The following is a 239,342-nucleotide window of genomic DNA, read 5'->3' on the forward strand; positions in this document are numbered from 1 at the left end:
TCTTAGGGTTTTCATTGTCATTTATATCTTGCGTCAGCAATGTTGGTCTTTTCTACCACACCTGACGTCAGCCTTTCCAAGGGCACGTGTGAGCTGCCAGGGAGCTATTCGGTCGCTTTGCCACCCCAGTACTCTGCTCTTCCAAGGCACACTGATTGTCTTCTGAGCATTTTCTCAGGGTGTTAATGTCTGTATTTGGGCCAAGGAAGAATTCTTAAAGGGAAAACTATAGAATGTAGATTCTCTTTATAGCACAGTGATTAATTAACAGTAAGTAGCTGTGGCTAGGACTCCAATAAAGAGAGTATCAGGTGTCTCTCGACTATCTTCTCAGCTGTTCCTCTTAACAAGAGCTGGGATCTGTGAAAGCTGACAGCTTTGGTAGCATTTCAAGGATATAGATAGGTCTGCTTGCATCAGTCCTTGATACCACTCACACAGCATGGGCTGTTCTAGTAATACCTCTGCAAGCCCAAATGCTCAAGGCAAATGCTATAAAGGCCTCCAGTATTCGGGTCTACTTTCTCAAATCAGAGGTTGGCTAGGGCTCATATGAATAACTTTATATACATACCTATAAAAAACTTCCTCCACAGAGGTGATCAACTCTCATTCTATGATGATTAATCACATAAAGCATAAACAATAATAATACATGACGTACCTGTGGGATCCTGAGCACCTCAGGAACATGGGAGATGCTTATTATGGAAAAATGCTCTGCCGAATTCTTGTATGGGGAGAGTTTATTTAGGAGACATAGAGGCTGTTTGTCTGCTGAAGTTTTCAAGCTCCAGTTTCTTCATTGAATGCATCAGCTCAGTTTCCATACTGTAATCATGCAGGCTGAATCCTTCATTTCCATATTAAGTGTAACAGAAGAGCTGTAGCACTGATGGCATCTCCAGGGATGGCAGCATCCAGCATATTCTGCGTCTCCATGGTTGGAATAAGTTGCAGCTTCACATCTGACTTTCCAGTATATTTTCATGATTGTATTTCACTTAAGAATCACTTGTGCAGAGCAGTTATTTTTAAAAAGCTCTTTAAATGCTGAACATATATAAATGAAACTTGTTTAACAAGATGGAGGTGCTTTTGTCTGGGTGGGGCTGGAGGTTGTTTTGGCATGGATGAAAATGCAAGAATTTGCTTCAAGGAAATGGAAATCCTTGTTGAAACAAGCAAGAGTGACTTTCTTTCATCTGTTCTAAGATCTTTGTGTATCTTGGGAGCTGCTCTGAGTCTTACACCTCAGATAAAGAATGTGAAAAGCATAGATTTTGCTAATGGAATTGTAGAATAACTTTTCCTGGTAATGTGGAAGGGGAGATACTCTCTTCTTTGTGAAGTGCCAGAAAACAACACCCACCTGTGTTACAGTAAGACACGAGTGATTTTGTCTGTGTCTCTTCCTTCCTGGTTAAAGGAGGAGGATATGTGGCTTACTGATGTGGGCAGGGACGAAACATTTTCACCAGCAGCTACATAAAGGATTATGATTAAATGAATGATTAATTATACTCCCTTAGAGTGACTGCTAACTGCTGGTGAACCTTGTTTACGGGAGCATGATACCAACTCTGACTTTTGGAGGTTGGGCACTGGTTTATGAGGAGCATTGGAGGCAAATGTGCTGACCAGTGTTTCAGACACATGGGTGCCAGATGTGCTGGTTATGGGGCAGCTCTGCCTGCAGCACTGACTGACTTCTGTGGCAGAGAGGGTGGACAAGACAGACCTGAAGGTGAGGCTTTCCTAGACAGGGTTTACTTCTCCCATCCTTTCCACTGAGTTTTTGGATGTGGTCACCAAGTCTGTAGAGGCAGAAGTACTGTGGTACATATTTGTCTTGTCTTTCCATAGTCACCTTCCCCCTCCTTCATGTCCCTCCCTCTGGCTTCCAATATTGGTGAAGTAAACAGGGAGGACTCTTCCAGGCTTGGCCTCCTCTTGTGCCTGGACTAGGTCCATCATGTGGGCTTGCGCCTGTGCTGGCAGGATTTGGCCATGTGATGTCATACTTTTAAAGTTATTATTTATTAATATTACAGTGCATGTCAAATGTGCCCAAAAGGGGTTGGGAAGGAATAGGTTCAGAGAGAGAGCCTATGTGAGATGGGTGAGCTGGACCTTGCTCCCACCAGCTCAGCTTCACTTGCAGCATCAGCTGTGAGTTACAGGCAAATACAGACCAGCAAATGGCCACTGGTCTCTAATTGTCCTCTTGTCCAGGCACTCAGCAAGCTTGAAACCCTGGGGTCTTCCTCCGCCTTGTCCAGGATTCTCCTCTTCATGTTTCCACGGAATGAACCAGTAGAGGCAACAAGGCATTGTGTCTAGCATTCATGACCCAAACCGAGCAGTGCTTTAGGGAAGAACTTTTTGCTAAAAAATCTATGTATTGAAGTATTGAATTACCAGGCAGTTGCTTAAATCCAGAAGGTGGAAGAGTAAAACAGTTCTCTGACTTCTTGCTGGAAGGAATTGAAATTAATTAAAGAGAAGAAATGCCTACCTTTCGGAAAGCAGAGGAATCTTGGCTTTCATGACCATTAAAAGTGTATGAAAGTACAAATGTGAGATGGAAATAATTTTTTAATTGTGTACACTAATAAATAAATTGTGTTTTAAAACATAATTGAGAAATCAATTTCCCAACTAGAGGAATAACTCATAAAGATTAGTAAAAATTTGTGTTCAAGGGAAAATTTCTTTTATTTCATTTTCATCTCCTTTGCACTTAATCCTTATCATATTTCTCACATACACTCTTGTGAGGTGAATATTTTGACTGCACGTGCATTTCAATCAACACTACTTTGTTAGTCACAGATCATGGCTCCCTGGCCAGAGGTAGAGAAGCCTGAAACCAATAACTATATTGGGGACTCTTCCAAACAAAACCAGAACATGGCTGGGAAAGAAGGAGAAAATCACAAAGGTAAAGTGCTCACTCGTGAGTTACAGAGGTAAATAAGTTTTGGGGATCCTTGGAGGAGATGGTAAGTAATTAAACAATTTTTTTTAATGTTTTATTTCATCAGGCAATGTGGCTTCACTTGGAAATAAAGGGGAAATTCAACCTGCATTTTCCACAGTAGCTTTGATAGATGAGACAAGGCCAGAAGAAGATGATCCATGGGCTCTGCCGGAACTGCAGGACACTGGGGTCAAGTGGTCAGGTAGCCATTTCTCCATAAATAAGTTACCTACATTGTTTTCTCATCACTTATCTCACTTCCTCCAAGACTTAATGGGCATATTATATTTAGTCAGTTAAGAAAAATCCTGAAATCATGCTTCTTACCCTTAAAACACAAGGAGATACATGGAAAACAGTCCAGCACTAATATAGTCTTATATCCAGGCACCTGTTGGTCTTTTTTTACTCAGTAGGATGACTATAAAACCAAGGGTCAATCTCAGATTTCATAAGGGTTTTGTCACATACCAAAAAGGTTTTTTTGTGGTAAAAGTGGGTAAACAAAATACCTGCTTCTGCAGTTAAAATGTGATTAAGAACATTCTTTTGGGTTTAATCACACACTGGAGCCACATCACTGTCTTTGTCTCCACTGTCTCCGCTTGTGCACTAGAGTATTCCAGAGAAAAAATCAAGTGATTTTTTATACATAATGTATTTGTTTTGCAGAACTGGATAGAAAAGGAAAAATCATTCGTGTACTCTATGGGATAGGGAAGTTCATTATGCTACTTGGGTTACTCTACATGTTCGTCTGTTCTCTGGATGTACTGAGCTCTGCTTTTCAACTGGTAGGAGGTATGAAAATATCTAAAATATCAAGAATAAATTATGAATAAGGCAGTAAATTTTGTCTGAGACACTTAATTACAGCTTTACTCTTCAAAAACATTCTTCATATGTGTTGAGATAACGATTCAGAAGAAGTAGCTCTGATTGAACATTGACCTTCATTTGTTTGAAAAGGTCTTTCTGTCTCAAATTCCAGAGCTGTTGATGTAGGGGTTATTGGCCCCAATTTCCTAGTAGCTTCCTGTTACTTTAGGGACAGTTTACAAAAATACATCTGTGCATAAATCTACCCCATGTAAAAGACATTTCAACAAGGTGAAATAGGAAAATTGTCCTCTTGATCAAAGCATCTAACACTGAGATGTCCCCCAAAACCTTCAAAGATGAAAACTGTTGAAATGTGTTTTTTACATTTACCTCCAAGTGTTGAATTCAGGTGATGGACTCAGGAGTGGTTATGAAGAAATATGTGTGCTCCTGAGGAAGTATTTTGCAAACACAGAAAAGTACAGGAACAGAATTAATCAGTATTATTAAAAGCATTTTCCTTAATTCAGTATCAAAAAATACCAAGTAGTAGCATTTAAACCAAGGTATGTGTGATTTTTTGTCCTACAGTCTTTCCTCTGATGGCTGTGGCTCTTCTCTGCAGAGTTCAGCAGGGCTTATAATCACTGAAATGAGAGAATATAAAGTATTTTCTAATAGCTGAGAAGCTGAGAGTCCAGGATGTGAATCTGGATCCCTGGGCTACATTGTACTTTTTGGGATGGCAAACATGGTCGTATATGTATCAATTAAATGGCTTAATGATCTTTAATTAAACACTCTGATAATTTCTGTGGACATTACCTTGTACTTCCCTCACTCTGAGAATATATATATATATTTTAATAGGTAAAGCAGCAGGGGACATATTTAAAGATGATTCCGTGCTCTCGAATCCTGTTGCGGGATTGGTGATTGGAGTTCTGGTGACGGTTATGGTCCAGAGCTCCAGTACTTCTTCATCCATTGTGGTCAGCATGGTGTCCTCCACATGTAAGTCTGCTCACAGTATCTTCCTAGAGATCACTCATAAACCTTGTCTCAGGTGCAAACATTCCCACTTGTGTTCAAATTGTAGAAGCTTTGGGCATACGAATAGAGACTGTAGGAAAAGATTTTCATAGCTGTTTCCCTGATATAAAATCAAATTTTAAAAAGTAATAATAATAGTATTAATATTAGTAGTAGTAGTACCAGTAATAGTAGTAAGACCACAACTGCAGTGAAAATCTTTGGAAGCCTTGGCACTGAATGACTGATTTTTGTAATTATCTGCATACTTTTGTCACGTTAGGCAGTTACTGGACTTCATTGTTTCTGTGGTATAATTTCAAAATTCTGCACTAAGTAGGCAAATGCCTGGGAAAGAAAACTAATAACCATGGGCCACAGTTTCAGTGGGGATCATGGGGACTATGGGAGCGCCATGTTCCCAGACGGCTTGATTGAAACAAACATGTTTGGATTGGAGCAGCTAATCCCACCGACATCAAGGCACGTCAGGGTTTCACTGACGGTAACAGAAATTTTCATCGAAGCATAGAGCTTGCTGATGACCTGACTTTTTCATTCAGTGTTTCCTTTTCTGCTTTCCAGTGCTGACTGTTAGAGCAGCTATTCCTATCATCATGGGAGCAAACATTGGCACCTCGGTTACAAACACGGTTGTGGCACTTATGCAAGCCGGGGACAGGAATGAATTTAGAAGGTATTGTACTTAAATTCTAGAGCTGGAAAATTGTTTCTTCCTTTTTTTTAGGTCTTCTTCTATATTCCCTATCACTACTACAGCCATTCAGCCTTCCTAGATAAAAAAAGTCACAAGCATGGCCATGGCAAAGGTATAGTGCTGCCTACATATATGGCTTCATATGCTTGAAGAAAAACACATTGAGTTCCTTTGCAGGTTTTGTGGGTTTGTAAGAATTCACCATTTTTAGTGATCTTACACAAGGATAAATTTTCAAGTGCTCCCACTATACTCCCCACCTTTTATTATATCTTAGTTATGGGAAGGCTGTACAAGAAGTTAACATTATATGAATTTAGTCTGGTTTCCTTAAAAGAGATTTCAATGTTGAAGGCTTCTTAAGTCTACATTAAGCAAGAGCTGGTAACTGGAGAGAAATGAGGTGTTCTGGATATCAACTTTTAGACTGCCACTTGCCATTGCCCCTGAGAGAGCTCATGGCTCATGGAGATGGGCAGTAAACTTGGGAGGGATAGGAGGCTTTGTTACCTTGTCATTTATGGCATACTGGGCATATTGAAATACTCTTAGCCAAAGCCTCTGAGGGAAGAGCTGTGGCTCCTCAGGCTTTGCAGGAGAAGATGGAAGGGGGCTATACACCAACACTTTGCAGGAACATGTGGGAGAGCTGCAAAGCCCTCTTGCCCCAGGAGTCAGGGAGAACAGGTCCTGGAGGCAATGACTGGCTGAGGATTAAAAATGTACCAAAAACAGGTGAGAGGCAAAACAAATATAGGCTGTACAGCCACTTCTTTCTTCAAACAAGTACTCCTGGTGGCCTCATGTTAAAGATCGCTTTTTTCTAGTTTTTCTTGTTTTACTCACCTGTCTGGCTCTTTAGTTGGTCAACAGTGTGGAGCCAACTTAGCACTCCATAACAAAGTAGCCTTCTCCTTTGACCCCAGAAATTAAATTATTCCCACCTTGAAATAGTTTTCATCCCCTCTTTTATAATTTCATATCTAATTGATGTTGTACACATTTTGTTTAATTAAAAGCAACTCTTTTTAAAAAATTTCTTCTTGCAGGGCCTTTGCTGGGGCAACAATCCATGATTTCTTTAACTGGCTTGCTGTGTTTGCCCTGTTGCCTATTGAAGTTATTTCTGGCTATCTCTACCATCTCACCAATGTTATAGTTGAGTCCTTTCATCTTGAAAGTGGTGAGGATGCCCCAGAGCTACTGAAAGTTATCACAGATCCCTTTACAAAGCTCATCATTGAGGTAAGCTCTTTCTCATTTCAAGGAAGCTGCTTACTTGGTTCAGTTACAATTAATCAAAATGCTCTGAGTATGAGAAGGCCTCCCACTCCTTTCTCTGTGTCCTTGGGGTAAAGTTCATTAGCAGATGAATTCTTTTTATTCACATTTCATAAAGCCCCAGCTCTGTATTTCTGGTTTCTATTTCCCCCACATTTCACCTTAGCGATGGCAGACCTAGCTAGGAGGAGTGGGAAGGCAGGTGAGGACAAATGCAGCCATGTGGGATGGATGGGAAGGATGCCTGTTGCCTGGACACTGGCAGATAGTACTAGTGGAGACAACCTGCCACAGTCAGAGGATCAGCGTAGGACCTGATGATGACACTGAAATTATGGGACATAATCATGTGCACCTAGTGGCCAGGGGGATGCACACAGCACCTGAAGTGACAGTAAATACAGCTAGGCAGTTGTGTCAGAGCAGCTGAGTAAACAGAAAGGATGAGATGGGGTAGTGGATGATGTGGGGAGAATGAGACAGCATTTGTGCATGTAGAGTTGGACCTTTTTCCTGGGAGTAACCTCCCTCCTACCTGTTGGGCAGCAGTTCTAGCATTAGAGTCATGCAGATTTTATATGGTTGAGCTTCCAAAGGGGGTTATTTGAGAAGAGCTGAACAGAAGTATGTGATGCAAGCTGGAATAATGCATTTTTTAAATTCTTTTTATTCTTCTTTTTAAGCTTGATAAATCAGTAATAAATGCAATTGCTACTAATGATGAATCAGCAAAAAACAAAAGCCTGGTAAAGATCTGGTGTGTCACTGAAACCAATGTGGTGAGTATCATGTTAAATTAATTGTCAGGTACCTCAGGAAATATATTACTGATCTGTAGCTGATGCTCCTTGTCCTAGGATTGTGAAATTAGATTTTTTTAATGAGGGTGGGGTTTTTATCAGCAGAAAAAGAATGAAAAAAATTTAATGTAGTTTCTGCTTCACTTAAACTAAGGATGGTCACCAGTGGTGACCTCGACCTGACTGCTTTCAGTACTGTGCAGACCCTTGCCGATCAGAACTGGTGGATTGGAGCCAAGTCTTCTACTCCTTTCAAATGCAAATGGCTTTAAACTCTGATACTCCTACCAACTTTCTGAAAGTGAAAAAAATCTGCAACATAGGCCAGAGAAAATATTGTTTCAACCACCATTTATCTACTGATCTAATCAGCTTTAGTTTTACGTGTATTAGGGTGATCTAGTGGCAGCTGGCTCTTTGCAGCTTTCTTGGAAAAACGCCCTTGGAGAAAGCCTCTGTGGGGCTGTGTCCTGTTGCTCTTCACCCAACCAGCCCTGCAGCTTGGAGAAATCTCTTGCTCAGATCAACACCAATGAGTATTTTGGTAAACTATGGAGCTGAGTGTTTGGTTTGCATTGTTCAGCTAACTAGCAATTACAACATTAAATATCCTTTGATTCTCTAATTAGAGTATTCTACTTGTTGGCATGTATAGAAAAATAATTCCTGAAGTCCTGGGGCAGAAGATACTTTAGGACACACCATGGAGGTTGAAATTAAGTGCTCAGCTCCTATTGAATGACAGTCTGGGTGGGAAGTGAAATGCTACCTATGGAGATAGCGCTGGAGCAGGGTTGTGCTCACCCGAAACCCGCTCAGGTTACGCCGCTGAGGCTCTGGATGTTTCACCTCGAGGAGCCTGGGCTGGGGCGGCTGCGCTGCTGCCAGAGCCCGGCCAGAGCCCCGGCCCGGTGCCCCTCACTGCCCCGGCAGGCACAGCCTAACCCTCAGCTGGAGAGCTCTGGGCCCCTGAGTCCTACACGAGACAAGCAACTACACAGAAAGTGTAGGCTGAGGGACGTGTATATTTCTAGATACGCACTTTTTTCTGTGTTTGCCTATATTTTGGCTGTGTGCCTACTGGCCAAGCTTATAGTCAAATTACAAAAAGATGTGGAACCTCCAGAAGTTTCACCTGAACTTGGTGGGGGAAAAGGAACATAATTTAAATTATTTACATTCCTAGTGGGTTAAACTCATTTCTAGCAAAAATTATTAAATAGACTTATGGCAGGGATAAATACATGCAGACCCCATATGTTTAAAGCAAAACAGACATTTTGATCTAATGCAGCTGCTTTGAAACTCAGATGTTTGAAAAAAATTCAGGCAGATGAGAAACAAGATTGTGTTGTGTTTATAAAGGATGACAGGATGGCGGGCCTGGTGCTCCCTGGAGATGTGGGGGCACTAGATCCATTCCCAATTTTGCCCACCTGCATCATCTGGAGAGGAGTACAAATGCAGGTGTCAGTATGCAGTACCCAGCAAAAAAATATGATTTCTCTTTCCCCATTTCTGCAAAAGAAAATCACTCAAGCACTTTGGAAAGACACCTCGTGTTCAGGAGCATGGTTCAGAGTCCATTTGGCTGTTAGCTGCTCTCGTGTGGAAGTACAGCTCAGTCAGCAAACTCTTTCTTAATCAGCATAAGGATTTATGGACCTGGTGTCAGAATGCAGTATGTCTAGGCTAGGAGAGCTTCTAAGAAAGGCTTTATTGTGGTATAAACAGAAATTCACTAATTTAGTAATGCTAATCATAGTGCTTGTAATTAGCTCTTAGATGGCATTTGGACTTTGAAAACGAAAGTAGTAGCAGCACTTCTGTTTCTACTGACATGGAAACTGAGGCACAGAAAATCAGCTTGAGCAGCTGGTGCTCATCCAGCAAGTGAGGCTGCATTAGTGTTGTAGCATTCTGACTCACAGCCCTGTAGTACTCACCAGACCATGAACTGCATTGAGATGTCAGTAAAGAGGTCTTTCTTTGACCAAGGAAGATGTGGCTCTGGCTGGAAAAGGAACGCCACTGTCCCACAGCTGCAGCCAAACGTGAACCTTGCTCCACAAAACCTGTCATCAGTAGTTAAGGTCCTTAGTTACTAATGGCTTGGTGCTATGGTTATTACGATGTAGAAGATTTGGGGAATATTTTAATCTTTAAATTTTGTACTGACTGACTTGGGTAACAGCACAATCATTTATTTTACAAATGCAAAATTTTACCTTGTCATTAATGTGGTGCTAGCTTACAATTTTGACTTTTTAGTTGATGAATCTTGGTTGTAGTAAGATTCGAAAACTCTACATGAGCTCTTGTAGACAACTGAACTATTTGCTTTGTCTGGCAATCTTTAGACACTGCAGAATGTCACAATTCCACCTTCAGAAAACTGCACATCTCCTGACTTTTGCTGGACTGATGGAAATGAGACATGGACCCTCAAGAATATAACTGAAACAGAGTATATCAGTAAATGTAAGTAGTAGAACTACCTCTCTGCAGTATCTCTACAAACGTATATAGCTTTCTAATAGTGCTGACAGACCACTTCAGAGGTGTATCCAGAAGCCCTCGCCTGCATACAGACAGACACATGGCCTGAGGAGCCTGAGTGCTGGTGTAGCTGCACAGCTGGAGTTACCAGCATCATCATGGTATCTGGCTGCAGAAGGATCTCTTTCCATGCTCCCTGATACCAGTAATTGAGGTCTTCAGTATCATGTCACCCTCGATGTTCAGATGGCTTGGAGCTACGGTTACTTTGCTGTAATGGTTGCTAGGATATCTCCATCCCTATGCATGCCCTGCAGGACTTCCAACAGCCCTTCTCAGGCATGCAGCCACCTCTGGGCAAAGCTGACCCACCATGCAGCTTGAAGCACCCCAAATTTTCTCCTGCCTTTGTACTCCTCTCCGTTGCAAATTGTCACCTAGTTCCTGCCTGCCCATAGGGGAGCCCGCTGTGTATTTTATAAGCATGTGCACAGAAGCGCCCCTCCTGTCTCACTCAGACATGGCTTTTGGGGAGGAAGGGAGGTGGCATTTTCCCTCTTTGCATCAAGCCCTCAAGCTGTGTGTGCTTTGGTCCCATTTTCTTAGGGGCGTGAATGAAAACCAGAGCTGGGCAAAAATGTGGGTATGCTAATTCATTTTCCTTTTCTTTTTCAGGCCAACACCTCTTTGTAAACTCAGACCTGCCTGATCTTGCCATTGGGCTCATCCTTCTGGCTTTGTCCCTGCTTGTTCTGTGCTCTTGTTTGGTAATGATTGTTAAGCTATTAAACTCTGTGCTTAAAGGACAAGTGGCAAGTGTTATCAAGAAGACAATCAACACTGGTAACTATCTGCTTTTCCTGAGGATTGTTTTCAGGAATGACAAGGACACTGAGCATGTTTATTGATGTCTCATGTTATGGAAGATATTATAGAATAAGCTAAAGAAAATACTATTGAATGAAAATCATGCACACTGCTCAACATTTTTTTCTCCCAAGCATGTCCTTTTCCTTAGTTTAAAAATCTATTAGTGAACATCTTGATTGAGAAATGTGGCAGATTAACAGCATTAGAGACTAAAGTCCAGGCTCTGTTCCTAGCTGTATAATGATTAGCTGTTAGAAATGTAGTGTTCCGATCCTCAAAAGATAGCATCAAAGTACTGAGATTGCGATTGCCTGCTCTGGCATAGGGCTTGTGTATTCCTTCTAAAGTAAGTTGAAAGAAGTTCGTAGTAATTAATGATCTTGTCCTGTTCCACTGCCTAACTCTCTCTTCAGTAGGATAAGGCAGCCTTGAATAGTGGTATTTTTCTGTCTTTCCCTGTGCTGTCCAGGTGTTTCTTTCAGCCTGGATCCACTGAGTGCAAATGTTGGGGGTTTTTTTCACTAGGCTGCTTTTCCTTCATACCCTCTTGAATGGAGAGATTAGAAACTGTAGCAGAGAAAAGCAATCCTGGCACAGATCTCAGGCTGTGGTTGAAGTGAGGGTTCACAGAAACACAGAAGGCAACGAAGTGGTCCCCAAGCTGTCTTCTGGGCAAAGAACACTGCCCAAATTAAAAACAAGGGGTAGAAAGCAAACAGTTGATATGTACTGCTTATTTAATTTGGGATCTCCTCTGTGTTCCTCTGTGTCTTCCCAACTGATTAAGTCCTCACTTCTCAGCTCTCTCCATAAATATGCAGACTACAGGGGACATTTGTGCCCAGTTTCCCTAATCAGTGTAATTAGCTGTCTTTTGCAAGGGTTAACAAGTGAATTTCTAGGAGATAATCTGCTTGAAACAAGTCAGAACAAACAAAAAGCTTGGTTTTCTCAGGATGGCTTCAAAGCTTTCTGAAGATCTGATCCATGCAGTGGGTGCCTGGTTGCTGAAACCAAGGCTCTCAAGACGCCCAGAAGCTTTTGTGTTGACCTCTGCGGAAACATTTCTGGTACCTAATTGTATCACAACACACATGCTACCCTGGTCAGGACAAATGTCTACCTAGACTAGTATCCACCTCAAAGTGTATCCAGTGGTGCAAGACTATAGAAGGAGCACAGCAAACAGGATAAATCAGAGTAGTAGAACTGACCCCAAATGGTCATTTGAGACCCAGTATGCAAACAATATATCTACATTTTAAGTGCTTAACAGTCTTCACTGCTGTGTCACAGCAGTAACATAGATCACTCTGTTATGCTAACAGCAGTGTTCTCCCTCTAATTTTCAGATTTTCCATTTCCTTTTACTTGGCTTGCTGGATACCTGGCTATGCTTGCAGGGGCTGGTATGACCTTCGTTGTCCAAAGTAGTTCTGTTTTCACATCTGCTATTACACCCCTTGTTGGTAAGTTGTAAATACTGTGTTCTTTATCCCCACGTTTTATCTTTTCCATCATTCTGAAACCAACTCAATCCTGTTTCTTTTCTTGTAGGCATTGGCGTTATAAGCATTGAGCGCTCTTATCCCCTTACCTTAGGAGCCAACATTGGCACAACCACAACAGCTATACTTGCAGCTTTAGCAAGTCCAGGGAGTACATTAAAATATTCATTACAGGTCAGTATAAAACAATGCTTTCTTGACTTCATTTAGAATTTGTAACTTTTCTGAAGAAAAACCTGACAAAAGTGGCTGTGATGCAAATATGCCGTTCATGTTGTGCCTGACTTTGTGTGTGCTGTTAATGACAGTGTATTCACTTCAACTGCTAGAGCAAAAAGATTGCATTAAACATTCTCAGAACGTCAATATATAGTCAATCTTGCTGTCATAAATTGTCTTGATCTGAGTGAATTGATTCAGAACTGAGACAGAGGAGGCTACTTGACCCGAGTGTGGGGTCTTTGCAGCTTGGAATTCAGTGCCCACATACTGACAACCCTCTGAGGGTTACTGACTTCCTTCAGTAAGCTCCCTTCTCTGGACCCTAACTCAGTTCATGCAGTGTACAGGGACTCCTGTAACCTAAGTGAAGGCTGCACAATCCTTAAGCTGGCAAGCTCTCTATCTACCTGATGTTGCAGTGAGCATCATGGCATCTGTTTTTCTCATGGTAAATGTAATTTGAGTGGGTTTTATTGAATTCATTTTTGCCTCAAACTCTTTGAAAAGTAGGAAGCCTGGCTTTGGCCTCCCACTTTCCACCTAGTATAGAACCTGGCAGCAGATAACATTTGAATGAATGCTCTACATCAAAGAGTGAAAAGATAATGACGTTTCCTTGGTGAATAGGATGAATGTTTTTACTAGCTAAAATAAATCAAGAAAATTACAGAAGTCATTTTATTGTCCTCAGGCATGATAGAACAGATGTAATCATGAGAAGATGCTATCTTGATAAAGCTCAGATTTCATGATAACATGCTGGTTTTATAATGCACTTTATAAAAAACCCCTGTACTTTTATATTTACTTTAGTCTGATAACACTTACAAAATGAAAATAAGATAAAGTGAGCAGGGAATGTACTGTTTTGTTCAATTATTCTTATTCTAAGTGACTTCTAAGATTTAGCAAGTCTGCACCTTTTAATGCTAATTTTAAAAAAACCCAAATATTTAAAGTGTGTGAATCAAAGAATTATAAAGACCCAAAGACAAAGACCCCCTCCAGCAATCTCCTCAGTGCCTTACAAACTTAGAGCTAGTTTTTGTAAAATCGAAGTTTGTACTATTAAAAATTTCTCTGTAACCTGTGTGCATTATCAAATTTGTGCTTTCCATGTTTTCATTGAAAATTTGTGGATGCAGAACCCAATAATGAACAATTCTCACATGGTTCCCACACCTTATTGACAACAGTACTGTTTCCTGAGAGATGGAAGTAATTATCATGTGCATAGGAGCATCCAAAGGCATTTTAGCTAATGAAATTCTCACGTTTTTGCTTTCAGATTGCCTTGTGCCACTTTTTCTTCAATGTCTCTGGGATTATTCTGTTTTATCCGATACCTTTTACCCGCCTGCCAATCCGCATGTGCAAGACCTTGGGAAACATAACAGCACAGTACAGATGGTTTGCTATATTTTATCTTCTCCTCTGTTTCTTTCTTCTCCCTTTGTTTGTATTTGGTCTGTCACTGGCAGGCTGGCCAGTCCTTTTGGGTGTTTGCCTTCCCCTGTTTGCTCTTTTTATTGCTGTGGTTGTAATTAACGTTATGCAGAAAAGGCGGCCACATTCGCTGCCTGAGAAGCTCCAAAACTGGGATTTCCTACCTCTCTGGATGCACTCCCTAGAGCCCTGGGACAATATAATTATGTCTTCACTTGCTTTTTGTGGGAAACACTGCTGTGGCTTCTGCAAGTGTTGCAAAGTCAATGCTGAACAGGAGGGTGCCAAAGACAAGCAGCTAAAAACTATGGAAGTTTATGAAAACACCATGGCAATGGCTGATGAAGAAAGAGGTGGAAGAAGGGCACCAGCTGTAGCTTGTGTTGACAAAACAGGCACAAACAACACAGCTTTATAGTACTGGATCCATGCATATTAGCAGAGATACAGCATAGGACAGCCAGGCTCATCAAAACCACCTTGGACTTTGCACTGAGGACAGAGTGAACATTTTGTTAGGTTTCTGAAGCCAGTGATACATCACTCGTCAAGGAATGGAGTTAAACAAGCTTGACAGAGTCCCTAGAAAATCTATGCTCAGTTGCAAAGCTAATGACAGATTTGCTCACAGAGGATCTACTGTGTGGTACCTTCCTCCAATGTTATCAGTAGCAAGCAAAAGAAATCCTGATGTAGTCCCATGAAGAGAGGGATGAAAGAAGTGGCAATCAGTTCAAACTTAAAAAGGCAAATAAACAATGCATTTGTAGAATAGCCTTTCTGACCTACTGACTCAGCAGAAATTCAAAGTACCTAAAAAGCCCTGGAAATAAAAAAAAAAAGGGGGGGGGGGGGGGAAAGGAATGCTAATGTTTTCATTGGCCTGTCTGCAGTGGTCAAAATGGAAAACAGTAGCTTTCCTAGAATAGACAAAATCTATTCTGTGTGTGAAGGAAAATGAAATGGTGGGACATCCTTCAGAATCTCTGGTAGTCCTACTCTGGCATAAGGGTGCACATAAGCCCATTTGGAGCCCTCTCTGTCTCCTCTGACAGTGGAGACAGGGGTTATAATCTTTTATTATCTCAGGCTAAAGACTATAAAAGTAATTGCTGCTCCCTCTGGCTGCTGAAGGTTAAGCACTCCGTATGGAGATATCAGTTGGCTACCAAAGCTCTTGACTGACTGAGGACGTGAGTGTGCGGCCGTTCCTCTCTCTAGATGGTCCTCTTCAGTCCTGTTCACCATGCAATCCCACAACTATGGGATGGTACAGGAAGGAGGACAAGTGGCCAGGGTAGGAGAGGAGAGAGCTATGCCAGCTTGGGCTGATGCCAGAAAATCTGTGTGCAGCTGTGCCTCCATTTGCCTGAGCCACAGAAGGAGTTTTCAGAGTAGCAGTGGAGACTGGCTTTAGACCTACAACAGAGGGAGCCTGCAGAGCAGATTATGGATAGCACAGGACATCTGGTAACGTTTACTGGAGCGAAAGGAGTTTTCACCACCCCTTTGTGCTCCAAACCGCCCTGCTTGGAAATAATGTGAATTTTACTGGCAATTGTATGTAGCAATCCAAATCCCAAATAAAATCCATAAGGAGTTTAGTCACTACAATGTCTAACAAATCCATAGGTAGTGCAATACTTGGTAGGAAGCTGCTTGTGCTCAAATGTTATCTTTATTTATTTTTTAGTAAATGCTTGTGAGATTGCTCTGAATCATGGGCTGACAGAAGGCATAATTCCAAGGTCAGAAAAAGATCATTTCAAAGATGCACTCAGTACTTCTGCTGGTCTTCAATAGCTTAGATGTTAGTGAGTATGGAATAATATCTGAAGTCCAATCACTAACGTTACAAAAAAATTTAGGTGGCTGATTGTAAATCAAGCATCATTTAAAGCCCATTTAAGTGGCTGAATTTTAAATTAAATGTGTAATGAAAATGCTGAGAAGACCCTTAGCGTAACACAGCCACTCAGTGCTGCTAGAACACAACTACTTCCAAATAGTTGTTTTCTGTAGAGCTTGGAATTCAGTAAGTTAAATTCAGCAATCAGGTAAATACATGCATTTTAGAAGCGAAAATTGTTTTAATTTACTTTTTAAAACTAACATTAAAACTGGCAAACTATGTATTTGCAAATTGCATTCAAACTGAGATTCTGACTGTTTCTGTAATTGTGAGCCAGTGACAAAATGCTTAGAATCAGAGTGAATTTCCAAAGACATCTAGTTTTGGTATAATTCTGCTCTTTTGGAGTGCAATAACAAAGAGCAGAATTATGTCAAATGTTCTTTTTAAAGTTATTTTCCTTATCCTTCCTATAGTTGAAACAGAATTTTGTCAGCATCTCATTTCTAAAGTGGAATTTTTATATTTTCAATAATTCTTCTTCATTTTATTCTCACAATTCTGGATGCTTTTTGAATCTGCTTCTTTAAATCCCAGTGTGCATTTCTCATGCCCTCTTTCATTGGGAAAAATATGAGAAAAATATCCAGAATTGTTTTCAAGTTTTTTAAAGTTTCCATTGACCACCCATTGAAAGAGGAAACATTTTAGTCTACTTTTAGTCATTTCCTAAACAACGTGCACCTTATTTTGCTTCTTGAAGTAAAGCCATCAAGAAAAGCAATTCTTACAAAAGAATCAGTGTAATAATTGTCAGAGATATCAGTACTTTATGGTTCCTCTTTGTAACATCTCCCCTATGACCTCCTCTCCTTGCTCCAGGCCATACTGTGCCATTGTGTTAAGCAGATTCCAACAAATATTTCTGTTTAATACTTGACAGCACGATATATCCTGGTACACTCCCCCCACACTCTTACTAAAATATATTTACACTTTATTTATAATTGTTTGAGTGTACAGAATTTTTCATAAGTTATAGAGAAAAAGGCTTATGATTGTGTTATATATTACATATTTGAAAACTATGCAATGTTTATCTATAAAAATGTAAAAAGGAACTACTGTATATTTTGTAATATAACTTTTCAATTGTTTGTAACTGTGTATACTGTGTATTATGGAGGCTGTTGGCTCCATCAATAGGCTACTTAAAGATTGTTAGTAATGCAGAGACAGATTTCTCAAAGACGGAAAACACCTATAGACTTTCATAATACGGCTTAATGCACAATAACTCAATGTTTCTAAAAGATTTGAGTTTTCTGTAATGAGAAATTTTGGAAAACAATGTTTCTAAAACACTTTTTTAAACTCTTAAACACTTTAACTGTTTCAAGGACAGTATGTCTATATTTTGTCATGAATATTCATCTTGTCTGTCCTCATGCGTTGAATGTAAAAATAAAGAGAAGTTTAAAAAAATATATTTTCATAATATCTATTTAGATACATAACACGGAATCTTGCAGAAAAATAAGTATTCAGACAAGCTCTAGCCTGAGCTGATGCAATGTGCAAGAAATGGGGAGGATTTTTAGCACTGAGCACTAAAGAAAAGCATCTGTGTGTCCAATATTTTTATATAAATGAGAGATTTTCATATGGAGAAAAAGAATTGCTCAGTGCAATTGTGTGGGTCAAGATATTTTCTGGCAGAGTGCTACAGACCGTCCTCAATGAAGGCAAGCATGGAAGAGCAAAGCCAATGCTACTGTGGCAGCAGGATGCATGATGAGTTACCCCAAATTATCTGTATCACTGTACTAGGCTCAGATTCATCCTATATTCTCTGGCAAACAGCGTGTCTCCACAGTGCTCCTTATACCCCATGACCTGAGTGATGTCTGGCTTGTAACTGACAAAAATATCCATCTTACTCTTTTTTTTTAAATCACTCATGACCTATGGAGTTTAAAATTAACCAGACAGAGAGAAATAAAAAGTGCTCTTTAAATTCATTAAAGATTATTGAAAATGTTATTAGAATTCCTAATTATGAGCTCAACAGTAGCTGAGGAACCAGCCCCAAAGGCACCTCTCATTCCCAATTACACCATGTTTCATTGAAATGAAGACAGCAGAATTATTTCTTATGCCACCAATATTTATGCACTAAAGTGTAAACTGGCTTCTTCTGAAAATGCAGTAAGCACCCTAGGCCCATGATTTAAAACTTACAGCTTCTTACACCCATGCATAAACACTGTAATTCATCACCTTCCATGACTCGCTGTCTGTTGGGAATCAAAGCACACCCAGGACACGTGCACAGGTTGTGCCACCCACCTTTCCATTTCCAAACTGCTGGGACAAAGTTCAGCAGTGCCTATCACTATTTAACCAATAGCAGCTAAGTCGTGGAGCTCTGCACTCATCAGAAGCTTTCAAAATGCACAAACAATGTTTCAGCTCATTGCCTGTTCCCTGTCCTCTTCCCCTCTGCTTGCAACTTAACCATGTTGTCCACAGCTCCCTTTGGTGCTCCTGTGCTTTTTTAGTCTCTGCTGAAGTGCCACATTTGCTTCCCCCAAACTCTTTATAACACTGCATTGCACTGCACCAGGTCTACCACTGTGCAGCATTCTGGTTAGTCTGAAATGCTTATACTGAATGCTCCATCATCACTTTCTTCATCTCACCGTGTAGTGGTGGGCACCCAGCCAGGCCCTTTGGACAGCCACTCTCCATGCCATTGAGAAAGGCTGTTCTCTGATTTACAGCAAATTCTTTGGGGGTGCAGGCTGGTGTGGTACCCCTGGCAGCGGCTGAACCAAAACACAATCAATAGCACAGGATCTCTCTCATCAGGTCTGTTAGAAATAAATAGTGAGCAGTGCAGAGCAAAAATGCAAAAATGTTTCAGGAGCCGCATAAGGAAGGGCACGACATTCATACCAGGGAATGCCAGGCCATGTTTCTGTTGCATAATCTCAGCGGGCTGTGCTTCCGTGCAAGGACTTTATCTGCATTTGGATGTTTTTTTCACTATCTAATGGCCACTCCTGGTGTTACCACATGCCAGAGGCATGACACTGGATGTGTAAACCCACTTGTGATATTTTTACAGTGAATAGTCTTTAGATCTTACTCCCTTTTATGACAGTTCTACTACAAAGAAAACACATGATCCATATGAGAGAACTGATATTGCGTATTGGATAGCAATCACACTGATTTCATGGAGCTGTCTCTAAGCAGGTTTCCCCTGAGATGTGAGTTTCAACAAGACAGACAAGCAGAGCAAAGGCTAAACTGTCACAAGCATTGTATCTTACTCAGCACCTGATGAAATTCCTTAATTGCCATTTACACTTTTGGTGTATCAATCTTTTTATGTGACTCAACATCTAAGGACTTATTACCATGATATAAACAATCAGAGTAATTACAGGAGCAGATATTTTGCAACCAACACCACAGCTAATAGACTGGGTTTTTTTACACAATGCAAAATGCATAAATTACAGGACATGCAAACAATTTGTGGACCAAGTGCTGCCCTTGGTGAGGCAGTATGTGGCCATAACAGACATTAGGAAAACTGGTCCTCGTGTGAGTGCGGAGAGCATTAAGCCCTACTTTAACTGACTAGTGCAATGGCCTCAGGCACTGGATCTCAAATGTTTGACAGCTTGAAGGCTGGCTCTGGTGTTGCTGCATAGTACAAACAAATGGTATTGACTCTTGGTTCTTGTTTCCTGCTGTTATATTATCTGAAAAGATATTCTTAAAGATATTTACCAGTGCAATTTCCCCATCTTCCTCAAAGACTGTGCTAGAACAGTCTCAAACACTCCCCAGCAGAGTGGGATGCATATGGCTGCTCCCACCCACAAGGTGCAGAGCATCCTTTGGCCTGTGCTTGAGGACAGGTGTGACAACAGGAGCGTTTCTGAAGAAAATCACAGCACAATGGCTCAAGTCACAGGTTTGTATGCTAGAAGTGGAAAGCTGAGTCGCAGTATATCCTGGGGAAATCTACTTAGCCTGGTTACTGCCTTTGGCCAGGCTGGGCATGTCCTCACTGCCCTCAGAGCTGACACCTCTATCCATGGAAAGGAGAAAGAAGAAATCCCAAGCAGCTCATTGTGTCTCAGGTGGGACCCCCATCTCTGCCTCCAGTCCTTTGTGCCTGTGACAGCTCCTCTTCCTTCCCCTCAAATGTGGCAATGCTGCTAAACCAAGGAATCCCCAAGCTGATGTTCACCTAGCTTGGGAAAAGGAGGGGCAAGGAATGACCTTTTGTTTTGTCCCCTCCCTCTGTCACATTGCAAGCTTGGGTTGCTGGAGATTGAGGAATCACAGACAGAGCAGGAATGGGGCTGGAGAAACAGAGATCCAAAACAGGCCAGGACTTCCAGGAGTGGGATGAAGAGGAATTGATACTGGGGCTGTGTGGCTGGCTGGACCTGGTGGTTAAATGTCTGCATGTACATAGCAGCAGGCAGAGAGCACTTTGCATTTCTCAGCAGCAATTTCAACACTACCTTGAAACACAGGGAAAGGAATAAATTTTACTTCCTTTGGAATAAACAAAATGCCTGGTGAGCTGAGCAAGACATCCTAAGCCCAGATGCATGGAGCTGGCAGTACTTCTCTATGAACCTCATGGTTATGGATGTGATACAGCAGCTCCACTCCACCCCTCCTAGTCAGGTGACCACCAGCCATGAATTCACAACAAAGCCCTCAATAGGATGGGGTCAAAGCATTCACTGGGGTTGCTGTTAGAAAGCAACTCAGTGTTCAGGGACACCCCATCCCAGGGCTTCATCTTGGACACTGCCTGGGGAGGGATGGAGGAGACCTCCCTCCCTCTGCAGGCCAGCAGCCAGGCCACCTCACCTTGGGTATGCACACACATGGAGGGGTGCTGATGTGTGCAAGCACTTCAGGTGGGTACACTTAGGACAGACGTCTGCAGCTGGAAGAATGACCCATGTGGGAAAGCAACCAGACACCAGCGGCTATAAAGCTGAGATATTACAGCTAGGAAAACAACACTGCTGACACCGGTAACTGAAAAAGAGTCTGGGAGATTAATTGTGTAGGTCATTCAAGGCCATCATTAGTCCCTCCAGAGAATGAGAGGTCTGGTTCTTGGTGAATTTGGAGATTCTGATTAAGTGGTCTTCTACTGCTGCAATGAGCTGCCCTGTGATGGATACGAATATTGCCTGAGAACACCACAAATAGCCTTCCGCTATTAGTAAAATTACTTCTTACCAAGTCATATTAAGTTACCCCTCCTGGATGTGAGTCAGAGGTATAATACCTGAGAGGCAACTGCTAAAGCTGTTAAGATGTCTTGACCATGTGTAACAGGTGATTTGAATAAATTACATTGAGCCATAGCTTAGTGTAAAGCTTATGGGCTTTCTTCACCATGTGCAGCAGTACCTTGCCAGGGGAGGCTTGTCACACTGTACTGGCAGGAATGTTTGAAGCTACACTTACTCAGCCTCTGTAACTTTTAATTAAAACCCAGTTTTAGGACACCCCATTGGGTAATTTTTGAGCAAGAATAATTAATGAGATGTTCGGTCAATGAAAATGTTTCCACAGAGACACTATAGACATCATCACAGAAGGTGTTTTGGGGGTCAAAAACTCAAGGTGGAAGAACCACTCAGCCAGATCATCCACAAAGGTAAAACATAACCCCTCGGTGTGTTAGTGCATTTGTAAGGCAGTGAAGATTTGGGAGATGTGGTAGGATACAGTAGCCAGGTCTGTTCCTCTGGGGTAGTCCCCATACTCACCCCATCAATGTGGTGGAGCTGTAGGGTCTTGAGGACACCCTGGTTCTTGGGGGGTTGGACACCAGGCATGGGGGCTGGCTCAGGCACAGGGCAGAATGTAGAAGGAGATCAGTTCAGTCATAGATTTAAGCCAAAATGTCAGATAGATGAGTTTTTTACAAAATGCTCTGTTCCTCAGTAGACAGTGAACACTTACTGCTTTCACATCAAATTTAGCATTTAAAAGGCTTAGGAGCCTTTTAAAATCAACAAGGGAGACAGGATGGCAGAATTCCTGTAGCGTACATAGAGCATCTTCAACAAAGCAAACTCTGCTTAATGGAGACTATCACAGAGCTGAGAAGGGATTTCACATCTAACCAGTAGAAAGGGCCATTTCAGCACCATCTATTGACATGTCCTGGCAATTCTCCTAGTTTCAAATCCCAGAGGAATTAAAAATTGCCTCACCTGGGCCAGGTGCCTTGTGCACCTCAGGCAGAGGCATTTACTTCAGTCTCTGTAGGGCACAATTTTCAAAGCCTACCTCTGCCTGAATGTGCATGTTGTATGACAGGCAGTTCTTAGTCTTAGGCCTGCAAATGACTAGTAGGATAACTGGTGCTGGGTAAGATATCACAAGCAGTCAAAATGTTGTTTATTTTTAAATAATCACATGTATTTCCATATGTGGAAAAAAGAAAATTAAGTAGAAATGAAAAATAATGAAGTAGTCCTCAAAATGTTACTTTGTACCTATTGGATTACAAACAAATGCCATTCAAGACAAGCTGGAAAACTTTTCTTTCTGCTAAAAGTTTCAAGCAGCTTTTCATCTCAAAAAGCATGAGAATAATTATCCTAGAGAAATAAAGTATCTGAAATAACTAAATCAAGGTTCCTGGGGCACAGCTGGGGAGGCTTAAAAGCAAAATAAAGTTATTGAAAACAGCTGAAAAGTGACTGAAGAAAAACAGCTTTTGCTAGGAGCAGTCAGCTTCAGGCTTGCTGGTATGAGCCAGAAGCAGCTCTGTGTTTGTGTGCCTGGAGTTTTGCTCATGGTAGGCAGGGCTGCTCCTGGAGACACATAGTCTGAGACTGTGGCTGTTTACTGAGGAGGTAAGTGTTCAAATTTATTATAATTTGGTGTATGTTACTTGGTCTGAACCCACAGTATTATAGCAGGAAGGAACAAGGTTTCTATTCAGAGTATTTTCTTGAACCAGAGGAGATGTGGGGGAAGGAATTTTTTTTTTCCTGGGGCATGTCAACAATGTTCTGAAGGATGTACTCATTGAGGATATTTTTGTTGATTTTTTATTGCAGTAGTGTTATTCTTTTCTTTCTCTTCCCGAGTCATGAGCTAACTTGCATGGAGGTTTTGAATGCAGTCAAAACTTGCTCTGCTGGCTGTGTGGTGGGCATGATGGGAAAATACCAGCTGATTCTTTATTATGTCTGTAGGAGAGAAAAACATCCAGTCTTTCTGCAAAAATATCCCATTTCTATCAGAAACTGTCCTGCTGGTTGTGTATGATATTTCCTCTGAAGTCAAATGTTCAAGGGCACAATCTAATTCTTCACTTTTTTTATCGGTGGGACACAAACCTTGAGGATACGCAGTTATGTGTGCTTCCAGCAAACAGAGGTCTTGAAGGAGGACACTGAGAGAGTGATTCTATGTTCTGATTCTAAGGGAGGTAAAATAAATTTGTCTTGTAATGTAGGTTATGCACCTCACGAGTTTACACCACCTGTGCCAATTAATGTATGCTGGTGTGGACTACCCTTCAGTGGCTGAGATGTATTCTGGGACTGGTGGCACAGAAGCTTTGGCAAAAGTATGGAAAATTTATAGGGTATAAGCAGCAGACCACAGTCCAGCCATGTCCTGGACCAGTTATGGATGTTCAAAGTCTGAGATGCTTCCTGTGGCATTGCCACCCAACATCAGCAATCTAACACAGCTTATGAACTTGAGCTGCGTTCAAGAACTTGCAGTCTGGACTTCACCCAGAGCCTGAAAGGGAACAGTTATCTCCTCACTAAAGAGCAGAGGTCAACTTTCTAATAGCATCTGGGATAGTCCTTGCAAGGATGATTCATTCTTGAAGTACTCGGTCTTGACTTATGCTACACATAAGCTTCTAGGGGAATATTCTAAGCTCTTCTGTGCTGTTATAAACAAAGTCACTGTAATTATCAGAGAAATGCAACCAAGACCCAGAGAACTGCTCTTTTCTTTCTGTATAGAAGAGTGATGGAGACTTTAAAAGGCTTTGGAATACTCTCAGGACTCCAGTGACTGTAGGGTTTGGTGTTTTCTGTATGTCCTTGTTCCTTTTATTTTTCCATTGCTTCAATTTACTCACAGTCAAACAAAAATGGCTTTCTTTTACAGTTAGCCTCAATTTACAGCACAAAACTCTGGGTTTGTTTGTTGTGCTGCTTTTGGCTGAGTTAATTTTCTTTACAGTAGCTGGTATGGGGTCATGTTTTGGATTTTTGCAGAAAACAGTGTTAATAATATGGAAATTGCATTATTGCCAAGCAGTGCCTACGCAGCATAAAAGCCTTTTCTGCTCCCTACCCCATCCCACCAGCAAGGAAGCTGGGGGTGCACAATGAGTTGAGAGGTCACACAGCTGGGACAGCTGACCCCAAATGACCCAAGGGAGATTCCATCATACTGAGCACATACAGCTGGGGGAAGAAGGAAAGGGAGACATATGGAGGGATGATGTTTGTCTTGCCGAGTCACTGTTATATGTGATGGAGCCCTGCTGTCCCGGGGATGTCTGAACACCTCCCTGCCCATGGGAAGCATGAAAGAATTCCTTGTTTTGCTTTGCCTGTATGCATGACTTTTGCTTTACCTGTTAAACTGTCTTTATCTCAACACACAAGTTTCTTCACTTTTATTCTTTCAATTTTCTCCTCTCATCCTGGAGGAGTGTGTGTGAACGAGTGGCTGTGTGGGGCTTAGTCACCTCCTGGGGTTAACCCATATCATGTGTCAAGGAGATCAAGGGTGAGATAAATATCTAAAATATTTTAGATCAATTATTCTTTAGTGAAGGAGCATTAATATTGTGTATCTTCAAAAACTGCATCTTGAACTTCTTTGTCCTAGGCATGTGTTTGTTGACACTAGTGTAAGCATTTAAATGTTTGAAAGCAAAGCCTTTCATTGGATTAAGTGAAAGAATCAATTGCAGGTATCTTACACATTTGCAGAAGGGGCCTTCATTAAACCCAGACTCCCATCATCACCCTTTCAAATAGTTCTGGAATTATATGAGGCAGGTACACAAAGCACAGGGTAGATATCTAAATTTCTGCTTTCATCTGCAAGTGGTGGTGGCGGCATAAGTGGGTTCCTGGGGAATTTTAATGTTACTGTTTTTGTAGGCAGAGTTATGGCCATCAAAATTATTTCATCTGAAGGAGGGATTTTTTTTTTTTTTTTTTTTTAATGCACATACCCTTAACATGCATTTAATGGCATCAGAGAAGAATCTAAATATTCCTGGCATAATGGCATTAGGGCACAAGTTAAATAGGCAGGGGAGGCGGCAGTGGTTTGCAGGCTAATCTGGTGCTTTCTTGTTTTCTGCCTCTTTCTTGCTAACTGAATTATCACATGCGGTACCAAAGCTCTCTTGGAAAGGTGCATAGGGTATTTTATTATTAGAAACCACCTTGTTCAGCATTTCAATCTGTCATATCAACAACAGAGTGTAACCAACTCTGTCATAAACTATTCCTCTGTGGGGCTGATAGTATCCAAGTGCCAAGGATATCCTATGCATTGGCACTGGATATTCAAGATATGAAAAAGAAGCTTTTTAAACTCCTTTTAACATTTCAAAGACACAGAGGGTATGTTTGCAGAGCACACTAATGTAGTGCCATGCAGGATAGATGAATTTGCCCTAGGAGAGCCCAAAAAACAGGCTGGGCAGCAACACTGCTGCCTGATAGCCTCTGACCCCTGGCACAAAGAGCTCACGCCTGCACTCACCATGGTTATCGCTGCATGGCTGTCACTCCTCTGGTGGATTTCGGCCTCTGTAAGGACATGCTTTTAATCAGTGTAGGTTTACTATTTAATCACTTTTAATCCTCTTAATTTGAATTGGGTATCTGAAGAATGTGGCAATTACTCTAGGCTTTGAAATATTTGGATTCATGTCTCTACTTTATGGCAGCTTTTCAGGTCAGTAAAATAACTCTTAAATACTGGCCTATTAGTGTTTCTGAAGGCTGCTGGTGATTTTATAAAAAACTTACTGATTGGGGTCAGACACAGCTGATTAGTAAAGGCTTAAAAAGATGCAGAGGAAAAATTTCTGATCACAGAATGGGTAAGGTTGGAAGAGACTAAATTTGGTTTGTTATATGGTCCAAGCTCTGTGCTCAGGCACGGTCATCCTAGAGTACCTGGTGCGGGATTACATTCAGACAGTTCTTGAATATCTCCAGTGACAGAAATTCCAAGACCTCTCTGGGCAACCTGTTCCAGTACTGTGTCATTCACAGAGTAAAGAAGTTCTTCCTCATGTTCAGGTAGCACCTCCTGGGCATCAGTTTCTGCCCATTGCCTCTTGTCCTGTTGCTTGGCACCACTGAGCAGAGCCTGGCTCCATCCTCCTGACACCCTCCCTTCAGATACTGACAGACATTGATGAGGTCCCTTCTCAGCTGTGTCTTCTTGAGGCTGAACTGACCCAGCTCACTCAGCCTGTCCTCCTAACAGAGGTGTTCCAGCCCCTTAATCATCCTCACAGCCCTCTGCTGGACCTGTTCCAGGAGCTCCATGTCTCTCTTGTGCTGCGGAGCCCAGAACTGGACACAGCGCTCCAGGTCAACCACACCAGGGCTCAGTAGAGGGGCAGGATCACCTCCTTCAATCTGTTGGCAATGTTTAATGCACCCCAGGGTACCATTGGCCCTCTTGGCCACAAGGGCACTGCTGGTTCATGGACTGCTTGTTGTCCACCAGGATCCCCAGGTCTTTCTCTACAGAGCTGCTCTCCAGCACGTCAGCCCCCAGTCTGTGCTGGTGCATGGGGTTATTCTTCCCCAGGTGCAGGACCCTGTATTTTCCTTTGTTGAATTTTAGATGGTTCTTCTCTCCCCATCTCTCCAGCCTGTCAAGGCAAGAGACGGTGTTGAAAGCCTTGCTGAAGTTGAGGTAGAAAACATCCTCTTCTTTCCCTTCATCCATCCAGGTAGCTGTTTCATCACAGAAGGCAAGCAGGTTGGCCAAGCATGATTTATCTTAAGTGAGTCCATGCTGACTATTCCTGATCACCTTCGTGTCATCCATGTGGATAGAGATGGCCTCCAGAATGAGGTGCTCCATCATTTCTCCAGGGACTGAGGTGAGGCTGACTGGCTGGTAGTTTCCTGGGTCCTCCTCCTTGTCCTTTTTGAAGACTGGGGTGATGTTTGCTTTCTTGCAGTCCTCAGACACCTCTCCTGACCTCTATGACCTTTCAAACATGACCATAAGCAGCCTTGCTATGGTGTCTGCCAGCTCTCTCAGCACTCATGGATGTGTTCTGTCAGGGCCCATGGACTTGTTGATGTCAGGTTTACCTGGGTGTTCTGTAACTCATTTTTCCTTGACCAAAGAAAATCTTCTTTCCATCATTCCCTCACCCTGGTCTCATGGGTCGGAGATTCCTGAGGGCTGGTCTTGTCAGTGAAGGCTGATGCAAAGAAGGTGTTAGGTAACTCTGCTTTCTCTGCATGCTTTGTTACTTAAGTCCCCCTCCATTTAGTGACAGGCCCACATCATCCTTTGCTTTTCCTTTTGTTATTGATGTATTTGAAGAAGCTTTTATTTTCCTTGACATCCTTGGCCAGATTTAATATCAGATGGGCCTTGGCCTTCCTGGTCTCAGTCCTATTTACTCTGAAAATATCCCTGTATTCATTCAGAGTGGCTCAACCCTGCTTCCATCTCAAGTGTGTTTCCTGCTTACACTTGAGTAATGACAGGAGTTCTTTAAACATCCACACAGGTCTCTTCACACCCTTGCCTGACTTCTTGCTCATTGGGATGCACTGTTCTTGAGTCTGGAGGAAGTGATCCTTGAATATCACCCAGCTCTCTAGTGCCTGTTTCCATGGGTTTCTTCTTGGAAGATCCTTGAAGAGGCTGAAGCTAGCTCTCGTGATGTCTGTGGTTGCAACCTTGCTTCCTGCCCCATTTCGTCTTTGCCCGATACTGAACTCCTAATCTCATGGCCACTGCAGCCAAAGCTGCCCCCAGCCTTCACATCTCCAACCTTGGAGGCCTTCTCTGTTTGTTAGCATGAGGTTGAGAAGCACACTATTCCTTGTGGGATGCTCCACTACCTGTGTCAGGAAGTTGTCATCAGTGCTTTCCAGGAACCTCCTGGACAGACTGTTTGTGGTTTGCTCTGTTGCTCCTCCAGCTGATGTCAGTGTAGCTAAACTCACTCACAAGAACCAGTGCTTGTGATTTTGAGCCTACTTACAGCTGCCAGTAGAAGGCCTCACCCACTTCCTTCTCCTGATCAGGCTGCCTGATTCTGTACAACTTCTAACATTTGTTTAATGAACTAGCCTAGAGTTTTCTGCATTAGAGTAGGTGTATCTGGGTTTCCCCTACTGTTATTATAACCAACTGAACTGCAAAGGTTAACTTGTTTTCTGGGACTAGCATACTGTATTTTTATTGGAAAGGCTGTCTATGTGCAACTGGACCTGGCTTGGAAGAGCAATGCAGCACTCATGAGAGAGAGGAGCCTCTAAACCTCGCCACCTGGGTAGAAGACAGAGTTGATATGGGACAAGGAGGCAGGGACAGTGTTATTGCCACTACAAACTCTGCAGAGCAGAAGGGGAAAACTACAATTTGGTCTTCAGGAAACAAGATAAAACATGAATGGAGGCTTTAATTTCTCATTCCAGTTAGTCAGTACTGGTGTGTTTTGGAAAAGCTGTGTTCTACAAACACATGCCAAGCACACCTCTCTCAAGAAAGCAAGCCTTCAAACCAGCTCTGAACACAGTGGGCCTGCTGGAAGGCTCACACTGATAAACAGGCTGGTGAAATTGGAAGGACTAATCTCAGCTGTTGCTTGGGGGTGGAATGGAGCCTCATGGCCTGTAAGAGAGGCAAACAGTCTTGGTTTGTCTGCACAACTAAACTGAACAAGGTCTGGAGGATATGCTTAGGCACTGGGTCGTGATTATCTCAGCTATTTGGGGGTGTGCTGTTTGACCTAGCTCAAGCCCACTTGAGAAGAATCCTCCTAGACAATGGCTGGGCACCATTTGGGGACTTTATGGACCAAGACTGGTCCCAAGAAGCAGCAGATGAGGTAAATGGGTTCACAGGAAGGGTTTAACTCATCACAAAGACAGCAGAGCTTGACCTTGGTTAGTTTATTAATACAAATCTATCTAGGGAGATTTGCTTATAACTTGCAGAATTACTTGCTGTGTAAATCCATTACTCAGGCCATGCTGTAATGAACAAATACTTGCTTGGCATTATCTATCTCAGTTCCTGCCTTGGCAGACTGTCAAAAAAGGGTGCTAGGTTTGCTAATGGACTTGTGCTTTTTTCTGTTCACCTGGCAGAACCGGTAAGAGCAAATGGCAATGCTGTGCATTAGAAGCTATCTAGACAGTTCATGAGTGATTAAGAAGGGGTCAGTGTGGACAAACAAAAGAAACAACAGAAATCAGAAAATGCAGACTGGGAAGGGAAGCAAGGTCAACAAATACGTTCGCAGAAAGATCACTGAACACAGTTATAAACAAACCTGTTACAGCCAGTTTTCTTCTAAGGCGTTATTAACATGCCCAAAGGTGGATGGGTATCTGATAGCACTTGTCAAACAACCCAAGTCCCTGAAGTCAACAGGCACTCAGCATTGTTGGTGCAATTTCAGTTTGGAACATTGGTGCTTCAGAATATCTGATCTGCTGCAGGTGATTCGGTTTCTGCTCAGTTGTGTTTCTTGGGGTTTTTTCTCGTTTACTTTAACTGGTACATAAGCATATACTGCAATAATGCAAGTGATATTTTCCTTTCCATTTTGGTTACTCATTTCCCCTGATCTGGTCTGATTTTGATGCTCACTGATCTGTATGTGGCTGCTTTTACACAGACACCTTCTACTTTGGCCTAGACTCATTGTTACTTTCCTTACTGCAAATATAATTTAGTCTCCTGGCATAGGAATTAGGTATTTGAATAAATATCGAGGCTGTGCTACATTTCCAACACACCTATATTCCAGATGCTGGGTTTTTTTAATTTACAATTTTCTGTTGATTATTCAGGGATTATTCCTGTCACCTACATCTTGGAAGACAGCATAGGAAATTGCTCCATGCCCAGATTCCCTTTGACATTCTCTAGTTTTCTTACCCTTGGGCTTTTTCTTAAAGAATCCAGCCTTTTGTTTTCTTCCTACATCCCAGTCTTTTAATCCAGTTCACACATTTATGGCAGGATGGAGAGGGTGTAGGGATGGAATTCCTCTGACAAAGCTTATTCAACTTGTTTCATACCTTTGTGCTACCTTTCATCCACGATAAGGATCAACAGCCAGTGTTAAATAGTCCATTAGTCAATGGGGGCAGCTTACACAGACAAGAATCTGCTATAAATCAATTCTCCTCACAGATAATCCATGTTTCACATACGGTTTTTAAAGATCATCTATGCTTTTCCAGTAGCTCAAACACAAAAATAACAGCAAGGGGTATGTTTATAATATGTAATCAGCATACCAGGACTAATTCGCAAGTATTGTCCCCTCTATCACAAAGTAAGATTTCTATTGCAAGGTCTTAATATGGAACTTTAAGTCTCTCCTCATGCCTATTTATTGGAATGCAAAGCTCTTCACTCTATGGTCTGGGAAGCAACACCATGCAGTCAGTGGTCAGTTGCCCACATATGGATGTCCCCCACCTTCAGTGCTGTCCTGCTACTACCACACTGTGCAATTCAGAGCTGAACAAACTTTTCAGCATAGTTGCAAATTCTCTCATAACTGGTTTGAATTGTTTCCTTCATAAACCTGTAGTTAAGTACTCAGAACTGCTCAACATTGACTTCTTATTTTTAGCTTATCTTCACCTGATTCTTCCTTCTTCCCGTGGCACTTTGATACATTGCATGTAGCAACTTCTCTCCCTTGTCACTGTCTGTAAGACAAATTCATTTAGCTGGTGTAAACTGCATTCATTTCAGATAATTTGGCACCTACTTTTTAAATAACCCCTCCAAAATTCCTTGTTGTCTGTACTAGAGATGATTCTGAGCTGAACCAAGGGAGATCAAAAAGTGGTCATCACTTACACGCTGCCTTATGCGTGACCTGTGCTGTTCAGATGGCTGGACTTCTATCAAATACATGTAAACAAAGTATATAGGGCATTTTAGCTCTACAACTGTGATTTATTATTTCCTTATTCCCACCCTGAACACTCAGCATGGGCTGCGGAAACAATAAACTTCGGTGACCGTGTTTCAATTTAAGAAAAATAATTTTTGATACAGCAACTCTTTTCCCCTTTTCTCCCTGCTTTCCTTGTGGGTGTCATAGAACTATGTAGCTGCTTTGCTTAAATAACCATTCTTTCTCTCTGGGAATTGGTTGATTCTCTAGGTTGTCAAGTAATAGCCCCCTGGATCTTATGAGAAGTGAAGGATAATAATGTAACTGTTATTATTTTAGCCTTCAGGATTGCCAGTTTGTTGTGAAGAGTTGCTTATCTTAACGTACTTTGGTACAACTTCTGATGTAATAGGTAACAATAAACAAAGATGGAACTATTAACTGCTGGTGTCATGAAATATATTGCAGCTTCAGCAATTGCCTTCTGAAATACAGATGTGAAATTGTGTTTCTGACAGAACTCTTCAAATTAGTTAATTACTAGAGTTCAGAACATGGGCTTTAGAGAGGAAAACAGAGTGAGCCTGAGTGCTAACGCTTAACTCTGACCTGTATGTACACAATCTAAACCACTGCTGCTCTGAGAACTCCTGGATTGCAACACATGGCTTGCAATCACATCACCACTGACAAACTCTCATGGGATTAATATTTCACCAGGGGCTTCAGTTTTGCTACATGTGACATTTGTAACAAAATACACCTTTCACATGTGGCTAATTATAAGCAAGATTTGTCTTAAGCATGTCCACATAGTTTTTTGTGAATATCTAACTGTGCACGTCATTTGGTACCTAACCTAACACCATGCCTACGTTGGGACATTTGTCTACTTGTCTTCAAGGGCTACACTTGACTTTCTGCAATGCTTCTGTGTTTACCATCTAAACCTGCTCCAGTTTTAATACAGGTGCACAGTTTTCTTTTATTAGGTGATAAAAATACAGTTGAGAGGGCTCTTGAAATAGCCATATCTTTGCGTTAAGGAATTTGATATAGTTAAATTTAGCTGCATACATTTTTGCAACTCAAAATAGACTCAAAAATAATGGGGACCATTTGCAATGGATATCAAAAACACATAATCTAGCCCCAGTGAGTACAACAGTTTAGTATGTAAAAGTCAGGCTCCTTTGTAACACATTAAAATACCAACCTATACATAGAACAAAATATGTATCTACAACTGTACTGAGAAAAAAAGTACTCCTTGCACAGTTCTTGATCAAATAAATAAAAAACTCATTAACGTGGCACATAATTTACTTTCTCAGTGGGAGAGGAGGAGCTTCAACATCTTCATTTTTATTTCATGACTTGTCAATGGAACCACTGCCTCAAAGCATCAACTCTTAATACTTTTGAGTTTTCAGGTTTCTGCAAGTGAAACGTGTCCCGATGATATGTGTGTATAGACATTTATATAGAAATATAAAAATCTCTCTTGAAGGTCAGAGCTTTTTTTCCTTTTAAATGATTCCTTTCTTACTGAAACCTCCTATGTCTTGCTTGAAAAACAAAACTGTTACAGGTTTGCTCTGTGAGAAGACTGTATTCCTCAATGAAAGTAAAACCTGATTGTCTCATTTGAAGCTAAGAAAACAGGCATGTAAATAATAATCTTGAGAGATTGCAACAGCAGGATACTATTTCATCAAAGAGGTGCCTTAAAAGAAATTCCTCCACATACAGCTTGAATTAGAAAAATATTTTTATTTATAAGAGTAAATAATGTAGTGCAATGCGAGTGGATTTAACCCTCGGTAATGCAGAGATTGATGCAATTTATAGTCTGTGATCTACATCATTTTGCAGAGGTGCCTGCACACCTGTTGTAAAGGTTAGACCTTCCCTACAGCCACTTTACAGACAGCTTTAAATCAGATAAAAGGCATTTGCACTCCATACATGTTATCCCTATTTCCCATCCAACATTTATCAAATAAACTGTCACTTAACTAGGTGTCTTTTAGCATTACTGTAGAACATGAAATAAATCCTTGCTAGTGTTATCTGTGGAAGAATCCAAAACCAAATTTCTGTTCACTTTGTGGCCCCTGATCACACTTAAATATTCTTTTATTTACTCATTAGGGGAGCTCCTTTCTCTAATCAGTGGCTCTTGGTAGGAAGGGAAACGTTTTGTTGTGTCCACCAGGGAACTGTGGACGCTTGTAAAACTTTGACTAAAACTTAGCCAGCAGCACTAATATGTTATGATCATATTGCAAATATTCCTGGTGTGTTTTCTTTCAAAACAAAATGCTTTTCACATTAAAAAATTAGCATGGAATATAAAATGCCAAAAAACTCACTGTTACCATTGCATGTACTGAAGTCCTGACTGGTTTCCATGGAACTGTTGGTGACTGGGTTTTGCTTTTATGTAATTTCCATGATACAAACTTGGAATTTCACCACTAAATAAGCTAAAATGTGATAAAAGCAATTTAATAAGAGATTAGACATGTAAATAGAACTTCATTAAAACCTGTAGGATGTTTGCTTATTTTTCAATTAGGCAAAGACTTTGCAGGTTTCCTTCCAGGTCCTTCCATGACATACAGTATGATCACGTGTTGGGTATAGTGAGAGAATCTGCATCATCTGTTTGGAGTTAAAAAAATTATAGGGACAGTTTTCCTCTGCAGTGGAGAAGTCAGATCAGTGAACTTCCCTACAACTTCAGCTGTTGGCCTGCATTATTAATGCCATGTACAGGGTTGGTTGCCAGTTCTTAGATTCGCAGTTGTTCATATCTCACCTTCCCAATGGATGTCAAGAAAACTACGCTTCAGCTTGTAACAAGAGGATTCTGAGGATTTGACTCCTGCTGTGATAAATCATTTGAAAGAGTAGGTTCATCTTGCTGTAATCTGGTAGCATGCTCGTTATCATTCACTAAGGAAGAAGGGACGTCATCTGACAATGGTTCTGATCTTCTTCCAGCAGAATTATGGGCTTCAGAAAAAGATCAAAAGAAATTATTTTAAAAACCCCACTGTGTCTAGGGAGTCTATTAATTAATATTTAAATATTATGTGGATGTAAAATTACATATAAAGATAATATTCAAAGGTTTGGAAATACTGAAAGAAAAATATCTATAACTATATACTTTATACATATGTTGTGTGATTTCCAAGTAACATAAATTAATAGCTAGTAAGAAAACAAAGCAGGCTTTCAGAATTATTTCCATATTCAGCATATTATTCACAGTTACATGTCTTAATTCAAATAATATTTTCAGATTTAATGGTATTGGGTTTTTGACAACCTACACCTATAGTAATTTTTTTGGTGTTTTGTTATGGAAATACATCAGAACCTTGTTTTCTGACATACACTTAAGTTGCCTACTGGGGTTAAAACACAACATCAAAAAACGTATGTAGTGGAAGAAATTCTTTTTATAACTGGTAATATTCACTTCACAATTTCCTGATCAAGTCTTGTGATCTGAAACGAAATGCTTGATTGAAGCAGGAAATGCTTTTTAAATGATGATTCATTATTTTTCATGTGATGGTAGAGGTTTTCTCCCCTTTCCTCAGCAATGTACTTTTGTCTTTGATATCTCTTTCAATATGGTAGAAAACATGATGGCACTTTTAACAGACTGAAGTCAGGCACTTGATCTTCTATTTGTTAATATTCTTTGTGCCATCAAAAGAGACAGAGCCAAACTTTCTGTTTTGAGACAGAGCCAAACTTTCTGTTTTAAGACAGGAGGAGGAGTCTGCAACTCCTGACTGCATCTATTTCCTGATTCTGTTACTGGTGTGAAGAATCTGAACTGACTCTTCTTAAGTTACTCTAATGTACCAGCTCTTGGAACCTCACTTCTTCTCCCACCTTGCATCTGAAGTGATCCAGTCATATCAAACAGGCAAGACACTTTGATTGCATATTGCAGAGACTACATAGGTAATCAAACTCATATAATTCCTGTAATAATACTGCATGTTGAGAGATGGGGAACAATCTCATGCAGTTAATATTTTTATTAAGAATCTCCTTTATCAAGGGAAATTTTTCAGAAACCAATGGGTTTAAAGTTATGCCTTTCTTCATCTACCCCTTCTTAATGATAAAAAAGTTACTTGTGTGTCAAAGAAGCTACTGCTCAGAGGTACTTCTATCACATCTAGAATTCAGCTTTTATTGTTGATGGTCTTATTGAAATAAAAAGATCACTCCTCTTTCTTCAGTTTTACTATGACACATACTTACCAGATAAAGACTGAAAAGACTGCACTGCAAATGCAACAAGAATAGATAAAAGAAAGGTTCCCATGAAGTAGATCTGTGACAGGAATTTTAAAAACAGAGTTAGAGCAGTGCAAAGCCAAGGTCATGTTCCAAATGAACTGTGCATGTAATAAAGGAGCACTACATACCAGAGTAGAGTGTAAAACATTGTTCCAGAGAACTCTCATGTAAAAATAAAGCAATGCTAATGAACATGGACTGATTGATTCTTGGTTACTATTATTCCAGCACCTACAACAAGAACATTAAAACAACCAATTAATCCTCCTCCACAATTTTGTGGCATCAATCATCTGGGAATCTCAAGTGGGTTTGTGGAACCAGTAAGCCAGAAAAACAAACAAATATCATCATCCCTATCTCACAGATGGTGAAGTAAAAATTCAGAAAAATGCCATCTTAAACTTATTAAGTACAGAATACCTTACCCTAGAAGTGTATTTTTTATTTTCTTACTAGTCAACAATGGGTCTAAGCATCCAGGCTATACGTGCAAAGCAGTCACAGTTCAAGTTCTAACTAATGTGAGTTAACAGCAGAAGGACTCGATTTAAAATTAGACGTACAAAATTTAGTTGTCCACACAGAATGCTGGTGCTAAACCTCCTTTAAGAGACAATGCATATGACAGAATGAAGTCCAAGCTTGAAGAGTGTTCTAGCTGACTAGCACAAGTTCCCTACCTCCTGTGGGGTGAGCTGAGCAGCTTTCTCAGTCCATCAAATAGGACTTCACTTACTAGGGGAGTTTAGACAGCTAAATCACAGGCACCTATTTTAAGCTTCAATTGATTCTTTTCTACAAAGCTAAGGAGGGAGTGGTGGGGTATCTATATCGATATATACATTTTCTATATAAATTTTGTTATAAATATACATAAAATTTAGTTATTAAGTCATAGATTGTGTACATGTGTATATATACATATATATCAATACATAAAAGTACGTGCCCTTTTGGACAAAAGTGTATGGTGGTGGGAAAATCCTTCAGCACTGTCAACTCTGGAATTACTCTCACAGCAATGCAGGACTGGATTCAGCCCAAGTGAAGGCAGAATTCAAACTCAAGTTTACAATCCCAGGTAGTCCAGAACCCCTATGTATCTGACTGGTAGTTTCACGTGGAGAGGAAGTAATTTAGGGTACAAGTTCAGGCTAACTGCAGTGAAGAGCAATTTCAACAGATTGTTGGTGAATAGACAAATGAGGTTTTTATGCTGGTATCATCTCCACTTTTGTGGGGTCACACAACACTCGGTAGCAAAACAGATGATAAACCACTCACTCTTGATTCACAGCCTTGTGTATTAACCATTATCTCCTCCTTCTTTAAATATTTGAAAGGCAATTCCGCAAGTTCACCAAATATTGTGCAGGCTTTGTATTCCCACTGTGCTTTCCAACACCTGTTGCTTAACCTGGGTAAAGGAAACCCATGTTCTGTAGTGGAACCCGAGCACAGTAGGTGGTTTGTGCATGAATAGTGCTGGCACAGGTTGTTCAGGCAGCAGACCTGTAAAGCTTCTCCGGTGTCTAATATTCTGTGCCACAATATCTGTGCCAGGCTGGAACATATTTGCAGAATCAATAGGAAAGATTGCTATTATCCCAGTTACATATTTTTAAATTCTGTGTTATATTATGCTACATTTATAACTGAAATTCTGGTTTGTACTGCACACAAATTGCCAGCGCCTAACTTAGGAACTTAAAATATATTTGAACTGAAAAAGACCTCCCTGATTATTGAATCTAGTCCCTGCTATTTCAGGGAACCACATATAATCAGGTCTCTTTAACAGGCATAAACTGAAATATATTTAGGGAATTTAAGAATTTCAAGTATGTTGACCTTAACCTGCCTTAAATCATAAAAGTGAACAAAGTTAATAATTACAGGATTTGCTGCCCTCCAGAGGAAATGCTACTCACATGGAAAACCAGAAAATGCTGATTAAAGGTAAAAAAGACTCACCTGTAATACAGTTCCTGAAGAAGTGATGTATTACTAGAATGCAATGCTTGATCAATTTCCAAGTGATCCAGAATGTAGGAAGGTATGGAGTTGCCCTCTTCTATGACAAGGGCCAGATTAAAGAAACCCTAACAGTAAAAAAACCATGCATTGCTGTTCAAACATTCAATTTTTGTATCTGTATTTAAGCACCAAGTATCTGAATAATTGTAACTGATTTCCCTAAATTTGTTTAGTATAATGTGATATTCACCGAATAATTATGAGAGCCCTTTCTCCGAAGGGCTTTCAGTGTACTGAAAAGTACAGTGTACCTGTACTCAGGTAAACACTGAAAATGCAAAAGAAGCATTCAGATGTTGTGACACTGTTTTCTTAGCTCGTATCTTTTTCCAGATGGTTTTTTTCTTATTTTTAGTTACTCTTTAAGCACAGTCACCGTATCAAACTGTAATATTTTATCTCCTAGGGAAATACAGACTGAAAGCAGAAATTGATTTCTGTTCTGTTACTGTTCAATTCCCCTTCACCTAGCTCTACAGATCAACAGCATCTGAATAGAGAAATTGAGAGCAGAAGTCTCCTCCAGACAGTATAAGTCCTTAATTTTACGGTTCTGCCTATTTGCACAAGTCTTAGGCAACCCTGTGTCTCTTCAGAGTCATGAAGATGAACACACAAGACATCTTCCACAATTCTCCATCACTTTGACTTTCATACTTTAAAGTAACTATTCATGCATCCCTTCTTTCCTTTGCTAGTTTAGCAGTAATGTTTTGTCCCAATAACCTCAAAACAGAACCCACCTATGCTACCTCTGATAAGTTCACACACAAGCCATGGTCTGGGGATATTGCCATAGGGACAGGGCAAACAGAATATTGCACCCGGGACACTTCAGGAGGGCTTGAGAACAGGAAACTCAGTTGTGAAACAGTCCATGTCTTTAATTATTCTTTAATTATAAAATTAATGTGTATTCTTTAATAATAAAACATTTTAAGATGAAACCTTTGTTAGCGAGCAAAATTCACCCTGGGATTCACTCAATATACCAAGGGAAATAGACCAGTCTTCTTTTTTATATCCTAAAATGGCAGAGGATAGGACTGGAATACAACCCAGCAGTCTATTAGTTCTTCCTCTTGCAAAAATACCAAGGTCATAACTGAGTCAATTGTGCCAGGGTAAGGTAGCACTGCAGTAGGCCATTTAGCTTACAAAGCAGCCTAATTCTAGGACCACTAATCTCTGCTAAGTTTATCTTCTATTATGAAACAGCAACTACTGACTCACAGGGTATATTGAAATAATTGTAACTTATTCTGGCAGGTTCCTTTGGTGCAGATGAGGCCAAGCAGAAGAACGAGTCACAGCTAAATTCCCAGACTGTTCTACACTATGATGTTTTGCCACAACTGCAGACCCACCTGTGAATCTCCCTCCAAGGCAGCCTGTGCATACATCCGCATGGAGAGCTCAAGGTCTTTAGACTGGTTCTGGTAACCATAGTAGTAGAAATCGCCCATCTTCAAATAAGCTGTGGAAGAAATGAGCAGAAGATCATTTAGACTATTTGTAGCAATAGAATTAACCAACTATTAATGTGATGGAGAAGTTAATAGTAATTCTATTTAAAGCACAATATTAAAAAACAAACACACTCGTCCTCTCTGGTTGTCTCTGTGGCTACTTTATATCAGCCTCCCACTGAAAATATTGAGCCTGGATGAAATCTCTCATTGTTTCTCTTTAATGAATTTAGTGAATGACATTGCCTTTACAAAAACTGAGACTTAAGAGTCTCTATATTGCATTCCTTCTTCACTTGCTGAATCTGTCTTTGGGCAACCTGAAGCCTTATTAGTCAGATTAGCCCTACTAAGTTAAAGAGGCTTAAAACCATGCCATTTATGTGTTTGCTCTGTACCCGACACTATGGTGGCTGAACCTTCCCCAAAAGTTAGAGAACATTGCTGCTGATAATTTTATTAGTTTCAAATCCAACTCAGCCCTGGACAATGGTAGGGATACAGTTTTCCTGGTCTAGAAGGAAGCGATGCCCAGCAAATATTTTACAAATGTCTTTCTGGGACATTGTACAGTAATGAAATGCACCAAAAGAGAGGGCATTGACCCAGACAGGAGCAAGCATGATGTTGCACTACTCTGTGCTAATGAATTTAAAAACTCCTATGACTGTGTCTACATTTATCTGACCTAAGCTTTCCTCAAACGGTTTGAAACTCTTCTATACTTTGCCTTGTGCGTCTATAGCAGCTACCTAGAAATCCCACATGTTTTTACAGTGGACTGAAATGGAATGACATTCCCATCCTATGAGTCTGACCTTCAAAAGTTTTTCTAATGTAAGATCGTACCAGTGGATCTACCAAAGGGTCAACCAAGCTACACCTTGCTAAGGTGTCTACAAGCTCCTCAGGAAAGCCAACAGTGTTTGTCAGCTCCTGTGGCTTCAGGCTATATCCACGTGCTATTCAGTTTCCACACATTTAAATGCTCCACACTATGTATTTATTTAAATAGCATGAGTTATTTTTACACTCCACTTTTCCACAAGAATGTTACAAATTACTTCAATGTTCTTGTGAGACAATCAGATATTTTCAAATATTCAGTAAAGCTTTCAGAGGCACCAAAATGACTTAGCTATTGAAGTCATAGATGTAGTAGAATTTAAGGCCTGAGGAATGTAACTTATTTGCAAACAGACCTTTTTTTTTTAACAGAGAATCCTTTAGTTCTCCAAGGTAAGCTCAACCAATGTTGATAAACTCTGTACCCTAAGAGAAAAACTAGTAATAAATTAGATAAGGAATCCCTTAGCCTTTATTAGTTTCTCATGACTCAATTATGATATGGAAGTATATTTGCTTTTGGATTTTCCCTTTGATAAACCAAACAGCATGAGCTTCTAGAGTCTACTGCTTTTTTTCCTTAAACTTTCAGTCAACTGCTTAGACTCCTAAATATCTAGCCCTTCCTCAGGGCTTAGCTTTTTTATTTTATTTTATTAAAATTTTATCCATTTAATGTCATAAAAAGGAAATTTTTGGAAAACGTGTGCTGAAATACAACACTTTAATCACCTTTTCTCTCCTGATATTCCTATCAAAACATGAAAAAGGAAATGTATGATTAGCAGGAATTAATCTTCCCTCAAGTTGCTTACTCACATAGAAGTTGTGACAAATACAGTTTTTGAAATTTTAAAAAAAGTAAAATTAAAATTCAGAAAGAATTCCTTATACATACCAAATGACGGAGCATTGACTTGAGAAACAGAGAAATTGTAGTATCTCCAGACACAATCAGTTGCTAGGTATTTTCTTGCTAGGTCCTATAAAGAAAAGAATTGATTCATTCATATCTCAGGTAAGAGACTAGGATCACATGATTATTAACAAGTGCTCCTTTCAGGATAATGAGTTGTGAATACATTTACTCACTGGTCTTTCTTCACAGATGTGTGCTAAATTTGACTGTGACACTTCAATCCCAGTTTCAGCTGCTAAAATATAATGCAGCAGAGCTTCATGCCTAATGTTAGATAAAATAAATGAATGAAAAACCTTACAAAAATAACATGCATTTTAGTTACAGTTAAAAAAACCCCAAAAGCACTAAATTAATTTATAAAATTGCCTACAAGCAAAATTTTGGTACAAAGTTTAAGAGCAAGAGGCTGGGAAACCCATGCAACAGTGACATGTAGAGGCAATCCTTGGTGTAACCAGCCATGCTGGATCTTGTGAATTTGCAACCTTTTCCCTCTTGCATTGAAGCTCGACTGGCTCCAGTGTGCATTTACTGTAAGTGCCAGACTGATGGGAAAGCAGATCTGATACTAAGCCCAATTCTCTATTATAATGTTTCAGATAAAATATTCTTAAAAGACTCTACTTAAAAAAAAAATCTGCAATTAACTTAGCTGTGTATGTATCTGTCTAACATTCATCTGAGTATTTCTTTGGTATGCTTTACCTGTTATTTATGTGACTTGTTTTTTCTTGTCTTTTTAGACTGAGCTTTTTGAAACAGGATTTGTCTCTCCATATACGTGAATGTATGACTAGAACAACAGTCTCTGTCCCTCTAAGGACTCTATGCATCTCACTGACTGTAAAGCAAGTAGTAAAATTTAATACTATGTTTGCAGTATAGCAATTCAGTATTCTGATACTAGACAAGAGCGCCCCCCATGTTCTCTGCCACTCATCTACTCTATAATATGAAGACTGTGCATGCAAAATTAAGAAGAAGTCTTTAAAATCATGTGTGTTGTTTCAAAATCCCAAGATAATAAAAAAACCCACTTGGTGTACTTTTTTCCTTCTGAAGTTTCCTATTAAAGATTAATGATGCCAATGATTTTCTCCACAACACAAAGGCAAAACCATGGCAAGTTTCAGGGTTCAGTGGCTTGTTTAACTGGAAGCACATATGGTCAAATATACATTTGACTTCAAGAGTAGCTGCTTAAGCAAAGCAACTTTAAATCAAATTGTGAAAGTTGTCGTTACAGAACTAGCAGGTGTAACCTCCTGTTATCCAGCTGTTTCTGCATGATTACAAATTATTCCTTGTACTTTCCCTGTGAAAACATCTAGTGAAAGAGAGACCTGGGACTACAGAAGGAGTTCAGGGGAAAGCGGGGAAATCGGTTCATCTGATCCTTAAGTCTCAAAGGGCAACTAAGAAAAGAAATTACATTTACGACATTTAAATCATTCTTTGAAGATCAAACTACCACGACAGAGAGATGTGTGAAACGTGTCTGCAAACAATGACTGAAGAACACATATTACTTGGTCTGACTGGCAGTGCAATAATTCACACCTATGCAACTTACACCCTGGCATTTCAAGTAGGACTCCAGCAGATTTTCCCTCCTAGCTGTTGAGCCCAGACTTTCTGGAATCTTAATGCTCTACCTGTCATCTACCTGTGAAATGCAAAGTGAGCTGGGCAAAGTCACAGGCTTGCACAACAGAACATGCTACAAAAACGTCAACATATTTTTTCAGTGTTGAAAAGTGAGGTCAGGTCTAAGGAGAAATGTCTGTGATGGACTGAGTAAAAAAAGACACTTCTTCCAGGAATGCATTACTCCAGAATGGTCCACTGAAAGTTTCTTGTAGATCTCCTTAGCCTGAAGCACTAATTCAGTACTTACAGGGGGAAGCTGCAGGACAAATGAGCCATTGTTTTAATCACATATGACAGTCTGATGTTTGCACACACAGTATCTGATGCTCATGCCTACAGAGGCTGCAAAGGTGGAGCATTAACCTGGACACTATTTTGAAACCTCTTGACAGGCTCATCGGATATTACAGCCTCCTATTACACTTACACAAAAGATACTACTAACCATTCACAGAAAAACGAATAAATCTAATCCAGCAGCCTGAGTTTTCATGACACAGAATTATACAGAAGAGAAAAAGCAACGTATGAGATTTGTAACACAGAGAATAGTAGAAGTGAAAGGTGTTCCTCTGGTTAATCCAGTGCACGTTATACAAATATTATGGGATGAGAACCACAGACAGTTGATACAACTATTCCACACTACAAACTCCTTTTCATTTCATTCTGTCAGAGCTGTTGAATTCCATTTTGGGTCAACTCCTCCTTCCCTTCATCTCAATGGATGTTTTGCAACTGATTTCTGTAGTGCTACTACTTTTTTTTTTCTTTGAGGTGATCACCTATTATTAATTATTTTATCTTGCTATAAAGTAAGTGAAAAATAGAAAATGAACAGAAGAAACATACCATGAAAGTTCCAGATAAGCATTGAGAGCTTTTCTGATTACATGACCTAAGTAGCCATTCTTCTCTGCAATGTGTTTTGCCCAGCTGTGGAATAGAACAAACAAAAAATGAATGGTTGTGCTCCAGTAATGTTATCCCAACTCACGCAAACTCCAAGAACACAAAAGGATATGGGATCACCCTCTGACTTCTTCTATAAGACAAATTATGGAATTTAACAGTAGTCACTGCATCAATCCTGTAACAATTGACTGAGAACATGAAGTCCATTCATCTCCATGAGTGTATTAGAGGCATCCTATGTTTTTTTCGCAGCAATGTTTTTTTCAGAAAACAAATGTAAATTAATAGGTGCTATCAATAATTATCTTCCTATTTTTTGATACAAAATGCCAATTCTACCACGTCAGGAGACTGATATTTTTTGAAAATAAAAAAAAGCAAGCCTTTGTTAGATACAACCTCTCAGAGTTGTTTTTCTGGACATGGACAGCAGCTCCACCACAGAAGCGTAGAGGATGAGCATGCCCTTATCCAGCAGTATTGTCAGACGCTGGGAGGAGAGTCACCTGTGAGTCAGCCACAGAGCCCTGCTCAGATACTCAAGTCAGTGGAGAAGGAAGAGCGGGGAGAGTTGGAGCGTATCATTGCTGACCTTGAGGAAGAGCAAAGGAGTCTGCAGATAGAATACGAGCAACTAAAGGACCAACATTTTCGGAGAGGAATAAACCCTCTTGCATCACCTCCTGACTCCGTTGTGTCACCTCAGCATGCTTCTGAAGATGCTGAGCTCATTGCTGAAGCTAAACTCCTAAGGCACCATAAAGGTCGTCTGGAAGCAAGGATGCAAATATTGGAAGATCACAATAAACAATTGGAGTCTCAGCTTCACCGGCTACGGCAGCTACTCGAACAGCCCGAGTCAGACTCCCGGCTCAATGGCACCTGTCCCTGTGCTTCGCCCCAGCACTCTGCCCTTGGCTTCCCGCTCGAGCAGGACACAAGCTCACAGTTCCATCAGACAGATGACTTGTTAGTTCCACCTCAGGATACCAACACAGATCTAACAGATGTTATGGAGCAAATCAACAACACATTTCCAGCTTGCTGCTCAAGTTTCACTGGCAGACCACAGACCATGTGAAGTGTTCATTGGGATGTGAGCCAGTGCTCCTTGGCGTGCAGCACAGCCCTGTTCTACAACCTGCTGGCCGCGCGTTCCACCTCATCAGAAGCCTGCACGGGACCCCGGGACACACGGTGCGCTCTGACCGCGTGTTCTACTTGAAACAGTACAACACTGAATACCCAAAGACGAGGATGTTGTTTAAACACAAAGATATGGTGAATGTTCCTCTCTGTGTAGACGTGTCTTAACTGGCTGCTCAATGTGTATGATAGTGGCCGAACTGGAAAAATTCGAGTGCAGGCCCTGAAAATTAGCTTGATGTCTCTTTCTAAGGGCCTTCTGGAAGAGAAGTACAGATATCTCTTCAAGGAGGTGGCAGGCCCTACAGAAATGTGTGACCAGAGGCAGCTGGGCCTTCTGCTTCACGATGCTATCCAGATCCCACGGCAGCTTGGGGAAGTGGCAGCCTTTGGTGGCAGCAACATTGAACCCAGTGTGCGCAGCTGCTTCCAACAGAACCACAATAAGCCGGAAATAACTGTAAAGCAATTTATAGACTGGATGCGCTTAGAACCACAGTCTATGGTGTGGCTACCAGCTCTACACTGTGTGGCAGCTGCAGAAACAGCAAAACATCAGGCCAAATGCAACATCTGTAAAGAGTGTCCAATTGTTGGATTTAGGTACCGGAGCTTAAAACATTTCAACTATGATGTCTGCCAGAGCTGTTTCTTTTCTGGCCGTACAGCGGGGATTACTGCAACACGCATATATCAAACCAGGAGTCCCGTGGAAAAGAAGTATATATGGACAGATTCGTGGTAGATGTTTCAGAGATGTTTATTTCTCCAGCCTCATGGCCGGGGCTCTGCCGAGGAACTGAGGCAATCACGGGACCCGAGGGTCCTTGGCCACACGGGGGAACACAAAACAACCAATGGGGAACGAGGCTGACCAGGGGCAGGGAAACCCCATGTCTCCACCCCAGGGCCCATCTCCCAGGGCTCCATGGCAGGGGGGGAGACCCCAACAGTTTGATACAATCTCTCCGAGTTTTTCTGGAAAAGAAAAGTACTAGAAGTACTCAATATCTCTCAAAATCTACTGGTCATCTAAATAATACATATTCATGCAGATCAAACATTACTGCAGAACCTTTTGCCAAGGAGGCAAGCACCGTGAAGTACAAGGTATTTAGACTATGGACTTAAAAATCACCAATAATCAAAATAATTACATCAGAAATATATTCTCCTTTAAAAAATGGTCTCACTACTTACATTACAGCTTTTTCCGGCTCTCTAGGGAAGTCTTCCATATTTCCTGTGATGTAATACAGAGAGCATCGTAAAGTCCCTTCTATATGTCCTCCTTGGGCAGCTTTATAGAAATAGCGTGCAGCAACTGTCTGTGAAGAAACAAGACACAATTATCAACTCTGCATTATTAATCTTCATTGAGATTTCTTCTTCAGGACTCATTTAATCAAATGAATTAAAATAGGTAGCTGGCTAATGAGGGCAAGACAGTTTAACTACTTTTGCACTTAGATGAAATGAATTCTTTCTTCTAATTTTTTAATAGATTAGGCTAGGAAAAGTTTTTAAAAACATATATTCAGGTAATATATGGAACATCAAATAGCAAAGTGTCTAAACATTTAACTAACGCTTGGCTAACATAAAAGTCTTGCATGCACTCACAGAAATAAAAGCAGTTATTCACTAGTAGGAAGATTATTAAGGCATCCTGGAGAACAGGACTTTTGCACTTCGGATGCTAAATGAAGGCTGTGGAGCAGCAGCAATGCTCAGTATGTTCAGCAGAGACCAACCACAGTGCTCAAATCTTTGAAACTGGTTTACAAAAGGTAACACAGATTGAGTAAGCAGGGCCAGAGCTACAGAAGTGGGAAGGCTGTGACTCCACATTTTACCCTCAGGAAGAGTAATCTGTAAAGTAAACCAAACCAGCACACATCCTGAAATAATTTATTTCAAGGAATTTTTAACCATCAATATATGCTTTCTGTGGACTACACAGTATCCATCACAGCCATAACTTCTTGCCATTGGCTTTGATGAATAAAGAAACCCGGGCATTTTTAGGGGTACTCTTATAATCAGTCCACTCTGAAATGTGTATTTTGGTCCCTGGGGAAGGAAAATGTGTTTGCCACATGCACATGTTGGTGAGCACTGCTGCTGTTGGCAGCAGAAATGCTCACTGTCTGGAGTATATCCAGATCTCAGAACTGAAAGGCCTCACTGAAAACATTTTTTGGCTCTAAGTATGAGGTCTGCCTGCATTTATTACAAGTCTTCCTCACTATATTTTTGCTGCTGTTCATACACTACCTAGTAAATTAAAAGAAATATAAATAAAGTAGACCATTCCTACTAGGGGAAAATTTATTTTGCACACACGTTAATGGGTTCTGTCACAGAAAAACAAAATAAAATACTGCCATCTACTAGGACTGTATGACATAGTCACATTTTCAAGTCTGGATTGGAGGCCTCTCACTGCAGTTCTGAGGCTCACAGAAGCTGTGTGAACATAGCATAGCTGTTCATGAGTTCAGGGACAAGGTTGTGTTGCTTTCAGTTACTGTGGAATCCTTTCCCTATAAACTTTTCCAATCCAAAACTGAGAACCCAAAAGGTCCCATGATGTGAGAGCACACACTATCCTTCCTGGCTGCTGTCACTAGAAGGAAAAAAACCTGCACCTGTTTTGTTCCTAAATTAAAAGAATACAAACACATGCACATAATTTTGACTGAGATACCTGAGCAACATCTCCCACCCGAAGCAATCTGACTGAACCCCCCAGTAAAACCCTTCTTTATGATGAAAGGTATCAAAATCCAACTCAGGGTGAACAGAGCAATCTCAAGAATGGGGCAGAAACTTCTAACTTGGGCCCTAATGTAAGAAATAGTACCGTTAAACATTTACTCACTTGATTTCTACCAGGTACTCCGGGGTAAATCCCATCTAAATATAGGACACCAAGGTTGTATGATGCATCTGGATTTCCCAATTCTTCAGCAATTAACCAGTGCTTGGCTGCTTTTCTGTAGTCTCTTTTAAAATTGTGGTAATACCATCCTAATCCATTCACTGCCTGGGGCAAGCCCTTAGGGAAGGAGAACAACAGTCTCAGGTCATACATTTGATTCTGCTTTTTGTTACTTCTGGGACTAGGGGTTATAAAGGTTTGCTGACTTTTTTTTCCCCACTACTCTTCTTTGTGGCCTCGTATTTAGAGTGAGGAATAAGACTCCAGTGTCATCTTACTCTACAGCCACGTGTGCTGACTTTCTCTTGTTGACAAGAACAAACTGTGACTATTTTTCCCATTTCCTCTTCAAAGCCACTTATTCTTGTGAACTCCCAGAAACTGGTTGACAGGATTAGCAATCAAAAACCCCACTTGTTTTAAACTAGAACATTTCCTTGAGAATAAATAGAAAGCAATGAACACAGAACTTTGTAATGCTGCTTTCAAAATGCATTTCACCAACATCATACAGATCTGCTTAAGATATTGCTACTTGCTATTACCAAGTTGCATCTTTGCATTTTGGCTCAAGAGGAGAAAATCTTGAGATGGTTTTTTTTTTTGTTATAATGAGTCACCACCTCCTTGCAAAAACTGGTGGATCATCTGGGGCTGTAAGTATGCCAGCAGTGTTATTAACTTACCCATTAAAATGCAAAAGCTGTTAAACTTTTCAATTCTGATTTTTTTTTTGTATAGAATATGTGCATTGGAGCATGAGAACCCAAATATCTGAGTTCAAGGAGAGCAAGGAAATTGATGTCTCTAGGAGTCTTCCAAGAAGCTGTTCCTCAGATCCTGAATCAAGGGAATTTTGATGACACCATAAAAGCCTCTCAGTTTATTTAAGCCTTTCCCAAACAGGCAGTAGAACAGATAGTCTCTCCTGTTTCAAAGCAATCACAGAACTGACACAAATCTTTTCTCATGGTGGTCAGCAGTGAAGTCTTACTGTCATAATCAGTAATTTAATTCTGGTTCTAAGAGCTAGGAATGTATTCCAGGTCTAAGTACTCTTTCATTTTTATTCTAAGGACCAAGTCATGGCCTGGGTAATCTGACTGTACTAGATCATTAAATGGAGTGAGGCTCCTCTGCTCCGTGGTGCCTATCAATGTTTCTCCCTACTATGGAAAAATCCATGAGGCTTTGGGACATCCAGGTATTCTCCCTTAATGCTTAGGAACATAAGGCAAAAAACATAGTCCTGGATTGAATATTCACTCTGTAAATCACTTAACTAACATCAAGTTGCAAAAGATATAAGTAGAGAGAATTCTTTCTCTTTCACAGAAATTTTGGCTGATTTTGAGTGGTCTAGTCTCCCAATTTGGGAAAATAAGGCTTTCACCATTCATGGTGAGGACACTGGAAGAAGCAAGCAGTATTGACACGGAATTATGGCAACAGGCATTTTATATAAAATTCATTGTTATTAGCACCTGGTACAGAACTCCTACAATAAAATATTGATTGCATTTTACCTTGGCTGCTGCTTTCTTCATCAATTCCAATGCAAGTTTTATATTCTTTTTCACACCTTGACCCTAGGAAATGGATATGTGAAACAATCATTGTTTACAAATGCAGGCTGATAAAAATTCACTTATGCACATTCAAAATGCCTTTTAATGTTGATCCTATTACTTACTGTTATTTGGCTTTAAACAGTTACAACAAAATGAACAGCTTTGTGTTCATCCTTCCTTCACAAAATCTCAGTGATTCAGTCTAGAAACAATTATTTCACCAATATATTCAAGGGATTTTTATGGATAAATAATATCACAGATCATTAATTTTGAGCAGCTAAGGAAGAACGAATAGCATTCAGAGGGGAATAAGTTGTGCACAACTTGGCAGTGAGCAAGAGCTCTCAGCTTTCCTGAAAAAGGATGTTAAGAGTGTCTCTAGGGGAAATACACAGATGTCATGCTTATGATGTTCACACAAATTAATTCCAGACATAGGTCAAATAGATTATGTGTGCTCAAAATCAGCACAAGCAAAACTTAAGCAAGCACTTTCTAGAGAAAAACCCTCTACTGTCAAAAGAATGACAAACAAACAGTTCCTCACTAATATTTCTAACTTTTAGTGCTCTTGAATGTCTTAGGGGGTGACATCACTTAGCTGATACACCTTTATCTGACTCAGGTGGGGTTATGCCTCAGTTGAGCCTCATCTGTCTACTGCTTCTTGCAGGGAAAAGTAACTGCACGCGGAGATAATTTAATTCCAACTAAAAAAAATCCTAGAGATCTAATAAAGGGCATTCTAAGAAAGGATCAAACCTTTACCTACATCTCTACACCAAAGCCTATGCCTACTAGCTGGTTGGATTTTTGAGGAGACAAGACATTAGGAAAAATTACTATCCACAATTTGGTTGGTATTTTGATCTTGAATCTGGCTAGGAACAAAGTAACTAGACTGCTTTCAAATTGGGCGTTTTAAAATTTTTGTGCCTTTTTGGTAAAAGTCAACATTAGCTTCATCACTATTGATTGATTTTCAGAGTAAATCTAAAAGCACTTGTATACACTCTTACTGTGTGTCACTGCAGGTAACTTAGAAACATCATGTTATAGGAATGATTATTTTGAAGTGAAAACATGAAACATGACTTACCTTAAACAACACAATGGCATAATCATATATTAACACTGGATCTTCTGTTTCTATTGCACCCTTTGCATACCATTCTATTGCAGCTTCAGGATTTTTTGCCACTCCTTGTTGGCCCCAAAACAGCATCTGAGCCAAACGTTGCTAAAAGAAAACAACATCAGGAGTAATGCTATAAATGCTAGTATTGAAACTGGAATTGCAGGAGCAGACTTTTGCAGACTTAGATGCATTTCAAATATGTGAAGAAAATACTACACACCCTCAATAGTTTGAAAACAACGGGTTATCAGGAATATTCAGAGGCCTTTCCAGTGGTGGAACGTACTGATACTAACTTTACAGCAGGGTACTTTTTACAGCTGTCAGTATCATAGAAGTCTGGACTGATTTAAGAGCAGAAGTAAGTAACAGATGGATTTGATGCATGCAAATGTCTCAGTATTACAATATATTGCTACCAGTCTCAGATCAGCAGCAGTAATTGCACTGTCTCAAATACAAAACCAGGGAAAAGGATCAGAGAAGGAGGTTGCCAAGACTTGACAACTCTTCCCTTTTGCCTCGCATCATTGTTATGGCTTTTGCATGATTACTGGATATTATTGGACAGGAACATGGGAAATAGTTCAAGCTGGGAAAAAAAAAGCAATTCTGGGTGAAAGGAGAAAATGTCTGTCCACTTTCCTCTGCAACTTTCCTACGTGGTCTATAAATGTACTTTCCTGAGTGTGTCTAAAACCAAGAAAGGGGAAATGTATTACTTTATACCTGTGCAGCTGCATTTCCTCTTGTTGCTTCATGTTTTAACCACATAAAGACATCACCATTTTCTTTTGTTTGAGCTTTTAGCAGTTCATCATCCATCAGTCTTACCGTTTCAACAAATGCCTGAAGAGTAGGTGAACAGAAAAAAATTAATTTCCACATGAATTTCACAATGAATTTCTACATCTGCTACCAAAATGGAAATGTTGTCCATTTTCTGCTTATCCCTAAAAATTCACGATCAGTTCTCAGTTTTAAAATTCTCATCACTCCTCTGCTGGCCAGTGCATTAAGAACTATTCTCACTTCCACTGTAAAAAACATTTACTGATTTGTTCCGAAACTGTAAGTCCACTCTACACGGAGAGATATACCAAGACACCAACAAGTGAAAAAAAACCCCAAACCATCTTTTGGTTTTAATTGCACTTAAAAATGACAAAGAAGTGTTTTTAAGCATTTTAAGGATTTTTAATTTCTATAGAAATCTCTTTCAAAAGATAAAAAAAGCTAGCAGAAAGCTTGATGAAGACCTGACTCACGGCACTCTTATCTTGGTAAATCTGCTGATTTTATTAGTTCTTCAGCAATTAAAATCTCTCTATCTTTTGTACAATAATCGTTCTTTCTGATAAGCCAGGATTCTGGCACTAACCTACCTCGACTATTCTTTACAAATAAAGTTCTGTTACCTCCTGTTTAGCAGTTTATTCTAAAATCATTTTATTGTAACTTTATCAGATAACTATTTAACCAAGTCATTAAATTTGATTATAGAAAAGGTGTAAGTATGGAGAGGACAATTCATCTTTTGTAGGAACTTCATGATGTCTGTCTACTGAAACAGCAGATCAGTTGCTTAATAAACACATCCAATTATATTAATAATTGAAAATCTGAGTGAGGATTTAGGGCCCAAGAATAAGGCTTGGGCTTTAAAAAAAACAGGCTTGTGGACAATTCTGAGGATTTGAGTCCGATTTTGATTTTGATTCCCCCTTCCTAAGAAACACAGTAATGATATCTACATACAATTTGGGGGATTTTGTAACAATCATAGAATCACAGAATGATTTGGGCTGGAAGGGACTTTTAAAGACCATTTAGTCCAACACCCCTGCCACAGGCAGGGACTGAAATCACATGAGCTAGTATTTGTACATCAAGACAAAAATCTTCTAGCCACATAAAATAAATATGAAAAATAACTTGCACAGAAAACAAATTCAGATATATTTATAACTCTTTTACCTGTTCCCCTTTTATATTGTGTTGATCCAGGGATGTCTTTATTGCAATATTACTGTAATAAGCATATGACAGCTCCAAATCAAGTGGATAGTTATTAATGCCTTGGTAATGTTTATAGCCAAGATTCATCACAGAAAGTCTCTCGTTCCCCTGAGCACCAACTAAACTATACAGCAGTCCCTGGCAAAAATCAACAGACATAAACAAGAGTGAATTCACTGCACATCTCACAAGTTAAGCACTTTGCAGGAGATTTACAGGGAACAGAATGTTCATACTCGTAGCTGATTTACTAGCTATATCATGTAAACACAGTTACAGAAGCAAGCACAGCCCTAAAGCAGTTAAAATGTCTTATGTTTGCACAGAAAGACTTGAAAGAAAAACTAGGCTCTAAACACTTTTCAAGTATTGCATTTATTCTGTCACCACTAAGTGTGCAGCAATTTTTTAATGTCATTTTACTACAGTGTTGTTTATACTGTGACACTTTTTATACTCAGCAGTGACTTAACTACTCCCACTGATGCCAACTGGAGTTTTCACACCGAATTCAGTGGAAACATATGGAAGCTAACAAACAGCATTTGAGAATCTTACCCTAGAGTTCTGACAGGACTAGTAGGATGGGATCTATGGCTGATAAGGTTTTAGCACAAATCATCCTTGAGGTACATGTTAGTTGGTCTATGCACCACACATTTGCCAAAAAACATTTTCAGCACTACTATTATTTTTTTACATACACAGTAAGAAAACCAGTGGTGTCCCATGGGTGCTGGATATTAAATTGTTTCCTACACTATCTGTAGCAGATCAAATGATAAAATGACTTAGCCTCCATAATTAGCACTAGGTATACTCTATAATTAGGGTATAAAAAACGTTCCTGTCTAAGGTTTCTTGTTTTTGAAGAATTGCAGGTGAGCTCGGTCTCTGATTGGCCTGTCAGGGGTTCTTCTGATTTCTAATCCTGTATCCACAACAGACACATCATCTGCTCTTTATGAGTGTTTTATATTATACTATTATATCACAATTAAATATCTAATGGAAATTTTAGAGCTGCCTTCTTCCCCGGACATATGAACATCTACCCTTTATTTGACCTTGCAATAGAATCACATCGAAACATTTCAGTTATTTGCAACCTGCCTAAGATGTCAGGAGTTCTCAAACTCTGCAGTTGCTCAGCTGAAGCACGGTCACTTTTTTACAAAAGAAAACTGTCCTACTTTGCCTACCCTTGCTCATTTGACCACAATATGCTCAGCGTCACATTTTTGCACACTCTAAAATCAGACTTCTTTCCTGACTGTACCATGCAACCTTTCCACTTCGGATTTGCCTGATCTGAGACATTTTTCCTACCTGTCTTCAAATGACTGTGGATGACTCAAGGGCTCTTACTCATCCTAGCTCCACAGTGACTAGGAAAAGCAGTACTCTCTATGCTGTTCACTTTACCACCATTTTTAGGTCTTTACTAAATCATTGATTTCCTTGTTCTGCTTGAGCAGGATAAAGTCTCCCACCATCAGGCCTTCATATAGATATCACTGCCATCAAGGTATTAATTAGTAGCTTTATTGGAGAATTCCTTCAACCACCACCTAGGTCTGAAGGCCACTTCACTTTTTTAAATTCAATTGATCATCCCATTTCTTAAAAGCCTTTAAAGGTAATTGATTTCACAGACATAACAGAACATATTAAATGTAGTACCTTTATACGATCCACAGACACACCGAGCCCTGTTTCAAATATAACTGCAAGAAAATAGGAAGCCTTATGGCATCCACAACAACTGGAATCCACCAGGAGAGGCACAGAGGAGCCCAAATTGCTGAGGCCATTGGCGCTGGACAGACCTTTCACAACCTTCTCAAATATCCTCCGGCCAACTTCTACAACTGTATCACTTCCATCTTCTAACACTAAAAATCAAATATAGGACACACAGTTATTGCAAGAGTTAAAATTAGGAACCAATTTCCCCTCCTTAATTTAACGGGACTCAGACAGATTCTGTTATTTCTCATGCTGAATGGTATTCTCAACATAGATAAACAAAATTCCTAGAGACACAAGGTATTATTGAATATGAAGAGTGAATAAAAATCCAAAAGACCATCTCAAAGTAACTAACCACTAAAAGCATAAGGATACTTCTATGATTCCTTCTATCTAATAAGCCATCCTTTCATCTGCAGCATATTGCAACATATAAGCCACATAATACTCCTTTATAAAGTTAGCTGATATGAAAAACAAAAGTATAACACATGAACATAAGTCAAATGATACTAAACTACACAACAAATATTGTTGAGTTATTTAAGAGCAATAAAAAAAAAAGGAAACATGATTACCATCTGGACTACTGAAATCCATCTCTTGTAACAGTTTGAACAAAGTGTGGTACTTTTCCCTGAGCTCTTTTCCCCACATGAAAGCATCACATTTGGATTTTTCTCCATATTTGTGAATCAGTTCCAAATAATAGTTTTCATAGTAACCTAGAGAAAACAACATATTTAAGACATGAAAGCTGACTTTTTGGTCTTGATAACAAGTTTATGACAGAAAAAAAGATGTTTCTAGGACACTAAAAATTCATGGACAAGATGAACACACCCTTAACACAAAGCAGTGCTAAAAATTCATCCAGCTAGCACAGGCCACTTACAAATACATTTAGATTTCTTCTTCCATACTCCAGTCACAATGCATGCAACCGAATTCTAGTTAGAAACATAAGCTAGTTTTCAGCACACATTTAAGCTATGTCATTCTTCTTTCACCAAAGTGGACACTTTGGTAGAAAACTGTTAATTACTGAATGTAAGACAACTTTGGCAGAAACATTCTAGCAAAACCCACCCATTTGCCTCTAGGGTCATTTCAAAAATGAAATGGAAGAGAGGCAATTGCGTAGCGTACATAAAAGCTTGAAAGTATTTCTTTGTCCCTTTATGAACCTCTCTAATTAGAGAAGACATATCAAGATAATTTAAGTTTTTATTCCATGACACAAAAGTATTTGCAGGGACAAAACCCCAGTTCTAGCTATCAGTAACAAGACTAAACTCTTCAAATTGCATTTTTTTCTTGTTATGACTGAATTAAAGTTTACTTTTGATGATCAATATCCAGATTATTAAAGGACGGAAAACAGGTCTCCAAAGATGACAGTTTAGAATTCATCACAGATCAACACTTACAACTTCTGCGCATTTTTTCGCCTTGTCTTACAATATATGAGTAGTCATAAACTATTTCTTGAATGTCCATACATCTCTCGTAGTAAAGTTCAATTTGTTCCACTGTGTCTTTGTCATGATGAGGGTTAGAAATCTATAAAAAGGCAAATGATGGATACATGACATCGCCAGTATCTGTTGTTGTGCATGCTCAGCTAGAAAGATGCATTGTACACAAATAACAAAAGGAAACAGATTCTTCACTACCATCAGCTTATCTGGCACATCATATTAGTGTGTCAGACAACCTGATGCTCGCCACAGTAGACTGTTGTCTATTTAAATGGTCAGCATAATCCAAAAATCACAGACAAATTTCCAAAACTGGCCAAACCTATGTGACTTTTTACCATCAGTTTTATCAAAACCATAGATTAATCAAATGTGTCCAACTCTGTATCATCAGAAACTCTGCGAACAAAACAATACTGAAAATACATCCTTATTAAATATAGATTTACAAACACTCCTTTACACACACACTTCCTGAAATATTATCATTTAGCATTTGAAATGGTAACTAATACTGCTAGATTTCAACAGAAAATTATCATATATGACATATGTTCCCAGATACTATGGTGTTTCATCCCTAGTTTATCACCTGATGAGCACTCCATCTGAAAAAATAAAATAGAGTCATAGTTGGCTGCTAATATTTCAACATTTCCAAGTAGTGCTTCTGCTTACCTGTTCTGTTTCCAACACACTGAGACGATAATATTTCACAGGTCCAAAAAACGCTTCAATACCATTTACATACCCACTGCCCCCAAGAACAAAGTATCCAGCAATGTCATCATAATAGAAATCTTCCCTAAAACTTGAGAACATGAAAGAGAAGTAAGCTCACTATCTAGAGGTACTGTGAAAGAAGAAAGAGAAATTAGTATTTCTCAGAATTTCTGCAACTGACAGTCTTAAGCTCATTGCCAGTATCCTTTTCTTTTCTCATTTATTTATTCTCAAAATCTACTCTGCAATTTAGTGTGATAAATTTTGCAGTAAAATTAACAAATTCCTTGTCTACAAACATATTAAACCAGGAGGGTGTTTTATTTTTCTGATCTGTAAGTATCTTTTGATATTTTATGCATCATTACTCAACCTCAATTTTTTCAGTTCCACATTTCCCTTTCACTTTTCTAAAATCAGCATATGAAAATTTAAGTTACCTTTCTCCAAGAGTTATCATCTGCAACTTATCAATTTCTGTTTTTTAAAGCACAGCAGAGAAGGAACAACCCTGCAGTCAGGGTTGACTTGCCATGCAGTTCACTGTTAGGTAGTTCCCTTATCAACAGTGGCCTTTTTTAGTAATTTGCACAAGAAAGAGTCCATCTTAAATTATAGTGAAAGAGAACAACTAAAGATCCATTTAAAAAATTATTCTGTTGCTTAGAATAAAGAACAGAGCAAGAATACTTTTGGTAGCAATTTTGCTCTCTAACTAAGCAAAGCAAGTAACAATTTCCCTGGTTTAATACTACCTCTCACATCAACAGTAAAACTAGACTTCAGTAAGACCGAAAGTTCATTTGAAGACTGATCTTAATGCCACTGACCTGCCAATCAGCTTGTAGTGGGTGTTATCAAACTCTAGATCATGCACCATGTAAACTCATGGCATTAACAAAAATACTCAGCTTGTGCTTAATGTAAGCACATTAAAGCAAACTGATTTTGAAAGCATAGTGTGGAAAAAGACCACAGACATTTTTCAAATCAACTGGAATCTCAGTTACAAACTTGTGCTCTCCTCCTATTCTCTGTATCTGAACATATACACACATATTACTCCACAAAGGGGAAAATGCTGCTTACGTAAAAGATTGATGATGATGTCTTTTCAAGTTCTTCCCAACACTGCTTACTTCAATCTAAAAGAGCACAAAATATTAATTACAATAAAAGAAATGTTATAGAGTACATTTATTACAGCATCAAGTTGCTCCCGGGGAGGTTTAGATTGGATGTTAGGAAATACTTCTTCACTGAAAGGGTTGTCAAGCACTGGAACAGGCTGCCCGTGTTAGTGGTGGAGTCATCATCCCTGGAAGTGTTCAAGGAACAAGTGGATGTGATACTCAGTGCTCTGGTTTTAGTTGGTATCGTGGTGTTTGGTCAAACGCTGGACTCGATAATCTTTGAGGTCTTTTCCAGCCCAAATGATTCAATGATTTTTTTTCAATCCACAGCCTGAAGTCCTTCTCCCCAGGGCTGTTCTCAACCTACTCTCTGGCCAGCCCATGTTTGTGCTTGGGAATCCCCTGACCCAGGTGGATTGGACTTGTTGAACATCACAAGGTTCACACTGGCCCACCTCTCAAGCCTGTCCAGGTCCACTGGATGGCACCCCTTCCCTCCAGCATCTCAACTACACCACACAGCTTGGTGTCATTAGAAAACTTGCTGAGGGTGCACTCAATCCAACTCAATTAATCAAAGTTGATTTCCCAAAGCAGGATGGTCTGAACATGTCCTCAACTTCTAGTTTTACATTTTCTTTTGCTTTGTCAGCATATACAATTTACAGTATTTCTCTCAGTCTCAGCTACTAACGAGTCGTCAGAGGCACAATCAAATTATACAAATCTCAGCCTTGATCCTGTAATTCATTAGCAAGCATACCTGTCCACCCTTAAAGGAGATATCCAGTCGAAACCATTGCTTCAGAGGAAGGCTGAAGCTAGTTTTCACTGCAAGGTCATCCCCTCTCACGAGATGCATCTGAATATGCACATAACCTGACAGCAAGAAAGGAAGAATAAGAAAATAAACACCACAGAAACATTAGCAGCAAGAATGGGTTTACTAATGCATTCTTCACAGTGATTCTGTCCTTTTCAGCCCCTTCATCACCAACAACAGAAATGTGGGCACTTACCAACCCATACACCAGCTCTCAGAGAGTCCCACAGACAGTGCTCCACAGTATTTCAGTTACACATCTCAGATGCTGATGCTCAGGCTCCCACATGAAACCACAGACTGAAAACCAACTGTCTGAGGGTTAAACAGACTAAATCTAAGGCAAACAGGGAGGCTGCCACAGTTGATCTCAAACACCAGAAAGCAGTTGTGACTTGCAGTAAACAGCACGAGGGACCAGTAAACAGTGGCATCCACTCAGCACTCAACTGGTGACATGTGACTGCAATGATCAAGTACAAGATGACTCTACCCTCCACTTCTTGGACCTGCAAAAGCTACACTCATGGTCTGAGCTTTTAAGACCAGGACAGGCTATTATGATAATCTAGCCTAACACTGAGAATAAAACTGGCCCTAAAACCTTGCCAAATAAATCTAAGGTCAAGCTGATAACTTCCATTTTTTTTGTTCTTCAAAGAAAAGCATCTGGTTTATAATGGACAGATTAATTATCAAAATTGGCTACATGACAGAGAAAACGAAAATGACAAAAATAACAGAGAGGAAGAGGTCAGTTGTCAAACTTGCAAGGAAGGATGAAAAAAACGTATGATGAGAAAGCCAGGTGTGCACTTTTAAAACTCTGCATGCTTATTTCCTCTGTGAGCCTGGCAGCCAGCTCCCAGCTGCCTTCTAACAAGAATAGACCCCCTACTGCAAGTTTTGTGAGACTAAGACAGGGCTACCTCTTTCCTCTGGATCAGGGAAACAGACTGATTCTTGAACACTGCAATGCAGGCAAGACCTTGAATGATTTGGGCTTTTTCTGAGGTTACTTCAAATTATCAAAACTTTTTATGTTGTATGTATATAGGAATTAAGATCAATTTAAAATAACACTTCAATAATAACAAGAAAGCTTGTTCATTGAGGTAACAGGTAGGACTGTTTAATCTCAGTTTATGTTCCTGGCTGTAAGATTCAGGCTATTCTCCTGACAAAGCAGACATTTCCTGAAGTTTGCCAAGACTAGATGCTATGCAACTACTTCTCAGTCTTCTCCTGTTAATTTAGTAGCTACTTTCCTACTGAGACATTATAGTCAAAAAGAAGCATTTTGCAAGGGATCAATTTCACAAAATAGGTCTGATAGCATACTTTTATAAATGTTATTCCTAGGCACAGATCTAAAAAGACTGTATTAGACCTCTTCTGAAAGCCATTAATAATATCCCTTACCTTCCTCATTTAGAAATACAGCAGGAGTACCATACATTTCTTTTGAATCAATAAAATAGAGTATACCACACAGATCCTTTTCACAGTGATGGAGTAGATACAGCCAGATTGAAACGGTGAACCTGCATGAGCAAAAACAAACAAAAAATCCACTCCTGATGAGAAATCTCTCTATATAATTTGAAAAGCATGCATTTCACTTTAATTTAGCAAATCTGTTTCACACATGTAATCTTCAGAATAGAAAAAATCCTCTGCATTGAAAACCCTCAGAACAACCACACTTAAGACTCTTGGATCTTTGATCTCTAACGGCAGACTTTTGTGGTAACAACAGGAGAAGAGAGTAAGGAAGCATTATCTGAATCAATTCCAGAATGCTGGGTCAGAGCTGCTTCCAGATCCCACATTAACAAGGAACTGAAAACACAACCGAGAAAAACTGGAGCCAACCTCCCACATACAGACTACAGAACCAAATCCTCAGATGCATGGTCTTGTCACCTTGATTGTCAAAGCCAGTAAAAACTATAAGCTGTGTCTTCTATACTAAAAGAGAACTGTGAAAATGTGCTTGGGAGAAGCAGTTAAAAATGAATCCAATCTCTGGACAGTGCAGATAGGTATGAATAGGTGTCACAGAAGTATCATAGGATAAATAAAGGCAGAGCCTCTGCAAACTATGAACAGTGCAAAATAAAAAAACAAACACCAACAGTGTTCTAAGTGCTATGTACTTAGAAATTTCCGTTCAAAGCTGGTTGAGGCACTAAAAGCAGAATTTATACCACAGTCTCTAATTTTAAGGAGTTCCTCTGTGCCAGACTAAATCTGCTTCCATGCTCTTAACAGAAATTTGATCACTTATTCCTGTAACATTGCCACAGCAGTTAGGTCAATGCTGAATGACTTTGAAAATTGTACCTCCAATGTACAATTCAGCAAAGCATTATAATTATTATCATATCTGATGAAGTAGTTCACTTTTCTTAGTGACCTTCAGAAAGAGACTTAATGACCCTTTGCATTTCTATAATCAATAAAAATGGTCAATATTTGTTTATAATATTTTAGAATTGGGTCAGCTTGCCTTGCTTCTCGCTCAAGAAATTGCTTAGCATGAGTACCTTGTATCTTTTCCTAAACTAAACCACTGTAGGTCTGAAAGCCGAACACCTGCTTTCCTGCTTTAAAAAAAAATTCAAGGGTGATTAAGTTTTCCCTAATGGAAACTATGCCTCAAATAGCTAATAACACTATTTTCTCCAGAGATGGTACATGGATGAGGTAGAAAGGTTTGTAAATGACAATCACTTGTATATTGATTGTTAGGACCTACAGGCAAACATTGTGCTTCCAGAAATACTGCTCATGTATCCATGCTTATATATTGTTCTTTTCATCTATCATCTCTGCCAATACAGCAAACTCAATTGCCTCAGTCTCCATTCAATCCTTGACTGCCAGTCTGAGACCGTGTTTGTTCTGGACACATTTTTTGGGACAGAGTTTGGGACAATGCTGACTCATTTCGTATCCCCATTGCTGCAGAATGCCAAACAGTGTGAGTAGTCCCTTACAGTCCCAGCCTGCCCTAAGGCTCTCCACCTCAAATGACAGTTACCTATCTCGGGCTCTTTCTTTACAACTCCCTGATTGAGCCAAACAAGTCACCTCAGCTAGATCCATCTGCTTCTGTTGACCTTTTGTAGAGTGGGGAACCACTGTTCTGTCACACAGCCACGACACACACTGAAGACATCACCTGAAGGCAAGAACTATGTGGAGTGGGTACAAAGCTGCATAAATTCATGCCATATACTCTAAATAAGAGCTTGAGTGCCTCAGTGCCAGAAGCAGAATGCAACTGTGTTGGTGAGCAAAGGGCAGCAGACCCATCCTGAAGAGACCAGGAGCTAAAAATTGCTCTGTACTTATGGCTTCATTTATGGTTTGAGAGCTAGTAATTTGCATGCAACCTGTGCTCTCTGGCAAGTCTTCTTTGGCACTCTTCTTGTGGCCGCAGGCCAAATGCAAACCAGCAGGCAAGTTCCAGTTCCTGCAATAATTTCTTACTTCTGTAATGATGTTGCCAGGGTAAGAGGATCTGGTGGAAGGGAGGTATATTTATATATCTCTTTTCCCCTCAAGTTGCAAAATATGACTGAAGAGTTGTGACAGTTTTGGGAAGGGGGACCAGAGTTGAGCAAGATGACCTTATGAGAGTGATTTCTCTGTAACTGAAAAGTGTGCAGGGGCTAAGGAGTTGTACTCCTGTCTAAATAGGAGAGTTTACACAGCAGTGGTAGAAGGAATTGGAGTGAGCTCAAACTGGAAGACTTATCTAGGCAGAGGATTCTATCACTAAGGCCTTGTCAGCTGCAAAATAAACTACAGTGTGAATTTATAGGGATAAAGCTGTTCATGCTGCTTGCCCTTGCAAGAAATCCTACTCTGCTCTTGGTCTGCAAACAATGTTAGAAATGCAGATCTGTCTGTAATGCAGAAAACCCCAGGTTAGCTAGTCATGAGGCAGCAGTCTGATCATGACCGCAGGATACAGCTAACAGCCTCCTAACTGTACCTAACCCATTCAGTGACACCTACCAGTCACACCTCCTACACAGCACTGCACTAACACATACTGTAAGTATCTTCCTGAGGTTCAGCTTAAGCCTGTCCAAAACTGGAATCAGAAGGGTCTGCTAACTAGGTTCCTTTGGCACCTTTTCTCAAACTAGGCAGTATTCCTTTAATTTGTGGTATAGTCCAAGAGTTTAAGTACATTCTATAGCCTTCGAAACCCAAATACGGCCCCATTCAATTACTTGCATATACTTACATGGGATAATCAATCTGATGTTGTCTGACTGTCTCAAGTTCTCTGTTTTCAAACTGTTCAAATTTCTTCACAATTCCTGTTTTTTCTCCACTGGAAGCATATATAAATTCGAGAAGCTGGACACCATCTGCAAAATACAATCTTTCTTTATCTGACAGACAGAAAGCATTGGTAACTAAGTAATAAGATCACACTCCTACAGTCAAACATTTAAATCACGCAACAGATTAAAAGTTAATACAAACTTTCAATAAGTCCTTAAACACAAGTTCACTTGTAGTTAAATAGTTGCTGCTATTAAATACATTACAGCCTTGGACCAAATAACCCATGAAAAGTGAAATTGAGCCTGTTTCCAGATGGAATTAGAAGCAGGGAAAGAGCAGACTTATTTAAATCTAAGATACTTAAAGAACCAGTTAGTAAACAAGAAGTCTTAATTTATGTTACTCATTTAAATCTCATCCTATCTTTGGTCAAGCCTAAGTGACATTACTCCACATCTCTTGGACTTGCTCTCCACTTGCACCTCTCTATATTATACGTATGCATAGATACCAATTCTGTTCTTAACTGATATGGATAATCCTGTAATAAAACTGATGAAGCTGCCCCTCCTGAGAAACAGGAGAAAAATCTTCAAGGCCATGATGTATCATCAGCTTGCCTAGAGAAACCCAAAAACCAAACAAAAAACCCCAAGAAAACAACAAAATAAACCAAACCCTAAGCAATTTGTTACAATATTATTTTAAGAAACAATATTTGAATATTATTTCCTCCTATTGTCTATTATACTGATTTAAGAAATAGATAACACAGACAATAAGATGTTTCACAGTGTTGTCAGATAGCACATGCTGTCTCCAACAAGTATTTTAGAAAGCCCCTAAGGGAAGCAAGATGTTCCCTGTTCTTCTTCAGAGCATTTATATGCAAATGTAGCGAAAATAAATGACACAAATACCATTATGGGATTTTCTAGGAGAGAACAATTTAGGAACAAATGGGCTCTTTCTTTTTAGGTTCTGCTTTGAGTGTGCATTGAGGGCAAAAAGAATTCTCAGCAAGTGTAAAGCTAAAGATAGGCAGAAAAAAAAGTTTAGAAAGCAAAGTTGTTTCAGTAATCTATACAGTTGGCAACACATGCTTTTTTATTTAAAACCACTATTTTTTTTCCTAAAATGCTTGTTCATAATGGTTCTAGGGGAAAAAAACATGGTGCTATAAAGTTTAGTTCACTACAAAGACCTGAAAATATGTTTCTGAGTGTGAGGCCATCATCTTAAGCAGAAGAAGACTACTTGTTCGAGAATTATGTGTGCATGAACTGCAGAACTGACTCTGAAATAATGCAGCAAGGGACTGAACAACTCTCTCTGAAGATAAAGGAATGATGTCCACTGACACTGCTGGGTTTTGACTAAAGTTGTTTGAATATGCTTAGAAAATAGAGGGCCAGCCTGCTACCAACCTCCAGGCTGGCTGTGAAGAAACAATCTGAAGAACAGGATGGCTTCAGCAACTCTAACCTCACAGTTACGGAGATTACATGTTCAACAATGCTTCCCAAGTAAACCACTGTATGTAACATTTACTATTTACTACCAGTAGGCACTTTTTAACAGTTTACCAGAGATGTTATTAGTTTCCGCGAGGAAAAAAAGTGCACCTACCACTTTCGTGAGGGCACTGAGGTATTCTATTCGCCTGGAGCATCCACAAATAGTCAGTACCCCACTGAAGACAAACTTTGTGGTCCTTATATGGCCGTTCAAAAGGTGGAACTGCCTCTAAAAATGTGTAATTCTTGGCAACCGCAGCTTGGTAGTCTTCACTCTGCTCATCATCATAGTTGCTAGCTGATTTGTGACTAATCCATGCGTACAGTATCACACTGTGCACTATTATTGAGTTTCTGATGATATAATCGTCTCTGTAAACCATGATGCTTGGAAATTTCAAGTGTACTTGTCGAGTTCTGCTAACATAAAGGTTCTTCTCATCCTTCCATCTCCTTCTATATACCGGTACACCAGTCCTGAACTCGGAGGAAGCTACTGCTTCCAAACTGATAATACAAGGCTTAGAACATAAATACTGAACTGAAACCTCAGAATTGTTAAGAATTTTCTTTTCTAAAATGTTTAAATGGATAAAGTCCACATAATCCATATTTTTCTGAAACTGTGGAGTAACTGCTGTTGTCTGTAATGTCTCCTTTCCAAAGGACATCACAAAGTTCTGGAAGAAAACCCAAACACAAACATGTTAATCAAAGAATCTAAGTTTATATGATTATATATTCACAGTAATAACAGAACACTGCATAATCATGTTTATAAACCATACTTTTAACTTGAAAATATGAGGTTTCTTTTACACAGCAAGCAGACATGGATAACTGGAGAGCCACCATCAAGATTTTAATGGTAACAACTTCCCTACATCAAGTTCTCCAAGTTACACATGCTTCTACAAACAAATTTTACTTACAGGGTGTATCCTTCAGCCCTTACGCAAGCGGAATCTGGTCTAAGATAGCAACTTACACGTCATGCTATTTACACGTTCCTAGGATCAGGCCTAAGGAGTGTACACGGAAAGGTACTGGCATGTATTCGTCGTATCATTGTTTCCTAGGATTGCCATCCTAGCCTGATGTTTCTGTACCTTCTTAAAAAGTTAGCTAATTTTGTTACCTGTCATGCAGGTCCCGGAAGGAGAAAACAACAACAGAGGTTTGCTGAGAATGAATTAATATTCATGAAGTGTTTCATTTTTGACATGTTCCTATCCTGAAGATGGACTTGGAAATCTGAGCAGCTCTCCACAGCTATGTATGCTATATATAGTTTGAGAGTGAGTGCCTAGACATACAACAGGAATATCCTCTACACTAAAGTTCTTGTCTCTAAGGCTTCAAACAGCTTCTTTTCTTTCTGCCCTGCAGTCAGCATCCAGCTTGATGCACTGCCAAGGATACTGGGGATTACTCAGCTCTGAGGGACAGCCACCAGCACAGCAGCTCCACCAAGCCCCTTGCTCTAAAATATTCAGAATTGTCACTTAGGATTACCAGGGAAAATGGTCATTAAGGTTGCCCAAAATGAGATCTGTCTTGGGTAACTTTTAAATTCGCTAAGCTTAAACAAATTAAAATAAAATTTGTCTTGGATACCTATCTTGGATTGATGGATTTTTCATTGTGATTTTCAAAATATTTAAAAGGTTTGGCCTAGTCATTAATACATTTCTAATCATATGATTATGATTCAACTAATCATAGAAACTGTGTATTGTGCACCTGGAGGACTTGCCCACAGTCCAATATGGGGATCAGTAGAAGTGCCTAATGATAAACTCTTTTTATTTCTTAAAAATACGTTGACACTCCTTGAGAGCTACACTGAAAAAACATCAAGCCAGGAAGGCCTGTGAAGGTGTTAATATTAGGAAAAGTCAGAACTAAGTCCTACACTACTTCCTTGTTCATACAGATGAGGATTTTGGATTTAACTGTGTGATCAAAGGTTATTTTTCCCTCCGTTCCCTGCCTCCTTAGAGGCACAAAAGAGCTCAAGGGTTGTTAGTGGAACACAACTATGCATAGAGGGGTTATTTACTTCAAGACCTTGACTTTATTAAGGGCAGACATTGGAAGATGTAACTGAATGAGGGAACTTTTAGATGAAAAAGCTAGATATCATTGCTAGCAGATGGGTAGCTCTAGATCGCTGAATTTATTTAGTGTTCCTAGGTTTCTGAACTTGTCACTTGAACCACTTTCCGTAAGTGCAACCAAATGCTCTTTATCTTCTTGAATCTGACAAGAGACACTGCAAGCGAGATGTGCAGTGATGCTGAACACTGATAAACACATGTAAGCACCAAGATATACAACTTGAACAAACAAAACACTAAAAAATGCTAAACACAATACACTATGCAACTCAGTATTTTGGCTTTCTACAACAGGCAGTCTCGGAGTGACAGCCTTCCTCTCTGCCTTATTTCCCACTCTACAAAATGGATATTGGTTAGAGCATGGTGCTAATAATGCCAAGGTTGTGGGTTTGATCCCTTTATGGGCCGTTCACTTAAGAGTTGGACTTGATGATACTTGTGGGTCCCTTCCAACTCAGAATATTCTGTGATTTTTTGATATTGTAAAAACTATGCAAACTGAAGGGGCTAAAAAATGAATAGCAACAGGAGGTTGGTGTCCATTGGAACACATAGTATGGTGTCTACCATATGTTGGGATAAAACACATACACAAATATTGAGATAAAAGTTGATGAGAGAGCCTTGATTTTAATACTAATTTGAGTCTCTTTCAGAGCCTGACTTGACAAAAGATACTATTCTTTTACATTTCCAATGTAATAACTCTCTGGTTTAAATACTTCCAAAAGCATTAAAAGCCCATAGCAGCCGTAACAGATCATCCTAAACCTCTTGTACTTGATGGTTATAATTCATATTTCTTGATCTTACAATAAAGAGTGCTTGTAAGTAGCTTAATCTTTGTGATATGGGGGCTGTGCCATGAGGAAGAGGGTAATATACTATGAACACAATGCCATGTGCGTATCACAAGACATAAAAGTCTACCAGGTAGATACTGCAAAGCATAGGGGTACTACTGTGTGCTTAGCACACCACACACACTTACTGTCAAAACATACACAGCCAGCTCTCAATTTTCTCAGTGGTTATCCAATACAGAGAGATGGGAACTAGTCTCCAGCAAAGACAGTTTGGGTCTGCCACAGTTCATTGACAAATATCCAGCAGTGCATGAATACGTTCATCTTATTTCCAGTGAATGGCAGAAATTTTGTGGTGGGGATCCCAAAGCAGTAAGCTCTGAAACCCTAAGCCAGTTATTTGCAGAACAATTTCCATGATGTTCCTAGAGCACTTAAGCACAATGCACCACGACTGCTGATGCGTAAGTTTAGCTTCAGCTCTGCTGATCTAGTGCCTTTCCTGTAGTGCCTGATCTGCTAAATGGCTCCCCACAGGAGATTTTACTTTGCATTCTTTGGTCCCTGGGTATTACTTGAAGTGTGTGCTGCCAAAATGCATGAAGTATATTTGAGTCTGCTGTTCCATCCCACCTAACAAACCCTTCAGGAGGCTCATCCAGTAAACAGCATGGAGCAAAGAACCCTGAGCAACCCCACAGCGATGGAGGTCTGGCAGAGACTGCAGACCATAAACTTTCAGACCATGACTGAGTCTCCGTTACCACTTGGTTACCTCTACACAGTGCATGGAGTGTCTATCATTTAAATGCTCCTACTTGGTGAGGAATCCTCTTCCCTTCTTGTTATGTAAGATAGGGCAGAGTTAAATGTGCATCACCTCTGACACAGAGTAAGGATGAAAGAATTACACATTGAGAGTGATTATGAGACTTAAATACAAAACTTTCCCAGCACAGTAAAGAGGCCAGCTATGCTGATTTGAAATATTACCATGAACTATGTAAAGTTCAACAAGGCAGACATAAAGGCTTTGTTGTGTGGGGCAACTTAGCCACTAAAGCTGTAAAAGTTTTTTTTTTCTTTTCTTAAATCCTGCCGAATCTGAATGAATTAGCCCAAGTCATCCCATCAGATCTTGGTATAAAAATCAATTTGGGAGGCAAACACAGCAAGTATTAGGAATCTGAACATTTTCAATCACATAATAATACAGAAATGATTGAGCAAGTATTCTTTCACTTGCTGATCTCAACAGGACCCTCCACGAGTTCCACATAACCCTATGAAACCTGCACCTGTTTGCACAGAACCTGAAGATAACCGCAGTCCTTCACCTGCAAATGCCCAACACATCATGCTACATTTTAAGATGTGTGAAGACATGACAAAAAGGGGTATTGATTTGCTGCTTTCCATCAGCACCAACATAGTACAGGCATACAAAGACTTTGACCAGAGCTTATGCTTAGCAGCATAAAAGATGAAAAAGTAGTTTTAGTAGGTGCCCCTAAAAAGCGGCTATTTCCATAAGCCAGTGCAGCACTATGCGCAGTCGGCATTCTGTAAGCAGATGTCAAAGGCCTCCCCATTCTATCCACTCCAGAAATTTATCGTTACCCAGGGCAGAAGGCTTAACACTTCGATCTGCCGACTCGGCGTCCCCCAGCTCGGTAAGGCAGCGTGACCCTGGGGGCTGGGAGGGGGCGCGGGGCCAGGCCGGACAGCCGGGGGCTGGCTCCGAGGGGCGGCCCCGGCACCGAGCCCCTCCGCGCACCGCCGGACGCCGGCTCCCTCCGCCCTGCGCGTACGACCCGCGGCCCCGCACGGACCGGCCCCTGCCGCGACGCCGGGCTGGGCCGGGGCGCGGGGGCAGGTGCGGGGCCGGCGGCACTCACCGTGAGGAGGACGAGGAGCAGCGGAGGGGGGCCGCGGGGCTCGGCCGGTGGCCGCATGCTGCTGGTGCGGCGGTGCCCAGCGCGCCCGGGACTGGGCGGCTGGCCCGGCGACAAGGATGCGGCAGATCCGGCTTCCTGGAGGAGGGGCCGCCGCCGGGGCAGGGCAGGGCAGGGCAGGGCAGAGCCGGGCAGGGCCTCACTCCGCCGCCGCAGGTGCGGAGGGGCTGGGCCAGGAGACGCGGAGCGCCGGCCGTGCTGCGCTGCTCTTTGGAGGTTCCTCGCAGCTCCGTGCAGCAGGCGCCGGGCGGCGTCCCGGGAGCGGCGCGCGGCGGCCCCCGCCCTCCCGCCTCGGCGCTGCGCTACCAGCGCAGTCGCGACCCGGGCTAGCTCCCGTTCCCGCTGTCGGGCGAGGCGTTTTAGGGCGGGGCGGCGGGCCTGGGGCGCATCATCTCGGGCTGCCCGGGCCGGCCTGACAGCGCGGCGGCACCGGGCCCGTGCCCGCACTGCGCCCCGCCGGCCGCGCGGGGGCGCTGCTCCCGCCGGGCCGGGCCGCCCCGCGCCGCTCCCGCGTGTCCCGGAAGGCGCCCGCAGGCCCCGCGCCGTGTCCGCCGGGGCGATGGCGGGGCTGTCCCGCACCCTCGGCATCTTCGGCGCCTTCGTGGCCGTGGTGGGAGCCGCCTTTTACCCCATTTACTTCCGGCCGCTGCTGCTTCCGGAGGAATACAGTGAGTCCCTGCGCGGGGGGCCGTGGCTGGGCCCGGCCGTGGCGCAGTCTGTGCCCGGGCTTGGGGGAATGCTGGGGCTGCTGCTTCTGAGTGACTCCCGAGGGCTTTCCTGCTCGCCTAGGAGATACCTGAAAACCCGAAATAATACAGCTCGCAGTACCCTTATTTCGAGTTATTGGCCAGCACGTGATTTAGAACACCCGTCAGGGTTTCTTAGAGGATTGAGATGCAGTCGAAGAAATTGAGATCAGAGAGCTGGAGCATCTCTCCTATGCAGAAAGGCTGAGATAGTTGGGATTCTTTAGCCTGGAGAAGAGAAGGCTTCGAGAAGACCTTGTAGAACACTTGAAGAGAGCTTGTAAGAAAGCTGGGGCAGACTTTTTAGTAGGGCCTGTTGCAATAGGACTAGGGGTAATGGTTTTAAACTAAAACGGGGTAAATTCAGAGTAGACAGAATGAATACTTTTTTTTGTTATGATGGTGGTGAACCACTGGAACAGGTTGCCCAGAGGAGTGGTGGGTGTCCCATCCCTGGAAACATTCAAGATCAGGTTGGACAGGGCTCTGAGCAACTTGATCTAGCTGAAGAAGTCCCTGCTCAGTGCAGGAGAGGTGGACTAGATGGTCTTTAAAGGTCCCTTCGAACCCAGACTATTCAATGATTCTATGAGCTGTTTGAGTTTTGTTTTCCAGCTGCAGTTGAAAATGTGATTTAAAACTTGGCAACCAGTTGTGATGATTTGCTAGAGCTGATCTCAGTCTGCAGAGTCTCTCAGACTGACACCTGAGGAAAACCCCGCTTTCCTGCCAGAAACACCTGCCAGGAAAAGCTGCAAAAGCCCACAATTGACTCAATCCAGGAAGCCCTAGAGAGCACCTGCTGATCCAGGTGCAAAGCCTCCGTGGCTCCAGGCAGGTATTCCATAGGGGAGCACCTGTTACTCCTCGACTTCTGTGAAATACTGCTAAAGGAAATGGAGGAAAAAGTTCTGGTGCAACCAGCCTCGCCCCCTCACTTTAATTTGTATGAAACTAAGCAAGTTGATCACATGAAGATACATGTGGTTAATCTGCCAAGACAACTGAAGATTTCTAGGAAGGAAAAATAAAAAAGGATAACAAACTTACTGATCTTACTGGAGGGGCTTTGGCCTTGCATCAAAGCTGAAGTAAAATTTAACTTAAAAGCAAGTTTTTATTGAAGGATGATGCTATGTTTGTGGAACTGTGAGACCTTCAGCACAGACCTTTTCCACATGGATTAATTAAAACAGTGGTTTGACAACTTCTGTTTGTGACATTTTCACAGATTTCCTGATTTTCTAAATTGTGAGACTTGGCTCCTTCCCAATCCTGTGCGGTGGCTCTCCTCTCACCAAGACTCAATCTTCCTTGTTGTCCTTTCTTTCACTTACCTGCATTCCCAGTAGTTTGCAGGCCCCACATCAGTCTCCCTAATGACTGTTCTGTGTCTTATCTAGATATTTATCATCTCTTACTTCTTTGCACTGGTTTCTCTGCCTGACCAGTTAACAGCTCCTGCTGCTCGACCCAAGTGTGTCCTCAGAACTCTCAGATTGGTTCCTGTTTTGGTCCCTGCCTCTCTTCTAATCTAGGTTTCCACTTAAGACTAAATATCTTTTTCCTTCATATCCTACAGGAAGTCTCATTCCTTGCCCTAATCTATTCTGTTCTCCCCTTCTGGGTTTTGTACCTTTTCCTTTGAAATTAGACAGTTCCTTGAGATTTTGTCTCCTAAAAAAGATGAAATGGAATTACCATGCTCAGTGAACGGAACTGGAGAAGGTGGATCGGCCTCTAGTGCCTGTCCCCTTGCAAGAGAGTCAATTACTGTGATATTCCTGCTAGGCTCCAGTAGCATTAGGCTTGTACCTAGACAGCCTGATAACATGTAGTGCCAGTGCATTCCCAGTGGGATAGGATAATGAAAAATTTAAGTTTTAAGGTGAGCTTAGTTCTGAGCTTCCTCTGAGAATAGGCACCCTGCAGGTTCTTAAAGGCCTCAGAAGTTCAGTGGTGTGGGCAAAAGGTTAATTCACCTGAGCTTTGACTTCCTGCTTCAAAGTACCACTGTGGTGGTGAAGTATGTAAGAAAAGGAGGGGCATTTAGTAAGGGAAAATAGTATCATTTTCTCCATTTCTCTTCTTGAAAGTGGTTGAGTCTTTCAGAGAAAAAAGAAAAGCCTGAAACAGGCCCAATGTATGGAGAAATATCCCTCAGATACTGAATTTCACAAAGTTTACAAGCAATAATTTTGTAGGTGCTGTCATGAAATCTGTTTACAAGATCTTTCAACGGCCTGAAAATGGGAATTGTCCAAAGGAAAAAAACTTTTGACTAGTTTCATGTTGAGCATATGAATCATAGCTTCTAGAAGTAATTCATTAAGTGCTGGGATCATGAAAGGTGTTTTGGCATCTTTTATTAAACAGTAGGCATTGTTTTAAGATTCTTATCTTATTGTATGTAGTCTCTCAAAACATACTAGCTATTAGTTTCTTAGTGAAGTAGGAATACTACATTTGCATTGTGTAGGTAGATACCCAACAGAATTTATGGTGTAGCATCTAGAATTAATAAAATTTTTAAGATTCTTTTATTGGGAGCAATCAAGATATCTGGTATTTTCTTTTTTTCAGTAGTATCCTTTCTTTTGTGTTTTCCAGAGAAAGAACAGTCAATAAACCGAGCTGGTATTGTTCAAGAGGATATTCAGCCTGCAGGTACACTTGATTTATGTGTTTGCATTGATGGTCTTAAAGACCATCTTGAAGTAACGCCTGAATATTTATATGGATTTAAATAATACAGTGAAGAATACATTCAGAGAAAACATATTTAATAAACTTGCCATTAAACTATTTTTCAGGCTAATTCCTCACTAAAAAATTATGGGTTTAGTGACACTCAAATTGACTTAACTGGCCAAATAAATTGCAGAGTTTCTGTTGCCTTCACACTTTCTTAAATAGATGCCAGTTTCCACTTCTGAACCAGCTCAGAGCAAACAAGAACTATGGATAGGTTGAGCTGTAGCTGTAAAGTTTTGTGGAATACTGAATTCTGCTGAAATACAGTTCACCAGCACTTTGGCAGTGCCTTCCAGCCTCACGGATGGATGGGCCATGCAGAAATCCACTACACATCAAGGAAAATTTGGAATGCAATGCTAATAGCTTTTGGATCCTTGCTGTTGCTAGTGGAAGCCTTAGAAAAGCATACAAGGGCAGTAAAATTCAAGTATGGCAGACTATTCTTGATAGTTCATTTTTTCATAATGGTAAATGGAATGGCTGTTCATTATGCAAGGTTGGTACTTCTTGATTAAAGATGTGAGAGTGCCTGTCTTGATGAAACAGGTAATATCTGAATATGTTAAAGGGTAGTGTATTTTTTTTTTGAAAAAGCCTCACATCGGCAGCAGGGGAAAATCAAATAGGATTAAAACCATGATCTTAGAACACGTATTGGTTAGATCATTAGTGCCTTTTAGGGAAGTGGTAAAATGCTGAAGGGAAGTATTGGAAGGGTACTGTGAAATAGAGATCTGGTAAACCTGTCTTTTTTACTGAATGTTCAAGAGGATTGGACTGGCTCATTTATCCAAGATGCACGTACTTGATGACCAGTTCTCCTCAGTATAACTTTTTAATTTGAATTTAGCTGCTGATAAGTTTTGAGATCCATTAGTTGAAAATGAAACCTAGACAAATTTAAGTGTAAGGTGCAGTTCTAAAGGATTGATCCAACAATATCAGAACACCTTACCTATGACTGTGATAGATTTTTCCATTATCTGAAGCTTAAGATCAACATGAGGTTGTCTTTCTATATATTTTTGCAAGTTTAAGCAGAGTTGCGAATTCAGTGCAGAAATTGTTGGCTTCTTTCATTGCTTAATACACAATGCTGGAATAGCAGACCTGTTGTTTTTTTTTTTCTCCAACAGTCTAATTATCAACTGCTGGTATTCTCATATTTGATTTGTAGGGTTAAAAGTGTGGTCGGATCCATTTGGAAGAAAATAATGTTGGCGGCTGGGTGTATTGTGAAACTGAAGATGGACATCTTCAGCTGCTTCTTCCTTCGCTGAAGTGTGTCTTTGGGTGTCGCTGGAGGAGAATTCTGAATATGCTGTGGGGGCGCATGAGGAGCAACAAAGGCAACTGGTTGGAATCCCAAGAGATAAAAACATGCTAGTTTTAAGAGAGAATGCTGGTGCATAGCTCACAGACTGTTAGAGAGCTGAATGATTCTAGAGTATAGACATGAAATATTTATTTCCTTGAGAAAAGGAAAAAGGATTTTTTTCTAATCTGTAGACACTTGTAATAATGAATAGAATAAATCACGCAGACTGCTGTAATTTCCTCCCTAGTTTGAAAGTTACAACATGGTGAGTGTAAATTTGTACATTAAAATTTTTAAATGAATGTGTACTTTTTTTCATTGTTTTGCAACTGTGTATGGAAGGTATCTTGGGCACCTGCCAGGTGTCCCCCCTGGCCATTCTTCTTACTCCTGCTCCTCCACAGGGCTGGGGGAGTAAACAGAATGACAAAGCTCATGTGTCTGGATAAGCACAAGGAGATTGCCTACCAGTTACTTTTGCAGGCAAAACAGACTCAACTTGGAGAAAATTAATGTCGTTAAGTAAGTAGCATTATGACATAAAACATTTTAAAGACCACTGCAGGATCCTGTATGTTTTGAAAAATGTATGCGCAGAGAGTGTTATTCCTAACGTTAGCAGATGTTTGTTATTTTTTGGACATCACACAGTTTATTGGGACAACAGATGAAAGACTCCATGTTTTCAGTGTTATTTTCCAAACTGCCATTCTGCTACTTGCTGTTCCATTTCTACCTGTCTTTGTCACTACTCTCCCACTCAGACACACCTTTCCTCCTCTGAGTTACTTTTTATTTAGTCTTCTGTTATCACTCTAAGCATCAGAATATTTTCTGTTTGCTTTCTGGGAAAATGTGGTCATGTTTGAATCCTTTGAGTTCTCGGGTCATTTTGCATGGTGGTTGGAGCCAGAGTGAGGGTATTCATTCCGTGTAGGGATCACAGATTGGTTTGGGTTGGAAGGCACCTTAAAGATGATCTAGTTCCAGCCCTGCTGCCATGAGCTGGGACATATTCCACTAGACCAGGCTGTTCAGGGCTCCATCCAGGTTGGCTTAGAACACTTCCAGGGATGGGGGATCCACAGCTTCTTGGAACTATCTGTTCCAGTGCTTCATCACCCTTCACAGTGAAGAATTTCTTCCTCATATCTCATCTAAACCTACCCTCTTTCAGTTTGAAGTTTCACTACAGAGAACAGAGCAACATTGTCACAAAGGTAATTCAGAGTTTGCTGCAGAAAGAAGAATAGAGCTGAAAAATGAAGAGGTTTTTATCATTTAAACCTTTCTTCAGTGAGACTGAAAAAATGAGGGAGCCTTGCTTTTTTGTTTTCTTGAACAAAACATAGTGCCTCAGACCATTTCAACAAAGTTTTTTCATCTGAAATACCTCCTCAGTGAAAATAAAACAGTGCTGAAATGCAGATAACTCCATCTGTAACTGACAAGTTGCAAAATGAAGACTTTTAGGAGAATGTGGGAATTGCTCAATTATGCAGCTTCTGTCACTTGGTGACACAAATGCTTTAAAAACATACATCATGGTAGTGTGGAAACATCAAGGTAAATGATGTGACAGAGAATGTGAAATTACTTAGTTTGGGGTTAAGAGATAAGACAATCTCTGCTACTTGTTTACTTTGTGAAGTTGAGGAATTTGCTGGGTCTGGATCTTGCCGATAAAAAGTTAGATGACTTCTGAACAGTGGCTGCGGGTGGCAGGTGCTGAGCCTTTTGCCTTCATATTACTTAAATGTTGCAAAACATGAGTTCCTGAACTCAGTTACTTAGTATTTATAGAACTATACATGTCTGTTGGTCATGATCACTAATCTCTTACGGTGCAGAAAAGCTTGGTAAGTTTTGTAATTGCCAATTTGTACAGAATTTGCAGCAGTTCATATCAGCTGAGTGTTATGAAGTGAATCTAAACTCTAAAAATGGTGTACCTTGGTATTAATGAGCATCACTTCCCACTCGTGTTCCACCTAATAAAATGGGCCGATTGATCATGTCTTTAAAGCATTAGGATGGTGAATGTCTTTTTCAAATTTTTGCTATCTGTCTGGGTAAAACTGTAAAGTCAATAAGGAATGTACTGCAATAATTATCCAGAATTTACACTGAAATTTTCTGATTGCTCTGGCATGCGCCAGCTGCCTGGAGACTTGGCTGATCTCATGTGGTAAGTCCTAGTCCTGCCACTGGCTTTGAGACACTGCTTTGTTCTGCTTGTGGATGCTTGACATAAGCCTCTTCTTCCAGCTACCCAGTGACAGGTGAAGTTCAGTGTAGTGAATTGTGCTCTCCAGAACTCTTACCTTGCTCTGGAAGTAAGAGCTCTTTGCTACTTTCATAACCTTCAACTACTATTAATTTGGTGATTGGGAGGGACTAGGCCTGTGTTCTGCAGAGCAACTAAATTTGCTGATTTTGGTCAAGTTGTTCTGATTGTTTTGATAAAAATGCCTTCTTAGAATATTTTAAAATATCTGTTCTATGAATGCATTTTGCTTACTTACTATAGCTGGACTGTAGTAAATATACCTTATATAGTGAACAGCAAATATACCTTTAGCCCTTGAAGGACTGAAGAAAAGTTTTAAACAGTGGTTTGGGATCCCAACAGAAACTGGTTGTACTAAGTTTAGGCCTGTTATATGCTGATGTTTTGAAATTATTAAAACTTGTTCCATAAAGAGCAATTCTGGCATTTTGGTCTAAACACAGCTTAGTTTTGAAGCATTGCAGACTGTTGATGATGCAATGAAACCCTCAAGTACAAACACTTAAGAAGGAGTAAATATGGCAAAAGATATGGGCAAATTGCCAGATTATACACGTGTGAGAAGGAACAATCTTGATAAATGAATATAATATTCAGCAAAAGAAATCCCACAGGATTTTGAAAAATCAAGTGGGATTTTTCTTGGTGAATATTGTATTTATTTACTGAGATTATTCCAAATGATGAGGGGGGATTTTCTTATCTGTGATACTCAAAGCACATCAAAGAGTCTCCAGTTATCGTGGATTTTACTCTATATATGCCCTCCTACAAAAAAACAGTCCAGAAGAAGAAGTTGTTCTCATGATTTGCTCTTTTCGAAACCAAATTAAAGCATGTATTTTCCCTTCTTGCAGTCTAGCAATAATTAACTACTCATTTTCTCTGTACTATGTACACTCCTACTGACCTTCATGTTAACATGCAGACACAGCAGTAAATGAAAAGCTGTATTGGCTTTTTCTGTTGTGCCACACAACCCAAAAAGTATGTTTGCTAGTGGAAAGAAATTATTCTCCAGCTTCTGAGAAAGTGCTGTGGAATATATACTGTTTCTAGGTGGACAGTGTACAACAGGTGAGTGCAAAACACAAAGTTCAGGTCAAACCTTAGCACCCTGTGATCCGAGGTCTCTTTCTCCATAGTACAGACTGTGTGGGCCTTGCAAGAAAAATGGTGCAGTGTTTAAGACACTGTCTTGGAAAACAGGACTGTTGTAGTCAGTTCCACATTCCACCACGCTTTTGTCTGGCAGCCGGTAAGTAATTCAGCCTTTGAGCTTCAGTTCCATCTGTAAATAGCCATAAGTAGTGCTCCCCTTCTTTGCAATTGAAGGTAAATAAAGTAGTGTGGGGTTTCTTGATGCTCTAGAAAACTTTTTTTTTCTTGTCTGAGAAGTTTTCCTCAAGGTTAGGAAGAATTGGTCTGAATTTGTGTGAGAATCAGGTATTTTGGTTTCAAGAATTTAAAATGTTTTGAAGAATCTTTTCCAAAAGAAAATAACAATGAAATTTCCCAGATACTTTTACTGCTGAAATACTATGTTCTGAGAACGGAAATTTTATATTTTGGGAGGCAAACAGAAAACTCATCTGTTTTTCACAATACGAATATTTTTTAGAAGATCTGCAAATTTGAGTAAGTTGAAATCCAACCCAACATGAATGTTTTGTACAGCTATACAAAAAAGCAGAAAAGTGATCAGCTTTTGTTGATGGCCAGGTGCCTCAGCAATTTTGTGAGACTCAGCAATTTTCAATATTTTGAGTTGCTATTTCCTTTTGACCTTGGCATGCCAAAAAAGTAACCAAAAGCCTTCTAAGAGAGCTACAGGCACTGAGCAGAGGAGGCTGGGGCACAGTGAAAGGAGGCGAGATAGAACTTGAGATACTGCTGGGAAGAGTGTTACTGCTGTAGCCCTGGAGGAACACTTGGAAGTGAAGTGCTGGATATGAAGAGGAGACAGCATACTGGTCAGTTGAATGGGAGCATGAGGGACATAGGACATAAATCCATTGGAATACAGCCTTTATAGGCTTTGCAGCTCGCAGAGCAAATTGGGATACCTCTTGACCTCTTTTCTGTTTCCTCCCCAGCAGATTGGAAGCAAACCTTCCTAAAGAAAGTACCTAGGCAAGACAAAGGTTATCATGAGAAGAGAGCATCTAAGGAGGAATTACATAGCTGTCCTTTGCTCTAGCCTACCTTAAGAGGCCAAACATCACAGAATAATTTGTGCTGGAAAGGACCTCGTGCTGAAAAGTGTCTTTCAGGGCCCAGGTCACAGGGAAAGGTTCCTCCTATCAACTCCTTCCCATAATTCAGAAAGGTGAGTATCAGCAATGCCAGTCAAGGTAGGGGAGGAAGGTGTTCCCATTGCTTCAGAAATTCCTGTAGGAGGAGTTCTCAGTGATCCACAAGTGGATGGCTCAGACACAGTTTAGGAATGTATTCTTCCACTCTGAATGAAGAGAAACTACTATGGATATTAACCAGAAGTATTTGCTCCCTTACTTATTATATATGAATTTTCAGGTGCCAGTGATTGTGGCAGGCCATCTCTCTAGGTCCATAACTCCTCACATCTACAGATATGAGAAAGGTTCATACAAGAACTGTAATTTGTGCCATTTCTGGCTGAACAGCATCATTAGGAGTCCTCTGAAGCCTGGAAAGCAGCTAATCTTAGAATCGTCACTATCTGCTTCTGTCTTCCTCTGATTCTTAGAGTTATCCTGTGAGTGGCTAACATGGGCTTGCTGGATGTTCCATATAACAAAGAATTGCTTATAGTTCAATCCAAAATGCCATGTGCCACATCAGAACCTTTGGGACATTTTTACTCCTTGCATTTTCTGTACATTTTTAGCATGGGTTGTGTGTTTTTGTGGCCTCTGCTGCCTGCCTGCCTACCTCTCTGTGCTTTTGGATCAAAGCAACAATGCCAGCAGCACCACTAAATGAAGGAGCCTGTAAGGAACTGTGAGGATCTGAGGGACACATTCCCATAAAGTCTGGCAATCCTACCAATATGTCTCAGAATTCCTCCTGGTTGCTTTCAGTTGACAAATTTTTGGTTCATTGGAAAAACTTGTTATTCCTTATTGCACTTAGCAGTTAAATTTTGTCCCATAGCTACCATTCCAGCTATTCTTTTGCTCTGACATTGCCTCTCAAGTTGTTTAATCAGAAAAGTTCATTAGTATACTTTGGTTTTTGTGCCAAACAATTACGTTAAATTTGTCTTGAGACAGTCTTTTGAGGAATGCCACCAGTAAAATCCATCCAGGCCAATGACTTCCCATTTGTCATTTCTGCTTTTAGCTACTTTCATGCTTGGCTTACAGTTCTTGCAGCTACTAATTGTTTCCCATGTGAAATAATTCCAAATGCTTTGCTAATGTCCAAAGGGAATATATCCCTTGAATTTCTGTCAGGTTGACAAGCTTGTTACCTGATTAAGTAGTACAATTAATACTCTGCTTTGGGACCTTTCACTGTCCCCACTTTTCTTTATGTCGCAGTTTGCTATGATTCTTGTATTTTTCCAGAAAGTAGAACAAGTAGACAGGTGTTTTCCAAAGAAGTACCTGGACATTCTGTCTGGATGCATCATGATGCACATAAAATTAACCATTTCTGTTAGAAGTACCTAAACATCGGAGAGTGACCTGCCTCTCCAGTCCAGGCAGGAAGGAGAGATGTTTGCTGCTATCAGTTTATTTCAAAAGCTAAGGAGTTTATAATCATCCTGTCTTTTGCTGCTGATTATTGACTCGTAAGAACCAGGCTTCCTAATAGAAAATTGCCGTTAACAGTACAAGAACACAAGGATGGATTTTTTTAGTCAGAAAAACCATCACTCATCAGACTTGGAGAAGAGGAAAGGCAGTGAGCAAGCCCAATTGACAAAATGTGGTTAAGTGAATTGTCACATCTGCATTCATTAGAAAAATTATTTAGGGGATGCAGAAGTGTTCACACGCAGTTCTGGTTTCCACAGGTCATTGGGTGCCTATTGCTTAGAAAGGCTCCTGACAAGGCAGGCATGACAACCAGATAATGACTATTTTGAAGAACATAAGAAGTTTCCCTTCACTTCAATCCTTTGGAATCACAGAAGAGATACACATAAAGGTAAAAATGCAATTTTTCAATTGTGTCACCAGTTTCAGTTGAATGATGCTGATGGCACTTTGTGATTCATTTGTGAACTGTCACATCCTTTGGGAACTACTTGGATTGTGATCTGTATGCCCTGTTGGATCCTAGAAACTTTAAAGATGTCTTACTTTATCCCATTTCATGCCCTATTTACTGTCAGTCACTTTGCCCACCCTTTTTCAGGAATCTTCCTGTGATGGCATGGTCTAGCTAAAGTTCTGATCATCTCTAAGTCTCAAAAGAGCAAAAAGTATTTTGTTCCTGTTATTTTCTGTCTTCCAAGATAAAATAAGTTTGCATGCAACTCTGTTGAAACTACCATGAATCTCCACAACTAGGTTCTAATTCTAGCCCTAAACCTATGTGAAGTTTCTCATCTTCTAGATTATTTTTCCTGCTTATGTTTGCTGGCAGACAGTGCCAGTACCAGAAGTGTCCATGTTAACTGTTCTGCTCGTAGTACAGAAATGTATAACCACAAAAACAGTTTAATTCCAAAGAGACATTTAGGACTGCCTTGCTTAGAACCATGGCTCTTGGGGCAAGTATCTACAACAGAGAGGAGCCTTCAACCACTTAATTCTTTAAGGATTCAGCAATTTTGTCTCCTCTGTGATTTTTGAGATTGAGGAAATCACGGAAAAAATTATAGTTTCTACTTATAGTATAGCAATCTTCTTCACTCTGTCCTGAAATAGATCCCAAGCAAGGCTTTCAGATCCCAACTATCTGAAAATAACTTCTGACATTTTCAACACTGTGTTCTGGGTGAATAGCCTCCTTTGTGTATGAAAAGCTTATGAAATTATGAAACTGCTGTATACAAGAGGTATGATAATATTTATCTCTGCTTTGCTAATTTTACCTGGATGGACAGAGGACTTGTACTCTCTGTTTTCTAGTGTTAGTTAATGTGTTGACTGTCCTGTTACCATTAAACTTCTCTTCCTGAAACACAGCAGGGGACAGCCCTTAAAATGATCTGAGTATTCTAAGTGTGTATTGTTTATGGACAGCTTCATATGAATATTTCTGTGCTGAATGCTAGCTGTTATGTTAAAAGTCTTCCTCATCATTCTAATGACTTTACCATCTTGTATCATTGTGGAAAACATCACAGTGATACTTCATATAAAATAAGGAATATATACACTTATATTTGCAGATTCTGGGCATCTGGGGAAATACTATGTTTAGCAGAATGTTGTTCTGTATATTTGCTGTTGTGGGAAGTGACAGGGAGTTTCTGAAGAGGAATTATGCACAGGAAAGGATATCCTTGCATCAAAGTGAAAGCATAAGCCCACAAGTCTGCTCTGAATTTTAGGCATCTATCCAGTGTTTTTCCACTGTGTTTGCATTTCATTGATCACAAGGGCCATCAAGAGTCTTTGCCAGAATTATGTTCATTGTAATTGAACCCTCCGTCTCAAATCTGAGGTCTTTCCATTGCTTCTTCACAATGTTCTGTCTCAAAAGCAGTGGTATCAGGAAATCAGACTGTACACTGTAAATGGCACTTGGAGGTCATCTAATCCAATTCCCTGCTCAAAGCAGGGTAACTCCGGAGTCAGATCAAGGTGCTAAGGATTATATGGTGTGAGGGTGTCTCAGGATTATGTGCTGTCTTGAAGCTAGTTCCTCAAATTTAGATAAGTCAGTACACAAGATCACCTCTGGGAGCACTGCAGAATCAGTACCTACTTGTCTGAAGTGTAGGTGGTAGTATCATCATGTGTGTTGGTACAAAGCTCATTCAATTATACCAGGCACTATGGTATTGATATCTCTGGACTTAACATGCCTGCCCTAGAGAAAAAACAACCTTACAGGGATTCAAGGGTTCACGTTTGTCCCTTTGCTGTGTGTTACTTACTAGATGACATAATAAATGAGTGCTAGAATAAGTCTCTGTTCTCTCTTGAGGGTACCAACACTGAGATATACATGCCAGTGACCGGATTCATCTGTCTTGCCAGGAGGCTCTATTCAGCCTGCAGTATTTTTAAGGAAGTGGAAGGTCATGGTGAACTCTCAGTCTTTACCTGAGCAGGGCCTGTTCAATGAACACTCTCATTCAAATCAAAGAAAATCTAGAGAGTTCTATTTGCTTTCCCCACTACAGATGAAGGAGTGGTCTCCTAGTGAGAGTATGAATGGGACAGACTTTTGAAGAGGTATTTGAAGAGGGGAAGTGAGGAGCTATTTCTGGGTGAACTGGTCAGCCATACTCCATTTTGAAGCCTCACTGACAGGAGGGCTTTAGCAGTGGGAAGGCAACCATGCAGTGGGGCATGAGTGGTAGTCACATCTCTTTCCACCCAGCAAAACAAGAGCCACAGTCGTGTTTGTGCAAACTCACCAGCAAAGGAATGGGGACTGCTCAGCCCAGCCCAGCCCAGTCCACAACAAGGAGAGAATCATCCCTCCAGTACACCTCCAACAGTCCACACCATCTGTTGGTCTTCAGCCTAGTCAGTATTTCTGTTTCTCTAAAGGAGGGCTACTAACATTTGGAAAGTCTCTACACACAAGGTCTTTTCAAACACTCCTCTCTCATTTCCCTTGGGTTGGAAATCATTTTAGATGTGCCAGCTGGGACTCGGCCTCTGGGCAGATTCTAGCACCTATGCCTAGTTTTATGTCAAAGTGAGCTGGCTGATCCTGTGGGACATTACAGTGTGCCCTGGTGCAGGTGGTGCTTGGAAAGGTGCTGCTGGACTTCTGCAAGGAGGTCAAAAGCAACAGTGTCAGAGCTGAGTGGTGACAAAGCAGTGATTTCCAGTTCCTTCTGATGTTTATTTCCTGGTGAGTGACATGTTTAAGAATATTTTTAATGCTTGTGGTAGTAGTCAGAAGTGATATACTATTTTTGCCTATTTCTTTTAACTTGAATTTTAGTATGTCTGCGGCTAAAGATATAGTTACCCCTGCACTCCAGAAGAACCCCCAAAACAGGGACTAGCCAGCTGGATAATTGCCTATTCCTAAGTGTCTAGATGTAGAGTGAAACTTCTCATTTAGCATTTTCTGTGCTGCTTATATTCCAGTGAAACAAATTTTCTTTTGATATAAAATATGTGGCTCAGTCTCTAGAGAACCCTGTCTTTGTATCCTTCTTGTGCATTTTTCTTATTATGAAACAAAAAAAATGAAACAAAACTCCTGAAAAAAAGCAGTAACCTAAGTTCACAGCTGAAGAATACAGACTTTCTTCCCAGGAAAAAGTTAAAAGGTAAGACAAATGATGTTTAGTTCTGTTATGTAACCAAGAAAATTCCTTCAGAGAACAGTGCTATGTTTTCCCCCCTCAAAGGTACTGTATGTAACTAACATAATTCATTATAGAATTATTCACAACCAGGAACAAGGATGTTTCATTCACCTCGTTTTACAAAAAGGAAAAAAAAGGGTCCTCAATCTATCTAGTGCAATGCAAATAACAATTGAGGATTGTTTCTGAACACTGATAAAGGGGCAGAAATTGGGAAGTTGTGGGATAAGGATTGTCTCATGTACATTGATAGCAACAGTAAAAGAAAGAATAAATGGTTTATTTGCAGTCATGGTCATGGCTTTCAATTAGAGCCTGGTTTATATTCAAAGCTCTTGCCAAGCATTTGCTTTTGCTAGTTTTGGGATTACTTATCAGTTTGGATTGACATAATAAACTTTGGGCCCATTATATAAGTCAGATGTCTAAATCTGGTTTGCATAGGGAACAAAGTGGGTTTTCCTAGCCTAATAAGCCAGAACTTGGTCTGTTGAAGGTGTCTGCCATGAGGGACTAGAGAATTAATGAAATCTTACTCTTGTCTGCTGTGGAGGCTGCTTTTGAGAGCAGTACTACTCTGTGCTTATTAAAAATGGGCCAGCATTCTCTCAGTGTCTTCCTTCAGCAGGGTTACCTCTTTCACAGCTGTCTGTGATGGCTCCTTTTCTTGCACCTTCCACATGACCGGCTGCTCTCAGGGCTCCTCCCAGCACAACAGGGTTGAAGCTTGGGGGAGCTAAATGTTGTACATCCTCTCAGGACAGAGGAACCCTGAGCTGTTAGGAGTTGTATTTCTTGGGTGGGTCTTCACACATGGAGAGTTGTGCATGAATTCACAAGCCCAGGCAGAGTTGGCACCTGTTTTCTCAGGTGTAAATACTGGCCTTTCTCCCATTACTCAGTGTTATATAGGCTGAAGAATTGAAGTACTCTTAAGCTGTGCTACTTGTCCCACGCAGATGAGGAATTACTGAGGAAGTCAGGTGAACTTTGATACAGGACTCCCAAAACACCTGCTCTTCAGGAAACCGACTTGCACTGCAAGCAGCTGTGGGCACTGCCTGTAGTCCCCATTTCTGTGCACTGTCCCAGGTGACACCTTAGCTGTCAGCTGTTTGGTTCCCCTGATGTCTAGTGCAAGTATGCCAATGAGTTGTGTGCCTGCAGGGGATCTCTCAGCAGGCTCATGATGCTCAGAGAACTCGGAGAGCTCAGGACCTGCCTTCAGTGGACTTTCCTTGCAGACACTTCTGGACACCAACAGTATTTCTTTTACCTCAGTCCCTAGATGACTGAGGTGTTAGATATTACATGCTTCAGCTGAAAAATCTCTTGGCCATTTTTGTGACCTCTAGGGATGTCATCTAGAAATACTGGATGCCAGCTTACAATGTAATTGTGAGGCTGTGCAAGCATTTGCACCAAGGCACTGTTGTCCATTGGTTTTTACATTATAGAGTTTGGACTCCAGCGATTTCTGAAACATTTGACCATACCCTTAAGGCAAATAACTCATCCTAAAATACACCTCTGGGAGGAGGCTAAGCAAAGCTTTTGTGCTGATCTTCAGAGTAGTGCATGTACTTTCTGAAATTTCATATACAACCCATCACTTGGCTTACCAGCAGGTCTAGATCTACTGCCAATGTTTTCTTTCCCTGTCTGCTATAGAAATTATATATTTAAATGTAGTTATCAGCTGAGTTGAATGAACCTCAGTGGGGATGCTGTTCCTTCTCCTCCTTAACAGTCTATTCCCTGCTGTGGCCAGTTTATTCTCACAGAATTTCCTGGGTAACTAGGGTCATAGCTCCTCAAAACAGAAGGTTGCACCTGTGCTTCCTGAAGACAATATTGAGCTCTGCTTGCTGAAGAAGATGGTTCATCATTCTCTGTTGTGGTGTGACAATAACTCCTCTCTGAACTTTCATGCCTGGGCCTAGATAGACATGCTGATAGTCCTGTTTCTGCTTAGAATCTACAAAACCCAGAAGTCCTTTGAGAAGGAGGTTTGTGTGCCTTACAGGAAATAAAGTTGCATACTGAGTATCTGCCTAAGCAGACTGTCAGGGGCTTGCTGGGGTCACATGGAGGGAGGATGGCTATGTGTAAGATCTCATGGTGAGTCAGATGGCAGGTATATTGGGTTACCTGGTAAGAAGCTTGCTGCCAGGGTATCTTATGGTCTTTCCCTTGGCTGCAGCTTTTCTCTAAGCACGTCTGATTGAACCTGCGACCAGCATGGGAGGTCATGGAGGAGAGGGATGCTACAGTACTAGTGCAGGCACTGCCCTTGAACAACATGATGAGAGTGAGGCATGTGCTAAAAGAGAGAAATCCAGCAAGTCTTGCTCCTGGGGTAGTGTAAAAGGTCTCATCGAGTTAACCCAAACTTTATGTTTTCCCTTAGACATCAGCCTGTTCCTCAAAGGCATAGACCCACTTCAGAAGGATGGATGCACTGCATGCAGAGAAGAAAAATATAAGGTCAACAGGCCTTTAGGAAACCTAACTTGCTATCTAACTATTTATTAAACAAATACTTATTTAAAAAAACCCCTAAGATGGCATGGTAACCCTGTGATGACCTTACTGAGCTGCAGTATATATTGCTCCTTTGTGACAAGGGTTTTGCAGGCTGCTATCTTATAGCATTAATTTACCTTGGCCCACTTCAGAACAAAAGAAGGCATATTTATTTAATTTTTCGAGGTTAACAAGGTAGTGTTACTGAACAGACTGCCCAAGTATTTCCTTCAAAAATAATACATTTTTCTCTTTGTTTGTAATTTCTGTTTCTGCTGTGCTAAATAATTGGCCTCAGGCTCCAGTTCGGTAGAGCACTCATGTGCTTACTACTTACTACTCAGTAGCACTTCTACATGTGTTTAAATTTAGAATTGATAACCTGAGAATTAACTGAATTTTGGCCTCGGTGGTAATGCTTTTAATTGCAGTGTAAATCCAGTCTTCCCAATGACCAGTAGATGGGGCAAGTAGGCCTCCTTATAGTTATGGTCAAGTTTTTTGGGGGTTTTTTTTGAATGCAAGGTTAAAATGTAGCTGTCGTTGGCTCTTAGTTCAACAGCATAGTTTGAAGGCTCTTTACCTTTGTACTGTAAGGGTAAATGACGAACTTTGACGTAACTGCACTATTTTCTTTACAAACATGTGTCGTAAACAATCGTTCTGTTCCTTGAAATTCTGAGATTTAAAATTATGTTTGTTTCTTTACACAAGGATGAAAATAAATCTTTTGAAAGTTTTGTTGTGCAAAGATATGGAAATGTGTGTTCCCTCCCCAAAACTAGCCAATAGTTAGGTGTTTACAACACTCATGGGGATGCAAAGGATCCAAGTTTTAGTCCCTGGTAGTCTTCCATGTGCCTGTAGAGTGTACCAATGACAAGATGACCTTACTTGCCTTTGGGTGATCTTCTCCAATTCTCTCCTGCAAAAGCTGTTGTCACTTTTATACATTTATTGATGCCCCAGACTTGTACAGACTACATGAGTGGCCAGGGTTGCCGGCCACATTTTCTCTCTGCTTACACCTCTTGCTTCCTGCTAACACTTCATGTGATGTACTTATCTAAAGAAAGTGTGATCCTCAAGTCAGTTACTGAACACTGCCTGTTAAAAGGAGTAACAGCTTTTTCTTGAACAATAGGTACACATAGGAATACAGAGTCCTCAGTTTCCCTCTAGCCACAATAACACTTCTGTATGTTGCTCATCACATCATCTCCTTGTGTGCTCTGTTTGTCCCCACTTCTTGGAGCTCAGCTTGGTAGTGTGAGTCCTGGAGCAGGCTGTGTTCTTACAGGCAGTGTGGTGCAGGTGCAAGAACTGTTTTCTGCCATACACCGAGGCAAACCACTCCTCAGGTGAAGAGCCCAGGGATGATGGGGAGCTTCTGCTTGTCACATAGACCAGAAAATGGTTTGTCTAGTTGAGTGTATCTTGCCCTTGTGGAAGCAGCTCCCACTGTTCAGCCTTGAATAAAAGGTAGCAATATTTCTATTCTGTTTTATTTTAGACTGGGGCAAGCTTCCTGAGATAGTGGGGGGGGGGGGTGGGGGGGGTGGGGAGCAGAGTGAAGAAACCTGTATCTATACTAAACTGGCCAGGCAAATACAGCATGTTAATGTGAAAGAAAACAGCTTGGCAAAAGATTAAAAAAACAAACAAACAAACATCAACCCCCAGCTCTTTCTCCTCAAACTTTTGAAAGCTGAAATGGAAGAATAGATGTGCGCCTACCTTCTCAGATATATACAGAGAGCCTCAGCTGCTGGGCTTTAGTTTAGCAGAGGGGTCTGTATGTGTGCCACCATCTGTCATTATCTGTTTGTGATATCCAAAACTTCTCTGAGTGGGAGGGAGCACAGAGGAATTGCTGTCTGGACTGGCATGACTTTCTGCTCTTTCTTGAAGCTGTTACATGGTTAAAACTAAGATGGGTAATACTGAGTGCAGAGGGGGTACAAGGCTTAAGCTGGTGTAAACTGAGAGCAGCTCTTTTGCAGACAATGAAAGTAACCAGACTCTACAGACATCTAAACCAGTAAAAGTCTGGCTCACCTTCTCCAAAAGTATATTATACAGAATTTAGGCATTACCTTAACCTATTCCATATTTTGGAGGAGCAATGTGTGTTGTCTATTTCAAAGGTTGCTTCAGCTTCTCTCTCTTTTGCAGCTTCATGATGCCCTCAGACCTCACCTCTAACACTGTCGCCTATGTGGTGAGCAGCATGATTCAGACTGGACTTCTTGCAGCCAGATTCCTACAGTCCTGCTTTCTTTACTTTCCATTCAGTCCGCTGACAGTCCTACAGCAAAAATTCCTTTGGCTCCTGCCATATCTACCTTTGCCTTTGAATATTTTAATTGGTTTACTGTGTTTTGAATGAAATGTAAATTCCTCAGTGCTTTTCCAGCCAGTGTTTGCATTTTGTTCATTGCGTACATCTTGACTGTCCAGCACACTTTGACTTCACCCCTATCCTTGTGGTCTTCTTCTATTTATAATTTTCTTCATATCCTTCCCTGTTCCTAAAGAGATGTTCTCCTCATAAGACAAGCATGTTACGAATTCTCAAAGCCTCTGCTTCCACCCTACTTCGGACCTTCCCTTGAAGAGCTGGCTATTTTTCTCTAAATTTTCTGCTTTGTGATATGGAAAGAACTGCTTTAAAATAAATATTGCTCCTGGGATAGGTATAAAACATGGCTCAGACTGCACAGGCTCCTCAGGAACATGGGTTTTGACACAAATACCTCATGAGGCAGCTGGAAACACCTACAGCATGCGGTGTTTTAGAGTAAACCAACTGTTCAGTGACATCCTGGCCTCTGAGGAAAGCTATGCATGCTGTTAGCCAGAGGTATCTCAGGAGGACTGAGAGTCCATCTGCTATTTGGCTCCTTGCAGACAGCAGCTGTTCCACAAGAAGGTGAAACATGCAATAAATGACTGCATTTACTTGAAGCAAATCAGAGCTCAAGCAAAGGCAGTGGTCCAGCCAAGTATGTTTACTGCTCTGGGAATGCTTTTGTGCTGATGCAGCATCTTTCACCCAAAATCTCTGAACATTTTGAAAACATTAAGAAAGATAGGCTAATGCCTGTGTTTGCAGATGTATTTGAGCCAGGTTTTGGATGCTGCCATCCATATAGCCTACACTGAGTTTGGTACTCCTGTGGCTGCTTGGCCAGCCATTTCCTTAACTGTATAGATGGTTTCTGCTGCTGGTGCTAAGCTCATGCTGATGCAGTTATATTGGTAACAGGACCTAAGCAGGTCACTGCATGGCTAGCTCAGGTAGATACACATGAGCTGTGGTCACTTGAGTATAAAAATACATTTGTCCTATTTTTAGGAGGCAAGAAGATCTGTGACCTGGACTGAAGACAAAAGATCAGTCCCAAAGATACATTTCTCTTTTCTACTGCTGCTTTTGAGGGGAGAGGAATGAGAAAAGTGAATATTGTGTAGATTGTCACTAGTGAGAATAGATTCAGGCTAGGTTGTACCACGTCCAACTGCTGAGTGAACGTTCAGGTAATGTCTAATACAGGGAAATCCAGTGACTCAGAAGAGAGAGCAGTAGTCTCTTCATGTGCATGTGTATTTTCCTCATGGACCAGCTCATGGATGCTTCTTTTGAGATGCAGAGGTCACTTGTTAGTCTGCAGTGGTATACAGAAAAGAGCTGTATCTTTAGCCAACAAGAGGGCGTTAATGCAAGGATTTCATATTGTTTTTCTAGAAAAGAATGTGCTACCAAAATAAATACCACCTGGTTCTTCATGTGTGCCAGGGGTTTGGTGATGAGTTAAGAGCCAGAAGAACTGCACTGCCCTGAACAGTTTCCAGCAGAGCCCTGGAGGCTGATAACTCCAGAATGATTGGAGGATGGCTCTTCCTTGCCAAACTATCCCCAGACAACTGGGGTGGGTGGCTCCTCCCCAATGGTCTGGTGGTCCTCTACTCATTTTTCCTCAACATACAAAAGGGGGCAATCTCTGAAAATTCTTGGAATAGACAACCGGTTCTTTCCAATTTGCACACAGAAACTCTTGCTTGTTCCCTTCCCCTTTGCTCAGCTCACTCCTGTGGCTTTCTGCGGACATTTTCCCCAGATGACCTTGCTAGAACCACAGTGAAACAGAAGGCACTACCCATGTTCTACTCTGAGTCCCTTAACTACAAAATGTTTTCAGTCTGTGGAGAGGGTTTTTTCCTCTGTCTTTCATTCTCTCTGCTCCTTGGCTTCCTACAGTGACAGCCGTATCTGTTTGATTTGAGGGAAGCTTTGCATGTACTGTGAGTGGCTCCTTCTGCTAACAATTTGTTCTCTGGAGCCTGTTGCTGCACTGTATAAATAAATTTCACTGTTTAGTACTTTCCCATTTTGTTCTCCTGCTGCTGGCAGTGAGCTGACCTACCCTGTTTTGTTTTTCAATTTTACCTTTCTTTGCCCTTCTTATATGAGACAAAGTCACAAGATTAAATTAACAAGGATGCATTATTGATGCATACTTTTTTTGTTGTCTTGTGCTGCACTAAAAGTTCTGCATAAAATGGGAATTAAAATGCAGATTACATTCTGGAATATTATTTAGTTTGGTCTTAGGATGAGGAATATGACATTATCCCACTTCAAAAAGTCTAATGGTGTGTGCTGAATAGATACAGTCTTCATATAAAAAGCATTTTTCAGTCATCCTGCCACATAAACTCTGTTTTTATAAATAGTCTTCATTTGGCCCATTCCATGCATGCATGCTGCTAGAATGACCAGGATGCGAAGCACATCAGACCTTGCTTTGCAGTGGTGAATGTAGGTACTGGAAGTTCTCCAATTGTAGTACTATGCATGCCCCTGCAACCTCCAGCTCAGAATACGGTAAATATTTAGAGTGGCTGAGCCAAATTTGGGCTCTGTGCTGTTTTAACTAGATTGTTCCTGCCTGCTTTAAAGCTGGCTTAGGTATTTATCCACCACACCAGAATCACTGTGGAGTACACATACCCCTAATTGGGTATGGTGAAGGCCACAGTCATGTTTTCCATGGTTCCAAGCCTGAAGCTTAGAGTGCTTGAGGTTGTTTTTACTGTGTGAATGTGACTGCATGTGGATTTTAATACAGAGAAAAACATACTGTGACCAGCTAATGAAGTCAGTAGAGTGGTTACATTTGCCTACTTTCTCGGAAATTATCATCATTCCTGTCTTCCTTGGGATGAATAAAAGAAATCTATCAATCTAGACAATGTTATTTCTGTATATTTTTGTATCTTATTATAGCATAGGTTTTGAATAATATAAATCAAGTGTTTTTTGTTTTCCACTGAGTTCTTCTAAGTGAAGAAGGACATCTCCATGCACAGGGTAAAAAAGGCAAAGAGAAACTAACCCATTACCATTTGCATTTTACAAACCAGATCTTGAAAAAAAAAGATACTTGAAGGAGGGGAAATTTGTCACCTTAACATTGCAAATTATGTGAAACCAGTATTTCCTCCCACCACAGCATATGTTTGTGGTGGGTAGGTGGGGGACATGCAGGGAAGAGGTGATGGTATAAAAATACCTTGTAAAAACACATGTTTGCCTAGGGGAGAGAGTTTGTCACTTCAGCTAGACTAGAGGGGGAAATGAGACAGACAGGGGGTGGATGGGGGCGTGGGGGGAGGAACTTAAGTCACTTCAGCGAGGTAAATAACTTGACAGTGTCTCAGAAATAGCAGTCAACTAATTAGCTGGAAAAGATCAGACATTAAACAAGTAAGTAGCCTAGAAAGTTAAGGAGTAAAAGCTATTTAAATGAAAAATTAAGATCTTAGGAGAGTTAAGCATGTGACAAATACCAAGCAGAGGGGTGACAGGTAGAAACCCCAAGATAAAGTGCACAGTCTTGGTAGCAGTAACTCTTCCTGCACTTTCATGAACTGAGAAGTATGATTTTTCTCATTTATCCTTTTAATAGACACGCTAAGAAAAGTACAGTCCAGGGGCTCTATATGGTAACATAAATGCAGCTTTGTAATGCACTTCTAGCATGGCTCTCTCCTTCCACATGCCATATGGAACAGTTTGTACACTCCACAGCATCCAGTACCATGCAAATGCGAGCAGACACCAACATGACCACCCACAGTGGCAGCCAGGGTGGAAAGCGACAGTTTGCCTTGTCATGCTCGTGGGCAGTTTGTATGCTGTGGTGGGAGACTGACATCCCCACATCGTGGGACCTGGAGGATGCAGGAGCCAGTGGGAGGGAGGACCAGGAGGGCCAGCACTCAGTGCTCCTGCGCAGTTCTGGCTGGAAGTAGTAGCTTCTGAGTCTCCTTCCTATGTGTGATAGTTATAGTTTTATTTGGTTTTAATTGACTTTCCTCAGTGGACAAGCAGGTGCCCAGCCTAAGGAAGAGCAGGTGAGTGTATGAGAAAAAGAGAGAGGTGGGGAGAGACCAGGCTGGTGAGGTGCCCTTTACATCTGCTAATCTGTTATCCACACATATCCTGTTTTATGGACAGCTTCAGATGCTGCTTTCCTTTCTACTTCTCATTCCCTGTTGCTTTAATCTAGGGAAAACTGAAAGTTATTTGAATGGCCATCTCCATTAAGAGAAGGTGTTTTGCTAAATCAGACAAAACCTGCTCACCTGCTTCCTCTCTTCTTTCAGTAGGAATATGTCTTTCTCCTGCCTCAGTGATTACTTTTGGGGATAGGTAAATCTCCTCCCCCATGGTGTGGGACCTGCAGGGTATTTTGGCTGAGTAAGCAAAGCCCTGTTGCTGTGTGCAGTGGGGCTGCCCCTCTTGTGAGGGCTTATACCAACCAACTCTGTGGTGACAGGCTGGCCTGTGGGGCTTCCGAGTGACAGGCATGGGACTGTTACAAGTGCAGGCCAGGTTTCAAGGGTGGCATATGCTGTGGGAGCTCCTTGGTTCTCAATTTGTAGTGGAGGACAGAAGAAGATTCAGCTCTCTTCTCCTTGTCTGACCTAAAGCGTATTGCCGAGGTCTGTTGCGCAGGGTGAAACTTTCCACTAGTAGGTTTCACACAAATTTGGCTATATCTGGCTATCTTCATATGTTGGTATACAGTCATTTCATACTTACATTCCACTGAAAAACAACGTGTATTTTCCCCCTTCAACAAATTTCAAAGAAACATTGTTAGGGAAGTTTTGCATACTTCAGTCAGGAAACTGAAACCTAGAATACCTTCTGAGCCCCCATCTGTGCAGCTGCATTGTTGCTTTGTCCTTCAGGGCTGACTTAGGGTAGCTGTGGGGATTAGTAGTCTCAGTTCCCTGACTTACATGCATGTAATATTAATGAACTGTTTTGGTGGAAACCTAGCTTTTACATTTCAGATTTGTTTCGTTCCACCAGTTGGTGGATTGAAACTGCCATCACAGCAGCTGCCTGAATATCATGTAACACAACATGCCTAGATGCCTTGTCATATTTCAGTGTTTGCTCACAGCATGAACAGTCCCAAGCATTGTGTTGGTTTTTTATGAAGGTCCAGAGTTAGTGAAATAGAGAGGATCTTTTTTCCTTCACTTTCTCTCAAACGCCCAAGTTCTCCTGCATTTCCACCATCCCTTTCACTGATTTAGTGATCCACCTTTTACTGTGCAAGTGCTTGGGGGTGCTTGCACCATGATAAGCAATGCAGTACAGAAAGCCTTTGCAGATGCTTCTGCATGTGTCTTCCTGAATATACTTAGGTCTTCCTGCATATAGTGAGCATGTAACAGTATAATAACTGAAGAGTGGATGGTATAACAGTCAAAGCTAAGAAGTTTACAATTAGTCCAGAACTTTTTTTGCTGGGGATCTTAATACTAAGCCCTAAAACTTTTCATGGAAATTTGGTACTTGTGATGGAGCTCTTTGGGGATTTTCTTATAGGTAGAGTGCGATTTCTGATAAAAAAGAGATAAAGAAAAGTATTTTGTAGGATGTTCAATAACCTGATCATTAGGTGATCACTGAGATGTTCAAGACCAAGTTGTAAGTTCTCTGGATGAATTAGAAGAAATATAAATATGAATTAATCTCTCCAGTATTGTAGATAAGTCTCTTAAGTGTTGGGCTTTTGAGGAGGATGCATGAGTTTCATTTCTGTGGCTTCTTTGTGTGAAAACTCTCAGTCTTCATCCAGTTCTAAAATTCTTCTTTTTCTTTTTCACTGGGACTAAAAGTTTATGTTTTTGCAAAATGGAAACCTTGTTATCCAGCCAGATAGAATAATAAAAGTTGTAGGCGTCTTGTGAACGTGAGGCAAAGAAGAAGAAAATGTGTTAATTTATTGGCTCTGTGTGAGAGGAAAGTCTGGGCTTCATTTAAAAGTCAAATGTAAATATCTTTTTTCTAACTTTGGCTTGTGACAGATCAAGATTTGACATATTCTCATTTTTCCTAGCAAGCTGCTAAGGATTCAGACCAACTTGATGGAAATATACCTTTGACAGATGACAGCAGGATTTCATAAGTGATTTCTATCTCAAGGCGATGGCCCCTTCTCCACAGCCAGCAAGTAGCAATAGCATTTTAAAAGAAGGATGTCAGAGAGCAGCTTGGTTTTCTCAGTTGTCATCATTATTTGTTTCTCTCCTGGCCAAACCACCAGAAGCAGGTTAAGGATGACACAAACTAGCAACAAATCACAGAGTGGAGGACAGAGCATGTGACAATGACCTGGCTATGGTGCAAACATTTGAGCTACGTTTCGAAAGCCTGGATTTGTGTTCAGCAGAGTTCATGGGTGAAAAATAAAATTCTTTGACGATAACAATCAACAACCTCAATTTCATTAGTGTCTACCCTTCAGAGAAGAGGCTGGAGTGGATCCCATCAAGCTGTGATTTGGTTCAGTGCACTGGGGAAGGTTCCTAGAAGCATTACCCCAGCTTCTTTACACTGTGCACTGAAGGGAAAAAAACAACATTTGGCAATTTGTTGTCAATATTTGTATAACTCCTGATGCCACTAAAGCTGCATATGTAGGCTTTAAACTAACAAAAACAAAGCCATGGCCAAGCTGGAGAGCTGGATTTGTTTCCATGCACAATTAGGTTTATTTGTTTAGGTCTCATTTTATTTGCTTTCAGATGACTCAGATAGGAGTATTGCAATCCTTTCAAAGTGAAGTAGTGTTCTGTGTATTTTGGGCATTGGGCTTAGCCAAATGTGGAAAGAATTGGCTGCTCAGTAGTATTTTCCTATCCAGAGGTTTTTTCAAACTTTTGAGAGGAACTGAAGGAATGTCCCTTCCATGCCAGGCTTTCCCCCCCTTCCCCTTCACAGCGTCTCTCCATATTATTGTTAAAGAACAGAGGAATTTTAAAACACTCCTCTGTTGTGCAACTGTGAACAACTGCTCTTATTAATTGCTTTACCATTATGCTGCATATTTAAATTCTTGCTGGTGTCATCCATAACACGCTGCTGCGAGTGTCTTTTAACCCATTCCAATAGAACATATGAATGGTGCCCTGCTCAGAATCTCCCATCCTGCTAGGCCAGCTCTGGGTTTGCTGAAAATGATTTCCTGCATACATGAGGGATATGTACATTTTGGCAAGTAGCCAAGTTTTCTGTTGGGAATTAGTCACTAAGGGCAGATTATTTTCCAGTGGACATGCTGGCACACTATCAGTGTTAAGAGAATTGTCTTAAATCTCAGTACTGGTTGTTGCTTTTACCCCTCAGCCCCCCAAAGAACAAAAGAAAACAAAAATGAAGGGGGTTTTTGTCTCTTCTGTCATGTATGTGTAGGAGGTAATGGCTTTTAATCAGTGCTTTAGGCACCACTGTATTTTGGGGGGATTTTTTTCCTTTGTTTTCTTCTGATAATTTTGCTTCTGGAAATACCGCCTCGGATGATATTTAAAATGTAGACAATAGGAATAGATCTGCATCTATTTCTATTTCTATGAAACATAAAGGTTAAAGGATTTCCTGCACTCACCAGAAGTATGCATTTGATTTATAGCCTTCCTTAATGCTCTTCCCACTCACACTCATAAAAGAAATATAGTAACAAAGGCTAATAGACAATCTGTTTTAAAGTTTGCCTTGATAAAACCTAACTGGAACTTTATTCAGTCTTAAATGTCAGTTCTAAAATTTGGGATGTTTTTCTAATCAAGAACAATAAAAGTGGAAAGCGTCTCCGTGGAATGGAGCTGCAGCTCAGCACGCTGCTGGCCCAGTGCTGCACACACACTTTGGGGGCAGATGGGGTCTGCATATCATATAGTCCTCCCTGTGCAACAGCCTGCTCTGTGAGACTGCTTGACCCTGGGAAGGACTGAACAACACTTACAATACGGGATTTGTTGTTTTATTTTGCTTTTTAAAGGATAGGAACCCAAAATATATCTATGACAAATGACTGCGTTGAGGAGGAATGTATATCTTCAACTACGGTAAAGAAGAAAGAAATTATATAAATTTCCAAGCCTGTGTTAAAAATACAAAAACCAGAAGAAATAATAAAGTGGACAAGTGTTGGGGAAGATGAAACAGGAAAGCCTTATAAATATGATTGCCTGACAAAAGATTTTGGGAATATGAAAACTACAGGCGACATCGAAATGAAAGCCACTTTTGAAATACCAAGTCTTAGTTACTGAACAACTGGAAAACAATGGTATGGCCAACTGAAGGTAATCCCCTCTTGATTGAACAATACCCTCTGCTTGCAGGCAGGTCCAAGGGTCAGAGCAGACCCTACTAGCTCAGCAGAAGGGGTCCAAAGAATAGTTTTTAGAAGTTAAGATGTAACACTCTATGGTAATATAAGAACTCTTATAGGCTGTATGTAAATGCTATAGGATTTGTATCTTGTATTAGATTGGTTAGTGACAATTAGAATATTCAGTACAGAAGATGATTTATTGTATTGTAACCAGGACTTCACCATTCCATCCTATTCTCATCACTTCTTCTTCACTTCCATTCCTCTCTCTCTTACTCTTACACACTCTTACACTCTCTCTCTCTCTCTCTCTCTCTTTACTTACTTGCTTACTCTCTTGCTCTCTTGGGCCTGCTCAGAGCTGCCAGCTGCAGCTCTAAGCAGTGCCCCTATACCCACGCCCTTTGCAATAAACCGCATGTTCTAAGATCTGCTTATAGAGATCTCTCGTCTCCAACCATCAGTCCCGACCGTCCGTCCGAACCACCCCGCTGTCCTACAGACAAGCTGGATGGTGCCTAGAGATCTGTTCCATATGACATTTTGTTTCCCTCCCTCTAGCTGTGGAGAACTGAGACTGTCAGAATAGATCCAACCCATTTAGTGGCCTTACTTAACATGGTATCACTTTATAACACCTTCAGGGCATTTCAGGATTGTGCCTGGAAAGCTCTCAGACAACACAGTCCAGTGTGATGGCTGCAGCTTTCCTGCCCTCTCCCAACACACACCATTTTGCTGTGTGCAGTTCTTCAAGTCTAATCCAAGACTGAATGAGAATGTGGATTTCATGGGAAGCTGAGAGAGGAGGCTGGATCAGGACCTGTCAGAGCTTATATTCTATGGGGTAGTGTTAAACATGTAATTTGATTATGAAAGTTTTGATGCAGGATACTGAATTTGTTTGACTTCTATTGACTAGTAAATATACAATTAGTTCTTATACACTGAAAATGTGTAACCATACCAGATGCATGTCCTTTGAGTGCATAGGAAAATATAAAGACAGTACACTGTATTATAGGTCCCTCATCACATAAGAGACTTCCTATATTAAACTGATTTTTACTGTGTTTGGGCTCCCTTAGTTGCCATGTACAATTAAGTGGTAAGACAGAGACATTTTTTGGCAATTTATATGTACCTTTTCCATTTTTACTTACAACACACTGTGAACTACAGCTGGGCAGGTTGTGATTTCAGTCTAAGGTGGGTTTACCCCTTCCTTCCTGCAGATATGTAGTTGTGTGTAGGCAGATGCTTGCTGATGCCTGGCTAGTAATTCAAGTATTGAGACTTGTGGTCTTACCACCACTTCCTGATGTGCTTTACAGGTAAGCCTGAAAGAGGAAAGAGACGCTGGGGAGGAAAATTAGAAGAAAAGAAGTTAAAGATTTAAAGCATCAGCCTTGAAGCTACACGGCAGTCAGGACATGGAAGGAATCACAGAAAGCAGACTGCACTTCCTCTTCCATGTGATGAGGGACCCGAGTAGTTTAGGAATAGTAAAAACTTATGGCTGTGCCAAGCACAAGTCAGATAATGCACATGTTAGTCCTATGTTATCCTATTCCTCTCTTCCCTAAGACAGAATGAAGTAAGTGTATCTAAATGCATGCTCCTGTTTGACTTCAGGGTAAAATAAAATACCTCACCCTGAAACATCTCTGGGGGGGTATAAGTAAATCATAGTCTAGACAAGACATACATATTTTTCATCTGTTGTGAAGTATTACATCTTAGCTGAGGGTGGGAAGGAGGTGGCTATCAGCCATGAAAGAGTAACTTAAGTCACCTGAACATTAAGCATATCCTAATCACTAACGACAGCACCAAATGCTGGGAAGCAAGAGGGGAAAGAAGGATGGAATAAGATGAACCACCAATGAAGCTTTGAGATCTGAGCATGGTAGAATCCAGGAAGGCTCTGAAGGCTCAGAGGATACTTTGCCTGCTATCCTCTGAAACTGGATTTTTTTTCTCCATATCTGAGGCTTGGTTGCCATAATCTGATTCAATCTAAGAGAGAATAAACTGCAGTCTACTTTGATCTACAGGTTTTTTCTTGTCAAAAAACACTTTTCTCCCCCACTAATGCAGATCAAGCTGTCATTGAAAAATCAGTTATTTTGATAACCCAGTTTTTTGTGATGTTTCACTTTCCACTGATAGTCTTTATTACCTTGTCCTGTTCATTTTAAATTCAGTGTTCTGTGATTAATAACCTTATTACAGTGATACATGTTTATTTCCTCATTGCTGGATTTCATAAAGTTGAGTTTCCCATCTTTGAACTTCATCAAAGTAAAACATACCAGCTATCTTCATTCGAGCAAATTTTTGTATGTTGCTTTTCTTATTGTTACCCACTTCCTTATACCTGTATCTATAGCTGTGTGGTCACTCACCAGCAGATAGGAGCTTCCTCTGTATGTGCTCTCAGCTGTGCCTGTAATTAGCAGGTTGCAAAGCCCAACTCATAAACTTGCAGCTGTGGCTTAACACTTCTCTAAAATGGCCACATAGCTTCCAGTTGGCCCTGAGTGCTGAAACATCTGTCTGCAATGAACCTTATAGTAAACCCTGTGAGTCAGTGTAGTGGCTTCCTAGACAGAGGAGTACTGGTGTGCAGTTAAGTAGCCTACTTATGCCAAGATGGCACGGGCTTGAGTTAGAAGACCAGTGGAGCAAAATGTCATGTAGGCAGGTCAAGTGAACGAGATAGCATATGCAGTGCTTAACAACAAGGCACAAGAGAAGGTAAAACTGCAGGTTGTGAGATCATAGGATTGCAACTTGGGACAAACCTACAGATATGAATGAAAAGAAAATGGCACTGTGTAGGAGAGGAAATCCTTTTCTAACTCCTCTGAACCTACATGTAAAGCAGAATGCTGGAGAAGGCTCTGATTCATGATATTTGCTGTTTCTTCTCTCCATGACTCTCTACTATCACTCAGAAAAGTGTGTATAGGGGACTAAACCACTGTGAAGGTACCCATGGTATTATGGAATCTGCCAGCCATGTGGAGAAAAGCCAGTGTGCCCGAGATCAACACAGGTCTGTGGTACAAAACATGCCTGTATGAGTGGGTGAATCTGGGGGATATGAAACTCCATGACAATATTTGACCATGCATGGCCCAGCTCTGACTTCCACATGAAAGCAGGAAATCTCTGTGTTTGTACATCAAGCCAAAAATCCATCTTTTCACCCTGCTTTCATTCACCCCTTGTTAAGCTTTATGACTAAGAGTCTGTTCTGTCTCTTCTTCTTTGTCTTGTGCTTTGTTTCTTCTTCCCAAGCGCTCCACTGAGGAACCATGCAGAATGTACACAGTGCTGCCAGAAGCTTTAGTGCTCCTTGGGAGCGGGTGCTGTATCTCTTGCTTGCCTGCTCTGTGCAAATACTGTCTAAGTGCAGTCTTGCACCTGTTTAAATGCCTGTGTGCTTGTTAAGGGCCCGGATTTCCAGAGGACAGCTTTGTGTTGCTCTTGGGAGTCAGAGGTTCTCTCACTACGTTTCAAGGGGACAGTCATCCCAAGAAGTGTTATTCCCAAATGGATACTTTGCTGCAGGGTTTCCATTGGGATGACATCTGCTGATTTCATGCAGGCGTAGCAGCCCAGGCACCACGGACCATGACCACTGGTATGGGCATTTCCAGCAAACCATAGTTAACCAGCCCCTCTGAAATATCCAAGAAGTTTCCAGCTAAAAGCAAAAACTGAGCTGTTTGCAATGAAATATACCCCTTGCATAGTAATGGTTGCATGTAAGGACATTCACAGAAATAAATGAAAGCCATGCTGGTAGCTGTCGGCACTTTACAGCAGCTCTAAGAGCTCTTTCTGTTTTCCTCAGCTAAAATGGTGCCAGGATGCTTTTGTTGCCTGACGGGCTGCTGGCAAGAGCCTCCCTTTCGGATAGTGCTGATTGTAGTGCTGCTTACTGCTGCCGAGCCTGGCAGCCAGGTTCTGTCCCACTGCCCCTGCCAGGAGCAGGCGGCCTCGGAGGCACCAGCCCTGGGCACCAAGCACCCTCCCAGGGACAGGCTGAGGCTGGAGCAGGACACGGTGCCTGTGGCTGGGCAGGGAGAGCTGGAGACTGGTCCTGCTGCAGTGCCGCTGGGGCAGGGACCGATGACCCCAGAGGATAATGAAATGGGGTCCTGGACAGGGTGAAATGTGGGAGCCCTGGAGGGTAGCAGTGCCCTCACAGCCACTTCAGCTCTGCAGCAGCAGCTCCAGCCTGTGCAGGAGCCCCGCTGGCAGCTGCTGTCTGGCTGTGGGCCTGGGGATGGATGCACCTGCCTGCTCCATGCCGAGGCCTCCCTGAGGGCCTTCTCTGGGTCATAAACCTGGAATTTAATTGAATACCGGACTGTAATGCTTCTGCCAGAAGAGGGTGGCTGCTGGAATCTGGCTGGGTTCCTGGATAGCTAGAGATGCTTCAGGAATGCTGATGTCCCTTGAGTGTAGCCAGGCGAAATATCATCTGGCCAGGCAGCAAACAGAGCCATTTGTTAAAGGTGAGTGCAAACCCTCAGCACCAGCCTGGCCTTCTGGATATATCAAAATGCTTGTGCTTGTTTGAATTAAAGCCTCCCTGCAAACCAGAGTGAGCTTTCCCCTCAGCAGAGCACATTTAAATGGAAAACCAAAGAGAAAGTCAAGCACTCAGTATCTGAAAAGTCATCTCACAGAGAGCTAAACATCTGTAGACAGGTAAAAGGATCCCGATGCCATGGATAGATAAGTAGGACTTGAGAACAACCTGCTGCTTAACAACTGCTGAGGAAAAGATGGCAGGATGGGAAAGGCCTCAATCTGTTTCAGAGGCCTGACTTTTGCCTCTGTACTCATGGCAATATTCTTCATTTGTGCAATATTTTCCACCCAAGAAACAATGCTGTTAAAGATGACATGATACTGCTGATGAACTATTTTGTGTTAGCTTTCCAGTCAGAAAAGTGAAAGGGTGATGCATTTGTCATACTGAAATGATGTCACTTTGGGAAGGGAATAATGTTTTTGTACTATGAGATAATTAATGTCTTCTCTCCCTGAGGGTTTGATTAAACTATCAAGTACCAAGTGACATCTTTGTCATATGACGCTTCTTCGGAAACCATAAGTGCCAGAACAGCATTTCAGTGTATACTTTGGCTAATGTAGAGCCACTGCTCCTCCCCAGGGCTGAATTTGTCATGACTCCTGGGCAGCGAGGAATCTTTGGTCTCTTGAAATAGGTTATTTCCTTTTTCAGAGAGAAATAAGAAGACAAAAGCAAGGGATTAATAAATTTTTAGGTAGAATTCCTGCAGCAAGGAATTGTGATCAATATGAAAAAGCAGTAGTACTGAGACCTTGGGCTATATTGCTTGGGAGGAATCCTTTGCATTTCACAATAGGCACAAAGGGAGATACTATTAATATTATTTTCCTGTAGATGTTTTAAATACAGTTAACTAATGCACCAGTAAAGTTACTTGTATTGAAGGCATTACACTGATAAAATGTGAGGAATGCCCATCTGAGACCAAAGAGGTTAGGTAAAGAAAAGGGAGCAAAAAGAAGAAGGACATACAGGTGACAGAAATAAGAAATGACACAAATATGAGACAAAGCAATTGCTAGGAAATTAATCTAGGAATTACCCCAACACACTGGAAATCTGTGGGCCCTGGTGGTCTGGTAGATTACACTGTCCTAGCTGCTACCACTTCATTTTTAAAAGGTAAAATCTGTCCTGATCCTCAAATGTCTTCAGCCATTATGTTCAAGTTCTTGCAAGTGCTGTGCAAGAAAAATTCATGCACGCCAGCTCTGACAGAGCAGTGAATACAGCAGGTGAAAAAATAGAAAGCTAATTAAAACTAAATCTTGAAATCCTGCTGCAATTCCACCATGGGGCTTGGCACGAAATGAATTTTCATATCAAAATAAGGGGAAAATATTTGGTTTTGTATTTTTATTTCTTTCCTCCTTTTAAGAAAGTGTACCATAAGATTTTATACTGTCCAGTTATCATCACATATAAAGAGCTTATTTCCTGCTCTATAACTTCATGATTATCAAGGGCACCACAGTCATGATACTATGTTGCTCCCTAGGTTTCCCAGTTGGAAGGAAGTTTGTTGAGTAAGTTAAACATTAGACATGAAAAAAGTAAAGTAAGAAATATCCCCATAACTCCACTAAATTTCTTAAATTCCATAGCAGGATGAAACGAGTAAAAACCCCAATGACATTCGACTTGAAATCTTTTGTTGGATTTTGTTTTAAAACTTTCTGTGAAAAGATTCAATAGGTATTTTAATTCAATCCCTAAACTTCTTTTGGATGAACCTCAGTTTTTAAGATCCAGACATTTTACTGGCAGTAGTGTTTGTTTGGTGTTAGAAGACTTCAAGCTTGGATTCCTCAGATTATTTCATTCACTTATGGCAGCCAAACTTCCAGAGAAACAATTTGGGCATGCAGGACTGAAATGGGAAGATTTTAAAATGTTGCCCCATCATTCAAAAACTGAAGCTCAGGTTATATTTCCTTCTTTTTCATTTACAGCAGTAGAAATTGTCTCCAATTTCAGTGATCTTGAACAAAAATTATTTTGCAGTCACAATGTCGAAAGCAGAGAAAATGTGAAACAAAAGGTGTTGAGTCCAAACACATAGTTAACTGACCAAGTTACTACAAAACTCTCCCTAATAATCTCAGGTTTATTTAAGTGTTTTATTAAAGAATTACATAACTTGATGTCTCTTGTTTTATTTCTTCTAAGGATTTGTGTGTTTCTGTAGTGGTTTGGTCCAAAATACTCATTACTGTTTATCTTCTGTGAGATAAGAATTAGGAGAAATGCAAAGCAGGCACCAAACTTGAAAGAATATAAAGAAGTTTATTAACAGACCTAAAAGAGGGAAAAAAAAAATTATACCACACCTTCAGAACTCTCCTCCTTCCCCCACCTTCCTCCTTTCTCCCGCTGACAATGTAAAAAGACAACCCTTAAGATGTTCAGTCTGTTTACCACTTCCATAATAACCTTGTTCAGTCCATTTAGAAAGAGAAGTCTCTTCTTGCTCGCGCTATGAAAACATTATCACAACGAGACAGCCGCCCACTTCCAAATATCATTCAGTCCATTCAGGAAGAGGAGTCTCTGCTCGCATGTGAGTCCCTTCCCCCGACTTGCAGCTTTTCCCGCAAGTGCTTTCGAGGGTCCACTCTTGAAGGTTTTTTTTGGGGTACAATTTTAAGGTTGAGCCGTTCAGAAACAAAAACAGAGGCCCTTCTCCTTCCCTGGGAGCAAAGGGTCTTCCTCATCTTCGTCGTTAGGACTATCTCTGGGAGCATCTCTAGGAACTGAGGTTTCTCCTTTCCCTTTGGAGCAAAAGTCCTCATCTGGTCCATCTCTAGGGACTGAGGTTTTCTCCTTTCCCATTTGAAGCAAAACTCCTCATCTGGTCCATCTCTCCCTGTCCAAACTTCTCATGAAATTACAGCTGTGTCAGCATCTGCCTATCTCAGCGCAGGTGCTTTTGCTCACGAGTTGAACACTCCACCCCCCATATCTTCATGAAATTACAACAGGATACTCTGATATATCATAGCTTCACAACAGAATTTCAGCTTTAAGCATCTCCTCTCTCTCTTCCCTCAGGTTTTCAGCTCTTCACAGCACTAAAGGGTTAATCTCACCTCGGCCTTGCAGCTGTGTGGCTTATCACTGTTGGTCACCTGGCCTCTGCCGGACAGCGGTGCCGCTTTGCTGAAATCTTGGCCGCAGTGGAGAGGAGGGGGGGGTTCCGAGCCGCTCTGGCTGCCCACAGCCCTGCTGGGGCGGGGGGGGTTCGTCCTGGAGCCATGGCCCGGCCCGGCCAGGCCTGAGAAGGGCCTGGGCCAGGCCCACTGGGCCCCGCTCGGGCCCCGCAGCCACCTGTCCCAGCGCTGGAAACGAGAGAGAGCTTGGGGGGGAGTTTGTCTATTCTTAAATGTGGATCACAGAGACGGTCACAACTTTAAGTGGCTTAGAGAATTGTCCATATTCAAACTGGCCACCTGATAGGTTCTGTCAGGTCCCAGAGGAAGCTGTAAGCACCCCTCAGCAAGGACATCCCTTCCAGGACTATGCTTGCTAACCTATGACAGTTTCTTAGCTTGCAAGGGCATGGGATTGGAATCTCTCATGGCTTCAAGAAAGGAAGCAGTTTTTTTCTGGGGTAAATTTCCTTGCTTGATAGAAAATATTTGTATATTCTCTCCCTAAGTGAACTTATTTGTGTTGAAAAAGAAACCTATTAACTATTATAGCTTTGGCTAGAGATATGAACTCATACTAGTACAAGGAAGAAGAGCCATCTTTATTCAGTTTCCCTGTAATTTATGTCCCTGCCCAAGTCACTTTGTCACTATATTGCATTATTCTCTAGGAACCTAGTTCATAGTCCTTCAAACTGCTCCCTGAAACTGCAATTTGTGGTAGGTCCCGGAAGATTCCAGAAAATCTAAGAACAAAGTCCCACCATTTTCTGGAGGTAGACTGAAGGTAATAATATTTTCCACTAAACAAAGGCTAAACCTTAAGTTTAGTGTTGACAGAAATTGAATTTCTTGCAAGATAGCTGTGATTGAAGCAAGTTTTTATGCAGTACCTGTAGAGATGCAGCAACACATAGGAGGAAGTGATGATGCCACTTTGGTGGCACTGGTGTCATCATTCTAAGAACAGGAAGACCCTTGTGCACCTAGGCAAGGAAAAATTAAAGCTCACCTGAGGAACAGCTTTTGACTTTCTCTTATGACTGTCATTAGGTAGGGCTGAATTGCTTTGGGGGTTTGAAAGAGTAACTTGGACATGAGACATGAAAAAGAATGAGGAGTAGTTTACGTACTTGTGTGGTGAACTAGTCCTGTTATGGCTGTGGGTGAGTTAGCTGACTTTTCATAAGGGAAAGAGAGTGATAATTTGGATTTTTTGGAAACTGATTTACTTTTCAATGTTGAAGAGCTAAGAGATGGCAGTTTTCACCTCTAGATATCTTAGCACCTGGAGGAAAATTGTGACAATATGTGAAGTTTTGTAGGAGTCTTCATGATTATCTCTAGGCAGCCTGTTGGAGATCAAGGAAACATTTTGAATTATCTGAGTTATTGAAATATGAAAGAATTATTTGAAGTAGTGATATGTCACTTTTGGACTTTTTAGGCTTACCTTAGTAAAGCAGAAGTGAAATGCACATTGCCTGAATTTTTAAGAGCTCTGAACTTTTCAGAATCAGCCAGGTATTTGTTCTACACATATGGTAGACCTGAGGTGTGTCTATGTGTCTGCTTTTACACTACTAAAAACATTCCCAGACTTCACAGAGACAATCACCTGGTCTATAATATTCTCAGCAGAGGGCAGACAGTGGGATCTGAAGCTGCACAGTCTAGTTGCTATGACCTGTTACTGCTGGCAACTGTGTATGTGGGATTTATAGGTGAACGTCCTTCTCAGAGCTTTGAGAATTCATTCTTCTCATGCTTTTTTAAAATAAACTGTCTTACTGTTGCTAAAAAAAAATTATAGCAGTATGGATTCTTATTGTTGGGATACGGAAGAGCACCTGGACTTTTGAAAAGGACACACATATTTTATTAAGTGATGAAGAAGAGAGTGTACAGACAGCTGGGGTGGAAAGTGAGGCTAAAATTATACCACATCTGGATTTTTTTTTTCTGTGAGGGTTCTTGTGCCCTGTACTGAAATCTTTCTTGCTGGACACTTAAATGGAAGTGTTCTGGCCTAAATGGACCTTGTGCTTAAGTAAGTCTGGCAATTCCTATATTAAACCATTTCTAGAATATACAAATGAAGGAGCTGACAGTTTATAGAATTCTGTTTGACTTGTATCCATTTCTTTCCATAATTCTTTTAACATGTGGAAATGAGGATACAGGTATTCACAGAGTTCATAGTGTATTTCATTCTGATTTGTTATTATATTGGAAAGACAAGTTACTGAGTCACTGTTCTAATAATTTTTTCCTTAGCTGCTGATAATTTCTTTATCGTGTTAGTTTTGGAAATTTTCATCTTCACTTTATTCTCACAATATGGGAATTTTTATCATGTTCCAAATTTTGGTCTCAGGCCATCTAGTTTCTGTAAAGTGTTGCCTTGCTTTGATTTGTTCCTCAGAATGATAGGTGATGTTGAAGTTCTCCTTGTGGGGCATCTCACCACTGCCTTGGTGTGTCCATATTCTTGGACCACCACACTGGAATATAAGAAATGGTAGAATCATAACTGAAACACTTATGTGTTGTTAACTGATACATGAAATAATATGCTGAAGAAAGAATTTTGTCTCCTGTTTTAAAGATCTGGGATTCTAGCCAGCCATGTCGCACTACCACTAGAGTTAAGTAGGATCATAAGATATCATAACACCAGATTTTTCAGTTGACTGGATGCAGCTCATGTTGGCACTTCATCTCTAAATTGTTTGGTTGAATCTGTTTTCCTTTATTAGTTATGTTGCAGCAAAGTGTACTAAATGTTCATCACAGAGCAACTGGAGGCCCGGACATAGGGTCAGGAAGAACAGCTGTGGCTTTGTAGATGCAGGTTAGAAGTTCATTCAAGTGGGAGGGAAAATAGCTGTATGTGTCAATAGGATGCAGGAAAATAGGAAAGGGGCAGCAAGTCATACATGTCTCCAGAAGGCCTTGCATCTGTAGGATGCAGCTCTCTCTGAAGGGTGGCTTTTTTGCAATTCTGAATCTCCAAAAGGCACAGAAAGCATTAATCTGAAACATGAAACCAGGACCAAGGTCCTAAGCTACACTGAAATAGCAGTGTTGTTTCTTTTTCCAGATGAGTAATTACTCTTTGGAGCCAGGGAGGAGGGGCTTGGAATATCACTTGAAATTACTTCCCCCCACACACACCTCCACATGTTTTTAAAGACTTTCCACGCAATGAAGTCACTGCTTAATTCTGAGGAGCACAGAAATGATTAGTACACAGTGCAGGAGGAGCACCTCCTGAGAACTGCTGAGGGGCTGTTTAAAAGAAAATAGAAGGAAAAGGGGAAAGGTCAATTTAGATTCCAGGTTGTCAAATCATGGAGACACATTCAAGGTCCATTCCAGCCTTCTGTATCACCAGAATGGCACAAAAATGTCCCATTCACTCTGGGCCAGATACACAGGCTGTTGCGCTTCTATTTTAATTCTTAGGATGCTCCATGTTAAAAGTGATAGGAACTATCCAAGTTCCCTAGTGGAAACATTAAATTTCATTATATCTTCCACAAAAGTGAGCAATATTTAGGACACTCAGCTGAGAAACCCATCTTCATAAGCTTGTGCTTGTGCCATTATGTTCTTGACCATCTTCTTTCCATAAGAGTAAAAAAAGTTTTCCTTTTCCTTCAGCTTCTCCCATGTTTGTTCTGCTGTTCTTGTTAGCATCACTCTTTTGCTTGAGTGCCTATATTCCTGTTTTCATTCCTCCTCAATATTGAGCTTGGTTATTTATGGGATCAGTATCACTGTCTATTACCATGATGTGCAAATGCTATCTCTAAAAATTATCAACGTGCCTAGTAAATTTCATGCTGTTTTTGGTACATTGCCATACTCATTAGAAAACCCAAAGTGCTCAGGGTACAGTTCTTTGCAGGGCTGCAAATTCATTTGGGTTTTATTTGAGACAAGATCCATGATGCAGAGGAAGGGTTTGATGCATTGATTGCATTGCCCCAGAGGATAAAGCAGCTGCAGAGGCTTGTTGATCAGAATTATAGTTTCTGGAGTTCAGTACATCAACTGCTTTAGAAATTAGGACCAAGTTTTCAAACCAGCTTCCAGTTTTCGAACCAGCTTCCACAGCTTTTGGAAGGGCATCTTGCCACAGGGGTCTGAGTCCATGAGAAAGAGCACAGAGGAAGTGTGTTAGTGCTTAAAAGTTGTATTTGTTTTGCTACAGCAAGTAGAGCTGCCTGATTTTTGATCTGACCAAGGTATGGGTTGATCTTTGCTAAGTAGTAAGGAACTACCACAAGTTTTCCAGCAGATCAAAGGAGGGAAGAGATGCTTTCTAGCCATCCACACCTATGAGGGCATCAGTCAGTACCCTGTTTTGCCATATGGCTGTGATAGCTCTTAGAGTTTCAGGAGTATTTTCAGGCCCTTAAAACATTTTCCTCAGCCTGACCAACACTGACTCAGTCTTGTCAGAGTTCAGCTTGAGCCAGTCAGCCGTACTTTATCAAAGAGCTGAATTCCTGTTGGTGTTCTGTCTTTTCAATAATAGTAATAGCTGTAACTGTTGAGAATGAGTATCCTTGCAATGTTATCAGCTATGCCTCTGCCACCTTGCAGTATCCACAAGAGATCAAAGAAAAAGGATATGTGTGACCCTGCAGGTGAAGGCCTGGACAGAAGATACAATTACACACCGTTCTGAGCTCTGCTTCAAACAAGACATTGCAGGTACCACAAGCAGGGTCACCTTTTTCTGAATCCAGCATTTTCATGGCTTAATGCACCCCTACATATGGCTCTATATGGGAGTATCAGGGTTTTTTCTATATTAGTGGTGGCCAGAGTGGCAATAAAGACAGTTTCCACTCTGTGTCCTGATGTGAACCCTGACTGTGAGGCCTCCAGAAACCTGGCGCTTGTATGCTGTTGGCATTTTCTGATTACTGTGTTTTTAATCATTTTGCCCAGAAATGAGATGGCAATTGCAGACATCTTCAGGGATAATATTTCCTTCCTGAGGAGTGGAAAAATGACTTACTTTTCAAGGAGCTTGATAGGTGAATCTCTCTGACTGAGGCACTGACTATTTCCATCTTTGGCAGGCAAAATTCTTCCGCATTGTTACCAATACAAAAAGCCACAAAAGTGATTCATATTTTTATGGCTCTAATTTTTTAGCACTTTCCTTAAGCTTTGCCATATGGATATGGGATGGGATGAAACAGATAATGGTATCTCTTGAAAGATGAAGCATTTTTTCCCTACGTGGATTTATTGGATCTACCAGTCCTGTATCTTGATGATTCTTCACAGGTTCCAGGACTTCAGTCTAACACTGCAACTGAACTGCCTGGCTTGATGAGCTGTTTTGTGTAGTGAACTACCCATTCTGGTTTTAACTGTGCAACACTTTTTGAAGAGTGATTTCTGTCTTTCTGATTCATTGGTCTTGAGCCATCTCTGAACTATGGTGAATTTCCTATCAGTGTGTGCAGGTTGGAATTTACATGTTGATGACAATTAATATCAGCTAGTTGGGCTGCTGGTTAAGGCATTATTTGTACTGTATTTGTGAGTGAACTTTCCAGCAAGAAGGTTCTTTTCTGAATCAGACCTGTTTGGTGAGAAAACTCCAAAGCACTGAGAAAGCAGCGGCGAAACTTTGGCTTGATAGCATCCAAATCAGACCAAAAAAGTGGTATGTTGGTTTCACTCCTATCAGCCACTCCAAACTGTTCAGTCCTATGCGTAAGATCTGTAGGGCACGTACCTTGTTCAGCCAGTGTGCTTTCTGTGTTTGACCACTTTCAGTGAAAACCTTACTGATGTTACTTTCCTATTGGTCTCTGGCCCAGTAGAAGATTCTGGTTTAAAATAGCTATGCAGCCACCCTCTGTGCATTCTGTGATTTCTTCTCAGAGACAAAGAGTTGTGTAGACTCAAAAATTATCAGAAATTGTGTCCTGGATAAGTCTATCTAGTCCTTACTCAACGCTCAAGCTCTCTACATATCTAAGACAACTATTAGTGTAATAATAAGGAATTAGTTCTTGTGCTTCATATACTACGATTTAGCTTTAGGATTGGAGGAATGGGTTGCTCTATTTGTTGAGTGGGTTTTTTTGTTTTATTTTGTTTTGTGTTGTTTTAAATGAGAATTCTGACTCTATTTCTGGGATGTCTGAAACTCATTTCTCTTTGTCGTCATTCATAATCAATTCCAGAGGTATCAAGTATTTTATAAAATGGTAGCTGCAGATTTTTTCCTACATCAGCCACTGGGACTAAAAAATAAATGCACATAATAGGGCCAGAATCTCAAGACATATCTGACACTTTGTTAAGCCTGTGTGTATCATAGTTTACAGCCTCAGAAAGTTCTTGTTCTTTTCTCTGATTATATTCTCAACTACTGTTCCATTCAAATGTAGCCAAAGACATGTCATTCTTGTTCTAATTCCTATGAACAAAGCACACAGCTTTTAGTTTTCATTCTTGGCCTCATTAATAATGATAATGCAATATTACAAAACAAATATAAACAGCGAAGAACCTCTAGGTGATTGTCAAGTTCCACTTGAGGATACACATTTCAGGAGCCCCACATATTCAGCTTATCTGACAACTAACCAGTTCTTTCACGACTCATTTCAAACTGCTGGAAATGGTAATAATGAGAAGCATTTTCCAAATGAAGTGAGAAAAATAATGTTTTACCTACCAAAAATCTCGAAACACTTGTTACTCAGTACCCACATGTAGAGGGACATGGCTGTGCATCTGTCTCTAAAATACGTGTGCCTGAGAAAGGAATCCAGTGGTATTCTGGGCCAGCAAAGGCTACTTATGACTCTATAGATGCACTTTTTTGACCATTCCAGAAAACGTTCAAGACACACTAGTTCTGAAGCCTACAGCCTTTCTTCCTTTTCCTTATTCCACCACCTTTTTGTGTATATAAATACAAAATGCTGTTAAGTACTGCTTCCAGAGACAGCTATTATGTTAGTGAAGGAATGCCCAGTACAAACTAGTTTGCTTACCTCCAGTGTGAGCTTATAGCTGTGGGGAAAAGATATAAATGGAAAATGCCATCCTGACTATTATTGTCTATTTTTATTTTATTTTGGAATATTTAGATGTGAGCCTTTAAACATAATGATTGTGAGGAACGGAGCCAGAGAGTTGTTCCTTCTTATGGCATTAATTCTCATTGTCACTACTGTACATATTATCTTCTAAAACTGGACTTAAGCTGTGGTTTGGATTTGTGGGAGCTGCTTTTTTTGGCTTTGTTATATAACCACACTTTCAACTGTGCCAAACAGCCTGCTTGTTTCAATAGGATGATAATTTGTTAAAGCAGGAGGGAGGAGAGAGTGACTGAAGTGCCACGTCTGCTTGGTTTTGCAAATATGGCACCTCATACCCACAAAGCATTTGCAAACATATAGCCAGCACTGTAGGCGGAAGCTGTGTTGCATACTTTAGGAATTACCTCTTTTCAAAGTCTCAGAAATCTTGTGGGCTCAAAATATTCATCAGCATACTGATGTTTAATAAGTTGCCATCTGTCAGCTGAAATGTGGTAAATCCAGTGTGAATGCTTTTAGCCCATGGAAAATGTAAGGCAATTTGATGTAGCTTTGCCTGCTAAACTAAGCCATACTACCCTGCGTTTGGCCAAACTAAAAGTGTGCATCCAGGTATTTCCAGGGACTCAGCTGATTTACTAAGTTGACCCATGATTGTGAGTCCTTCTGCACCTCCATCTGCAGCCAGATGATACTCAGAAACAGATCTGGAGGGATGGCTAAATTTAGCCATTTTTAAATTTAATTCAACTGCTTTGGCACCAGAAAGTCTTTCAGAATTTGCTCTGGCCAGGATGCATGGAAAGTACGTGCTCTGAAATGTAACACTGATTATTTATGGATTTCTACACTTCAGTATAGCGAGTGTACAGGAGCTAACCCCCTCTCCCTGCCCCCACCAAAATCTTTCAAGTGATTTTGTGGAGAAAGGTTTCAGAGAAAAACTCAAGAAAAAGGAGAGATGTGCTTGGGTTTTGCTACTTATCACTGACTATTCTTGAAAAATTGCAGGGGGATTTGTGGGTTACAAGTGTACAACTCATACTATACAGTGTGTTACTAAGTACAGTACTGTCTTGCAGGAAGTAAGGTTTGAATGTCACTCTTGGGCTTTGAATACATTGTAGTGGGAAATGAACAGGAATTACCATTTCATCATGCATCAACTGACAGTTTCCTTTGAAAATTCAACTTCTAATTGACTGCCATATTCTTAAGGCTGGAAGAGACATTATAATCTCCTTTGCTTGTCCTTCCATGTGACATAGCTTGCAAAATCTACATTTACATTTCCCAACTGAAACAAGCCTAGAACTCAAGCAGGCTCAACGCTACAAGTTTTTAAATGTCCATTTTTAAGACGAGTCAGCTGGAAACTTCAAACTGCAACATATTCTATCTTTAGAGGAAAATGAATTTGATTTATGTATGAACTTTGTGCCTTGGCCTTGACTCAGTTTTTTTCTAAGTAAAATTAGTATCTGGCAAAAATACTCCAGCCCCCTTACTTATTGGGTAATATAGTTCACTGGTCATTTAAAGAAGTGTAAAAAGATATACCTGGGAGACTGCATTCCTTTGGAAGGATGCAGAGTACCTCAAATGCACAATAGCCCTCGCTTGGGTATGAAGTGCAGAAAAAAGCAGCTGATTACAAATATTCCTGACCAAAATCAAGATGCAAATAGTCCTCATCTATTCAATCTGCACTGAAGTAATGACCCATTTAAAAAAAAAAAAAAGTTTGGATTTCACTTCTATTTTTTATTTAATGACTAAGTGTAGACACTAAAGAAGGGAATTGCCTGTTTTTATGAGCTGATTCCCTTTCCTTCCTCCTTGGCTCATGTGTCTCTCTGGTGACTAATGGGGAGGTTGCTTCTCTGGAACACAAGGGGAAAGTTTCAGTAAATTGCAAAAGCATGTTTGTTACTTGGAAGTCTTGGCACATTTTTGAGCAAAGTTCATGGAAACCGTAAAACTATTCTCAAGAAAGACTTTGAGGCCATATTCTCAAAAAATGCACCTACGCACAGGGACCTGCTTGTGAAAAGTTCATTGCAGTGATCAGATCAAGAATCTGAGCTGTTGTGCCGTCAAATAGATGTGCATAAAATACACGACTGCATCTGCAGATGAGGTAGTTTCCCTGACATGAAAATACACAACTCTCAGATTTGCATGGTTGTCTCTATGTTTTATAAGGGTGAATTAAGTACCTAATTTTATCTGACAATTAAACTCTTTCCTTACCTCTTTCCTTGACCCTCCTGTTTTCCATGTGCAGAAGATAAAAGGTTCCCCTTTAGAACAATCTAATGCTTCTAAAATGTTCTGCCCTCACAGAAAGCACTACATGAAGCAAAATTACTAATAAGGTCATAATGGAGACTGGTATGTTCTTACAGTAACTTGATCTCGGTAAAACTTTTAAGTCTTCCTACCAGTAACTTGGGTTTTGTTTTCTTATGTGAGGAAAACCAGAATCTATGGAATTGTAGGGAAAATAAACAGATCTGCAAGATGAGAGGAGAAGGAGAAGGAGAAGGAGAAGGAGAAGGAGAAGGAGAAGGAGAAGGAGAAGGAGAAGGAGAAGGAGAAGGAGAAGGAGAAGATGTCCTCTGGCAGGCTTTGAGTTCTAGAAAAATAAGCTCACACTAGTCTTTTGGCTGCCTGGATTACATCTGCAGCTGTTCATGTGCTCTCTTTATTATATGTCCACTTGCTGGCTTTAGTAGTCATATTCAAAAAAAATTAGCTTTTTCTTTTCTTAAAATGTCCATTAAAAATGGATATTGCAGTCACAAAAGCTGTTAAGCAAACATGCTGAGATACCTGGGAGACATACATAGGACAGGAATATTTTTTGTGTTTCCCTACCAATATCTTTCCAACTCAACCTGGAGCAAACAACTCTAATAGAAAAAGGAAGCTTCATTTTCCGTAGTCCCTTAGGTCTTGGCTTCCCCAACAAGGAAGTTACATAAACATCTTCTCTGATGATGACTTACGTGATGCAAAAAGGCATTTTCTGAGAATGGAACTGAAACTACATCTTCATTTCATACAACCCATAAAAACATTATATAGGTCATAATTGGCAAGGTTTTAATTGGAGGCCAACATCATTTTCCTGAGCTCCTCATAGTTGTTTGAACTTACACTTTTTTTACCAGTCCTGTACCCATCTTGGAGCAGTCTGCAGTGTGTCCAGCACGAATGTGTTTGCATGTTTGCAACTGACTTTAAAATACCTTGGTGATATGGCTGTTGTCAGCAACTTGCTCTACCTTCCTTTGTCCTTTTCTTGTATATTCATGTAACCTGAAACATCCTGGGAGGTTTTCCCTTTCAGTCCTGATTCGCCTAAAATTCTTTCCTTTGGTTGTTACAAGTCATGTCAGATGTATCAACACGGAGTTTCTCTTCTGAAATACACTCTCTTAAAAGACACATGTGCACACACACACACACACACACACACGGAAGCTGTTGAAAATCAATAGATGTAACTTAAATACTGGGAGTGTATAAAAACATAAACCACAATTCATCATTCAAAATATATTAGCAAATGAGAGCCATGGGGAGAGCTGACATAAGCAATCTGCCCAACATACAAAGCGTTAATTTTCTGGAAATGCCCCAGATGTGCTGGCTATAACTACCTAACCCTAGAAACATTCACAGACAAGATTTTGAACAACTATTTATAAGAGTAACAACTCTGACACTGGGTGTTGTCTGAGAATTAATGACTGCCCACAATTAATGGCCCTCAACTGCATTTGAGCCATCAGCTCCTCCCAGCTAGTCATTAGTCCCTACACACAGTTCTCAAACTCCTGTTGTCCATTTGGTATTGGACAAGATGAAAATACATTGTCTTCAAACACTGAAAAAGCTTGCAGCAATGTAAACTTTCAGTAACTCTACTGCTTTCTTGACAAGGTTTGCACTAGGGAAATTTCTGTGTTGTTTGGTCCTAAATGATATCTTTTACATATCCTTTGATTCCCACAATTAATCACTGCACAGCACCACAGGGAAAGAAGACTTCCATATGCTGTAGTAATAAGAAGCCTCCAAGAAATGTGACTAATAGAGGAAATGTGCAGCTTAAGCTGTGAATTAATAATTTATGTGAATTGCAAACAAGAGTTTGCATATGGTGCAAGTATGATTACAGATGAAGCTGTTCATGCAAATAAAAGGATCTGAGAAATAGTTGCACAGCTCAGGACCTGACTCCCTTTATGACCAGGTTTTCCAACTCTTATGACTTTGAAAATGCAGGGCTTGGTCACACACAATATAAAATCTGGGGCTGTGACTTTGGCTTTAGAGTGTGATTCTGATCTGAAGAGAGACTCCTCCAAAAATATGGAGTGCTCATTTTATGAAGTCTTCCTATTCCTGTACTCAGAATCATACCTGCTGACTTTGGAGACATAAATCTTGTGCTGAAAAGCGACAGTAAGTAATGCAGGAAGTGGCACTGGGGCTAGGAGTGAGATGAAGGAGTCACCCACACAGTTCCTTGCTTTGGGACAGAACTGAGTTAAAAGCTGGGATTTCCCTGTCATGGAAAATATTGTCACTTTTCAAATTGCTCTCCTTCAGAATAAAAACAGTTTGAAACTTCCTGTGGAATGGAAATTCTGTTGAAATATTCTGTTAAAAATGTCAAAGTACAAACAGAAGACCTCCCAATCCAGAAAGTAAAGGGTTTCTGCCTTGACTTAGACACAGCTGTCCACTTATAAAATAAAACCTGAGAATCAGCTCATAGAACATTGTCAGCATTGTACATTACACATCCTTTCAGACAGAATTGCTACACTACTGCATGAAATGTCAATAACAATACGTTTAAATCCCCTAAAAATAAATTATTTTTCATAACAGATTCAATTTTCAAATGTTTGTAGATTGTCTGGATTTGGTTTCAGGGCATTTTGAAGTCTTGTCAAAATTTTGGCTTCAGATTAAAAAAAAAATTCTTTTTTAATCTGTTAAAGACCAGTGCTTAGAAAAGACAAAGCCATGTCAATCCCATACAGAGTTGCAGTGCTGGTACCTCACGCAAACCAGCACACCCACATTACCAAACAAAGCACCGTGTATCTGTTTTGAATTGGCTCCTGTCAGGACGTCCATCATAATGGTGTCTGTAAGTCTGAGAATGTAAAGCTACTTGCTTTGTGGCCAACCTCTAACTACTAATAAGGGTTAGGGAGAAAGTTTCCTTGGAGGCAGTTCATCCCCTAATTACTTGCACAGATTTTCTAAAGCCCTTCTCAGATCAAGCTGGCATTAAGTCCTGTCAGAGCCAAAGGTTTAGCGCACAAGGACAGCAGCAGCTCCTATACTCCCACAGCCAAGGCTGCCAGCACTCCAGGGCCCACACTCCAGTGAGAGCTGGGGGCACTGGAGGCAGCACTGTTTGCAGAGGGCTTCAATCAGGGCCAGGTGCCAGAACAGGCAAAGCAGAGCCTTGTCAAGGGTGGCAAGCAAAAAAAGCTCTGCAGCTTCCTCAGTCTGTTGGAGGTCTTGCTCCCTGGCTTGTCACCATGGTCTTTGGCAGGGATGAGCAGGAAGGCAGAGTTGTTGAGCTTTGGGCCTCTTCCAATGTCAGGATGAGTAATGAGGGCTCTACCCTCAGTCTTTGTCATACCTCTGCCTTTTGCCCTCCCCTCCAATAACAAAGAATCTGACCTCTCATCCAAAGGGAGGCAAAATGCATTTTTGTCTTCTCTGTTAAGAATCCATGAGTCCCTTCTGATGCAGCAGCCTACAGCTCCTTTTCCTAAAGAACCAGGACTGTGGGGAAGTGAATTTGTGAATAAAGAAAAATAGGGACCTACTATTCGTGAGATGCAAACTTATTACACTGTTTTATCAATAACCATACCTGCCTGGAGATGGGGAATATCCTGAATATATGAGGAGTGGCTGAGGTCACTTGGTCTGTTCAGCCTGGAGGAGACTGAGGGGAGACCTCACTGCAGTTACAACTTCCTCACAAGGGGAAGTGTAGGAGCAGACACTGATCTCTTCTCTGTGGTGACCAGTGACAGGACCCAAGGGAAAGGGCTGAAACTGTGTCAGGGGAGGCTTATGTTACATATCAGGAAAGGCTTCTTCACCCAGAGGGTGGTTGGGCACTGGAACAGGCTCCCTAGGGAAGTGGTCACAGCACCAACCCTGACAGACTCCAAGAAGCATTTGGACAATGCTCTCAGGCACATGGTGTGACTCTTGGGGCTGTCCTGTGCAGGGCTAAGAGCTGGACTCATTGATCCTTGTGGGTCCCTTCCAACTCAGAATATTCCATGATCCTATGATTCTATGAATATTTCTAGGTTTATTTGTGCTGCTGTAGATAGCCCAAGAGTCCTTTGATCTAACTGAAATGGCCAGGCTCCTACCTGAAAGCCCCAGCCCATGCTAACACAGGGTATCTCAGCTTGGACATGGTTGCCTGGCTTGCAGACCACAGCTGGCCCACACCTGGCCAGGTTGGAATATGAGCAGGATGGGCTCAGGTCTCCCTGAGTTCAGCTACCCTGGGCACGAGTCTATCAGATCTCAGGGACAGCTAAACAGAAGCCCAGTGAATACCAGGTGTCAAGCCTGTTGTAGACATCTTTTTTTCCTAATCTTTTATCACACCTACAGTCTGGATTTTTTCTTCCCCTGTCACCAGACCCCTTAAAGTTGGACCAGCTGCTCACATAGATCCTAGGTAAGACACAGTCAAACAAATGAAGATCTTTACTTTGGGGTTTGCTAGAGTCTTCTACACCCAGTATTTCAAAGCTTTTCATAAACAATATAAAGGTCTACGAAGGTGTCATTTCACAAATGATGAAACTGAAGGATGCAGATGTTTGAAGACTGGTCCAAGACAGCAGAGCAGGAATGAGTGTGAGAATGCTGATGTAATTGCCACAGGATTTGGGTCCTAACCAGAGGATCATTGGGAGATGCTGTAATCCCTTTAGACTGTGATATTAATTTATTTGTATTTGCATATAAGAAATGTTAGTATTATAATACATACTGGGACTACTGCAATAGTACTGTAGTAGTAACTGTTATATTACAGTCAATTAATAAAAAAGGCAGCATTCTAAAGATGTGAATGGCAGCCTTTTTTGCCACACAGTTTGGGTGACAGTGGTTGAGAATTGGCAGTATCAGACCAAAAAGGTTTTCAAAGCTGAATGCCTGAAGTGGCAGTAAGAGTACCTAACAAGAAGAACAAGAAGAAATCCTTTTACAGTGAGAGAATGTAATGATACCCATTAGATCTTTTTTAAAAAATCTCACTGTGAACAGAGTTAAATAAGTAACTGGCAGCGTAAAGTCATTCACTGTTTATCAACAACAATTCTAAGTAATCTAAAGTCAGATCATTCTAAACAAAAAAATTGTTTGCAATCAGTCTTCGAAGTATTCTGGAGCATCTGGTAGACTCTCCCTTCTGCAATATTCATATCTGATTACAAGGCTAGAATTAGTTGTGAGCTCCCCAACACAGACTGTGTTTTCTGTAATGACAGATCAGTATGCATAGAAACTCACAAGATGAGATGAGAAGATTGAAAAGTGGTATGAAGTATTTCCTTCCTGAATTTTGGTATGTAATCAATAAATCAAGGCAAATGTGAAAGAGGTGCAATGGGAGTGAAATGGTCTCTTTACGGTGATTCTCTGTATAAGAAGGAAAGTGTAGGTAGGCTCATGCAACATCAGCGAGGTGGGGTTAGTGGGCTGGGATTCCATGAGCCTGGGGACATGATGCTACTCACTGGGAAGTCAGAAGTAATTAGAAGCAATAGTGCTGGAAGTGGTTTCATTCAGGTTCAACTGGCCTATGTATGGCTTGCAATAAAGAAGGTGTGTCTGGAGTATTTCAGGCTAAGAATTGATTTCCAGTGGAGAAAGGAAGCTCTTAGCTAGGCATTGTAGAAACGGCAGGGTGGAAAAGACTTGGACCTCAAACTGCCCAGCACTGATGCAGGATCAGGTATCCATGCACATTCCTGACAGGTAATTTTTAACTTTTCATTATAAACCTCATGTGAAGGAGATTTTACATTTTTTTTCCAGGGATCTTACTGCAGTCTTTCACATCTTCAACTGAAACCTGTGTTAACACCTTCAACCCAACAGCGTGCAAATGCAGAACCGCTTTGGGGATCCAAAGCAGTAACTGCCCAGACCTGGCCCCACTAGCTCAACTCTCCCCTCGACCATGCTGCACTGCTCCCTGTATTGTAGACATATGGCCTAGGACAGGCAGCGGAAGAGGCTGGATCTGACCTGCTACCCTTTCCCCAGAGGCCAAAGGCAGCGGTATCTGACAACAGAGCAGATCTCAAACATCTGCACACTTACGGTGCCTGTGAAGCCTGAGCGGTGAGTCGCAGAACTGCAGGGGTTTATGCTGCCGGTGGGAAGGGCAGGGTGGGAAGGTGCCTGTCTGCATGTGCCTGGCGTGCTGCAGTAGGCACACGTCACAAACCTGCACAGGAGAGCAAAACTGGGACCTACCCCGCTACTGCACAGGATACCAGTGCCTCAGGTGAAAGCAAGTCAATCGGCCAAACTAAGTTTCCCAAAATATTTAAAAGTTTAAAAAGGCTTATTTGATTACAGTGAAGTCCATTCAGCTCTGAAATTATGTCAGTGTGCTAGTTTAAAAAACCCAGTGGAAAATTACACCCCACTTAAGATACTCTCTTCTCCCCACCCTCTCCTGGTGAGAGGGGACACTAAAAGCAGAGATTCTGAGTTGAGATAAGAACCATTTACTTGAAAAAACTGAGCCCTGCAGTACTTGGGAAGCTGCTTAGTCTGGACAGGAGTCGTGCTGCCAGGAAACAGTGCCTTTGCCGGCTGCGGCAAATGCAGGGGGTTCCCTTCCCCGGGGCGGCAGCAGCAGCAGCAGCAGCAGCAGCAGCAGCAGCAGCACTCACATCTTTCCATGGCTTCAGCAGCAGTTACTGCTTGTGTGTGTTCAAGGGACCAGTCTGTCTTTCCCCACCACCGAGGTGAGACTGACTCCACTTCCAGCTTCCAGCGGTTCGGCATTTTCTGCTGAAACCACGCTCCCCCGCCATGACGTGGGTGGTGTGGAATTTAACAGTGCTAGAAAACTCCCACCCCTCTTTTTCCTCTGTACCCAGGACACTCAGTTTTCCTCTGCAAATGATCCCACAATGCATGAATCTGGAAGGCAGGAGACTGAGAGAGGTCGATATGTTATGTGAACAAAATTGTGACTCTTTCTTAGACAAGGTTGATGTTGGCCAATGCATCTTTCTCAGGAAGAAAGAAATATATACAGTTCTTTCTCAGCTTGACCAATTAGGAGAAGGTTTATTGTGAAACTGCTACTGGAGACAGTCCACTGAAAGACTATGGATTTGTTGTAGGGACTGGAGCATGTATCCTATGAGGAAAGGCTGAGAGAGCTGGGACTGTTCAGCCTGAAGACAAGGCACATGGGGTTCTTACCAGCGTATATAAATATATGACGGGAGGGTGCAAAGAGTATGATGCCAGGCTCTTCTCAGTGCTGCCCACTGACAGGACTAGAGACAGCTGAATAAAACCCTCTGAATGTCCGGAAATACTGTTTCACTGGCACAGTTTGCCCTGAGGTTGTGGAGTCTAGACCCTTGGAGATACTCAAATGCCATCTGGACATGGTGCTGGACAGGAGTTGGGCTAGATGACCTCTGGAGATTCCTTCCAACCTCGACCATTCTGTGATCCTGTGACCTTGACAAATACATAAAGTCTGTATTCAATACAGGAAGATCTACAACACTGAGATGAAGCATGACAATATTTTTTGTTGTTTGACATGCTGTCTTGTACCTGTTTATTTGGGACTCCATTAGCCTTACTAACTGACCAAACAATTGCACTGACTCCTTACAATGAAAACCTCCCAGTGTCATGCCAGGGTATAAGCCTTGGTATTCCATCTCAGTTTAAATCAAAAAAATTTTTTTTTTAAAAAAAAGCTGCCATGTAAGTAGAAAAGAAGTTTCTTGCATGGCTACTCAGAACTTACTCAGCCTCCTACATGTGGGACTGCTGCCCTCTGAAAAGGGCCTTCTGAACCATTTTGAAATAGGAGCTGACATGAAGTGACATAAAGGCCTTTAGACTTAATTTGAGATATATCACCCTGATGATCTCTTTTGTTTTCATTCTGTCATTTTACTGTCTCCTGAAGCATTTTATCAAAATCAAATGGTAGCTGTGATTAGGAATAGTTCTGTATCTACTTCCTCTCTCTTTAAGTAACTGGTTAGAAAGAGATCTTTAGTAAAGTTGCTGCTTTTAGTTGCATGGCTTTCTTTGTTATTTATGATTGAAAAATCTTTTGCCCTGCCTAAATGAAATATCATCTTAAGTGGAAAACTTATTTTGCCAGAATACTATATTATTCCTGACTGCGACCTAGTTATACTCATGATGCATAAGCCCACACATATCTTTTTATTATAAATAATGTTTTTCTCTGTTCTCTGTTCTTTCATTTTCTATGGAATCAATAATAAATATTTTCTGTCACTGTGCATCACTACAGAGGACACTTCAGTTAGACAATAACTACATGGAGTCTTGCCTTTGGGAGCTCCTTCTTACCTAGAACTGAGAGGAGTGTGGAAATTAAGGGCATGCTTTATGCTATTGATGGCTCCTATTCTTCCTTGTGTGTGCATGCTTGTTTTAAAGGACTCATGTAGAAAGTTTACTGCACTCAAAAACAACAAAGATGGGCCAGAGTGTATTTTTCCAATGCTATTTTAAACATGTGGTTATGGCTCTGAGAGACAGGGTTTCACCAGCCACACCCTTCTCCATTTCCCAGCTTCCTCAAACAGTTCCTCAGTGCTAGGGCAGATTCACTCCACGTGGAGCAATTGTGCAATCTTACATCATTCCTCATTCTTCGCCTCTCCATTTTCCTTATCTGTCATGAAAACTGTTGCTCCAATATACTCAAGACTTAATCAGTGCATTTTTAATGAAAGGTCCTAAAGTAGGCATTGCTATAATCTATTTACATGTTTCCTACCTATTAAATGACTGACAGTTTCATCTCTAACATATCTGAATTTTACATTGGACAAATCATATTTTCAGCAATACATTTATCACTGGCAAAGATTGTTGAAGGATACAAAGTTTTGTGGGATTATTTCCTTATATGATACTTCATTTCTTATGTAAATAGTCTTTGATGATCCTGTACTTTGATATATTTTTTCATGTATTTGTATCCACAACACATTGAAAGAAATAGTAAAAACATTATTCTGATAAAAGACTATCTAAACAAACACGGTATTTTTGCGATGTTCTCTTGGGAATTAAACAGAAAATAAAAGTTTACCAGTGGCGTATTAGCATAGATCTGTAGAAAATGTGGAGGGGGCTGAAGTTAGGAATAAATTACAAGTATGCATACACAGAGCTTTCACTCTGACATTTTCCTAATTGCCATTTTACAGTTTTTATTGCCACTGTACCTGCTCATTAATACATGTGTTTTAATAAGCATTCCTGTGGTTCAAGGAAATAATTCTGTTTCATGGATGAGGAGTTAAGAAACAGAGATTAAGCAATTTGTAAGAAGTCACACAGGAAGCATGTGGCTATCCCTACATCTCTCGAATGCCAGTCTGGTGGTGCAACTACAGCAGCAGCTCTCAGCTTGCAAAAAAAAAAAAAATCAGTATGAGTTGTGCTACAGCCCTACATTTGCTATTGTATAAGATCAAGATGATTATTAACTTTTAATATATTATGATACAATGCATAGCCCTTTATCTAGTATCTATGAATCCTGATCCTTAAGTTCTACCAGCTGCGTTACAAAAACTACTGCTGCTCAGAACACAGGATTTTAGAACAAGGTCTATGAACATTGACACATCATTATGGAAAGAAGTGAATGAATGATACTTGTTCTACTTATGTGATTAAAATTATTTCCCTCCTACCACTGTAAAATGCAATCCTGTAGAAAATTGCTTAACTCTAACTTAACTCTGTTCCCCAGTTGTGGTTAATGTGTGTTTGTGAACACCCACTGGTGCACAGAGTCCAGATTACCTCTACCCACAATACCTCATATTTCTCTGACATCCTTGAACGTGTTTCAGAAATATTCTGATAGAACATAGAAAATGATTGCTATTAAAAGATAATTTTCAATGGCTTTAGACAGATTGTGTCGCTAAATTCAGTTGAGAAAATACAGTTGCTCATACAGCTTTTTTAGATTTAGCATGTATCTTTGATATGATGTGAAAGTGCTTCTATAATAAGGACACAGGCTACTTTGGAATTTGTGTGGGTCCCCTGAAATGTCCTTTCTGTGGCAGCTGGAAGACCACAATGTTCAAGCATATTGAGTTCTCCAGGTGGTAGTCCCTAAAGCTCCTTCAAAACACCTTAATCATGTTCTGGGTTCAGTTTTCTCCTTGTCTTTTTATTTACATGCCTCAACCCAAGATCAATTAAGTTTTAGGATACCTTGCTATCAGTTTCCTCTGCTATGTTTCAGTTGCTCTGTCACTGCCTCAGGAGGGGATGCCTGATGGGGATACTGTTCACCTGAGAAAACCTACACCTGTATTCAAAATGGAAAAGGCAGGAGAACAGCAAAGACAGAATTGGAAATTAATTTTTCTTTTTATCTTTTTGCTAAGTTCTTAAAATTTACTGATGGAAGAATCCAAAGACTGGGGACCTCTTGACTAAAAGAGATACCAAAATCTAGTCCCTGACTAAAATCCTTTGGATGTTGGAGTAACTAGCATTTTTCATTACTTGTGACTGGGCTGAGGTAAACTGGTTCAGGCTTAATCTGGCACAAAAGGGCAGGAGTGGTAAGATGATGGCCTTGATTTGTCCATTTATTTAATAAAATGCTAAATAGGCACTGCAAACATACACCAGATCCAGGACTTGCTGATTCTTATTTCCCACTGGGAGAGTCCTTACTTTGGAGGCTATTCTTATGGACCTGCCAGGCCAGAATCATCCTGTATCTAATGGAGGAGGAATGAGAAGAGCTAAAACGGATAGCTGAAGCAAAGACATGTAGAAATGAGTTTGATCCTGTAGACTAAGTATTAATATTCTTTGTCCAACACAAGAATACATTTTAAATGGTGAGAATTCTATGAAGTCCTTTGGAAAGTTGATGAAAAAGTTGTGAGGCTAATCAGACATGTTGTGAGAAGGAAATTCTGCAATTTACCAAAACCTCAGGAGACTCTGGCAAATTTACTTTTTCCTTGCTTCTACAAGACCAAATAAAACAGTAACATGTTGTCAAGTCCTTGAAATCTGTCTTTTCCACTGAAAATGGAAACTACCCCTAAGTACAAGCCTAGTGATTAGTCAAGGACTTAAAATATGTCTTCTCAGATTGGCTGTGTCAAGCAGGTTCTCAGGCAGGACACAATTAAAAAAAGCTTGCTCTTGAAGTACTGCAAACAAGACTGAATAACAGTAGTAAATTAACATACAACATGAAACAGATACTAAGCTGTATTTACATTTTCCACTCTAAAAAATGGAGAAAAGAAGAGAAGGGTAGAGGCAGGGGAAAGCAATTCAGTGTTTATAAAATTCATACATGTGATCAAAATATGTAGCTAGTATTTCAGCTGCTGCTATAATAATTGATGACTTTAAGTGGGGCTACATTATTATAAACCTAATTTTTAAATTACCTATCTTATTCAAACAAATCTTTCCAAAATCTATCAATTGGATTAGCTCAGTGCATCGATCAGCAGCATTCAAAATTGTGCTGACTTCAGTTTTTGTGGTGTCTTCTTTGCAGTACTGTTGCCCTTATAAAAATTGTGTCTGTGGTCCTTTCAGATTTCCAAAGTTGGCTGCATCCAAATTCTTTTCGCAGTGGACATTTTGGGCAGTGAGGAATAACTATTTCCAAAACCACATTTAATTTATTTATTACCTCATCCCAGAACTTATTTTACCCTAGGGCACAACCAAAACATATGTAACTAATTATCCTGAGAATGTCCACAGCTCCAGTAAGTATGATTTTATTTTTTTTTAATCCTGCTATTTTTCATTCTTCCTGGTGTCCGTAAAGTCCTACCGAGACATTTCTGCTGGATAAATTCAGCTTTGAGTTCATGTGCAAATTCATTTATATTTCAGAATAGTTTGTTTTATCTTTTGCTGTTCAAGTAATAATCTAAATCTTGGCCCACAAACTTTTAAGTCTCTGTCAAACATTTTGGGGATATCAAAAAAGAAAGTCACAAAATGAAGGCACCAGGGCCCAGATTTATTCAGTTTAAATTCACCTAATGTCCCCATGGCTGGTGATTCCTCTTGGCTATACACAACTGAAGATGCAGGGCTAGCCAGAAGGAAACATCAGGCAAGAGAAACAAATTGGAATTTAGCCAATACAAATCAGATTTTGTGTATCTGATATTGATTAAAAAACCCCCAAACCATAAAAACTCTGAATTCTTTAGGATAGAAAGCTGTCTTATGAGCCTGAAGTTTGTTTAAATGCAGATTTTTTTTCACTATCTTCCTTCCAAAAGAGGGAAAAATTAAATACAAAATAATTATTGAACTGCAATGGAGTCATAGGAGGAATAAATTCAGGCCATTCTGATTAGGGCTATGATACGAAGTGTTTAAAAAATAAAAAACAACCCCAAAAATCTATTGTAGAGTTTGGAAAAACTTTCAGGCAGATGGCTGCTAAATCTCTCTCAGATATACAGATTTTCTTCATTGCCACAGAACAGACTCTTCCAACTTGCTCATGGGAGTCAGGACAGTTGAACATTAAAAGTGTGCTGGCCCCAGTTCAATGGAGTGTAAAAAACCAAACCTGTTCAGTCTAAATATTAGAAGCAGCTTAATTCTCACGGTGAGGAGTTCCACCTATGCTAATTCATCTTACCAGGAAGCCTGGTAAATTAGCCTGAAGCAGCCGTCACACTGTCTAAAAATTGAATGTGCATAATAATATAGAGGAGGTACTTCTGGGTATCATTTTCTTTGCTGAGGATGCGGGAGCTCAACGCATTTAATATTCAGGCTCTTGACTAAAGGTAAAATTCCTGCCTCAGTGAAGGCAACAGCAGAGCTCCCCTGAGTTCAGTGAGGCAGATCAGCCTGATTGGGCTAATAGAAGACAGGTACTTCTTCAACATGAGCTGTTTGACTGCAGCACTTGGTGTACCTGACAACAGAAAGTGACTCTACAGCTGAAGCATGGAGTTTCCTGGTAGCCTTGCCACGTGGGAGCGAGTTCTCATTGGAACTGTTTGGTTTTAATCCTGAACGCACAGGGATTTAATATCTGCTGCTTTACATTTATATACTCCCTCACAGTTGTTTTTTTTTTATACTATTAAAAGAAATAATGTAGATTCCTGCTTTTTTTAATTAGTCCAAACCCAACAGTATGTCTGGTTCCATAGAAGACTTACAATTCAGTGTGTCCCCTGAAATATTAATCTTCCAGACAAACAGCAAAAGCAGGTTTAATGGAAGACATAGAAAAAGAAGAACTGCTCCACATTTTTTAACCGATTTTGATGCTGAGCTTTCATTTATTGTGTTTGCTGGAGTTTTGAGGGACAATTTTCTTTGGAATGCTAACTACATTTCAGAGATTTTATACAGAACCATGTCCTGCATGGCCTTACTCCGTCTGTGGTTGTGTCATGTGTTTTTCTTGTTACCCATTGAACCTAACGAGCCTATCCACAAGAGTAAACATAAGATGATAAAAATTTCCCCATTCAGACCCTAACTCACATCTCAAGATGTGTGACCAAATGTCGGACATTCCACTCAGAAGTCCAGATGAGCTCATCTCAGATAACTCACTGTGTTTCCATCTGGTTCAAATTTGAAGAAAACTATTTAGTTGGAAGAGGAAAAATACATTTTGTATCATTTTAATGCTGAACAGATTTAGTGACATACTTGCTTATTTAATCTACGGCTTTGGAGAGTCTAATGAACTGAGTAAGATACACATCTTGGCTCCAGGTCTGTTCTAGGATACACCAGAGAAGCCCCAATTGACTTAAATGGAATAGCATCTTTGTTAACGAGTGCAAAATGTATTCCAGTGAAAAAAAGTCTACAAGCATGGTATGAATATAAGTATTTCAAACTCCTGCAAATTACTTAACAGTTGATCTGCATTTATGTCTATTTATGTCTATTTATTTATGTCTTGTGTGTGTTTTTTTAGAGGAACGATACCGTTTAGTCAATAAAACAGTCTGGTTTTTTAATATGAGGAATTTAAGCATGTAAATCCCACTCCCAATAGCTGAAGAAATAATAGGTATGTGGATTGTCTGAATTCTGATGGGAGACTGAAATCCAGTGTTGTGCTGCACATCCCATTCTGTGGTGCACGTGCCAGACAGGTTACCTTTGGTATAATACAGCCCAGCCTGGGGGGTGCCAAGCACCTATTAAAGAGTTCAGGGCCATCTGCTCTGTTTCAGAAAGATGGGTGTTCTCAGGATGGTCCAAATATGCTTCCTTTCTGTTGTACTGAAAACACAGAGGGGCAATTGGCATAAAAAACAGATCTTCCCATAAACCAACTTTTATAGGGAAATTCATGGCTCCTGGTGACCTTATCTGGAGAAACTACCAGGTAGCAGCAAATGCTGTAATCTGCTTAAACTGACATCACCATTGCAATAAAAAATATTTTTCTGTCCCTCTCCAGCTACTTACTCATTGCCAGTTCTGATCCATCCATTTTTCCTGTCACATGTGATGAAGAAGATCAAGGGAGAAGAACAGCTAAAGCTGTCCTGTTCTTTGTGTGGGAAGGGGTCATATAGAAAAGAGAAGGTGGGAAAAGAGAAGGATAAACTGCATCAAGGGTGAGGTCCATGTTTTCAGTGGAAGTTCCATTTTATGCTGATTAAAGCATGTCACGGTACACTGGAGGGTACACTTTCTGCTCTCAGAGATGGACAGGCCATATTGCCAGTTCAACTACAATAAGATTTCATTTTACTGTCTCTGCCCCAATGCCACCTACAGCTCAGTTGTTCGCATTTTTTTCCATGCTAAATTATGCATATGAAACCCAAGTATTCTGCAAGTATTACTGCAGAAAAATAAATAAAAAAGGATTCAGAAAAAAGTGAGTCTAATTTTTGTTTATGAGTTGGGCTTGTTGTAGAGTTCAGTTTTCTTAAAGGTTGTGCTGACAATTTATTTTCCTACATTTGTGTTGTCATCAAAGTTGTGGCATAAAAGACTTGATTCTTAAGCATCAAGACTGGAGTGCTGTTTTCAGTGCAACTGATGAGAGAAAAGTTTAGAGGGCCGCCTCTTTTCTCAAAAGATGATACAGTAACGAATTGTAGAGAGAACGTTTTTTGGGCACTCAACTATAAAACATTAAGAGTCTTTTGACAGTTCTTTTTTTGTCCGAAAATGTCATTTTGTTGCAGCAGTCAAACATTGAAATGTCAGCTCACCAAAATTTGGCAAAATATCTTCTACAGATGATATATGGAAGGAAGGAAAGACAAGCTAAGAGAAAGGCCTTGGCTTTCTCCCAGCCATGGAAAACCAAGTTTCCAACCCCAGTCTGGTTAGTGAAAGCTCTCCAGAGGAGTCTCGTCCTTTCCTGGGGAGTGCAGCCACTGTGAACCTTCTCTGGGGGCTTTGTCACAGACTTGTGCTTTGTTTTCAGTGGAAAGGTCGTGGATTGCATTCGCATGAATACAGAAACAAATTTTGAAACTAGAAGCAGTTTAATGAAAAGGAATTCCAATTTTCCAGTCAGTCTTCCTTGCTTCGTTTTGTCATCAGCAGAACTCAGTGAAAAAGTAAGTAAAATGAAGTGTTTGCTAAAAGGAAACAGACTCAAGGGAACATATTTGAAACAGGTATAAATGCCAACTTTCCATTGCCATAAAATGCCATTTAGTGGCTGAGAAGTTCTGTCCCCTTCATCATGGACAATCTGAGGGTGGGAAATTTTCTTATGAAGATGCCAGAGCATTTAACTGCCTTTTTAAATATCAGTTAAATATTGAGGCAGAAGCATGCATTCTGCCATGTGCACTGGTTGCAGCAATAACAGGCAGTCAATTAAGAAGGCAGAAGCAGAGGAGGGACATTTGCTCTGAGTTCTTTTCAATGAAGCACTTGGGCATAGCAATTCACAGGTGTTAACCTGATCTTCTCTTTTATGACATGATAACAAACAGTACCACTAATAATCACTCAGACACTTTTGGAGACCTGGGCAAAGAAGGAAATTGACTTAACCCTCCTTCTTTTTTTCCTTGCCATTTATCTGCAGCAAGTTCTTGTGAACATTCCTTTACTCCCTTGTCCTGAATTTTTATGGTGTTAACTGTCCCTTTGGTAGAACAGAAAAGAGATAATTTTTTTACTCTTACTTAAAACTGACTCTGAGTTTCTTAAGGACAGAACAAAACAAAAAAATTCTACTAAGCGAGGGAGAGTAGGACAGCAAAATAGCAACAGAGTGCTTTTCTTATTCTGCTTCCTCCAAGCTTGCTGCTAGACAAAGAAAAAATGTAGCAAAAATCCTTATCAGCCACTCTGAGACCTGGCAAATTTACACTAGTGTTGAGCTGCCAAAGGCAGTGCTCTTGGTTATCTTGCTGGTTGCAGGATTGCAGCAGTGCTGCAAAAGAAACAGTTTAGGACAGACTAACTAAACAGATGGCAAGAACAGAGAAAGATTAACTGAATTAAAGAAGGAAAAGGAGATAGCAGAGAGAGGCTGGGAACAGTAACCTGAGCCTGACATGCTGGATATCATTCACAAGTGAACAGAAACTAGTAGAAATGGGGTTATCTTTTGGATCCTTCCCATCAACTCTGTCTGCCCATAGCATCTTTTAGCATGAAGAGAATTAAGGTTCAATAATGCCATAAAGAACCCTCAAGTCCCTGAATATGGTAGGCATTTTTTGCTACAAAGGTAAATTTAACTACTTTCAGCCTTCTTGGAATCAAACTATGGACACAAAAGTGCAATAAGCAAAATAGGATTTTTCTTTTGTTGTTTGCCAAATAAGCCAAATTTCCTGCTCATCAGTTTTGGAATATTTCTCCATTTTTTAAAATGTAATCTCACCAGCATTTCGCTCAGCAAGGATTTTTCTCTGAACTTTTAAAGTCCTTTTGTCTATAATGTTTCCTGACTTTATAAAGTCTTTTTATATAACAGGCAGAGGGAGACTTTTATTATTTGGACATTGATATGTCCATGCAATATAACTTGTCAGTTTTGGATTAGTGGTTTTGGTCCAATGATTTAGTCACCATTAGTTTCCCTGAAAAATAAATAAACTATTTTTTTTCAAAGAGATTTTCATTGTCTTCTAAAACATCTAATATTGTCAGCTATCAGGAAGGGCCACTGAATGCTGATATGCCAGCAGCCCTACAGCTTCTGGGATAGTGGTCTGGCAGTTTTTAAAGGCCTATTCCTCTTTCAAATATGCCTTGCAAAATATCTTAAGACAAGCTGATGGAAGTGGTGCCACTGTGGAAGTGTCACTGTGCTATGTGCCTGTCTTCTTAAAGATTTGTGTTAAGCAGAAATAACTTAAGGATATATTCAGACAGTAGTCTCAACAGAATCAGTTTTAAGACATTACCTATGCCCTTGGCAGTGTATCCAGTAGTCACAAAAGTGAATGTGGGGTACAACAGGGTTCAGCCTGGGCATTGGGAACTACCTGGAGCCCTGGCAAAAAACTGTGCAATTGGGTCCTCAGACTCCACGTTGCTCTTACTTTCTGTAGGAAAGCAAGAGTGGGCACACCAAGGCTTGCAGCAACCAGTTCTTTCTGCCACCACGTAAAAACGGAGTAAGAAATGAGAATGTTACGCAAAGAACACTACAGGGAATACTAAGCAAAAATTGTTCTTCAGTTGAAAAAATGTCATCAGCTGATTTCCTCTTTTTGCTTCTGTATATTGCAGCACTAGGAGAAAGTGGGGGGGGAAGAAGGTGAGCAGGAGGGAAGCAGGCTTATGGCCAAAATTTTATTGGTAGTCCAAACATATACTAGGAAGTCTTCTGTTAAGAAATGTTCTTCAAAGTTGTCTCAAGTTTATCAAAGTTTAATGTTGGTTTTATTACACTATTTGCCTCAGTAACAAAATTCTGAAATTAAAATAGCCACCCTCTAAGTGCATATTGCTCCTTCACAGTGCAAAGGATAATGCTGATGCAAGAAAACATCTATTTGTAGTATTAAGAAGAAGAAGAAGAAGAAAAAAATCTTGTGTGACTTCAATTTTGATTTGCAAGGTATCTAATGCTGAACTCTAAAGAGAATCTAAAAGTAAGAACCAGCTTTTAAAAACAGAAAGCCTTGCACCCAGGAGGGGTGACTTAAAATAGTAGTTCTATTTTAGGTCTTACAGAGGAAGAGAACTGCTCTATTACTTTCTTGCCTTATGCAATCAGAATACTGCATTAAACGATTAAAGGAAAAGAGTGAGCCAGTTCTCTAAACCCTAAGTAACTAGACATAGTTACTTAGGAACAGAAACTTGAGAACTGTTAATGAAAATCAGGAACTGTTCAAGGACCTACTGCTGCTTTGTCTATGCTCAGCATAAAGGAGAAGTAAATGGAAATAAGACTCAGTTACATTTCAGCATATACAGGTGACAAATGCAACTCAAAAGAATAAACAGACTGTTTAGAGACGAGTCTGTTCTGTGTTTGCAATGGAGCAGGAACACATTCTTTTGGCTGGGCAGCAAATAGTGTCCCACTGTACCACTGGCTGCCTGTGCACATATGTGTGACATCCTTCAGCGTGGCATGTCAGTCACAGGGACTGAAGCATGAGTCTGGTGTGTGCTGAGGTTTTGGGAGGAAATCTGAAAACTAAATTTCAGTTCAACAGGCCTGATTAACTTAAGTCATATTTACTACCCTGTCACTGCAAGATACCTACCTATGTAGCTCGCTAGCTAGATCACTTGCCACCTTTCTACTCTCTTCTCTTGCACCAGTAAAGGTGAAATGGAAGGAGAGCAAGGGAAAAAAACACAAACCAGGAAAAACCCTGAGAATCCAAAAGCTGTTGCAGAAGGGAGATTTTTTTGAAATGTTTTCTATGAAAATATTAACACTTTTCCCTGGCTTTAGTGAGTGCACGAAACAGAACTGCTGTGTTCTGGTGCTTCCTACTCCATTCAGGTTGCAGCCAAGGACAAGTATAGGTGGCTTTTTCTGCTTATGGATTTTTTGACAGGTTCCATCTTCATCTTTTTATTTCTATTAGAAATCCACACAGAGCAATTTTCCAAGCATCTCCTTAGTAACTGACACTTAAACCACAAAAATCTCAACACTGAACTCATTATTTCCTCTCTGCTCTCCCAAACTCCCAATGATACAGAGGATTCTAAGGAAGTGGGATGTGCTAGGCATGGTCCAAGAGAGGAATCAGCTCCATGAAGACCTAAATCTAGGAGAGAGGCTGATCAAATGAAGGTCTAGCAGAGAAGCTGTCTCTCAGCTGCTGTATCCATGCTGTTGTGAACACCACTTTTTCTCTCATTGCAACAAAGCTCTAATAACAGTACTATCTAACTTCCACTTTTTGTATTTTCATTGGAGAAAAAAAAATGTCAAAAGGAAATACTTTTCCCTATGGCCAAGTAATGTTATTCAAAAATCCTGTGTTAGATGAGGGTTGCTAAAATCCCTTTGGAATCTCCCTTGTGCAGTGTTTCTGTACAAACACAGCACAGCATTATGTTAAACCACTATGGCTGAATGATCTCTGCAATCCATGACAGAAGGAAAATAGATTGATCATATGGATTGAATCACAATAGATAGGAAAGACTAATACAGAATACATCTTCTTTAATTAGGAAATCTTTCTGTCTCAGGTATTCAAAAAGTGAAGTTAATTCATGTAAACATTTTACATCTGGGCAGACTTAAAAATGTATCAGTACAGAATATTTTAAAGTTGAAGCTTCCTAGGGGAAATTCAATAATTTTTTAGGGCCAAAACACTGAAGCCAATAGGATTTTTCTCTTTAGAATCAGAATCAAACAAAACCGTCCCCAATTCTCCCCTTGACTATTGATGACAGGCACCGGAGCTCTGCAAAGGAAAATAGAAAAAGAGCACTAATGAATTTTGAAATGAACTTGCCAAGTTGCAATACTGTCTTCATTTAAGTCTCTTCTAAGAATTTTTCCAAGGTATTAACAGGAAATAAATAGCTTATGAAAACAGTAGTATAATTTCAGTGGAGCCATTGACATACCCAGGAGCCCAAGTCAAAGCTTTTTCATGTGAGTGAGAGTCTCCATAGCCACTGGCAGAACAGCAGACATTTCATGGGTTTGGGGGTTAGTTTGGCAAACACATGTGGCTACAGTTGCTTTCTCTGCCCCAGCTTCCTCTGAAAGTCTTCACTACTTTTTTGGATAATCCTTTCAGTTCCTTTGGGTACCTTTCCATGCAGCAATGACTAAGCCAGCTCTAAACTTTTTCGTACCAAGACAATTTCTAAAGCCAAATTTCAGATACTAAAAGAGAGTCCCTAAATGAGAAATCCCAGTTTCTGGAAGCAGGATAATCTTATTAGCAAGGCATAGGTTGCTTTCCAGCAGGGCTGACTAGCTAAGGAAGCATGGCTGTTCTTTTCCCAGTGCCTGTTTTGCTGCTACATGACTGAACTGGGTTGATTTGGGTGTCCCTGCACTGGGCTGCTTAGTTATAAGCACTGAGTCTCAGTTCTTCATGCGTAAAACGAAAGCAGTAATAGCTTCCTCCTGCCATGCACACACGTAAAGGAGAAAATGTTGGAAGAGCATGTGGGTGTTTCTTGTAAAGGTTACTAGACCTGTCTAGTATCTTAGATCTCTCTTTCTGACAACTTTGTGATTTTTGAACCTGATCAGTGCCAAATGGTCATGTGATTTCATAATTTTATCCCCAGTCCTGCTTTTATCCTGTTTCCCTTGTATTTGTCACATCCTTGCTTGGAAAGCACAACAGTCCAGAGGGAATATGAGAAATGGGAGAGACAGGTTATCACAGAGCTGGTGCTGAGGCTCTGTGAGTTACAGAATGCCTCAAATGCAGTGGAAAGCTGACTGGGTCAGAAGCTTTCCAGCCACTTCCTTTTTCTGTTGTTCCCACAGCAGGGAGTGAGGTGGGATATGTTAAGACCTATCCTGAAACTCAGATGAACTTGACCATTTCATATGTTTCTACTGCTAGATTGTACTGGCAGCGACACTCAAAGTAGTGACACTACACAGGAGGATGTCATTGAGTTGCTTGCTAAGTTAGGAGGTCTCAAACCAAAACACATACACATAATGACTGGTTCTGTATATGAACAAAGAAATATGCAGTCCTGCAAAGCAAGGGGAAAAAAGCTTTTGAAGATTGTTGCAAGTGCAGGCAAAACTCTTTTCTGTATCCCCTCTCCCCTTGCATGGGTAAGATGTCTCACACATAATATATGTTCCACATGCTACTGACTCATTTTCCTTCTCTTAATAAGATCACTTTTAAAGCAAAATTTCAGTCTTTGAAAGCAAGTCCCTGCCCTTTTATATTTAGCAAAAGTAAACTACTTCTCTAAAATATGTCTGAATTTCTCTGCAGTGGGTTTGTGGAGGTTATATGACAGACCTGACAGTCATAGCGAAAGAGGAATATGACCTGCTCCATACATGAACCAGGAAGTCTGCTCTTTAGGTAGCTGGTGAATTTCAGATGAAAGAGCTGAATATGTTCCTTTTTCCACTTCAAGCTAAAATACCAAAGTTCAGCCCAAAAGCCAGAGGGGTACAGAATGGGGATAAAGTAGGAGAGTGTCAGTTCTGTGGCCCAGGAGGTCAAAGCACTGCAAGATCATCGCAAGCTGATACTCTAAACCAGATCCAACAAAAGTCTTGCAAGTGCTTATCATTCTATTTAAACATACTCTGAAACATTTTTGCACTTACTCTGCTTCTGACCCACTTTGTAATAGCTCTTTTAGCAATACATTTTCTAGAGAAGAGGCCTTTATATAAGAATTGTTAATTTAACAACCCCTGCCTGGTGCTATAAAAAAAGCAAAACTATGTCATTTTACTTTTTCCCTGCCCTTCATGCCTAGTTTTGAGAAATCTCATATCAGAAGGCAAAAAGACTATGTATTTACTCTCTATTTCTGGCTTTTTTTTGCTCTGTGAGACACAGCTGCAGTTTTGAGCTTCTAAAGAGAGTCTGAATGTCTCTGTGGATATATTTACACTGTACAGGAGGTACATGCTGTGAAGCACCTCAAGGTGGCTGTTTTCTAGTTCTTCACTTCAAGCATGTGGCTGAAGTGCATGTTGGCTCCCACCTGCCCACGAGTCTCTCCAAGGAGCTGGGTGGAGAGACAGTGAGCATCTGAATCTCTCTGAAGTGTGACCTGGCACGTGTGTGTGCCGGTCGACCTGTCTTTAGCATGGCTGGGGAAACAATGACTCATATTTGTGGGCCTTTGATGAGGATCTTAAGGATGAATGATAATCTCATTGATTACTTTGGCCTTTTAGCAGGAGGATGGAGCTAAGCGGTGGAATTCAGTACGTAAAACACCAACTTGAGAAGACAAGCAATTGAGTTGGCTGGGAGCTTCTGTAGCTGGCATTGCTTCAACAGCTTCTACAACAGGGAAGTTCTTGTTTTTACCTTTCAAGACTGATCTCAAAAATATTGGAGGGAACTTAAGGAGGATCCAAAGCAATGGTTGAAGACCTGGAGGATATACAAAGACTCAAAGGAGCTCAACCTATGCATTAGGTATGTAACAAAGTTAGGAGAGAGTCTGCAAGTTGTGCTCATTGAAGAAGAAAGAATTTGATGATAAAGGGCTTTCTGACCAATAAACACAAGTACAAGACCTAGATGTGATCTGAGGCCTCCCCTAAAAGTCCAACAGAAAAGAAAGTTGTTCCCAACAGTTCCACTTTGGTCCAACTGAGATGACTGTGGAGGGAACTGTTGCTTCTGCTGAATCCAGTTCAGGCACTGCCTCCAGCAAGATGGGCTCTGGCCGAAGCCCTGCTCTGGCCCTGGTGGCGATGACGCTATTGCATCAAATGCACTGTGCATTAGAGAAGAAGCCAGACAAGACACTACATAGGTGACAAGCCACCTGCAAATTCCTGGGGGATTCTTAAGAGGTCTGGATTGATTTTAGTATCATGAACTGGGCCTGGTAAATAGGTTGGTTTTTTTTTAACCTGTATTAGGATTGAGCAAACAGGAGCTAAAGAAGTAAGGTCTAAAAAGGGAAACAAATTTCATTTTTGCCCTTGGAGAAAGAACTCTTTTTTTTCTTTCCACTTTTGGGTACTCTGATAGTTGAATAGAGTCAGAGGCACAGAAATCCCATGGTACAGCTTGCTCCTACAGGTGTTGGACAAATTTTGGAGCAATAAGGAAATTATTTCTGTTCTCATCATAATTTAGAAGCACAGTTTCAGGTAAAAATGGTTAGAGAATTTAATCTCTCTAGCCAAGCTTAGAATAAAATGCTAAAGAATCTTCTATGACATGCCACTTCAAACTGATAACAGATCCTGCCATCAAAACTGGTACGGATCAAAACTCAGACAGCAGACTCTGAATGACTTCAGGAACTGCTGGACTTTTACAAGTCTGAAATGACTGAAATTTTTCCTGTAAAGTGAAAAACCCCAGCCACTTGTAGAATATTTTCTCTCCTTTTCTTGAAATTATTAGATTTGGTAATGCATAAGATACATTTAACAGAGTATACACTATAAAGGATTTCTGGAAAAATGAAGGAACTTATAGGAAAATGCTATCACAAAATCCTTAAAGCAACTCAATAACAGCAGCTCTAGTGATGCATCGTTTTACTTTGCTTATCCTAATGTATGTCAAAGCAGAGTAAAGTTTTGTGTCCTTTGTATTACCTTAAGAAATAATTAATTTGGATGTTAAAAATTAAGAAAATACCCTTGGTTCTGGGGAGGCGGGAATAAGGGATGATTCCCAGACAACACAGATACATTAATTATAATTTTTAATATATATAAAATCAAGGGCCTAAAGTAATGGCCAGAGAGAATCACGAACTATGTATTTAGTCCTTATTAGATGAAAATGAGAAATAATGAAAAAATGCAGAAATCTAGAAATGTTCAATAAGTGGTTTTGTTCTTTTTTAGAGGATGGGGAATGCAACACTGCATTCACATTATCTGTTGATGAAATACTACCCACTATAGCAGTTCTCAAGGCATTTGTATTCAACATATAGAAATGGAAGCTTTTTACTGCTCATTTATCCTACCTGTCTTGGACTCCTCTGAGGACAGATTAAATCACATTCTGAAAGTCCCTAAACACAGAGGAGATGAATTCCATTCTCTGGGTCAAAGAACATAAATTTCTGTTGTAAAGTGGCATTCCTCACGGCGGCACAGTAAAAAACCCCACAATTGAAAAGGCTGGTCAGCCCCAGCATGCAGTCAGAGGAACAAAGTGACCTGAATGCAAAAAGCGACAAGTAATCTCAGAGTGAATCAGGTAGGGAAAGTTTTTTCTTAAAATTGGGAAAATATTAGTGCTATTTGTCAAGAATATTGCCAAGATACTATCTGGAAAATTTGTTCACTCATGTTTGAGAATTCAAACTTGTGCATGAGTAAAGCAGGCACCTGGATGAAATGGAGAAAATTGCTCTGGTAGAGCAGGCATGAAGGAGCTTGTCTTGTTTATCATAGCCAAAAAAATGTCTGGGATGTGGTATGATTGCTTTCTGGAAATACATCAGAGGGCTAAGCACCATGAGAGGAGAAAGATACGTGAACTAACAGCATCTACAGGAAATGGAAGATCGGCAGGTAGATGGATAGATGTATAAATAGATAGTCACTTTCAACATGACTCCTTCCTGTAGCACTTGTATCAGAAGCTCAAAGAGTTGGAAGCTGAAACTAGGAAAAAATTAATTCAAAACCAAACAAAAAGTTTTAGTTGTGATGCTAATTGTAGCAATTGATCAGTTTGCAGTGGACTCTGCCTCAGTGGAAACTTTGAAATGAAAATGGCACATCTTCTCTACCTGATACATTTTTGTTCATTCCTAATACTGCCCTTGAATCAGAACTGATTCATGTACATCCTATGGCTCTTATTTTGCTGTGTGTCAACTAGGTAATTCTCAGAGTGCCTAAAATCTTGTTGCTATTACTCTACATATAAAGCTCCTTTTAAATTGCAACAATAGTGTAAATCAGCTTCATTGGAAATAAAAATGGGGACCTACCCTTTAGTACTTCTGTGAAACAGAAATCCTTTTTTTTTTCCCTGTCTTTAATCTGCCTTCTTGAATGGTTTTATTTCATACATGCTGATAGCTCAGCAGAAGGCTGTTGTTAGCTCACAATAATAGATAGCCTCTAGGTAAACTTCTGGAAGTAACTTTGGAAACTATTTTTCAGGCAATGCTCCAAGAAAAAGAGGCACATGTTGAGGAACTGACATAACTTTTTAACACCACAACCAGCATATTTCTTCATGCAAACCCAGCCAAAACAAGTTGCCAAAATCAATATTGATCTAGTCCTTCATCCAATCAACAAATGCCATTGTTTATAAGATATAACTTTTCTTGGTTAAAGTTCAAAGCAAAATGCCAAGGATTTGCAAAACTATTAAAATGAGAGGATTTAGGTTTCCAGATACTCTGGCTTGATTTCAGTCTCAGTAGGTATTCTGAGCCATCAGAAACTATCCAAAGAACCTCTGCAGTTTTTATATAGAACCTAAGGGTGAAACGAAAGCAAAGAAAACGTGAGAGCATGCACATGTGCATATGTGTGTGATATGTATACACAAAAAAGGTACTTTAAAAATATTATACTAAAAAATGGTACTTTGGATTTTTCTGCATCACTGAAATTTAGTTTGAGACTAAGGAAAAATAATTATGCAGTATGATTAAAAGAAATTTGGAAGTTCTCCTGTTTCTTGATAAAATGTCTGGTCTTCCAATCCAACAAAATAAAAATTGTGTTTGGTTCAGAATTCCGTGAATGTGGGTTTTATAATTATAAATCCATTGAAACACTGCATAGGCATGGGATTTATTTAACCTTTTCCTTAAGATGTTTCTTTAACAGAACCTGTCAAATATTCCTGAATTTTCCATGGTAATAATATGTCCAGAACTACACAAACCCCGAACAGGAAATGCAAATGTTTATCTCTCTTAAGAAAAGATTTTCACGACTCCAGTAAAGGGTTATATTCCAGAATCTGGGCTTCATTTTGTGAGACACCCTATAAGATCTTTAGATAATTTATAGACAGATAGGCCATAGGGCAAAAGGCCAAGTTTTCAACGAAACTTCAGGAACCTCAGCAAATGAGACCTTCATATTTCAAAGTTTTCAGTAACAATCTGTTTTCTAATAGCAGTGTCAAGGTGCTATTTAAATATTACTGCATACTGCTATCTAGCTTTGGCCAGCCATTAGGTAATGGTGAAGCCTCTTGCTTAGATATTGAATAGCAAAATTTGTTTATTTTCATAATCTTTAAATTCCTGGAGACATAGTGTAAGCTGATTTTTAACAGGCTTATATGATACTCTGAGGCTGCTGCTTTGCTTTTTCCTTTAGGATTTTTGGTTTCCTAGTTTGAGGGTGAAGTGGTTGGAGCTGATTATAATTTCCAGAGTTAACTCCTAAAAAACACCACATGTGCCTATTTGCCAAGAATTCTGGTTATTCATTGCATTGGGTGGAGCTAGTGCTGCTATGTCCCCACTTCTACCATTTCAGTAGCCTGAGACAGTCTCTAAAGCACTCTAGCAGCTCCTTTTTGTGTCTCCACATACTTTATCTTGTGGCACAACAGACAGCAGTGGCTTAAATCCCCTTTCGTGCCATTTTCTTACTGTCTTCTTAAAACTTAAAACTCCTGGTTTTGTAAATAGGCATGGCTCAGATCATGACAAAACTGATGCAAATTGCATTAGTTTCACTTAGATTTTTTTTTAAGTAGTCTCCCTAAAAATGATCATGGTGGATGTAATCCAGTATCTAGTAATCAGGTTGTAAAATGAAAAATTGAGCTTATTAGAGAGTGGGAATTTGGTACAAAAATACAAAAAGACTATTGTCCTTTTTAGGTTTTCTGAGAGTCCTCCAGGTCTTCTTCTATGCAGAAAAAATACGAATTCATGCTATTTAATGATGAACACTGAGAAGATAGGTCTAGTTCTTCCAGACATTGCACCTTATTGTGGTCATGGTTTTGGGTTTCATCACAATTCCAGCACAAACTCTGTGATAGGATATACATTTCAGGCACATTAATGTCACGATTTACAAAAAATCTCAAACATTTTCTCAAAGAAACACCTTTGTCAACCTAACTATTTTTGTGTAGCTCCAAAATGAGCATTCCGTTCAGACCTTGGTAAGCAGAAAAATACTTACTTACCCCTAGTCTTTACCTGCAGGCCAATCATCTTTTCTTTATTAGGAGTAACTTGTTTTGGGTTTAGAGGAAGCAAAGATAAGATCTCTTCCTCCTCCATCCTGTCAGCAGAGCCAGGCCTCTGTCCAACACCATATGAGCTTTCCATCAACCTCAGCCCAGAACTTTGCCTGATCCTACAAATAGGGAGTAGGGTGTAGTACCATGAAGAGCCCCCAGCAGCATTTTGGATACACCACAACCACCAAGCTTTCAGAGGGGAAGTGGAGCACAAGCTCCCGCTCTGGACCAGTCAGAAGGGGCATTTCACAGCAGGAGGGGCTCTTACAGCCAGATGGGCCTTTTGCTGTAGCTGCTTAAGCTGCCTTGCAGACTGAGGGGTTTGCACTGTGGGGGCCTCATCTGAAAGTTGCATGCTTGAAGGAGATGAGTTGCTGCTGTCATTTTGCAGCCCTTATGGATGCAAGGTGCTATAAGCCACTTGGAGCTGTGGGACCTGGGAAGCAGTGCTGGACTGGCTACATACCAGAGCATCACTACACTCACCGGGGGGGAGGAATTTCATGTTCATCTGCTAATAACCTATTGTGAGTTTGTCTACCTGTTCTTGATTAACTTTTTTTAAGTGAACCCTACATAAATGTTTCACTGTGATGATTGTCACTGTGACTTATAAGACTGCATTGGGTTTGTTTTTTCAGCATTTTAGGTTCAACTATATCTACACAGCAAAACCAGAAAACCCCACCCTCCTCAGTCGTTGCTTTTTTGAAAATCTTTCCAGATCTTGCTTAAAAGTAGGTGTATTGTTCACACTTTTTCTTCTCTCAAATACAGAAGGCCATTCTGGAGTGGACATCCAATGATATGTTTTGTTTTCAGGGAGATGTTTAAAAATATTTGAAATCTATTGCCAGTAAATACTCACACTATTCCCTGCAGAAAAACTTGTTCCCAGAGGTTGCCATAGGTGACATGGAAGTTCAGGAATGATAAATGTTTCTTTTTGCTGATGATTTCACATTTTCTTCTTGCTGCTGACACTTAGACAAAGTTTTATGCTGACATTAGAAAAAAAAATTATTTTCCCTTTCCAGACATTCCTGGCCAAAACATCACTTTTGTGCTTGCTTTAACATTCTTAAGTTCCCAGTTGTCCTAAACAAATTCTTTTTTATTGATCTAATGATTGCTAGCTTCAAATTCTCCCTGATTATTCTTTCACTTTATGCCTTATATCTGTAGCTGTAATAGGAAAGCTGAATTGCTTCATTTTAATACTCTTAGCTATCATCCTTTCTGTCTGCCTAGCTGCACAATAACTTTCATTTGACTTTAGGCAGGTGGCTGCACAAATTCATATGGGTTTTTTTCCAGCCCTTGTGCAACCCAAATTAGCAATACTTTCTTCATGCACAATTCTCAAAAGTACAGTAACCCCATCCGTTTGGTGCCTTTGTTTATGTGTTGTTTTATAGCAATATGGTTACAGTTTCCTCACCGCTCTTATGTTATCAGGCATCTCTGTTTCCCTGATCACATCTAGCATTGACCATCCTCTTGAGTTCTGGGCTTGGTTTCTCTCTTAACATCATACATAATTTCTTCAGTTCTGTACAAAATCAATTCAGGCCAAAATCAAGGTTACAATGGCCACAAATGAATATATTTTGACATGGCTGTAACTTTCTAGAACAAACATTCAGTAAAAGCCTTATGAGTTCCAGATTTGCACAGATTTTTAAACACTGCTAATTCAAAACTTTTGAATTTACTTTTATAACACTCAGACAATTAAAAGCAGGCTGGACATCAATGAACAAATCTGGGACTGGTTATGACACCATTGTTGTTAAAACAGTTCTGGCTGTTTGTATTTTGAAGCAAGAAAATTGAAAGTTATTCTGAACAAAACCAATGCTTGTGAATGCTAAACTTTTAAACTCAATTTCACTGCCTTTGGTTTTTCTACCATGGAAAAACATTCCTAAAAAAACATGGCAAAAAAGTCTTCTTGAGTGTCATTATCTGGCTGCCAATCAATAAGTAAGCAAGAAGGGAACACTCTGCAATAACACAGGAAAAGGAAAACAAAACATGCATGCCAAATCCTAACAGATCTGAAAAATTAAAATTTTACCTCAAAAGCCAAAACAGTTGGGGAGAGGCAACAAAAACGTTCAGCAGAAAAACCTACTGCACCTCAGTAAGTTGGAAAGATTTGTTCCATCTACTGCTGCCAAGGAGGAGAAGAAAGGACACAGTTTAGCAGGAAATATACACTTGTGCAAGACTTCTGATACTCTTCTTCTTGTTTATCACTTAAATTGATAAGAACCTATACACAGCTGTTCCCAGTGAGCAAATCTCTTATAGTGGTAATATAGACCAAGAAAAATATCTTGGTGTTCATACCTTTACTTCCCAAATAAAAGCCACAGCACAGATACCTGCTAGTTGCTGTTTTCTGGAGTTCTGGATTCCTTGGATTTGCACCAGTAAAGTAACAGTTTGCCTGTTATTGCCTGTTACACGCCAGTGGAACCAGATTTCCCATTCCCATGCTTGTATCTTTGCACATTCAGATGCAGTTGGTACCAGGAAAAATAGTTTGCAGCAACAGAACCTACACTAAACTTTCTGTCCTGCTACTCCAAACACTTTCTAATAGCCTTTATCCTACTGACAATACAGAGATGGACGCACTTGCCAAGAAAACTAAAATATTAAAAAATAACATTTTTTAATATAATAAGTCTCCTAATTTTCAGCCCCACTGTCTCACAGTGCCAAATACCATTCTGCCACACCACACTTCTTTTCTACCTTAACAGTCAAAAGCAATAATACTCCAGAATGTCTTGTTTAAGGCCTTGAAGGTTCAAATATCTGCAAGGTTAAAGGCCCTATTCCTGAGTACTTAGGTGGAGGCAAAATAGACAGCTGAAAGCACATGCAGTGTGATGAAGGTACACTACATAAGAGACTCCCCCCCTTCCCCCACTCCAAAATTCATTTTAATATAAGAACAAGAATTTCTAGAAGAAAACAGTCATCTGAAAACTTCCTCATTTTGCTTTTCTGTTCATGCCACTCTTAGTAGCCATAAGAATGAAGCAATGGCAGTGAGAATTTGTTCAACTTCATGGAGGTATAATACTTGACACAATTTCATTTAAATACACTTCATTTAACACCTTGCCTTAGGGGACAGAGAGAACTATATAAATAACAGGAAGTTTCCTGGTAAAGCAGGAAGCTATTTTTAATTCTTTTCAGAAGCCTTGCAGAGAGATATGGTAGCAGTGATGCTGTGCTCTATTTTTCCTACTCATCTGACCCAGCACAATGGCTGCAGAGGCTTCCTTGTTTGGTAACCGTAGCACCCCAGAATCATCTAAACCTATACACTGCTAATTGCAGAAGGTAGATAAACCAGCACTGAAACCAAGGCAATGCTAGATGTTCAGGCAAATGTCAGCTTTGGAGCCTTCTAAAACTGGATTGAGGTGTATCTTTAAATGGTGGTGTAATCCTTAAAGCCCCATGGACTGGGAGCCTGGAAACCCTGGGACGCTCAGCCCGGGTCAACCTGAATTAGCAATGCATCCCCCTCTTTGTTAGGACACCTGGCAGGCAGGCAAATTTTGGCTTGAGCTGGGGTTGTGAGCTGACTGCTATAAAGATGGAGGCCAAAATAAAGTTAAAAGTCAGAGCTTTCAAGGCTTCCTTGGTCTCAGCTGGAGTAGGATCCCAAATACCCCCTGGCCCCAGGGACAGCTTGGGCAGTGGGGTGTTCTGGAACTGTGGGCTCTAGGACCACAGGCTCTTAGAAACCTCACAGCAATGCCTCTGCCACCCACCAAGACCAGAAAAGAGCACTTCAGGTCTGACAGATTTCAAAGAATCACGGAATGGTTTGAGTTGGAAGGGACCTTAAAAATAATCCAGTTCCAACCCCTCCACCATGGGCATGGACACCTTCCCCTACACCAGGGTTTCTCAAAGCCCCATCCAACCTGGCCTTGAACACTTCCAGGGATGGGGCATCCATAACTCCTCTCGGTAATCTGGTCCAGTGCTCACTCACTACTCTCATGGTATCAAATTTCTTCCTGATATCCAATCTAAACCTACCTCTTCAAGTATAAAGACATTACCCTTTGACCTACCACTACATGCCCTTGTAGAGAGTACCTCTCCAGATTTCTTTTAAGCCCTCTTCAAGTACGGGAAGGTGCTATGAGGTGTCTCCAGAGCCTTCTCTTCTCCAAGCTGAACAACCCCAGCTCTCTCAGCCTGTCTTCATAGGAGAGGTGCTCCAGGCCTCTGATCATTTTCATGGCCTCCTCTGGGCTTGCTCCAACAGGACCATGCCCCAGAGCTGGATGCAGTACTCCAGATCAGGTTTCACAAGAGCAGAGTAGAAAAAAATATAGAAACGTTTTCTTACTTTCTTTTTTTAAAAAACTGACTAGCTGACCTCTGAATCAATTCTTCCATCCTGGCCATAGGCACACACTATGTAAGAGGAAAATACAAATGCTTCAGACTGTATCATAATTTCACAGAGTTAGTAAATGTGTGTCTAATATGCCAGAAAATAATTTGCCGTGATGCCATCAATCCTATGACTTTTAATGCTACAAAATAAGATAAAAACTCTTCCTACTCATTTTACTTATCTTGCCATGGCCAAGACTGAGATTTTCTTTCTAATAACTGGGTCATCACACATTAACAACTATTTATATATCATGTGTCAGCCGGAAGTGAACTAATAGAAGGACAACAGTCTAAGAACTTGCCTGAACCAGAAACCTGAATGGGTCATTTTGCCTTTGACTTTACTACAACTATAATTAATTCTTTTTCCATGTCACTGTTCAAAGGACCCAAGTAAAGCAGTCCATCGTGGGAACTGAATACAAACTGAGAGCGCTTGTACTCCTGAAACTAAACTGCAAAGTAAGCTGAAGCACAAAGTGTCTACTTTTTAAAGATGATACAGTTGTATCCTTACACTGAGACAATAAAATATGTATATCAAAAACATTACAAAACATCACACTGAAATACAGTGATTCAATTTAAGACCCAGATTAGCAGAAAAAGAAAGCAGATGTAAAACTGCATTCTTGTGGATCTTGCTTGAAGGGCAAATCAATACCCTTATCTCTGAAAGTAGCCAATGTAAGTTTCTCTGAAGGTTTAATATTCTGCTGCTTCTAATTTCCTACCTCTCTAATTTCTGTCTTCACCAAGCTAGTGATCAGCCTGTGAAGAAGGACTGATGCTTCTAAAGTCTCTCCCCAGATGGTAATGTAGCAGTGGAAGCAGATGCAAAGACATTACAGAATGTAGCATCCATCCATTTATTGACTCATCTTTATTCCTTTGCTGCAACATATGAACAACTATGCAAGCAACACTGCCCTAACAAATAGAACAAATAATCAATAGGCAGGAGGAAAGCTGAAGTTCACATGCAACCGTAGTTATTTTTTTCCTCTTTCCACAAAAAACATTTTTTAAACATGGACCAAGCTCACCATTCACATGCAGCATGAACCCCACACTCTTCCCCTTCCCCCATGTGCCTATAAAGCATGAATGTGGTGGGAAAATACTGTGACTGCTTCTTACTGATTACAGTACATTTTTGTGATAAAATGGTTTGGGGGACTATCAGGATGAACTCCAGCTGACTGCTTTCAGTCCAGCAATATTCCATATAGTCAGGAACTAACCCTTGAAGCATTTCCTTCTTTCCTTGAGCTCTGCAGGGAGAAACGCTGCCTAGTTATCTGTACATCTTGAGTGCTTCTCTGTATTTCTTTAAAGCAAGAAAAAGAGGCATTCAATAGGAATTTGCCTTTATTATATAGCTTCTACTTCTGTTTCTGCCATTGCCACGTATCAGCTCTGTTTTTGTTCCCCAGCCAATTCTTTTCATATTTTCCAGACCATTCAAGTGCCTGTGCCTAGTGTCACAACAAAGTTTAATGAGTAAGTCAGTATTACTTCTTAAGCAAGCAATTAGTTTTGATTCATTCTTTTTTCAGATCTGTAAGGGAAATGGTGAACTAAAGAAACTAGTGGAAAGAAGTTCTTGCTGCCACTACCATGTGCCGGCTCTGAGCCACAGTCTATCTGACATTTGCAGGAGTTGTGAGTGTGAAGTCAAGGCAGATGATGGTTTCTCTGTGATTAACAGTGTTGGTCCACTTTCACTCTTCTCCTGGAAAGAAGTCAGACAGTTCTTTCAGAAGAGCTAAACTCAAAAATCTTCCAAGTCAGCCTGCTTTGGGGAACCAGGGTAACCTCAACCAGAATTAGCTCATCCAACCTTTCACCCTACTCTCAAACCTGTAAAAAGTCCACAGATAGGGGTATGTTTGAGAGTCAGGCACCAATGACTGCTGCTATCTGAAGTAGCTCAGACCAGGATTAGGTTTTTTGGATGGAGATTTGGACATGAAAGTCCATTTATTTCAAGGTTATTTTCTTTTCCACTTCTGTTGGTCTGGAATATGAAATTTCTGCACACCAATGTCTGTCCTACTATTGCCAGCCTTTAGGAGAAAACATCTTTGTCCCTCTCACAAGGAAAACACAGCAGAAGATGATAGCTTCCACCAAGTTCTGACGGCACAGCATTTTTTTTTCCTTTTCAGCTGTGGTTTTCCTTTGATATCTCGGCCTACAAGTATTACTTTGTTTTTCCTTGTGTCATTGACAACTTGTTATGCCTTGCATTTTTGTATTGGAGCATGTGACCTAACAGCCAGAACCTCTGACATGACCTTACGACATATGATTTCCAAGTAGTCATGGAGGGCAGAGGGAAGGAGTGTATGCTATAACCTGTTGGCTACTTCAGCATCTGATAGGTGCTATTTGGTCTTCCCTTCTCTAGGGAAGGGAAAGTAAAACCTAGTAAAACTAGTCCTCAGTGTTAACTTTAGTCCTCAGTGTGTCTCATTTAGATGTCAAAAGCAGATAGCTTTTGTCACATTTCTACATGCATACAGAAAATAATCCTTCTGTTTTGGTTTTACACCTGGAATCTGATACTGGATGTGAAGTGATTTTATCACTGCCCTACTTCCTCTGTAGCATTCATTGCCATCTCTGTGCTTCTAATGACTAAGATGTCAGAAGAAATGTTGATTCCAATAACACTGCATCTTCTCACACAGAACTCGTACTAGAGCTCCTTATCTCTGTGACTGCTTGCATTTGAACTTCCTATTTTTCTCTCTGAATGATGCTAATAGAAAGTCTAATATTTATGCTGATATCAAAGTTTTGTTTTTGCTTATGTTGTATCTCTTCAGGCAGAGATAATATTAAGGCCATTATTGTAAAATGAATCAGCATTTTCAAAAACTGCAATCTTCAGTCCCCAAATGCTTAACCTTATGAGAACAGTTTTGTATTAATAGTAAAGGACTCCCAAGGCTTGGGCCTGGACTAGCTGGAATTGTAGTACTTGAGATGCTGATGTAAGTTTGCAATTTTATTTCACTGTAACAAAGTTTCCAGTATCACATGTACATTTGAATGGGTGCAGAATAGTTGAAAGAAGACAGATTTAAACACACTTAATTAGACACAAATTAAACTCTCTTTGGTATCTATTCCCTCTAGTATTTTGTTTCAGAGAAGCTGTGAGCTTTTCTGGCTTAGCTGGCTAAGGAACCATTCTCTCTACTACAGGCAATTCCTAGACTCAGGCAGCTGGAGTCCCAGTCCTCCAGTGCTCATATTTTTTAGTCCCATCATGGAGATTGACCTGAAGATGAGAAATATGCCCAGGTTCCAAACTTTATCTTCTTTTGGCACCAATTTCTATTTGCACCACAAGTCCCTGACTTCACTATCACTGAAAGACCTTTGTCACACAGAACCATAATCACAGCTCCAAGTAGCATTACACATTTTGAACTTGTACAAAGCACAGTATCTTACCATACCTTCCACCTTCTCTCTGGAAACATCTCCTGATGTTGCCTGCTTTGGTTGTAAGGACAGGAGCCATTGCAGGTATTCCTCTGGACTGACTGTAACAGAGTAAAAAGAACAGTGCAGCAACTTTCTAGGAAAGGCTTTTTAAAAAAAGAAGACAAAGCCTATTGACTGGAAATGATCTAAATGTGATTATAGCCACTGCCAGGTCTCTTGGCAGTGTAAGCTGCCAGCTTTCCTTTCCTGTTTTTTTTCCCTCTGATAACATATGTAAACAATCAGTAGTACACATCAGTAGGTTTTTCTTAGTCTTACGCAGGACCTGCACACACACAATACGGGATGGTGAAATCTCCATCAGACATAGGACTTGTTCTGTCATAGGGCAAATTTGCATTTACAGGACATAAAACAGCATGATGGTAATGGAACTATTTGCAATTCGGGGAAACAGATGCTGAGGACAGGGTCAGATGACTGGGAGCTTCTGCCCAAGGCACAGCATGACACGAAAATTGCATGGTCCTGGCTTCTCACACCCATCCCATGGTTCATTCCCATTTGCCCCTCGTAGGCTGACAGAGGCAAAGAGATCATTACTGCAAAAGCCAAGGTTTTGGAGGGTTTAATACAGTCTTCATATTTTTCTCATCCTGGTGCATGGGGCCAACATGATAAAGTTGTCAGGGAGCCCTGAAGCTACTGAACACTGTTGAACTTCACGATGCACATCAGCATTGCTCACAGGTATTGTTTCACATTGTACATGCAGGCACCAGTAGGGACATCAGTATCTCTTCAGAGGGAGTTATTTTTAAATGAAAAGTGAGATTGTGATATAGTCAAATGAATCTCGGGGGGGGTGGGGGAGGGGTTGGATCTTAAACAATTTTTAAAAATTATATGTATACTTCCAGGTAAGCCTTTCCCACTTTCTCATCTTATGTTCTTCCATCAGTTCTACACACATTTTTCATTTGGTTGAAACCCTTTAAATGTCTTTATTCTCACCAAACTACCTATTTGGAGCATGGACAGAACTTGATATAAAAAGACAGAAGAGACTAGAAATCACTGGTGAAAACCAAAAATGAAAAAAAAAGTTTAAAATATGGGCAAAAGTACACCCCAAATCTTTTCCTTCTGAAATGAAATCTCAGGGACAGGGGGATGATGAAACTTGAGCTGGGTAACTAAGCTTTCTGCTTTATAGACTCTGACCTAGGATGCTCTAGGGCAGTTCTAAAACTTATCAGGTTTGATCACTGAAAGACTTCACAGGCACTGGAGTGACCAAAGTATATGTTGTGTTGCCTTTTTTGTTTTCTTCAAGAATGTAAACAACACAGAATTATGCTGTCAAAGTATCCTTGGAGACACTGACCTTGTGAATACTCTTGATTTTAAAGGAAATGCAAATGATGATGTTAAATGAACCCCTGGCTCAAACAGCTGATCCTTTGTTATCCTGAGCTTTTTTTAAGCAGAAGTGAACAATACCAACAAGTATATATTACACAATAAGTGAACATACCAACACAGTAGAAAGCTCATTAATATTCCAGATAATTCTCACAGAACTATTAAGCAGGAAAATATGTTTCATTATTAAATGTAATTTGCCAGAATATTTGAAACTGATGTTGGACGGAGAGCAAGGTGAATACATGGTAAAATTATATGCCAAAGTGATAAGTCACGGACAAAATGTGCTGTCCCTGTACAAAGAAAGTAGTTATAAGTCATCCATTGCTTCATCCTCACAGCACCTCTGTATTGCAGACTGGAAAGCAGAGGTATAAAGAAGAGGCTAGAGCATCCAAAAGGACATGTAATGTGTGTTCTCACTACAGAGAGCTTTGAAAATATTCCACCCATAGCTGTAGAGCACACCGACTTTGTAGTTGACTGTAAGCAGCAGGAGATGGGGTATCCACAAGACCATGCTGCCCCATATTCAAGTCCACTTTTCTTGGTCACTGTATCTTGTCACAAACCAGAAAGCCAAGCTATCCACAAATGCACCTTCACTCCTATTTTAAAACCTGTCAGGCAGCCAGATTTCTGCTGCTTGTACTGGATGGCCTGCTCTGCTCCAGAAGGTAAGAACAAGAAAAAGTCACTAAAAACTGGGCTGTTTTTATTTCATTTCTTGAGACTGACTCATACTCTCCAATTCCTTGTCCTTAGGGAAGATACAAGGAAATGATGTAATTCTTTTTTTGGCTTATTTTCATGCTTTGGACTTTTTTCTTTTCGCATAATTTTGTACTGGGCCTGTTTTTTAATTAATCTGTATGGATTGTGCTAAAGTAAAAGCCTGAGCTGTCTGTCTCTTTATACTCACTTGTAATAGTGATGTAATGGTTAATGGTTGAGGGTAAGAAGTATTGATCTCCATGATATGCCAGGTGACCCATTAATAATTACTAGGGAGTTCTGCAAGCTTTCTTTAGAGATCAAATTTTAAAAGTATGACCAAATTGAAATTTTAAAAGTCTGCTAAAATTTAAAAAAACCATCTATTTGAGAGATGCAGTTGTGGTAATTCCTGCAGCTCTTGCCGTAAACCTGGGGTGGAAGGGAAGATACTTTACTTTTTTTGTGTTTCATTTAAAGAAGAAAATCAGAAACACCTTGAAGATGAAGCTCCCAGTGTTTTGGTGTTTTGAACTGAGACCTTATCTCTAAACGCTCCTGTGGACAGCCTCCAGTTCAGATTAAAAACTAGATCTGAAGCTATCTGTAGACCATCAGGAAACTTTTGATTTTGCTAAACTGAGGTGGAAAACTTACAAAAGTATCTCCTTATGAGGAGACAAATACACTCATGTTGTTCTAGGACCAGGACTAGAAAGGGAGATAAGGTGCCCGGCGGCAGAGGATGTCCAACAGATGAATATAGGTTTGAGTTCTCTCAGACTCAGGAAGGAGCTGAGCATGACTGTGTCTGAAAGTTTCCTAAACTAGAATGATATTTCAAGGCATGAGTGAAAAAGAAGATTCTAGAAGCTGGTTTTAATTAGGGTGTGTGTATTGGGTTGACCCTGAGTTGATGGACAGTCTTTAAGGCCAATTACGCTTCTCACAATTTACATATTTAAACCGCACGGAAAGGCGGGACTTCCCCTTTTGTCGGAGCTCGCCTGCTGGAAGGTGGGGGGGCTCCGAGCCTCCCGGCCCCGCTGGGCCGGGCCGGGGCCACTGCCCCTTTCCCCCTTTCCCAACACTGCGGCACGGACCCTGGGTCACTGAGGGGGACTGTCCCAGAGCCGCAGGCAGCTAAAACCAGCCATGGACTGCTCACAGCTAAACCCATCCAGCGCGGCTCCTGGGGACAGGCGGGTCCCTCTCCTCTCCATGCGGAGCCGGTGGAGCCAGCGGGAGCCGGCAGAGCCTCCTGTCTGCAGCCAGCACACTCCGTGCTGAACTGAAGAGGACACCACGCAGCCAGCAGCACAAAGGGAGCGAGGCTTTCCCCACCGTAAAGCCCGAACAAGAACACCCTTCAACATGGCGGCTTCAGAGTCAGAGAGAAAGAGAAGTGAGTCACGTGGGACGGAGCTGAGCATGGCGACAGGAGAAAAGAGGGCGGTGCCGCGATTCTGGCGCGCAGCTTAAAAGAAACCTTCTTGCATGCCGTGGTAAGAAACTGTAATACCACAAACTGTTTGTCTCTTTAATCCATTTGAAGAACATGGGGGGATGGAGAATCCTCGTGTGGCCTGTGAAGATTATGAAGAGTGCCTATGCCAGGCTATATAGAAGTAGTAAGAGGCTGTTAGAGACTTGTGGCGAAGAAAAGTCTTTGTGTGCAGGCCAAAAGAACTTATCCTTAAAAAGATTAATAACCCCATGTGATGGCCTATGTTTTGCAGTGTGAAGGAACTGTGAGATTTTTCATGGAAGAGATGTTCTACACACAGCAGACTGTTTGTTTCCGGGCGGGTCTGCTGTTAGTAGCAGTTTGGGAACCACGTGCAACTGAAGGAAAACCCTTTTTTCCTTAAGCATAAGAGAGAGACTTTTCAAGAACTGGAACACTGACTAACATCCCATGTTCTGTTATCCTTGTGTGAGCTAGGTAAAAGGAGAGAAGTGCTGGAAAGGGGGGGGGGGGGGATTTGCTTTAATTTTTTTTGTTATTTTCTCTTTACTTTTAATTCTATTAGTAATAAAGCTCTTTCATTGTACTGCAACTGTTGAAGGTTTGTGCCTGCTTTGCTTTTCTCCTAATTCTTATTTCACAGAAGGAAAATAAGTAAGTAATGAATATTTTGAACCAAAACCACTACATTTAATTGGTGTTTCCGCCTGGTTTCGAACTCAACCCGCTACAGTGTGACATACCAGGAGTTTGGAGTCACAGCTGACCGACAGCTCCTCAGGAAGCAGCATCTTCCAACTCTCCAGGCAAACTTAGCCTCTCATCTGGGGACAGGAAATGTACAGTTTGGGACACTATCCTCAAAATATTATTAGCAAGAATATGGATCAAAATGGATATTGCACAGAAGTGGATGGTAGCCTCTTACAAGGCGAAATCTTTCCTGCTTGTGCACTCATACAAAACAAAGCCCTCTGGAGAGCCCCAGCATTGTTGCACCAGAGCTGGTCTATCTGTCAGGTCTTTACAGCAGGAACCTGCAAACTGACAGATGCAGCTCTGGATATGTGCAAATACACAATCACAGGTGGCAAAAAAAGCCCCCAGATCAGAATAAGGAGGCTCTCAGTGAGCTCAGGCATATTGGTTGCAGCAGAGCACATTTGCTTGAATTTCCTACAGTGCCTATCATTTCAGGTGTCACCATTCCCTTGGGCAGGTAGTAAAGCCTGAAAGGCGGATTGCAGGTATAATCTGAGGTGTGAACATGGGTGTACTCTATTAAGCTTAAACAGAAGCTGAGATGAAGTTCTAACAGCACATACTAAGAACTTTAGGACATAACTGCTATTTTAAGTAACCAAATCCCTTTATGGATCAGACCCCAGTGGAAGAAATTCAAGAGCATTAGCACAAAGCCACTGGAGTAGACTACTGTAGGAATTATCTTTTTTAGCAATCAAATGCTTTTTACAGCTCACTTTACATTCCTTTCTGTTGGCTTTCTGGAAATACGCATTCACTCAAAATGTGCCTGATCATTTGTTGAGAACAAATGCAAAAAACATATAAGCAAGAATTAACTGAAATTAGATTTTGTACTTACACCAACAGCTGCAGAAGAACCTTGTCTGAGCTCTAGCAATCCAGCCAAGGAACTGAAATTACAGAAATGAATGTGACTAATCAAAATTAAAACATTTTGTGCAAAAAGTTAGCCAGCAGTAGTAAATGAAATTCAGCAGCCTTTTAAGAGCAAAATACTGATTCACTCAAATAAATAAACTGGAAATGAGAAAGGTAAACTGTTAAGTATTGAACTCTTTCTTCTGCTGTTCTAAAGATTAATATTCCTTTGCTCAGGTAGGAAACTGCATATAATGACTTGACAAAATCTGAAATCACTGACAAAGTCAAAATTAGCATACAGAAGTACTGACTTCTGATCTCATGATCAATACCTCAGTGTACTATATGATACCAAGCACGTTGCTTTAAATGAAGCCTACGTGATTCCAGACTTTTTTCTTCACTCTTTATGCACTCTCATGAAAACCTGTGTAGGACAGGGTCTTCTTTGATCACAGAAAATTAATCTGTTTTCCTGATTTGGCAAACCCATCATTTTCTCTTTTTTGGAGAACTGAACCTAGGAAACCAGTTTTTCATATTTTTTATGTGAAAACCACAATTTTTATCACTTGATAAAATAAAATCTACTATTCTGAGTTGCATGTAAAGAACACATGTAAGGATTTCTCTGCTTACGTAATGATTCAGCGTAGCTTGCTTTCTCTTTGCATCATCCAACACAGAACTTACCAGAGGTTGCTGGCCAGAGAAGTATACAAATACACATTTGAGTGTTACCATGCAAATTGCTCGGTTTGCACGCTAGAGAAAAATATGCAATGCCTTCCCAAAGTCACAAAAATACATATGGTTGCCTATCTATTACCATTTTGGTTCAGAGCAGCAATGCAGTTTTGCAACAAACCCCCTGACTGTTCCCATTTACTGCACACTGGCTCAGCTCCCAGAGCAGTTTTGGTGCACAGAAGCACTGAATTCCCTTTGCAGGGAACTAACCCAGAAGCTCTGCTCAGTGTACATGAAATGCACTCCAGCGAGGGTGTTATGAGTCCAAACCAACCAGTGGGCCTTTGGGCAGCTTTTGGGCAGCTTGCATGGTGAGAAGAGCCAATCCAAGAGATCAAGTTAAAGGTAGCCTGAAGTTCAAATCCTTGTAATGTTTTTAACAAACATACTGATTCTCAGCACTAACTACTTCAATATGGTGATCTGTTTCTGTTATCATGAATTACTCATTAATGTAATCAGACCCAGTCCATGAGACAAACATAAAAAGGCAAAAAAATTTCAAAAAGTGTGATAGCTTTTTGCCCAGTATTTTGAGAGGTATCTCTATGTGTTTGTTTATCATGCTGGTAGTTCCTCTGCAGCTCTTGCTATGACCTCCTCCTATGACAAAAAAAATGCAGCTAAGATTTTAGAGATGAAGCAAGATACTTTTGCTATAAATTAACTTAGATGACAAAAATCTGAAATAGTAAATTTGAAAATATGGTATCAATTTTGATCTACTATACATGAACTGAACAGATGAAATAAAAAAGAAAACATCTCATTCTTAACCTACTACACAATGGGTGATTCCTGATCAGACAGACATGATGGTGGTCTCATTTTACAACTTCTAAAGCATCTGTAGGTTCTTTCAAAATTATAACAGACAGGAACTCACTAATAAAAATATCACAAAAAATCAGTTCTACACTGCCTACTGCTCCTACAGAGAAAGACAAATTGATCACTGTTCTAAATACTAGGGATTGTGGAGATGCCATGGGTCATGCTCAAATTAAGTTTGCTTTGCAAAAACATTTTTTTTTTTTTACCTCAGCAGTAACTACTTTAGAGGAATAATTTCTCAAGACTGAAAATAACTGTCAAACTAAGAGAGCAAATGGAAGCATTTTATTTTAAACCTGAATTATGAGAATTTTTTAAGAAGGCATTATTAACTGCAAAATTCCTGTCATCAGGACAGAAGGCTTCCTTTGCTTAAAAAGATAAGCTCATTTAAAATGATGACAGCGCAGTGCTCATGCAAATGTACACAAATTGAGCTAACCCATCTTCAACTTGGGCAATACAAAATTTACCCCCTTCTCGGTTCCTGACTGATATTGCCTCTTGAAACTAACAGCAACAGTGCTATTCTTCTATCTCAGTTTTTATGGTGCACTTCTCTGACCTTTCCAAAAGTACAAAGAATTCCCAGAAAATCTGTAGATGCCAGTGCTCTCTCCCAAGTACTATTCATTTTTGCATGTTACCTTACCAAGTTATTCCAAGTAAGAGCAGCTATCTGGAGTGAAAAAGTTGGTGCTGAAGACACAGTGTTCACCCCCTATATGTTTCAGGGGATTTTAATTTGAAGGAGCTTGGGCTGGACACATGAACTAAAAACTCCATGAGCCATGTGAGGACATTTGGGAAGCCGCTTCCAGTTTAGTTGCTTTGTAACTAACTTCAGTTCTGGCACCCCCAGATCTCCCTTCATCCTGAAGAAGCACCGCAGGTGGGAACAGCTGGGAGATTAATGTACCACAGGCACATCCCTGAGCTCTTGGTACCATCTTGGATGCCCTACCTCATGCACAGGCAGACAGAGGTAAAAGAAATAAAACCTGGCCGTGCTGCTTTGCTCTGAGCTATTGGCGATACTCTGATTTCCACTCTGCTACATATTCTCGTAGCCAATGCAATGAAGTACAAGGGAAAGGAGAAAATGAGCCAGTCCCCTGGCTTTATTTTGGGCAGCATTTGTTTTCTCTCCAGGTTGTTCTGACAACAGTAAGGCACCATTCTTCTGACTTTCAGGGCTCTTTAAATCTTTCTGCTTCTCTCAGAAACAGAGGATGAGGTTAGGACCTGTCCCATTCACAATGCCACGTGGTCCCCTGTGTGGTATCTGGCATCTTCCAGTCACTCTGTACTTCACAACAGTATTTGTGAAAGTAGGGGACTAAATTAAGCATGTCTGTATCTCAGAGAGGCAATGAAAGCAAACATTAGTAAAGTTTTACCTCTTTTTCTCTAGTCTTCCTATCACAACTATACTCTTTGATAAACCAATTCAGAGGTGTCAAATATGACAAGGATGATTTATTTTTATTGCCCCTTTTGCCGTGATTAGCATATTTTTCTTTTGATTTTTGTCCTCCTGTCTTCAGTTGCTCCCTCATTCCCATTTAATTCTCCCCCCTTTCCTCTTTTCTCCCCATTCCTTGTTTTGTCTCCCTCAGGTTCTTTCATTGTCACATTGTGCTCCTTCAAATGCCGCACACATTTTGTCAATGGAGCCTCTGTAGTGGCTGGAAACTGAGAAGACCCTGTACTGCTGCTTGCCAGGCAGCAGGGGACCAGGGATTTCTCAGTTTCCAGCTGCTTTTGAAGCAGCACTGATTGGTTTCTCTTGCTGCTGCAGAAAAGGCTGGCACACAGGAGAAACAAATTCAGCATGTCCTTCTGGCCTGTTTTCAATAGATCTGCAAGTGCCAGAACAGAGATGGGGAGCAATTTGATGCTGTCTGCTCAGCCATCCCTCTCTCTATTTACTGAAGCAACAGTCCCTCCCTTTGCCTTTCTACCAATTCTTCCTTAACTTCCGTGATTCTCTCTCTGCCACATCTCTTTCCAGTCCACTACTGCAGCTTAGCCAGAGTTTCTGTAGAACCTTAAAGACATTTTTCTCTTGTGCTACTTTTGCAGCAGTATTCAAGTTGAGGGAACACAGTTCTGTTGCTCAGCGAAGTGCTACTCAGTCACTAACACAATGCAATGGCTTAAAATGTGCAAGTAAAACCAGAGTAATTTCAGCTGCATTTGTAATCAACTAAGAGACAAGACAAAAGTTTCCTAAGTTTATTAAGGCAAGACAGCCCCTTGAATATTCCTTTTAGATGATTTCTATAACAAAAATAATAACACCACAAAAAATGGGAACATATTTAAATATTAAAAGCTTTTGCTCCCTCATGAAGTTTTAAGTATCTCCAATATGTTTGAGGAACCTCCTGTGTCACGCTTAGGAAATACCACTGCAAAGACTTCTTCAATCAGGCAAATTCAAGGGGCTAAAATACAATGCTGTAAGTGGGTAGAGTAAGCAGTGAGAAGGGATAGAGTACAAAAGCAACAGAAGTCCACAATAACCATATATATGCCCTAGGCCAGCTGTAAATCACTAAAACATTGCATTCATAAAAATACATAATTGTATTTTATGAATCCACTGTTTCCTAATGGTCATTTATCTGGCCACTACGCATTAGAAACTGGCAGACATTACTGCAGATGCAATTCAGAGACTAGGTTGGAAGAAGACAGGTTAGTAGATTTGAAAATGAGTTCAAGGCAGATATGTTAAGAAACAGCACATAAGTGGTCTGGGGGAAAAAATCAGGACAAGCCTCCACCAGGCAGTAAATGCAAAGTTACAACAGTTAATCCCACATCAAAAACCTCACTGTCTCTTGCAGTGTACTCAATTGGCACAGCTGAAGGTAAAAGATTAAATTTGTTCAAAAAGGCCAAGCCTTCCCTCTGTGCAATCTGAGTTTGATCAAATGTCACTTTTCCTCCCATAGTTGTCATTGATGCAGCATAAAGAATAAAGCTGGCATGAACATCCATGATGTGTATGTATTATGTGCGCTGTGTGACTCAATACACTGTGCCTGATCTGGGCTGAATTTATGTTGCCCAGAGGTCTAGTAACTCGCAGAAATACTCTTTATAAAAACATATCTACAACCTTGGAGATAAAGGGTAATGTTAACGAAATAAAAGAGGGCATATAAAAAGTTAAACTGTTATTCTGGGCTAGATTTTCCCAGCAGCTCATCTCCCACTTAAGTACCCAAACAAAAAAGCTTCCACTCAGCCTCTGGATGCTGCAGGGTTTCAACATTAGACTCCTAAGGTGCATGCATAACTGGATACCCAGTGGGCTGGACATGGTATAGATTCATTTCATCTACTGATGAAATTAAGAAAAATAACTGAACTCTTTTTTTTCCCACAATGATAGACTTACAAAACAGAGGTTAAGAATATGGTTTATCCAGGGCAGCATTTAAGTATGCCACAATATGACTGAGGAGGAGGAATATTCCACCAAAAGGGCATGGTTCAGAGATAACCTGTCATAGAACAAGAGTACCAACATAGTTGTTCGATTGTTTATTCAGTAAAAGCTTTATTTTTATCAGAAAACTTATTTTATTAGTCAGAATGTATCTATTCTTGTGGTTTACATTTGCTAGTGACCACAAGGCCTGTAAAGTTCCTCCTGAATACTGAAGTCCCTTATTTACCTGCAGAATACATGAAACAAGTTCTAAACTTCCCTGGCATTATGTGAAGAATATCACAGAATCCTAGAATGGTTTAGGTTAGAAGGGACCTTAAAAACCATCTAATTGCAACTCCCCTGCCATGGGCAGAGACACCTTCTACTAGAACAAGTTCCTCAATATCTGAACTGTGTCCAGAAGGATGACTGAGAAACCCAGTCTATTCCCTTCGCTAATCTAGTCATTGGCTGGTAGAATAAAGCCTCCAGCACAGGTGCAAGCAGGCACTGAAATATTTCCACAATGTATCACATCTCTATGGTGGACTAGACATACAGGACAATCACTTCCATTGGACTACTAATGGAAATGACTTTCAGTCCCCACACATTTGGAGCAGATTTACATCAATTACCTACAGGTTGAAGGCTTCCCGTCCTTTCATTTTATTACTAATATCCTCACAGAGCCTCTCTGCCAGCTTCCCATCCCCTGCCTTTTCCTTCCCAAAATTATTTACACTTTGCATACATTTTATTATGTAAATGCATCTAAGCTATACATTGACTACTCTTCTGCAACTTTTACTTCAAACTCAGTTCCACAGGACCAGATGGTAAAAAAAAATTATTTCTTTTAGTTCTGACCCACTGCTGAAAGCCTGCCTAATTGCAGTACAAACCCATGGAGTTCAGCTCAGTCTGGAATGGCTCAGGGAAAGTGTCCTCCAAGTACAGATATGTAACTGAGCTGGTGAGGTTTTCCAAGAAAACAAGCAAAGGCTGCTCTGCATGCCCTCGCAGGCTCCAGAACCAGCTCTGCGGCTCCAGCAGCTGGGGTGTCCTGGTGCCAGTGAGGCCAGGAAGGTGGAGTCTGGAAGACATGTGTGTGCAGCTACTTGGAGGTCTCCTCTTTCGTATCATGTTTCAGGCAAATCATCCAAGAAGGCTGTCAAACATTACGTGGACTGGAGAGGTTTTATGCAAAAATGACGAGTGATGCTTAGTAAAAAGCAACTGAGGATAGGACCTAACAAGAGTGTGTTTACTTGTGCCAAAACCACTAATTATCAGATGAAATGTCAACGATTATGTATGTGGTAGTGCTGTGACAGACACTGTAGCTATGCGAGGCAGGGACTACAGTGGTCCTTCATGTGTTTTTGCTAGTACAGCATAGTTTCTAGTTATTTGGCAATGAGCCTCACTTAAGAAATGCTCTGGGTGCAGCTCCACCTGCCCTTTTTATAGCTTTCCAGAACTGCTGCCTATTTCTCTCACCCCATGCTGGCACTCCTGCCTGTTTTAACAGTGCTGATGCTGAGACCAAACTAATAAACTCAACTGAATGCTGCTGAGTTTGTCCCAAGCAATGCAGATGCTCTGCACTGAGTTCCATTACTCCCCTACTTCCATTTTGATGCAGCACCAGAACACTGGACTTAGCTCTGCAGCAAGCCAGCCCAGACCAAAAAGAAGGGTTGTACTTTTTACCTCTATGTCTTAACATACCGCCAGGAAACCCACCTCGAGCTCTAGGCCCCAAGGGTGTCATGCCTGTGCATGTATGTTCAGCCAAGGGTGCAGGACAGCACCCTTGACAGTAGCAACAGCGACAGTAATGCCTGATGTGTCACTCCGGTGGTGGTGAAGCAGCCGTTTTTAGCAGGAGAAATGAATTACTCACTAGCTGTTGTTAGGCCAAAGAGATGCTAAAACTGCTCATTTGGTTTCAACATCACAGTGACACAGTTGTACTCATCCAGTTTCCAGGAACTGTTCAGTTTATGTCAGTCAGGGCTCTCCACATCTCACTCCAGCACATGGCATAAGCCCCAGAAAAAGTGATCTGCATGGACAAGCTGGGGTAAGTGGCAGAGATTATCTTGCTGCTGTTGCAGAATAACATATCCAAGTTTTCAATATTTATCATCAAAGCTTTTCCCATTTAACTATTTTCTACAGATGACTTTGACATTAGGAAAAGGGGAAACATAGAGACCCAGGCACCCTTTCAGCAATGCTATGTCAATTACAAATACAATGATCACTAGGTCTGGGCTTATTGGTGACAGTTTTTCTTCCCTTCAATTTGTGTTACAGCCTGAAATCACAAAGCTGTGATCCCCGAGAACCTCCTTTGTAATGCATATCAACTTTCGTTGTGCCCCTTTGTTCCCACTGTGATGGAGCATTGTGGTGCCTGTGTCCAGGGAGCAGGTTCGCTTTATTGTTCTTGTAAATATGTACTGCTGGGCGCAGCTCGGTGGAAGGCATTGAGTTTGTGCATGACTGACGCCGACCCGGACAACTGCTCTGACCCCCAGCAGATGGTGGTGCAGGGACTGCAATGATCTGGAAGTAATAGCATGTGCCATTTCTTTTTGTTTGGAACAGCCAGCCAGACCCTGCGTTTCCCTCCCGTGCGCAGCAACAGCTGTATATACAGTAGGGACCGGCGCACCCCTAACTGTCACTCCAGTCCTCCTCCTCTGCCAGTAATCAGAAAACCTTGGGCTCTGAGACTTCATGGAGATTAAACACTATATGAACACCACATGGCTCTTTCCAATGTTAATAAAATTGTGAGCATTGGGGCACAGATCAGTTGCTTTCCTAGAGAAAAGTGAGTAACAGTTAAAAATATCTATCACCCCTGATATTAGACTTTGCAGTGATGGACTTGCTGGTTTTTAACCTCTGCACAGAGAAAGCCAGGATACAGGAGTCAGTATTAACTAAGAATTTTAACTTTTAGACTACAAATAGCCTCTCTGTAGCTTAAATAAATTTTACTTGTCATTTGTATTTATCAGAAACCAAAATAAGTGTTTGTTTTGAAAGGAAGGCATAAAATGGGTGAAAGTCCACAAGTGATGTTTTCACCAAGGCCATGGGATATTTAATGCTTTTGGAATGATAGTAGAGCAGTTTGCATTTGATTCTGTAAGAGGCCAGATTTTTTTATATGAGGCAGCTCATAAGAGGTCAGAAATGACAAATTGTGTGAGTTGGAGTTAACAATCACCCACTGTATGTCTGGCCTGTGTTACCAGTCTCCATAAAATTGTCCTGACGGTCCAGAAGGGAAGTTCCTTGGAATGGATGGAATAACGGCTCCATGCTCCTCCCCTCTTAGCCCTAGCTGAGATGGCTGTCAAAGAAAAGGGCTGAAAACCAGCTGCACTCTAAACATTGTGTTTCTGGCTGCTATAATGCTTCTTGGAGGCTTTCAGCTGGCAGGTCAAAGAACAGCAGACTTGCAGCACTCGAAATGGGGAACAAAGGTAGGGTAGGAGTAATGGCAAGGAAATCCTTTAGACTTTTTCCCCACTTTATACTGGCCTAAACACCTCTTGAGGATTTTATACACAAGACCCCCAAGCTATAAACCCATGTTCAAACTGTGAGACCATTCCTCTGCGAGAGCAGACACCTTTATGTTGTTTAATTCAGTGCAATCTCCCTATTTCTGTGCAGAAAGAGGAAGAAACCTCTTCTGAGTTTGCCTCTCTCAATCTCCCCACATTAAAGAAATATTCCTGGGGGGACCCAAAGTCTCCCAGGGCACAGCATCACAACACTGCTATTAGGTTACACTCAGCCTCTGTTGTAGGGCTGGTGGCTGAGATGTCTCATTATCTTTAATTTAGAAATTTCACCCTAGACTTGGGAAACTACCTTGTAAAGTTTTCTGAGACCAGCTTCATTTTTGACAAGCCCCATCTTTTGAAGAAAAAGCAATGTTAGGAAATCCCTGTTTACCTCCAGTGTAAAACCACCTTGGGTTCATCACACATCAGGGTTGGGTCAAGAGAAAAATGTTTTAATTTCTCTTTGTATGACATTTAATGATAATTATTGTTCAGTCCGAATTCCTTCCAGACTTGATCTTGATTCTAGCAGCACTATCTCAAACAACAAACACTTAAACAGAAGTAGCTTTACTTTCTTGACTAATCCCATTAGCTTTAATGAGTCTAATCGCACTAGTAAAATTATGCATGTGCTTAGCCTTGGCAAGGTCAGTGCCAGTAATGGGGAGAAAAACAAACTGATAATGAAACCGTGAGTAGTAAGAATGTCTGGGTATCTGCATTTCTAGAAAAAGATATGGCAGTCTAGAACATTAAAAATGAAACACCACTTGTTAAGATTAAAGAAGAGTAAATCCTGAACTGAGACTGACAATAAATAAAATCATAGCAAAATTCTCTAATTAATTATCATCCATGAGATATCTTCAGTTACCTCCATAACAGCTATAAGCTCATTACATTAGTTACGACTTATCTGTTCATCCATTCATTTATATGAAGCTCATCAAGATGATATCCAAGCACTAATGAACTTTAGCATTAAAAGGTCGTGTGTAATTTCCTAAGAGGAAAAAATTCAAAAGGTGTCAGCCACTCTGGATCTGAGCAATGAAATATTCTCAGGCAATTTGTATGGAATTTATTTTCAATAATTTCTGCCAGAAATAGTCTATTTTCAGGATGAGGATTATGGCAAATAGTCTATGGAACAGCAAAATGATAGTAGTATGAGAGCTAGACTAAGTCCACAACAACTAGAACTTGTGCAACCCAAATCAATATCAACGTGGCGAGATAACTATTTTTTAGGATTACATGTTCTTTGGCGATGCCTTTAGACTATCTTCTGTTTCAAGAGTGTATAACTTTCTCAATGTTTTGAATAAACAGCCCCAAAGTATTATCTTTATAGCCTATGACCATGAACAGTCTGTAAGCTACTAAAACACAAAGTTAGTTTACCTTCTTTATATAGGACCAGAATGAGGCTACCTGTCACTAAATTCTCTAAATAGCAATTATATGGTATTCAGCTTTACATTTGTGAATCAATTAATTTCCTAACTCCTCTCTCTAGCTATAGACAGAATTCCTGTGTGCACATATTTGTGTGTAGAATTATAGGTTAAGGATTTCTGTCCATATTTCCTCCTATTTGACATAGTGTGTGGTCGTCACTGGGACAAAGACTTTCCTAACACATAGTAAAATGGGATGGTTTACAATGGCAAATGGATTTTTAGTGGTTGTTTTATCAAGAGGTCATGTGCAGTTTGTTGATTTCTTTTATAGTAGGCTGATGAATTCTTTTTTTGTACCTTGTTATAGTTAGTCTGAAATTTCCTTAAGCATTGTTCTGTTACATATTCCCTGTAAGTAAGAAAAATGTGCATAATTAAGTGTGTATTTCTCTTGTATTTTGTAAAATCAAATGAGTTTTCATTCTCTGTTTTCCAAAACCACATTTTACTTACAGGTAGAGGTGAAGCCGGTCAGCATACATTTTCTCAAAGAGCCTAATGAATGAGAGAGTAGACTAGCTGAAAAAACCAGCTCTAACTCAGTCACTGAATTACAGGCTGGGGTGTGAGTGTATCACTGGCAGTGTCGATGGTGAATTAATACACATCAGGAAAACAACGGAACTGCAAGAGCACCTCTGGTCAAAATGTTTTTCTGTAGAAAGACATCTGTATTCACACTAATTCAGAACTGCAGCATTGCAAATTTGATTTGTATTTATGTATTAATAAAATCAATAATACATCTGGAGTCATATAATGGTCTTTAAATCTTCGTTCTACTTTGTTAATTATTTGTGATAATTCACAGTCTAACCAACTAGCTCAATCTTCCCCGTTTTCTTGATTTCAGTAGGATGCAACTAACTTCCTTAGGTGTCTTCAGCTCATAGTCAGTCCTACAGATATCAGACAGACTGAAAAGAAGCTGTATTTCTCCTGTATTGTTTTGGAAACATGGAGATTTTTACAGTTTATCCTGCTGTACTCCTTGTAATTAATGACTTTGAAATCCTGCATCCTGTGGTTTAATCTTAGAACTGGTTTGGTACGTGCACACGTCAGCCATGGCAGAAGGTCAGGGCAGCAAGGAAGCCATGCTCCTGGCAGCACCGAGGGGGGGCCTGCGGAACCCCCGTTCTGCTGCTGCCTGTGAATGCTGGGGTGCAGGGGGTTGGCACCACCTGGTGTGTGGTGGGCAGGCTCTGCCAGCCCCCAGGCCATTTTAGCCTCTGGATGATTCACTGAAGTCTGGTGGTACCTGCAGGGGCACCCTAAGGATGAGAGGGCTGATGGCACCAGCCACCACTGCAGAGGGCTGTGTTTGGAGAACAGAGCTAAGGGAATAACCTGGTGCCACGCTTAACTGGTGGACAGGCATCATGTGCACAAGTGGAGGAATGGTGCATAAGAGAGGTTTAGATGTGGGCTCTTTGAAGAGCCCAGTAAAACAAAGGAGGGATACAGGGTAGTTTACACGCAAACTGACAAAATATTTTACCCAATGGAAAATAAGTGAAGATACTATTCTGAGGTAGGGTGAGAAGCAAAATGTAATACAATGCAAAGTGTCTTAACAGGCTGTTCTAGAAAAGTATGTAAAAATAAGAGGTTACAGAAGTCAGTCATCAAGCTGTTCACACTGTTAACCTACATAACCACATGATGTTATTACTGTTAACCTCATCTTTCCTCCCCCGTCTTCCTTCCTAATGTTTCCTATACTCCTTGTATCTTGTCTTTACACTAAAAGAATACTCTGGAAAGGGACTGTACTTGCTTTCAAAGCAACACCAGAGCGAGGCCCAAGTCTGAACGTAGCCTCTGGGGACTCCCACAGCAAGGCATACTTACACCTGAGCCGGCATTAAGACACAGATCCAGATATTTTTCTTTGCTCTACCATCCTCTTTGAGACTATGACACACAAGCAAAAACTATTTAACAATGCTCCTGCTGCAGACTGCTAACTAGCCTATTCTTTCTCCTTGCCATCCTTAAGACAATGTCGCTGATTCTCTGAGCTGTGTTGAACATCAGCATCCATTTTAAAGAGCAGACACACTTCTGACATTGAGCTGGCTGGCTAACAGCTTAAGCGATAACTTTTGTTGGCAGATGCACCAAAGTTCCGATCTAAGAGATGTTCTGTGGGCAACTGCCTGTTTATTTGCTTTCCTAGAGACATGGTTGAACCACGCTGTACATCCTGTGCTTATGAAATTCCAGCAGGGTTGTATCACAGTGCCTACCACTAGAATGTGTGATTTACACCACCTACAAACTGCAACATCTCAAGATAAACCTGCTCTTTATAATGAAGATCCATATAACTGTGGTTCTCACTACCTACAATGCTTTTGAAGGTCACTGGGTTTTAAAATAGCTGGGATTTTACAGGACACACTGTGAGACGTTTTTTGTAAGACAGGCTGATCTAAGAAAGAGTCTCTTGTCCCCTTGCCCGTCTCTCACTCATGTGTGTTAACCACATAAGAAACTTGGGATTCCTTCTACACAAAAGGGTGCAAGTCTTTTGTTTTCTCATCTTTCTCCAAACCAGCAAGGTGAGAAGCAGTTGCCAAATGAGAAGCGTATTAGCTAGTGCTGTGCCCAAAGGAATGAGCTTAGGGGAAACCCAGAGCCAAGGCTGAGCTGGAGAAAGTTTGGTCTGGACTGGTCAAACAAGCTGTTGAAATCTTTGGCCTGGTTATCACAGCTTGCATCCCATGCTCCCTGCTCCTCCCTGCCCTTCTCCTCCAAAGCTGGGCTGCTTGAGCACTGCCAGCCAGCAGCTCTCGCAGTACCAGTGGTGGGACAAAACTCCAGGCCAAAAGACCTCCTCCCCGCCTACACAGAGGGCCTGATCCCTAACGATTCCATGGGCTCTTGCTAGGGTCCTTGTCTTTTCTCCCCTTTCCACACAAAGCAAGACTCAGAGGACAGGGGAACTGTATGGATTCCCAGATGACGCTGCTGAGATCCACTAAGCACTGGCCAAGTGGCTCCGTCTGCATATGCACGTGTTGGTGAATCCAAGTAATTTTGAGGTGGTCCTGTCCCCCAGTTTACAAGTGAGAGTAAACTGGATTTCCTGCTTTAACAGTCTTCCATTTTCAAAGGTGACTAATGATTCTGACCACCCAATTGGAGTCACCTGGCAGAGCATCTGCTTGGAACACGGGTGAAGCCCAACATCTGTGGAAATCATATCCTTCAAAGGCGCCTCCAAGCTGTGCTTCTTCAAATTGTCTCTGAAGTGATAGGCCTGACTCAGAACCCTTTTGCCAACCTCAGCTGAGCTTAAATCAAAAAGTCAAAATACTGATTTGCATAGCAAACACAAAAATTTAAATGGTGCAAACCCGGTATTTAAATTTTTCTACCTCAGCTCTGGAAATGCTTATATTCATTACAGGTCAGAAAGTGAGGTCTAGTTCCCTGAGGCAGTGGATGCTTTCAGTTTCCAATAAAGTCACACTCCATATGAAATACAAACTTTTAGCAGCAAGAAGAAAATTCAATGCATAAACAATATTAAGAAACCTTCGGTGGCGTATTATCTTTTCTTCCACCAGCTACTCACATGAAGTTCAGGCTATTGTTTTTGATTTGAATAGTATTCCTGGCCTTCTGAACTGCAAATCTTTTATAATTAAAAAAAATAAAATCAATGGTTATTTGTTTTATAATGTACTGCTGTCAGTGATGGAAAGGACTACAATGGTTTCCATAATTATAAATTCTTCGAAATAATATACCTGCTCCAGTATCCAATTAATCTGGTTATTAATCAAAGCCTTCTTTGTAAACTATTGAAAGAGGCTAGACACTGCAGATTATTGTGTGCTGTATTTTTAGATTTTCCAGTTTGATTCAAAACACACTAAAAGAGAGGCCCCATAAAATAACCATCTAGAGACAGTCCATGGCAAACATCCAGAAACTATTCTTAATGGAATGGAGTTAGCATGATCTGAGATCATTTTTTAGCCTTGAGAGGAAAAAAAAAAAAAAAAAAAAAAAAAAAAAAAAAAAAAAAAAAAAAAAAAGAAAGAGATGTTTTTAGGAAGAGATTTCCAAAGGGATTATGAGTTGCTCTTTGCAAACACTACAGAGGATTTCCAGTATGCATTGTGCTTTTGCCAAGAACTGTGCCTACAAGGGAGCTAATCAAAGTCCTCTTGTATCTAATGAGGAGGGGGAAATCATGATGGGGAAAGTCCCTTAATGACAGGAGACAACAGCTGTTTGTACAGGAGATGTACAGAAAACTTTGTCACCGAGGAATCTCTTAAAACATGATTTTATTTATCTGAGACATTATTCATTGAATTAGCATTAGCAATGAAGCGCATATGTGGGAGAGAAACCTAAAATCTTATTAATGGGATTACTGAAATGTTACCTTTTCCGTAATTTGGAAGACAGCAGAGCTAAAGTAAGAAAAAAAGATGTGGGCTTTGGAATCTCAGCAATCTTTGAAATCAATGTAGCATTCGTCCCCGAAGTTAGACTGACATGTTATACTAAACACATAGAGGAAATTGAACAGACAGAAGTCTTGATATAAAAGGATTAGTTTTCAAATATGGTCTCCTGATGGACAATCAGACCCTCACCTTGAAGTGGCAATGTTGTTAAATAAATCCAAAACTGGGGTCTTCTTTTTTTGTCTTATGAAAACGTCGGAGCCCACCCCGGCAGCTCCGTGTTGCAGATACCTCCTGTCCCCGTGCCCACCCTCAGCCCTCTGTTGCCACAGGGTTCGCTCAGCTGGCTGGGACTTTGGCAGACTCCACCGTTTCTGTTTGCTAAACAAACGCATCTTACGCACTTCGGTTGCAGATGAAAACAAAATTATGAAACCGGGCTTTTAATGTAAAACCTACTTCTAAAAAAATTACGTTAACGATTACATGTAAGGAACCTAACAGGTCTTCCTAAGGGCTGTGCCTCCAAGTCCCAGCCTCCCGCTCTTTTTATTTAGCATTTGACAAGGAGTTCTTTCCGCCCTGCCCCGCTTCCCACTCCGCGCCGCCGGACCCCTCAGCGCCGCCAGCACCGCAGCTCTCTCCGGGCCGCGCACGTGCCGGGCCCGCGGGCAGCACGAGGCGCGCGGTCCCACGCGCGGGGGTGGGGGGGGAGGAGGCGGTGGCGGCCGTGGGCCGATGCCCGCGCGCCAGCAGCCGCCCCACCCCGCCCCTCCCTCCGCGCCCAGAATGGTCCCTCCTCCTCCGCCCCTCCTCGCGCCGGCGGGGGCGAGACGCGCGAGCAGGCAAAGGGAATCCCTCGGTTTCCCCTGAGCGCGCTCAGCTCTCGCGAGACTTGCGCAGCTCTCCGCAGTGTCGGCTGGCTCCAGGCTCTCGCGAGAGCGGCGCGGTTCCCACGCCCGGGCTGTTGTGTCTGAGGGGAGAAGCCCGGGCGCTGAGTGGGCGGCGCGCACCGCCCCCTCCTCCTGCCCCGCGCGTGTCTCGCGGGCCCGCGCACGCGCGCTCTGGGCCGCGGGGAGGGGGGAGCTCTCGCGAGAGTAGGAGTTTTGGCGAGAGTTTGTGGAAGATGGCGCCTGTTGTGACAGGGTGAGTGCGGGGCGTTCGCGGCGCCCGCCGGAGCCGCCGCCGCCCGGGGCTGCCGGGGCGAGGCCGCGCCGCGCCCGTCCGCCCGCTCCTCGGCCGCCGCTCGGGGGCACGGGGGGCTGCCCTCCGGACGGCCCGCGGGCGGGCCCTGCGGCGCAAACCTCGCGGGGCTGGGGTCCCGCCGGGTGGGCGCACGGAGGAGGCGCCCCGGGTGCCGGCCCGGCAGTGGCCGCGCTCTCCGTCCGCGCTTTGGCGTGGGGGTCCCGGCGGGTCTGGGCGCTCACTTTGCTCTCCTTCTCTCCGGCACGGACGCGCCGGTCAGGACTCCGTGCAGGGTCAGTGCTCATCCCGGCTGTTTCGGAGCGGGTCCCGCTCTGTGGGCTCCCAGGGGAGCGGCGGAGCCCAGCTGTGAGGGGACGTGGGGCTGGCACGGGCTGTTCCCCCTTCTCGTTCGCCCCGGCTCGTGCCGCCGCAGGCGGGGGTCCCCCGGGCTCCCCCGGCCACGGACCGGGAGCGCTCGGACAAAGGTTTTTGCTGCTGTGGTTGGAAGTTCAGCGCGGTGCCCCAGCGCCCCTCGCACGGCGGGGCCGGCCGTGGCCCGGCCCGGCGCTGTCACTTGGCGGCGGAGCGCTGCCGGTCGCGCCGAGCGCGGGCGGGCTCTCCGCCCCTGCTAGCAGGACACCCGTTCCTTCAGGCTGGGCGACCGATGTTCCCTTTCTCTCCTCTCTGCACACCACTCCCAGGGCTTTTTTGAGTTTTAGCTGCGTTCTTTCAAATGCTGCGGTGCAGGGAAGGGTAGCAGCCTGCCTACCCGACTAAGCCATGCTGGATCATAATGAATGGTAGTGTCCATCCCTTTCAACCACAGTGGGTAATACTTAATCATGGCTAGCCAGCTGCAGCATGTGTCACCGTAATAAGTGACACCCTCTTTGCCACCTACAGCTGATGAATAATAACAGATCCACTGCTGGTATACAGCATGCAATCACACCTGCAGTGTTACATTGCACGTTGCCATCCTCGCCACATCTTGATTGCTGCTGCTTATTTTAAGTGCCGTGTCCTTAATTTTGGGCTACCCTGAGCACGTGTAACCTCCCTCTATGTGTTGAGGGAAGAGGCAGTCAGGAGAAGGACAGGCTGTTTCTATACTCCACCTGTTTGTTCCAAATGAAATTTTGTCTCGTTAAAGTACTTCTGTGTCTTTCTAAAACGTGGACCTTATTTTAAGATTTCGCAGTGTGTCTGTGACCTTCTGTCTTCCCTGTGGGATTACATTGTCTACAGCATTGGCTCTGTGGTTAGAGAGCAACAGCCTGCTTGGGGGTGGGGTGGAGTTGGTGGTTGATGCTTTTGTTCTCGTGGAGAAGGTAGCATTATGGTATTTTGTTGTTTTGTTTGGCTGCAGTAGTGTTTCCAATTCCTCGCTCTTGTTTGTCAAAAAATAAATTGAAGCTTTTGCTTGATTTCTCTCCTTATGAAGGCATCTTGTGGCTGATACACAATTTCCCAATTAAATGTTCTTTAGGGAGGCTAATCTTGTTTGTTATGATTCCTGGAGTGTACTGTTTTAGAGGTTGGAGTTGAAAGAAGGGAACAAATGCTTTTAAAGTTTGCTATAACTATTAGCATGTGCTGTAGTTAGCAGTTAAGTTTTTCCACGTTTCTGTTAGTTTACTCATCCAAATATTTGGGCTCCATTTCCTTTTGTTTATTGTTATTATTTGTTGTTTTTTGTTATTATTACAGGTTTGTCAGAAGTGTTCTAATGTTTGTGATATTACTTTTATCCTTTTCTGATGTCAGTTAAAATGTTGACAAAACAACTGTCGATTATTTTAAAAACAGCGATCAAATAATCAGAGCAGTAGAAAAAAATACCATTTTAACAAGAGTGAAAAAATTGTGTGTAGTTTAGGTTTTTCATTCTACATTTTTTGTTTAAACCTCTAAGTCAAATACTTCTCTGGAAAAATAGTTTTTTGTTCTTATTGTTAAATACTTCCAGTGTAGGTAAAATGAAATGTGCTAACTTTTGTTAATGTTATATTACATGAAGGAGCCTGATTTTTTTTTTTTTTAAATTTTTTTTAAATTACATGACTTGTGTTTGGAGCGTGGCTCTGATGCTGAGTTGTCTGTGTGTAGTAGGATTAAAAATTGCCGATTCTCCAGTAGCCGATTTTTTTTTTTTTTTTTTTTCCCAAAATAGTTGGTATAAGGAGTTTTCTTTCTGGCCTGTTCTGTAAAAACTTACTTCGACAGAGGAAAAAAAGTGAAATTAAAAGCAATAACTGAAGAATGTAATATGCAAATCCTGCATTGCGTTTGAATGGGCATCACATGGGCACTCAAACTTTGAGGTAAAGCTTTTGGCTCTTTTGCACTCAGTGTTACCTGAATGAAGAAGCTTTCCCCCCCGCCCCCCATGAAAACGATATGTCTGAGCTTAAATTATGGTACATAGGTTTATGCAGTATTGGATTGGAATAGTAGGAATTTACTGCAGCAGTTTTGGGGGGCAGTCAGCATATGTTACCACTTTGTTGTTTGCAGCATGTGGCACATTCGTGCTGCTGCCTCACAAGGAGGGTTTTGATTAAACTTGCTCATATGTACAGGGTCACAACCTAAACTGGGCTGTGTCAGAACTAGATATAGTGAAAAGGTAAACAGAAGCATGAGACAAGTAATTTAAAATGAATTACTATTCACAAATATTATTTGAAAGAAGTGGATAATTTCTAAGTGGGGTTATAGAATAGTATTTTTGGGGTTTTGTGGAATATTTTTGGTTTTGGTTGTGAACAATTTAGGGAAATACCATTTTAGGATGACAAAATTAATGAAAATGTGCTTCTCTAATTATATAACATTTTGAGTGCAAACCACTTGGTTTTAAATAATTGCTGATGCTGCAAAAATACCTGTAGGCATCAATTAGTTTGAAAATTGCTCTGCTAAGTCTAATACAGCCATGTGACAGAGAAAATCTCTAATGCCATGAATTTAATTTTGTAGTTTTAAAGTGACATAAAGTATGGAATAGTGTCTTCTCAGTAGCCTGGGACAACCTGATCTTTAACATACTAGAAGCCAACTTAGAGATGAGAGATTGAAATAATAAATAGTAGGCATTGTCTTGGGCACTCGATTACCAGTGAAAACCTCTGTAATAGCAGTATACAGTATAACATTTGGATTATTTTTCAAACAGGTTGAGAAGCCTTGAAAAAAGACAAAAATAACTTGAGTAGGTTTGTTGCTGGTATGATGTTTTCCATAGGCACTGTACAGTAGAAAATTGTTTTAGTCACACTTTTCTAAATAACAAGCTATTCAAGTTCCATGTCTGAATTAGTCATCCAGGAGTTCTGTGGTTATGAGGGGTTTCCTTACCCAGAAGGCGTAATGATTTAAGGGTCAGGGAAGACTCATGAGATCTGTGATGGCACAAGAGAATGTTTGGCATCAGTGCTGTGAATTTTAGTGCAGTAGTGTAGATGTGACAGCCATCTGGTCATTTTGTTTCTTTGTTTTTAATGAGAACTAAGAAACTAAGGAAAAAACTTGTAGGAGGTTTTTGAATGAGGGTGCTGTTTCCTGGAGCTCTCTCAACCACAAGGTCAAGGGAAGAGAAGTTCAGAGATGAAAATATAACAGTTTATCAGAACTTTAATCTCATCTACATCCTGATTAGTAATTTTAGAATGAGGACGTTGACCAGTGAGGGTCTTGAAGTAGAGAGTGAAGTGGATGCTGCTCAAGAGATGAGGCAGGGGAGGACTTCTGTGATCTGGCTGTAGGCTAAAAAAAGCTATAGAGAGAGGAATGTTCATAAGGGTCAATTCTGGATCTTGAAAGATGAGGAAGTGTGCTTCATTATTTCAGGTGTGAACTTCCGTGGTCACTGATAAAATTTCACCTGCTAAAGGGATGTGATGGGCGTTGCTAGGACCTCAACACCAGGTTATTTCTAGGACCTATAGAGAACCTAGGTTTGAGGGCTAATGCCCAACTAGGTTCAGGACTTGCAGTAGTGGAAAGGAGACTGAAGCAATAGTAGAATGAGTAAGACCTGTGTGTTGTCTGTGCTGATACTGAGCTGATAGTGAGGCATCAATATGGGGAGAGAGATTCAAGCTGGGGTGTTGACTTGGACAAGCACAGGAGCTAGGGAGTAGAAAGGATATTTCTGATTGATGGCAGGGAGTTCATAGGTGAATTTGAATCCTGGCCCTGGACAGAATGAAAACGAATGGAAAGGGATGCAAGACCAAAACCTATGAAGTGATTGATAAAATAATACAGGTGAATGAGAAGGCTCCTTCAGAAGGATACACTGAAAGAGCAGTTAGAATGATAAGGGATAATCATGAGAGCAACAATGCCAAGGAAATGAGAGAGAGTTATTTCCAGAAAAGAAGCATTGCTGGTAGTCTTGCGTGATTGACAGGTCTAGGAAGATAACAATTACGTATTGATTCTGAGCCTCATCATAGGGTTAGGCTGCAAGAGATGTTAGTCAGAATGGGTTCAGTGAAGCTTAAGGAGTGGAAACAGGAATCATATAGACTATAGGACTAGAATTCGTGGATGGGTTCTTCAGGCTACAGTTTTTACTGTCACTGAAGGTTTAAACAGTGCTTGTTAAGATTTGAGTAATAGCATAACTACAGCTATTGTACTGTGTATATGCACCTGATGAGTGTTAAAGATTGGGAAAAACTTGTTTACAATCAAATGATTAGATGGTTTTGTGTGACTGACATTTAAATTGTTATCAAGGAGCATGAGCTGTCTAAAGTCAGACTATTGGGAACTCCTTGTGAGCACTGTATTCTTGAAGGAGTCCTCTGAAATGCTGGCAAAACCTTTTTTAGTTTCAGTAGGAGCAATTGCATGAAGTTAAGGTCTTAATTTGGATTTTATTTGCTTTCACTGTTTATTCCTTGTGTTAAGTAGCTGTTTGTTGTTTGACTTATTCTGGTTGATAGAGAGCACAAAGAAGGTTTGAAAATAATCTTTCCGTAGCTTGATTTCTCCAGAAATAATCTGTAGACTATTGTATTTGGCATAGTGTGTGTGTGCTTGTTACAGCCAATTAAAAGGCAATATCCTTTGCTGATATTGCAGACGTAGCTCTCTCTTAAGTCTCGTTCCATGCTATGAATTGCATAAAGATCGTGGGTTTGTCAATGACAGTGAGTTTCTTTCCTCTGACTTGCTAATTTCTGTTTTTCAGTAATAATTAATTTTAGGACTATTTTTCAGTATTTTGAACTCCAATTCCTATGTTTAAAAATAGTGAAAAGAAGAGCAAGTAGCCTGTAGGTATTATAAAGTCTTCCTAAAGGACTTGTGGTGCCTTCACAAGTAAAGATTTTGAAGAAAGGTTTTATAGTTACTAATTCATTTTTGCTGAAGAGTACAGTTAAGGTGCAATGCATACCTGTTCTATCCTATGTTTGGTTTTTGATAAACTTGAAGAGATAGGTTGTAGTTTGGATTTGTAAAATACATATTTAATACAAACAGGTATTCCGTCTTACACAACTTGTTAGAATCTCTCTTGGGATGAAGAATGTAGTTTCTACACAATATTAGTTTGACATTTGGAGAGCAAATCACGTCGGCAGAATTCTGAAGTTTCAGGACATGTTTTCTGTGTTTGTAATACTTGAAACCCTAAATTCTTTGGATGTTAATTGCAAGCACATTATTAACTGACCTATATGGCACTAATGTGCTGAAATACTGTCTCCCAAGAGCATTTCACAGGGAAGGTGTATTTTTAAGTTTTTTTTTAAATTTATTTCAGTATTTTTAAAAATTGAGCAATTGTGTATGCCTGCTTTTATAGAATTACTTTTTTCTTTTGTCTTTAGGTGAAGAAGAGAAAAAGGTAAATGTCACTAGCCGTATTGTCAGATGAAATCTTAATTCTATTGACAAAAGTGGATATGCCTTTTAAGTCTGTAGTATTTCAAGGCAGTTTTATAATTATAAATAATAATTATATTCTTGATCTTAGTGAACTGCCATTATTTTTATGTGGAAATGCTTATAGCATTATAATATTATACACTTCATGCTTGAACATAATTGCATTAATTAACAATTAAGATTATATGACGTCAGAAAATAATACAGAATTAAGGTTATCTCTTGTAATGTAAAAATTCAGAAAAGGAAACAGCCAGTACACTTCTTTGAAAAAGAAATTATTAATAGAAGCAGTTTCCATATCCCTACATTCTTACTGAGTCTTGGAAAAGTAAGGGCTAAACTTAGAGTTTATCTCATTTCCTGAGGTTCTACTTATGTGGTGTTCTTTACTCATAATTCGTGTGTGTATGTATTTTGTGGTTGCTACCTTTCACAAAAAAAGTTAAGTAACTTTTACAACCTGGAGAAACTTTTATCACCTTTGCTGTGTCACATCACAGCCATTTTTCAGACTGTTTATACTGTTTAAAAAATTTCGTTTTCTGAAAAATACTTCCTGCTCTTCAACTGCACTTTAGTTATCCAGATAGTGACATATGGTCATGTATCTTCTTGCTCTTACACTTGTAAATGCATAAAGTACATATTTGCACTGGTAAACTTTTTTACCAAGAAAGAAAAGAACATAAGGGTTTCAGTAGGTACAGTGTGAGAAGTCTCTTGATGGACCTTGCAGATTTTGATCCTTACAGTAGACAGAGACTATTATTATATATAAGACGTTTTAGTATTATATATATATTAAAATTATATATAATATAAAATAAACAGAGATGAAGATAAACACTATTTTTGTTAGTATTTTTATTTTTAAAAGCCTGACTGATCATAAAAGTTTACTGTAAGATATAATTGTTATAATGTTTTACTATTTGATTAATAAGATTGTTTAATGAATGACATGCTCCTGGGACATGATTTGTTCTCTCTAAAGCAGTCTGAACACTTCAGTTGAGAGCACATGACTTCAGGAAGCTTGTGAGGCTCTTTTTTGAACGTGTCTTTTTATGTAGATAAGTCTTGAAACATTGATGTTGAGTTGAAGTACATATTTCCGTAGTTATTTAAACTGAGAGGCTCTGCGGAGTGATCTTGGCTAGTTATAGGGCTGGGCAATCACCAGACGTGAAATTTAACAAAGGCAAATGCCAGGGATGGGGCAGCTGTGGATGTACATAGGCTAGGGAATGGGAGGCTGCAGAAAGGGATCTGAGCATCCTGGTCAACAGAAAGCTGAATGTGAGTCAGCAGTGCCCTGGCAGCCAGGAGGGCCAAACGTGTCCTGGGGTGCATCAGGCACAGCATTGCCAGCCAGGCAACAGAGGGGATTGTCCTGCTCTGCTCTGCACTGGGGAGACCTCACCTCGAGTCTTGGGGGCAGTTTTGGGCACTGCAATGTAAGAAAGATGTAAAGAAAGCTCTTAAGGAGCATCCAAAGGAGCACCATGAGGATGGTGAATGGTCTAGAGGGAAAGCCATATGAGGAATGACTGAGATCAGTTGTCTTGTTCTGGAGGAGACCAAGAGGAGACCTCATCACAGCCTATAGCTTTCTCACAGTGGGAAGCAGAGGGGCAGATGCTGATCTCCTCTCTGGTGACCAGTGACAGGACCCAAGGGAATGGCCTGAATTTGTGTCAAGAGAGATTTAGGTTGGATATTAGGAAAAGGTTCTTTACCCAGGGAATGGTTGGGTCCTGGAACAGGCTCCTCTGGGAAGTGGTCACAGCACCAAGCCTGACAGAGTTCAAGAAGCACCTGGACAATGCTTTCAGGCACATGGTGTGATTCTGAGGGTGTCCTGCGCAGGGACAGGAATTGGGCTTGATGATCTTGATGGGTCCCTTCTAACTCGGGATGTTCTATGAGTCTGATTCTGAAGTTGTTTACATGCTTCACTTGAAAAACATGAAGACCATACAGTGGTTGTGGTTATGGTATAACTTTTCTTCATTTGTTTGTTATTCAGGAGCAAGAGCTTATCTCTGTTTTATTACATTACATGACTGACTTGTATACAGTGCTATTTCATCAGTGCCGTGAAAATCCAGAACACTTTCTCCAATAGTGAACAACCTGTATTGGCAACTAATCATTTTTAACTGCTCTGTGTGAGATCACACCTTCATTTGATTTTTCTACTTCTCGTAGGTTAGATTAAAGGGTATGTACTACAATGGATCCTTGTTAGTGTTTTGGTTATTAATCTAATTTCTTACAGTTATTTGAGTAGAGGAATGAACACTTAAATTTTTTCCTTTATGAGTACAGACAAATATAGACATTTTTCTGAATGTGCCAGAAAAAAAAGTCTTTCTACTTTTATTCTTGGTAACATTGCTTGGTCTGTAGGACCTTTCATCTGCACTTTGTTTTTTTCAAAGCCATTCTTGTGGCATATTTCCAGTGTGTGGTGCTTTGGGAGGTTACCAGGAAAACTTGGTATCGAAATGAAACTTCATCAGGCTGCTGTGAAATTCAGAATTTTCCAAGCCTGAAAGAGGGAATTGAATTGTGCAAAATACTGGTCCCTAATTTTTGCCGAACCATAGAAACTGCATGGAATAAAAGATACTCTTCAGAAAATATCCTGCTTTCCTTTTCCTGGCAGCTCTTATTTTTACTCTGTAATTTAATTTTGTCTAGGAGCAGTGGCAAAGGATCTGCAGGCAGTGTTTGCAAGCTGCAAGTTGTGGATTAGGAATTGCTAGTGTAGAAAATAAGGTTAAAGTTGTTTGCTCAGCAGAAGAATTTGTGAAACTACGCTTTTATCAGTTATCGATTACAGGGGAGGTTGTCTCAGTAAGGGGTGTTACTGCTTTCACTCGTGATCTTACATAAAGGGGGCTTCAAAATAAACGTCTAGAGTCTTGGAGGTGCTTGTGCACACTCTGAGTTTATGCCATTGTGGAAGAGTTCTAAGGCCAGGCAGAATAATAATAGTGAGTCTTACTCAGTTATTGTTGTTGTTCCAGCTGTCTGCGTAAAAGCTCTTCATGTCCTGAACATGAAAAAACAAGCATAAAAACCCATTGACTTGCCAAGGTCAGACAGAGTCTGTGGAGAGGTGGAAATAGAATTACTGTCTCCTGCCTCTGTTCTCGTACTTGGTGTAGTTATGGGGTGTTTGCTGAGTTTTGACAGGTGACATCATGTTTTCTCTCCCAACTGTGGCTGTGAAAGCAGGTCAAGAGAAATAAGACTTCCTTACGTTTTTCATCTGCATAACAGAAAGGTATGGTAAAGAAGACTTGAGTGATTGTATTCATCATTAATGTGTTTTGGTTATAGTGAGGGATGTTAGAGTGGACACTAGAGAGATGCTGCTCTTACATAATTGAGACAGATGCAATGGTTGGGGCATGACCAGTAGATAAATGTGCCCTGTAATAAAATTAAGTGATGCTGCAGTGTGCTGTGCTTTGTACTGTGGGAGAAATTATTCTGTATAGGTACTTATTTTCAAAACTGAAAATATATCACTGCTTTCCAAATCTGCCACCCAGCTCTGGTTTCAGTAGTGAGTGTCAGAATTCAGAAAAGAAAAAGCTTTGGTGAAAGACTTCTGTTGTTCTGCATGTGTGTGCTTTTTTTCATGCTCTCTTAGTTTTGCAGTAGATACATGGTGATGACTAGTAAAATCCTCAATAAAGTACTACCTTCCAGGAATTATGGGGATATATCAAAACTATTTTCGATATGCCTTTTTGTCCAAGTATTTTTCCGGCCAAATTTTTTTCTTCTGCTCTTCAGTACTTCTTTGTCAGCACTGAGTCCTGGGATGTTGTTGGTTTGCTGTGGTTTGTTGGGGCTTTTTTGTTTTGGTTTGTTTTTTGGTTGGTTGGGGTTTTGTGTGTGTTTTTTTGTTTGTATGGAGGGTTTTCATTTGGTTTTTTTTTAAATTTTCCTTTGCATTCCATTTTTTTTTCATTTGCTGTTGCATGGTTGATGTTGCTTTTCGTTTGTTTTGTTTATGTGTGCATTACAAATTTCTCATTAAGAAGTCATGCAGAGCAGTTAATCAAAATAAGTATTTGGGATCAGGCTTCCTCTTTGAAAGAGGCTTGTAGCATACTTGATGCATTGTGACAAACTGTTTCAGTCAGCACACATGATAATGACGTGGAATTCTGATCACAATATAAAAGTTTAAGGGATTTTTGTATAAGTACTAAATTTACAAGAGTGCCCTCCTCTACTGATTGTTTTGCTGTTGATTATGGAGGTAAACATGTCTCTTAGTTTGTAAGAGTGATAGAAGAATGTGTTATGGAGAGAGAAAAAAACATGCAGTTCTCTAAAGTAAATTTTTTGCTCTAAGAGTCACCTGAAGCAGGAAAGGCATGAAAACCTATTCTGGTGATCTGTTTTAATTAATAATATAGATGTTGGCCAGGCTTATGTTCAGTTTTGATAATACAGTAAATAAGATTAATGTTCCCAGTGCTTACATTTAGATAGCAGCACTCTCAAAATACCAAGAACTGTGTTAAAACAAACGTGAGAACTATGCCAAAACAAACGTCAGAACATTCTGCTTTTTTTTTTTTTTTTTGCAATGGGCAAAATACCTGTATTTCACAACAGTTAGCAGGCAAAACAAAGGAGTCGTTATGAAACAATATTTAAAAAAGGTTTTACTGAGTTTACGCCCAATTAGCTTGTTGAAGTGATAAATCATACCTCAAATGCAAAGGAAAAGTAGACTAGGCCTTTACAGTAATTTGTGATTGTTAAAGTGTACAGAAAGTGTAGGGTGACTTTTGTTACTGGATCCCTTGTGCTGTAAGGGTAGTAGTCATTCTTTTTGACTGGCTGCATCTGCATGTAGCTTTTGAGACTGCAGTAAACAAAAAGTGACCTCAGAAGATACGCTGAAGGTTCCTCTCAAGACAGAGTTTGAAGCCAGTCCTTATGTGAGTGTTCCTTGAATGTAGCCTGAATTTCCATATGGAAATAAAATATATAAGAAGAAAAGCTCTGGGCATATCCCTTGTTTTTCCAATGTTTGTGGTTTCCACGGTTTTTCTGGAAAAAATCTTAACTTTATTTTTTGATTGTTAAATACTTAGTAAATAATCAGAAAAACTGAACTGACCTTCCTGCCTTACTGTCTCACCATGTTGCTGGATGGCACTTAGCAGTAGACTGGTTAGACTTGTCAGTTTGCATAGTCATGAAAGTTGTATTGCATCAGGTTGAATTTAAAAGTTTATCTTTTATAGTTTGACTAGTTCGCCAAAAAAACCAAACCAAGAGCAACAGAGGGTATTAAGCTGTGATGAATATTGTATCTGTGGAGATAGGAGACTTGTTCACTTATTGGAAGTTTTCCTCTGTGCTTACTCTGCATAGGATTCAAATTCTGGGTATCATCGTTGGAAGTACTCAGCAGATTTTACTGGTGACACTTCTGATCTCCTACCTAATGGCCCCAATTGTAGAAGATTTTTTTCAGTAATGATAGTACATTTTTTTAAGATTAAAAATGCTATTCTGCCATTGTACAAACTGCATTCCTAGCTAATATTTTCTTTTTTTTTTTTTTTGTGTTGACATCAGTTGAAAAACATGTATAGCCACTGCTTGACATTCCTTTCCTCTGATTCCAGTTTAGATCTGGTCAGTTCTGCTTCCTCTTGTTACACATAAAGCATACTGAAATAACACAGAATATTGTATTTTGCTTGGTCATTTTGAGTTCTGTTCTCTCCTGAATTTTGTGAGCAGCCCTCAATTAGTTTTGCTTCTGGATCTCTCTCTTTTTTTTTTTTTTTTCTTTTTTTTTTTTCCTTCTCTTTTACTGTTTTTAGTGGAGTAGCACACCAGAATACTTTGTCTGGATTTTTTTCTGCGGAGTTTTTGTGTAAGCCCCATTCTCTTTGTTCCTGGGCAGTCCATGTTCACTTACGTTTGTCCAGGGCAGTACTTTCAGGCTACTTCCCAACTGTGTTGTTCCTTTTTTCCCCTATATTTTGCTGTTACTAGCTCTGTAAGGCTTATGGTGTACTTTGAGCATCACCACCAGCATTATCTACAGAGTGGGGAAGTCACTGTTGCTACTCAGCAATCCAACAACTGTATGTTTTAAATCAAGTCCAAACCCTGTTCCTTACTTTTGGGAACTTGAAACTTCATCAGTGTCTTTGATCATGAGAGGGGCTGTCTAATAAGCACTTGTATGCAACTTGTCTCCCCCCCATAAAAACAGATGAAGGTTGGAGAGAAAATAAAATCTTTTAAAGAGTTCAAGAACCTGAGATATCTCATGTAACAAAAGACAAAACTGATACTGAGAGAGAAGAGTAAAACTTAAGTTGTATTGGTAAAGCCAAAGAAAGATCCAGTCTTACTATTGTGAAGGCAGGAAATATATTTTGGGAGGGGAAAGAAGACATAGTGAAGGAACATTTTATTTTGAAGGAGTTTCGTTTTTTTGCTTTTACCACCCTTCTTTCTTTTGAAATGTTTCGGTTCTCTTCATGTATGGGAAGCCACTATTTTTTTATCCTTTTGCTACTCCAAAGAGAATGGATAAAATAGAACTTTGAATGAATATAGACTGCAGTCTGTTGCTATAGTGGCTTTGTAGGGTGTATATTGAAAGCTGTGAAGAAGCAGGACACTTTGTTCTTACTAACATGGTATATTTCTAAAGCAACAGAACAGGGAGAAAGGATTGTTTTTGAAGTGATGAAAGCAAACAAAGTAAAGCTGAGACCAGGTTTTGAAAGCTAAATTCCGTAAATAAGCATTGCCCAAGAAATGATGGGTGTGTGTCTGTGCATACAGGTACACTTAAAAGTGTTTGTTATACAGCTTTAATATACAACTTGGATTTATATTTACTGTACAGAAAGTTTCTTCTAACATAAGATGGGTTAAAAGAGCATTGTGACGTTCTGCATAAAATTGTAACTTTTCTTTTTGCCTGATTCAGTGGTTGAATACAAGCATTTGATTTGGTTTTCTTCATACCATTTCAGAACCCTAGAGAAATGGTAACATACTGGGGTGTCTTAATATAAAAATTACCAGTTTGATTGAGATAGTTCTCTCCTACACTTTTTGTTCTCATTATAGAAGGCAACTTTATTAGTAATACATGTCCTGATCTTGTCTGTTATTGCTTCACAAAAAACATGTATTTGAAAGCTTAATATAGAGGTATTCTGGAAGTAGATGTGTAACAGTGGTGCACTTTTTCTTTCAACAGTGAGCCTCAGTTTACTGTTGCTGATTAAACAGCTCACATAGCCCTTTGTCTAAAGCATTCTTCCCACTTCATTTTGGAACAAAATTTAGAAAGTCAAACAGGCATATTATTTGGATATCAGAATTGAATAATGGTTCCAGCCAGCGAGGCTAATGTGTGCAACCTTTCTCCTTCGGTTAAAGGTTTTTTCCTTTGGTAAAAGGAGTCTTCAAACTATCACTCTGGTAACACTGGTCCATAGTTGTAGAAACAGGAAGCAAACACTTAAACATTGTCCCAGATCACCATTGCTCTGTGGTGTCTTCCTTTTTTTCAGCTGCTTTCTTAATTTCTTTCTTGGAAGCCAAAAGTAGCTTCGTGCAGTTCTCCTAAGAGTTGAGTCATTTGCCAGCTTCTCCTTTGCAAATAATCTGTAATGGAATCCACTATATTTTCTCTGCCTGAGGCTGTTTATTGCATTGTCCACTTGCTTTTGACATGCTGTCTCAGTCCTTTTGGTTGCTTATTCTGTCTGTTTTCTGCAGTGTCTGTAGTTAATTGTAGCTGTTAGAAACATCTTGAGGACTCAGAGTTCAAATTGCCCTAGGTCTTGGCACACTGTCCTTCCTGTAAGTAACCTGCATTCACCTGTCACTCAAGCGGCTTGCAAGCTGTTGGGTGGCATGCAGGTCCAGGGAGCTCTTTTAACAGGGCTCTAGGATACCTTGAAGGATGGGCTCTGGTTTTCCAGCCAGGATAACTGGGGCTCTCTATACTCGTTATGTTTTGGGAAGACTGGTGTGCTGATGTTGAGTATACTTCAGGTTTGTCCCAAGGTGTGCTGGCATGGCCAACCAGGTCTTATAACTAGTACAAGTATCATAGTTGAAAAGCTGTTGGGTGCCTGTCATGGCATTGTTTGTGAAGTTAATGGAGATTTATGTCCTAAAGGGCATTGTGCTTTTTAGTTGACAGTCTCTGGGGGAAAACTGGAAAATTCTTTCCTTTTTAAAAGAAACCAAAAAACTAACTTACCCAGAAAACTCCACAGCACCACTCCTTCGCTGCCTCTCCTCTCCCCTGCCAAAATTGACCGGTAGAGATTTATTATGCTTTCCCTTAAAGTTTGTGGTTAATTTTATTAATACGCATTTGTATTATCATGCCACACTTGACAGCTGGTTTCTGTGTGTACCTTCAGACAACAGTGGCCTTCTGTCGCAGCGCTTTGGTCAGCAGTTAGCGTCTGTGGCTGCTGAGCTGTGTGATTTGCAGGCTTTTCCAGTGTCACTCCAGTATGAAACTGGATTTGCTGACCTGTTAAAACTAAGTTTTAGTTCTGGGGTGGAGCGACTCTTTGAGGCTGATCGTATTGATGATGTGAAGTTGCCTTCAGATTTCCTTGCCCTGAACTGAAAATAGTCACAGACAGGAGAATTTTATGGGGAGGTACCGTTTAGGCTTGTATGGTTCTTACTCTTCTTCAGCTGTCCATTAATCCTGCTGCTGGAAATGGAGAAACGGATTGCTGGAGCCTTGGCCTGAGTAAGAATAACCCTTGTGCCCGGTAGCAGTGGGAGCAGAAGGCCCTGCATCCCTGGGTGGATTGTCTTAACTCTATCCTTCTTCCTCATCTTTGCCTCACTTTGTAATAGCAACAGGGAATGGAGAGGAATGGATGGACGCTGGTGTGGGGCTGGGGAACAGAATGAAATCTCTGAAGGTAGATAATGATGTATGTATATATGTGTGGAGGTGATTGTCTCTTGAGTTTTCTACTGCTGCAAAGATTTTGAAGATATTTTGGAGGTGGGAAAACTAGATTTTGCTATCTCAATGTTAAAATTTTTATCTGATTCTTTACATTTTTATTTATTGGGGTACAGAAACATTGAGTGGCTTCTCTGTTTTACACATGTACTTTTATTTAGCTGTAGGGAAGTTGTACTTTCTCTCCCCCAAGGGAGTTTCCTGTGTATATGGAAAAATACAAAACAGAAGTGAAAAATACCTCAGGCTTCCAAACCTAGTGCTCACATTTCACTTCTCCCACTACCTTTCTTGTCATATAAATAGTCCAGCAGTCCTTCCCCTGCCCTATAGCAATACCATCTATCTAAAAAGCTAGACGCTATCATAGCAAATATGGTAGCTAACTTGTCACACCAAATTATTACAACAACCTGTAAACCACTGGGGAAATAAAAAAAAATTTACACAGTGCTACACTTCTCTGATGTTTATCTTTAACTGCCAGAATGTTTTATTAGGCTTTTTTCAGGCTAGTAAATATAACTTTGATACCTGTTCCAAGAGGTTTATAGTTACGAATACATTCAGTATGCAACTCATGGGCTTTTTTTGTTTAAAAATCCACTTAAGGCAGGGGCCCTAAAACTGTGTGTAACTCAACAGTTACATTGCATTTCATAATGTGTTACTCTCACTAGAAATTCTGGAGATCCTCTGTTTTCAATCTGACTATAGAGCAAATGGTTTCTCTATTTCTTATGCCTAGGTGAGCAGTATGTAGGTAACGTATTATATTCAATATGAATGCTATCTTCACAGTATTTAATTTTTCCCATAACCATATAAGATAATTTAAGCAGTTTAAAACTGGCATTCTGAATTTCCTTCATTTGTTTTGACTGTATTTTGTGTATGTTCTCTTGTCATGTAACAGGTTTGTGGGTTTTTAGCCTCTTAAGTTGTTCTGTAAAGGGTAGGACTAAAGAACTTCTGTGTCCTGTACACTTCTGCCTTGTATGGTGAGGAAAGGTTTTGGGACAGTACCATGATCTCCTTCATCCCTAATGAGCAAAGTGTAGCAGTAGTAGAGCTAAGGCATATGCTTACTGTCTAACCAAATGGCATATGCAAAGTGATCAGCTGTTGAAACAGGAGTTTCCACATTTTGCTTTGTCTTTTTCAGTGACACTGGTATTCTGGAAATGTCTATCCAGCTTCCAGTTTTCATAAAACTCATAGCAACGTAATTGTCTTTAAAAGCTCTTTTCTTCTTTTTAAACTTAGTTAGAACTGATTTATGGGCTCCAAAGTTATTGAAAGGATTGCTAATCAATTTATTAATTGTACTAATACAGTACTAAGCCTGCTTTGTGGACAGTGTGCTGTATTTTCCAGAATGCATTAATGCCTTGGAAGAAAATACATCATTTGTCTAAAATGCTGAATTCTAAGTGGTAACTTCTAATATAGGTTACCCCTTGATTTTCTTTAGGATGAGACTTTTTTCCTTCATTTATCTCGGCTACGTGGCCATCTGCATATTTTCATTGCATGGTTCAGGCTATTTATCTGTTTGTTGAACTTTCATGATTGCATTTGTCAATTTTTTCTTTTTTGGAGAGCTCAGTCTGCCCTGTTGGAAGCAGCAGTGGGCAGAAATTTCAGGAAGTAAATCTCCCTATAGGTTGGCATGTTCCATATACTACATACTTGGTAGTCCTATGTTGGTGAACATTTTTAAGCTGGTCAAGTTACACTTGACAGGGTGGTAGCTACTCACTGAAATGACAGATTTGGTTGTTTAGTACTTCAAGATGCTTTTGACAATTTACTTTCCCTTTTGGCCTAAATGTACTTGGAAGGATGAGACAATGTTTTGAAAAGAGGCTGGGTTCAGAGCTCAGCAGTTGGGAGTCTTCGCAACACTGCTTAGGCACCCTTTTCATGCTGTAAAATTGTTGAAAAAAATTTGTGCCAGCACAGTCATTATTCTGGGAAACTCGTGTTGTAGCAGTCACAGGTTCAAGATCATGCAGAAGTTAAGTGCTGTTGGGTAAAAAATTTTTTTTAAAATAGTGGTTCCTTAAATACTTAGAATACCTAAGTTAAGTTTGTCTCAGAAAAGTGTTCTTGTTTTCAAATTGGCTTCATGGTTTATAGTGTACCTCATTAAGATGCAGGAAGAAGTTTACCAGTAATTTGCATCTGTGTGGAGTTTAAACTTGACAAACCTGAAAAGCAAGCCTCCTTGAATTAAGTATGATTCACACAATTTCCATTTTAAAAAATGAACAATAATAACTGCTTTGCATTTGTGCTCTTCAGATTTTTCTTATGAAAAATGCTGTACAAAAGCTGTTAGGGCACAATAGGAGCATGTGTAACTATGTAAGAGAACTGTAATACTATAAGACCAGAAAAAAGGATGATAAGGTGTTAGCTTGCTGGCATTCCAGCCATGTAATCTAATCTTTTCATATGGTTATTGTAAGTGTACTGTGATAAGGAGGAGTAGAAGTTTATTATTGGAGTGTCCGTTTAATTGTCTTGTACAGGCATCATTGACCCAGTTATCGTAACAGTTGTTAAAAATATTATCATATTTGATGGTAGGCATTGTAGAGATTATATTTCTCTAGCAATTTGTTTCTAAATATTTTAATTTTACAATTATAACTAGCAATAATTAGAAGGAGCTTCTAGCTTATAAAATATAAACAGAAATACAGTTTTTGTTGTACTTAACCTACTTTCTTCTTTCTGTTTCAAGACAAGTATTTTTTAAATGGGAATATGAATTTCTGTCTTTCCTGTGTTGGAATGCTCTATTAATTATTGCAGGGACTGTAGATACAGTATGATTTAATATCTTAGAAACTTAGAATTTAACTGTGAATTAATTCAACAATGACAAAAAGTCCAAAGCTTTCAAATCTTTTAAAACAACTCCTTTTCTTAAAACACAGGTTTGTAAACTGCAGATGGATCACCTAATTTTGCTCTCTATGCAAGTTATATGACTTTAAAGGTTTAAGAATATTTTGCATATATTAAATGCTTCCCAGTTAGAGACCTTCAGCACAATCACAGTGAAAAAGCCTAACAGGGAAGAATGGCCTCCAACTGATTTAGTTGTCCTAGAAAGTTGAAAAAGAGCCTTCTAATTCTCATTCTTTTCTGGGATGTGTTTATTGCTGCTGTTTTTATATTCATGGGATGATGTATTCATAAGTGTAATTACAAAACAATACACTTGAGATTGATTAATTCTAGGATACTGACAGCTCATTCTAAAACTGCGCCCAGTTAATGTTAGTGTAACCACGTAATTCCTGGGTGATGCAAGAAAACATCTGATATCTAGGAAACCCTGTAATTTTGTAACACAGGTCGGTGCCAAATACAGCTTTGTTGAACAGTATACGTATGCACAGGTTTTGTGTCGTCATTTTAATCTACTGAGGAGATAAATTTTATTTGCCAATTTGAAAATTACTGTTTGCATGGCAACCTGCTTAGGCGCTGATAACCTGTTCTCTGCTTGCATACTGATACAATTTTTGAGTTGTTTTACAAGTCTAGAATCAGTGGGTGAGACGTAGTTCAGAGAAATAAGCTTATAGAACTCTAGCAGTTTACTTTTATTGAATATAAGGAGCTGCTTCCTTATTGCGTTTTGAAGGCTCCCAGTATAGAATTTGGAGGAAGAAAGGGAATGAAAGGAGAGGGTACATACTGTAATAGTACTGTGTTAAAAAAAAATAAAGAAGCAGATTATATTGTATAAAAAAAGTTGACTGAAAATGATTGAGTTGCTGGAGGAGGGAGATGATAGGGAATTGTCCCCATTTCTTAAAGGTGTTTTTTTAGAAATGTGAAAATACAGTAAAACAATTTAAAAGTGGCTCTTGAAACTTGCTCTGGAGGGCTTGGCACTTCTGTCGGAGCTTACAGTTGTTAAACCAAGACCAGTTAAGGGAATGTATGAACTGGTTTTTGTTGGCTTTTTGCTAATATTGTTGTTGTTGTTATTATTTACATTCTTTAAAATAATATTAAGCAGGTCTGAATTGAAGGTAGGGGTGCAGCAGGTTTGTAACAGTGCCCTACTACTGAAGTAGGAGGTCACATTCTCCTGAGTGTGCCTGTTGATTGCGCTGAGGTGGTGCCGGCAGTCACTGGGTTCGTGATTGAATCAATGAAGTTCTCTTTCTTTCACCTCTTTCGCCTCTCCGTCTCTGGCCTCCCCAAAAAGATAGTTTTTGTTCTGGCCTACTGATTTGAATTTACCTGTGGAAAGGTTGGACAAGTGCTGGAGTTTGGTGTATGAGGATAGGTCGGTGCAGCTGGGGGAAGCTGGCAGGCAAGACCTGTTTGGCAGTGACAAATCAGCTCAGCTGCCTCTGAAGCCACAGTCTAACAGTGAACTGGAGCAGCTGGGACACAGGCACGTTTGCTTGCCCTGACCTAGCAGAGAGGTGGTAAAGGCATTTGAGACAGTGGTGACTTAAATTGTCACAGCAAGACTTCTCAGAGTTGGTCTGCTTAAACCTTAGAGATGTTTACTTAGGTGTCATTTTGCATTAAGTTCTGCTTGCGCTTGGGGTGACAGTCTTACAGTTGTCCTAAGCTAAACTTTGACTAAGGATGTCAGTTTCTTGGTAAGATCTTTTAATTTTGCTTAAGACTTGGGTTTTGCAAGTCATTTTCCCTACTGAATTCTTCTGTGTGTTCTTGCATTATAGTTCTTTCCCATGAGAGTTACATGCTTGCTTAGCTGCTCCTTCTGTGTAATCTTTTTTGGCTTCTGTTGAAGTTGAGTTTGAGGTGACCAAGCAGCTTTCTGCAACCAACATGACTGGTTTCCCTGTCTCCTGCTTCCCTGTGTATTAGTGGTGTGCCAGATTGATGGACCGAGTTAGCTCCTTTTGAAGGTCTGAGCACTGCAGGGGAAAGCAGTGGTGCAGGGGAAGCGAGTTGAGGAGCTTGGAGCAGGGACAGTAACCCCCTTGGAGACGGATTAGGCCATTCTCCTTGTTTTTCTGCTCATAGGAAGCAGTTGCTGTAGTAATAAAGCTCCTTTGTTTATGAGGGTATAGGGTAAGGAAAAGAACATGGAAGAGTGATTATCCTATTACTTTAATAGAGTAGTGGTGAGAAATTTTGAAAGTGACCGATGACTGTCCCTGTCAAGAACCTGTTATCTCTTTAAGAGGCATCCCAAAGAGATACCTATTTGCCTTTATGATTAGTGAGGTTAGTTTGGCTTTTTGAGAATCTTCCACCTTTGCAAGTTCAATGTGGTTCTTTACCACTTCCTTATAAAATCATTCACAATTTCTCCTTCTATTATATATTTTTGGCGTTACAGTGAACATTAGTGGTTCAAAGAAAACCATGAACCTTAAGTTTTTGTCCTTCGTTTTATTAACTTTTTAAGAAGTTATCTTCTGCGCAGAATATCAGTGCTTATCTTCCAGTGAAGGATGGAAATTATATTTACAGAGGAGAAACTGTTCTTTGAACACTGCAGACATTTAGTCACTGAAATGAAGGTGGAACAAATCCTTAGGTACTATACTATAGTGCTGGGTTCCTATATTGGCAGGAAAGTGGTTGAAAAAGTTTCCTCTTATATCTAATTTGTGACTTTTTTCAAGTAATCGGGCAACAGAGATAATAATCAGTACAGTTAGTAGTTTTTCCCTCATGCCTCTAAAAAAAATTTCTTCCGACTAAATCTTACTTGCAGTTATGGGCCAATAGTAACTCTTAAAAAGCACTGGTTTAGTACTCAATAGCTCTGTTCCTGCCATATTTAGAAATTTAATTTCTTAAAAGATAACTGCCTTTTTTTTAAGGACTTGCTGATATTTAAATTATAGTTTAGTAGGGGACATATAATCACTTCCGTAGGAAATAAAAGTCAAGTTTGCTTGTGAAGTATGTATTCAAAGGTGATGTGCAAGGTGAGATCCTGAGGAAAATTTGCTGTGTCAGATGGATAAGAAGAGTTCTAATAATCGTAAGCTGAGCAAAGTCATTGTCAATGAAAGATGTGACTGTGGGATGTTTTGTGTAGAATCATGCTCCAGACTGATTTTATGTATCACTATTACTTTAAGAGTCAATTTTGTGTACTACGTGGAGGTGTTTTCCTTTTTCTAAGCATCCACTCTTTTTTTGTTTGAAGGGATGAAAATAAAACTAGTGAGCGCGTTCCCTATGCAGTTACAATAGCTGAGCCAAATGATACTGTGTTTTAGGGACTGGGATTCTGTTGGCATACATTAGTTTTTCAAGCTAATAACTCATTCAGTTGCTAATGTATGTGTGTCCAAGTCTGCAGTTTCCACTAAACATTTGAGCCAATGCTATTAGGCAATTAATAAAAAAGAAGTAATAGCATGTGAATATAAAGGAATCGTAATAAATTGAGTAATGTTTTATTATGTTTCTTACATTCTACACCACTCCAGCATCTTGATGGCTTTATCCTTTGAGTTCTTTAGTATACCTGAGATCTCTGGATTACTAGCTTCTTGCTGCGGGTACCTACAGCTAAAAGCAAAAGTAAGGAAATCACATCTTCAGGTGTATGTTTAGGCACTTCGTCATTAAACAAGCTATTATTACTGACTTCCTTGCATCACTTAGTGTGGCAGAGTTGTGTGACTGCTGTCTTGATTAAAATTATGTCATTTGGACAAGACCTTTGATTTTTGGAGTCATAGACAAGTATAGTGATTACTGCATGGAGTTTTTTCCAAATGTAGGTAGACTGCTAGAAGGAAGTGAATTTGTGTACTTTCTGTAAGTTGTTTGAAAGTGAGCCTGCTTACTGATACAGTGCAAGTTTTATTTAAATTGCAGCTGTCGTTCTGTGATTTTATGGGGATTGGAAAAGAGAGGACAGTAATAAAAGCAATGTGGGGGAATGAAAGCAGGTCAGAAAAGGGAGAGGGAGTTTCTAATTGAACCAGTGGCTTGCAGTGAGAGGGCGTGACTGAGTGAAGCAGAGCTTTTTCTATTGTATTTTTGTCAGTATTATTTGATATAGTGCCAAAAGTGTGTAAAGTGCTGTAGAGTGGAAGACTTGTTTCAAGCACGTAACATACTCTCTGTTTTGGAGGACTTAAATTCTTTAAGTGTAGTCAGGGGCAGTGCAGAATCATGCAGTACAAAGATGTTGATCGTGCATAGTTGGTGGCATTCACCCTGGAGCAGGTGGGTCTTGTTGTTGAAGAGGGGGAATGTTTTGTGTATTGATCAAAAACTTTCTGGTTTTGTGATTTCAGGGGCTGCTGTGCCCCCTGCTTCCAAAGAGTCACAATGCAGTTGGACCACCCATCAGTCATTCTTTACAGAGGAGAAAGGGACTTTAGAAGTAGTAGAAATCCATTGTTCATGTCCATTAGACATTCTTGATTGGTGACGTTTTAATTAATTTTATCTCCTTTTGTAGGATGGATAAGAAAGAGGGTTCATAGTGTCAGTAGTGTTTCAAGCAAGTTGGCTGAGATTGGTTCTTTTTATGTGAATATGAAAACTGTATTTATTTTTTAAAATGGGTTAGCTTTTAATTCAACTCTGACCTTCAGGACAAAGTCCTTACAGCAATATTGGTTGTGGTAGACACCCTAACGAGAATCAGGGCTGAAGTGCTGCTGGCAGGCAAAAACGTGAGAGTGAGTTGGTAACTGCATGTGACTCTGTCAGTGCGTGTGTTCTTCCTGAAGGATGAGCCGCCTGTGATGGGTGAGCTGGAAGTTTTAAGTTGGTTTGTTGACTTCATCAGCCTTGGGTGGATCATGCTTATGAGCATGGTTGTGTCTGGAGGGAGGAACGGGGCGGGGGGGAGATAGGTGTCATTTCTTTAGCAATTTCTGTACCTCAGCTGTGTGATATTATAGAAAAAAAAGACCACAGAGTGTTTAGGGTGTGAGTAGTCTAAGGATTTAAAGACTCCTTACTCTGTGATGCTCTGCAGATAGTTAGGAACACTGGGTATGCTGGGTCACATTAGACTGTATGGCATTAAGTTACAACAACCTACAAAAATCAGTGGAGGACAAAAAACAAAATACTTGTAGGACATGGAGGGGGAGTTGCCTGAGAAATGTTGATCTGCTCAGAACTTTGTGAAGAATGAAGGTTGTGTGCAGTTGTAGGCTGTGGAATATAGAGTGGATAAGAATTACTTCACCATCTGTCCTTTCTTTTGACAATATAAGCTTGTTTATTTTAGTTCCTTAGTTTGTGTTTCCATTGTGGTGGTTGTTTAGTGCTGGATGTTACTAGTAGTACAACTGTTTCTGTTTCCCATAATCAAAGTTGTGTATATTGAACCAATTTTTGTTTTGGAGAACATAAAATTCTCCTTCCAAAGGCTTTGTTTTAGCCATTGGTATAGTTCATTTATTTAATATCTTCATCCATGGAAAAGATCAGTGTGAAGTGTTCTGTTTGAGCATAGTTAATTGCTTGTGTTTACTTCCATGTTAACTGAATTCTTCTATACAATTGTATGTCTTTTGCATCAATCTCTTAGAAATTGTGTCCTTGAGGTATTTTGACTTTTTAATCATGTGTGAGACCTGTAGATCATCACTTTTTTGAGCTCTGCATTTTTAGCATTGACAAATCATAGCGGTGCACTATTTTCAGATTCATTTAAAAATAAAGGATATCAGTGTGGAATAAGGTGCACTTACAGAAATCAAATCCAGCAGTCAAATCAATCTCCAACAGGAAACATGTTTAAAATGATGTGAATCCAGTCTCTGTGTGAAATGTGGTGGTTTTTATATGCCAGCTCATGCTGGATCGTAAATGGCCCTTTTATTTAATATGTAGGAATTCTCTTTGGGTCTGTGAAACCACCAGATGAGAAAATGTTTTCTAGTGACAGATGATCATTTCTCTTGGGAGTTGTGTTCTAAAATATTTGTAATAGACTATGGTTGTGTAGGTGAATGCACAGAAATATTTTCTGTATTCGCATCTTGTCTTCACCGAAATCTGTGAACAGGAGAGTATAGCTACATTAACAGCATATCCTGTGTTTTAAAATGTACACCTGCTTTTGCAGTTGATGTAAGATGTTACCCTAGATGTAGAAATCTGCAAAACCGAAACAGGTCTGATGTGGAGTGGCTGAGTCTTACCATCTAGGTTGTAGTATGCTATTCAATCCGAATGAAGTGTTTCTAGCAAATGCCAAATTAAGGGATCACTCCTGAGAATTTATCAGTGTGTCCTGTACATGGGCACTGTTGCATATGTTGGCTTTGATAATTTCAAGCATGTTTAAAGTCCATAAATACGAACTTTCCTCTGTGCTTCTTCAATTCTCCACTGATTGGCCTGTGGTAGGCAAATTGAAGCTGGAAGTGGGCAGAGGATAGACAGTTAAAAGAAAAAGAGAAAATAAAGTCCCAGCATGCTATTTAAATCCATCTCTTTTAGCTTTTCTCAGGTAATGTCTCTGTTAGTGGCTGAAAATGAGTATCTTTATACTGATCCTCAAACTTTGAATGGAAACCTGAGTATTTTCACTTTCTTGGATCTTAGATAGCCTCAGTAGGCCAAGTAAACCCTTGTCATCCCGTGCTGGTGAGTTTGTAGTGTAGTGAGTTTGTGGTAACAGATCACAAAGCAACTTGAAGTTAATTCTTTGAAAAGTATTTTCATTTCTCATGGTAGAAAGTAATAGAGCCTGTTATAACGAGGGTCTGGTTATCTGGTGCTAAGGGCTGAATGAACATTTGACAGACTTTCTAGCTTTCCAGATTTATCGTAGTTATTTTAAAGCAGAGAGAGAATGATAAAAAATACGTGTAAATTACTTCTCTTATCACTCCTTTCTTTAAAAGGCTTTTGTCTGACTGTTGAGCCACAAACTCTTCTCGTTCGTTCACAAGTTACATGGCATTGCAAAAGGTCTAGGAAAAGGTTGCATCTGACAGGTGACTGTTCTTAGAACTGGAGTTAAGTAAGGCACAGGAATTTCTTTTGCTGCGCTCCTGCCTGAAATACACGTAGAGTAGTTGAAATGGCAGTATTTCTTCTTCCCCAATCCCATCCCGCATGGCTTGTGGGATACCATCTATTTGATAGGTGTTAGAAATGTTAGGACTTAACTTGAGCCTCTCACCAAATTTCATTGTCACTTCATATTGTTGGAGAGCAGAAGTTGGATTTTCTTACATTCTTTCTTTTTGAATTGCATAATGTATTTTCAGATGTTGCCAAAGATATATAAAAATCTGGAGTTTTTTATTAGACTCCTCCTGTTTCAAGCATTGTTTCCCTTGGATCTCCTCTGAGGAAGTAAAAACTTTACTTAATCACTCTATTCTGTATTTAATTTCTGTGTTTTAATACTCTGGGTCTTATACTGCTGTAAAATAGTGACTGCCATATCTTATTTATGACAACGTTGAGACATTTGTGCGCTGGGAGACAGAACTGAAACCATTGAACTGAAACAGTGTGAGGTAACTTCCTTCCAGGGCAGTTTCTTTGTGACACTTATCTGGGGATTGTTTCCAAAATCCATACTGAGGTATTATAGTCATCTCTTGTAGCCTATGAAAGAGTTCTTCTAACGTGTTCTGCAGTGAATACTGTGATATGTACTGTGATATAACAGGACTAATAAAGAATTGAGTTTGCTGTTCAGGAATTGTTAGGCCTTTGCTGCATCAGTCAAAAGCACCAGCAAGTGTGTAGGTCCAGTTGGAAATGATCTGGCAGTCAGATGTTTGGGGGTAAAACTTTTCCAATGAACAGGTACTCTGTGCCTTTTTAAAATCTGACATTTGTTTCCCACGCAGAAAGCATCCATTTTTCATTTCTCATTGTACTGGGTCTGGCTGGGACAGAGTTAGTTTTCTTCATAGCAGCTGTTACGGTGCTGTGTTCTTCGTGACTGAACAGTGTTGATAGCACACTGATATTTTAGCTCTTGCTGTATAGTGTTCGCGCAGCATCAAGGCCTTCTCTCTTCCTCACTCTGCCCGATGTCTGTCCCCCCGCAGTGATTGAGGGGGGTACAAGATGCTGCGAGGTTTACAACCAGGCAGGTGACCCAAGCAAGCTAGAGAGATACTCCATGCCATATAATGTCGTGCTCAACAATAAACTGGAGGGGGGTGGGATTTAGAGAGGTTACCCAGCTTTTGCTTAGGAAGTGGCTTGGTATCGATCATGGGTGGTGGTGAGTGGCCCGTTTCACTTTGTTTTTCTCTACTTCCACTTCTCCTTTGTATGTTAAACAATTTTATTATCTCAACATACAAGTTTTCTTGCTCTTTATTCATGCTTTTCTCTTAATTTGTCTGATTGTGAGAGGGAAATACGCACCTGCATGGTTTAGTTGCCTGTGGGCAACTAAGCACCACATGATCTCTTCATACTTGAGTAAGGCAGAAAGGAAATAGAGATCTCAACACATGGGTATTTGTTTTGAAAGGAACCTCTAAAGGTCATGGAGTCCAAATACCCTGCAATGAACAGGGATGTCTTCAGTTAGATCAGGTTGCTCAGAACCCTGTCCAATGAATGTTTCCAATGATGGGGCATCTACCAGCTTTCTGGGCAGGCTGGTTTTGGATACTATGCTTTAGGATTCTTCAGGGTAAGGAAAGTATTTGTTTTTATTTTCAGTGTTGAAATTTTTAAGACACCAGGGAAACTTCTGTCACAAAGAAATTGACATAGAAAACAGTAATCATAGTGTATTTTTGTTATGTTTTTTATATTCTGGAGTTAAATTTGAATGTTTTGCCATACCACAGATTTTTCTGGTACCCCATTTCCCAAAGTGGTCTCAGGTCCATGTTTTTCATTTAGCAAGTCTTAGTTTGCAGCTCATATCTTCCCATTCCTAGTCTGTGCTTTCTGCTGCTCCCCCATGTTGGCCTCTCCAACACGCTCGCTTTCTGCTCAGCTGTTGTTTCTGCTGTAGTCAAATTTGACAACTCCCTTTTGCTTTTTGCTTTTCTGGAGACCATTTACAGAAAGATCCATGCTATTCTGACTAGATGCCAAAAACTGTATCAGTCCATAGGCCAAGTGAAGATAGAATACCTAATTGCTGAAGTTTGTATCTGTTTGTATGTTGTGGAAATTTTTTTTTAAGGCTTCTGTGCTCAGTACATAAAGGTGAATGATCTTTCTCAGGGGCTGTTAAAAGGATGTTTGTGGCTGAAGACCAGTACCGGAAAAATTTGAAGTTCATATTCCAGGCAGGAGGATGCTAGAGCTGTTCAGTGACTATAGATCTTCAGTCAGAGTTGAAGATAGGATAGCATGTGATTTTTGTAGAGATTTTTTTTCATAATTCTTTTTCTTGAAAATGGCAGAGCTGTTTTGGTTAATATTCATTTGTTTATTTTTCCATCCAAAGTTGACTTGACACATAGAACCATTGAATAAAAAAATTCAGCTAAACAGTTATGTCCAGAAAATAAGACTGAATAACAACAAAAAAAAAGTTTGGCATACATGAGTAAAGACATACAACTACTGATAGATTTTCTTTGTGTATGTCTTTGTGCTCCTGATGCTGAAAACAGTGAAAATTCGTATTCCTGCAGCCATAGAAATGTATAGTACATATTGTATCTGAGCTAGGAATTCCAAATAGGATTTCACATTCTGTATTGTCTGAAAACATTTGAAACTTATCCTGTGTATTGTGCCATGTGTTTACCTAACCTGAGAATATTGAAGTTTGAGTAAAACTATCTACTGTACTGATAAGATTAGTGGTAGTTCACTTGTTAATTTCCGTACTTACTTGAAGGGCAGTAAAGAGATAAAAGGAGAAAGAATATGTTCCCTTCCATTTCTGTGAATGGGCAAAAGAATTTTAATACACGAACGGGGACTTGCTAAATGAAAAGTATGGACTTGAAAAGAATGATTTGGAACATGACGCTGAAGAAAGAGTTATGCCTACAGTGCAAAATGTGGGAGTGAAATTAATTTATGCAAAGCATCAGAAGTCAAAACACAGGAAATAATAGAATACTAACTGGTGGTTGGAAAAAAAAAAAACAAACCAGGACTGGGAAAAGAATTATTAGGACAAGTATAACTTGCTCCAATAGCAAGTGATTATGGTGTGGCTAATGCTCTTGCTCATGTTTCTAGTACGGTGTGTTAGGGAATACTAATGGAGCACAGCTTGAACTGATGTGAATGAAATAGCAACTTGACTGAATGTCTAGAATCCCAATACAGGACACCTGAAAGAGCACTTAGTCTTGGATAGTAAAATTTTAAAAATGCAGGAAATTTAAGGAACTTGGGGAGCATTTAGATATAATGATATATAACCTGTAATTAAGACTTCAAATTATATATATTTATCTTGTCTAATAACAACTGTAAGAATAGAACTATGATACATTTTTAGTTTCCTCGCTTGTACATATTTGTTGTTTATCAATCTGCATATTTTCAAGATGAAAGAAAGGAGAAATAGAAATACTGAATATAAAAAGAAATTCCAGAACAGTGAAATCCAGTGAAAACTGACACAAGAAGTGTGTTGCAGTCTCTGTCATAGCTGACAGGTAACCTTGTAATGTCTGAACTGGCTCATTTTTCAACATGCCAGTCAAATATGAAAGTTTGAAATAGCAACAATCACAGCTTGTGCAATGGATGTCATTTAGTACAGAACCATAAATATGTTTCTTGCATTTTCATGTGTCTTAACATCAGAAAAATTTAAAAGATTCTTTTCTTCTGTGTAGTAGTAGTTGCTGATACTTTCTGTCCTTCAGGTTGTATTGTCAATACACATCTCTGCATCAGTTTGCAAACATATGGAAAAAGTAAACCAGATGAACCATTAAACAAAACACACGTGATACTTTTTTTTAGAATTTTTGTGTCTTGTTTGTATATTTGAGTTTTGTAGTGTGACTGAAAATCTGGCATCCTGAATGCAGTTGCTGCTTTGGAATATATCTGGTTCTTAGGAGCATATGTACTGGTCCATGCCTGCTAGGCATCACTAATGGATGAGTAAGGAAAGAATATGAAAGACAGGGTAAATGTAGACTGGTTTGGGTTTTTTTAACTCATGCTATTTTCTTTGCTGCTGGTAGAACATAGGTTTTCCTGAGAACAAGTTTGTAAAAAAAAAGGTCATCATACTTAATAGAATCTAATTGAGTTCTGTATCAGACTGCTGCTTTCAGCCTCCGCAATATTCTCTAGAAATGCTTCACAACTTAGTTTTGTGTTTGTAGAGCAAGAAAAAAAAAAAAATCAAAATTAAATTTTTGATATGGATTTATTTCCCAGTTCCTGTGAGACAGGAGAGAATGACTGTCTACTTTCCACATTTTGCATATCTTTTATCAGTCTCTTAGGTCTTTGCATCTGTTTGTCACTTTTCTCTTGTGCTCTCACTCTCACTGAAGGCTGGAGTTTTAGCCAATTGCATACAGAAACTATTGATTATTCATGCTTTCACGCTTTTATTACTCTGAGATAACTTTTTTCCCGCTGCTGCAAGTTTTCAGAATTGTGAGGGTGTGGCAGAATAATGCCATGACATGGTCATGTTTCTGTTTCCTATTTCATTCTTAATAATTTTGAATTCTTACTTCTTTGACTATTGCTGTTGAGCTAGGGAGGTGGATATTTGTGTAATATTTGAAATGATTTTGTAATGATGCAGGAAAATGCTGTTCATTGACACTATGGCTAGGGTACATAACTATCAGTCATCTGTCAAGATAACATTATTGAGGCAAAGTAGCTGAATTTAATTTAGAAACAGTTAAAATGGGACTTAGAGTAAATATCAAGATGCAATTTCCTCCTATTCTACCTCTCTCTAATGTATATTGAAAGAATAATAAAAGGTTTACCCAATTTACATCATCTCTTTGAAAGGTTCACGTTGCTAATAGTAGCATTTATGTGTTCACAAGTTGCTTACAGTGACATAAATAACTTCATTTTGTGTGGAGGAGGGTGGGGAAAGCTGGTATATGAGTTAGAGAGGTATTGCACTGAGCATCAGATCAGAGTTTGCCCTGTGCCTCTCCAGAGTGACTCAGTGCTTTAGCTCTGATTCTGAAGAATGGGGATTTTGGTACTTTTCTCCTGTGTTGTATGTTCAGGATTTGACTAAAGGAAAAGATGGAATTTATTTCTTTCACTAATTGCAGCTGTGTTGTGTAGACCTCTTGTTAATAAAACTCTTCTTAGCAATTAAGTGCGTGTGCAAGGGGAGTAGATCTGCTGCACTCGAGTTCTGCAAGGGTGTCTGTTGCTGCAGGGCAGTGTGAGGTTTTGTTTGTAAGGGTTTTTTGGTGTTAATGCAGTTTCTGGTGTACTAGGGTCCTCATCTTGGATTGGATCTGTTTGCCACTGTACAAGTGTTGTGTGCATAATGCCTTCTTTGCTTCAAGATAAGCATCTCTTAATTTTTTCTGTGGTGAATTGAAATGTGCAGAGAGATTGAAACAAAGGCAGTAGTTCTGCTCAAAAGCAGGGAGCTAATCCATATAGGGATGTTGTTTGTAGGGTATTGCTTAAAGGTAATCTGTTGTCTAGTCAGAGAGTCACAGACAGTCGAACTCTCTGTCAAATAGGATGATCTTGGGTCTACTGGGGAGGACAGCAACTGCACACCTACTCATACAGTTATCCAGGGAAAATTGGAGGCACGGGGTGTGCTCAGGACATCAAGCTAGGCAGATCCTGAGAAGATAAGTGTTAGAAGCAGAAAGGCTTTGGATGTAACTCTCCCTCTGCCAAACTGCAAAGCTGTTTGGGTTTTCTAGTTACTTTTTCTGCATTACAGATATGACAATACAGTGATGCATACCACAGAGAAAAATATAAATGAAGTTTGTGTCCAAGAGGACTCAAAATTTAAAATACATAAAACCAAATCTCACAGCGAGAATTCTGGTTTCATTGTTTCATTTAAAATTAAAATAAAGTCAGAGAAGTGAACAGTATAATAACAACAACAAAGTAAAACATGAAGGGAACTTAAGTCTGGTTGGAAAAATAAATTTTTATTTCACTGTTTAAGTTGAAAAGAAATTTGGCTTCATGTCATTTATTCAATTCCTCTATGTAGAGTGGACTGCCAGTATTTTAGAAGACTTATTTCTCAAGTCTTGAAAAATAACTTTAAAACTTGCTAAATGTTGTCACTGCCTTGTCAGGAGAGTGCTGTTTTGCTCAACTATATAAGTGGTAATAGTTATGTATTTGTACATTTCTAGGATTACTGAAGTTAAATTGGAATGTATGAAATCATTCCACCACCAGTTGCTGTAGAGTCCAGGAGAGATCTATTGCATGAACAGGGGAATTTCTTGTCATATCACTTAATGATCAAGTTCTTGTCCTAGGGAGCCTCCAATACTGTTGTAGGACAATAGTAGGAAAGGGTTCTTTTCCCTGTCCAGGAACCACAAAGGGAAAGTTATGCCCACCTATAAAATTAGTTTGGCAAGTCAGAAATATTTATGAATGCTGGCAGCAAAAGCACAGTCTCTTATGCCTCTTTATTTTTAGACAGAAAAGTGTTAAGCTAGGCTTGACTTTTTGTTACATTTTCATTTTGTGTTTTGGGTTTCTTGGGATTTTTTCCCCCTGTCTTTGTCATTGTTTTAACTTGTGGTCATACTTCCTCACCAGGCTTAGCAGATGTACATTGCTGGGTTCAGCCTTCCTTTTTTCAGATCTTTTACCTGACCATTTTGGTTTAATCTGAGGATGTTTTTGGTAATGAAAATGTATCTGCCTTGCGTTAATTTGATGTCTTATGTAAATAAAGACTTCAGTGGAAAGTCTTAACCTTGTTAGTGTAAAGAGTGTTCTCTCTCTCAAGAATGGTGTTGAAGCACTGAAAGAAGTTCAGCTGTCTCAAAACACTTTATGGTGAAAAAACATTTGAGTGTATAGCAGGCTGTTTATGGATCAAGCTTGGCTGCATTCCATAGGAGAGATTTTTCCTGTAATTCTGTATTGGCATGTATGAAAAGGCAGTCATCCTTTTTGTAAGAAGTCATGAAGGAAAAACAGATTTTTGAGAAATTGTCCTGATGGAAAGCATTCACGGATTTGTCAACACAGATATGTCTGTTAATTTCTGTATGTTTATAGTAACTGCTTGTTGTTGGCACTGCTGGTCAATTTTATGGCAAAGATCTTCTGCTTCTTTACATTCTTGTGGTGTCTGAACTTTTCAAAAGTGATTCTGAGAGCAAATGTGACTTCAACAAAGAAAGTTACCTAGTGTTCAAATAAAAAAAAAGCCTCTACCATTGTGGGAAAAGCTGTTGCACGGAGGTGGTTAATATTTTAATAGTGATCTTCTCTAGGGAAATTACAAAGAAAATACATCAAATTCTAATAAAATTTCAAAAATTGTGAAATTAGGATAGTATCTCATTGTAAAATTATGACTAAACACTTTCGTTTTAAATTAGCAACTACTTCTTTTTTCAGGAAATTTGGAGAGCGACCTCAACCAAAACGGCTCACAAGGTAAGCATTAAAGAAACTCTGTATTTAACAATTTTCTGAAGTTACCCTTTTCATTCTCAGAAAAATTAAGTTAAAAATTTGTGGGTTGATAACCCCAGAATTTTTAATATCAAAGCTTTTCAGTTATATGTGCAGTCAGCAGCCAGAAGTACAATTTGTAACACAGTGGCTTATTTTTAATATGAAACTCAAAATGCATTTTTAGGAATGGTGTTGACTTCATGTATCAGTTATTGTAGATTATTCAGTACAATGTGGATCTGCTTATTTTTAAATCTTCAGGAATGAGCTGGTTTGTTTCTTGAGTAAAAATATCTTGTGAGGTCATGCAAAGTAACACTTTTTGCTGCCAGAATTGAACACAGTGCTGTCAAGGAGTGATCTGAACCAATTTTTTGGTGAAAACCAAACAATCAGAGAGAGTATTAAATAGAGCTATCAAGGCAATCCATTCTGGAAGGTGTTTAGAGTGACTGGAGTACAGTGCTTGATTTGCTTCTGGCCTGCCTGGGATGTATTTATACCAGAAACTGTTAAGTGGTCACCTTCTTTTTTCAAATTACTGTAACAGAGTCTATGCAAATATTTATTATTCTGTGCCACAAACTGTGCCGCTTATAATTAGCTCCTGGCTATAAAATCCACTGTTTGCTTGAAAGCAAAAAAGGATGTGCCATTTGTTTTATAGTTTCGTGTGGTGATAGAGGAAGCCCCTTGTCACCCTGACAGTCTCTGTTTTGAATGAAATGATACCTTATGTTAGCACATGATGGGGGGGAGCATTTACATTTTATGTTGTGAATATCTGTCTCAGTGCATTTCTAGATAAGTTTTAGGTTAGCTTTGTCATCATTAAACTTCATTTCAATGCAAACTTGATCCGTACTGACTTAAAAGTAATTAACAGACGCGGCGGTTTCTTGTTGGCCTGCCAGCCTTCAGGGATATATGAAGATACTGTGTTTTAAGTAATGAGCTGCTTTCTTCTTGAGTAGTAACACCTGTTACTATAGCCTTGCAGTTACTCATAGAATTTATCTTCTTTGATTTAAAATAAAAGAACAAAAACAGAATGTATCTTCTGTGATTTAAAAAGAGTAACAACAACAACAATAACAACAAGACTGTGCAGTGAGAGTTTTTAACTAAGTTTTCTATTTACTGTAGTTACTCTAAATTTCATATGCAGGATTTTAGCTACTAGGTATGCTAGTTGCTCTTTCCTCAATACAGGGTAGGCATGTGAGAAATGCCAGCCATCCTTCAACGCAGCAGTTTGAAAACCTTTCCTGTGATGATAGAGGCTGGAAACAAACAATCTAACTTTCCTCTGAAGAGTAAACTACTGAAACTGATCAACTGTCACACAAATTTTTAAGATTTATTTGTTTGTATAGTGCTGAAAATGTATCTGTAAACCCTTAAAAGCATTTAGTGCAATTATTGGAAAATTGCTGTGGGTTTTTTGTTTACAGGCAGTCTGGTTTGACTAATAATCTGTTCATTGTCATGCAAGCTCCAGCAGAACAACACTACTCTGTTCATACTATGCTAGTTGTTTTAGATGTAAACTATAATAGTACTAGCTTCATAAGAGTTTTAAGATTGAATAATGAAAAACATCCTGTAAGATATCAGTGGGAGGGATTGGAGGGAGAACATCACTAGTTCTTGCAGGAGCTTGGATTGTACAAATCCGCTGTAGAAACAGACCAGTCGAAAATACAAATTTTCTTCCTCATACCATGCTGAATAAAGATTAGATAGCACCGAGCAGTTTTCTGTGTGGGTTGCTGGGTTTGAGTAGTTTTTTTAATAGTAGTCAAGTCAAAAATTTTTAGTGTGACAGATGTTTTTAATGTAGTATGATAGTGCTCTTAATATAATATTTCAAATTGTCAGATTAAAAGTTTTTAAACAACTTAAATGCAGCTAATATGTATCATAATGAAATGTATAATAATAATTTCACAGTGAATTAATGTTTTGGGGTTTAAAATATATTCTTAAACAATGGCTGTAAATAAGTAAGTCTGTGGGCTTTGAGACAGTTCTTCCAGCTGTACTTTCATGGATAAACATCAGTTTTACCAATGTCAAATGTAAGTAGATCAAGTTAGTCCAAATTTAAAACAGCAATTCAAATCTATTCTCTGTTCTTATATGCTGCTATTTACACAGAAAATCGGCAGACTAATCACTAGACATTAATCATGTCTTATGCAGGCATGACAAACACAAGAATTTGCAAAACATCATTAGCAAAGCTGAGTTGTTGTTGTCTAACCCAACCCTGGCTCAATCTACTTGCTTTTCTCTGTGAAACTGTGTGTGGGGATTTCTTTTGGAAAAGGTCTAGTCAATAAAATACTGCTTTTTATCTTCCATGATTTTTTCACTAGAAATGTTTGGTTTTCTAGATCTGTCCTCAGGGAATTCAGTAGTTGGCCCAGTTCACAGAAAAAGACAAAAATCCAAACAACCAAATGAGAAATCCTTATGTAGGGTTTTATCTTTTCATATAAATTCCTGATAAATTCATAATTTATTTCTCTGGTAGATGACTTTGAAGATGAGTGCATTAGTGGGCATTCAACCCACAAATGCTCCTTCAGGAACTTGTGTTCCTGCCAGCACTCTGGCACAGCTGATCCCTAGGGTGTTGAATTTGGCATGCTGCTTAATGAACAGTTAGATTATTATACAGAAGAGTGACTGGGTGTTACTGTTCTCTCACTTCTCTCAAGGAATTGTTGTTCGCGTGTTTGAGGTAATTACAGCATTCATCTGTAATTACAGTGATGATGAACAATAAAACATATTTAAAAACTAATTTTTTTTTACTTGATGGTATACAGGAAGTAGGTGTTTTCTTCAGAAGACTAGGTGAAACAATGTGCTGAAGAATTTAACGTTTTCTTAGTATCTTCAAAACTGAAAGAAAACTTGTATATAAACTTTGCACTCATATGCTTAAAAGCTTAAACAGTTTGTCATTATCATGAGATACTAAATTGGTCATGAAGAAAATACTTAACTAATAAAATGTGTTCTACTCAGATACTGATGGCATGGTGCTTAATGAAATAGGGCTTTAAACATGGTGTAGTTATTGGCATTGATATGATTTTACATCACAAGCATCTTTTTCTTCTAGAAAGTGTAGTAATTGTAAATGATCACAGACCCCTTATTACTAGTTTCATGCAAGATAGTTATTTCTTTTTCCTGTACAATTGTCTTAAACAGTAGCAAACATGTCTTGACTTTGTTAATGGTGGCCCTTTTGGAATTTCAGGTCCTGGGGTTTTTTACCTAAAGCTGTCTTTTGTTTTGTTATAAACAAAACCAAAAGAACTTTCAAAGTTTATATTGTGTTTTGATTTTTAGGGAAGCAATGCGAAATTACCTGAAGGAGCGAGGTGACCAAACAGTGCTAATACTCCATGCGAAAGTTGCGCAGAAATCATATGGGAATGAAAAAAGGTAAGTTTTTTTGTTGTACTGAAGTCTTTCTACAGCTGGGAGCTAGGGAAACTAGTTGGGTGCACAGCACTTCATAGAATTCCTCACATTGCCCTGTAGTCTGAAGGACAAAATGCTTCCTCCTAAATCTTTTAATTATCTAACAAGTACTACAAGCATGTAGCATTCAATGAAGTGATGCCTTTTTCTACCAAGAGACTCCCTATCTGTGGGCAAAGCTTTTCTTCCATTGAACTAAAATCACTCTCATTTTAAACCTTCCATTTTAATTTTGGAGTAAATGAAGTGATCAATGGTGAATACTTGTAGAGGAGTTTTTTCTTGAATAATTTCAAATTAATATGGAAGGGAAATTGTTAGCCTCAGTAAGATAATTTTCTGAATCACATCTGTAAAAGGTTTAAAAAGAATGATAGGTCAATCATGACTGTATTTATGATAAATATTCCCTTGCAAAAATCAATACAGTACATGTTACAGTTATAGGTACTTTTCTAAGGGACAGAATCTGGAGAAATATGTGAGAATGAATGCTTTTTAGGCAAAGGTGCTTTTCCTGCAGTCTTCTCTTGCAGTCTTCTCTTTGTGATGTTTTTATTGCATAACTAGTAGAAGCAATTAGGATGCTCCTTCATATGCGGGTTTCTAGACCTCCTGTGATGTAATACAGCCTTCTTTAATTTTAAGCGATGCTTTTCTACCTGACATTTCACTAGAATAGTGCAGTATTTGGTTAGTTTTTGTATTACTAATATTTGTTCACCACAAAAAGACCACATGCTCAGCACATTAATGACTTTGAAATTTTAACCTTTCTTTTACCACTGTTATGTAAGTCCTGTTGCATCATTATGTTTTTATAGCTTTGAGATTAGAGATTTAAGATATTTATGTATAAGGCTGTTAGAAAGCACAAATGTTATAATTAAACCTGCAGATTTCTCAGTTGTTACCTATCTCAGTCACAGTTTCTGATGTCTGTAAATCAGAGATACAGACTATATTTTGAACTGTTTTCCAATATTTTGTGACTACCTGTCTTTCTCAGATCCTTTCTTTTGGGCAGTGTGCAGGTTCTGCACGTCCATGGAATTGTTTACTCAAAGTGCTTTCTAGATGTTCCTGAAATTCTTGATATGAGTCAAGTGGGAAGTCAGTGAAGGAGGAAGGGCACAAAAGCAGACCAGTGTATTTGCTGTATAAGTGTTCAGCCCTCTTGCTCTCTGCTGTGTTTAAATGCAAAAGGGTTGCAATGCCAGGCCATACTAGCAGTAAATGATAACTGTAACCCTTGGCGGCAAACTCGATAGCCAAAAAGATTTATCATGACACTATAGAAACCTCTGATTGTTATCTTGTCTTTCAAGATTGTGTTTCAAGAGTTGCATAGTTAACTCATCACTGCAGATGAGTAAAGTGTATTACTCCCTAAAAATGAGGGGTGTGCCTGCAGATAAGAAAGTGACTTTCTAAACAGTGTATCTGTGACTTTGTTCTCCTGAGGCCAGAGCAGTTCATAAAGAACATTTTGCAAAGCTGTCCTGTGTATCATTATTCTGTAGGATAAATTGCATCAAAAGAAGAACATAAAAAGATAAAGTATGTAATTTTGATTATTAAAAGTTTCATTACTGTTTGGAAAACTTACAGAAGTGTTCTCAGTAATCCGGGGCAAAGCTTCAAATTGTTACTCGGTAATGGTTTCTGAAAGCTCCTGTGTGCATTTCATAGTATTGCCATAAAATCCTGTTGAATTCAATATATGTGTATACTTCACCTGGTGCTTTACTGTGGCACATATCTTACCTAGGCAGTGGTAATGTTTGGTAAACTGCTTGATAACTGGAGTTAGGCATTCTTTTACCACACTTTTTGAGGTGCAGTTCAGTGTCTTAGCACAGCTGCATTTGTTCATGCAGGGTATCTCAGATTCACCTCTTTAAGAATGGAAGCATGTCAAATGACTGTAAAGAACTTCAGAGCTTGGAAAAGAAGATCAGGAGTGAAAATAGTTGGTTGTTGGTTATCAAATAGTATGATGCTGAAATGATTGCTGTTGTGGTATGGGTATGAAATGAAAGTGTGGAATCAGTCACCAAATTGGTCAGGTTGGAAGGGGCCACAGGGGGACATCTGGTCCAACGTAGAACACATGGCACAGGATTGCAGCCAGATGGTTCTTAAATGTCTCCAGTGAGGGAGACTCCACAACCTCTCTGGTCAACCTGTTGCGTGTGTGGTCATTGCACAGTAAAAAAGTCCTTCCTCGTGTTCAAGTGGAACTTCTGTGCATTAGTTTCTGCCTGTTCCCTCTTGTCCTGTACGTACGAAGGTTTCATTTTTTCAGTTTAAATATTTTAGTTTTTCTTAAGCTTCAACATACCATGTAAACTGCCTCTGATACTGTTCTGCTAGTTCCCAGACTGTCAGCATCAGTAACGATGTCCTGTGGTTATCAGCATAAAGGAAGGTGCCAGTTATTAAATCCGTGGATCTATGTGTGGCCTAAGGTACTTAGTAAAACTGAAGGATGAATTATTATATTCCTTTTTTTTGTTTTTTGTTTTTTTTTTTTTTTTTTTTTTTTGTTTTTAAATTGTTTCTGCTATGTTTATAGCAGGTTGTGGCCTTTATTTCTTCATTTCTTATTCTGGAGTAAGCAAAATTAATAAAGTTTTAATGCTGCTTTATGCAACTGGACAGTCAAGTTTTCATCATTTTTACATTCACTGCCATTTCTGAAGTGAGTTGGTTTGCATACATCTTTTTTATAGAAAGAAACATATTTCATACCAATTTTTATGGAGAAACTTCCTGTTTTCCATGGGACTTCATTATGGCATAGATATACTCTGGTTAATTTTTGAACCTTAAAGAATTACTTAACTTGCATTACTTTTGTAGCTAGGAATTCAAGTTACAAAACAGATTCTTTCTTAAATTTGACATCTCTTGCAAGTAAATATAGAACTTAAAAAACCCCAAAAACATAGCTGAAATTCCACCTCTTGTTCCAGTCTTTATTTAAATCTTACTTGTCGCAAGATTGTGGAAAATACTTGCCATTAACAAACTTTGCATGTCATAATTAAAAGGTTAGCACGATAACTACCTTTTAGTGTTTTGATGAGGGTTACTAGATGGTGAACTACTCCATTAAAAACTCACTGTAGATGGTGCAGATCTCATGGAGTGTGGTCTGGGTTAATAGGCATCACAATAACACTATTCCAGGTGCATGGATACAGACTTTCTAGGTAAATTTGAGAGTTTTCAATACTTTTAACAGGAATGAAAGGAGTTGACTTTTTTGAGTCGATCCTTCTTACCAGCCTTGTACTTCACAAAATTAATGGTTTTTAGCTTAACAAAGAAGCCAGGAGGTAAGAAGCTCAGGGTTGGGCTTTAGTTGAATTTAAGACTTTGTGCCTGATGTTTCCTGTTGCATGACTGCCACCTTTCAAAGGCTTTCAGCTGATAAGAGACTCAGATGCTGTTTAGTCCTGATGAGTGTGGGTGTTTGGCTTATGCTTCTTGTATTTTTTTCCATATTTACCATTCACTGAGACTTCTTTCTTGAAAGTCTGAACAGTGTGAGCATTCAGCAGTTTAAAGGACTGAAGTGTTTTGGAATCCAAGGCATAGTTCATCAAAAAACTGTGAGCCAGACTGATTGTGCTGTTCAGAGTTCATACATGATCACTGGTGGTTAGCATGAGAATGCTGTAGCTGCATCTTGTTTTACAGCTGTGAGTGAAGGAGCTCCTATAACTTCTGATCAAATACTTCCCTTTGCTGTACTGAATGTGCCTGTGCTCTGGATAAAATTTGTTATTGAAAGCACAGCTTTTTTCCAGGGCTTACCCCTTGGCGCCACTGCTTCGTCCTTAGCACTGTAGTACCTAATGATTTTTCATTTGTTTGTTCTCACATTGAATTCTTTTGTGGATGTGGTTAATTTTTTCATCTCCTATGAAGGAAGATTGCTGAGCAGTTTCATTCTCAGAACAATGTGGGTAGTTGACAAACACACCTCCTGCTTGACTGTCTCGGAATTGACCAAGAGATACAAAGGAGAAATTTCCCTTCTAAAGTCACTCTGGAAATAAAATAACTAGCGAGTACATGCGAATTCTCCTGAAGGCAAAGACTTCTATAAGATGAACACAGGGATGACTTGGATGATCTGAAAAAGCAAACCTTTGTGACAGAAACCTGTGGTTTGAGGAGAGCGCTGAGTGCATCAGAACTAGGTAGAAGTAACACAGGCTGATCTTATTTCACTTCAAGCCCTTGCTTTCTGGCAAGTTTGGTTAGAGTTGCTTCTCTACTTGAAGTACCACATTTTTTCTGTATTGATTGGCCTGAATTGACTGAAGGAATATTGTTTTCTCCTTTGATTATCTGATTTAATATAGTGTTTCCAAAGTTCAAACCTGGTTCACTTTTTCTGTATTGGATAGAATATTCATAGCTAATCTCTTCTATACATGAGTTTCTGGAACTGTAAGTATGACGTTAGAAAGCCCCAAGACTGTAGTTGTCTATGCCTGAAGGCTGGGAAAAGAGGTAGATACATAAGAGAACCCATTCAAATTGTGAGTGTCCAGACCGTTTCTTCATGTTTGGAGTTTTAACCAAACTTAAAATTTTATCAGCTTTAAAAGTTTCTTTCTTTGTTCAGTAAGTTTTCAAAGCTTGTTCTCTGTGTTCTGATTTTAAGAGTGCTTTAATTGTTGTAGCTTGTTTTCTCTTCATCAGGGGGTTACACCTTGTTTTTTACAGGTCTTCATTGCCATCTAGTGGCTCTAGTTATTCAAAGGACTTGGTTTAGCATAAAGCTGGAATTAGAAAGGATATGAAAAAATTAGGGATTCTTTTCTTGTTTTCTAATGAGTAAGATAAATACAGAAGAGTACATGAGGAATAAAGGTAACTGTGTCATGGGCTTTATGGTGTAATATTACTTGGAATAGAAGGGATTTGTTGGATTTTTGGTTTGGTTTTGTTTGGTTTGGGCTTTTTTTAGCAAAGCCTTTGTTAATAAAGGTTGACACTAATTTTTAATCTATGTATAACTTCTTCATCAGGAATCACTTATAGCTGATGCAAATTAGTGGGATATATCCGTTAACACTGAAAGGATCTTGTATTGTCATTTCAGTTTGAGGATTCAGAAGCTGACTAGATACATGGTGTGCATTTTCTGGCAATCTCGGTTTGTTTCCAAAAGATCAACTCATGAATAAATGCATCTGTTACTTGAAAATTTCTTCCCCATAAAATTGCATTTTCTAACATTGGAGTCAGTTCATAATCCCCAATTGAAAAGTACTGTTTGTAGAGGACCAATACCACGATTCCCTGATCTGGGATGGAAAGCAGCGTAGGCCTCTCCTTTGCTCCCTGCAGTACTTGGGCACCATCATTGCCCTCACCAGCCTAATAAAAATGTGAGTCCTGCTTATCCTCTTGCTTCCTTTCCACTCACACGTGTGTGTGTGCGCGTGCGCATCCATTAATGGTGTTTAATAGAAGTAGGAATACCTTAGGATGGAAAAGAGCTTTCGGATCATCAAGACCAACCGGTGACCTGGCCTCTCTTGCCCAGGACTCCCACAGATACTTCAGAAACTGAATAATTTTATCCTCTGATAATTTTCCATGACTCGGAGCCTACAGTTCCATTCACCCCCCTGCCCTGACAGCTCCTGCTCACCACTGCAGCAGCCTGCGGGTGGCACAACTGGCTGCTGTCCCGGCATGGAGCCTGCTCCCCTTGCCTGGAATTCAGGTGTCCCAAGCCCAATTAAAAAAAATAAAAAGCAAAGCCAGAGAACCCTCACCTGTAAGGTAGGAGTCGTTGGGTTTTAGAAGTGGCAAGTTATAACACTACTCTCCAAATTGAAGTAAATAAAATATTACAAACTTTTTCATGTTCCCCTCCTTTACATGCCTCCTTAGCTGCCTCACAACTGGAGGTATTCATTCCACTTTATATCTTTGATCATAGTGAAATGATGATAAAAAACCAGCAGCTTGTTTGCTAGCTAAAGCCAAACCTTTTCAGGATTTGGGCTTTAACAATTTGCAGAAGCTTCAAGACCAATGCATTGTACTATAATGCTGAATTTAATTTTGAATGTATTGTTGTAAGTAACATCTAGACTGATTACAGTCAGTGCTGCTGAAAACTAGGCCTTATTTTTTACACATACTGATGAAGATATAAAATCGTCTGTTCCATTTAAAAACTTGGGAGAGATTTATGCATGGATGGAATCAACTCCCTCCTTGCTTATGACAAAACTCTAAATGTTTAGGAATTGTAGTCAGCAGTTGTCCATTAAATTAGTTTGTGGAACTGTTCTATGTGTATTAATTGCTCCATCATGTTAAGCACCTGCAAAAGCAAAAGACTGTAATAACTTTTGAGGCCTTTTTTTCCTTTCTTTCAGAATCTCTTTTTAAGGTAGAAAGCGTTTTATAGAGATGCAGACTATTACCTGACATACATTGAACAGGAAAGATTCTCAGTGACACTGCAGCTACTGCTGTTTTTCCTTGCTTTTTTCTTCTTTTTTTTCTTCTCTTTTTTAATTTGCATTTTAGAAAATCTTCAAGACAAATGAAGGGCATGCCTGTATAACCTCAAGTGCAGAGTGTGTAGGTGAAAGCATTGGGAACATATCAGTTTGTTTATCTGGAAAACTAATTCCATAATGTGTTCTTCATTTTCAGATTCTTTTGTCCTCCTCCATGTGTGTATCTCATGGGCAGTGGATGGAAGAAAAAAAAAGAGCAAATGGAGCGGGATGGTTGCACTGAGCAGGAATCACAACCATGCGCCTTTATTGGGATAGGAAACAGTGACCAAGAAATGCAGCAGCTGAACTTGGAAGGAAAGGTAGAAAAACTGTAATAAACCACTCAGATAACTGCAAAGGATGTTATAGCTACATGGTGCATGTTTCAAGGAATGCCCTTGCTTATTTTTGAAACCTTTTCTTGCACTCTAGGCATTGCATAATTGTTAAAAAAATCCCTCAAAAATACTTAGGACAATTGAAAAGTTGGATTTGGCTCATAGGGTCATAGCAAGGTTCCCTTTAATTTGTAGATTGTTAATGCAGAATCAGTAAATTGTTAGGTTTGGTAGTCATCAGTGGCTAACTAAAATATGGTTTCTGGCCCAAACTCTCTGTCCCCTTCCTTGGCTTGCATGAGTGGATAATCTGATCAAGGCAGTATCAAAACATCTGCTGCTAGAAATATTAAGTCCCTTTGCCTAAAAATACAACTGAAGTAGCATCTTAAAAATTGAGTAGATTATTTTTTACAGTGGTGTAAATTGCTTACCTTAAAAGATTTTTTAAAAATATATTTGTGATGACTTAAACAGTTGGAGTAGAACTAGCAGCAAAAGTGTTTATTTTCCCTCGTTGTTTCATTAAGCAGTATTTTATAGCTACGTAGTATTTTCAGCACAGTCTACTAGAAATGCTTCATAATGCTGAATAGGAAAAGAATAATTGAAGTTCCTTATGAGATTTTTTTTTTTTAATTCTGCTGTCGCCTAGCATAAACACTTAGCCAAAGGTAACTTCCTTGTGTTTCAAAACCCAATCATTTTCCATCCTTTCAAGAAAAGTTTAGTTCAACACATTTTCTGCACAGGCGGTTCCTTGTGCATGCCCAGTGTACTGTCTGTACAGCCCTAATCAAATGTAATTTTTAGTAGTGCTCTTGGCCCCTCGGGGGTGGCTTTGATACAGTTAGGGTCTCCAATCATGTTTTCCAGTTCAGGTGAGGGTATTTAGAATGATCATAGAGTAATGAGGTTGAGTGCAACACTTCACAAAGCTAAACAGTAGTCATAAAGAAATGCATATGGAAGAGATAGAAAAAACCAGTTTCTCATCTGTTTTAGAAACCTATTGTATTAGTTTTCCTAATTCATTCGTAATTAAATATGCATAGTTTATTGAACTGGGTTGACTTCAAAGAAGAAACCACAGTATATTTTCACCTACAGAATTATTGCACTGCCAAAACATTATACATATCAGACTCAGACAAGAGAAAGCACTTCATGTTATCGGTTAAAATGTTCTATGGCAATAGTGATGACATCGGTGTGTTCCTCAGTAAACGGATCAAAGTCATCTCCAAGCCTTCTAAAAAGAAACAGTCACTGAAAAATGCAGACTGTAAGTATTTCAGTTTTTTCCTTTATGTAGCAATTAATTTTGTTTCCTACTAATTTTTTGTTACGTATTCTAAGGTCTGACTACAAAGGAAATACAACGAAATTTTCAACTTTTGATTTTTAGCTGTATTTCAGAACTGTACACATCAGTGTGTTTTTAAATGTTCTCATATAAATAGGTTACCCTGTTGAGTTTTATGCAGTCACGGTTAATTATTTAGTAAATAAAAAAGGCCCACTCAAACCCCCATGTACTCTGAGGAATGAATTCATGTAGACAGATGTATAAAGAATGTTCTACCGCAGATTTCTAAGCTTTTGGATCTCTTTAACTGCCACAATCTGGTGCTTAGAATGTTTTGATCAGTATCAAAGAGATTGCTTTCAGATTGTGATAAATGTTATCCAAACTGCACTTCGTCACATCACAGCCACCTTCTTACTGTCTCATGCCATTTTCATGTTGTTATTATTTTTGTTTTGCATGGTTCATTTTAAGTAGTTGTTTAAGAAATCTGTATGGTGATATTTCACCCAGATTTATTTGCTGACCGTGTTTTTCAACTAATAATATCTCTGGTGCTACTGTATAATTGGGAACGTTTTTGCTTTTCCTCCAACGTTTTTTGCCTGCATACCACTGGAGCACCTCAAGAGATACCCTTTTTTTTTGTTTGTTTTTCTCTCTCTCTTCACTAGTGCTTTAAAAGGCTCTTCCATCTGTGTTGGGCTGGAACCCATTCACCTATGGAATGTGGATCTCGGGGCCGCTAGCTTGGCACATGACTAAAGGCAATCTGTTGCTGTGCAGTTCACGCCCGTGGGCTCAGAGTATGCACTGTTGAATTTGTATTCAGACAGATAGTTTTGATGGACAGTGAATATGAAACAAGCAATGTTCAATAGTAAATATGAACCAAGTAGAACAACATTCCCATTCTGATGGCAAAATTTTAATTGCTGTTTTTTTTTAGGGGAGCAAACTTTACATTTCTCTCTTTTGAATTATTAGTTAAGATCAGATCTGAGAACATTTCAAGTTGCATGGTTATAATTTGACATAGTTACATCTGTCTTCCTTTCAATTGCTTGTGATTGTAAGAATAATTTTTCTTTATATTTGAAATATTCTTCAAATGATTGCTGAAAGTTGTCTTAAGTACTTCACAAGGGCAAGCTAAAGCTTCTCCTTAAATAATCACTTGTTGGAGAACTATGAACAGTTTTCAGCTGGCAAGCACTGGCCCATTTGGCTAAGTGGCAAAATTCTGTGAGCTAGCATGCCTTTGGAGAACAGACACTATGTATGTTATTGCACTCATAACTTTAAGACTATTTTTGGTCTTTCACAAATATAAATATTTTCTAAATTAACCAGTATTTGATAATTATGTCTTGATTTCAAGTATTCTTCAGTTTATGTTATTTGTGACTTTTTTTTACTTTTCTATGTAATAATGAAGTAATTTTATAATCTCAAGTCTGTATGTGTTCCTTGCAGTATGTATTGCATCAGGGACAAAAGTGGCACTATTTAATAGACTTCGATCCCAAACAGTTAGCACCAGATATTTACACGTAGAAGGTGGTAATTTCCATGCCAGTTCACAGCAGTGGGGAGCGTTTTACATTCACCTCTGTAAGTAAAAGCAATTCTGTGAATTTTTTTTCACTCTTTTCTTCATCCTCACAAAAAAGCATCCTACATTTTTTCCTCCATATTAATTGCCCATATGCAGACTTGTTTTGTTACTGAGTATATATTTGATGTAATAGCATGATGTTAAATGTATCTCCTATCAAGAAAAACAGTGATTAAAACAACTAATTCTGAAAATTCCTGTTTCATGCAGTGGATGATGATGAATCAGAAGGAGAAGAATTCACAGTGAGAGATGGCTACATTCATTATGGGCAGACTGTCAAACTTGTATGCTCAGTTACTGGCATGGCACTCCCGAGACTGGTACAGTTTAATTTCTCCAATGCTGTAATTAATTTATAGATGGCAACTTAATGTAATTCCATAGCTGGGTTTGCAATGTTTACAGTTTTTGGCTTTGTGTGTTGCCTTTGGGTAATACATGTTTTATATGGAAAATGGCATTTATTTTAATGAAAGCATATTTTTGTATCTGCAGATTTTCTGTAAACAAAGAGCAACTTGTAAAATAAGCATAGGGAATTTTTCAGAATTCAAGCCTGCCAAAATCGGTTAATCTGTCTATTTTAAAAACAGTATTGTAGATTCCCCTGTTCCAAAATGCTTTAAATATTGATATCGATAGATGAGTAAAATATTAGTAGCCAGTAGGACTGTTCCATGTGTTGAGTTCCAGCACAGCTTTAAAAATGCTTGACTGATTTGAATCTAAAAGCACTTCTATGTACTCCTGAGGATACATGATATTAGTACCAGCTTGCAAAAACATTTTTTTCATATTTATTAATAATATTTAAGTCTGAAACATGGGAACTGCCTTTGGAATAATTAGTTAAGGTTTGTGAACAAAAAAAAAAAATTACTTCTGGATAAACAGTAATGGCTTTTGTAAATATGGTTAAGTGTAATTATAGATTTTTTTTTTCCTGTTTTATGCTCTTAATGCCAGCCTAAGTGGAATTTTATGGAATTAATAATCAACAGTGCTTCATATGAGATCTTCTGTGAAATTGTGGCTTGTCAGCCTATTATGAGCTTCATACAAGGCTCTGCTAATTCAACTTTAGGTAGAAGCCATCTTCAGAATGCGCCAATATAAAAACAGCCTTCCTGGAGTCAGGCTTTTGTTCCTCTTCCCAGACTTATTTTGCTAGGACTGTAATGAGAAATTCTCTCCCAATACCAAACTTGGCTAAAAAAAAAAGATAATAGCCTGCTCAGCGTACATGGTACAGAATAAAAATTTCACTGGGTTTTTTTTTGTTTCCCTTAAATCACATTGTTTGACAGTAAAATCCAGACCTGGTTACACTACTGATGTGGTTCAAGCACATGAAATGCAGTAAGAGGATGTCACTTTTTTGTGGGCTTCATGTTAATACTTTCTTATTGCTGAAAAGAGATGCCATCATTTATTATTCCAGAAACCTTATTTGTAAGTAGAAATAGATTAAAACAAATCAGGCTAAAGGTTCCTGTTTTGTTTGCCATTGGGAACATTTGTCATACTGCCTTACAGGACTGATGGAAGGTGATGCAATTAAAAGGTAACTTGCAGATATATTATAAGCAAATGCAAAGAACTTAGAAGAAAAAAGTTAACCTTTAAATTTATATTGCTAATAATACTCTTCATTATCATTAGATGTTGCAGAGGACATAGTTGGCTTCCTGATTGTCAGCTTAGAAATATTCAGGCACTTTGGCTGCTGCATCTAGTAGTGTTGCATAAAGCATTAAACTTCTTTCTAGGAGTTGAGTTAAAACTATGAGCTACAGATTTTCACTCTCTAAGGGAATAGCTTTTGACTTTTAGAAATAAATTGGTTAAACAGATCTGAATTAAGTCAGCAGATATTTTTTTTCACTGAGGTGCCAGATGTAAGGAACAGTTGTTCTTTGCAGTTGTCTTCAAGTAATATTTAATGACCAGCTGTTAAGATATGTTCTGATTGTTGTTTCCAAAACTCTACTTAAGGACATCTCAATATCTTTAGTTAATCCTTATTTTAATTATTCTCCTTCAGCAATCAGTTTGCCACAGAATGTTGTTGATCCTATCAGTGGTGAAAGCTGTAGAAGCATATTAATTACTAAGAATAGTAATTAGTGATTGAAGATACCAATATAATAATTGCTCTTTTACACTAGCAAATGGGACAAAAGCAGATTTTGCTGAAGCTTCAATTTTTTCCCCCCACTCCTTGAGCAAAAATAGATAAAATATCTATGCATGCAGCACATTGTAGTAGTACTGAGTGTGGCTTCAGTGTCATTCTTGTTTCAAAGGCACTAAGAACTATGAATCTAACGTTGGTATCAAAATGAGAAGCATGGAAATGTTAAAAAAAATACTTTTCACTTCCTTTACTGACTATATGTATGTCTTAAATATATATGTACAATTTTCATCACAGATAATTCGAAAAGTAGATAAACAAACGGCATTATTGGATGCAGATGATCCAGTATCACAGCTCCATAAATGTGCATTTTACCTTAAAGACACTGAGAGAATGTATTTGTGCCTTTCCCAGGAGAGAATAATCCAATTTCAAGTAAGTTGTTTAAAACTATTTCAACAGATGAGAAGCGTGGTTGCACGGTTTTCCCAAATACTCCCAAAGTATATATGAATGCCATTTTTGTAGTAGGTTTTGAATGTGAGTCTAATACTTTGTCTTGAAAAGAGAGGATGAAAAGCAACGAATTGTTATCTGTGCCTTTCCAAATCTGTTTTTCTTTCCTCATAATTTTCTTCCATGTCTGTCTGGAAAATGAATTCTGGTTTCTCCAATGGAGAAAAAGGAAACCCACTAGAAACTTGTGCATGTGATCATGATACTGTGGTTTAACATGTTGGTATATGCCAGTGGAGCTGCACCACTTATTTGTGTGTCCATTTCTAGGTTACAGCAAATAGGAAATGATACAGTTGATGATAGTATTGTTTCATTATGAACTCACTAGAGATGCCATGTGTTGCTCTTGGCTAAGAGTGTAAACATAGACAGCTGTGGTAGTTGCCCACAGTAACTTGAGAAGCCACAGAAATTTGATTCGTAAAGAATATAACTGTCTCAGAAATATTTTTTCTCCAGCCAGGTGGAGAAGAACATCGGGTTTTATGTCTCTTGTATGTACAGACATGCTTGTAGCACTTCTACATGGTAATTCCTAGCAGGCCAACAATGACCCTGAGATTGGTTCAGCTGGTCAGAGCATGGTGCTAAAAACAAGGTGGTGGGTTCAATCCCTGAACAGGGTCAGTCCTTACTTGAGTGGGACTTGATGACCCTTGTGGGTCTCTTCCAACTCAGAATATTCTATGACTCTGTGAAGACTTTGGCCAAGTTCAGGATTACCTAAGTATTGCAATTTTCTATAAATATTTTGGGGGCAGCTCAAGTAACAAAGGGTGTTGAGAGATAATGCTGTGCTCCAGGAAGATGGCCATGCTTGGGAAAGATTCAGGACTTCCTTAGATCAGCTGTACCTTCTTGAGTAAGAAAAGTAGAGATAGGAAATTAGAATCTAACATTTAAGATTTCCCTTAATTTAAGGGAAGGGACAGGAAGGCTTGGTAAAGACTCAGTTGAATTCTCTCCTGAATTGGGATAATGGAAAGAGAGTATGAGAAGCTTTGTTCCTATTTCAGTAACATATTCATGACCTGTGGTTCAGAAGGTACTAGATCTGTTGTTTCTACCCACTGCACACAGCAGAAATACGTATCTGTCAATATATATTCTTGTAAAGGAGAATGGACTATTAATGCCTTGAAATGGCTACCTGAAAACAGAGGCTGGACAAGAAAAAGAGAATAAAATCTGGTATTTATTTTAAGGGCCTTCAAAGGTACACCTTGGGAGTCAAAAGCCTCCAAGCAGCTCCACCCAAGATGGACCCTGGGTCATGAGTTTCTCACACTTTTATAAGTTTGGTCCATTTGCATATCAGGGTTAATTTTCCAATTATAATTTCAAGTAATGATGTAATTACCCCGAGTTTGCTCCCCCTGTCCAGAGGCTCAGTTTGCATATTTCAGGGCCTGGGACAGCAAGGTGTCCTTGACTTCAGGCCCCAGAGAGGATTTGTTATGTCTAACCTAAATGTGAGAACAGTAGCTAACAGGCTATATGAAGTGTCAGCGTTACATACTAGGCAATACAGGCTCTGAAAAATATAAAAGCTAAAACCTAAGGTATCACTATCATTTAGAAGAGAAAGCCTTGAAATGTGAATTACAATAACTCAGGATCAGCCTGCTATTTAATCATTCTCAGAGTACTGTATGGGAAGCGCTGAATGAAGAAGCAACTCCTGCTTTTCTGACAGCTGCCTTAGTTCAGCATCCTGGAATTGCCTGTGGAGCTATCAGGATGTCCTACCATATGACAGCTGGTGAGGGGTCAGTAGCTCTGACCGAGGAAGCTGTGACCGCTCCGGAGAGATGGTCCCAAAAGAGATCACCTTCCTGAGGCCCAGTGTCTTCCGTCAGCTGCTGGCCAGGAGGGCCCGTGCAGAAGCTGTCAGCTCTTTAGTGATTGTCAGCTCGTGATTCCAGCTCAGCTCTGCAGGGCAGCCTCCAGGCCAGACCAGGGAGAGACGAGAGGCCCGTGTAGCTGTTCCGCACGAGGCAGCTTTATTGGTTTGGCAAAGGGGAGCCAGGGACGAGCTCTCTCTGCCCTCACAGGGGCAGGGGGCTGGCTTTATAGGGATACAGGGGGTGGGTGTCAGAGGGTAAAGGCCAATGGGTTACAAAGGATCTGCATAGGGTCTCCCAGAGGATTCTGGGTTTGTCGTCTTCTCGCCGTAACTGAAGAGTAGCTCCCTTTCCAGGGGAGTTCTGCTGGGAGGTTTAGTCAGCCTCCTTATCTCAGCAGATGAACCTCCAGGGCGGGGGCTGGGCATACCCCACACTACCACACTTCAGTTTCAGCAGCACTCATGGAGCCCAGTCTAATAAGAGCTCTGAACTTTCCACATGGGTAGTAGTTAGATAAAAGGATAAGCCCCTGTCCTGAATCCTCTTTGTGGAGGAGGTAGCTGCTGCTTATACTTGTTGAATAAAATCTGGTAAATTGCACATCAGGCTGTTACCGTGCTTTGGTAGGTGAAATCACATTGGAAGATAAACTCAGCCAATGTCAGGAGAGAAATCCTGTTTTATCTGGGTTTTTTATTTTGGATCAGAAGACAAAGACCAGGGAAACAGCATGTGTATACTGTTCCTATAGTAGGAATCTAGACAAATTATGGTCACTGTTGAAAAAAAAACCAACCCAAAAACCCCCAACATAACCAAAACGACAATAACAACAACAACCCCCCAAAATCCTGAAACTTTGGGATGGCAAGTCTCTCTTTGGTAAATGGAAATAGCCCTATACAGAGACCATAGAGGCTTAAAGCAAAGAGGCTGTAAAAAAGTCTGCAGGTGAGCATGAACCTTGAAATTCAGTTGCTGAAGTACCACCCAGATCTCTCTTTCAAGACATGCGTGTGTTCTGGGGCACGGAGAAAGGATATAAATCATGCCTTACTGGATCAGAGCATGGTCCATGTCTGTGTCTAGTCTACCAGCAGCAATAGGAGTTGGTGCTTACAGGAAGCCGGTGGATCTGGGTGTGTTTCACAGTCCGGTGTGGTTGTACTCTGCCAGCATCCACACTTCTTGTACCAAGCATTGTTAAAGGCTGCATCCCTGACTCTTTTAGTGTCATTCTGTAATGTGTACATCGGTTTGATTAACTCAGAATGTGCAGATGTTCCTTTTCTTCAGTAATCTGTGTCAGAAAGTTCAAGAGGTTTCCTGTTCTCTGTGTAATAAACTTTTGCTGTATTTATTTTGAATGATGTAACAATTTCTGTGAGTGATTCCTTCTTCCAGTTTTGCAGTATTTAGTGAGCAACAGTTCTGCATTCACTTAGCCATCAACATCTTAATTTCTTCTCTCCTAATTGGAAAATCACGGTCTTCTCAATTTCTTCTCATGAGTTCAGCACTCCTTGGTGATTCTAATTGCCCTTTCTGTCCCTTCTCTTGTTTTTTGCTCTGACTTTTTTAGACAGGGAGACCACAACTGCACACAGTATTACAGAATTAGGTGAACAAAGGATTTACACCTTTGTAGTGTAAAGACAGCTTGTTCTCATCACTTTTATCTGCTGGTGTCCACCATGGTGTCGTCACTTGCAGCTGCCACCGCACATTGAGGTGGTGGTTTCAGAAAACCGTCAGTGGCAACCCTAGGATCCCAAGTTGTAACTTCTGTCTCCAGTTGAAGCCAGACAGTACATGAGGTACTAAGCGTGATGTTAAGCCATTTTAATCTTCCAGTGCCACCTGTTGAGAAAATTTAGTTAAAAAAGGGAAGGAAAGAAAAGGTGAGAAATGCCCCCGGAGCCCTATTTGGAAGTGACAAGGAAGAATGCTTCTCTACAAAGGGAATTGAAACCTTTCAAAGATTTCTGTAACAGAAGGAGTAATGTGTTACTGAAATGATTCTTGATGCAACAGGATTTTGAGAACAAATTCTGTGGCGTTTGCCTTCCACTTCATGGACTTAGGAAATCTGAAAAAAGTCAGTCAAGGATTTTTACAGGGTTGTTCATTTTTTCATATCCGTGGTTTTATTTGTTATGACTCAAAGTATATCATTCCATGCCAACAAGAATTGCAATCAGCCTATAGGAAAGGTGCCTTGCTTCAAAATAGTATACAGCAGTTCCTATATAATGGCTTCTCTTTTGAAGTTGGGTGTTGGAGAGGATGAAAGTTTAGTAAGAAAGTTTCACAGATACGTAGGCTTGGCAGAAAGATCTCTGAATGTAGAAACTGAGGAAACAGATAAAAATGAAAATAAGTTTTGATATAGAGTAAAAGATGTTTTGCTGAAACATTGACCACTGAATAACTGAGAAGGCAAAGGTTGGAGATGAGTTGGAAGGAGATTTTTATGAATAGGACAAAGGTATGTGACTACAAACAAAGACATGTTTTTCACCAAGTAAATAAGTCTCAAGAAGAGCAGAAGTAAATAGAAAACATGTTTTTACCAAAAAGAACTATTGCAGGCGAACAAGAAAGCAAGAAGAGAGGTCTGAGAATTTTCCACTGTAAGCTTAAATTGTAACTTACTTACTCTTGTGATTGGATAATAATGACTATAATATGGTGATGGTAGTAGCTATGATAGGCTATAGGCAAATGTTAAAGGTATTGTGTATGGTGCTTATTGGTTGTTATGTATTAAGATACTCAGCAAAGAAAAGTATCTAATGCTTTGTAACTTGAACAGAAAGGGGCTTCAGGTATGCCTACAGCTGGAGCTGGCAGCTGTAGGGCTGGCTCTGGATACCCGCTCCCTGAAATGCTGTAACTTCGCCTATGCAATAAACAGCTTTCAAGAGAGCCGCCTGAAGTCCAGACATCCTTTGTGAAACTTTCTCCTGTAGTTGGGCTAGTAATTCAGAAGCTCCATATGTTTCTGATGGAAGTATTATTTGGGTGTCTTGAGTTTGGAAAGATCTGTAGTTACTATCCATGTCACACACTTCCTTGCGAGCTGTTTTCGATGCTTTTTACATAATTATACCAGAACGAAGAGTCCACATGAAAATACAGCTTTGATTTTTAACATCTGGTCTGGACAATTCATGCTAATTGAAGTTTATATGCCACTTTGAAGAGTGAAGGTTACGGTTACATACCGATATATCCTTAAAACTTAATGGAGGGAAACAGAATCTAGCTGTTAGAATTTTTTTCTGTGCCAGTGTTTGACCTCTACACAAGTTTCTTATGAGTTGCTAGGTGGTGAAATTGTTCAGGGGCTTCTGTTGCCATAAAAAAATACTTGTCTGTGTATTTTCTGTGTATCTATCTATCTGTATATATATTTATACTAATTAGTAATATTTAGAGGGACACACTAGATGATCTTTAAGGTCCCTTCCAATGCAAGCCATTCTATGATTCCATTATTCTAATTTGCAAGGCTATCATTTCAGCTTCTCTCCTATGTCTTTGCACAAACACTGAAATATAAACTTGTGTTTTCCATCATTTTGTGGAGGGTGAAGAACTCTAAAAAGAAAAAAAGGCCCACTTCAGTCTTCAGCTGTTTTGGATGCTTTGTATTAATTAAAGATCTGTTTTAAAGCAGCTACTTCTAGTTGCTGTAGTTTTTTTATTGACACCTATTGAATAACATTAAAATTTTGAAAGTTGAACTAAAATAAAACTCAAACATAAGGTTGGAGAGGTGACAGTGTCCTAGGTGAGAGTTATGGTGTTCTCACAAATACTAGTTTTCTAGTAGTTTTTCTGAAATATGAAGGCTGTTTCTCTAGGCCATTTTTTAGAGGAAAACATAAAGAAATACGTTTTTTGAAATAACAGGCATTATTACTGGCTGAGTTGGTTTTTAGGTCTGTGACTTGACAAACATATCTACAGATCAGATTTAAAACTTTTCTTTCTCTCTAAGGCCACTCCATGCCCAAAAGAACCAAATAAAGAAATGATTAATGATGGAGCTTCTTGGACAATCATTAGCACAGACAAAGCAGAATATACATTTTATGAGGGGATGGGTCCAGTCCATGCTCCAGTGACACCTGTGCCTGTTGTAGAAAGTCTTCAAGTAAGTTTGTAGTTTGTTGTAATATACTGTTTTATGTGAGATCGTTTTTATCATAGTCATTTAACGTTCATGATACCCTTGTGAAATACTGTAGAAAAACAGTGTCAATAGCTTTATAAAGAATAAAATTACTTTGTTGTAATAATTTTTCTTACTCACATTTCAGAATACACAAGTCTATCCATTCTAGGAATAATACTAATATTGTTGTATACAGTAAGAATTTTATTTCTGAAAGTACTATGGTAGTGATATCCCTAGGATTTCTGTTTGATTATTTAGAAATTGTTTTTGACTCTTGCCAATTATAGATCAAAGAGAGCCTTACTAAAAAAACCCCCAGTACTTGGCAGAGGAAAAACTCCCCTAATACCTTCTCTGAAATATTTTGTTCTCTGTTTTCAAAGACTTGTTGACATCTATTCTAAGTGGCCATTATCAAAACTTCGAAATTCTTTCATAGTATCAAATTAATTGGCAGTATCTTTTGGACGTGTTACTTCTTTATATTTCAGTTGTGTAGATTGTGTGTGTGTTTTGGTTTTGTCCAGCTGATAGAAACAGTGTTGTTCAAAGTTCTTACCTGTATGTGAAGGTTTTGTTTGTGACTTTTTTTGGTTGGTGGGGTTTTTTTGTTTGTTGGGGTTTTTTGTTTGTTTATTTTTTCCTGAGGGGAGAGTGTTTATTTTCATTAATATATATATTTGGGGGGGATTTTTTTCTTCTTTTTCTGTTTGCTCCCTTTCCAGTTGAATGGTGGTGGGGATGTAGCGATGTTGGAACTTACAGGACAGAACTTCACTCCAAATTTACGTGTCTGGTTTGGGGATGTGGAAGCTGAAACCATGTACAGGTACAATATTTTTTATTACTTTTATGGTGTCTGTGTTCTACTGGGTGCTTTGAAGAGTCTGTGCTTGTGTACACACTCAGGTGTACACTTGTCAGTGCTGCAGAAAGGGGTCTGGGAGTACTGGTTGCCAGAGGCTCAGGATGAGTTAGCAATGTGCCCTGGCAGCAGGGAGGCCAGGTTGCATCTAGCTGGTGAAAAGAGGTGACTATTGCACTGCATTCAGCACTGGTGCAGCCTCACCACGAGCACTGCATGCAGTTCTGAGCCCCTCAGTTTATGAAGGATGTTCAGGTACTGACATGTGTCCAGAGAAGGGCAGCAAAGCTGGTGAAGGGCTGGAAGGCCCTAGGAGTTGCAGCTGAATATTTTGGGCTTGTCTAGTTTAGAAAAAAGAAGGTTGAGAGGTGATCTCATTGCTCTCTGCAGCTTCCTGAGGAGGGGAGGTAGAGAGGGAGGTGCTGAGCTCTGCTTCCTGCTGTCATGTGCCAGGACACATGGGAATGGTTCAGAGCTGCACCACAGAAGATTTAGACTGGACATAAGGCAACATTTCTTTACTGAGAAGGTGGTCAGATGCTAGAACGGGCTTCCTAGAAAGGTGGTTGATACCCCTAGCCTCTCTGTGTTTAAGCAAATAAAGGGCATTTGGCCTTAATAATATGATTGTAACTTTTGGTCAGCCCTGAAGTGGTCAGTGTGTGCACTAGTTGAATATTGTAGGTCCCTTCCAACTGAACTGTTCTGTTCTATTGTCTTCTTTCAACTTAAGTACATTGTGCTCAGTTGACTCTCCTGTTTTTCAGATGTGCAGAGAGCATGCTTTGTGTTGTTCCAGACATTTCTGCATTTCGAGAGGGTTGGAGGTGGGTCCGACAGCCAGTCCAGGTTCCAGTAACTTTGGTCCGTAACGATGGCATAATTTACTCCACCAGCCTTACCTTTACATACACACCGGAACCAGGGCCACGGCCACACTGCAGTGCTGCTGGAGCAATTCTCAGAGCCAACTCAAGCCTCATGGCTTCCAGTGAAACAAACACAAACAGTGAGGGAAGTTACACAAGCGTCAGCACAAACCCCACCAATGTCACATCATCTACAGCAACTGTAGTTTCCTAACTACTGTTGTTTGTCTGGACTTTAATTGACTTTTCGTGCTACATTCAAGAGAACTGAACAATTTTTGTGGTTTCATGGGAAAACACTTTCGCATTTTAGGTGATATGATTTGAACCTTGTTACCTGCAAGTGCTGATCTTAAAAACAGAAGCCACAATAAAAAAAAAACCAACATCCGAAACATAAGAACTTTATTGAAAATCTATTTTTCAGCTGTGTTTTTTTTAGTGGGCAAGAAACAAAAATGTGGCTGGGATACACGTTGAGCAAACTAGAAAACATGAACACAACATAGTTTTTATGGACCAAGGAACTTGTATAAGCTTTAGTATAAAAGGTACATTTTCACCATACCTTTTTTGTATCACAACATATAGTACACTTTTGTTACCAAATAGTTTATATTTTTTTTTTCCTCTGAGCTTTTGCTCTGAAGTATATTCAGGTTCCAAGCCTGACCATGCTTGTATAATCTAATTACCATACTCTTCCAGTTTTAAAAAAAATATATATTTTTGGTCTGTGGCTGGAACTGTTCCTTTTTTTAAACTGAAGTCTTGTGACTTTTTATGAACTGAAATTGTTTTTATTTCAGCAAGTAGAACCTTGTAAAGGCCAGCATATTTTTTTTAAGATTATATGAAGTCTGTGCAAAAGCTTTAAAAAATGCCTCTGCCTTGCCTGCAATACATGCAATGTATGTTAACTTTAGTGCTCTGTTTTCAGTCATTGTTAATAGTTATTTCTGTTTTTCTTTTTTAAATATGTATTTATAGTGATAATTCATGAGGTTCTAACATTACATGAGGTTTTTTTTCCTAAAAGTGGCATCTCAAGCAGTCATATTAATGATTGTTCATGTCACAGGCATATGTTGGTGTTTTTGAAGGGTTGTTACTGGGTTACTCCCCCTCTTCCTTGCTCAGTCATATTACATCTGAAAATGTTTCAGGATCTGTTCAGGTTTTTCTAATCTTGTACATAATTTGTATTAAGTGTAAGTTAAATGTTTTATTTCAAAAGTGGAATGTTCCCAATAACTTCATTTGGCAGCATGTCTTCTGTCTTGTTGGCATGTAACTGAAGTACCATGAGAAGTATGTGCTACAAATGGGATTGGTAGGTGATGCCCTTCATCACTTAAGAATCACAACGAGCATGTTTTTCTTCATACTGTTCAGTAAATTAGGCCAGGCTTTTGTGTAACACTTGTATTGAGAACGTGCTTTCATTGTGAAGTGATCATACAGTAATAACTAGAAGTAAATTTTATTACTTAGAAATGGGCAAATAGAAAATCATAAAAGCACTATGAAGATGTCAGCTCTTCCCATCCTTGTTTCCTATGGGTTTCCTTTTCCCTGCCAACAGCTTGTGCAACATTCAAGTCTTCTCTCCAGCATAAATTCAAGGCTCATTTGCACTTTGACTTTGTTGGTTGTTGCATTTGTATTTCATTTTGACTTTACCATATTTTGTCCCTCCTTGTAGACCTGCCTGCTTCATTTGTATTTGAAAGTATACCCCAGTAGTTCATTTGTAGTCCCAGAGCTAGGCATAGACTTGTAGGACAAGTTCTGACAGTGTGATCTTCCTCTTTAAAAGCCAAAATACAAATTTCTTGGTGTGTTCAGCCTTTTCTATACCCTGAAGCAAAAGTCACAACTGCTGTGTAAATGTGAACCTGTGGTTTCCTACAGTGCGTTGCTTACAAGCTTACCTGTTGACCATTTTCATAGGGTTTTTATTTCTGACCACTTATTCCAGTTTCAACATCCACCACCATTTTAAGGCATCATCTCTGCACCGTATCTGTGTACTCTGACGCTCCATTCTATTTGTTTGCTTTAGTGCTCCATTGTATGTGTGAAAACAATGTGTTTAAAGGAAGAAATTGGTTATAAAGCGTATTTAGCAGATAGTAAAATCAGTGCCACTCTCCTCTTAAAATGTGCTTGTATTCTACCACAGGCCTTCCTACTCCTTATTCTGTATTATGAAACGTGTTCCCGTGATGTAGTCGCGATGCTGGTTCCTAGCACTAGTGAATGCTGCCTCACCTCATCTCCATTTCAGTGACCAAGGGCAGGATTCATTGTGGCCTTATCTCTGTTTTAAACTGTTTACTGGCATTTACTTGCAAATCTGTTTACCTTTGTATGTGCTGTAAAATTTTGGTTTATTGTGTTGTGGCAGGAATCGTTTCACAATGTTTTTGTTAGAAGCACATAAATATCTTACAGTACAGCTTAGTTCAAGAGCCACAGATTTTCATCACTAATTAGACTGAGAATTAAAATAAACAAGATACATATATCAGATCTAGAGGGTATTCAAGAAACCATGATAGACACACAGCAGGCAAACCATAGCAAGCCTTTTAACCTTCAAAGACTATTTAAAATAGCTTTTCAGAACTTGACATGTGCTTTTATACTCATTATTTTAAATTTTTTATGTATAAATGCAATACTTTTTATATTCAGTTTCTTTACGTGCAGCAATTTTGCTCAATAGATATAATATCCCTTGACTTGTAAAGATTTAGCCTAATATCTGCTGTTCTACACACTACAGCCAAGTGGGTGAAAAAAGAGCCTATTCTGCTTACAAGACCATTTTAAACCACATTTTTTCATTTGGCTTGTGGCTCTCTTGTTACCAGTAGTTATTCTGTAGTACAGAAATGGTCTTCCAGGTCCTTACTGTTGTTAATACATGCAGTTGTTCAGACGTATTATCTTCCTGAACTTTTTTTCTGTGGGGTGATATTGTTACATATATTGGCCTTGTGAGCTGTTAATCAATTTTCATGATATTAACAATATCTCGAGATTTTGATAAAACTACTTATAGAATGTTTCAGTATGAAACTCTTATAACTGTTCAAGTCTAGCTGTTAAGTCTGCTGTTAATTCTGTATACATAGAAATTGAGTCTGTGTTCAGAATGTTGTTATAGTTCCAACTATAGGAAGAAAAAGCAAAGTGAGTGCTCTAATATAGCTATGCCTTTTCTTGTTTTCTGTTGTTTGGAACTGCGTTTCAGAATTCAACACTAGCGTAGTCTTTAATAACCTGCTGCTGATGTTTTTCCTAATTACTTGCCCTGAGGGCATCCCACAACTGTGTTAATAATGGTATTCTGTACTTGTTTTCATTGCACAGACTTATAAAATCAGAATGGTTACCTGAAAAGACATTAACTCAAGACATAAATTGATGAATTCCCCATACAGAAAATATTAATGCCAAGTGAAACAAATTATCTATTGGAAGTAAGCTACCCACTTGTGGATTAAATGACTCCATAGGGATGTCCATCTTGAAACTAAGATGTTCTTCAATTATTAACCATATTATTTACTTTCTTTCAAAAGCAGCTGTGTTTATGAGTACTGAACAAATGTGTATACTTTCCTGTGCCAGACTTTTGACTTTGTTTTCAAGCACTGTACTGTGGGATTGAGTGGCAGCTTTGTTAGAAAAAGAAGTATATTAGGGTTTCTACTTAACCCTTTTAGGACTGAACAATTTCTTCCCTTTAGAAGCTGTAAAATAAATGAGCAGTTCTAACTTCGTAAACATTCTGTCTATGTTCAGCACTGCATTTGCCCCATCTGGAGGTGCTATGCTAACGTCAGTTTTTAAAATCCTGTAGCATGTGTATACATTCAGTCTTAAAAGGGTTATTTTTACAAACTGTGCACCTGTAAAGTTTCTTAGCAATAAAGGTAGAAAAACGAGCAAGTTTTTACCATAATTTTGTAGAATGAATTGCTCAGTTCCATATTTCATCAAGAAAACCCCTGCAATATGGGCAGTTTTGAGGATTAAATAAAAGTGAAATGTAAACCACATAAAAGCGTTCTTGTCAAGTGTACTCTGTGCGTGTATGTGCATAAACTATCGGGTTTCATTTTTTTCTACAAGGCTAAAGATAAAATGCCATGTTGCTGTGACAAACATAATTGAACATCTGTATGATGATACAAAAGTACTTATGGTTTGAACAGGTGTTGAAACTTGCCACATTTTGTTGGTTTTTTTCAATGTTAACCAAGGAATATGGGTTTGGTTTTTTGTTTGTTTTGTTTGTTTTTTTCCCCCAAATGAACAGTGAGGTCGTCTATGGAACCAGAACAGCACAAAAGAAGACCAACCCTGGGAGTGAAAAGTCATCAGTACTTGTGAGGCTGTGCACACTGGACTCCACTTAAATGAGATATGGAATGTCCACCCAAAAATCTAAATTGGTTTCATTATTGCTTGTATTATTGCTGAAGTTAGATAAGAAACTGTTTTTTAATAATGTGTAAAAAAAAAAAGTTTCACTTTTTTATATAATTTATTAAATAAGAAGAAATGAACTGTGTTTAATTGTTTAACTTTAGCAACTTCATTATTGCAACTAGTGCACCTGACTCCTTTTAATCCTGTTCTTAGTTGCAGACTCTCTGACATTTCATTCCGTTGGTTGATAATTAAAGCTAGAAATTCAGTAAATTAGCTTATTTCTTGTTTTGACAGAATAGTAGGTCTGTAAGGAACAGCTAGAAATTATGCAGTCTCAGTTTGCAAGCACAAGTGACACAGTCACTTGAAGAAAGTTTTTGATATGGGAAGTGGACATGGCAGAAAAAGAATATAGAATAGCAGAAGCCTACCAGTACTAACTAGTTTTGTAGTAAACTGATAGAAGAACTACAAGGTTACTTGTAAGAAAGACTGTGAAAGGGCTAAAAGTGGTTGTTAAGTAAGGGAGGCAAGAATGACAACAAAAACAACAAAAAAATCCCTGGCTTTAAGGAAGGATTACAGACTTTTTTATTGAAACATCTGCAAAGGTGTTTGCCACTAAGACACATAAAATAGTCAGAAACTCAACAGTTGCAGAACTTCTGTTTTTTGAAACAGGGACAATATGGACATTACGTCTCAAAATTATTTCCAAGACCCTTCAGTCATTTTCTGAAATGATAAATTGATTCTTCTGGAACAGAGTGGAAATTAGATCTGAGGTTTTTGCAGAGAAAATGGTCACTTGCTGAACTTTAATGTTGGTATCATTGGAAGAAACTGCATGGGATGGTGCTGGTCTTAGAAGAAGAACTACAGATAGAAAAAAAATCTCTTTATCTAATAAGCCTTGGCAATTAGCTATATAAGTAGTACCAGTAATAAATCCTAGTAGGATCCAGAGAAGAAGATTAAAAGGAGAATGATGTGAAGTAACTGGGCTAGAGGAAAGGATGTAATATGTACCACTTCAGAACATTCGGAACTACCGAGCTGGGTCAAGTGGTTGGCCTTTCATAGTGCCCTGTTTAGATTGGAGTTGCATGCTGCTGAGCAGGGTAGAAAAAACTGTGTGCTTAGTTAGTGTCTCTGTAAAGGATATTTATTTCTGATAATCCAGTAGCACAAGCTTAGCGTTAGGCCAAAAGCATGAGGAGTTAGAGTCCATATTACTTAAAAATACTTTTGTATTGATATTCAACTTTAATGATGTATGCTGAAGAGAGAGAAGTTGAGGAAATCTTGATTCTTTGTAGAAGCAAACTTGTAAGTTATCTGAGAAAGTTCTGATAAAATCTTCTGAATTTGACATCTTTCAGGTTCTCTATCTCCTTCAAGTATGGAAAGGGATGGTTAAAAGTTGGATATTGTCTTTTCTGTGTGCTATTGCCTTTGTATTCTAGACTCAGTTCCCTTATTTTTCATGTGTACTTTTCCAGATCCTTAATTACATTTCAGTTTTTCTCAGAATGTATAAATTTTGCTGCATAATTTAGGAGAGGAGTTGGTGTTAAGTAACTTTCAAGACTACATGCTGCCATCTCTTGGTGCTGTTTCTACTGCTGGACTGTGGGGTGGGGAGTAAGAAATGTTAGTTTATTGTTTCTTAAGCTGCTTGTAGGTACCTGGAGTGGAAGGTTCTGTAGACCTGGCCTTAATGATCCACATTAGTTTAGGGTGGCACAGTTTAGAACCATGTAAAGTTTTCAATTCCTTGTCTGAATTTAGAAACCCTTTCCTTCTTATTTATCTTCTAATTATATTTTCTGCCATGTTGCCCCCTCATCTATGTTCATTGAAACCATCAGTCTTGTCTTTTGTTTTATTTGCTGATTTCTTCACTGGGAAAAGTTGTCTGTTTCCACCTCTGTGAATCCACATGGGTGCATTCACAGGCAAGATGGGACCTTGTGCTATTCGAGCTACTTCTGTGCCCTACCTCCATCTCCTCTTTCTACTTTGGCTTCTCCTGAGTGACTTGACTTTGAAGCCTTTGACATTTACAAGTAACTGATAGCAACTGCATTCATCTGTTCATTGCTATACCTGTACATTACAACATTTAAATAAATTGCCATCTACTGGTCATCCTTCAGAGAAGGAAGGATTTTGATACAGAATCTGCAGCCTTACAGATCATATTATCAGAATCCTTCCAAGAGCTTCATAGTTCTGTTTGGAGAATAACTTCAACAATTGTATAAAAGATAGAAGCACAGACCTAGAGATACTGTGTTTTCTACCTTAAAATTGTTTTACTAGCCAACTGGTGACAAACATAAAATTAGTTCTTAAAATCTCTTAAGTGAGTGTAATTCTGGTTTGATCCCAGGGGGCTTTTTTTTGTTTATTTTTTTTTTAGAGACTTTGTTGTAGTGTTTCTTCTTGATTTTGATAATTCTAATAAAATCGTACATGATCAGTTTAAAATCCAGCCAGGGTATCTGCTGTGAAATGGGATGTGATCCTGAGATCCACGTTGGTGGTGTCATTACACATGTAAAATGGGACAGCAGTGCCTTCTAACTTCATTGGTCTCTGTCCAAGTTTCTGCATGATACTTCTGTATGTGCAGTGTAGTTGCAGATTTTAGTTCAGGGCTAACTATAAATGCTTCTTTCCCTTCATAAGCATGTCTTGTGCAGCACCATATAGATATACACACATACAAAAAAAAACCCAGGCACAAATGGTTGGTTTGTATCTTGTTAGGCCTATTTTACTTTGTTGCTGTTTGTTCTCTGTTAGGTCTGCTTCAAATTCCATTTCAGTTCTTTCACTGCCAGTATTTTTTCTCTGTGGAAATTGGGAAAGGCAGTAGAGGATTCATAGTGATTGCATTTACTGCCTTAAAAAACACAATTGGAAATTCTCCCAAAATGTGAGAGACCTAGGAACATTATTAGATTTCTACATGAAAGAAATTAGGTTAGGGAGTGGCATATCTGATTTTTAGCGTATTCATATCTTAGTCCTAAGGCAAAGTTTTTCTATGCTTTCCCTTTGAAAGAAAGAATTCTAAATTTCTCACACTGTAGCAGTTCTGTGCAATTCCTTGTTTGCCAGATTCAGAAAACAAGCACTTCAGTATACAGACAGAGTAACTGCAGAGTTGCATCTTGATGTCAGTGCAGTTTCTAACACAGCACCTGCTGCTTTGAGGAGAGAAAGTGAGTGGTCCCATTGTTCCTATACCCTGCTCAGCTTTTATAGGAGCTGCAGCCTGGTAATTTCCAGCATTGTGGGGAGGTGTACTTGCTAAGGTGGCACAGGCTGGCAGTCTGCAGGAATGCAAAGCAGGATGCCTTATGAAACCATACAAAGAAAAGGTGTTAAATCTTGTATAGACCAAGTAGACATCTAACACAACATTCTCAATAAGGGAGGAGTTTGGTTCATTTTTGTTCCACGTGAAAATGTCTTGTGGCTGTGCTGCGGAGATTACTCACCAGTTACTACAAATTTCAGAAGAGAGATGCAAGAAAATTAAACTATTTTTGAGGGACCTGATGTGGATTAATCTTTCTTTGGGCTTGTGTATCTGCCTTGACAGTCCTGCTGCTGCTCCATGCTGCTCCGTACAGCATTCCAGGGCTTAAGGAGCTGTCTGGGTTTTGGACTGTGCTTGATGTGGTGACCTCAGGTGTAAGACTGATGTTTTGTCATCTTCCCAGTTTCACACATTCAGAAAGCTTTGGACTTCCAAATCAATTTTTTGGTAAACAGTTTTACCGTGGAGATTTAATAGACATGCAAATCAAATTATGGTCTGAAAAAGTGGTTTATTATTCATTTAATTTAGAAATAATGTTGATAAGGAAAATGCCGTATTTTGGGAGGATAAATGCAATTGGTGAGTGTTTAGACTTTAAAATACAGCTCCACATTTGACCAAGTGGTTCATTTTTCAGGTTAATAACAATTTTGTGCTATTTATTCAAACAAAAAAACCCCATAATCTGGTTTTTATTGTTGTTCTATATTTCTGCCTTCAGATATCTTGGCTCTTTAGCTGTCATGAGCCAAGTGCATTTCATCCTAAAACTTATGATCTGGGTGTCTTTATATCCTGGACATCTTACAAATCCAGAGCTTGAAATAATAAATTTTTATAAAATTCTACTTTTGCACAACTTTTTACTGCCACCTTACAGGTAAACTTGCAGCAAATAGATACTGGCTACCATGATAAATGTGTTAAATTAGAAAACAAAGAATTCCATCTCCTCACTGGATTTTAGGATGGTGAAACAATAAGCTAGGCTTACTACCTACATGGGGCTGTCTTCACATCAGGGAGAAAATTGAACTATGTCATGCAGTCATAGCTTTTAAAAATGATACGTAGATCTCTGTATGCAGCCTGTTTCTTCAGCCACCTTGAGAGATACTGGTATGAAATACAGTAGTTTTGCTATTCATCTGCTGGAATCTGAAAAACCTTAATTAATCAGTTGCACATCATATTACAATCTAACTGCTTTCTCTCACCTTCTTGCATTTACTGGTTTCAACAAGTAAATTCCTTGCAGCTGGTCATATTAGAGTGAATACTAACAATGTTGATATTTACCTTGTTTTTCAATTTATTCAGTATATGTGACTATGAAAACTTTCCAATTCCATAGACATATATAGAGGGAGAGAGTGAGTCATACAGGACAAGAGGACAGGCCATTTGTTAAAAAAACACACGTGAAACCTCTCTATTGAGTACCAGATGTTGTCTTGCTGGCCAGAACTTAAGAATCATTTTGTTACAAAACCTAGTGATGTAAAATGGGTAAAGTTAAATAACAGATGAATGATAATTGCAATTCAATGTACTGCTGGACTCTACCAGAACTGAGTTAAAAATTATTATTCTCTAGCAATTCATTGTCATTGGTAAATGGTCAAGGACTCAGATTTAACTATCAAATCATATACAAGATATCTACTAAAACAACTCAGGCATGTGCCCCATCCAAGTTGAAATCATCTTGAATTTACCTAATCTTAACCAATTTGATGTGTTTTGTCAGAGGGAGCAAGTCTAAAAATTTTTTTTAAAAAGGGGGGGAAAGGGGAAAGAAAAAAGTTTGGTCAAGATACTTACTTTAAATGCAAAGTTGGGGTGCATCTCATTAAAATAATACTTCTCTAAAGATTTATGTTTTCCTTGTTTTTGCAATAAAGAATAGTTTATAGGCATTGATAAAACACCAGACCAGAGAGGCTCTAAAGTCTGTCTTCCATCTAACCATTTAGTGAGTCCATCTTGCCTGGAATGGAGCAAACTGAGCTTTAAATCCCTTTCCTGAGGCAGAAAGAACTAAAACCTGATTCTCTCTCACCTTAAATCAGAATTTCTCTCTTGGGTGATAGGATCTTTTTTCCTGCCAAAAAAAGATTAAATCTGACTGGCTTATCTCCATCAAAAAATTTTCTCTTGGGTAGTTTAATGAGAAAGCTCCTGAAGAACTCTCACTTCACCTAATTTCCCAGCTGGAGTTAAACTGTAAATTCTTCAAGGAGTGAATTACATTCCTGGGATGGAGAAATAAGAATTATTTGATGTGCACAAATGAAAAGTCATGTTAACTGAGGATGCTGAAGAACTGTTGCCTTCAGCACTTTCAGATCCTCAGTAAGGATCTGGATGTGGCAGACCTTCAGCAAAAATGCAAGGGATAAGAGTGGATTTGTGTATAAGGGAAACTGGGGACTACTGGGCTTCAAGCTGTAGCTGCTGCCCAGAAAACCTCTGCTCTGGCAATTGTGGGATGAGGAATATGCCAGTTGTGTGCTGGTTTCTACTTGCTAAGGCACCTAAGTAAGTCAGTCTGGTAATCAGCTGAGCTTTTGAAGGGAGAGGTGCAGGAATCTCAGCTTAGAGGCAGAGCTAAAAGTTCATTAGAAAAGTGAAAGAACTGTTCCCCTGTAAATTATACAAACCCTCCACTGCCTTACTACTGCAGTAAACCTATCCTGCCTGCTTGAAATGACATGAAAAATAATGATAAATGAGGCCTGAACTTTGACTGGTCCAATGGACTCTCAGCTTCTGTGGCCTTCCAAGCCCCACCCTCACCATAGATGGATGTTTGTGGTCAGAATTAAGTCCTGATGGACACACCCAGAGTAGGATTCTGGGTAGATGTATTTGTTACTAGTGTGGACAAACACTTGAAAAAAAATACACAGTTTCTTCCTGGATACTCAGAGAAAAAGGGAGTTGTCCTTTATGGATGTAGTAGTTTACGCTTGCAACAGAACCTGCAGATGTAAGCCCAAGATCATTTGCAGAGCTGCTGTTTGGGAACAAACGGCGTTAGATGGGACTGACCTGGACTTGGAGTAGAACGACCTGATAAATGTATACAAGGTTTCCATGCCATCAGCAGCACCTCAGGTACCGTGCGCCTTTATTTACACATTTCTTGCAGGATCGAGCTATTCCTTTCTGAACATTTCTGCTGCCTGTATAAACTACCTCATCCACTCACCCTCGCCAAAAGACTTTACATGTCTGCATTTTAGACCAATTTCCTCTCCAACACAGATGCAATCTATGTAATCAGTGGCCTCCTACTTCACCAGGTGCTAAAAATTTTGATCTCCTCTTGCCTTGCTGCCCAAACCTTCACCCTCCTTAATGATACACATGTATGTGCTGTCACTCCTTCCTTAGAATGTGTTGTAGAGAGTGAAATCCAGAAAATATATCTGTGTCTCCCCTTATATTCAGCGTCCCCTGTGGGCTGCTTCTAACCAGGAATTACTTGTCATATCTCACTTCACTCCCCAGAAAGAGCTGAAGGGCCCAAATGCAAGAAACCGAAATGTGCAAGCTGGTCCAGCAATTGTGAACGGTAATTAGTCAGAGCAGGCATGGAAATCCTGAAATATTAACAAAATTAACCTTTTAAATTTGATGAAGTTGAACACAATGCATCAGGAGAAGCAATCAAAAATTGCTTTAGTTTCCTGGATACTAAAAAACAGTAATTTTGTTGGTGACCTGTGTGTGAGATACTCCCCAAGGAAAAGGGGAATTGCTGGAATTAGAGATCAGTCATAGGAGGTGAAAGAGGAAGATTCATGTTAAAGCTATGAAACCAAGTAGAGGGACCTCAAGCCAGATGTGAAATTCTGCAGTATTAAAAAATGGGGGGGGGGGGGGAGGGGGAAGTGGATGTAAATTTACCTGATGGTGTAACTAAAAAGCAGGTGTTCCCAAGTGTCCCTCCTTCAAAGCCCTCCCGCCTGCTACCTGCGATAACCGATCACACAGGTGGAGAGACTCTCACAAACACAGCAAAGTGCTCAAAAGCACTTGCACAAATAATGTTCCTCCAGAGAGGACCAAGGACAAATGTAAGTAAATAACAATTCTTGGCACACATGTAGAGCCTGAAGTTGCACAGATGGCTACATTTGAGCCCACAGGCTCATGGAAATAATATCAAAGTTCTTCGGTTTGTTTTATGTGTTAGTAGATTAGAAAACATTATTCAAACTACATTTGGAGGAAGCAGAGACACAACATGAATCAGTTATAAAATTGCATTTTGGTAAGGTTATATTAATTTAGAAATGTTACTCCTGGTAGAGTTAGGAGAATAATTGAACCCTCAAGGCACTGTAGCCTAAGCAGACACGTAAGTTTGAAAATTATTATCTAGCGAAGCCAGGTGGTAGCACTGAGATGCACAGCAGGCTGCTGCTGTCAGTCCTCAAAATGAGGACACAGGAGCTCTGTGGTGAAAAAGAGCTTTAGAAAAGTGAGCTGGAAGTGGGGCAGGAGAGGCAATACCTGTTTCCTTCTAGCAGAGAGTACTTTTTAACTTCATTTACAGGATGCTAGTGAAGAGTAGCCTGTTTCAGTTACTGGTAACTGAATTAAACGCAAGCACCACAGTTTGGGGAGGGGTTTGGTTGTGGGATTTTTCGGTTGCTTTTTAAAATAATCCCTTGCTTCATTAGGTAGTTGTTTTTCTACTTACCTGACTGCAACTAGTTTTTATGGTGTATGAAGCCTTTGTCACTCCTGCTCTGTCTGATGGAGCATCATGTCCCTGGAGGCTGCCTCCCACCATGGCAGTGGTAGCAGAGGTGAGCTCTGTGTTGGCTGGTGGACAAGAAGTGGAGGAGCAGCTCTCAGCAGCTCCCACAGATGCACAGGGTGCTGGGCACTGGGCTTTGGGACAGAGGAACACAGGCTGTGTTCTCTCAGCCCGTCAGCTGGACTAGAGCACAATGATACCTTGGCAGTGCAGTTTGGACTCCTCAGGTGAGAGATGCCCAGCTTGTGCTGCTGCCAGCAGGTCTGTGTGCTGCAGCTTCTCCGTGGTCCAGGAGCTCTTCTCCATCTGGCTCCTGTGCTTGGAGCACGTGGCTGAGACCCTCAGCTCTGCCTGCCTGGTCTGTCCTGCTGACAGAATCCCTTCAGCTGCAAACCCTACACAAGGCCTGGAGAAAAGAAATTCATTCCAGTGTAGTTGTTATCTCTTCAACTCTTCACTTTCCACCTTGACTGAGTGCTTCTCTACCCAGAATGAAGTTTTATTTGCCTTCCATCTTGCTGCCTAGAGAAACCTTTCTCTGCCTCCTC

At 39.9% G+C, this 239,342-nt stretch overlaps 5 protein-coding genes and 2 long non-coding RNA genes across 10 annotated transcripts in view; 6 read left to right on the forward strand and 1 right to left on the reverse strand.

Moving 5' to 3' along the window:
- The window catches only part of SLC34A2 (solute carrier family 34 member 2), a 20,638-nt gene extending 3,118 nt beyond the window's left edge, over positions 1-17,520 (forward strand). The window contains exons 3-14 of the mRNA XM_048305145.1: positions 2,830-2,944; positions 3,048-3,185; positions 3,656-3,784; positions 4,676-4,819; positions 5,423-5,534; positions 6,605-6,800; positions 7,520-7,615; positions 9,997-10,117; positions 10,811-10,978; positions 12,358-12,474; positions 12,563-12,687; positions 14,024-17,520. Of these exons, the coding sequence (XP_048161102.1) occupies positions 2,839-2,944; positions 3,048-3,185; positions 3,656-3,784; positions 4,676-4,819; positions 5,423-5,534; positions 6,605-6,800; positions 7,520-7,615; positions 9,997-10,117; positions 10,811-10,978; positions 12,358-12,474; positions 12,563-12,687; positions 14,024-14,599 (2,028 nt within the window). The 5' untranslated portion in view covers positions 2,830-2,838 and the 3' untranslated portion in view covers positions 14,600-17,520. The remainder of the gene's footprint in view (positions 1-2,829; positions 2,945-3,047; positions 3,186-3,655; positions 3,785-4,675; positions 4,820-5,422; positions 5,535-6,604; positions 6,801-7,519; positions 7,616-9,996; positions 10,118-10,810; positions 10,979-12,357; positions 12,475-12,562; positions 12,688-14,023) is intronic.
- A 4,026-nt stretch (positions 17,521-21,546) lies between these two features.
- Positions 21,547-39,219, forward strand: LOC125325622. Its single transcript, XR_007203443.1, has 4 exons — positions 21,547-21,746; positions 35,024-35,225; positions 37,472-37,532; positions 38,880-39,219. It is a non-coding gene; the product is annotated as an uncharacterized LOC125325622 (long non-coding RNA).
- SEL1L3 (SEL1L family member 3) lies at positions 32,989-69,258 on the reverse strand. The gene is made up of 24 exons (XM_048302770.1): positions 68,801-69,258; positions 64,086-64,653; positions 62,410-62,536; positions 59,568-59,689; positions 58,086-58,201; positions 57,279-57,334; positions 56,145-56,277; positions 55,416-55,548; positions 54,564-54,710; positions 53,917-54,128; positions 52,192-52,371; positions 50,944-51,063; positions 50,176-50,316; positions 49,029-49,091; positions 47,443-47,619; positions 45,759-45,886; positions 43,350-43,433; positions 41,018-41,108; positions 40,824-40,908; positions 38,978-39,087; positions 37,548-37,675; positions 35,699-35,801; positions 35,532-35,604; positions 32,989-34,256 (listed from the first exon to the last, which is right to left on the reverse strand). The coding sequence occupies exons 1-24, from the start codon at positions 68,855-68,857 to the stop codon at positions 34,090-34,092; spliced, it is 3,321 nt and encodes a 1,106-aa protein (XP_048158727.1). The 5' UTR covers positions 68,858-69,258; the 3' UTR covers positions 32,989-34,089.
- On the forward strand, positions 44,670-45,222 carry LOC125325662 (utrophin-like; the record flags this gene model as incomplete). The annotated part of the gene is given in 2 exon segments (XM_048302827.1): positions 44,670-44,716; positions 44,718-45,222. Coding segments are annotated over 2 exon segments (552 nt in total), but the record flags the coding sequence as incomplete, so codon positions are not given.
- A 79-nt stretch (positions 69,259-69,337) lies between the features above and the next one.
- Positions 69,338-73,980, forward strand: SMIM20 (small integral membrane protein 20). Of its 2 annotated transcripts, XM_048302772.1 has the most exons (3): positions 69,352-69,525; positions 72,214-72,270; positions 73,538-73,980. In XM_048302772.1, the coding sequence occupies exons 1-3, from the start codon at positions 69,417-69,419 to the stop codon at positions 73,573-73,575; spliced, it is 204 nt and encodes a 67-aa protein (XP_048158729.1). In that variant the 5' UTR covers positions 69,352-69,416; the 3' UTR covers positions 73,576-73,980. The 2 variants fall into 2 exon arrangements, with proteins under 2 accessions (XP_048158730.1, XP_048158729.1); XM_048302773.1 differs by lacking the exon at positions 72,214-72,270 and having other exon boundaries at positions 69,338-69,525.
- A 3,769-nt stretch (positions 73,981-77,749) lies between these two features.
- On the forward strand, positions 77,750-152,171 carry LOC125325621. Of its 2 annotated transcripts, none has more exons than XR_007203442.1 (6): positions 77,750-77,941; positions 78,065-78,297; positions 79,972-80,105; positions 119,615-119,923; positions 136,164-141,887; positions 145,983-152,171. It is a non-coding gene; the product is annotated as an uncharacterized LOC125325621 (long non-coding RNA). The 2 variants fall into 2 exon arrangements; XR_007203441.1 differs by having other exon boundaries at positions 78,068-78,297.
- Positions 152,172-169,911: 17,740 nt separating this feature from the next.
- RBPJ (recombination signal binding protein for immunoglobulin kappa J region) lies at positions 169,912-230,817 on the forward strand. 2 transcript variants are annotated; one of them, XM_048304054.1, is made up of 11 exons: positions 169,912-169,970; positions 202,429-202,467; positions 205,858-205,953; positions 212,695-212,860; positions 213,989-214,163; positions 215,664-215,801; positions 216,016-216,128; positions 218,243-218,383; positions 224,321-224,476; positions 225,226-225,329; positions 226,133-230,817. In XM_048304054.1, exons 1-11 carry the CDS (start codon positions 169,951-169,953, stop codon positions 226,446-226,448), a joined length of 1,464 nt encoding a protein of 487 aa, XP_048160011.1. In that variant the 5' UTR covers positions 169,912-169,950; the 3' UTR covers positions 226,449-230,817. The 2 variants fall into 2 exon arrangements, with proteins under 2 accessions (XP_048160011.1, XP_048160012.1); XM_048304055.1 differs by lacking the exon at positions 169,912-169,970 and adding an exon at positions 170,283-170,302.
- Positions 230,818-239,342: the final 8,525 nt, after the last annotated feature.

The sequence above is a fragment of the Corvus hawaiiensis genome, chromosome 5, assembly GCF_020740725.1.
Source record: "Corvus hawaiiensis isolate bCorHaw1 chromosome 5, bCorHaw1.pri.cur, whole genome shotgun sequence".
Classification (NCBI taxonomy): domain Eukaryota; kingdom Metazoa; phylum Chordata; class Aves; order Passeriformes; family Corvidae; genus Corvus; species Corvus hawaiiensis.

Bases quoted from the DNA above. Each gene is read 5' to 3' on its own strand.
- SEL1L3 (XM_048302770.1), bottom strand. From the start codon at position 68,857: ATGCGGCCACCGGCCGAGCCCCGCGGCCCCCCTCCGCTGCTCCTCGTC. The intron at 40,909-41,017 runs GTGAGTAAATGT...TTTTCTTTATAG, and splicing joins ACATCTGTGAAGAAAGACCA to GACCTAGCAAGAAAATACCT. The intron at 34,257-35,531 runs GTAAGTATGTGT...CTTTTTCTGAAG, and splicing joins GTCTTTTCAGTCTTTATCTG to CCCATAATTCTGCTGGAAGA.
- SMIM20 (XM_048302772.1), top strand. From the start codon at position 69,417: ATGGCGGGGCTGTCCCGCACCCTCGGCATCTTCGGCGCCTTCGTGGCC. The intron at 69,526-72,213 runs GTGAGTCCCTGC...TGTGTTTTCCAG, and splicing joins GCTGCTTCCGGAGGAATACA to AGAAAGAACAGTCAATAAAC. The intron at 72,271-73,537 runs GTACACTTGATT...TTTGATTTGTAG, and splicing joins AGAGGATATTCAGCCTGCAG to GGTTAAAAGTGTGGTCGGAT.
- RBPJ (XM_048304054.1), top strand. From the start codon at position 169,951: ATGGCGCCTGTTGTGACAGG. The intron at 212,861-213,988 runs GTAGAAAAACTG...TTTCACCTACAG, and splicing joins AGCTGAACTTGGAAGGAAAG to AATTATTGCACTGCCAAAAC. The intron at 216,129-218,242 runs GTACAGTTTAAT...TTTTCATCACAG, and splicing joins GCATGGCACTCCCGAGACTG to ATAATTCGAAAAGTAGATAA.